This window comes from Scardinius erythrophthalmus (assembly GCF_964197995.2).
Source record: "Scardinius erythrophthalmus genome assembly, chromosome: 16".
Taxonomy (NCBI): Eukaryota; Metazoa; Chordata; class Actinopteri; order Cypriniformes; family Leuciscidae; genus Scardinius; species Scardinius erythrophthalmus.
The window spans coordinates 7,107,188-7,325,027 of record NC_138236.1 but is presented as its reverse complement, the minus strand read 5'-3'; the positions used below and the strand labels follow the sequence as shown (position 1 = coordinate 7,325,027).

Below are 217,840 nucleotides of genomic sequence, written 5' to 3'. Positions count from 1 at the left end.
ATATATATATATATATATATGTGTGTGTGTGTCCTACATTTTTTTGGTCCCCATCATACTACATGTGTGAGGTTTAGGGGAAAATCATTCTGTTTATGGAATGTCCCCATAAAACATGAAAACCCAACAGTCTGTCTGTGCGTGTGTGTGTGTGTGTGTGTGTGTGTGTGTGTGTAAAGTACATTGAAATGTTCTTGAAAACCCCTTGATTCCTTGCAGTGGTCCACTCACTGGCTCTATAACACAGTTATCTATTTTGTACACTGAAAACTGCAGCTTTCAAGTAGATGAATGGAGCTACTTATCAACAGGATTAGTTTCAAGGGTTTTCACCTTTTCCTGACATGAATATGACTGTTAGACGCGTTATATACGTGTTTTAATGGAGTATCTGTTCTGGCCTTGTTTGATCCACTCGCTGTTCAGATCTGGAATTGAAGATTAAACCACGTTAAATTGATAAGTGTCTAAAATTTAATTTAATCTTAAGATTATCTTTTAATTTTAATTATTTTTTAAGGTCAAAATTGGTTGCATTCATATGTTGGTTCTGAGAGAAGTTTCATAAATGAATGAGTGTTTACATGCTGAGACATTTAAGTTTTTAAATAAAAATAAAGTAACAGATAATTGTTTTTTTAATTTAAGCAAAATCAAATACTAGTTTAATTGCTGTAATTAAACACAAATCATGAGCCTGATATCATTTGATATCAACTGCAATATGAGATTAAATTAAAGTTTGCTCTTCTCATTTTTAAAGGGATACTCCAATTTTTTTGAAAATAGGCTCTTTTTACAACTCCCCCAGAGTTAAACAGCTGAGTTTTACCGTTTTCGAATCCATTCAGCCGATCTCCGGGATTGGCGGTACCACTTTTAGCATAGCTTAGCATAGATTATTGAATCGGACAAGACCATTAGCAACTCTCTCAAAAAAAATGACCAAAGAGTTTCGATATTTTTCCTATTTAAAACTTGACTCTTCTGTAGTTACATCGTGCACTAAGACCGACGGAAAATGTAAAGTTGCGATTTTCTAGGCTGATATGGCTAGGAACTATACTCTCATTCCTGCGTAATAATCAAGAAACTTTGCTGCCGTACCATGAGTGCAGCAGGCATAATGATATGACGCAGCACCTGAAAATAGGTCTAATAGGTTAGACAAACTTAGTCCCGTTCACGTTTGAAGTTACCAAGCTGAGGACTATTATCAGGCGCTGCGTCATATCATTACGCCTATCATTTCGCCATGGTATGGCAGCAAAGTTTCCTGATTATTACGCAGGAATGAGAGTATAGTTCCTAGTCAGCCTAGAAAATCGCAACTTTACATTTTCCGTCGGTCTTAGTACACGATGTAACTACAGAAGAGTCAAGTTTTAAATAGGAAAAATATCGAAACTCTTTGGTCATTTTTTTTGAGAGAGTTGCTAATGGTCTTGTCCGATTCGATGATCTATGCTAAGCTATGCTAAAAGTGGTACCGCCAGACGATTCAAAAACGGTAAAACTCAACTGTTTAACTCTGGGGAGTTGTAAAAAGAGCCTATTTCCAAAAAAAGTGGAGTATCCCTTTAAATGTCTACCATTCTCTTTTGTCATCAGCTGTTGAAGTCAAAGACCGGGTTTTCCCAGCAGAAATAAGACTTGTTACTGATTGATGGCACGGTCCCGCCACAAGAGGTGGAAATCGATGGGCGCTGCGTGGATAGCAAGAGAGCTGTGACGGATTGATGCCTCTGATGCCTTCCCATGAACACCCTGGTGGGCTCTCATAAATAAGTCAAAGAGTCAGTGGGTAGCAAGAGAGAGAGATTTGAACTGGCAATGAATTTGTGTTAGCGTCCTCCACACACACTCTATACATGGGAAGATATTTGCTTTTGTATAATTCTTTTTCCATCATCCAGGTGGATGCTGCACATTGGTTGAGGAGATTACCCCTTCTATGTAAAGCGCTTTGAGTGCAGAGAAAAGCGTTATATAAATGTAATGAATTATTATTATTATTATGTTACGCGCTTCATAGAACATTTTATAGAACGTAAGTCTGTCTGTGAAGTTTCAGCTCAAAATACTCCACAGATCATTTATTATAGCTTGTCAAATTTGCCCCTATTTGGGTGTGAGCAAAAACACGTCGTTTTTGTGTGTCTCCCTTTAAATGCAAATGAGCTGCTCTTTCCAGAAGAGGGAGGAGCCTTTACAGCTTGTGCTTTGGATACTACGGCAACAACAAAACTGGAGAATGTCAAGCAGCCAAAATGTCAGAAACAGTTAGTAGTGGTGTTCAGCCTTACATGTTAGAACCGGAGTCGGACAATAATGGAGCGACTCAGGAAGAAGTTACAACTTTTAACTTCCCACTCTGCTGAGAGCGGTGTTTAAATGAATATGTTAATATGTACTGCGAGCTTTCCTCTCAATAACAAAATAAACACACACAAAAAATTGAGAAAACAGCAAGCATTTTTTAAATAAAGCATAAGAAAAGCATCTGATCAAAGCAACGTGGATATGTTTGCTCGAGCTCTGCAATTCGGCACTCTAGTAAGTCACGTTTATTTTATAGCATTTTTTTTTTTTTTTTAATAGGTTGATAAAAATCAAGCAGCTTTGCCATATTAAACATGAAAAACAGTGTCAGTGTCTCATTTCATCAGAACTACAACTTCATTTTCTACTATAAAGCCACTTTTCAGTGTGTACATGTTTTTACTCACGGACATTTGACTTCGACGGACTCATGAGGAGAAATGAACTGGAAAAGATTTCAGCGTGAAAGAAGGCAGAGCCTCAGCGCACACCTATTGTACCTTGTGGCGAGCAGGACGAGGCCGAGGGCCGTGAGAGGGCGGCACGAGGCCGGTGGCGTGATTGCTGATGAGCGACACCTGCGCGACGCACCGGTCTCGAATCTCTCACGGAGGAGCGGAAGCATAAAGGAGGAGCGACGACAGTGAAGAGAGAGAGAGGACAGGCCTGATTTTTATTTGGATGTGTTGTTTCTGTTTTGTGTGTTGCCAGCAGTCGTCCGTGAGGGGCTGCTGGCTTTTACTTTCATTTTTGTATTTGTTTATTTGGTTATTAAAATGTTTAAGTGTTCGCCGGTTCCCGCCTCCTTCTTCCCACAACATCATACCTCGTTACACTGGTGCCGAAACCCGGGAAGAAGGAGGAACGCGCTGTCAAAGAGCCCTCGCCGCTGTGGAATCCGCGGTGCCATCGAGCAGGGCGGGCAGTTTTCGTCGCCATGGACGCTCGAGGCGGGGCGCTGGAGTGAGTTGCCGGGGGGATGGACGAGCTCGCTGCCGGCCGCCTGGGTGCTGGAGGGGCGGCTGCCGTCCGTGAGGGAGCGGAGGAGTCGCCGCCGTTCGCCGTGAGCCGGAGCCTGCTGTCGTCCGCCATGATGGGGAGGAGCAGGGAACGGGGGACTCCTGCCGTTTGCCCGTGTCCGGAGGAGCCGTCGCCATCCACCAGGCGGCGGAGGAGTCTCGTGCCGTCCACCGAGGGCTATCCAGCGCCACCGCCAGGCACCGCGGAGAAGATCGCCCAGTTGGAGCAGGGCCAGATGGCAGCGCGTTGTGGGAACCGGACCAAGAATTTTTTTTTTTTTTATTATTATTTTTCTCTTCTCTCCCCTCTCTCGTCTCTGTCGCTCCTCATGCTTCCGTCTCCTTTCTCTCGCCTCGTCTGTCCATACCCCCAGGTACCGCAGCCGCCGGGTCCGGTCTCCCCGGAGGAGGGGGAGGGGGGGAGTAGAGCGCAGTCTCGTGGGTACCCCCCGGCCTGCGAGGGGCGATGGGGGTATGTGGCGAGCAGGACGAGGCCGAGGGCCGTGAGAGGGCGGCACGAGGCCGGTGGCGTGATTGCTGATGAGCGACACCTGCGCGACGCACCGGTCTCGAATCTCTCACGGAGGAGCGGAAGCATAAAGGAGGAGCGACGACAGTGAAGAGAGAGAGAGGACAGGCCTGATTTTTATTTGGATGTGTTGTTTCTGTTTTGTGTGTTGCCAGCAGTCGTCCGTGAGGGGCTGCTGGCTTTTACTTTCATTTTTGTATTTGTTTATTTGGTTATTAAAATGTTTAAGTGTTCGCCGGTTCCCGCCTCCTTCTTCCCACAACATCATACCTCGTTACATACCTATTACTATTTAACCATGAATACGAGAGCATTAACAGTCAAGAGCGCACATACAGTCTTAGAAATAAAGGTTCCAAAAGAGGGTTTTCACAGCGATGCCATAGAAGAACCATTTTGGCTTGCAGTTCTTTCCCACTACTTTCCATGGATGTTAAAGGTTCTTCCTGGAATCATATGTTTTGTAATTAAGCTCTACAGTCCGTGTCCCCTTTTATCTGTACATGCACTGTTACCCGCGAGGTCATCATTATCTGTATGAAAAGACTGACAGCAGAACAGCAGGGTTGAGAAGGCAGCCACAGGAACCGATGACCTTCAGCAACCATCTTAGATGCTAGTGCCCCTTTTCACATGTCTGTCAGATACTGAGACAGTCACATGATCCTCATATCCACATATTAGGGAGGAAAGCAAGAAAAAGCGCTATTTGCATGAGAAAGGGCAACATATTCACAAATGTCAGGATTCTCATGAATGGCTTGCTAAGAGAGAATTCATAGTCCTTGCTTATAGTCATGAAGCTTTTTCCCTCCATTTTTCACATTGCTGACTTTGTTTTCTGAAGCAGATACAACACTTTAGTCCCTGAGGTGAATTTTGATAAGCTATTCTCACCTATAGATACATGTTACATCTATTATCATAATGAGTCTAGGAAGCTAAAGGTTTGTTTAGATGTGAATTTTGAAGCTATAATTCAGATCATGGGCTTACCTTTTACATGACAAGGCGGAGTCTTTGAGAGTGATTATTAAAAATGTCTAAGATGTCAGCAGTATAGTCCAGAGAATCCACCCATTCCCTTCAAAAGACAGCATTTTTAAAGCTACACTGTGTAATTTTTTAAGTTGATTCTTAGCAAAAAACACTTTGCTCTTTCAAAATCATATGTGCTCATTAATGTATAATTACTTCTACCAACTAAACAAATATTCTAGTAAGCGTATCTGCCATTTATAATACATATACGAGCGAGTCGCTCGAATGGCGGCAGCCATGTTGTGCCTCCATCTTGAAAATACATTAGCCAAAGAGGGACATACCTGGAAGCTTCGCCTTTCACGTTTGGTTTTTACACTCAGTCGCACCGTGACGAATGCGAGGGGGAGATTACTCGCGACTGCCTGCAGATTTGAATTAATATGGCCACCGTAGGACGCCCTCGGAATGGTAGGGGCTAGAAAGTAATATTCAGTTGGTAGTCATATAGAATTTCACCGCTAGATGGGAGTAAATCCTACACAGTGTAGCTTTAATTTAAACAATCAGGAATATGAGGACGCCGGACATGTAAATGAGGGGGCCTAGCCCTCACATTCTCATACCTTTCAGAAAGGGTCCAAATGATGTCACTTCCTGTCCTGAGTGTCACAATTTTAGGTAGGCTAATAGTAATTCTGGAAAAATCATGCAAATAGAGGACTGCATTCAAAACAAACTGTTTTTAGCAATTAAAATGTATGAATAATTAAAAAAAAATCATACTGCAAATAAATCAAATATAAATGTTCACACTATTCTGAAGATCTGAGGTGTAAAATCCCCATTTTAAGGGGGCATACAGACCCCCTTATATATTTATTATAGATATTTTTTTGTTAACAACCTTATATATACTGTATACACACAAAAAAAAAAAACTAAATGTTTTTGAAAGACTCTATGATACCAGTATGAATGAATCCTAATTCTTCTTCTTTTTTTTGTGAACAGATCAACCTGGAAAACATCACTTAACAATAACTCTTGCATGAATAAATGAATAAATTCTTATTCCGCATTTGTGAAATTCAAGCAGTGAACGATTCAAATCACATCTGATAAACGATTTTAAAGAGAAATGATGGAGGGCTTTGAAGTTTTTCATTACATTTGAAGAGAATATTTGAGACGGCGGAGTCTGTATTGAGCTGAAAAGCCCCCGAGCCGTTGGATGGACATGTTGAGGGCAAAATGAATATTGGCAGGAAATCAGGTGGAGGAGATACGAGCACCAGCCGTTTGCTTCGAGGCCAACGATGCCCATCAGAGATACGACTCCCTCACCGCAGATATTTTCCTGTGAACCCAGCATATCTGATCAACAGATACCACAAATGGGAAATGGGTTTTCATGAACGCTTTTGTTATCTCAATTACAGCTACATCTCACATGGCTGCTGGAAAACGTGTGCTGAAATTCAGTTCTGGCTTCAGATTAGGCTGTTACTGAGAATAAATCTATCTCTTTTGCATGTCTTTCTTCAGGCCTAGAAATGAATAGGGGACATTTGCAGGATATATATGCAGTGTTGGATTGTGCAAAGTTTAAGAATAAGAATGTTTTGAGGAAAATGGAGTTAAGAGATGTGGAAAAATAAGGCCATGCTTGTCTGAATATGAAATTATTCTATGCTACATCATTTTGCATATGAGTTTGTTGAGAGCAGTACACAGTATAGCTCAAAATCTATTCATCACAGCAGAGCTTCGTGCTGGGAGAAACAGTGTGTCTCTGGGAAAAGAAGGGAAGAAACATCACAGAAAAATGGCTGATGATGGCTGAAGACAGTGGAAATGTCAAGAAAGATGTCTTTCAAGTTTTACAGAGGAGCTCTTCTATTTTGCTGTCAGAAGGTCTGCATGAATGAAACAAGCATCTGCATAGAAAATGATTTGTGGATATCTACTTTAAGAATAAGTACCACATACTGTACACTTTTGGAATAATTCATGTTTTTAAAATATTTCCGAGAAGTTTTTATGCTCACCAAGGCTACATTTAGTTAATCAAAAACAGTAAAAACAGATAAATATTTTTTACAATTTAAAATAACTTTATTGTATTAAAATGTTTAAATGGAATTTATTCCTGCAATGGAAAAGCTGAATTCTCAGCATCATTACTCCAGTCGTCATGATCCTTCAGAAATCATTCTAATGTTACAAAGATTTTTATTTCAAAATTCTATTCTTTTGAACTTTCTATTCACTAATGATTCCTGAAAAAAAAGTATCATGTTTTCCACAAAAATATTAAGCCAACAACATTTCAACATTGATAATAATAAGAGTCATTGTTGCATTAGCACCAATAATAATTGATCAAATTAAGCACCGAAGCATATTAGAATGATTTCTGAAGGATGACACTGAAGAGTAATGATGCTGAAAATTCAGCATTTAAAATAAAATAAAAAACGATTTATTTTCAGTTTATATTTTGTTCATATCAGTTTATATTTTTCAATGTTTTTTTATTTTTATACTGTATTTATGATTAAATAAATGCAGCCTTGGTGACTTCTTTCAAAAACATAAAAAATCGTAATTATTACAGACTTTTGACTGGCAGTGTACAAGGTGCATAAATGTGTTTATTTTTAGCAACCACGAGAAATGATAAAGAGTATCAATATGAGGCTTCTTGTTTTAACAAGCTCATTTATTTCTTAAACAAAAATAATGTAAAGAATAACCGCATTCTAAAATGAAAAAACAATAACAAAGTTACCTCCATCCCAGCCAACAGGAAACATTCTCAGAACTTTGGCTTACATTCTGGCAAGGTTGTCCTAAAGTTATGAAAAAAACGTTCCTACAAGTAACATTTATGGAATGTTTGATCAAAGTAATCTGCTCTTAAATAATGTTCTCAAAACGTTAGCTCAAAAACATTATTTATACAATCTTCATGAAACGTCTTAGTTAAATGGCGGTCTAATGTTTTTAAATGTTTCAGAAAATAACAGTCAAAAGTAATGTTCCCATAATGTTTGCAAAATGATAAAATGGAATGTTCCCTCAGTTATTCACACAAATATATTTTCAAATATTAAAAAAAAAAAACTGGATGTTTTGAACTTTCAGAGAACATTCATGCTAGCTGGCAGTAAAGTCTCAACATTTGGTGTAATGCTAGCTACACATAACCAGACAGTAAGGTGAAAAGGTTATGTGTTATTACACCATATCTCTATTTATTCAATAGGAAAAAGCAATCACATTTATTGAATGCTGTATCTGAAGCCAGGGATCAGTCCTGCTTGCTGCTGAAAGCATAGGATTTGGCACTCCGACTTATTTTTCAGAGTCTGATCCACAATCTGTAGTGTGGCAATTTTTTTGATCCCCACTCGGGCAATCCAACAACAAATGACTAACTTGGACACCAGCAGCCAAGGACATCCAAGAGAGTCTCAATGTGCAATTGGCATTATAGGGAGCCCTTTTGTACCTTTATATGGACTATCAGTTCAGAAATGAATACACAAATCTGAATATATTTCAAAAATGTGTTTTCCTCTATCAGAGCAGTGTTTATCTGGCACAAAGACAATGAAGATCTTGATAACATTATACTTTAATATAGCCTTCAATAGTAAATACACCTAATAAAACTAATAACAATATAATTTATATAACTGGAGATGAAAACAGCGATGAACAGATATTTCAAAATACCTCAAAAGAAAAAAGCCTTGCTTTTTGAACAGTCTGAAGGAACCAATTCCCTGAAATGAATTATTTCACTCAGGTGAATCGCTTTTTGAACAGTCTGAAGGAACCGATTCCCTGAAACGAACCACACTTCCCTCCATAGACAGTACATAAAGCTTCCCTCAGGTGAATCGCTTTTTGAACAGGCTGAAGGAACAAATTCACTAAAATGAATCACACTTCACTAAGGTGAATCACTTTTTGAACAGTCTGAAGGAACAGATTCCTTTAAATGATTCACACTTCCTTCGCGTGAGTTGTTTTTTTGAACAGTCTGAAGGAACAGATTCCTTTAAATGAATCACACTCCGCACAGGTAAATCGCTTTTTGATCAGCCTGAAGGAACAGATAGATTATTGTGGGTATGAAGAAATCAGTGATTCTGTTTGGATTGTAAAAAAAGAGAGAAAAAAGTATGATATTTACTTTGCAAGCTCATGCTAATGCAAATTCAACTAAGCATAAGTCAAGACCTATAGATAGGCCTACTCTAAAATATCTTATATTTGAGTATTGCAAATATGTAGGCTATTTAAATATTCCAGCTGTATCAGTATGCAGACTGACTCTTCCCACATGGTGTGTGTCTAGTCTGCCAGAGTTTATGCCTTTTAAATGGTTCATTAAAAATGCATCATGCTTCCTCAGAGAGCCAGTTAGATTTCTGTAGTAGACAGTTGTTGGCTTTAGGATGATTGACAGGTCACCTGACTCCTGCTTCTCTCTGTTTTATGTTGAGTCATACTAATGTTTGTGAACTCTTTGAGGTGAGGAGAAATGTATATCCAGCACAATTTTTGCTAATATCTTAAGGTTAAATCTAGAAAACAATATCTAATAGTTCACTCAAAGATGACTGCACAAATTTATGACTTCAGAAGACTGAATGGCAAAACTGAAATATTTGTGGTAAGTATTCCTTTAAGGTTTATTGCAAGCCTCCTACGTGTTCCTATTTTCTTGGCTAATTATTTCAAATCAATGATGATTACTCACTGAAACTGCTCATAAACAGCCTTTTCCTTAATTGCAGACAGACATGATGTGATTGCAATCGATTTACTGCTTCTGGAATTAACGTATTAACATATCTCAGGTGTTAACAAACCTATAAAAAATGTATATGTGAAAACCATTCCAGAAAAAGAAATAGAAAATGCGAATTAGGAATTTAGTGATTCGGAAACATACTCATACATGGGTAATGCACAGGACAAATAGGATATAAATAAAGTATAATTTAGTGAAAAATAAAAAGCCTACATTATATAGGCTACATTATTCCATTAACATTCAGATTTTATGCTGGTAAAATCATGATTATGTATATACATATATATCTGTCTGTGCCGACAACATGGCAAATGCTGATTACGTTATTTAGAGTTCTGCACAATTCTCTATACTTCCACAATACAAACAATAACATTTTCCAGCTGATTACATAATGGCTTTAGCCTCTGGATATTAATTGTCAGATTCTGTTCTGTCTTCTGTACGGTTTGAATTTAATGAGATCAGTCGTCCCGAAGTTTAATTAGGCCAGACAGAAACAGCTGAAGGAGGCTGAACTCACGACAGCCTCTGGAAACGCAGGCCTCAACGCCGCTGTTCAAAAATATCTGGCACCCACGCTACCTGACAGTCCCTTCAATAACTGCCATTTATCATCCATATCTGCCTGCTTTCATTTCATTACCGCAATGAATCTAATGCAGGGCTGCAGACACGGACCTCCTTCATCCATTTACTCTGAGTTTCTCCATAGCTTTGGTTAGTGTTTAAAGGAACACGCCGACTTTTTGGGACTTTAGCTTATTCACCGGATCCCCCAGAGATAGATAAGTCCATACATACACTTTTCATCTCCGTGTCAGACAGTGCGTAACTCTGTCTGACGCACCCACCGCTAGCCTAGCTTAGCACAAAGACTGGAGGTAAACGGCTCCAGCTAGCATACTGCTCCCAATAAGTGACAAAATAACGGCAACATTATCCTATTTACATGTTGTGATTTGTATAGTCACAGCGTGTTCAAATAACAAGGTCACATGAGACACAGCCATCGTCTAACCGTATACATACTCGGAACTATATTCTCAGAAGGCGAAGCACTGCTACCTGCGGAGTGATTCACTCCAACTCTGAGCGAATTCTGATCCTCACCACGGGGCTTCTCATGTGCTGCAAGCAAATCACTCTGCAGAAGTAGCAGTGCTATAATGCCAAGGTCAAGGTCAAGGTCAAAAGTATCTGCCAAATCCATACATGTAAACGTTAATCTGGATAAACATATCTCTTAATCTAATATGATCATGGTTCACATGACACATATCTGCTGTCATAAAAATGGCTTCTGCATTGTTAAATATTTTTTTTTCTTTTAATTTTTGTCATTTAAATATACAAAAAATCATCAATATAACTTTACAAATTGTACGTAAAAAGGCAATAAAATGTAAAATAAGTTGTTGTTGTAAAATAAGTAATTGAAATTATTATACAAAAGCAGCCTTGGAGGTAATTTTAATTTTCCTTTGAGGTCTGTCTGTAAGTTAGAATTTTGTGGTACATTTTTTTAGCATCGTTTTTTTAATAACCATGCAACTCAATTTAAAACATGATATTATACAATGATATTATAATGCCTTCATCTTTTATATATGCTACTTTTCACCTTTTGTGCGTAGATTTATTTTGTTTTGTGGTTCATATTTTTAGTGTATCATTTCCAATCAAGCTGCAATTTCATCAAAATTATGGAAAATGTGTGAAATATTATGTAGCAGTCCTGGTAAATATTATGTCTGTGTTTTCCCAATGTGCCTCAAACTCAAAATTTGAAATTCTACTATTTACCTTTGTAAATGAATGTCACTTTACTCTAGTACATGCACTTACGTGTACTTACATAAGAAAGATCTGGTTAATATAAGGTAACTACATGGGTTAAGGTTAGGTTTAGGGGTGGTCCAGGGGTCGACCCTATAACCCAGTTATTGCAATTACTATAATAAGTACATAGTATGGGGGAACAGGACTGTAAATAAAGTGCGGTTACACCTTATTTTAAGTTGTCATTGTTACAGTGTAATTATACATTTAAGTACTGACTCTGAGTAATATTAATCAACTACATGTACTTACTATAGGGTTAGGTAGGATTAGGATTTGGTTGAGAGTTAGTTGCATGTAATTATGCATAATTTACTGTTACTATGGTAAGTAAATGTAACATATGTAACAAGGACACTGTAAAATAAAGTGTTACCTAAAGTGCTACCGAAAACATGAACATCAGTTTGCTTGAAATTCCCTTTATGCCAAATAATTCATTATCATGTCATCTGATGATAATGAATTATTTGCCATAGATTAGTTTTGTTCATAATTTAAGGGTTAGTTCACCCAAAAATGTAAGTTCTGTCATCATTTACTCACCTTCATGTCGTTCCAAATCCGTAAGACTTTCATTCATCTTTGAAACACAAATGAAGATATTTGAATCAAATCTGGGAGAGCTTTCTGTCCCTTCATTGACAACTACGCAACTGACACTTTGATGCTTCAAAAAGTACATAAAGAGATCGTAAAACTAATCCAAATGAATTGAGCGGTTTAGTCCAAATTTTCTGAAGAGACACGATCGTTTATGATGAACAGATTGAATTTAGACTTTTTTTTCCGCATATAAACATTCATCAACTCACTCATCAGTTGTGGTGCTTGACAATGGAGAACCAATGAGGTTCATTCTCGTGTTACGCAGCTCGTTTGAGCCTCCTCAAGAACCAATGAGGTTTGTTCTTACACATTTAGCAGTTTCAGTTGAGCTTCTGTTTATGTTCGCTGATCAATGTTTGTAAGTTATGGGATAATTCTTTTTTTAAATTTTGATTTACTATATATTGTTTACTTGCAAGTGGGAACATAAGAGATCTTCACATGTAAATGACTTGTGTGTCATGGTAACAATGTGTCCGGTCAACTATGTTACTTGGGTCAACAGAATGCTACTCTCATGGTCAACTAGTTTGACTAGTTGAGGGGTTTTTTTACATTTTAAATATCTAGAATGATTCTTTTAGGGTAAAGTTTACATCCACATGGACTAGAGTTTTGCATAACATCTCGTAAAACTATCAAAATAATCTTTAAAGTAGATTTCTGATAAAAAATAAAACAAAACATTCTTGTCCTCAGTGACCTTGCTGAGAATTGTACAAATACTGTATTTGCAAAAAAAAAAAAAAAAATTCTCAGAAGACATGACAGACATTGAATATTTGAGTCAATATTTGTGTAACCCATAACATAGTTGACAAACTCACTAGGGAAACATCTTTTTATCTGTAATAAAAGTGTTGAATGATTAAGCTTTGCAAATAGCAGATTAGTCACACTGATAAAATAAACTGAAACCAGTAATTGTTTTTTTCAGAAAGCATATTGTTTTTACATTTTGCTGTTGTGAAATGTACCCTAAATTATAGAATGACTTGCATACATTTATTGCCTTTAAAATCACGTGCTGATTGAACGGGCATGATACTTCTGCATGACTGTCGATTTGAGACATGTTTGAACAGATCGTGATGATTGACGCTCCTTCTGCTGTGTTTGGGATCGTTCAGAGATTGCTGTGAATGACAGTCAGAGAGCCACGTCTGCGATCACATGACAGTACACCTGCTGTCTGAGGCACAGCGTGAAGTCTTACATTTCCTGGCACTTGATGTCGTTGTTGTTTTATTTTCCTTTGAGTCCCTGCAGAGAAGAGCCTTGAACATCTACAATTGTTCAGTTTAGCATGGCCTCATCTAAGGAAACAAACTGACACAAACTGAGGTTGCTCACAGGCTTCAGAGTCTGTTCAATATGGATGCTGGACTCTGGCATAAACCTGCAGTGAGAGCATGCATAAAATCATCATTTACATACAGTACATCTGCGACAGAAGCATTGCCCTTAGAATGACTACCAGCACTGTATACATAATTAAACTCTGAACCTATACAGGGCCTGAAAAGGGTCAGTATCCTGTGGCGGATGTTAAATGCACTCACACTCATGTTGCAGTGCTGGAACTGACCTTTATAATGACCTTTATTTCTGCTGCCACATTAAATATTCTCTTATAGTGCAGCTCTGCCACAACTGATCTTGTGTGTCCTTCTAGTGTGACATAAAATGTGGTTTAAGATGGTTATTGTGTAAATGAATCAACTGACAGTCAGATAATGTCACACAGCACCTCTTACAGGACAGATGTTTCATTGCAAGACTTTTAGTATTAAAGGAACACTCCACCGTTTTTTCATATTAAACTATGTTATTCCCTTAACTAAGATGAGTTGATACATATCTCTCTCGTCTCAGTGCGTGCACTCAATCGCTCTGGCGCGCGGCGACACTTTGATAGCACTTAGCTTAGCCCAGTTCATTCATTAGGGTCCACTCCAAACAGAGATGAAGTTAGAAGCGACCAAACACCTCCAGGTTTTCCCTATTTAAATACAGTTGCACGAGTAGTTACACGACCAAGTATGGTGACACAAAATAAAACGTGGCGCTTTTCTAAGCGGGTAAAAAGGATAACTATAATGTATGGCGGAATAGCACTTGGGGACTCGGGAGCACTTCGACTCGGCGCAGTAAAAAGTCACGTTGGTTCAAATGACAGAAGTGAGAGGGAGGGGGGAGAGGATTTTTCAGGCGTGACTTTTTACTGCGCCGAGTCGAAGTGCTCCCGAGTCCCAAGTGCTATTCCGCCATACATTATAGTTATCCGTTTTACCCGCTTAGAAAAGTGCCACGTTTTATTTTGTGTCACCATGTAACTACTAGTGTAACTGTATTTAAATAGGGAAAACGTGGAGGTGTTTGGTCGCTTCTAACTTCATCTCTGTTTGGACCCTAATGAATGAACTGGGCTAAGCTAAGTGCTATCAAAGTGTCGCCGCGCGCCAGAGCGATTGAGTGCACGCACTGAGACGAGAGAGATATGTATCAACTCGTCTTAGTTAAGGGAATAACATAGTTCAATATGATAAAACGGTGGAGTGTTCCTTTAAAGTGGTGCATCCCAGAACCTTTGGATTCATCTCAGCCTTAAAGGGGTCCTATTATGCTTTTTCACTTTTTCAACTTTAGTTAGTCTGTAATGTTGCTGTTTGAGCATCAGAAAGATCTGCAAGGTTACAAAGCTAGAAGTCCACTCCAAAGGGAGATATTTTATTTCACAGAATTCACTTCTCAAGAACTATTCAACGAACGGCTCGTTTGGACAACAACACTCTTTTTCCGGATCTTATGAAGTCATAATGTTCCTCATTTAAATAATCCCTGCCCACGGAATAAGCCAAAAAAGTTGGTGAGGCCTGGTTGAGCTGCACTAGAGAAGATGAGGAGTGTTGATGCTGTTTCCACCCCGGACAAAGTTTGTCCTAAGGCTGACGAACTTAGAGAGGATACAATTTATTTTTAACACTGTTCCATTAAAATCTTTACACAGAAAAGGTAAATGTGACACACACACACACACACACACACACACACACACACACACACACACACACACACACACACACACACATTTACCTTTTTTGTATATCACTTCTGCTCTAGCTTGTAGGCATTATGTAGCCAACTACAAACATTTTTTTTGTATGAATATTGTTATTGAATATTCAATCCATTTTAAATGATTGCTTTTGACGTTCCTCATTTGTGAATCGAGCGTGTTAAATTAATAAATGCAATTTTTTAAGTGTCTAATAATAACCAATAAGTGAAGCGATTTTTAATTGTTTTATTTCTACATTTTGATAAATTAATAACTTAATAATCAAAACGCTCAGTGAATAATATGTTATACACAAAACATACGGTATAAGCTTTAACGAAACGCATTTAGCTCCTCATGGGTCACCGTCGATGCGGAAGTGTCTTCCTGCTGTATTTGACGCTCATTCATACAAATATAATATCATCTGCTATCTTTCATATGAGTGAAAAACTATCAGAATATGTTGCGCAGAAAGACAAACGGACGAGAAGATGAGGACAGGGTCAAACCTGATAGAAAGAAGGTGATGGATCCCCATGAACAGGGTGCCATAGTAACGGCATGTGTCTGTACTTTGGTATTAACGTTACCATGTTGTATTATTTTGAAGTACACTGTGAATACTACCGCTGTGTTGCAACTAAAAAAATAATGGTATTGTATTTGATACCATCTTATTGTACCATTTGTTTCGGAAATACGCTGCTCTGTATGATTTTTCAGTGTACTGGTTGCAGCATAAAACACATTTGGGATTAAAAAAAGTTGTTTTAGAGGGAGTAACTCTGTCCCTGGACAATGTCACCACTTCATGTCATGTGAACTGCCCACCCACAGACATCAGAGGACTCCGGTGTTCCAGATGTGACTGTCTCTCAGAGGAGCTGCTGGGCTGTTGTGTCCTTCTGGACGAAGCTTCTGCTCTTCATCATCTTCACTCCAGCTTTCCTGAACTACGCCTCACTGCAGAGAGAGGGGCAGGCGCTGTCACCCACAGGTGAGACCTCCTCTTCTCTTCAGGAAGACTTTAGGATCATGTGCAGTGTGGGAACATAAGTTTTCAGCTCATTGTTTTACTATTTCTTTATATTCGCAGGTGCCCAGCTGATTGATATCGGCCTCGGCCAAAAGATCCATCTGTTTTGCAAAGGGTATGGAAGACCAGTTGGTAGGTTATACAAATAGTTAATCTAAAAATGAAAGATCTGATCTTTATATTGTCAGTTGTGCACAGTGTAAGTGATGTTTCATTTGTGTTTCAGTTGTTCTTGATGCTCCAGCAGGAATGTCTTCAGATATTTGGTACCATGTGCAAGAGAGTCTTTCATTATCAACAAAGGTCAGTTTAAACTAACTGCCAACATGAATACTGGACATTTGAAAACTTAAAGGGATAGTTCACCCAAAAATGAAAATTCTGTCAGTTATTACTCACCCTCATGTTGTTCCAACCCCGTAAGACCTTCGTTCATCTTCGGAACACAAATTAAGATATTTTTTATTAAATCTGAGAGCTGATCACTCCTCCATAGGCTTCTAAGGGACTGAAACTTGCTGGCCCAGAAAAGTTATTAAAGAGATCGTTAATATAGTCCAAGTGACCACAGTGGCTTAATCTTAAGTTTATCAAGTGACAAGAATACTTTTTGCACGCTAAAAACCCCCAAAAATAACGACTTTATTCCACTATTCATTTCCTTCTCTCTGGGCCTCTAGTGAGTTAACGTAGTGTTTTTGCGCAGCGCGTCAGTGTTGCACGTCACCACGTAGGCTCACTATTGGCCGACGCTGGTCATGTGTGTGACGCGCTGCGCAAAAACACTACGTTAACTCACTCGAGGCCCAGAGAGAAGGAAATGAATAGTGGAACAGTTTGTAACAGTTGTAACAGTTGCAGCGCACTTTCAGAGACCTTCCCTCTTCCCCAGCCCCACCTGTATAGATCTGCTACGGGTATTTCATGTATGCTATATTGTACAGAAGCAGCATGTCTTATTTGCTCTCAGCAGCGTTTCGTGTATTGGCAATAGCAAGTCCCGTACTTGCTCTGCAGCAGCTGTAGCGTAGCAGATCTATTCCACCAAGACCAAACATATCAACATTGTCATATCCATTACCATGCCAAACACTCAGAGAGTTGTCATGACAGAGATATTGTCAAAATGATTTTCAGGTTGGTATACGTTAATCTCCACGATCGTCAGACAAGGATTTATCAGTAATATTTTACTGGGGCACAACAGTATTTCACTGGGGTTTGTGCCCCAGTAAAAAGGGTCTAGTGACGCCCCTGACTGGCTTACATATGCATATCTAGATTGTCATACAGAAAAACTCGCAGCTCAAGCTATAATGCAGCTTTTCTTACTCTTTCACTGTATATGATAACAGATATTTAAGAGTTTCGTTGTGTATAAAATTTAATCATAACACATTTATAAGGCCTCCCAGAGTATGGGATTTTTTGCGTACAGTTTTTGTGATTTCAGTTGTTTCTAAATTTTTTTATAAACTTTAGTATGAAAATTATTGGAGTATCATGATTTGTTTGTGAGAATGTTCATAGTTTTCAAATTCTTATGTGAATTAGACCCAAAGACTCTTGTGTATGATTTGCCAATTGATTTGACTGATTCAATAATTAAGAAATTCATATGCGAATTGAATGGATCGTTGTACTGTACAGTACTTTATGTTAGTTTTTTACACTTATACGGTGTATTCTGAATGATCTAATGCAATCTCTTTCATTAACAAGATGATAAGAGAAAGCCTTTCACTGCTCTCATGTACAACATTAAATAAACAAGGCAGCACCAGAGTTTTCATTGATTTGAGTCCAAAGAGGCCATAAAGACATTATTGATTTTTCTTCATCTCCCACAAAGTTAAATGATTTCAGCTTTCATTGCATGTGCTCCTGTATTACTCTAGTAAGGCAGTGAGGTGACGTGCTGTCATTTCTCATCACAAAACTACAGTTGTGGAGTGCTGGAGATTCCTGCTGATAGCCTGCTTTACAGTGACTGCATTACAAACATTTGCAATGCTTGATGATAAAGATGAACTGATGATTATGATGGCGAAATTGTGACTTTGTAAAATTTGCAGTGCTTTTAATGCACACTGTATTTGTAGATTAAGTTTCTTAAAGAATTTATAAATTAATGTTGAGTGACAGTTGAGGTTTCTCCTGCTCTCGTTTTTATGACACTTGATGATCTGTTGTTTCTCAGGTGTGCACCTATGACAGGGTCGGCCTAGGTTTTAGCCGGAGAACTCTGCAGAATGAAACTACAGGCACCGAGAAAGTGTGGGGAATATCAACCACTGGAAGGTATGAAAGTGTCTTAGTCTGAAGTTTTTCAACATTGTGGGTGTAACAGTACCATAAGATGTCCACTGTATTGTTTTCAAATAACTTCATTGGCATTGAAATTTAATAAGATGAATGATAGCTCATGGGAAACTATTTGTTCCTCCACCATGGTTCATAAAATGAAAGATGACCTCCTGACACAATTCAAGAAATTGACCACTATAAAATTTTTATTCTGTAACAGTGGTCAAATATTGACACTTGAGCCTAATATACTGTGTATATATATATATATATATATATATATATATATACATACACATACACACTACCGCTGATGTTTGCTAAATAGAAAGTCAAAAAGAACAGCATTTATTTGAAGTATAAATCTTTTGTAACATTATACATGTCTTTACTCTCACTTTTATTCAGCAATGATGCATTGAATAGATCAAAAGTATACATTTCTTTTAAAAAAGAATGGTAGTGTACTTATCCACAGTATAGAAATATTGTATGGTTATATTGTGCTGTAAATCTGAAAACAAAGAAACATCCCTGAAACACATGAACATTTTTAATCCACAAGTGGGTATCTGTGCGTCTCATGTCCTTGACAATGACCTGCTATACTATTCAATCAACGCTGTTGGAGAGAGATGTCTTTGTCCTTGTCCTCTGGCAACAAGACGTCCTGCCTTTAGGTTTTTTTTTTCATCTTACATCTGGGGCCTATACCATGAAGCCGGTTTAGGTGGCTAGCCAGGTATGTTTCAGTTTAGTTTACGCCAACCTTGGGTTTTAGGCACCATGAAAGTGGTTTGGCTTATAGCATTGTTCATCACCAAACCGAAATTTGACCAATCAGCTGTGAGTAAAGGATAAAGTCACTCCACCTGTTTCTACTCTATTTATTAATCGATCACACATATGATTTTAGTTTATCAATTATTTTTACGCACAGTTTGAAGGAATAAATGTATAAAGTTAATATAAATATGCTTTAGAATCAATATTAATATTAAGCTATAAAATGACTACATGTGAGCTTAAAAGTTCAATTCTCTCTATACCTTTATCAACTGTATAAATTAACTTCACAACTTTTACTTGCACTGATATAGCAAGACTTTTTCTTTTAGTTGTCCTCTTTCATGGACAGCTATTTTGTTCTTGCTGTCTAAATTTGTTTAAATTTCTAATATTTTTTTTAATCTCGTAATATTCTGCAGAAGAGAGAAGTGAACCGCGCTGCTTCTCTCGCGAGAAATGAATCGCAGTTTCACTCTTTCTCAGCATGTGATTGGCTGTTCGCTACTGATGTCACACCTAAACTCCTAAACTCAGGATCAAAGCCCGAGTTGATGGAGAAAGTTGATGATCAGCATCATGGTACCAACAAAGCCTGGTTGGATTGGTTTGGTTTTGTCAACTCAAATCAATCCTGTAATCCCTACAAATCAAGGCACAGGCCCCTGGAATCACTGCATTGAAGTAATGTGTAGAGAGAGGACAGGGGAGTTGGTTATAAGAGGTCTTTTTTCTCTTCTGTCTGGCCTCTAGAAGCAGGCGGACGGCAAGCTTCAAGGCAAGATATCAATTTGACTAAAGTTCAATAAGCTGGGAGCGAAAATGTTTTGATGGTCGTCCATTTTGTTCTTTATTGAAACTTTTTCCTTTGGAACCTGATTTGATTTGCTGTTGAAGGAAAGCCAATAGTAAATGCTAAGTTTCCTTTTTTGAGAAGGACATGAGTTTGTTCTTGGACTTATTGACCATGCATACTACCATACTTAACATTTTCATAATGAATAACACTTTTCAACTTAATTTGAACTTAACACCAAAAATGTGTACTTAATGATTAGATGTAGCCCAAAACAAACATGAAATAAATTTGTAATCATTTGATTGAAAAACAATCTTCTCATAAACAAAATTGCAAAAAACAACAGCAATAATACGGTAATAACTACTAATAAGTAATAATTGCTATTGTTATAATTGATATAATAATTATAATTGTTATAATAATAATAAAAACAAATACATACATAATAATTGTTGTTAGAGTTATAATTGCTATAATCAGAATAATTAATAATAATAATTATTACTATTATCATTATCCAAAAACAGAAATAAAACAAATATTAAATATTAGATCTGTATATTATTTATCAGACAATTAAACATAAAAGGAATCTGTACTGATAGCAATCTGAAAATGTCGGTCAGTCTCTAGTTTTTCTCGTCCAATTTCATACCAAAGACACACGGCAGTAAGTCATTCAGCGCAAAATGAATCTTCATGGCCTTTTAGTTAATGAGGATGTCAGAAATAAAACCCATTAGTGTCTCATGGTACACCGTGCTTATTAGTTTAGTGTGTCAGCCTATGGTTTGAGGTCAGGTTGTCCTTGACGTAACATCACTGACCGCTTTAAAATCTGTGCAGGAGTCTGGGACAGTGGGCGTCCCGTCTGGAGGTGAACGGACATGTGTGTCATAATGTGTCCTGGTGATTAATGAACTGTCAGATGAGTCATGTCTAGACTTCACTCACACAAACCTGCGCTCATTCCTGACCTGCATCTCTCCTTGTTTATCCCTCAGGATGGTGGATGACCTTCATCGATTGGTCAAGGCTGCAGATATAGCCACACCCTTCATTCTGATTGGCTCTGAGCTGGGCACACTCAATGGCAGGTTCTACAGCCACATCCATGACACGTAAGTCACATCATTCTGTTTGGAAACAATCAAGTCAGTTATATCTGAACATGTCAGGAAGTTTGTTACCACTACAGAATGCATGTTCAGTATGTAGAATACATTGGTTGTTTAGGGTTTTTCTTCCAGGCATGCGCGTAATTTGCACGGGGGTTACGGGGGTTATGACCCCCCCAAAAATCTGATCCAGCTAATATAACCCCCCCAATATCATCACATCATTCAGATTAAAATAAATATGAAATATTCCGAATGAATACTTTTGTTCGTTTTCTTAATTTCATTTGCCAGCAAGAAAGATAGTATCATATTTTAAATAATCTGTAATGTACCCCCCGCCCACCGCACCGCCGACCACTTGGTATTACCCAACCCGCTTTCTCGACCAAGTTTGTTTGTTCACTATTTTGCGCAGTCGCTGGGATGAATGGTTGGAGAAAGCTGACGGTGCATGCTAACGGATGGAAAGATGAAAAAGGACACTGAAAGGCAGCCAGATAACGATTTTTCATTGTTGGTCGACACCATTTTTTACAGTCTATGGTCGACACCAGCCAAAAAGAGGAAAAATCCTGACCAAACGGAGGTGCGTTTCTCAAAGTGTGAGGCGGGGGCGCGGGCGCGTGCGCAGCCCACTGCTGGGGGGGAATAGAGACATGACAAATGGGGCGCGACAAACAGGTTTTGTGCCCATCTTTTTAATTCCTTTATTTATTGACCATACACTCAAAACAAAACAAAGACACATTTAAATGTAAGCCTTGCTTAACCTTTTTACACGTAAGTTTAAAAGTTTTTCAAGGCGACCGTTATTGATCGTAGTAGCTAGGCTATCACTTTATGGTTCCCATGGAGACGCGTCATTCATTGCTTGTCACACCGCAGCCACAATAGCGCTGAATGAATGACTGATGATCTGCTTTTATTTCTTTTTATTCAAAATTTCACAAATTAGTTAGTTAGTTGATGTTAAGTTTTTAAAATGTGATGTTAATAAAATACATTTTAACAGATAAACTTAAAGATTTTGTTAGTGGATGGTGAGTTTTGGTGATGCCCACCAATATGTGAAATCTGTTCAGAATAAAGGTGCAAGCTGCACTCCAGTGTGCCACCCTATATTGTAATATTGAGAGTTGAATTGTGCATAATACATTTGCTGCATGTAGGTGCCAATACAGTGATGCAATTGATTAATCTTTAAGTTCTTTTTTTTTTTTTTTTTATAAGATATTGAACACACAAAAAATCAATTAAGTGGAAGCTGCCACTGCTGGCTAGTGCTTAAACACTTAATTTAACTACTGTGTCATTATGGCATAAATAGTCAAGTGAACAGCTGCATTTACGTTAAGTAGCCTAAATCAGTAAAAGTATCACAATGTATTTCTAAAACAGGAACGGCAAATGACCTTTTACACAAGAAAATTATTCAATAAATAAATTAAATATGCCGCGAGTTTAACCCCCCCAATGGTAGACCCAAAGTTACGCCCTTGCTTCCAGGCATTTAAACCTACCATGACCAAAAGGTCCATGAGGGCAGAATGGGGCCGACCTTTCGGCACACACTCACCCGACCCTCCACCCTCCATCTGACAGATTTAACGTTTCATCTGCTCTGATGTGCAGCTTTACAACCCATAGATTCAGCTGTGTCAGCCCTGTAGCGCCCAAGTGTCCCTGCTGCGGCTCTGAGCCCATCCATCTCAATCGATAGACACTGTTCATTTCTCCTCACGGTGTGTGTGAGGTCTCATCTGTGCTCATGAAACATCTTCTGTGTGGTCTTTTTGCTCTCTCCCTGTCTCTTCAGGCAAGTGTCTGACCTGGTGCTGATCGATCCGATCCCAGAGGATGTCTTTGAAGAAGAGAAGTGGAAGCAGTTCTGGTGAGTCATCAGCCGAGAGAGAGTGAGTGTGTGTGTGAGGCACATATACCAGCTCCATCCTAATGATGAGAGCCAGAGGCAGATATAAATGTGAATTGTGTTTTTTTTTTGGATGTTAAAATACTTTCTCTTACTTTAAGCGATTCAGAGGTTGATTTTCCTGAAAAGCGTACAGACTGTAGACTGTAGCATGTATTAACACATGATGACTCTGTTCGTTTTATCATCCCGATAAGCAATACACAATGAAAACAATCATTATTTTAGCAATTAAGTTTGGTTATGCTAGTGGCACATAAATTAAACACTTCACCATTGATTTGATTTTTACGGGACAGTAATGAATGGATCAAGTCATACCTGTATACTAAATTTGTATTCATTATACACAAATAATATCTGATTTGATAGTCTAAAATTATATTATCAGACTGTTTATTTGATATTTATATAATATTAATATTTCATAAAATACTATTAAATCCAGAAGAAAATATATGAAAATATAATATTTCTAAATTTCATTGTATTTCAGTATATGTATGAATTATGCATATTATGTAAACACATTTGCATTCCAATAAAATATACATTCTTAGTTATTAATATATTTATATTTTAACATTAATTTATCAACTCATATTTTTCTCATATGATTTTTTTCAATATATATGGGAAATACTAATATTCCAGAATTAATAATATTAATAATTCAGAATTTCTTAGCATTTAGTCATAAACTGACATAAACTCCAGTTTGTGCAAAACCTGAAAATTCATGTTATTGCTGCATAATTGGAATATTTTTTCTTTTCTCTTTTCAAAATACATTTTTCTGTTTACATTCTAAATTGTACATCTGAATTTTAACCTAAAACCCATTTTATATTTGTGCAGCTATTTTAGTGTATTAGTCTAATTTTTTTGAAAATACTAAATTCTCCCAGTTATATTGAACCAAATGGGACCACATTTATGATTTTCTTTAGTAAAGATTTCAATTGAATCATTGTAAGAGCAAATATTTGCTCCCGTACTGTTTACATTTACTGTGTCTTTTGTCAGAGCTGAAAAGAGCAAGTCTTGACTACACTTTCTCTGTTTAGTCCTGAAAAATCTTAGCTGCCCATAATATACAGCCCACATAAGCACTCATTAAATATTTACACAACCACGTACAGCTCCAATTGCATGGGTATTTAAGCTAGTTGCAGTTTATGTCCGTAGTTAAGCTTGCTGAAGCTATTGAATTTCAGTGTAAGTAAGAAATAGTCACATTTTCTGGCCTTGTTCTACTTGCTATTGGAGTCATTTAGCAAGGACATGATCGCAGTTCCTCAGAGATCCCTTCTGCACGGCTCTCCTTCCTTCTCAGAATATCCCGTTTCATAAACTCCTACCTCTATTATTTATCGCCATTATGCGACTCGAATGAGTTCAGCTAGATAAGAAATGAATATGTCCGGATTGACTCATTTGTACATGACTGGACGTGAAGCAGCGCCATTTATCTGGGAAATGTGCACAATTACGCTTTGATTAATAGATGCTCAACCTATTGAGTGCAAGACGGTGTACATGCAATCCAATTACTTAGGACACAGTGAATTAAATGTTGTGGATATTAAGTCAGGGCTTAAGTTAATATCCGTATCACACAAGTTTTATTACTGATCTTAAATCATAAGTGCTGCTGGTTTAAATTAAAGATGCTGAAGATGTATTAAACACTTCTGCTTAAGATTATGTGATATCTGTGCAATACAAATCCTGCATACTTTTTTTTTTTTTTTTACAGCTTTGCAGGCTGGAATAATCTGTGGAATTTTCTACAATATACTTTTATTATCTGCAGTTACTGGCTTAAAAGTATGTGTATAAAATAAAATTCCTATTGGAACTTATATTGTAATTTGGAACTGATCATAATAATGGGAATTTTATTATGTTGTTCCATCAGAACACAAGAAAGCTAGATATTTTATGACAAGTACACTACTGTTCAAAAGTTAAGGGTGAGGAGTTAAAAGAAATTAATACTTTTATTCAGCAAGGACACATTAAATAGATCACAAGTGACAGTAAAGACTTTTACATTGTTACAAAATATTTTTATTTCAATGCTGTTCTACAAATCCTGAAAAAATGTATCACGTTTTCCACAAATATAAAGCAGCACAAACTGTTTTCAGCATTGAATAATAATAATAAGTGTTTTTTGTGCTGCAAATCAACATATTAGAATGATTTCTGAAGGATCATGTGACTCTGAAGACGGAAATATTTCTGCTGAAAATTTTGCTTTGCTATCAAAGGAATAAATTACATTAAAAAAAAATATTCTAATAGAAAAGTGCTATTTTAATTTGTAATAATATTTCACAATATTACTATTTTTTTCTTCTTCTTTTTTTATCAAATAAATGCAACCTTGCTGAGCATTAGAGACATTTAATAACCTTACCAACCCCAAACTTTTGAACAATAATGTTGCTCCCAATAGGAAAATTAGTTTCCCAATACGATAAACTGCCCATTCCTGGCCATATCTCAAGTTTTTAAAACTCGTATAGCTCCACTAACTGTCCTAAATCAAGCCTAGTAGATTAAAGATATTATACAGTTAAATGTTTGTCTCTAGTTTTAAGAGGCACATAATGTTCATATCAAGTATCTTTGAAAAACAAGAATTGTTGCTGCTTCCATTGCTAAATGCTATACATTCTGTAGTTGCCTTGACAAGATTTAAGTTCAAAACACTACCTGTTAACACAAGTTTTTAAGTTGACTAACTGGAATGAATTAGTTGAGTTAACTTAAAAAGTTGAGCGTGACAGGTTACCTTATTTTTTCAAGTTGGCTCAACTTGTTTTTTTTGGTTGCCCTTGACAAGACATTTTAACTTCAAAAGACTACCTGTTACTCATTAGATGAACAAAAGTATTTAAGTTGACTTTAAAGGAGAACTCCGGTCAATTTTAACATTGAGCTCATTTTTGCTGTCAATACAGAGAACAATGACAAAAATCGGTGTTGCCTACACCATGTTATCCTCTTTTTTTAAATTTGCACCCTGTTGACTTCAATGGGGCAAGTTTTAAACCAGCTTTTAGCCTCTTAACATCCTTGATGTGTCATTACAAGTGCACAGCTAATGTGAGTGATTCCTTCAGAGTGATCACGGGTGAATCTGACTGCAGTAGATGTGAAAGATATTAATAAAAATGATGTTATTTCAGCCAGCGCACATACCTGTATTTTCTTCCTGTTTTCGGTCGAAGTCCATAGTAATCGATTGTCGAGTTCACACGCATAGGTTTAGTTACCTATGATCACGTGCGTGAACTCGACAATCGATTACTATGGACTTCGACCGAAAACAGGACACTATCTGGACACTTGCCAAAACTCATTGTCAATGACGCTGTTATGCTGCACCACAAAGCTCTTACTGTACTTACCTCATGTTTGCATTGGTGAAATCATTAGTGAGAGTACAGAAACTGCGTTGCAATGATAAGATCTTCATTCACGTGATCAACAGGCTGTCATCTGCTCAATGCTCATCACTGCAACCTTTTATGTGATGGGAATAGATCTAAATACTCACGATTCGTTAATCTCGATAGCGGTAATAGTAAAAACGTATAATAGCTGTAATAGTAAAAGTATTCGAGAGAGTTCCACATGTAATGCTAGCTATTTCATATGCAAGCATGTCAGCCAATCACAGCAGTGGGCGTTTACACTGAAGTCTCATAGCAGACACGCCCCTTCAAACAGAGTGTTCAAATCAGAGACTAAAATCAGGCTAGGAAAAATGCCTTTTATTTCTAAATTATTACAATTTTTGATTTTAAAAACATACTAACATTATAAGGGCACCCCAGGAAACATTATAAAATAATAAAATAATCCATGTCATGGGACCTTAACTTAAAAAATAAGGCAACCTATCACATTTAACAGTTAACATTTTACGTTAACTAAACTTTTTTTTACAGTGGAGATATATAGATACTATATGTGCGTTTTTTTATTTACTATTATTTTATTGAATTCTTTGAGGATTATAATTTGCTTCCAGTTGGAAAGCAAATAATATTATTGGTTGCATATTATGATTCAAATTCTGTACATTTTCCTATAGGACTTTTTGACAAGCATTAATTTCTAGCTCCATTTCCTGCTTACAGATTCGTTTTATGTTACTAAGTGTCTCCAGGGTGTGTCAAATCAGCCATTAATTCTTTGAGCGATGAGAGGCCATTACATGAGGCGTAAACTCCAACTAAAAAGACTCTTTGTTTTGCTGACTGGAGTGGCTCCGTATTCTTTTGAATATTTTTAATTGGGTCACAAGTCTGCGTAATTGCCGTCTTCGTCCTTTCAAGAAGCCTCGTGTGGCGACTAAGAGATAAACTGCCGGTGTCCAATAGGGAGAGCTGCTGCACCTGAGGATGACAGCGGAGACGGTATCAGCGTCTTCCCCGTGCCAACAGGATTTCCACATCAAAAGGGCGTCTCATTAACACTGCCTCACTCTGAAATGAGTTCTGTTATATCTGAAAAAAATAGTTTTGTCACTCCCCATCGCTGGAGAACAAGAGTGTCCCCGCTCTCATCGGGTCTGAACTCAGATGTGTGGTCAGGGACTTGTGTAAATGCTCAGAAATTGTCAGATCATGAAAATCATCAGAGGTGGCACATCAGAGGTGACACAAGTTGAATCTAGCCATACTGGAATATCCAGCTAAAATCAGTTTGAAATGAATTTGGCAACAGTTTAGGTGGTCAACTAACTGGGCTACCAGCTAGTAGACCATCTTGAACCAGCAACAAACTAGCTACCACTGCAAAACACTGCTTTTAGCTGGGTTTGCTAGTCATATCAGAATATGTTTGATTGGGAACAGATGGTCTTTTTCTTTAGATTTTTTTTCTTTTTTGCTGTCGTGACAAAAAGCAGCTGAATTAAGTTCCTGTGAGGTTTATACAGTACAGACTGTGTTTTTTCTTTTGAAGGAACAGAAGCAGCTGTCAGAAAACCCCACGCTGGCATTTACACGTAAACATGTCAGAATTGTCAACTTTTAAAGTCTCTCTCTCTAGAGAGAGGGATTTCCCCCAAGATAAAGTCTTCTCTTTTTGTGCATCCCATCTATCAAACTGCAAAATAAAGCTCATCAAAATTTCTGTGGCTGATGCTCCAGTAGAACAATCTAGAAAATGTAAATTTTTCTACACCCACACACACATTGGGTCTCCATGTTTTATGGGGACTTATAGACATAATGATTTTTATTCTGTACAAACTGTATTCTATCCCCTAACCCTGACCCAGAAAACATTGTGCATTTTTACTTTTTCCAAAAAACACAAGGTTCTGGTAATATATATATATTTTTTCACTTATGACCGTAGCATCACAAGCATGACACTAGACACTGAATTAAATTACTTTGAATAGTAGAATATGTTCTTATAAGACTAGTAAACAAGACTGGCTGATCAATGGCACCATTTCATTGGAAAAGGTGTATCTGTGGATGTTTCAATATTCAAAGCTCTTGTTTATTGGCTGTACTGGGAGCTTCCTGTCAGGAAAAACAGCTCTTATTGTGTTTAATCACCTTAAAACAGTGGACTGAGTGAATCAAGGGGCGTTCACTCATTTGCAGAGACAAAGTGACTGGAAAACATTCACAGATACTAATGGAAATGAAGACTGTGGATCTCATGTTATTCATCTCCTGGTTGTGTTGGACAGTGTAATCTAGTGGGAATGCTTACTTGCAACCACCAGCACAACAGCTTGCCATCATCCAGTGATTAAACCATTGTTGGTGTGAACGCACTTTCAGAAGGGCAGCGGTACGAGACCCTGCAAAGCTGAGCAGGCCGTGACAGGTCTGAGGTGCAAGATGATTGATGAAGACTTCACAGTCAGACGCCTTCCTCACAGACACCTCTAAAAGACAAAAGTCAATGGAAAAATTAAAGGCAGTCGAGTCAATCAAGTCGTCTTATGTGTATAAAAGTCATATTGGGAAAATTGCTGGCCTTGTCTGTAACATGCCCTTCTGTAGTAGGAGAGAGATCCTCTGGAATTTCATGGGTCTGGCTCCAAAAATGACAATTAACAGTAATTAGAGTTTCTTGTGCTGGAGCAAATGCTGTCAGTCATCAGTAATGAAGTAAGGACACATTATAGTGCTGTGTTTACAGCTGTTCTCGTTCACTCAGTCTATCACAGTGAGACACGACTGCCCCCTACTGACCGCACTCAGAATGACCTCACCACTATATATGGCTTAATACACCTCGTTAGCTGGCATTAAGGCTCAACTGTAGTTGTTATCCAGATGTTTTGTGTATTTTATCTGAAACAGCTTAATATATATATATATATATATATATTTATTTTAGAGGAAACATTATTTCAACCAAACAGCTATAATGTTATCAAGGAGATTCAAAATATTTCATGCAGGAATTAAAAGTAAAATTCTAGTTAAAATCAGTACATGTTTTTAGGACAAATATTTTAATAAATAAAATATTTTTTTATTGATGATGATAACAATAGAGTATTAAACAGCAATAATTACCACCACTTGTTTTTGACTAACTATTTAATACAAGAAAAAGGCCTCATGCGAGCATTTTTGAGTGATGAAGCCAACAGCCTAATTGAATTGAGTGGTGAGTTGATTTATTGAAATGGAAAGTTTGAACTGACAAACTTTTCGACTCTAACCTCATTTCTTCCTCTGAAGTTTACATTAAAGATGCTATTAGAGCATCTGTCGCACCATTCTGATACTTGTCAAATAAGTTGCTCACTGACAGTGTAGTCAGGGTCTTTAAATTCACGAGGCCTGGGACAACGTTTTTGTGTTTTCTCCATCTTCTCTTTCTATACTGACACTAGATACTTCGAACACAATACAATAATAAGAAAATCACTGAAAGAATCAGCTGAAAAAATGAAACCAGCCCAAGTTTATTTCTGATCTTTAAGCTAGTTTAATGTGGTCTCTGAAACTGGCCAATGGTCTTCAGCTGGTTTCCAAGCCACAGACCAGCAAATGAGATTCGCCTGGTTTAAGATGCTTTTATTTTTCAGCAAAGGAATGCACCCCAAACCTAGTTTAAAGAAAATGCTAATTGTATTTTCATTTTTCATAATCCTTTAAACACATAAACTTTCATGGATGGTGTGTTTATTTTTTTATTTTGTTTTTTCCAAATCCATTTGTTCAGGATTGTCTATGCAAATTTATTTGGTGATGGTAGTGATTCAGAATAACACATTTTTAGATAGATATGATATGATAGGTTGTTAAATTTAACTGCTTTTGCAATGTAAAAATGTCTATTTCAGACAAATCAAACTGTGAAATTCAATATATGAACAGAAGGAAATATTTTGTATTAGGCCGGCAGTCCATCCTGTCATATCGGTTTGAATCAAGCAAAGGTAAATAATCAGATGAAATTTATTTGTCACAACCTTCTCCCCTTGGTGTTGAGCCGTCCATCTGGGCAGCTCAAGTGGTCGTACAGGACATAATTTGCCATGCAAATTCAGATGGCTCTTATCAAGACCAGTGTGTGTGTGTGTGTGTGTGTGTGTGTGTGTGTGTGTGTGTGTGTGTGTGTGTGTGTGTGTGTGTGTGTGTCAAAGAGAGAGAAACATTCATACAGACTCATGTGTTGGTTCTTACAAAAGAAACAGACTCCATTCAGCCTGCACTAATCCAGATGGGAAGTCAAAGAGCAGAAAGTCCACGGCACCAAAGTCATTTCATCACTTTTTTATTCATTTAGATAGTTTTCTGTCATGCTTAAGGAGGGGGGGAAGAAGAGAGAGAGAGAAAATGACCAACATTGGTGAGGCGTTTTGCTTGACACGACTTCCTCACTCCGTCTGCCTGCCGTTATCTGTTTAATTCATCCTCCTATCTGGCTGTCTTTACCCTCGCAAAATTTCCCTTTGACACGCATGCCTTCCTGCGCATAATCCAGACCTACCGGGCAGAATTAGCACCGGAGGAATTGATAGAATGACGAAATGGAGAGAATAGGACAGGTGAAAATAAAATGTCAGAGCGAACGGACTGATTTGACTCCGAATCAAATTGTCAGGCTCGATACGGGCCGTGTCGGGGGAAATGCTGACAGATGAAAAGTGTCAGGGAAGAACGGTTTGAAGAAAAAGGGGTAAAATGACATGGGAAAGAATATTTAAAACTCTCAGTCTTTAACTTTCGATGCTAAACTTTTGATGGAAGGTCGAGCGGTTGGATGTGTATTTTTATTTTTTTCTGGATAATTTCAGTGTGACTTGTCTGAACTCATCATTATTAGCCTACTATTTGAACAAACCCCTAACGCTAAGTATTAAACTGAGGTGCATTATCATACTGCAGTGTTTCCTAAAGAATCGTTTAGGGGCCAAATGACTTTTGGTTGTTTAACATGCACAAACAGTCTGGAAAAAATAACTGTACAATTTAGACACAACCAAATGGTTCAGTCTGGGAGTCAGTTGTGAACTCAGTATCAGTTCTGAATGATTCAATGACTTTACTGCTAACTCAGGAGCGAGTAGGTTGAATTTTTGTGTAATAATATTTTGATTATAGGTAGCCTAAGTTTTATCTACACAAATGCCTTTTTGCTCCCACGTTTTGTGGCATTTAAAAATTATTTGAAAATTGTATTTCAATCCTTAAAGCAATGACTTAAGCTACAGTATGTATATTGATTAAGTTTAATTTAATTTGTTAGAATTTGCTTTTATATATTGTTTTTTAATTTGTTTAACGACGACAATGCCTGTTATTTGAAGAAGTTTAATAAGGGTGTCATGAGATACAAAAAACTCATGAGCGATTTTGAGGCTGTTTTGTGAATCATTTGGTTTGTGAATCATTTGTGACTCGTTGAAAATAAATGATTCATGAAAGTCAGTTTTTGTGAATTGGAAGGACCACTTGTACTTTGTTCCTTGCTAGTTGTTTAAATGAGATGATATCTGATAAAAACGCATATGGACACGCACAAAACTTTAGTAAATTTTACATTTTATTTTATATATTATAATTTTACACTAATGATTTTTACTAAACGACCAAAACTACGAAAAGTCCCATACACTTCCATTGAGGCGGCCAAAATAATAACTCTAATAGAGTGTTTTTTAGCTTCATCAACTACGTACAGAATCTATCACTAACAAAGGCTACAGCAAATAGCTAGTCATGCTAGAAACATGCTAATTCATCTAGCAACGTGCTAATTTATGCTAGCAACATGCTAATCATGCCAACAATGTGCTAAACAGGCTACAATTGGAAGCTCTGCTTGCACTGTTCCTTGCTCATTTTTTCAACTGAGAAGATATCCGATGAAACAGCATATGGACACGCGCAAAACTTTCCCTGAAACTTTAGTAAATTTTAGATTTTATTTTTGTTGAATTTTGTTATTTTTTAGTCACAGTCTTGCTCTTGAACATGAATGATACCAATCATGTGGGTCTTCTTGAGGAAAAGCGTTCTATTATTTTTCTAAGCAATCAGACTAGCTAGATTTACTCCTGGCGGCGGGCGACAAAACATACAAAAGTATTTCATAGACATATTAGAGGAACCTGAGCCATGTCAAGAGACCAGAACAGAGACTCATTTGGACTTGGCCGGGTCAGCAACCACCCAGAATACTATAGCAGCTCCCTAGCAAACCATCCAGCAACTTCCAGAGCATCAACAGAAGTGTTCTGTCATGTGTCTAAGTATTCTTCACGAGAGTGTTGCTCAGTGTTTCTGTGTCATTGATTCATTCTTCATAAATGAGCTGTCATTGTGAAGCATTCGACTGCACAGCGAGGAGTCATTTAGTTCTTCATGCGCTGGTAATGACCGCTCAATTAATGCAGTTCATTTATTGAACGCCACTGCTGCGGCTCGGGGTCTAATGTTCTGCGCTTTATCATCCTCACTGTGACCCAGAAGTAAACAAACTATTTCTGTTGCTATATTTCAATATTTGGTCTTTTTAGGATGGGTCAAAGCTCTGAAGGTCACAGTAAGTGAATTGTAATCAGATCAGATCTTATGTTTGTGTATGTTGACAGGTACTCTCACCTGGTCCCATCCCTGCAGATGATGCAGTTCTCCGCAGCCGCAGGTTTGAGTCGTCTGCTCATAATTCTGGGCATGTTGAAGCCGCTCATTCAGGGAGAAGGTGTCTCAGAGGAAATCCTTCAGCTACAGGTCAGTCCACAGAGTCCGTCTGAGCCTGGATCATTCAGTTTGATGGCTAATCGTGTCTCTTAAGCAGACCAGTGAGTAAACAAACAACTAAAGGTTATGATGCCACTGCCACTGATTCCCAACCAAATAACTTAAAGGGCATTTGAACAAGCTCCAAAGAGTACTATAATAGTTAAACCTATTAAAATAAATTAACTAACCTATAAGCTGTCAGTAGATTAACTGACTTTTTTGCATTTACTTGTTACACATATAAAGCGAAATTACAACTTAAAAAATACACGGTTTACACTTTCTTTGAAGGTGTCATTGTTACAATGTAATTATACATTTAAGTACTGAGTAATATTAATTAACAACATGTACTTACTATAGGGTTGGGTAGGATTAGGATTTGGTTGAGGGTTAGTTGCAAGTAATTACGCATAATTTAATGTTATTATTATGGTAAGTACATATGTAACAAGTACATTGTAAAATAAAGTGTTACCAAATACATAATAGCTGCCAATAGATTCAAATAATTGATTAATTTCATGATTTTGTTTTCAAAGTTCTGAAATAACTACTTTCTGTTTAATTGTTAACCTATAAAAAGAAATTTCAACTTAAAATAAAAATACTAATAACAATAATAAACTATATTTTATAAAGCGCCTTTAAAAGCAGATTCTCAAAGCGATGTACCCGGTTCCACGGAGGGCCTAGTGTATGCAGGTTTTCTCTTTTACCTTGAACCAAACTGATTGAGTAGGTCACTAATTGGTTAAGATCTCCCCTCACCTGGTAGACTAGGTCTTAATTGGGCACTAATTGAAGGGAAAGACCAAAAACCTGCATACACTAGGCCCTCCGTGGAACCGGTTTGAGAACTCTGAAATAAACAATACATACATAAAACAATACATGAATAAAAACCCAAGTAATAAATGAATAAAAAGCTAAAGTCAACAAGCAAATTTCTGGATTTCCTCCCCCCAAAAGTTCTGAAATAACTACTTTTGGTTTTACTTGTTAAACCTATAAAAATATAATATAAAAAATACGTATTAGTTGTCAAAATATGAACATAATTGATTGAATTCATGGTTTTCGAATTCTTGTTTTAACTTGTTGAAACTATAAAAAGAAATTACAACATTTTTCAACAAACTCTGATAATGAATGTAGTTGATTCTTACTGACGAGGCTGCGAGACAAAAACCATCATTCTTACAACATGGCCACTTGGTGGTGCTGTTGCTTAAATTACAGTCGTATCAATGAGCTAGTTGACACACAGGGCAGGATTTCTGGAGAACAAGAGAAGCGGTTTAATGATCAGTTGTCTAAGATGAACAACTTTCCCGGACTGACAGTGTGAATGTGAGAGTCTGCAGACAGAGACTGACGCGGATTCTTTGTGAAGCGCCTTCAGACAGGGTTTCTCAGGTCACGAGGCAAAACAGCCGCGTGCAGTCAAGGTACGACGCCGCTTTCTTCGCTCCAGTTCCACCCAATTTCATGCACGTTAACATGCGGACACGAATATGCAAAACATTTATTAGAATTTTGAATGGCCCCTCTTCCCCTCAAAAAGCTACAGATTCCCATTTACGACATGAATCGAAGGTTGACCTGAGGAACGGAAGAGGTGATTTAGAGGAATGTTTTGCCTTTATAAGGAGGTTGAAATAATTAATGCACAACAGGACGGTGGTGAGGACTAGGTACATTTCCCCCCCTTTATTTCATACATGCCCATCCTTCCTCTCTATCTGCATAAAAACAGACACAGTGTTTTTAAGACCTCTGTCTCATTTGTCCGGGAAAGATTAGAAGCATAAAACGAAAGCAATATGTTTCTTTGTAATGGTAGATTTCAACAAAACAAAATAAGCAAGCTTTAAATATCTGCATGTTTGCTTGAGACAACTTTGCTTATGTTGTTGGCATAAATGCAGTTGGTTGGTTGAAGCATAATGGTTCAACCTCACGTTTTTTTTTACGTTAGTGGGCTATAAATGAAAGTGTACGTCAAGTCAGATGCATGTTAAAGGGTTAGTTCAACCAAAAATTAAAATTCTGTCAGTAATTACTCACCCTCATGTTGTTCCAACCCCGTAAAACTTGTGTTCATCTTCGGAACACAAAGTAAGATATTTTTTATTAAATCTGAAAGCTGTAGGCTCACTATTGGCCAGTATCACACACATGACCAGCGTCGTCCAATAGTGAGCCTACGTTCTGACGTACAACCTATAAGCGCTGCGCTGTTACACTACGAGTCCCACACAGAAGAAAATGAATAGTTGAATAAAGTCATTATTTTTGTGTTTTTTGCGCACAAAAAGTATTCTCGTCGCTTGATAAACTTATGGTTGAGCCACTGTAGTCACTTGGACTATTTTAAACACTGGCTTTACTAACTTTCTGGGCCGGCAAGTTTCAATTACATAGCAGCCTATGGAGGAGTGAGCCAGCTCTCAGATTTAATCAAAAATATCTTAATTTGTGTTCCGAAGATGAACGAAAGTCTTACGGGGTTGGAACGACATGAGGGTGAGTAATTACTGACAGAATTTTAATTTTTGGGTGAACTAACCCTTTAATTACGTATTTGCTACATTCGCCAACTTCAGAAACGTCAACAGCTGCTGTTTTGGAGACCCATTTGCATGGAAGTCAGTGGAGAATTTGCCTCAGTCAGTTCACTGAATAAAGTGCTTTTGTGTCGTAAAAGTTCATGACATAATAAATTGAATTCACATTTGCCATGACATTCATTTTTTACAACTTGTTTGTTACGAAAACCTGCTGTTTTATACGAGAGGTCACAGGAATTGTGTGCGAGTTAGGATTTATTTCACAGCACATGCCACTATTTCTATATTAGTTTTCAACAGTTTCTGACTGTCGTAAATTTCTGAAAGCTCAAAAATAACCAGACTGCGCTTTATTTATTTAATATCTTTATAATAATCTTATTAATACATGTTTAAGTCATGGTTTGTATTTATTGAAAGAAATGTATATATGCATGAGTCCAGCCATAAATTATACTCTACTGTTCAACAGTTGGGAAGAAGTCTCGTATGCTCAGAAACACTAATATTGTGAAATATTTTTAAAACTGTTTTCTTATTTTTTTTTCTTATTTAAAATAAAAATAAAAATCTAAAATCCTGTGATCTATTCCTGTGATTATGTCAGTCACTAGTTTAACATGATCCTTCAGGAATCATTTTGATTTGCTGCTCAAGAAACTTTTCGATGATTCTTTCATGAATAGAATGTTTAAAAGAACAGCATTTATTTGAAATTGAAATCTTTTGCAAAATTATTAATGTCTTTACTAACACTGGTCAATTTAATATGTCCTTGCTGATTTTTTTTTTTTTTTTTCATTTTCTTTCAAAAACTTTCCTCCCCATTTTGTTTTAAATCTCTTTTAAACACCTCTTTTCTCTTTTACTATATCAATTTAAATGATGCTACGGAGTGACAAATTCTCTTAACTAATAAAATTGCATGCATAATAATAATAAAAAAAGGCCAAATGCAGTATAATATGTCACACCGCAGGTAATGTCAACTTTAGGTCCAAATATTTCATGTCAGGCCAATATCAAGTCTTGTTGTTGCCCATAGTGACTCGTCAACGGATGTGACAACTGCAAATCACTTTATTTAGAGAAATAAAGGAAAAGGTTTTGTCAGTGCTTGCACTGTATTCACATAAGACTTCTTTAAACAAGAACACAGACAATCAAATATCAATTAGTAGTTACATTGTGCTTTCATGTTTAACGTAGAAGAATTGTGGCCCTTGAAATGCTTGTCGACATTTAATTTGACTGCTCTGCCTCTCAGAATGGAGGATTGTTCTTCATGAGAGGGTCTGCTCCCCTCGTGCTATTGGCTCAAGTGTTGACTTGACGCTTTCAAGTGCGTCTGTCCGAGGTCACCAAGAGAGTTTTACATCTGCGTGCCTATTATAATGATCAAAGAGTAACAATATAATATTTGAACAACTCAAACCATCTCAAACATTCCTGGCATAATATGTGTCTACGTAAATGCATTTGTCTTAGCTATTAAGTGAGATTTGAATGTTTATTTTGGCTGACTTGTGTGTTTTGCATAGAGAATGTTTGAAAAAAACGTTTTATTTTTCTCCTGTCAGAAATATCTCCTGTGTAACCCTGCCCACCAGAGCGCTGCAGTAGATGAGCATTTCTTTCTCAATGAGAGCGCATCTCAAGTCCGGTAAGACTTTAAAGGGGACCTATTATGCCCCTTTTTACAAGATGTAGTGATGGGGACTAGACCGCCTATGCTGAATCCGAGTCAAGACCGAGTCTTTGAGGGGTCGAGTCCGAGTCGAGACCGAGTCCGTTGGTTTTCAAATTCAGTCAAGTCCGAGTCAAGACCGAGTCTTTGAAGAAGCAAGTCCGAGTCGAGACCGAGTCTTTAGGAGTCGAGACCAAGACCATAAAAACATGTCAGTTTTCATATTCATGATTTAATATCACCCCAGTTAATAATCAACAGTTAGGCCTACAGACTAAGCTAGATTGGGAATTGTTTAGAGGAGCAGTCTTAACATCTTAATATGGACTATGCTTTTACTATCATTAAAAAAATCCCTACCATATGCATCATCTTCTGCCTATTTTTCTAAACTGCTTCAACAGTGCTGCTCTGTCATCAACATGTTAAGCCCACCCTGACTTTTTTAATCATACTTAGGACATGCAGAGCAAATAAAAAATTTCTAGTGGTATGTATTCTAGTGTACTAGTGATGGAGACGAGACCGCCTATGCCGAGTCCGAGTCAAGACCGAGTCTTTGAAGGGTCGAATCCGAGTCAAGACCGAGTCTTTGAAGGAACAAGTCCGAGTCGAGTCCGAGAAAGCAGAAGATCACTAACACATCACTAACAAGATGTAATACAAGTCTTGGCTCTCCCCACAATGTGTCTGAGAAGTTTCACCTCACAGATCATTTATTATAGCATGCCAAAATATGCTATAATTTTTGTGTCGAAGCAAACACGTTTTCTCGCGTAATGCAAATGCAAATGAGCTGCTGCTTCCAGCCCCCCTTTCCAGAAGAGGGCTGTGCCTTTACAGCTCGTGCCTCGGATACTCAGACAACAACAAAACAGGAAAAGCAGTAGGGGGCCATTTCCACAGAATGCGTTTTTGCATTCCACCGTGCTGCTTTTCCATTATTTTCTATGTACACGCTCTAGGGTCCCCCCCCCATCCGTGGCCATCCAAGACAACACGTCTAAAAACGTGAGACACGGGCAGTGGAAAATGTAGTACGTCAAGACACGATTTTAAAGGTTAAACTTCTTTTAACTTGAGGCTGTGTTTATAGAACACTGTTCCCTGACCGAGAAACTGTAAAAGATGCGAGACATGTGCATAATGGTCAAACACGTCTGTCTAACCTGTAGAAAAGCAATGGAAAAGTAGCACTATGAAATGGAAAAACGCATTTTGTGTTTATAGATACAGCCAACAACAGAACATTTACATTGTCTAATACGTAGCTGAGACATTCTTGTGTTTTCACCAGCTGCTCTGGCTAGGAGATAAACATGACGGACTGTGTACAGCTCACTCAGGGGAGGAGCTAAGCTAATAGGACAGATTCTGGGACCAGTTGTGGGAGGGGACTGTTACATTGTGTCACAATAGAAAATGCTGTATAGAAAATGCGAATTGATCACTATGATTTAAGGGGTATATGAAACAAAGAGTGGGTGAATTTTTACCATTTTATCATTGTTCGTTATGAATTATTATAAACAAGATCAACAATAAATTCATAATGTGCATTGTTATTATTAACAATAACTTAAGTTAAATGTAAACATTCAGCATAGATATAATGGGAAAAAAGAACCATCTTAAAAGTGATTTCTAGTGTAGGCGTGCAGTGGCATAATTTACACTGTGTTTGCATGTCCTTGACTTTTTAGGGAGATCTCCAGATATAAGCCTCTCTCCAGCAAGACATCTGTGCATGTGATCACTGGGGAATCGTTTGATGATCAGCTTCCTTCAGATCTCAACCAAGTGAGTGTCAGTCCCACTTTCTACCTTCACTTCTGAACTTTAGTTAGTTTTAATCAGAGGCAAATCCTTTGCTGAACATCTCATTAACTGTCATCTCTCCACGTCAGGTGGTTGCTGAACTTCAGAGCAAGTTTTTGGAGCGCTCTTATCCCAGTGCCAATCACATTCAAATTCGTGGGGCGGATCGTCATATGATCTACAAAAATCCATCCTCGGTTATCAAACATTTGCATAAGCTTGTGTCACAAAGACAGTCCAACCAACAGAGGCAGTGAGATGCTTCAGAAAATGCCGCCTCTCTAATAACAACAGTTCAATAACTAACAGTTACATCCCTGCAGCTGTGCACTCTCTTCTATGATGCAAGAAGCCAAATAACAGCATCATATTTCTGCTTACAAAGGAAACCGAAAACTGTGTAGTTTGTTTGCTGAGGGATTGTCCTTTTTTTTTTTTTTTACTGCTGAAGACAAACTGCCTATGTACTTTTTTGTTGTTGTCAAAATACCTTTTTATTAGGAATGCAGTTGAATTAAAGTTGAATTTAACGAAACCTGTAGAGAATGTCATATTTCACATTAAAAGATATGGGAAATTCAATTTGGCTTAAACCTAAGGATTGTTTTAAGCAAGTCTTACCCCAGATTCTCATTATTGTAGTTTCATTTTTTAAAAATTAATTTATGAGAATCACCATGGTGAAGTCACACGATCCCCCCGTTTCTGTTAGACATCCTGAAAGAAGACAATAAAATGGTGTGTTTATCCTGAGGATTGAAGTTTAATTGACACCACATCAAAATAAAAATTTCCAACAGATCTGGAATTTTATTCCATCCATATACATGCATAGCAACAACATTTTTAAGAAATATTTTTCTTACATAAGGACATTGGAATGATCATTTTTACAGTATTCCCTTGTCTCGTCCCACCCATCAATAATCACCATTGATAAACCTGATTTTTGTACAATTTCATTTTTTTTCCAGGAGTAAGGAATAGCTGCTTTTCTCCCTTTATAATACTGCTTTCTGTAATGTTCCCGCCCTCCTTTTTTTCTTGTTTTTTTTTTACAAAGTATTGCGCCGATAGCACATTTTTAAAAAGGGAGAACAAGGTGTTTCAGCAAACAGAAATACAAGTACTATACAAGAATGCTGCCCTCCTCATTTAAACATCCACTTCTGAGTCGAAGAAAAGACACAGACAAACAGCAACATGTATATGCAAAGCCATGTGTACAGTATATGCCAAAACATGAGCTGCAGCGTTTTGCCTGGTTAACCCTCCAAACAGTTTTAAGGCTGTAGTCAAGAGAATCATACTGCAAGTGACATTTTGACATATACAAAAGACTGTACCAGCAAATAAGAATACACAAGTGCTCCAGTAGCTATTGTTGGGTCTAAAACGCATTTCAGTTTTGTATCCCGTGCCTATTGTCTCCTTGAACCTAACATACATTGTAAACAATATGTCTGCTACACAAGAATGACTATACATTAACATTACAAACAACTCTGATATAAACTTTCTTTGAATTTAAATTAAGAGCACTACTCCTATTAATACTGATTGTAAAATAAATAAAATGTGAAAGTGGCACCAATATTACACTTGGATTTTTTTTCATCATTTTGCATTAAGTCTTCAAATAACGAAAAAAGAAGCTTCTCTTGATTGTCCACAAGCAGTATATAAAACTGCATGATGCACTAATTCAGACACGACCGTGTACCCAAAATAAGAGGGGAGAACAAGGGAAGAAGAGCATAATTTCATTTCACATGCTCAGCGGCATGTGACGAGCAGTAAAACTTCTTGTGAGTGATAAAGTTTGACAAGTTATTGAACTGGATGTCGCAGAGGCGGCAGTACTTCCCACTGCCTGCTGGCGGCGCTGAACCATTTATGCCTTTTCCGGCAGGTGCGGATTCTTCCATGGGGGATTTAGAAGTGGGTGATACATTCTCGTTTGGGTCGGGAGGGTTCTCGGCTCCCCACGTGGGAGATGTTTGTTCCTCTGGTGATGAGGCGTTGTGAGGCTGATTCTCTTGCTGGGGAGTTGCTGGTGTCTGGCGATCCTCTTTATGACCACCATTGACAATCACCATGCCCCTGTTTTTGGGCAGCAGGGGCAGTGGCTCCTTGCTGGGATGGGCACAGCCATTGGCCGCAGGTGGTTCTGTGCCCGTCTCTCCTGCGCCATTGCTGCTTTGCTCCTGTTCGGGTGCCTCACCCTGCATTGCGAGACTCCCTGCCATGTAGTCGCCGCTCTTTATCCCGAAATATGGCGAAATTTGCTCTGTACCTTTCACCTTCTTTATTGCTCCAGGATAGAGACAGTGAGGCAAAAACATGTTCTTGTTCTCATCTTTCGAGGCCATGAGCTGTGCATCACCGAAAGCTTTCAGGTCCGGTGCCGGCCCGAGGTGTGGTTGGAACATGCCTCCGTTTTGCACCATTAACTTGTTGCCACCGTTTTTCTCGCATTTCACAGAACTCTTGTCATAGATGTCATCTGAGTTATTGCCTTCGCTCTTAATGCCCTGGAACATCGCCTGCTCCAGATTGCAGATCTCACCATGCTGAGCAGCTGTGACAGGGCAAAAGTTCTGTTTATGTGCTAGGTAATTCTCCACTTTGTTAAAACTTATCTTGCAGACGGTACATTCGTGATAGTCCAGCAGTCTTTTAGGGGAGTTACACGACTTGTCAGGAAGAGGTGAGCACTTTTTGCTGAGATCTATTGGAGCATCTAGTTCCTGTGGGTCTGCAATAGTGTTACCTTTGGGGGCAAGGATGGGCTTGGAGACAGTTAGAGAAGCATCTAAGTGTTTCGGGACAAGGCCTGGAAAAATGTCACACCGTGGATGGAAGCGGTCGGCCAGACTTTCTACCGTCTCTTGGGATGTACAGGGATTTCCTAGATTAGGCAAACCCATGAATCCCGGCTGCCCCATGGGCTGCCGTTGCTCTTGGTCAGGTAAACACATCTCATACATCTTCCTCCGCTTGCGCGTTCTCATGGTCCGCTGCATGGCAGGCACCTTCGCGGACATGCGTTTCATGGGTGGGTCGTGGCGAGTGGCGCAATAGTACTGCTTGTGAACCATGAATGTTTCATGCCGGCTGAAGGTGATGTTGCATGCTTCACAGGTGGTCTTGTTTGGGTCATTGTCACTTTCCACCAAAGATGTGCTGGGACTCTTCACCTCAGGCTGTTTTCCACCAAGCCTTTCCTCAACTCCTGTTGGTGTAGTAACCTTCTTTACTTGCCCAGTGAGGTCTTTTTCAGGCACTTTCCCACTAGCGTTCATAATATCCAAAACAGACGAATTCAAGCAAGCTGTTGTCACGAGATGACTGTCGGTCTCTGATGGAAGGCATCCGGGGAGCATACCGACTGAAGTGTGGCCACTGTTTGGACTTATGGCATCGGAAACCTTGTCCGGAACACTAGAGAAATCTGGGGACTTTGCCATGTGCTGCCAGCGACTGTTGCAGTAGTGCTTCTTATGAACTAAGTAATTATCTAGATTATTGAAGGTGATGTTGCATTCAAAGCAGGTCGCTCCTTTGGGCATCAGAGGACTGTAGATGACAGGAGGGTAGCTGTTCCCTCCATGGCGTAGCCTGCGATGCACAAGCTCTGACATTTTTGCTAGAATCTCAGATGCTTGTGGTACCACAGAAATGTCCTGGGAGAATGCAAACTGCGACAAAAACGGACCCATGGGGAAGGTTGGGCCCATGTTGTGCTGGACAGGAGAGGAGGCTAGCCGTGGACTTGAGGGTTCCGATTTGATTCTGGTGTAAGAGAAACTAGCCTTGCTGCCTGGGTGACTTTCCCCCTTCTGCAATCCGAGGGTAGGTTTTTTCTCAGGCCTTTCAAGTTCTCCATCAGGACTGTTGGCCTTGTTGGGTGTGCTTTTGGGACTTTGCATGACTACATCCTTCCTGCCTGACACTTCTGCTCTTGCCGCCTGCAGACTTTCCTCTCCTCCTCGTGGGGAGTTTTCGCTGTCACTCTCCCTGTGAATCTTCCCAGAGTGTCCATGTAAGTCTTGATGTTGCAGCAGTTCCCTATGGTTCTGGAAGCTGATGTGGCAGTGATTGCATCTGAAGGCTGCCTGTGACAGGTGTGAAAGAATGTGGTGCTGGAATGTAAGGAGTGAATCTGCTGTGAAGTTGCAGATTGTGCATTTCAAGCTGGTGCCAGGGGGAAGAGACTCCTCCATTTTGACACCTATGAGAAAGAAAAAAGACAGTTGTTTTTTTGTCAGTCTAGCATTTCCACTAATTTTACATTGTGTATGCAATAGATCTGTTTGTGTATATTTACTAAACATGCCGTGAAACTAATAGTATAATATTAATATAATATGAAATTGTTTACATAATTAATCATCATTTAATTAATCATTTGTCATTAATGTTCAGGTTGGCTGGGTTCGGCTGCTGATTTACTATTTTTGTGACTGCTAAATGAGTACAAAATATGGGTGATGAGCAAGTTAAATTAACAATTAAAAAGTTACCTATGCAATTTTTATGTTCATTGATTGTGAGAAAAAAAAATGTAACAGTCAAAATGTACTGTAATTATGATAACAGAATACCCTGTACTCACTATGTGAGCTCAAGTGCATCTCCAGAGCACGTGGGTTGCTGAAGCTCTTGTTGCATTGTGGGAAAGGGCAGATACTGGGAGTTTGGTGGGAATTGGCTTCAGTCTCTTCTGGGACATTATCTGGTTCCCTCTGCCGCCCGCTGCAGTAATACATCAGGTGGGCCTGAAGGTTCCTCTCACTCCTGTACCATATCCCACATGCTTTACAGGGGAAGATGTCCTCTGAAACACAGTTGCAAGCATGTAAACTATATTAATTTTTTTATTTTTATTTGTTTAATGTCATTCATTATATAGTTATTGCCAAATGTATTTATTAATGAAATTCTGGCTATGGCTTCCATTTGGCTATGGAATTGTATTTCTTTTTCCTTTTCATTTGTTCTTCAGAAGTGGAACTGGAATGGAGGAATTGTGCAGTTCCTTAATCCCATCCCTATAGGGGATATATCAGAAGGGGCATTAGGAGTGTTTGGGACGGCTGTATGTCAGTTCATATTTACGGCTGATGGAAGAAGATGAAGTTACTCAAATAGTCTAATAAAATGGTTTTAAATAACAATTCTGCTGTGATGTTGCATGGCAACAGAGATGATTCCAGTAGGCTTGTGCCCTTTCCTCAAGGGCAAATGAAAACACTGCACCATCTGCTAGCAGCATCTTCTGTGTCAAGCTGAACTCCAGACCTCACTGATAAAGTCAACAAACAAAGTATTTGCAAATGGCTTGAATTTTGCAATTACAAGGTTGGTCAGAGTCCAGACATGTTTACTGTACCCCTAAACGGAAGGGCAGAACATCTTGTTCCTCCAGTAGAGGTTAATCTCTGAATAACTACCGCATACTCTGTTTTCAGTGTAGTTTGTTCTGAACTGGCTCAAATGATTGGTTGGAGTGCTTAACGGTGCAGCGCCGGAACAGGTGAAACCCCATATGCAGCAATATCGGGGCCAAGTTTTACGGCAAGACCAAACCCTACAGCTTTATAGTACAAGTACATTGACAGTTATTAGTCTTGATTCGACACATACATGTTTATGATGCCAGTGGACATTTATTGAGTTTGCGTGTAAACAGAAAGAGTTGACTAAACTTACTGTTGACTATAGCTGTAGGTAATATGGAGGCCATGGCAGCTTGCTGGGGCAGGAGCTGGATGGTGTCCAGGAGGCGTGCTGGGTACATGCCCTCACCGAGAGACATGTGATTGACCGCCTGCAATCGAGAGTCAAAGTCCACTGCAAATGCCACCAGCTCCTCGCCTTCCATCATGTTCTTGGTAGTGGTGCACCACAACTGACCACCTGTGTGACAGAGAATAATAGACACATCATTACTGCTGCATTTAGCCACTTCAGTTTAAAATGTATGCAAACGTTTTTCTTGTAAAAGTAGTTTGATCATTGTTATGATGCAGTTATATTAATATTATATTATATTATATATTGCTGCTTGTTCAAATTTGTAACACAGTTCTTAAACATTTTGTCACAAAATTCATTGTTAAATCCACTTAAACTTGTAAAATGGAAGATAACTTAATCATTTTGTGTTGGGGCTACATTAATCATTTTTGTTGATATAACTACCTGGGCAGTGGATCTGTAGTTCCCAGCATGCTTTGCATGGGACTGAATTAGGAGAGTAAATTTTGAAATTAAGTGTTATTTTTCAGTAAAGAGTTCAGTTATGTTTTTGAGTATTGAGGTTACCATTGTGCAGAAGAGTGGTGGTGTGCTTATGCTGTGGGTGGTTACATGAGGACCATGATTTGTGTTGTTTCACTCAATAAGCAATAACTGTGCAAATGCTAGTTTTGAGATCAGCCTCTTCTTACTTACTCGTACTTTATGTTTTATATAATTATAAACAAAATTGTCTATAGCATATTAACATACTAGTTTCCTATGTCATAACTTTTGCAAGTTAGTATGGCATAGGAACTTAAATTTAACAAAATAAACGCTATTCTTTTGAACTTTCTATTTATCACATAATCTTTGAAAAAAAAAATGTATCACGGTTTCCAGGTTTTAACAATGATAATAATAAGAAATGTTTCTTGAGCAGCATAATCAGCATCTGGAAGATCACGTGACACTGCTGAAAATTCAGCTTTGCATTCACAGAAATAAATAGCATTTTAAAATAGAAAAATGTATATAAAACTGAAAACTGAAAATTGTGATTTTTTATTTTACATTTTCACACTTATGAATTGTATTTTTTCCCCCATCAAATGCTAATTTTACTTTATCTGGAAATTATACCGGAAACTCCAAGACAGCCATAAATTCATAAACACTTTTGCAGAAAAACATTACTGACAGACAGACACAGCAACATTGGGTAAAAATAGTGAGAGTTTGGGGAGGTACAATCTGTCCAATTAATAGAAGATAATGGAATTAAAAATCACTCTTTTTGGGTGGTGATGTTACACACTTTAGCTTTAATTAATCATGTTGCTTTAAAGGCATGGTATATCTTTAAGGTCTACTGCACATCTAACATTTGGAGTTCAGATCAAACATTCTGCTTGATCATTTTAAATATACTCAGAGTAGACAGGAAAAGAAAAGCAGGGAGGGATAGATGGAAGTCAGTGGAAGGGGTTTAAGCTCGATAGCATTTATCTTCACACACGGAAGGATTTCAGCCACACTTCATTTGCCATTCAAGAGATTAAAGTTTTAAAAATGACTATTTACAAAAAATCTGGCTTCCGAGATAACAACAAACCATGATACGCAGATGCTAAATGGCAGAATTAGGACATTGTTTCAGTAGGGAAGCTGGACAATTAATTAAAGCTCTCTGTTAGCTCTCAAACACACTGACTGAGCTTCAGAGGGGAAGATGAGCTGTGCTTTCAGACCAGCTGTTGGGAGGAAAGGTAATGAGAGAAAAACAGGAAGGGAATGTAATTCCTGAATTTAGGAAAATTTACAAAAGGCAAACATAAACACTGACCCACTGACTAACTACTTTGCTGGTCAGGTTGACTAATAAAAACAAGTAGTCGTGCAAAAGCTAATCAGCAGTGTTGGGTATAACGCATTACAAGTAACGGATTCGTTTTCAAATATGCAACGCAAGTTACCTTGTTTTCCTATTTATTGACTGACAGCACTCCTGTCCTCATGTTGAGAGAAGTGCAGAGGCGTTGTGTGCGCTGTGCAAACATGGTTATTGTAGTTCTACACTAAATTTGATCAGGCACATCTCACCAGCACAAAAACAGATTTAGTATTCCTCAAAATGAATGAATGCAAACTCATAATATAATGCAAACCTGCACTAATTAAACGTTAAATTACTCAAATATACTTTATTAAGCAATGTCTTTGCTGCTGACCTTCGATGATCCAATTCAACCATACTAATAAGCAAAAATGACCACGTTTGCCTTTATTTTTATGTATTGCTGAAGTAAGAATGTTGCACTTTATGAATGTTGGACTCCTGTGTGCTATTCTTCTGTAATCCAGAATGTTTCTGGAGGTTTATTTGAGCTGCGCCCTCTACTGTACAGGCGTGAATTTGCATTTCCTTTAGCCTGAAGCTTAATCATTTCACTTTTGGTGAGAAAGGGCTTATTCATTTAGCCAAAAATAGATTTGTTATTAAAAAAAAACAAGAAAGCCCAGCCTATAGGTGAGAAAAATTAATGTAAAGGCAACGCAACACATTTTCATAAAAAGTAACTAAAGCAGTTAGTTACTTTTTTAGTTACTTTTTTTATTGTAATGCATTACTTTTAAAAGTAACTTTCCCCAACACTGCTAATCAGTAAAAATTTTCACAAGTTGGAATCTTGGGTCAGACTGTTGACAGTCAAATCATTGAATAATCACTGTAATGTTCTATTTTTCAGGGGTGCTAAAAAATGAAAGATATCATACAATCAAATCAGATATATAAAAAGAAATAAAGTTAGTGACTGAAATGGCTTTCTAACACAGGCACTGACTGCGAAAGCTTCAGTGTGTTAAAAAAATGCGCGACTGCTGCCAGAAAGAGCAGCTTATCAACGTGTGGATCTGCAGCGGGGAGACACGCTCTTCAGACGGGTCCTCTTCATCAGCGGGATCCTGTCACACACCACACACTGCCTGGAGAGGCTCTCTCGTTCCTTATCTCCTAATTAAAATAACAAAAACTACCGTCGCCATCAGCGCAGATCAAAACTGTCACCTGCAACAGCAGGAGGGCGCAGGTCACCTCTGCCTGCTCAATACTGCTGGAAGTTGCATGAAGAACTCATTACTTGCAATAGAAAAGAAGCCAGAATGTGATGTATGCAGGGTGCCACAACCGCTGCGGCATTGTGGGATGGCCAGTTTCAACATCTCAAAGCGAATCACTGACAAACTTTGACTGCCCAGAAATAAGGTGTAATAAGAATCAGAAAGATATTAGTGTTACAGTCATGTCCTTCTCCGATGAAGATGTTTTTGAGGCTGCAAGTTTATGATTTACAGCGGAGGTTTTCAACTGATTTTGCTTCAGGTTCTAGAACAACTCCAAGCACCAAAAACCGTATCATAAAGGTTTTATTTTAGTATTATTTAAACAAAATTATAGTATTTATTAATATTTTGAATGAGCTTCTATTTTTAGTTTTTTTTTCAGTTTTAATGAAAACGATTTAAAATGTTTATTTTTATATCAGTTTTCTTTTTAATTTAAGTAATTTTAAGTTTATTTATTTTAGTTTATGTATTTTTCAGTTTTAGTAATTTAGTGCTTTTGTAATTTTTTGTTTTGAAAAAATATATATTTTGAATTAAGCTTTATTTTATTTTGTTATTCAACTGAAAATTTGATTTCAGTTAGTTGCCAACATTTCAAATTTTTGCTAAAGTTTTTCCATATATAAATACATATATAATTTAACGAGTTTTAATCATTTCTAGTTTTAGTTAATAAAAATACTGTATCATACAAAACAATGAATATACTTCAATACCATTAATATTGATAATTAATAATAGTATACCATGCATTGCATAGACACAACAAATGCTAAATTATCATAACGGCATTTAAAAAAATAAATAAATCAAAACCTAGTTCCTAAGTATCTCTAAATTCTGAAGTTGACTTTGATTCAAAACACTTTACACTGGATGGAAGACCTTTGACTTTAACAAAAGATATGGGGAAATGTTTTCTCCTCCCTATTAAAAGCTATTATGCCTATTTATTCTGCTCTTAATACATGATTATACATTCAATTATTAGCATTTAGAATTTTTTCCCCCAACTGTGACCCTACCAGAAGAATATACCTGCAACACACTCCTGCCCGTTATCCTCTTAGAAATAAAAGCTTTGCATTTTTAATCCAATTTTGTGAAAAATGTTATGGCAACACACGCACACACGCATGCACAAAGTGACTTTGTTGTACTTCATATTTTTGGCAAATGCAGTAGAAAATTTGCTTTCTGCACAATGTCTACTTAATAAGCAGCAACAGTAAGAGTAGTATTCTAGTGTTCCATGTCAGAAAAAACCTAACTTCACCATGCAGTGTGCTCGAACCCTTCGCAGGTACAGTACAGCATGGGAGATCAGGCCAGCGTTTCCAACTCAAGGTGCTCGCAGGGTCAAAAAGTCAAACTTAAAGAACAACCACAGTTCAGATGGAGACTTCCTGTCTGTGCCATTGTAAGTTCACACACTGAAATGCACAGGTCGATGGGCAGCCCTAAAGTGAGAGACGCGGGACCCTCAGTGAAAAGCGTAGCCAGCGCGGTGCTGCTTTCGCCTGTGAGCTGTCTGAAGGCAGCAGAAGGCCTTTGTGCCGCGGCCAACGCAGTCGCAATGAAGCCTATTGTCTCCATCCTCCTGCAGCGCACCTGATAAAAGAATAAAGAACTATGACATATTCCAAAAACAATGGAGGAATTAAGGACACACAATACGCCAGCTGCTTCATTAAAACAATCAAAACCCGGTATCCTGTACATAGTCCAGATAACTTAAAAAAAAAGCTGCTTTTCATACAATCTCGCGGTATAGAATCCTCTAGCGCAGGCTCGTCCTCGCGGCCCAAACTCCCCCCTCGTTCGCACTAATGATGCTTTTAAACACTTACTTAAAGATGTTCACATAAAGGAATTACAGGGGGGTTCAGAATTATGCAATTACATGTGTAAGTCCATGCCGCTCTAATCAAACACACCAGGATGAGCCGTCGTCTGAAAGCCTCAAAAGGCACCTAACGCAGGGCACGAGCACTTTGAATGATCACTTTAAAAGATCGACCGTGTTGTAAAAGCACAAAACAAGCCTTTCTAGCGCTCGTTTGCTGTCTCTTTCCGTCTTTTTGAGGCAAAAGCCGGCAGAAGGGTTTGCTAATGAACTGGCCGGAGGACAGCTACTCAAATGTTTGCATGTGTAAACAGTAGAAGACTTTAATAGTTTGCTGTAAAATGCATAGTTAAACATATCTGTGTTTGTTTCTCCCATCTGTCCAGACAAAAGGCTGCATCGGAGGCCGTGACGGAAGCGCGGAGCGCAAACCTCGACGCTACGCCAAAAATGACACTGCCAAAAAACAAATCTGGGGCAAAGGAAGGCAAATGCATCCTTTATATTTTGTGTTAATAATGGTGTATTTGATGTGTAAATTGGGTCTTCGTTCCAGAAAGATCAGGCGGCTTTTACCTTCAGTGTTTAATAATTCATTCACTACATGCAAAGCCAGAGCAAATAACAAAATATTCCACTAGCTCCTTTCTGTTAATATCTTCTGCATAAGGAACAACATGTAATTATGACTTTCTGTTCCTCTGCTTCTTTCCGTAAGAACGGCAGGCTAATAAAAAACAAGTAAGAGAGCAGTTCTTAAATGGAGGGTGGCAACCTGATTAGAGAAAAAACCGAAACAATGTTAAATGCCAAAAAGTAATTGTGCGTAGGCTTATCAGCTATCAAAAGGAGATGAAATGCTTCTCACAACGCTATACTAGCAGGCAGAATGCACTAAGTTGCTAATAGTAAAGTGTGAAGTAAAAAACAACCAGCAAATAGTTTCTCATTTTGCCTCAGAAATAGATGTGGTAAATTAAAATCAAAAAATGAAAAAGAAACAATAATAGAGATGCTAAAGTGACCCACAACATTTTCTTGGTCTTAATGTCAGCGATTTACCAGTTATTTTACAATCCAATACATTCCCAAATGGAAAAGATAAACCTTTCTGGTTGTGTTTCATTTGGAAATACATCAGATAATGGAAGTAAAATGGGTTGCATGTTATGCTGACTTGGGTTCAGACTGAACTAAGTAGAGAGATGATCATATAGGCAGCGTTTGCTTTGAACTACACATGAATGCACACTTACAGTTTCAACCTCAGTAATTATAAGACCAAAAACACAACAAGCCAATACAGCAAGTCCATCAGTGATAAGCCATCACACTGATATGATTCTGTCTCAATGTCAACAATCACTGTGTATGGCCATAAGGGGGCACTGTTCACATACTGTAATACAGATCTGACCTACAGTATCAGAATTCTCTCTGCTCATCCCAAAACCACACGAGACCAAACACAGACACACAGCTACTCGTCCCTTCCTTGTTCCTCTTAAAAGTGAGTTCACTCCTTTGTAAGCATTTCAACTATTTCATTGTCTTACAGTATTTTCGGAAGCATAAATTGCTTGCATCAGGAGAATTACTCAACACATGCTCACATTCTTTGCGCATGATACATTTGTGGAAGAGTTCAAGAAAATACAATGACAGTTGCCATCATATAAAATGATAAAACATGTTATTAGTATTAGTAGTGTCACATAGTAGACTGTATGGCACAGTATAGTAATTCCTCAGTATCAGTCAGAAAAGTTCTCAATATTACATTTGCACAAAATTCCTGCTCAAATCCGTTCAGGTTTCCGATTATGAAATGCGTGTTCATAATACTGAATGATTTATAAGTCAAAATTTGATGTTTATTTAATGATTAAAAGCTGATTTTGACAAATCCCTTTAGAAGTACTTTTCATTTGCAGATTCGAGAATCACACTGACAAAAGCTTTAATTTAGTGTTTAGAGCAACAGCTGTGATGTGAATTAGCATTATAAAAACACATCCGTTCATCAGTTTAACGCCAAACCCAAACTCTGTTTGCACATCACATGAATGTTAAAAAAGCATTTATGGATGAAAAGCAAGCATCCCGCAGTGTACAATGAATATATATTTGGCTTGAAATGACACATTTGTTTTGTACGTGCTTTTAATTATGAAAAATAAAAATAGAATTTGATCATCAGCTCACTCGACGTGAAATACTCAAGGGTAAATAAGAGTGTTGAGCAAACATTCTCACCGAGATCAGCGCTCACTTCGTCAGGTTACCGCGTAATGGTTGCGGCTAGTCGACATGTGTTTACTGCGGCCCCCGCTGGGAGGGACACACACACGCCACCCGTCTTGACCATCAGCGTTAATGGGACGTCGCGGCTTCGTGGCAGCGGGGAGCGGTAGTGTTGAGTTGAGCGGCAGACCCCCAGCTGTGGTCGGTGGCCCGCTTCCCCTTCCCAGCATGCTCCACGCCGGGGAGCAGGTGAACGGCCGGGATCCAGCGGGACCGTTCTCTTCCAACATGGCTCCGTCCCCGTGCCACATGGGCCCGTGGACGCTTGCCCTCATGCAAATGCACGGCCTGCAAAAAATGGCTCCTTCTCCTCTTTGGAAACATCGACTGGCAATGACGTTTTTTCGTGGGAGACTGAGCCAGATTGATGCACCTGTCAACCATTTTGGAAGATGAAGGATCGCTGTGACATGGACAGATCGCAGGAAGAGAGCCTGACAAAGATGTCTCACAGTGATAATGCATTTTGGGACAAAGGGGCGTTTAAGGATAAGGCGTGTCATTTTTTATGATATTAATACAGTAAACAATTGAGACAGTGTTTGTCTGAACAATGGTGGACGAGAGTGGGGTTTGGGAACCTGTTTGAAGGCGAATTATTTTTGCAACTGTTTTGTTTTCTAAATGTGCAGAAAGACATCATCTACAATCTTACGGCATAAAAAAAATATGTTTCAAAGTTGTAAACAGAATATCACACCGCCCTGAATCATATTTGCTGAATGTAATCCAGTACTTGTTGCTTACTAATTTTGGAGTGCTGATTCCAAAAATAGTGCCTGTTTTGCTCTAGCACGTCACACTTTCTCTCAAAATATTATGTGGCTTTTGTAGCATTTTTGGTTTCGACGACCATCTGTGAGGTTTAAGAAGTCTTGTATTATCCCTTAATCACCAGAAAAACTGCCTTCCTCTGAGCCAATTCACAACTATTTGTTCAATTCTCAGACAATTTTCACATGCATGACATTATTTTATGCCTAATCCTAATTGCAAGGTAAGAATTATGGCCAGTGACAGAAGAAAATGCAAATATGACTACATATTGTTTTACAATTGAATACAAATACATCCAAACAGCGACAGAAAATGACAGATTTTGTGCGAAAACGGTTATTTATAAACTTGCGTTCACGGACATTAAATGGATTTCACTCCTTTGCAGATTGTAATTTAAAAGACATATTTTGAAAACTGAAAACTAAAACTTTTGACATTTGACTGCTTTTGTTATTTTGTGCAATACATACATTTTTATTTTGTGCTTTTGTTATTTTGTGCAATACATACATTTGACCTGCCAGTCAAAAGTCTTAGATCGGTAAGATTTTTAATGTTTTTAAAAGAAGTCTCTTCTGCTCACCAAGGCTGTATGATTTTTTGTATTTTTATTAAAATAAATGGAGCCTTGGTTAGCAGAAGAGACTTTTAAACATTAAGAGAAAAAACATTAAGAATCTTACTGATCCAAAACCGTTGACTGGTAGTGTACATATAATTTGAAAAACAAATAGACAGTTTTGGACAGTTTTTTTTTTTTTTTTTTTTTTTAAACTCAACATCATCAAATTAGATAACATTAGACCTTTTTTGCAAATAATTTTTTTTTTCAAGATGCAGGGCTGTGTTATTGAAGCACCTTTTACAAGAAAACACCATTTCATTCTTTTTTACTTTTCAGTGTTACTTGCTGTTTCTTTGTAAATGTTTGTAAAATAATTTTCTGACAGAAAATTGCTTGTACACCAATTTTTTTTCAGTGTACCTGAGAAACCCGAACTGCTTGCACCGTAGCCCTTCTGTAATTCCACATATTGTGCAAAGTGCAAGCTAATTACGTCCTCCGTCGCTTCGAGCATCTGAAATAAACATTCAGCGGCTAAAGGATCTAATTGCGTTTGTCGGCTGGTGCGGAGGGAGGACACTGCTGCCCTTGCACAGTGCCATGCTGTCGTCCTGGCACGGCCTGTCCACTGCCCCAGGTACTGCCATACGGCCATCTGGAGCTGACATCTGTCTCTCTATTGATCATAAGGGTTTAGCACTTGATCAAACAGACTGCGACAGGAAATTGCTCTTTTCCCCACAGTAAAGGTGGGCGGCAGGCACGAGGGTAATAGAGTGGAACAGATTCGCTGGGTCTCACCGCAGCACACACCAGCCCTGGCATCCACAGCAAACGTGGAACGGGCGCTGGTGGGAACGCTGTGCCAGGACGTGCCCACTTCAGCTGGTGTGCGTGTGTTTGCGGCAAGACGGTGATCCCAGGAGAATCAATAAAGCGTTAAAGGGACTGTTTTAAAATGAAAATCCTAGGGCATCATTAAAACTTCTCGATTTGCGTTGAAAGGCTTCACTTCGCAGCACACTTTTGGAAAATGACACAAAAATGGCAAAAGAGGTTGGAAAGGTGTCAAAAACAAACCCAAATATATCTCAAAAATATTTACAGGGATAAATGTGCCAGATGGGGACCGCTCTTCTTTTTTTCAGAAGCAAACATACTCTGTGATTCAGGATATGCTGAATACAGGAACATTTTAATGAGCGCGAAACATCTGCTAAACTCCTCGTGCTAGTCCAGTGAACCACTTCTGCACAAGACTCAACATTTCATTATATTTATACAGATTTCATCTTTTTAGCAGCACAAAACACAACGATTAAATGTTATTAGAAAAGAAATTCATTTCTTATGAATTGTCATTATTTGCTTTATATACAGTGGCTCCAAAAGTATGTGAACATGCTTAAAAACAGCTGAATCATTGCATTATATAATGAAATATCAAACCAAACATTATTGGTTACACTTTATTTTACAGTAGTGTACTTACAGTGTAGTTACCTAAGAAAGTACTGGTAATATAAGGTAACTACATGGGTAAAGGTTAGGTTTAGGGATAGGTTCAGGGTTAGTAGTTATTACGTTATTGCAATTAGATATGTACATGCAGAACAGGACTGTAAAATAAAATGCAACTACATTATTTATTATAGAGGAAGAAGCAAAAATTTAGTCAGGCTTTAAATGATTGACTATTGTAGATCAAAATAAAAACAAAGCTTTTAAATTTTACAGGGACTGTAAATGTAAAAACATGAGCGATGAATTCATGCCAAAGTGACAAAAATATGTTAGGTCCAAAAATGTATAGCAGTGCTTCAGTGTAAATCATATAATATTTCATATATAGTTATAAAACACACTTTACACATGTGCTGAGGTCGCATTTCCCCCAGCCAATCGCAGTCGTGTCACTATGACATTTTGTTTGTGCATGTAATTCGGTTCATGTTAAGTTAGTGATTCACCCCTCCTCTTCCTGCCCCTCATTTCTCCTTCCCGCCGCTGATTAAACCTGCGACCGTCCCCCGTCTCGCATTTCCATTCAATCTCAGGGCACCGAAAGCCAGATGCACAAGGTGCTTCACTTTTGCAGTTTCGCAGAGAGAGAGAGAGAGAGAGAGAGAGAGAGAGAGAGAGAGAGAGAGAGAGAGAGAGAGAGAGAGAGAGAGAGAGAGAGAGAGAGAGAGAGAGAGAGAGAGTCCTGTAGCCCAAGGAAGAACAAGTTGAAAGTGCGAAGGAGGAGAAAAAAAATATGACCAGGGGATGTGATAAAAAATTATCAGCGAGTGTGTTTTCCTGTTTGGTTTTAATCTACATTTAATTAAATTCTTATCTGCTGTGTGCTTATGGCTGCATTTGAATGGCACGACTGCATTCATTATGAATGGTAAAATTGAACTTGGCGCATTGTGTGTGGCCTAATAAAGCAACAAGGCTCACTGCGGTGCATGCAGGAGAAATCAAGTCAATTAAGACGCTCTTTAAATTACCACTGTATCAAAACAAGGAGCGCCACATGCTCCATAATAGAATCCTGACAGGCAGAATGCAAACAGTTACTGAGTTTAATATACAGGTACATCAGCCCGTCGCATGAGCCCGTCCCGCCCTGAGGGCCCAGATTTACTGGCCCAAGAGGGACCGAAATAGGGCCATTACATAGAGAGGTCAAATGAAATATATTTGTATACAATCCCAGACTAACAAGATGTTAAAATTCTTCTCCTGTGCCAGCTTAATAACTATAAGTAGGCAATTTGTAGACTGATTCCCTGAGAAAAGTGTGAACACTGTGACACTATCAAAACATTGCTGTGTTTATTTGAGTTGATCCTGACTAGCAACACTGGCTCAACCAATAGGGTGACTATGAGTTTGTTGTTCTTTTGACCTCTATATATTTATCAAAGAATCCTGAAAAAAAAGTCATGATTTCATCAAAAAACATTAAGCAGTACAACTGTTTTCAACATTGATAATAACGAAGAAATGTTTCTTGAGCAGCAAATCGGCATATTAGAATGATTTCTGAAGGATCATGTGACACTGAAGACTGGAGTAATGAACAGCTTTGAAAATTCAGCTTTGCATCTAATATTTGCATATTCAAATAGAAAACAGCTCTTTTAAATTGTAATAATATTTAACAATGTTTATGTTTTTACTGTATTTTCTGATCACATAAATACTTGGTGAGCATAAGGGACTTTCAAAAACATAAAAAAATCCTCAAAGGCAGTGTATATGTATTATGTAAGGCTCAAATAGGAAAGAAAAACTTCTGACGTCTTGTTTCTAACATTTGTATCCTGAGATAAAAGGCCAAATGTCCCAAATTGAGCTCAGTTTTGCCAAGACACTAACGTCTGCAATCAAAAGTCATATCCCAATGTAAACTCTTAAATGTGACCCTGGATCACAAAACCAGTCACAAGTCGCACAGGTATATTTATGCAACAATACATTGTATGGGTCAAAATTATCGATTTTTCTTTTATGCCAAAAATCAGCGTTCCATGAAGGTATTTAGTAAATTTCCTACCGTAAATATATAAAACATTTATTTTTAAGAGTGAATGCAGCACAATCGCGAACATAAATGAACAACTTTAAAGGCGATTTTCTCAATGTTTCGATTTACTTGCACCTTCAGATTCCAGATTTTCAAATAGTTGCATCTCGGCCAAATATTGTCCTAACAAACCGTACACCAATGGAAAGCTTATTTATTCAGCTTCCAGATTATGTATAAATCTCAATTTCAGAAAATTGACCCATGTGACTATTTTGTGGTCCAGGGTCACAAATATCAACAATTATTTCATTAGTGTTTATTTATGTTTCTCTGAAGGAATTTTAGGAGAAAACTGAGATCTCAATTATGTCCCCTGAGTTATGAAAGTGCTGAGGAAAATAAGAAAAATAAAATATCGGTGATGAGACAATAATCACAGACCCTAAGTATGTTCACAGACCTCGTTATTAAGAAAGCAGACATGCATGTGCTGCATTGAAAAGGTTGCAGTGATATACACTAATGCCTTTGACGAAGAGCAGGATTTGCAGGATTCCATACGGCAGAGAGCAATTCATCAGAGGAAGGACAGAATGAGAGTGTCACAACGCAGACGCTACAGTCATACCTGCCAAAATCCTTAAATTCAGATCAGGCCTTTGCATGTGTGTGTGTGTGTGTGAGAGAGAGATGAATGGCCGTGGTGCGTTGCAGAGGGATCGCGACAGATAATCGCGTCTCTCTCGAGCGGCGGAGAGCTCAGATCTGCTCTTTTAAAATAATGTCGAGGGAGTAAAGTGTCTCCAAAAGCCCCTGCGTGCAGGTTATCTTGGGCATTCTGTGTTTGCCGTTTAAATCTTAACGGGACACGAGCAGGTGCGGAGAGCAAATACATCTGGAGTGGATAGGAACTGGAGTGGAAATGTTGTTGCAGAGGAGGGAAAGATTAGCTGTCGCATTGGGCCTACGGAGATGAAAGTCTCTTCCCATGGCTTTTATTCCCTCCACATAAAGGAGGAGAGAAAACTGGGGTGGAAAGAAAAAAAAAACTATGAAATGTGCAGCACACCTTGTACAACTCAATTTTATGATGTCCATTACCTCACTTCCACCATCACGCTGTCTGCACAAACGTCACTGATCATGAGCTGGATTTTCTATCAGTGTTGGGGAGTTAAGGCCCGTTCACACTAAGGATAATAACTATAAAGGTTAATATATAGTTCTAAAGATCGTTGTAAATATAAAAGAATAGCAGAGTAATAGTAGTAATAGTAAACGATAATAGCACAGAGAAACAATATTTTTGGAAACGATAAGCGGATGAGCGATAAAAACACTGACAGTCAATCAGAATCCTGCTTTAAAGAGCTTGAGCATTTGAGCTTGAGGGGATAAGTACATTCACTGTATTTTCATGCAACAGTAGCTTCAACATTGTTAGCTTTTTGTTAGCAGCTTGTATAGTTACATACTTAAAATCATGAGTAGCTTATACCTTGGCAAGCAGTGGTAAAGTAGCTTCCGCAACACCAGCATGAAGTGAAGTCTTGCAGATACACTGCCTTCATCCAAGCACAATTCAAAAGAACTTTATTTATGCTGCCATTTAAATATGACTAGGGTCAAATACATAAATCTCCCAGGCTCTTTAATGACAGTGGATTGTAGATTGCTCTTTTGTTTATCTTTTAAACGAACACACACACACACACACGTGCAACATGCCAGTCTGTGGCGGTTGCGTTTGATATGCTGTCTGAATGATTCATTTAGCTCACGGTTTCAATTGTCTCTGTAATTGACCGCCGGCACTGGCACGTGACATCATCACCCGTACGTTATCTGCGCGGTGGCCCCGTTCGGGCGGCGTTGAACAGCGGGTCTGTGAACTTCTCACGCTTGATGGCGGAGACTGAAAATTAACCCAACTTCTCATTATCATCATAAAGCATTTCTTCAGTGACAGCATGACACCTGCAACCTTCATTTGCACATGCTAAAACAATGCAAAATGGCCAGTGCTTTTATTTTTGCAGCTGATGTATGCATTTCATACAGAATATTCATTTTTGAGCATCAAACCCATGTCTGGGATTATGACTGCTAAACTTATGGGTAGTAGTCATATTATACTGTACTCTTAAAAGCTGACATGTCCTGCAACGTGTCATGCCAACTAAAACCAACAGCATTTTGCCATTTTTTTCTGCTGTGGTTTTTGCGGACAATTTTTTTAAAGGTTTTTTCTTTATACAAAGTTTTCATAAACATATTATTTATTAATATACAATAGGGTTGTAACGGTATACCGGTTTATCATGGTATGAACATGTACGATTATCATATTGTGCACATTTGCTTATCTACGGTATAAATATATATCAGATGGAGAATCTCACCTGCGCATAAGCAACTTCTTTCCACTTGACTGCTTAGACTCTCAACTTGCTTCAAAAAGCTTCAAATCACACAGAATAGTCACCGATGCTACAATAAATTTCAGACTTGTACAAAATCTAGTTGACCAGTCAAGGTGTTCGCAGAATGATCCAGTCTGGAATTACTTGGGTACAGTGTATAAAACAAAAAAAACCCCGTCAAATTTGAAGTCTCGAAATATGCAAATGGTGGCCTGCTTTTGTCTTGTAGAGTTCGCTTGGCCTTATAAGACGCCCCAACTCCTGCCAAATCCGGCGCTCGGAATACATTTAGTTCTTCTAATTTTAATTTAAATATGGATATTTGTGGACAGCCACTGGTGCGGGTAACACACTGCCGTTATTCGCAGACTCTTTCTCTGGCTGGCTGAGCTAAGCAGGTTTAGAAGGACACTCTCCAATGAGACGAGCCGGAGACTTTGGCAGGAGCGTCACAGCAGTCCAGTTATCCTCCGAGAAACTCTCCGGGCCCGCTTTATCGATCGGTTCCACCGACTACAGAGCATCAGTGCGTCAACCCCGAATCCGGGACCATGGTTTGAGTCCGGACGCCCCCCACACTTCATTAACGGCCCTTTGACAGGCCACGGCACTAATGCGGCCTTAATCTGCTCCAAATCACTCTAAATGTCAAGCTTGGGCAGGGGACTTCTGGCTGAATGCACCAAGCGCTTAGCGGACGACACGCTCGCCCCGAAGCCTTGCCGCCGCCACCACCACCACTGAAAAAAACCCTCCGAGCCCCTGATCTGAAGTCATTTCTGCTTTCAACTTTTTGTTTCAGTGCAGCATTAACAAGCACTTTTAAACAACATCTCTAGCTGAAGGAGAGAAAGGGAGAGAGAGAGACTAGGGCTGTTTATTAATAATCGAGTTGTGGAATGTTATCAGCCCGCACACAATCCGACCAATAGTTTGCCCTGATGGTAGCTGGGTTCCTCATTAGCTGAACATATTTAATCCAGAAGTTTCTTATCAAATGTCACACCTGCATCTCCAAATGGCATTTCCACATTCAGTGGCATGTATTTGGGAGATGACGCTCCAAGGTGCTTTACGGAGATTAAGCGGCAGAGAGAGTGAGAGCTTATTTTATCATTTAGCGGGTCTGGAATGAATCCAAGGAGTTTTTGTCTTGTTGTTGTAATTAGAAAGCCTTTTAAGTGATAACGGCTGCATAGGAATATGAATATGGAGCGATCGGGCCTGTTCTTTTCTCTTTTTCCACCCTCCCCCATCGTATTTTCTTTTTTTCCCCCTCCTTTTCAATTGTTGAATGCAGTTTTTGTTGTATGCTGTAGCAAGGATTAACTCTGGCTTCTGAAGTTTAATGAAAGACTTGAAAGTAGGCAAACGCCCCATTGGGGAACTCACTCACTTTTGCCTCTTTTCCACTCCTGACAACACTTTTCTCCACATAAAAAAAATCAAAGGACAACCGTGACCGGAACGCTCTCTCTGTGGCCTCATGCTAATACAATAAATCACTCTCTCCTGTGCTGATGAACCAGGACACAGGAGGACATTTGGTTTACCTATAAGATGCCATTGCTAATGTCACACACCATAACCACAGATGAGGGTAATATGTTACATAATCAGATAACTTTTTTGGAAGTATTGCATAACTTCCAATTTACACCATAGCTGAAATGATATAAATATTTAGTATTTTACAGGGCTTAGTGGTTAGTGGCTTTCCAAAGTTACAAGCCACTCAGCATTTTCACTGGACACAATTTTGAGATCGATACCATGGGGGAAAACTGCCATATAGATATTTTTAGCAGGTATATTAGGCTGCTGTCACTAAAAGACCTGACACTCAAATCCATTATTCTGTTACACTGCTTTTTCTTTCTCAACTGTTTACGTTCATTTAAAACACAACGGACTGTGTTTATGTGAATACTTGCCTAGACTGGCATTTTGACAAGATTTTGTGTGTATCTGACTGTATAAGCAGCGAAAAAGAATCAGTTTAATACTGAAATGCGGCTTTCTGTGCGCGCACTTTGAGTGTATTTTTGAGTGAATCTGCAGGAATTAATAAAATTATACGCAATACGTGCAATCCCACACCGAAATTCAAGCCCTGTAACACCAACAATATTCATACAGAGCAAACGAAACGAGTGAGTGAGTGGAGGCGGGTTTGTGTGTCAACTCGCTGTCGGAGAGATGAGAGAATTAGAAAGTGCAGCTGGTATCATGAATCTTTTCTGTGGAAAATGATTACTGGAAGCGTTTCAGATATTTCAGTATCGATATGTGTCGAAAAATCGACATTTTTGACAACAATACATTGCAATTAGTTTATTGTTTCAGATGCCTTTTTAAAAAACTACAATTGAAAAATATATATATTATATATAAAATTCAACACACCAAAGTGGCTAGTAGGAGTGACTGAGTTACACACCACAGTATATATATTTATATATTTAACCATATTTAACATAGATATTATAGAGATTAGAATTAATTATTATTTTGAACATTTTATTTCGGGTTAAATTTGACCTAAAGGATCATTGGAGGGGAAGTTTGGGAAAGATATGTGAAATATATAATAATATTCTATTATAAATAGCAATTCTCAAAATTGCGACTGTAGGAATGAAAGTTAAAAGTTAAAAGAGCCAATCGCCCCTTTGCACTAGTATTTTAATTTAAGAAAATGCAAATCTAAGTATTTTGTTTTATTTGGACAATAATGTCATTTCACTACTCTCCTAGCACGAAAGCAGAAGTCTGAAAAAACGAAAAAAACGACGACTGCACTTAAAGTGCTCACAGAGCCAAGAAATGCTTCACTCTGAACTCTACACTGATACTAATTTCTCAAGGTCTCACCGGCATTATCTAACGAGAAAGAGAGAGAGAGAGAGAGATACAGAAGGGAAGTCGGCGCTCAGTCCCTGGTGTGCATCCAGTAAAGCTGCTCACCATCAGCCCAGAGATAAGTGCAAAACTGAGAGGTATTGATCCAGTAATAGCAGCTGATGCTTTGACGCCCGACACCTTAACCCCGCAGACATAATGTCACAGCCTCTTATCCCAGCCTCTTAACACCACCAGCCTATCTCCCCTCGCCTGTCAGACCCCCGTAATACGCTTCTCAAAGCTCGCCCTAAATCACCCAAATCATCGCACCTTCACACATTATTTATTTTCCATCTATAACGGAGTGCGAGAGGGAGGGTGGAGAGAGAGCGAGCAGCACAAAGTGATTTACAGTTCAAGTAAAAAAAGGTTACGCCTGTTTTTTCTTTATTTATCCCCAAAGACCTACAACATCTGTCAAGGCGACTGTATTCTCTCAGCTCCTATCATTGTGTGGAGCTCCATGCCGCAATTATAGAGGAACCGAAGGCTGATTGTGTGAGACTACGCCGCATGACAAATACAGCGGCGAGGGTGGGGGGACGGCGGAGCGTCCTCGATGGCGCAGCGGCTTAGACGCTCTCATTAACGCAGAGCTCGACGCTCTAATACAGTTGGATAGGTGTGAATAATACCTAATGCCACCTAATTACTCCAGCGCTAATATGCGGTGCGCTCCGCAACAGTGACGCCTCTAAAGCAAAGGCAGTATCTGGAGAGAAATCGTGCGCCTTTGAGTCACCCAAGGGTGAGCATGATAATTAACTGAGTAAAGAGATTTTTTCTTTCATTTTTATGAGGGAGAAAGAGAAACAATTGCTGAAGATAAACAAACCGAATACCTTGGCATTGTTGCAAAGTATTGAAAGCGGAATTCAAATATGGGGAGTCAAAACGAGTTGCACCAAGGTTTGAGTCTTGGGGGCAGATTTGTGCCAGCGCAAAACCCTCTTTTGGCTTTTAAAAGGATTTTAAAAAGGTCAGGATTTACTAAAGACACACAGTGAAAAATTTTAAAGGCGTGGACAGGGTTATTTTTGCGGCTGACCTTATCGCATATGCATTTGTACGAGTTTCCGTTTCAGACGCAAACTTTATGGGAGGAAAGTATTTAAATTAGTCATGCAAGGTAATTTACTAAGGTTTGCGCTCATCAATATAAAGGGTTAGTTCACCCAAAAATATTACTGTCAAAAATAATAACTCACCCTCATGTTCCAACCCCGGAAGACTTTCCTTCATCTTCGGAACACAAATTAAGATATTTTTGATGAAATGCTGGGTAATTGCATGTGCAGGCCCAGAAAAGTTAGTAAAGACATCGTTAAAATAGTCCAAGTGACTACAGTGGCTCAACCTTAAGTTTATGAAGCAATGAGAATACTTTTTGTGCGCAAACCCCCCCCCCAAAATAACTACTTTATTCAACTGTTAATTTTCTTCCGTGTGGGCATCTGACGTGAGTTCACGAGAGCGCCCACGACGCATGCACGAGAACTGAGAAGATGACGCAGATGGGTCTCGATGTAGTGTTTAAAATGGTTTTAAAGTGTGCACTTCCTGGATGTCCAAATTGTGAGAAACCAACGATAAAAATCCCTTACCAATGCCGCAAAATGAATAGCTTACCTTTCACACTTTCCCATCAAATGATCGTGAGCGTCATCTTTTCAGTTCTCGCGCATGTGTCGTGTTGCTCTTGTGAACTCAGAAGAAAATGAATAGTTGAATAAAGTCGTTATTTTTGGGGGGTTTTGCGCACAAAAAGTATTCTCATTGCTTGATAAACTTAAGGTTGATGCAATTACCTAGCAGCCTATGAAGGAGTGAGCCAGCTCTAGATTTAATAAAAAATATCTTAATTTGTGTTCTCATTTTTGGGTTAACAGTATTTAACGCCCCAAAAAGCATGTGCCTTTCAACACTCACAACCAGGTGAGATGTTGCAGCAAACACAAAGGGACGTAAAACCAGGGTTTAACCAGATGCTAATTTGCACTGCTTTTGGTAGATTGCGATTGCTTTTATTGTACGCTTCTTCAGTAGATCCACTCCCATCTGTGCTTTTTTTTGGAATTGCGCTCTCACGCTAAATTGCCCCGTTTACAGTGGCGGATTTAGCAAATCGGGGGCCCAAGGCGAAGGTAGGCTATGGGCCCCTACCCATCCAATCTTTAAAAGAGAACGAGAAAAAATATGTACCGACTGAATGGTGGATAGGCAGGTAAAGCTAATCTACGGGGAAGTAAAGGTTAGAGAGGAGAAAAAAACGTCCCCTTTAAACCCTGCATAGGCTACACTTCTTTACTCCTAAACAGAAACATGTTACAATGTTTACATGGTACAATTTCTGGTAAGCTATGTTTTTTTTGCTTGGCAAATTTCACCATTTCGATTAAATTCTTGTGATTTGATTCAATATTGACTCATTTGGATAAATATTAGGCTAGGTAACGTTTCACAAGACAGGTGTTACTTTTTCTCAAAAAAAAAAAAAGCCCTCTCAGCTGGTATAATTTAAGGTTAAAATAAGTAATATAGTACACATATTTAGCCAAATACTCTCTATAGCTCTTTTTTTCTAGCCAATTAAATGGATTTCCTGAGGTAAATGTTATGTGACGATTGTTCTCCAGCTGTTTTACCTCTTTCCGCGGTTGAAAAACACTTATTGATCGATATTATGAATGAGGAATATACATCTCGGTAAGTTATACCTATATCTTTCAACATTGTTAATTTGTGTTTATTTACTATTAGATAGAGATGATCAGTTCACGTGCCGTTATAGGAATCTGTCATGTCACATTACAGTAAAACGGCAAAACGGTATTGTTTGAATTTCGTAATAGAATTGACAGAATCTGAGAGCTGAGATTTTTTTAAATATCATGATTCATAAACTGCTCTGTTTTTTCTGTCGATCTCCGTGTCCTCTTTGCTTCACGATTTTTCTGTACATTGGACGTTGTTGTTCCTGATCTGTATCCCCAACAGTAGCCATAAAAAGTTTGTCATCTTTGGCACCGTTCCCAAATACTTATCAGCGTCTTTTCACTTTTTTTCTTTTATTTGAGCCGCTTGGGTAACTTCGAAACTTTAAATTTTCGCGTTTAGACTCGTCTTGCTCAGGGCATCAATTGCTCTATTTTGTTACTGCGTGTTGTTTATCTTTTGCGCAGCCTTGTCACTTTCGCAGATGTGCAGTAAAAAAAAGTGAGATAATGGAATAGTCCAATGTAGTGAGGCGGGGGGGGGGGGGCCTCCTGTCTGCGACACTAATGATTGATGCCATTTTTCTCAAATTGAGTTTTAGAAATATATAAAAAATAAATAAATAAAAAACTTAAGCATAATAGGGCATTTTGGGGGCCCCTAGGTAGCTCGGGGCCCAAGGCAATTGCCGACCTTTGCCTAATGGTAAAGTCCGCCCCTGCCCGTTTAGTAAATCTGGCCCTTAATATTCTCACTGCACCATATTTGAACTGAATGAGACTGGAGCAGAAGGGAAGATTTTCAGCAAATAAAGATTTTCCTCACACAAAGCTATCATATTGCATCAAAAGACTACAGAAATTATTTTTTTCTTTCTCTATAACAAGAAAAAAAAAAACAGAAGATGAACATTCCAAATATATTTGTACTGTTGCTGACGTTCACCTGAATACTAAACACTATCGTTTACCTTTCAGCTTTATGTTGTTGTTGTTGTTGTTGTTGAGGAACTGTCAAAGGGTAGATAGTGCCTTTGCTAAAGGATATTGCCAAACGCTGACATTATATGCAAATGTTGTTTATGATCTGGCAGGCGGTACAGATCCTGTCTTGGTCGAGACTGTGCAGCCCACGGCAACTTCCCAAAGCCACGCCGCTGAATCAGGCCTCTAATGAGATCTCAAGGGCTGCAGTTAGAGCGCCACTTTGTACCGCAGCAGTTGAGACGTACAGCAACAACTCCGAGGCCTCCATATGTTGCCCAGGAGGCTGAGAAACTAACCCAGTGTTGCAGACAGTACAACTGAACCCACTCTCTGAGCTCAGACACACAGTGAAGAAAGTGATGGAACATCAAGAGTCGAGTGCAACTTTATTTACGTCCCTTTGGGTGTTTGCTGCAACATCTCATCTGGTTGTGAGTGTTGAAAGGCCAATGCTAACTCACTGTACTGTACAATCCATTTGGAGTTATCAAGAGTGCTGGTAGTCCAGGAAGCCCAGAAAAATGTAAGAATACACCCACATGCAAACACATTTTTTAACACATTAATGACCTCAAAATCATAACATATAAAAACAGATTTGGAGCAACAAAGATCATGTGATGTAGAATAAAGAACACTACGGACAAATACTATACTTCGGTCACAGAAGCAGAACAATGTTTCTGAGGTTCTGATCTGCAAATATCTCCTTTAAATGAGCCATGTCCTCTGTCCCTTTAATAAAAACTGTTACGCACCCTCACGCAAAGCTGCCATCTCTTCTGCTTCCTCGACTCAATCTCGAGCTCCGTCTGCCTTTGACTCTCAAAAGCACAGAAGAAGAAGTCGGCACGGCTCATTAACGAAACCCTTTTTTCAACGTATTGTCTTATCCTGCCAATGAAGATCTCCATCTCACAGTGGAGGAATGAATGGGAGAGATTAGGATCAGGCATATGCCATTAGCCTCAAATGAAGTGCTTCACGCTGAGGAGATAAGAGGCAGATGTGGTGAGATAGCGCGGCAGAGTAGGGAAATGGCAAAGAAAGTGTGCAAATTGGGCTTACACATCATGAAACACTATTATTACTAAATTAGCCGCAGGTTTTCCCACCCATCGTGACAAAAAGGAAAGAAAAAAACAAAGCGTAACAGTGCAAGGACAGTTTTTTGGAGCAATCGAACACAGACCTATGAGACGTTTGAGCTCAGTTTTGTTAAAGGGATAGTTCACATAATGAAAATTCTGTCATCGTTTACTCACCCTCATGTCGTTCCAAACCCATATGACTTTCTTGCTTCTGTGAAACACAAAATGTGAAGTTTTAAGAATATTTTTAAGAACATATCAATTCTTTTTAATATAGAGAGAGTGAGTGAGGACTTTAGAGGCAAATTTTCAAAATGACAAAAAGAAGCATTATACAACTAGTCCAAACAATTTGTGTACTATATTACGGGTTGTTCATTAAAACTCATGTCTTCCATCCTAGCAAATTTATTGGAGAGTTAGAAATGTCTGATTTGTGAATGAATCATTCAGAATGAGTTGGACCCTTTCAATAAATTATATGAGTTATATATATATATATATAGATATATCTGGAGTTTAACTCACTGACTCAGTGATCCGGTCACAATGGTTAACAGCTCACTGATTATTAGTGAAGAATAATGACTTTATTACACACAAAGCTTTTATGTGACTTATGAAGACTATAATATAGCGCACAAGTCATAAGGTCCGTTTAATGATGCTTCTGGTGCAGTTGAATCCTTTTTAAAGCCTGAAAGCTTCCGTCTCCATTTATTGCAACTGCATGGAAAAAACAACTAATACATTATTTAAAATTTCTCATTGCATGTTCCACAGAAGAAAGAAGGTCATTAGATTTTTTTTAGTGAACTATTCCTTTAAAACTTTTAATTGTACACTAAATAATGACAGGATGCCGCTCTAGAATAAGAGAGAATACACTAAAAATGAAAAATAAAAAGATACTTCAGACACCATTTGAGGTTTCTCAGAGTGCCACACCGTCTGAACTCTCAGGAGAATCTCTAGTCCGGCCATCACGATTCATGAACGACAGCCTTCTGCATTGAATGTGAGAGGTCTGGTTTGGCTTCAAGCAGATGAATTGAATGTAACGCTACTAGAATTCTTTTGTGTCCATCAGAAAAATGAGTGTATGGGCCATTCATATGTATATTGAACTATTCGTCCTGTGATTGCACTAGTTTAGCTCTTGTAAAAAGGGGTGCAGAATGTGTAAGGAACAGCCATGAGGGAATAAGTTTGGCATGGAGAGAGAGAAAGCTGGCAGGCAGGTTGAGGCCACGCCAGTGCCACTTGCGCCATGCGGTGAGGCTGAGATGGTGAGTGCCAGCAAACGTGGCGTGAAGAGGAAAGATCAAACAACACGGCTTGCAGATCTCCACCAATCTGCTCCATATTATTCCATCAGCCAAAGAGCATCCGAACACGCAGCCAGCGGCCACACGGAGGAACCAGACGTCGCCACAACCATCTAAATAACTTGGCATAGAAATGAGTTAATCAATCAATACCTTGGATTTTCCCTGTGATCCCATCACTTTTAAAGAGTTGGAACTCCCTAAAATTGAATTAATATTAAAGTCTAAATGCAAACATGACACATTTGCACATTTTATTTGAAATGACATGCACCAATGCACAATAAGACCAATAATATAAAAAAAAATCCATGGCACTATCGCCTGTGAAGACATTTATTCCACCAGTGCTGATATTCGTGCTCTGCGGCGACCCCTGTTTCCACCACGATCCAATCCACACTGATCCGGTCCAGAAAGAACACTCCAGATCTGCGTGCGCTGAAAGCAGCAGACGGTAAACAAGCTCGGCCATCTCCTCCACCAGGACAGATGGTGAAATGATACAATATGCTTTCCAAGAAACCACAGCGCATTCTGAGCGCGGCAGTGATGGTGCTGATGGTACTGAGTGGTTTGGTGTGTCGGTGGCTGATGAGCAAGATCAGAGCCAAACCCCATTGCTGGTGATTGATTTCAGAGCTCTGTGCGTGTGTATGTGTGTGTGTGTGATATTTTGGCTCAGCACCTCAAACTACTGCTGATCTAGGAACTGACTACATCAGTGAACAAAGGAGAGAAAAGGACAAAGAGAAACACTTAAATGAAACATAACTGAGATCTCCATATTTGTTTTGTCTAGATGTAATGTCATTGGAAAGAAAAATCTCAAAATAAACAATTGTTTCCCCTATACAGCAGTCTGATGATGTATTAACTGAGACTTGAAGTATCCTGCTTCTTAGATGTTTCTCTTAAAAAAGATTCATATCACTTCTCTGGAGTTTTAGAAGAGATCTTAATGTCTCACACTTTGCTCAGATTTGCCAAGATGCCAAAGTCTGCAATCAAAAGTCAGAGACCTCAAAGTGATTATCATCAAATTCATCCGATTCTTACTGTACTGTACGCCAACAAATGTATCATTTGTGTTTATTTTATTCCTCCTAAGGAACAGTAGAGAAAAAAATAATCTGAGACCAAGTTGATACTTAAACATGAAATGACTGAGAACTCAAGAAAACTGAGCTATGAAACAAAATATTCTTAACAATAGTCTTTTCCACAATGTAATTCCTTAGGAAAGAAAAATCAAAAGAGAAATCTCTTTAGTATCTCAATAATTTCTCCTAAACAGCAATTGATCTCAATCAAATTGAGAATTTTGAGTTCAAAAGATACTTTAAAAAAATATATATATTTCTTCTATGGAATTTTATGAGAAACAACTAAGACAAAGTTGATACTTAAACGAGATTGTTCATCTTTCATGATGTAATTTTTATGTCCAAGACACAAAACATGCATTAATATTAGAAAATCATGAAATACAAAAAACCGCTGGGTCAGAAAACCATGAATTCATGTGGAAAAAAATAAAGATGTAGCCAAAGAGAATGTGAGGCATTTTGAAAGGGTTAATGGGATGGTCACATGCTGTAAAATAATATCTCACTAGAACGCCCAGGACCAATGAGGAGCCGGGCAGCGGCCCCCAGGTCCCCCGGCGAGGGGCTCCGTCTCCATCTTTTGTGGCCCTGTTCAAGCAATTAAGCCCGGCTCGGTGTTTTCTAAGGGGGATGTCAAGTGAGAAAAGTCATTTTGTGGCACTGCACTCCTCAGTTACGGTCATGCTCAGTACCAGTGCAAATTAAAACTCTCCCGCCAGCGCTATGTAAATACGGCCGTGGACCGCGCTGCGCTTTAATGAGCCATAATATGAAAGAGCAGTATAAAACCGACAGAAAATAACCGGACGCTTGACAGGTGACAGGTGCTACAAACTTTTTCAAGGCGGAGGGGGAGGGAGAGAGCTGGGAAGAATGTGATATTCAGGAATATTCTAGCAAAGTTCAGGTCCTCTGGGATCGAGATGGAGACTGCTGGAGGCGCTTCTGAAGGCGGAAAGAGAAGGTGGAGGAAAGAATAAGATGGCTTTTCCTCCCATTTGAAACATTTTTGAGGCACTATAGTCGCCATGTTAAAGAGATAGTTCATCTCAAAATGAAATGCTGTCGTTATTTACTCACTCTCATGTTGTTCGAAACCGCTTACACACAAAATCCTTACTTGTCACACAATTTCTGAAACCTGACACTCAAACACCAGAACCACACACCAAATCTGCAAAACCATCCATTAATTCTCGGCATTCGACTCAGTTTTAAATTTCATAAAACACTTTTTGCAAACTACAACACACAATTCTCTATCTAACACAAAAAAATCGAACAGGAAGTATATTTTTTTAAACATAACCTATCAAAATGCCACACTAATTCATCAGTGCCTCACGCTAACTCCTGACGTGTGCAAACACTTATTGCTTTACTTAACACCAACCAATCATGGCTTTAGAATAGGCCTATAAATAGGCCATTTTTTGTGCTTAACGGTAAAACAGCACCATAAAAGAACTATAAAAGTAGTCCATATAACCTATTTGCTATATTCGATTTCTAAAGCCATTCGATCAGTTTATCTGATAAACAGACCTAAATGTAGGTTAATTCCCCCAGCTGAAGCTCTTAAATGCTATTTACATTCACCTTTGTTCAAATTCACAAATGACATATTGATGCATCTCAAGATTCATAGCATTGAACACACACACAAAAAAAAACATTGATAGGCTTGGTCTCGCAACCCCACCAATTCAAATATGTCAAATGGACAATAAGATTTAAGATGTGATAGTTTTACAGTCAATAACATCCAATTTCCTTGTGCAAAGCCATGGTATGACATACAAAAGACTCTTAATGCAGCACATAAGTACTTTATACTTTAGAGGATTTTTTTGGGGTCATGTCTGGAGCCTGTGATGGTCACTGGGAACTGTTATTCATAGTTATTTTCTTTTATGTTGTTCCAAGCCTGTTATTTGAAGTTATTTTGTCAGTGGAACACATCAAGAGAAAACTTTAAGCATCTTTTTTTTTCACACTTAATGACAATAAGCACCATGAAAGTAGTCTGTTCTGTATAACCCATATAACTGTCTATATAATGCTGTTCAAAGTGCTATTCTAAAAAAAATCTCCTTTTTTGTGATCCACCTTTAAAAATACCAGCATATGGGATCAACACGAGCAAATAATGACAGAATGTTGATTGTTGAGTGAACTCTTCCTTTAAAACATGTACATAATTTTTCTCCAATCCTCTGAAAAGCTGTGCTAAAAACCTTACATGGATTACCTATCACTAAATCTGCTTTGCATGCACAACGGGGGCGGCCGAGTGGAAATGAAGCCTCTCTGCTCGAGATGGAGTCTACCGACAGAATCTGCATCCGTGCCCGCCGATTAATCCGAGACATCCCACCCGATCCACCCGTCATTTACAATGTCACAGAATCCATAATCAAGATTTAACAGGAGTCAGCGCTCGGATCAGCGGGCAGAGAGTAAGTGAGAGAGAGAGAGAGAGAGAGAGAGAGAGAGAGAGAGATGGAGATATTCACAGCAGACAGCAGGTCAGTGTGATATTCACGGACAGAGAATGGCATAATTTCAGCCCAGTTACTGCAGAAAGAGGAAGCTCTACAGGTGGCCTTCAAAAGGACTATAGAAAATTAGTGCTGAACTTCACTATAGAGGGAAACACTTGAGTTCCGGAAGTAAAAACTCCATTCATTTTCTTCATAGAGAAATTGACTTTGAACAATAACTTACAAGCTTTTAAAGACAGCCTTACTGTGAGCTACAAGGTTGTTAAAGCTACAATATGTAATTTTTTTCGCCACTAGGGGTCGCTAACCTCTTACAATAACAAAGGCGTAGGTTGATGACGCTAAGTGGAATTATGGAACTTGACGACACGCCGATAGATCTAATAATGTTTATGGATGAGTGAATACATTGATGTTTTTTAACATGACTGTGGTATGAAGCAAGGTGTGAATGCTAATGAGAGACCGATATCAGCGCCACACGCGAGTCTTGCGTATTATAAAGGAATAAGGACATTTCATTCTACCGAACTACACGCAAGTGCTGAATTACTACACACAGGTCAGTTTATTAGACGAATGAAACGTGTGAGGTAACGCAGCGCTGTTTCACTTGGTCTAACATTACACTATCATGTAAGTTATAATGTTATTCTGTGTTAGTTTGTTGTTAGTTAGCTGCTATATGAAACAAGCAGTAAGCTAGATCAACATTAGAATAACATACTGATCATATTCTAACATTTCGTCATGCTGAGCTTTATAACATTGATTCTTTTTATGTAAATTTGCTCACCTGTCTAATAAAGTACATGCAAGAGCGGCATATCTGTCAAGTATTGAAACTCAGTGTCAAGTCAAAGTTAGTCGCGGACGTGGTGCTCTCGGCATCTCGAAAACGCCATGCCGATATTGATCCTTGTTTTAGTTCTCCTTTTGTCCCAAAGTTTGCTTGCCATGATCCATAAAGTTTGAACGAAAAAACAACAGCATGAGCGTCCGACTAGACGTAACGCAGTTGTCCACGTCTGTCGCCATGGTTACTATGGCAGTACGAGCGGAAACCAGGGATAACGCGGATATTACGTAATTGGCAGGCGACAATGACCAGGGACGAGCCATTATTTAAAATTGGAATTTCTCTGAAATTAAAAATCTTTGGGAACTTTTGGGATATTGTAAGTACACAACTGCAGGAAATATATCATACTGTGCAAGTGATTTTTGGATATTTTATTACAAAAAATCTTACATATTGTACCTTTACTCTGTGGTATTTGCTTCTGTTGAAGCCCTTAACCCGCATTATTTCAGCCTATTTTGAAAATAATCGTGTTTAACAGCTGAATTCCTGATGAAAAACTACATTAAGTGCCAATTTAGCTCCGCCCACTCCCAAGAAGTACTGCAGATGACATGATCGAGTCGATCTCCCTATTCTCGAAATACTTACATATTTGTATATCTATGCATATTTTGCAATAAATGTTTTATATAATCAACATTTGTAAATGAGTAGGTTTACATTTCTCTATTGTTTTTTATTTGATTATGCTTTTCACAAAGCTTGTAGTTAAAAGTCTTTTTTTAGTCATTAAGTGTACCTTTGTCTTTTTGTCCCATTTTCAAAACCTTTTTTGCTTCAAATCAAAGTTTGTAGTGTGGTGATTCACCTCGTAGCTCATTGGCTTGGTTCATTTATAACTCTACAAAGACTTAAAAAAAAAAAAAAAAAAAATGAATGGAAAAAATTTACCTCTGGAACCAGTGCCTCTGAAAAAGAGGCCAGGCACTATTGCACTATTTTATCCAAACAGACTGAAATGTACTGGTTCTCCTCGAGCTATGAACACTGTTTATTAATGAGATTATAAAGTCATTTGTCAAAACTAAATAGGCATTTGAGTTCTTTTAGTCATTTCTGAAACAAACTGACATAATGTAGACCAGAGATTTGCAGAGACACACTGTAAAGTTATGTAAATGCTAACTGCACTGAAACACTGGAGTGAATCCCCTAAAGCAGTGGTTCTCATTCACTGATCTGATCAATAATGAATTCCCCAAAAGAAAAAAAGGATTTTGGAATTTGTCATCTGAACCACTCAAAACCATGTTAAACCTGTTCCCAGAAGTAACTGGGGAGTTATGAAGGTATTCCATAGTGCTTTTGTCATCTAATCTGATGACTTTACTGGAGAGAGAGAGCGAACAGTGTGAGCAGTGGTTGAGCATGTTAAATCCAGCTTAAATTAAGATTCAGCACATCGGTTTGCTCTCTAAACCTCTGGCCTATTGCTAAAAAGACTATAAGAAGATGAAGAAGTATAGTGTCAATTATTAGGCACAAGGAAGCATAAAATATTACATTATTTTTTCATAATATTTATGTTAGGTTACTGTAATATAATATTTTAAATACAAATATAATTATGATAAATATGACTGCCATTAAAAACTGGGGGTTAATTTTTTTTTATGTTTCTGAAATAAGCATCTTTTTTTATGCTCACTAAATTGCGGTAAAAAAGTTATACTGTAAAATATTATTATAAAGAGTTTTTTTTTATTCCTTTGATGACGAAGCTAAAGTTCCCTTTCAAGGGAACTCGCGTTGCGTCGAGAATGACGCTATGGGGAACTCTTTGCGTGATGACGTCTTGAAGCACATGTAAAATCAGTCCAATGGTGTGGCGGAACGTCAGAGGCGGGTGACGTCACATACCAGGAAACTATAAAAGCCGGCCCGAAACAGAAAACGAAAGCTTTCTGAGTCTTCAGTTGCGCTCTGTGTTGAAATCTGTCCTTGTTATTTGGTGTTGTCTGTCTATATATATATATATTCAGTTATGGCGAGCAAGCAGCAGTATCGAGTGTGTGTCCATCCCTGCCCGCGTTATTTAACAGGAGGTGACACACACACTCTTTGTGTTGTTTGTTTGGGAGAGGAGCATGCCCAGTCAGCACTCGAGGGTGGTGACTGTGTGCATTGCTGTGCGCTTCCATTGCGTACGCTCCGATCCCGTTTGGCTCGGTTCAATCCCGACCACGTTCCCCAGGGCTCTGGTCCCGCTGTTGCCGAGGCACAGCGGCGATCTCAGACCTGGGATTCGCAAATGGATCTATCAGTGGATGTTGAGACGGGCTCTGCCTTATCTCAGCAACCGTCTGATAGATCCAGTGCCTCTCATCAGGGTGTGGAAGCACGCGTTGCGGTTTCTTCCCCCCCGATGGAGGCACCAATGCTGCAATTGTCCAGCTCTGAGGAGGTGGACGTTGTTAGTGTTGACGCTGGGTCTGAGGATTCGCCACCTCAGTCTCATGCATTTGAGGAACTGCTCGAAGTAGTTACAAGAGCGGTCGACAGATTATGTATTGAGTGGCCAGAAGATAGGCAGGACGTTCGCTCGAAAAGTAAGCTCGACGAACGCTTCCTGCCATCTCGTGCACAGCCTCAGCGCAGAAGCCTTCCGTTTTTCCCCGATCTCCACACCGAGGTGTCGAGATCGTGGGGGAAACCCATGTCATCCAGAGTTTATAGTGCACAAACATCACACTATTCATCCATCTCAAACTATAAGCAGCATGGTTACGGGGAGATGCCGAAGGTGGAAGAGACGCTCGCGAGCTATCTCTCTCCAGCAACGGCATCCTCCCTGAAGGCATCTGTATTACCCACCAAGCCAGTTAGAATGACTTCATCCCTGGTTAATAAAGCTTATTTCGCCGCTGGCCAAGCTGCAGCATGTTTACACACTATGTCCTTGATGCAAGCATACCAGGCAGAATTATTGGGTGATTTAGATGAGGGCGGGGGAATTGGTCCTGATACAGTCTCTGAACTGCGTAGAGCCACAGATTTGTCTCTCAGGGCCACCAAGGAGACGGCTAAATCCATCGGCCGCTCTATGGCAGCCCTGGTGGCCACTGAGAGGCATCTGTGGCTCAATTTGAGTGAAATTAAGGACAAAGAAAAACATTTTCTTCTTGATGCTCCGGTTTCTACATCAGGTCTATTTGGTGATGCTGTAAATAGTGCTGTTATTAAGTCACAAGAAGCTTCTAAGCAGGCAGCCACACTTCAAAAGCTTCTCCCCCGCCGTTCTTTCTATGAGGCTGCTGAGCGGGAGCAGCCTCACTCATCTAAAAAGAGTGCTGAACACCGTGCCACTCAAAAACAGAGTGTGTCCTCCCGTGCTCCCCCACAAAAATCACGGGGACACGGAGGGCGCGCTCAAACCCAGCAGTCTTCAAGGGGTAAGACGGATCTGCGGACCGTCATTATCGCCAAGAAGGCTGCTGGGAAAAAGTCCTGACGTCCGAGGGCTCAGGACAAATGAGGGTAGTCCCCCCCGAAGCAGAGCGGTTAACACCTCTTTCTACGGTGCCCGTCTCTCTTCGGTACCCTCAGGGGACCGTTCTGCCAACCCTGCCACCTCCGGTGTTACAGGGCGCAGCGGTCTCCGGCGAGCACATATCTCAAGGACCACCCGGAAACGTAGTGGCCTCGGGATGCCCGCCCCCTCTGAGGAGGGTGTTAGAGCAGTCTGTTCGGTCGTTCCCTGCCGGTGCGCCGTTACAGGGCGACGAATTGACTACTCAACAACAACAAAATCCAGAAACCAGTCTCGAGAGGCTGGTACCTCTAGTAGAATCTTTGACAGCGTGGAAGCTACTGTCAAATGTTTCTCGTTGGGTCCTGCAGACCGTAGAAAAAGGGTATCAGATTCAATTCAAAAGACGCCCACCTCGGTTTATGGGGGTCCTGCCCACAGTGGTGGGCCCCGAGCAGGTTCTGGTTATGGAACAGGAAGTGAACACTCTGTTAGAGAAAGGGGCCATAGAATATGTACCTCCCTCCAACAGGGAAACCGGGTTTTACAGCCGGTATTTCATAGTTCCGAAAAAGGATGGGGGATTGCGTCCCATTTTAGATCTTCGAGTTCTGAACGAATCAGTCATGCAGCTCAAGTTCAAAATGTTAACATTGAGACAGTTCGTGCCACAGATCAGGTCCGAGGACTGGTTTGTCACGATAGACCTCAAGGACGCGTATTTCCATATTTCCATCCGTCCGTGTCATTGGAAGTTCCTGAGGTTTGCTTTCGGGGGCAAAGCATACCAATATCGTGTTCTTCCATTCGGCCTAGCTTTATCACCCCGCACTTTCACCAAATGCATGGATGCAGCTCTGGCGCCACTGCGCCTCCAGGGCATTCGCATTATGAACTACATCGACGATTGGTTGATTTTAGCTCAGTCGCAGCAGATGGCGGTTCAACATCGAGATGTTGTTCTCGCCCATATGAAAGAGCTGGGGTTACGGCTGAACGCCAAGAAGAGTGTGCTTTCTCCACTACAGAGGACCACTTTTTTAGGCGTGGTGTGGGATTCAGTGTCGATGCAGGCGCGCCTGTCACCGCCACGTATAGAGTCAATTCTTGCAGCTGTGAAAAGTGTAAAGCTAGGCCAGCTACTCACTGTCAAACAGTTCCAGAGACTGTTGGGTCTCATGGCAGCAGCTTCCAACGTGATACCTTTTGGACTGCTGCACATGAGGCCCCTGCAGTGGTGGCTCAGGACCAGGGGGTTTTCCCCGAGGGGCAACCCATTTCGCACAATCAGGGTCACGCGGCGATGCTTACGTGCCCTGGTTATGTGGAAGAAACCTTGGTTCCTGTCCCAGGGCCCAGTGTTGGGAGCTCCTTGTCGTCGCAAACTGCTAACGACGGATGCTTCCCTCACGGGTTGGGGAGCGATCCTGGAGGGTCGCTCAGCTCAAGGTCTGTGGGAAGACCATCATCGTTCCTGGCATATCAATCGCCTAGAGATGTTAGCTGTCTTCCGGGCTCTGAGGAGCTTTATCTCAGATCTCAGGGGACACCATGTGTTAGTACATACGGACAACACGTCGGTAGTCGCCTATATCAACCACCAAGGGGGTTTGCGCTCGCGCCCGTTATCCAACTTGGCACGCCATATCCTCTTGTGGTCCCAGGGGAAATTGCTGTCACTCAGGGCAACTTACATCCCCGGGGTCCAGTATATAGGAGCAGACACTCTGTCGAGGCAGGGGCCGAGGCCCGGGGAATGGAGGCTCCACCCCGAGGTGGTGGAACTGATATGGAGGGAGTTCGGCCAAGCACAAGTGGATCTGTTTGCGTCTCGAGAGACTTCTCACTGTCCACTTTGGTTCTCCCTCACGCATCCAGCTCCTCTGGGACTGGATGCTATGGTTCAGACGTGGCCGAGGCTACGTCTGTGCGCCTTTCCCCCAGTTGCTCTGCTCCCGGGAGTTCTGGAGAGAGTTCGCAGGGACCGGGTTTGCCTGCTTCTTATAGCCCCGCGTTGGCCGGGCAGAGTATGGTTTCCCGATCTGGTCTCCCTCCTCGATGGGCATCCTCTGGAGTTACCCGTCAGGAGAGACCTTCTGTCCCAGGCAGGGGGCTCAATATTTCACCCCCGCCCAGAACTGTGGAACCTGTGGGCTTGGCCTCTGAGGGAGCCCAGCTCATAGAGTCAGGTCTCTCAACTGAGGTTGTTGAGACCATTCTACAGTCCAGAGCTCCCTCCACGAGGAAACTTTATGCCCTGAAGTGGAGAGTCTTCACTTCTTGGTGTAGTGACCGTCGGTTGGACCCAGTTAACTGCCCAATTGGTACAGTGCTGGAGTTCCTGCAGGACCGGTTCACAGCAGGTCTAACCCCGTCCACTTTAAAGGTTTATGTGGCGGCCATTGGGGCTTACCACATTCCTTTGGGTGGAATGTCTGTGGGTAAAGACCCTTTAATATCCTGTTTCCTTCGTGGCACTTGGAGGCTGAGGCCTGCAGTTCGCTCTAGGGTTCCGCCATGGGACCTGTCCATTGCATTACAAGGCTTGTCCCTGGCCCCCTTTGAGCCCATTGAGGAGGTTCCTGAGAAGTTTTTAACGCTGAAAGCTCTTTTTCTTCTTGCTATTTCCTCTCTCAAGAGAATAGGGGATCTCCAAGCGTTGTCGGTGGCTCCGTCATGCTTGGAGTTTGCTCCGGGTATGGTTAAAGCGTTTCTTCATCCAAGACCGGGTTATATTCCCAAGGTCCCCACTAATGTGGCTAGACCTATTGTTCTGCAGGCCTTCTGTCCTCCTCCCTTTCAAAATGCTGACCAGGAGGCTAATAATTTGCTTTGCCCTGTGCGGGCGTTAGACGCGTATGTCCACAGAGCTGCCCTGTGGCGAAAAAGTGATCAATTGTTTGTGTGCTTTGGGTCCCCTAACAAGGGAGGTCCAGTGTCTAAGCAAAGGATGAGCAAGTGGGTGGTCGAGGCTATCTCACTTGCTTATGAGGCGGCCGGGCAGCCTTCTCCTTTGGCTGTCCGGTCACACTCTACTAGGAGTATGGCGGCCTCTAAGGCTCTTATATCAGGAGTGTCTTTACAGGACGTCTGTGATGCGGCAGGCTGGTCCTCACCGCACACTTTCGTCAGGTTTTACTCTCTGGATCTAGACTCTGCTCCAGGGTCTCATGTTTTGTCTTCCTAGTGCTGCTCTATAAGATTTCACACAGTACAGACATTTGTAGCTATGGAGGCGTTGGTATAGACGTTCCCCATAGCGTCATTCTCGACGCAACGCGAGTTCCCTTGAAAGGGAACGCCTCGGTTACGACTGTAACCTCGGTTCCCTGAAGAGGGAACGAGCGTTGCGTCGCCTTGCCATATCTCCTTCATGCCTGTCAGCTCGACTTCAGACTCTTACGAAGCTTTCGTTTTCTGTTTCGGGCCGGCTTTTATAGTTTCCTGGTATGTGACGTCACCCGCCTCTGACGTTCCGCCACACCATTGGACTGATTTTACATGTGCTTCAAGACGTCATCACGCAAAGCGTTCCCCATAGCGTCATTCTCGACGCAACGCTCGTTCCCTCTTCAGGGAACCGAGGTTACAGTCGTAACCGAGGCGTTTTTCAGCTTTGAATTTTTTCACCAATTATTCCAGTCTTCAGTGTTACATGATCCTTCAGAAATCATTCTAATTTGCTGATTCATGCTCAATAAGCATTTCTTATTATCACAGGTGAAAACAGTTGTGCTTTTTCATATAGAATTTCTATATAGAAAGTTGAAAAGAACAGCATATATCTGAAACAGAAATATTTTACAACATAAACATCTTTAGCCATTTTTGATCAATTTAATGTGTCCTTGCATGCATAAAAAATATTTTTCTTAAAAAAAAAAATACTGACCCCAAACTTTCAATATGCAGTGTACTTATTAATCTACCAATTCACAAAAATGCAAAAACTATGATTATCCATGTTAACATACATTTGTTTGTTTTTTATGATGAAAGTGATACCAGACAGTTTGAAATACCATAAAAACAATAGTTAAAAAATACTACACAGTCTGAACACACAAACTTTGACATCAACAACATTAACCTATTCATTCTGTCCTCCTAACTTGGATGATCCCATGGTTAGTTGCATTTTCTTACTTGCATTAGCAGTGTTTTTCCCTGCTGTCTGACCTGCGAGCCATTTTTCAGTCACTCATGTCCCACCAGATACACATAAACATGAAAGCATGCATGACACCAGTCAAGTATCAATGCAAAAGTATCGAGCGCATCATGAAGTGGTGGCGTTCAATCTCTGTATCTGTCCTCACTGCAGAGTGCAGGGGCTGATCAGAAAAACCCTGTTTTACAAGGGACACATCTTGTCGCAACAACTTTGCCTGACCTTGTGCGAGTCTGAATAACACTGTAAAATTGATTCAGCTCGCCGCAATAAAAGAGCCTTCGCATTATCTGCATTCTACCTCTAATTAATATAAGCAGTGGCGGGCAGGCCATTATTTACGACTGAGGCTGTATGGGGCGGCCAACGCAATAATAATCTGCTCTATATTTTTATTGATGTGTTGATGAATAGCTTTATTTCACACGAAACAGCCATGGAATGTCGAAGCATGCAGATCAAACAAGCGTTGATTACGGCCCCTGCCTTTCCTGAGCCCTCTATCTGTGTGTGTGTGTTTATATCACCGCTAGCTGGACGGTCTCTCATTACACAGCTATGGTCAGTAGAAGTACCCCGGTCACACATCCTCGCTCATTTACTTATTCTGCACACGCTCCAAATGTTTTAGAATTGCTTTTTAGATTCACATGTGTCATGTTATTAGCCACTGGAAAATGAAGTTGCTCAGAGCTTGCTCTTTCATAGAAGAGCGGACATGATGACCATCTCATTTATGCAATGTCACGGATGTTTCTCCTAAAATTTCTTACAAAGACATTAGTTGACATTCAGTAAGAGTACAGAGCAATATGATTCATGTGTATAACATGGCTTTTGAATCTGGTCTCCTGAGAATTTGATGAGAAATTATCGAGGTTTCTGACGTTTGACTGCAGATGTTAGTATCTTGGCAAATCAGTTTGAGACATTATTGAGATGCCTAAAGAGAAAAGTTTTTTCTTAAGCAGAAGTCTCCATGTAATCTCACTGCATTGTAGGAGCAACAACTGACTTATTAAAAAGATCTCATTTGGGATTTTTCTTTCCTACAATATACTCAAATGCCAATTTAACATTTAAATGATATAGTTGACCTATTTAGACACTTTAGATGAGACACTTGAGATTACCGAGGTCTTTTTTTCAGGAGAAACATCTGAACTTTGAAGAAGTCTCCATCTGCACTCCATTCAATTTTATCGCAGTCTAGCAAACTATTTAGATATTAAAAAGATATTAAGTGGTCTTTTTCTTCACAAGATAAACTCAAATGCCAAACTATCATTTTAATGACATTGTTGAGTCTTTTTCTCAGGGGAAACTTCTGGATTTTGAAGAAGTCTCCATCTGTTCTCCATTCAGTCTCATCACTGTCTCATTTAGGATAAGACAAGATCATTTATGCTAATTATTTACAGCAAGATGCAGAGAAAGACAGGCAAATGTTACATAACCAAATATCAATGTATCACTGTTTCACGAGTTCACACTTACATATAATCAGCTACAGTAAAGGTTACGCATATTTGGCGTGCTGTCCGAGGGGAGGGTGCCGAGCTCAGAATTTGGACCGAACCCAGAGGACTTGTGACGTTGCTGAAGTCTCCACTCGCCCTCCATTTAATCTCTTCGCTCTCTAGGAGAAACAATTGAGATATTAAAGAGATTTCCTTTGTGATTTTTCTGTCCTATGGGCACATTGAAGTCTTGGCAGCAAGTTTGAATCTCCAAGTGCTTTTATGAAACATCTGAAGCTCTAGATTTGAGCTATCTTTCATAATTAGGAGGGAGTGCAGCTAAAAGGCGTCCTGCGTCAGATAATTGTGGTCCATCCTTCCTAATTTTGCGAAAGCGGGAACCAAAAAAAAAATCAGTATTTGTCTGGTTATTATTCAGCTCACAAATCCTTGATTATTTTCCAATCCTTTCCTCTGATAGGAGCCATCTCTGTTTGCCTCTCTCTCCTCTTTCGACCAGCCGGCCTGCCTTCTCAATCGCCTGTTTTGTTTCCGCCTTTAATGAACAGTTGGATTCTTTTATTTCTCTACAAGTGCTGGATTTGTCTTATCAACCTCGTTCCCTTTGAGGGTTGCCAATTGGTTTTATCCACGGATGTATCATTTCCTAGGCTTCCTCTTTTTTCCCCGCACAAAGAGAAAGAACCACTTCGTCAACAACCCTCTACGGAGAGACAGATTAAGAACCTCAACATCACCTAGCTTCCAGCGCCGCTCCCAACTGGTTTGTGTAAAACTCAATTAAACTGGTCCCTGCTGAATTCCACATTACAGTACATTAAACAAAAATTCTTCAAGCGTGATGACAAAGCTGCGGTACAGGAGTGTTCCCTGCCTCCGTCTTCGGGGTTTTGGCCTCTCCTCTGCTGAGGAGGAGCTCAAAGACAAAGTAGGAAAACAAACTTTGTGCTTTATTTATCTGTGAAGTGGTAAAGGCAGCCAATGGCCTTGATTGCAGTGTGTAAACAGCTTTAAACGGCTAATGTTCACTAATAGGAATAGTGCGAGTCCTCTGACGATTGGAAGCAAATATTATCAAATGCTATGGCATGTGGGAAATGCTTGTTTTAGCTTTAATCTGGAGGGAGAGAACAATAATACCAGCCTATGAACTCCAGTTGAAACATCATCGAGCAAATGAACGGCTCAATAGCGGCTTTTTATATTGCTTTGAAATGAAGCTTCCGATGAATGAATGAATGAATGAAACCAATATATTATAGAAAATTTAGTTTTCAAACTGATGACAGAAATAAATTGAAATTGAACAGAAATGGATTAAAATGATTAATTGCTATTTGATTACATAACATCTGCCTCTCTAATATCCATCTGTCTTTGCATCTTGCCAAAAATAATTATCATAAAGTATATTTTGTGAAAGAAAAATCCCAAATGAGATCTGTCAATTGTTTTTCATAGACTTAATGTTTCCTCTAATGATCTCAACAGTTTCTCAAACTATGCTTGTATTGGCCATGATCCCCAAAAAATCCCAAATCTCATTATCTCAAATGTGTCTCCTGAGAAAACAGCAGTATTCTCACATGAGTGGCTTCTGGTGGTCTCAGAAATGTCTCAAAGTGTGTTCTGATTTGACAAGACACCAAAGTCAGAGAAAAATCGCATTCATACCTCTATGGAGGCAAGCAAAATGGAGATGTTTGCTTCTTCTGATTCTCAGACCCAGTGTCTGTTCCTAAGAAAATTCGTGAGAAACACCTGGACATGGAGATTAATGATATTTAACTGAAACATCTAAGTAATAAAACTTTTCTTAGGTATGTCATGTAAATAAGTGAGACACATTCCAGCCTTAGTTTGGACCTGTGCATCCCATTCTTATCAGTTTTTTGTGTGTGTGTGTGTGTGTGTGTGTGCGTGTCCTTTCCTCCTATTTGCCCTGGAATGCTGGAGATGCTCTGAACCCTCTGTATTGCACCAGTAGGCGTTTTATGACACTGTCCATAATATCTGAAACACACACACACACACACGTGCCCATGCTGTGAGCGGGTCGGGTGTTCACCCGCGGTTGGGCTCCAGCCAAACGCCACTCCTTCATGTCTGCTGTGTTTCCTCTCTAGTGCGGCCCAGTATGGGTCAGCGGTTTCAGATGTGCCCTCCCAAATAATGCCTTGGTGAAGGTCAGACTGCAGCCCACAACACACTACACACACACACACACACACACATGCATCAGCTGCACTGACTGAACCACAATGTCTCACAGCAGGTTTATGGTATACGTTATGTTTAAAGGTGCAATAAGTTGTTTTTAATTGTGCTAGCCGATATGGACGTCATCTTGGACTTTTTAACGACACCTATCAGTTGATGCATGTGAATGAAATGTGTCATATTTATTTTGCATCCCATAGTGTCCAATAATATAAATTAAATACATATTTACTTATCAAAATGTATTTAATTATTATAAATAAATAAATAAATAGGTGTAAATATGGATTTTATTTATATTTTGGAAATTTAAAAAAATATTTACTATAAATAAATCTTATTGTAGTAAATGTTTATCAAAATGCCATTTCCATTTCTATAAGGAATAAATAAATCTATTTAATAAATATTTATTATAAATTAATTGTAATTTATTTATTTTTAATACATAATTGTAATAAATATTGATATGTAAATATGTATTGAATATATTTTTAATTAATAAATAAATCAACAAATGTAATAAATATTTATTATAAATAAATAAATAAATGTAAATATGTATTTAATTTATTTTATTGGAAATCTGATAAATATTTACTATAAATAAATTGTATTGTAGTAAATATTTAGCAAAATGCCATTTCCAATTTTTAATTAATAAATCAATCAATCAATTTAATAACTATTTATTATTAATGAATTGCATTTAATTGTTTTTAATAAATAATTGCAATCAATCAATAAATATGTATGTGTAAATGTATATTTATTTGATTAATGACTAAATAATTGTAATAAATATTTAATAATCATTAATTGTAAGAAAGAAAGAAAGAAAGAAAGAAAGAAAGTATTCAGCTGGTCATATAAAGGGACTTTTTTCCCCTCACACTACTGATATGGCTGGAGACTAGATGTAAGTGGTAATACCATGACTCACACCCACTTACCAGTCTTTCAGCAAACTAGTTACTACTGACTACTGGCCTATTCAATATTCATCAGCCACGTTTATAAGGTTTATAATACGTCTCCCCCACTTTTCAGATCGCCCCTGCGCCCCTGACTGCTGATTCTGGATGCAGACGGAGTGGTGGAGCGGTTGCATTGGGTTCAGGGGAAAGTTTGAACGGGTCTGGAGAGGAAAAAGAGATGTGATGTAATTATCCGTCACTGGCACAGAGGCACAACTCAACTCAGAAGGGATTCGGAGCAGAAAATCGCTAAAATCTGTTTACCAGTGAGCAGAATTCACTTCCTTCACGAGCATTTTGTGAGGACTCTGCCTATCTGAATAATTCATGCAGAAGAGCCATCGGCGAACCGGAGACTTCACAGGTAGAGCAATTCACAGGATAATCTGAGAGACTTCAGCTCAGAACCAGTTCAGCAGTAAAGCACCCAGAGCGCAGACGTCAAACACTCAATTCAATTATTTCCTAGAAAACACTTATTCACAGAATGCATTTACAGGACCTGTGAAAGCTGTGGAAATCTCCTCTAGCTCACAGTTAAAGGTACATAATCATTTTTAGTGCTAATTCAAAAAGTTTTACACACAAAAAACAAGTAGTATTTTTGAAAAATAGTTTTTAAATGAAAAGTATCAGTCGTCTAGAAAAAGCGTCTACAGGACACAACGGGTCACTTCCTCATAAGCGTCACCATTGATATCACATGACCAGATGTATCTTGACCGCTTCACACAAACCCTACAGATAATACATAAATAAATCAGTTTGACAGAAAAAAAAAAAAAAAAAAAAAAAAAGGCACACTAAAGAAGGCACACGCCGAAACGCGTTTGTGCAACGAATAAAAAACGTTTATGCATAGTGCGGCCTCTGTCCTATTCTTATGTATTATATTTTTGGGCCAGCACTCTAAAAAGTGTATTATTAAAAATTGAGTGAAGCCTGCTCCTATCCTCATTAACCAGATGTATCTTGCCAATCCATTTACTAATGATAGCAATAGCTTTTAAATAATAAGTGCTCAAGGGGCTTTATAAAGCATAATTAAGTATTTTTTACACAACTTAAGCAAACCAAATAATGATGTTTGTTTTTACTTTACACGACAATTCAAAAGTTTGGGGTCAGTAAGATTTAAAATTAATACTTTAATTCAGTAAGGATGCATTACATTTATCAAAAGTGGGAGTAAAACATTTGCAATGTTACAAAAGATTTATTTTTCAAATAAATGCTTTATTTTGAAATTTCTATATATTGAAGAATCCTGAAAAAATGATCAAGGTTTCCACAAAAATATTAAGCAGCACAACTATTGTCAACATTGATGATAAGAAGAAAAGTTTCTGGAGTAGCAAATCAGTTTATTAGAATGATTTCTGAAGGATCATGTGAGCAATGATGCTGAAAATTCATTCCAGGAATAAATTGCACATAGAAAATATTTAAATAGAAAACCTGTAATAATTTTCACAGTATTACTATTTTTACTTAAAATTGGTATTTTTGGTATTGGTAATCAGCCAAAACATGAAAAGATTGATCAGCTTATCAGAATTACATTTTATTATCAGTGCATCATTAATGACACAACATCACAAAAGAGCCTGTTAATCACTTTATGAATCCATAAATAGGATTCAATATAAAGTCCAATTCCATTGGGCTAAAGACAACTGGTGTAACTTAAAAAGTGCCCACATATACATCATATCTGACTCATTCAGTTATGATTTTAATTGCATTATTTATTGTGATTTCTTGTGTGCAATCATTACAATTGTATTTGTGAGTCATTTTGTATTGACATGCCCAGAAAGCATGACACATTCTCAATACAAATCCTCAAATTGAAATACAGTTTTTCTAATCTGGTCCAGCAAGCATTGTTATTGTTTAGTTTTCTCTCCTGGTAACAACTGCAACCTCTTACACACTCAAGCTGTATGAAAGACACACACACACAACCGCAGCATTTAATTACCCTGCAATGAATGTACTAGCGGCACAGAACATCCTCTTGAAAAAGCCAACGCATCGGTGTTCGCTGCCGAGACGATGATCAATGTTTCTCTCCGCCACCCACTGAAAAAAACCACAGAGGTTCACTTGCCTAATTCTTGACATGAAATATTACCTGCACCACTCCAGAAAGCCTCGCCGTTTGGATGCTGGGACAGATAGCATCCATCCTTTCGCTATGAGAAACAAACAAACAAACAAAAAGCTCTTCGACCTTTCACCCAACACGGGACGTACAACTGATAAGTAAGCGCCAATTTCTTTTCTCTTCTGCACATTTTTTGTGCCTTTGGCCCAAGTTTCACCTTGCTGAGCCCATGCCCTTTATTTAAGGTAGTAATGGCTGCCGAGTCGCCTCCAGCTTTCTCAGATTTGTCAGTCATGAAAAGGGGAGGAAGGAAGATAAATCTTATTTCGCCAGCTAAGGGCGTCTATCTCCACGGCAGAATGAGAAGCCAGGCCGAAACACACTCGCCGTGTGCGTTAGGCGGCTCCGGCTTTAAGCCTTGTCCTCTCTGATCAAACCAGGATTTATGGAAGCATCATAACTTCCGACAACATCCAGGAGCTTATTAATTTTATATGTTTCTGTCCATTCCCTGATATTCCCAGCCTTGACAGTCACTCAAGATAAGCCAAAAGCTCCTGACAGGATAGAGTGTGTATATATTTTTCTCTTTTCTCCTCCTGAATAGGTTGCGGTTGAAACCTTGAGAGGCATCGGCGGGAGTTGATTTGTCGACCGTCTTTTTTTTGTCTTCTCCCTCTTGTTGCCATTCCTAACGGTCTTTAAATCAAGCCGAAGTGAAAAGCAGGCAACCTCGCAGCGACCGGAACCCAGAAATCACCCTCACTTGTAAGCACACACAGAGAGTGGATGAAAACCTGCGACTGATCGTCGATCCGAGTGTAGTGGCGCCGCAAACGGATGTAAAAGTGTGATTTGTGTCATTTCTGCACCACTAGTGGCACAAAACTGAATTGCAAAAATAATGATGTCAGCTAAATTCATGCGTACAGCTGTCAAGATTGCTGTGGAACATAAACCCACAAATATCTCCTATGTAGTATTCATTAAAAACAAACAAATACATATAAATACGGAACAATTTCCAGTTGAAATAGTCATTTAAAATTCCTCTATTATGCTACTTTAAAGATTCCTAATTTTGTTTTGGAGAACTCCTACAGTAGGTTTACAGGTCATAAAACAGTTTCATTTTTTTCATAATATAGATTGCACATCACCTCATTTCTCAAAGAGTCTGAAAACCTTGAGCCTACTCTAATCTAATTGGTCAGATGTCCCAGTCTGTTGTGATTGGTCTGCTCTGATTGGTCAGACGGTCCAGCCTGCTGTGATTGGTTTACTCTGCTCTGATTGGTCAGATGTCCTATTTTGTTGTGATTGGTTTACTCTGCTCTGATTGGTCAGATGGTCCAGTTTGTTGTGATTGGTTTACTCTGCTCTGATTGGTCAGATGTCCTATTTTGTTGTGATTGGTTTACCGCTTACAGCGCGTGTCAGAAACAAAACATCCATTACCATATCTGAATTTCAGAACCGGAGGCTTCCTCGGGGCTTGATACACAGTACTGAATTCCTACAAACAGTAACATAAGCATAGTTTTTTTTTTTTTTCAGAATCAATTCTAGCGCGAGTCCTCACACTTTTGAAGTGCATGCGAAGTGGAATCGCAGCGCTGAAAATAGCATCTTCTAAACATGTCAACAACACAAACCAAACTCTTCCAGGCCTCAGCTACAACTACAGAGTCAAAGTGCGGGTCAAAGTAGACGCTCTTCACAGGCAGACAATAAAAACAACAGGCTGGAATTATGCAAATGTGTTACAATATTACATAAGTTTGAAAGAGAAAGTGAGACTGGAATTGCTGACAACTAATTTCCGCAGTTCGGAATCAATTCTTCTTATAGGAGACAATAACTTTATTTGTCGTGCAGACCTTTTACATTCACAAACAGCTATATTACACATGGCATGAAAGGTAAAATTTGAAAAAGCATAATAGGGACACTTTAATAATTGTAATTGAGGGTTTTAAAATGAGTTATAACATGATTTGCAACCGTCATTTTTATTTGGAACAACACTTTTGAATAGCGCCCCCTTTCTGCAGTAGCCTTGAATTTTTGTACTTATGCATTTAAAAAATATATATTTTATTTATTTATTATTAATATACACAAATTCACCACTACATCTCAAAGAATACATTTTACTTACTTAATTTGCGTAGCAGGTCATGCAGGATCATTGTGCGGATTTTGTTCAGATCCCGTTTCATTGCTTTTCACATCATGGCAGCATAAGTTCATGTGCCATAAAGTTTCATGTGCCTCTATAAACGGTAATGACCTCTGCCATGTAAGGATGATGACAACATTAGGCTCTCTTTATGACAATACCCACAGAGACTGGACAGATGGCGCTACCATCACCTCGTCCCCAAACTCTCCCTCCCTCTGCAGTGCAGTGAACAGGAATGGAGCAGAAAGGAAAGGGTTGTTAACCAGAGCGTTAGTTATAGGGTGGTCAGGAGGCTTGTTTATGGTCTGAGGGATGAATGTGAGAAGGACAGGCAAGCTATACTGGCAAAACATACAGTATGTCACAATAATTATGACTATTATTCGGGTCGAGTGATTTATTGAAACAAAATGAGCAAAATAAAATGTCTGATTCAGATAATTATTGCTTTGAGTCAGCTCCTTTAAATAAATCAATGGATTGGGTTCACTAAACCAGTGTGAAAGATTTGTTCACAAACCACATGATTTGTTTTATGACATCTCAATAATTTGGTAACACTTTACAATAAGGTTCATTTGCTAACATTAGTTAATGTATTAACTAACATTAACTAACCATTAGCAATACATTTGTTGTATTTGTTCATCTTATGTAATGTTAGTTACTTAAAATACAGCTGTTCATAATTTGATCATGTTAGTTCACAGTGCATTAACTAATGTTAACAAATACAACCTTTGATTTTAATAATGTATTAATAAATGTTGAAATTAACATTAACAAAGATTAATAAATGCTGTAGAAGCAGAGTTCATTATTAATTCGTGTTAACTAGTGCGGTTAAATAATGTTAACTAATGAACCTTATTGTAAAGTGTTACCAATAATTTCTGTGAATCAGTTCAAACTGTCCTTTGTCAAAAACTCAAACATATTTTTTTGTGGACGTTTCTGAATAAATTGACCGTTGTCATTTCATTCATTTACAATACTAAATTGTTGCAGATTGATGAAGATTGCTGAATATAAACGAAAGATTGTTAATGCTTTTTAACTAGATTTTAACTGATTTATTTAGCAACATTGCCTTATTTTATTTGATAGTTTCTCTTATTGAAAACAAATCACCCCATTTAAGCAATTTTAGAGCAAATACATCAAAATTATACTTCACCAACAACTCAAAATCACTCATAAATCATAAAGCATTTTGCATATCTTTAAACACGTATGTGTGTAATGAAAAATCCAATGTAGAAAAGTCTTCTGAAATACATTCTCTACCTAAAAACCTCTTGAAGCCAGTCTCAGAAACTGATAGATTTCCTTGTCGAATCCCTTGAGTGATAAAAGCATGAGGATGGTTTAGATCTGAAGAAAGAGAGATTTGATTTGAGCGAAACACATCCTGGATAAAGTGATCTGGTGCTCAGGTTTGGGAGAAGAGAGAGAGGGAGAGAGTAAATGGATATAAAACCATCACGCGGGTCACCAGCCACCCACTGCGTGAGGATGGATGGCGGTCCAGGGATGTTGTCTCCTCGGCCGCAGGGCTGCACTCTTTATGCAGCAGAACATTACTGTCAGCCTCCATGTTACCTCCTCCGATAGGTCACTAATGCCACACGCACGTGACATTCACACATTTACTGTACATCACCGTTGGCTCTGACGGTAAAGGGAATGGAAATTCTGTTATCATTCACTAACCCCTCACGTCGTTCCAAAACCTTGCGAGTTTTTTCTTGCGTTGAACCCGAGAGTATACATTACCCTATATAATAAAACTGGGCGCTCAAATTTTTCTTTCTCCAAGAATAAAAGCATTTTTATGCCTGGTTTCTAAATGGTCAATTTGTTCTATTCGTTTCTAAGACTTCAGAGGGTTCAAGAGCTTGCAAGGCAAAAAGAATATAGGCTCTTTCAGGAGAGTAATTTTCCATTCAATTATTCTATAGTTATACACTCACAGATATGTCAACGACTCTTTTTCAAGGGCTCCTTGTTGATTATGCTGTAAGAACGTATGATGATATTCATAATCACATTAGCTTTCGCTTCTTAATCGTTTGGTGATAAGTGCTCTATTTTGCCCGTGTTTAAAGCGACTCGAGTCCAAACTTAAAATCAACACACAGGAAAGCTTCTAAATCCACTTATGCTGATGTCCAAAGGCGCAAGATAGATAATCACAATAATGTGCTTAAACATGGTGAAAAATGTCTGCAGATGGAAAAATAGCTACTGCGTGGGTGGATTTTACCGATTTAGAAACGGGAAATGAGCATCACGGTACATATAGATCGGGTGTGAAGAATCTCAGCACACAAAACAAGAATTGTCACCCCACTGTACACAAAGAAGAATATGAAAATATAGCTGCTCTTCCTACTGTAGACATTTATTTTACTGATCTCGCATGCATTGAATATCAAGGAAATATGTGTCCTGAAAAATCACACCCGTCTCTGTGACAGCCGCAGGCTCTGGAAACTGAAAACTCGACCTGTCAGTCATTCTGGAGGGAGGATGTGTGGTCCACGTCATATCCCACCCCAAATGTATATTATATTATATTATATTATTAGTGATTTTTATTATGCAACTTCTTAATGTTTATTACAGTGTGAAATTATATTTTAAGCAAGTTTTCCCACAAAATCTCATTACTGTAATGTATCTAGGTGTTTTTTTAAGAATTTTCTAACTCTTATAGTTCACATTTTATTTGCATTACTGTACTTTAGCAAAAAGTTATTGTAATATAAAGATTTTTAATTATTTTAAATAAATTACTTTTAAAAAAATTACAGTAATGAGAAGTTGAGGGAAATTGTGCTTAATTGTCATTAAAATAATGTCACAATTCATTAAAAAATAAAATAAAAACATAGCCCTGTTTAATTAATATTTAATTATATCATTATTAATCAAATTTTATTTTATTTTATATAAAATCTTAATTATTTGGGGTTTTTTTTTTACATTTATTTTCTTTATATGACCAGGACATGCTTAAAGCATGTTTATACACTATATTATTTATCCTCCATGAAGAGTAACAGATGCTGTGCACTAACCCACTGATGTATTGTGGGATGCAGGAAGTGTATTGTTTTCTGTCTCTTGAAGGCTCGGCTCCAGACAGTGTTAAAAAGCTCAGCTCTCACAGTGACACGGAGATCTGTCTGCCCTCTGGAAATCGATGCACGGGCATTTTTCAACATCGATTATACAATTATGCAGGTTAAATCATCAAGCCCACACACACTCTCACAAGACACACTCGCACTCTTGAAACACACATTCACTCACTCCAGGTGCAGGTACTTCATGAGCTGATTAGAAATGCCACGGGGGAGTTGAACATCACTCTTAGCAGCTCCAGAGCTACACAATTGAATCATAATTAATAGTAGCAGCAGGAGGTTGTGATCCACACACACACACACACACACACACACACACACACACACACACACACACACACACACACACACACACACACACACACAGAGCTACTAAAGCTGTACACACTGACAAAATATGCAGAGTGAAACAGCACTAAAAGTCTACTCCTTAAAGAACCAGTAATTCATATTTGAAACTACACCACGCTAGTACCATGTTTTTTTCATTTACCATAGTTTTACCATGTTTATGAATACGCACCATGGCAATATCACTTTGCCTGAACAGGCAGAATGGTAATCCTTTTCAGGAAAATTAAACACAGTATTATGTTTTTTTTATTATTTTTTATCATTGTACCATAATACCATGTTTTTCCAAATATGTACCATGGTAATATCATGCTTCTTTTGAATATGTACAATGGTAATACCATTATTTTTAATTACCATAGTATTATGTCTTGAATACCATGTGTTTTCAGAATGATAATACCATGTTTTTCTTTGAATATGCAACATGATAATACCATGTTTGTTTTTCAAAATGCACCATAGTATTACATAGTATTTTTTTTTTTTTTTTTTTTGTATGTGTTGTTTTGGTATATATGGTTAAATTCAAATGATGCATGAATATGGTAATTACAGTGGCATTTTATATATCAAAGCACCGTCATCATTGTGACAGTACTCACTCCCGCTTCCACAGGCTGAAAACAGCAGCTGCAATGACATTATTTTAACTTTCAATCCTCGTGTCATACTAACTATGACTAACTAGTCATAAAATGTTTAAGTTTGTCAAATATAATGTGTATATGTTCAACACAATTCCCTTCGTTAGTACACTTTATGTCCAATAAATGTGTATGTTTATGTGTATGTTTATGTGTGTGTGCTCAACTTAACATTATGCAACTCCCCCCCCCCTCCCCCACCTCTCTCTTTCTCTCACTCTCTCTCTCTCTGACCGTCTGTTCTTACAGCCTGTCTCACTGCAATCAATTATTGTTACGGAAGAATCATTAATAATTTCCTAATGAAAATGATTCTGTTGATCTCTGTTGTATTTTAATTAAACATAATTACGCTGGCGCTCAGAGCTGTGGTGGGGACCCCTTCAGGGTACAACCCAGTTTTAACACCCTGATAATGAAATTTTACATTGTGTGCAGTTGTTTGGTTATTATGCGTTGCAGTATTTTCCGCTGTTCAAAGATAAGAGATAATAACCCTGGCACCTCCGTGTGCTTTGCCTCCGTGCCTTTCAAAGAGGAAGATGAAATGAAAACAATTTAATGGCCTTAACAGTTTAAAACACGACAGCATTTGTCTTTTGTGTCGTTCCAAACTCAGCTGGCATGTGTCCGTCTTCTAGCGCTTTATTGCCAGCGTGAAACCCCTCACCCAGCACTGCGCTTGCACAAAGACATGCACGCAAATGGAGATAAATATATGTTTGAAGGTTTGGTTTGTACAGTGATGAAACGGCTCGCTGCCTATTAGGGTTGGGAATCGAGAATTGGTTCTTATTCAGAACCGGTTCCAAAAAAATATGGCAACCGAATCATTTGCATGACGTTCGGTTATGATAACGCTTCTGTTTTCTGCATTGATGCTGAATCTGCAGCACCACTGCAAAATAAATCATATTTAGTTGTAAGTTTGAACTGAATGTTATGAGGCAGAAATTGGTGCCAATAATTAATAAAAAGACATGTGATGTGACAGTATGTTAAATCAAAATACTCAAAATTTGTCCTCTGCATTTAACCCATCCAAGTTAGTGCACACACATTAGGAGCAGTGAGTAGTGAACACACACACACACACACACACACACACACACACACACACACACACACACACACACACACACACACACACACACACACACACACACACACACACACACACACACACACACACACACACACACACACACACACACACACACACACACACACACACTACAAATCATGGACACACACCCCTGAAGCACTGGGTAGCCTGGGGAGCGATTGGGGGTTCGATGCCTTGCTCAAGGGAACCTCAGGGTATTGAGGGTGGAAGAGAAAATCACTCCCCCATCTACATTTTCCTGCCGGTATTGAGAATCGAACCCGCAACCTTCATGTTACAAGTCTGACTCTCTAACCATTAGGCATCTCATTACATACAATGACAAACATACAATATGTCTGGTATAGTTTGATTCTTGAACAAATGACTCGGGCAGTTGTGGTCAATGGTTCCTTGAGCTAGGCACCTAAACCCCATTCGCTCCCCAGGCTGCCCACTGCACAGAGTGTGCGTGTCGTCAGTTTGTAGTGTGTGTGTGTGTGTGTGTGTGTGTGTGTGTGTGTGTTCACTACTCACTGCTCCAAATGTGTGACTAACTTGGACAGGTTAAACGCAGAGGACAAATTAACTTCATTCACTTCACTTCATTTTCAGAGCTGGACTTTTTTAACAAATCAGTCAAAAAGCCTAGTGGGATTCAAACCAGATTGACCAGTGCATGAAAAAACAATGGTTTCTCCTGTAGTGCCTTAGCCTTAATATATAATTAGGACTAATTATTTTGAGGGGTCCTTCTTCATTGAATCAGTATTAAAAGAATCATTGGAATTGTCCTATAATGGCCTTTTTACAAGTTATAAAATTCAAAATACCCCACAGATATTTTTTTTTGTAGCATGTTAAAATTGCCACTTTTTGAGGATGAGCAAAAACACGCAGTTTTTGTGTGCCTTTAAATGCAAATGAGCTGCTGCTCCCGGCACAGAGGGTGGAGCTTCAAGAGCTTGTGTGTGTTAGCAGCTCCGATTACCTCACACAGACACGCACTGAAAATTTCAAAAACTTTTAGCCTTTTATGTTCAAACCAGAGTCGCGGTCAAAGATGGTGAGACTCAAGAAGAAGTGACAACAAGTAGAATACAACAGGATGTTTCTGAATGGTTAGTTGATGAATTTATATGGAAGCTTGTTTCTTTTACCTCAGAATAGTTTATCTCACAATTCTGACTTTATAACACGCAATTGCGACGTTATATCACGCAATTCTGACTTTATATCTCCTAATTGCAAATTATAAAGTCAGATTTGCGTGATATAAAGTCGCAATTGCGAGAAAAAAAGTCAGAATTCTGACTTTATAAGACGCAATTGCGACTTTATTTCACGCAATTCTGACTTTATATTTTGCAATTCTGACTTTATAACACGTAATTGCAACTTTATTTCACGCAATTCTGACTTTATATCTCGCAATTCTGACTTTATAACACGCAATTGCGACTTTATTTCACGCAATTCTGACTTTATATCTCGAAATTCTGAGAAATAAAGTCAGAATTGCGAGATGTAAACTCGCAATTGTGAGATAAAAAGTCGCAATTATCTCTTAAAATGTTTTATTCTGTGGCGGAAACAAGCTTCCATAAATTTTTGTAGCTGATGTGGAGTTAACAATCTTCTAGTCATTGATTAGCATATTCTGTCATGATAATCTATAAACCGCATTCCCGGGGGAGGGGGTTTATGTCAATTTTAGGGTTAGTGATGTCACTAACCCATGAAGAAGCTCATTGTAGTCCCTACCAGCCGTTTGTTTTACAGCGTCCTTAAGAAGCGATTTCTGTAAAAGAAAATATCTGCCTTTGCTTTGAACTTTGAGTGTCGTAACTTTAAACAGCAACATTACACACTAACTGAAGTTTAAAAAGTGAAATCATAATCAATCACCCATTTAAAAAAATAAAAAATCAATGGAATCATTGCAGAACTTGAACTGAAACTGGAAGTGGAATCAGGATCTGACCCAGAATTTTTTATTTCTTTATAATTCCCATCCCTGTAAGTGCTTCCCATCACAGAGGGAATGTGAGAAACAGAAGATTATGAAAGAAAAGGCTGGAGGTCGAGGCAACGATGGAGGTCAAGGTAACATGTCTTTGCTCTGACTCTGTCACATCAAATGCACAATAGAGATGTGTTGGAGGAGAATCAGATGGAGAGGAATTACAGAATATGAGCCGCACAAAGACACAGTGAATTAGTCCAGTCCTGCGGTCTATGAGCTTATGTAAAACGCTCTCGTTACACTGGTCAATTTCCACACGCACAATGGCCAAATTTCCCCCTCGACTCCTCTGACACGCTCTATCTGACTGTTCCTGCTTCTAAGAGGCTTAGAGGAAAAATTTAGGTGACCTTTAAATAATCAGACACACTAGAGCAGAATATCTTTCGTCCAAACGCACAAGAGCTCAACTGTCTGGTGCCTAAATTTCAAATTCATTTCAGTGTCTGACAGGCACATTAACTTCTAAACAACACATTTAAGTTACGGAAATAATAACATTGGTTTAAAGGGAGGTTTATCTAAAATAGTTCATTCCTTAATACACAAGAGGACAAACTTTCAAATAATCACATCCGTACACACGTACACGTACGTACACACACACACACACACACACACACACACACACACACACACACACACACACACACACAAAAAGCAGAAATGTCTGTAGACTTTGTAATTGTTCAGTCAAAACTACTAAATAACCAAAAATTTCAATAAAAACATAAAAATTGTGAAATTCTTGAACAGGTCAATCCTGAAATCCTACTAGCATCTATATCATGACAATAAACATTTCATTTGACCTAAAACTGAGAAATATTGAGGAAAAAGATGGAGTTTAATAAGACAAGTGTTTGGTTTGTTGTCCAAAGTTTCCCTGATTATTCTCGAAGTGCTATTTTCAGTGAGAGTCCTCCATCGGTTGCTCGAAGCCGCCCGCAGGGAATCAAACAGGCCTAAATATATTGTGGGATGCATTTATTACTGGAGCAAACACACAATTACCGCCTTCACCATGTGTGCCTGTTCACAGAAAGTGTTTTAGCGCAGCGAGGGTGATGTACGTAGACTGGACTGTGAACATTCAAGGCCTTGAGAGAACGCTGATGCAACAATTCGCAATAAAATGTCAATAAATCTGTGCTGTATCCTAAACAAGGATGTCGGCCAATAGGGAAAGTGTGCATTATTTACCTCCTCATTATTTTCTTTAGTCGCATGGCGTCTTTTTTGTGTTTCTTTATGTACATATTTATTGATTTTACCTCAAATTATTTGGGCTAACACTTACAAAAAGTGCATGTCTCAAATAAATAAATAAATGTTTTCATGTTACGGCTGAATATGATAAATGATAAATGCTATTAAAATATATTGAAAATATACATTTTTGATTTTAAAATTGTATATTTATTAAATTTCTAAGTGAATTTAGGCACCATTACAAATGCACAATAGGAAAATTCACCATTCATTTCTGAGATTTGCTAAATATGACTAAATATTACACTTTAATAGTGTTATTACATTATTTGTTTTTAAATATCAACTTTAAATAAACATTAGATGACACCAAACATAAATAAAAAATAGGAGAAAATGAGCATGCATTTACGATTAAATAAACAATCAGACCAATCGACATCTAGAACCGTACATTTTTGCTCAAATACAGTCCAGAAAAGCTGAATCGGTGACCTCGCAGTTGAATCGTTCTCTCTCTTGCTAATAAATAGGAAGGCAGAGAAGAAATTAAAGAGACTTAACACAACACTCCAGAAATCCTGTTATTAGCCTTTTTGTTTGCCATATTCAGTCTCCTGGCAAAAAGATTAGACGATTTTTAAAAGAACTGCATAATCTTCTTTAACAGCTTATCAAAACTTTAATGATTTGCTGATAAAGCGCACAAATGAAGGCGCTGGTAAAGAGGATCAGCCCCCCAGTGCAGTGCAGTGATTAGAAGATGAGAGCTAAGAAAGGAAAAATCCCACGTCTGCCTCATGTTCACTTTGAGGGGGAAGAAACTCTGTTTCAGCGCAGAGTAGAGTCATAATCATCTGAAAAACATTCGGCTAAATGAGGGCTCTCACTCTGAAATCCTTGTACTTTGCGTATTTACTTATTTATACATGCATCTCAATGTAATATGCCCATAAAAACAAGTTAATAAGGAACAACACTTCAAATTGTCAGGTCAGCATGCTTCCCTAACACAAATGTATCACGAAAACCACAGTTTCTGCTAAAACAGAAAAGTGCCTACAGTTATTAGTGTCGCTTGTTAGCCTAATAACTCAAATTAGCCAAATTGCTAAATTAGCCAATACCTTGTTGAGAAGTGGTCTGCTATAAAGTTTCTAAGCAATTGGACAGGAGAAAGTCTGTTGGCTTATTGAAAGAGTCAAGTAATTTATAGAGACCACCCACAACACCCTAGCAACTACCCGGCAACACCCTGACAACCATCCAGAACACCCTAGCAATCATGCAGCAATGCTCTGTTAAAATCCCAAAACACAAACAGTGACATATTTTACTCTGAAAATCCAGTTGTGTTAACAGTAAAACTGTGCTAACTTGCTATTAGCCATACCACATCATAAAAAAAAAAAGAAATTATAATGACAGAAAGTCATTTGAATTTATCAACCCAGGCTCATACTGTACGTGCCTCTACCTACATTTTTCCAAAACTGCAAAAAACATGCCTATACGTAAACATATAATTCACTGCAGGTTCTAGCTGAAATGAACAACTTGTATTTCTGTTCAGGGCAAATTATAGATTTATAAAGGCTTATTTTCACAGTTCCTTGCACAACATGTATGTTATGACCTCACAACACTAGTAATACACATCACATTTCCAGCTATGTATGGCTTTTCTAGCATTGTAATCTTGCTCATAAGCTCACCTGATACTTGCGATGTGGAGCATCGGTTAAAAGAGCTCAAAGACTTGTAGAATCAAACTAAAATGGCATGGTTGCTTCAGCAATTTTAACTCTTTCCCTGCCATTTCCGTGTTCGCGGTTTTCAGTATTTTCACTGTTATAAGGTAGGGGGCACTATTACGCATCTCCAGAACGAGTACAGTATCCCCAGATCAAATCACAGGAAAAGAAGAAGCAGAAACGAGCGATCTCGTAAGCAGATGCATATGAAAAATAATGCAATCATCAAAAAATAAACAGCATATAAATCAAAATGGCCTAATGTTACCAAATGAAATGTCGACCCAGGGCAAGGTATAGGACTGTGCAAGCTTTGGGGGTGTTGATGGACTCCATCTAAGTTTTGATCATCGTTCTGAATCCCATCCAGATGTAGTCTTTGACAAAAACACAATTTTCTCAACTTTTTGCTCAAAATGTTGCTTTTTTATGAAACTAACCCAAATGCAAAGAGGGTCTGTTATTTCTTTTGATACATTGCTTGTTAAGATATTCATACAACAAAATATTATGGAGGCCATGAAATTTAGGCGCTGGGTGCAACTTTTATAATAAAAAAACAACGCTGGCAGGGAAAGAGTTAATCTCATGTTTGCTTTTGTTAACACTATTGATTAGGTTTTAGTGCAGGCACTACGCAATAGAGCATTAACCTTTTAGCGCCACTCCATTTTCATTTCCGAAATGCCACGATACATACATGAACCAACGTAATGAAAAACGTTGCCAGATTCATGTTCATCTGACGTGATTCGTCTGTAAAACTAAACATGCTCTTACTGAAAATTTGCTAAAAAGTGTTGTGAAACGTGCAAGAAGCAACGTAATATGATTTTGAAGAAATGTATCCACAGGCATTTCCAATGACCCTGGGTGGGAATTTATTAGAAATGATATAGAAATGATAGTGTTCTGGTGGAAACAACAGTAGGGTTAGCATTGTAAGAGTTATAACGCGTTGCTAGCTGTGTATTCACACTCATACTGTGTGAAGTTTAGACAGCATGGATGGGTTATTAAATCTTAATGTTGCGTTTGAAGCCCAGATGATTCTCTACACGTGCAGTTTGATGCATGAGGAAACGTGTGTATCCATCACGTCTGTCTTAGGGCCATCCGCTGTTGACAAGCATTTGCAAACACGGAAAATGATGTCATTAAAGCAAATGTCAGCGAATGACATTTGTCACAGCAAAATCACAATGACCTGTGACCCCACGACTTTACATTACAAATCGCATTGCTAATAGATGCAAGAGACACGGGAACCAAAGCCACACTAGACATCTTTGAGCATGAGCTGTACACAAACACAGGTCAAAAAGAAAGAAAGAAAGAAAGAAAAGATAGCAGAAGTGTGCGGTGCATGTGTGTTTGGTACGGGGCAGATAAAGCGTCCTCTTACCTTTGCTGTAAACCACACAGTTGTTCTTGTTGTCGTCTGTTCCCTGCCAAGTCACATCCAGCAGCCACCTGGGGCCTGCGTTCAACACTAGCGGGACGTGAGGCTTCGTCTTCTGCAGAGGTGGAGATAACACACACACATGCACACAACAATCATTTGTTTATTTGAGGGACAGTTTAGCAACAAGCTCATAATCAGAAGGAACTTTATGATATTCAACAGGGATCAACAATAAAGATCAGATTTTTTTTCGTTCACATTTTTACTTGCAGTGTGACAGTTTTGGGTCAGTTGATGGAACTGACACTTGCTTTTTTTTTGGTAACACTTTACAACAAGGCTTCATTTGTTAGCATTAGTCAATGTATTAACTAACATGAACTAACAATCAGCAATACATGTATTACTGTATGTATTAATCTTTGTTAATATTAGTCGTTCATCAAGTTAGTTCACAGTGCATTAACTAACGTTAACAAATACAACTTTTGATTTTAATAATGTATTAGTAAATGTTGAAATTAACATTAGTTTACAAGAATTAAAAATGAACAATACTTCTACAGCATTTATTAATCTTAGTAAAAGTAATTAACTAATGTTAATGAATGAAACCTTATGTTACGTTCTTTATGTTTTACAAACTTAAATGTTTGGTTTTCTGTGATGTATTCTACATAGTTGTTGCAAATTCTGCTGATCTGTCACAAAGATCATAATTGATTAAATATTATTTAGCTAACTAACATAGATGAGGTTTTGTTGAATTTACAAAAATGGCTGGAAGCATCATTGATTCTTGGAGATAGATTGCAGTTGTATCATTTCCAGCTTGTTGCATATTTTCCTTTTATAAAGAAAAAACATTTTAATGAACAAAACATTTTGTAAAATTTCTTTTAAAAATGTAAAAAAAAAAAAAAAAAAAAAAAAGCCAGCGAGATATCTTTATTTTGGTGACAAACACTGCCAAAAGTTTGGGGTCTGAAGAATTTGAAGAAATTAATACTTTTATTCAGCAAAGAATGATTTCTGAAGGATCATGTGACACAGAAGACTGGAGAAATTCAGTTTTGTCATCACAGGAATAAATCACATTCAAACAGCTTTTTCAAATTGTAATAATAATTCACAATATAACTGTTTTCACTGTATTTTTGATCAAATCAGTGCATCCTTGGTGAGCATAAGATACTTCTATCAAAACTGTAGACATTAATGTAAATCACCACGATTTGCAATAAAACATTTAAAACATCATAGAAATCCTAATGTTTTAAATGTCTGCGAAGTGTAAAAACAGCAAGTGTTGTAGTGACAACGTGGCTTATTAGACTTGCTTTAACATCCTTCAGTAAAAAATAAATGAATAAAACACAAAATTGAACCTTTTTAGGACAGGCAAAAGAATAATATGACCGGTCTCTCCTGTGGATGAGGAGAGGATGATTCTGTCATATATGTACACATGATGAGAACTGACACTGAAACAATTTCTAGAGTTTAATGGTGTTTTCAGAATCAATAACCTCTCCAGCGTCCTCGCATTTAACTCCAAAGAGTGTGGAATTATCAGCCTGAATTTTCCCCAGCGATCCAGTTTCTGATCTCTCCGATTACGCCCTGATTCTCAGGTGCCTGGGAATTGCAAAAAGAATGCGGGCAGCTTTCGGCGAGCGTTCAGAACTGAACTTTGGCCACATTGTGCCTCCCTATTGCCACCATCTCACTATTTCCTGCAACGGGCAGAGAAGAATTTAAAGAATCAGTATCCATTTCAAAGGCCGATTGAGGTTAAGTTTTATAATGCTCCGGCAAATTATTCCGAATGTGTAACGTCATTTTTCTTTTCTGGCCGGGGTCGAAGCGCACAGCTTCAAGTTCTATCTATAAGGTGAAAGCGGTAAGATAGAGAAAAGCTACTAAAATGAACTCGCACCCTTTTGTGGAGAAAGAGACACTGCTGGTGCCCGGCTGTTCTCTATGCAAGTTATTTCATTTTTCAAATGGCTTTTTTTAAAGGGCAATGAAAGCTCACTCCGAGGCAGGATTGGTAGAGATCTTGGACAGCTGTTACAGTAGCCCATTACTGGCAGGCAAAATGTCTGTCTTTCTGGGCCATTAGACGTGACGCCCCAGGCACACCTTCATTAGAGTGCAGCAGAAATAGTTTAGCTAAGTGAAAATGGGCTGGAGTCACTCTCTAGCAGCTCACGTGACATCATTTCCTTTCCCGAGTCTACATCCCCCGAGCTGTTGCAAGGTATGCATTCACAATCACAACATAGGATGTCAGAAACAAATGGGAAATGTTGTCAGTTTGGTCACTTTTCTCCTTAAATTCTTTAGTGGAAACAAAGAAACAGCATACATTGTACATATTTAAAAAATAATGTGGGTGGCGAATAAGATTATTTGGTCTTGAGAGAATTTATAGAGAAATATTTGAGATCTCTGAATTTTAATAGCAAACTTTGCTGTCTTGTGAACACAATCTGAGACAGAAATCTCTACACTGATTTCTCTCAGAACCTGCTAGTAAATTGTGAATTTTTAAAAGTGAATTATATGTGAACTTTTCAGGATAGACATCTTGAAAACATACTCCAATAATGTTTTATTTACAGCTTTGAATAACTTTTTACAGTGTAGAACAAAAGGGATACTTGTGAAATTACAAGGATCTTTTTGTCAAGAAATAAATTAAAAAGATCTCATTTGTGTTATTTATTATGCTTATCCATCTAATTTAGGTTGTACAATTGAGTTATAGATTTTTTTTAATATGATGTCTTCATTATTCTATCAAACTACAGGTGAAATCTTGTCTTAAAGGGTGTTTTGACTCTCACCTGGACGTCTACGTTGGCATATTTTCCCACACTGGCAGCGAGACAACCCTTGGTCATTTAACACAGATCCCGTTTCACATCTCAAATTAGCCATACAATAACATCTTATATCCAGGCTGACCTGAGAATTTTACAGGCCTGTCAAAGAGCACCACAGACAGTCTGATTGTTGCCACGACAACTATCTAAAATGAGAATCAGATTAACCCTTTCTCTGATCCCCACCGTCTGGAGTCATCTCTTATTCAGAAGTAAAGGTCCGCCCTGTCTGTCTCTCTCTCTTTCTCTCTCTCTCTCTCTCAAGGCCCAGAAGTTCCCCAGCTAAAGCAGCTAATGATGCAATTCATGGAAAAAATGGCCACACATGTAAATTTAAAAAATGTAGATGTGTATCATGAGACTCAAATTCCGCCATTTGTCAATATTTTTCAAAAACTATAGCTGCAGTACTGCATACTGTGCTTTCATAAAACAGTATGCATTACATAAGCAAATGTTTAAAACAGTAGTGTTTCAAAATACATGACCTGCATTAATTCAGTGTGGCTTGCCTATCATCTCTGATAAGCCATACAGAGGTATTCAGAGGAACGAAGTGTTGTTTCACTAGCTGTGCAGTGCAGTTTACAAAAATTACAATAACATTAAGGACACATCTGTAAACAATACACTTTATACTGGTTCCAAATGGTAATTTTAAACATATTTCTGTCATGACAATTCTCTAAGTGTTTGGTATGGTAATGGATATGACAATATGTTTAGTCTTGACGGAATAGATCTGCTATTGCTGCTGCTGCAGAGCAAGTACGGGACTTGCTATTGCCAACACAACACGCTGCTATGAACAAGACATGCTGCTGCTGTACAATATAGCATACATGAATTACCCGTAGCAGATCTATACAGGTGGAGCTGGGTAAGGTGGAGGGTTTCTGAAAGCCACTATTATAGAAAATGCTGACCAAGTATTTGAAGGTTGAGCAGCGTACTCATTAGATACTAAGAGAGACAGAGCGCAACGCGTCATAATCTGAAGACCACGCCCACCGGGGGGGGGGGGGGCAGTCCAACGGTCTCCATTGACTTTGCATTGCGAGAGGCTGCCTCCTTGTCATTTCTTGCTTCTAACAAAAGACAGAATAATGCCTAAAAGCTGCTGTGTTACAAGGTGTACAGCAAACAAGCTAAGAAACCCAGAAATAAGTTTTCATAAGCTGTCGACCCCAAAAAACGAGCGTTTGAGGACATAAAAGTGGATACAGGCTGGAACGAATGGGTAAATTGTGGGATCCTGACACTCAGAATGCACTAAAAATACACCACGTGTGTAGTAAGTTAAACATTTGGTCACTGGTGAGTCAAATATCCAAATGTCAGTTTTATATATTATATTCCTGTAAGATAAACTATCCTGTGTTGGCGATTTCTGTCTCCTCCAGCGGGCGTACGTTAGTTCTCAGAGTAATGAGACACGTGACGCTCTGTCTCAACTGCCTGTATCCACTTTTATGTCCTAAACACTTGTTTTTTGGGGTCGAGAGCTAATAAAAACGTATTCTGGGTTTTTTAGCTTGTTAGCTGTACACCTTGTCACACAGCAGCTTTTAGGCATTTTTCTGTCTTTTGTTAGAAGCAAGAAATGACAAGGAGGCAGCCTCTCGCAATGCAAAGTCAATGGAGACGTTTTGATTGTTTTCCCCCGGCTGTGGGCGTGGCCTAAATACGCTCTGTCTCTATACAGCAGTAACCAATCAGCTGTGCCCTGTAGATAATGATATGATTGCAAGCAGACTATCAGCCTGTGCCATCTAGAGTTTCATGACTGAACTTTGTTTTTATAAAAAAATGTATAGTTTGTATAAAAATATCTTCAAGAGTCAGAAAATTGTGATTAACATAATTCACGCTGGAAACAGAAGGTTTAGACTACTGCATTGTGGCAAACAGTGCTCGGGTTGTATACTGTACATTTATGCAAATATGGTTGTTCACTCATGCATAGTATTATAGAAATACACAATATTTGCAACATTTGCATACTGTGCACATTATGCATATCTGTACTGTGCTATTCTGAGTTGACCTTTCAGATGCATCTATGGAAACTGATCATTTGTTTAAAAATATACAGTGTAATCTGTGATTGTAGACATCTGAATATCAAAGAGAGACTAAATCTGATGCAATACGTTCAAACGAACAATGCAAGTTTAATATAATTAAGTCAAACACAAATGAACACACGCATACTGTAATAAAACAGTAGATAATGTACAAGTGCAGCGAAAGTGTCTCATTTGCAGACAGATGCTGAGGTGATGCTTGATTTAAGACCTTCACCGGAGGCGCTGTGTGTAAGTAACAGATCTCTAGTCTCACTCCACTGGTTTGCAATCTCTCTCTCTCCATGTGTAAGAGATACAGTGACCAAAACAGTGTAGTCAGCGAGCGAGTGATTACAAACTGATGCTCCAAATTCGCTATAAAATGAAAATCAATATTTCCACAAGTTGCTGCAACATAAAAGATAACCTTCATTGATTTTTCACGACTTAGGCCTGTGTGATAAAATCTAATATAAATTTTCAGCCGGTCGGATTTGGATCAGAGGAGGGAAGCAGGGGCTGCCGATAAGTTCCTCGCTAACATCCCTCAGAGTTGGCTTATTTTCCCCCTTCCTCTTCCTTCTCTTTCTCCCCTTTTTTCCCCTCTCCTCCACCTCTTTCCCAAGCCACGGCTGTACTATTTATAATTGGCCCGGTACGACGAAAGCTTCTATCGGGAATCAGCTCTAATTTTTATTACGGAGCGGCTAAAGCCTGTTCCAGATAATTTGGAAATTTCAGGGGGAATTGTGATGGAGCTGATGGCAGTGGCGCGGAGGCCCGCAGAAAAGAGCTAACCTGTAATAGCCTGTGTGGCGGCAGCTGATTAAATGTTGCCATAGATGAAAGACCCGCCATCGCCGCAATAAATTAACCAATCACACAAATCCCAAGTCGCCGCTAATCCGGCCTTGATACCCTGATCCTCTGATCAGCCGAAGGAGGTGAAGGGAAGAAAGTGGCTGGTGACACTGTGAGCCACCCTGACTCCAGGCCTGTGTGTAAACAACGGGCTAATGATATCGGTTCTGACCGCTGCCACGGTCCCTAGCGCGCTCCTGCCCGCCGGAAATCCCAGTGTCCACGCTACGCACTCTTCATTTCTGCTATCAAACCGCACAGGAAGAGATTAAAAGCATGTTATACCTTTTGATTTTAAGCCTTTAAATCGACCAAAATCATTTCATTCTTTTGGTAAGTGTGGGGGGGAAATAATCTAATTCAGCATGAGAATTATGGTTAGATATGGATTTGTCAGATTCACTTTCACTTCCACTTCCAGAAACACTCCACATCTGAAGTTCAGGATACCTCAAATATTAATGTAGATTATTATTATCATAAAACAAGACGGTATGCATTTATTAAATTCTATGTAATACATTATGAGCATTTGTATCAGAGCAACTTGAAATGCCTGGTTCTTAATGCAACCAATACATTCTAAAATATATAACAATGAAAATGCTGGAAAATGAAATGTATACTGGTCTTTAAAACAATTAAACAAATATACATTAGAGTTTAAATTGGAATTTTCAATTTGTTGTGATTTTGTTATGATTTAGACTATAATTAAGACTAATAGCAATGCTACAAAGATACAACAAAAGTATGTAAATACATAAATAAGGAAACCAAAAGTAAAGATAATTGGCAAGTAGAAAAACACAAAAAAATCAATGACACAAGGACAATGTTTAAAGAGTAAAATTTAGACAATTTTAATCCAAATAAATGGCTTTATTTGATAGATCAATGTCCTTGAATTTTTTTTTCATGTATTAAAAAGCAGAGATTCAAAGACATAAATGAATTAAAATTGATTAAATTCTGTTTTAGTTTGAAAGGAAATCCTGTAGCTCGAACAGTCGAACATGTCACTTGGCAACTCCAAGGTCACAGGTTATATTTCCAAAGAAAGCTTGAATTGTATGCCTTTAATGTAATGCAAGTCGCTTTGGATAAAAGTGTCTGGCAAACGCACAAGTGACAGATTTTCTTTTCAAACGACCCATTCAGAACCTTAATTTCTGCATGTATAACCTATAACACACACTGTGTTCACAGGACATTCTCACTAAGAGTAGATTCTAATACTCATATTCTCTACTACATCCCCCCCCCAAATGAATATATGAATGCCATATGTCAGACTGACATGTGCGAGGGTTCGAGGCAGAGGTGAAGGCTGAAGGTGAGGATAACAGGACCGGACCTGCTCTAAGACTCTGTTTACAACATAACGCACTCTCGATATGGCGACTTCAATTAGTTGTTCGCCATGATGAAACAAATTGCATGTGGTCAACTGGAAATTTCATTAAGACAGATTTTCCCGCAGCTCTCGTTATCTCCATGTATTAATATTTCCTCAGGCTTGCTGGACGGGTGAGTTGCGGGGGACATTTTTTTCCCCTTCCACGCAGCAAACGTCCAAATCCACATGAAATTATGGATTCTCTAAAAATAAACCCTGATGTTTCTCCTTTTCATGTGCTGTTTGATAAACTAAATAAAGCCCCCCCCCCCCATTTTTTCAAAATCACTATCTAGCCCAGAAAATATATTCCCATGTCTGTCATCCGTTCCAGCCTGCTCTTTTTAAATGGCAGTGGTTTCATTGCCTAAAATGAAAAGATACCTCCTCCTTGGTGCCGTCTTTGCTTCTTCTTCTTTTCTTTTTTTTTTTTTTTCAAGCGAGCATCTGCTATTGGGAGGCTAAATAACGGAAATATGCAAAAAGAGAAATTGCACGCTAATTCCCTTTGGAGATAGATCTTGGCGCCTGCCCTGTCATAAATCAGAGAATTTCGATATGAAATGAGGCAAGCTGCTCTAATCATTTCTGCATTTCAAATTGGATCACTGGCTCAATCGCTTGGCTTTTAAACTGCTTGCCTAAGAGCAAATGTGAGGTGGGAGATAATGGGGAAGAAATCTCAGCCCGCGTGCCGTAGTTAGTTTACTGCTTGAGTGCAAAAGAATGCTTTCAGCCCCCCTCCTCCTCCTCCCCTCTCTGCAGCTTTCTCTTTTCAACTTTGTTAAATTGACTTTTTCGTTTGAAATCGATTAAATTGAGAATCACTCCGGCTCTACCAATCTTTTAAGGAACACCCATTGAGGTTCGCTCGGGCCTATCGTTTTGCACTGTTCGTCGTTGCTATAGGAACCATGCATATTTATTCAAAATCACCTTGCTTTAAAAAATAGTTTGACTGTTCAGTGCTGATTTCATCTCAATCTTTTCTGAAGACAGAAATGTGTCCTGTTTACCTCCTAAACAACAGCTGACAGAGATTAAAATGGCTGAATGAAGCGAATGAACAGGACAGTGTGTTTTGTATAAATGCGCCGTTGTCATTTCTCGTTTTCTTTGACACGTTGCATTTTACTGCCATTAAACGTCCATTTCCTGATCTTGAGCATCTGATTGGTTATCTTACCAGCAACAACTGAGCTGATGAATTGAAAAATGAGGGGTAGATGCTAGCCAGTGTCTTGTATAAGCCTTGGACTGCATGTTTTGAAGGTTTCTGGTTTAATGAGCACTTAGCCTCCAGGACAGGAGCTGTTCCTGTCGCCGTGTCTCTCCTCCAGGGCTGAATGGTACAGTCGGAGGCTGCTGGGGACTTCATTAGCACATGCACCCGGCCATATACTGTGATGGGCCAGATTTATAATGGTACAATTTAAAAGAAATGCAGTTCACCCATAAACGAACGTGCTGTCACATCATGTACTCACCCTCATGTGGTTCTAAACCCGGCTGGTTTTTACGTGGAACCTAAAAGGAGAGCTTTTGAAGGACCTTTACGAAGAGCTATGAAATGAGTTCATTTTATTTATGCACTATTTTACAGTTCTACAAAGCCAAACATAGCTTTGCGTGAGGAAAACACTGAAAATCAATGAAGAATATAGTGTCAAGGCAGGTTTAAACATCATTGATGATTAATGTATAATGGGGAATGATATTTGAGAGCTGTGAAGAAGGGGAATATTTTAATATTTCAATTTTTAATGAAAAATTATTTTAGTTTGTTCATCACACAAAGCTTGTTCGTATAACTTCAGAAAAGTACAATAAGTTTTATGGACTAATTTGATGGTACTTTTATAGTGTGTTTTTGTCCCTTTTGAAGCTTGACAGTCATGATCACTATGAACTAGGGCTGACTTCTAATAGTCGAGGATTCGACGATTCGATTCGGAGAGGTCTGATTCGACTATGAACCTCATAGTCGAATACATGGGCGTCAGTTTGGTTTGAAATGTGCTGGGGACAGAGACGCATTCGCATTTTCAGAAGGGCTGGGTACCATTTTTATTTTATTTTTTCAGGTCATGTTTTGAAAGACGATGTCCTGTAGCTTACTAATGTAAATAGATAAAAATGTATTCAAAAATCTGCTTCACATTTTCAGCAGGGCTGCGGAGCGGCTGTGAGTTGACTCCACACGGTTCTCATGTGCGTTAAAAGCTTTACATGGTTTAATGTACCTAAACAATGATTACCAAATTCCCCTCTCATGTTGCTCCACATAACCACTTAAAATGATAAAAAAAATCGAACCCAGAGTCCAATTATTATGGACGTTATCTGATATTAAGCGTTTCGGCTTCACATTTTCAGCAGGGCTGCGGAGCGGCTGTGAGTTGACTCCACACGGTTCTCATGTGCGTTAAAAAGCTGACTCCACACGGTTCTCATGTGCGTTAAAAATCTTTACGTTGTTTAATGTACCTTAACAACGATTACCAAATTTCCCTCTCATATTGCTCCTCATAACCACTGAAAATGGTCAAAAAATCGGACCCAGAGTCCAGTTATTATGGACGTTATCTGATATTAAGCGTTTCTGCTTCACATTTTCAGCAGGGCAGCAGAGCGGCTGTGAGTTGACTCCACACGGTTCTCATGGGCGTGAAAAAGCTTTACGTGGTTTAATGTACCTAAACAACCATCACCAAATTTCTCTCTCATATTGCTCCTCATGTTTATGAAATGTTATGATATATGTGTGATATATGTGTTTTTTAGCTCTTTTGTTTGAAATGGAAAAAATCGAGCTGCTATCTAAAAAAAAAAAAGAAAAAAAAAAGGTTCGACTATCAGTCGACTACGGCAAAATCTAACGAATCAGATTCGACTATGAAAATCCTTAGTCGAAAACAGCCCTACTATGAACAGTGATGATATGGAAAAGAGCTCTATAAAAATCTTCAAAATTTCTCCTTTTGCTTCCCCAAAAATAATAAAATAAATAATAAAAATAATATATTAATAATAGTGCTGTCAAGTCGAATAATCGTGATTAATCGCATCTAACATAAAAGTTTTTGTTTCTACAGTATGTGCAAGTTTGTACAGTTTATGTATATACGTATACATATAATACATAAATGGGTGTGTGTACACACACATACAATATATATATATATATATATATATATATATAATATATATATATATATATAATATATATTAGATGCAATTAATAAACATTTGTTAGATATGATTAATCGATTTAACAGCACTAATAAATTATATAATATATATATATAAAAAAAAAAAAAAAATATATATATATATATATATATATATATATATATATATATATATATATATATATATATATATATATATATATATAAAAAATAAAAACCAGGTATGACACAACATGAGGTAAATAATGTAGTAAATAAAGGCAGAAACTTCATTTTTGCATCAGCTACTCCTTTAAAGTGTGCCAATATCTTAAGCAGGAAGCAATTACCATTGTGTAGATGCAACAATACTGGGCGTGCACAAATTAGAATAAAACTACAATAACTAAAATCATCCACACAACACAACCTGAACAAATTCAAGCATACTTGAAAGCAAACAAAGTAGAGTGTTTGACTGCCTGACTCGTGTGAAGTTAAATGCACTTTGTGCATAGCTCGCATGCACATTATTTGAAGAGGACATGGCGACGATGAATTCATAATGTTTGCTTTGCATTGTAATAATGTCTAGGAGGCAGAGGAACATGCCTTGCTCTTGTGCTCAAATTCGGCTCGTGAAATGGTGTGCCTTCCCCATAGATACCCCCTATTTCAATTTGAATTTCCACTTTGAATCCAATTGCTGGCTTCTTTGATCTTTGCATGCAACTTGCTTACGACTCCTACAGCAAAAGCTCGCTATTGGGCCAATAACAAGGGGTTCTCTGTACGTCCCGTACACCTGTACAGATATCTGCATGCCTGGAGGCCCGGGGAGGCAGGTGGCATCTGCCAGCCAACCAATCGCACGGAAACGTCACTGCATTGCCCAGATTCCTCTCATCGTTAGATGCATTCTGTGCAGAGAATGAAAGCCACCCGATCAGATGTGATACAACCTCTGAAAACTAGAAACAACCAGAGTGAATGTGGGTGAAGAAAATGCTCAGCATGAGGCAGCAACCATTTGCATAATCTTCCAGGGCAGCATTAAAGCGCTACATGATTGGAGATGGGGTCTTCGTAAAAACCTATTCTCGACATTGAGTCATAGGTAAATAAATAAGAGTGAACTCAACTCCTCCGAACGCATTAGGCGTGAACTCTCTTATCTCGGCTCGCCGACCGTTAAAGCGAGGGTTTTGCGGGGCTGCGTATGCTCTTTGTTACCCAATTAGTTTACTGACGACCCCCGTGGTCGAATTTTCCCGTTTTGACAGGCTCGTACACCCTCGCCTAATGTGCTAGACCACCGGGACAGACGGCCAGACGCTGTCCAGACTTCTGCAGCCTCTACCAAGCGTTTCTATCTCACAAAAGGCTTCTGTGATAGCGCACCAGATGACCGCTGCAAAAAATCTGCGATTTTCACACTGAATACTTTCATTTAGTGCTGCTCCTCCATCTGGACTGGTTTGATGAGCGTTTGTGTGACAAAAGACGAGAGGAGACGGGGAACTCGGCTGTGGCCTGTGAGGAAGTAAGAGGAAGTTAGGGCGAGAGAATCGAGCAGAACCGGGTATTAAGTTTAACGTATCAGAACTCAAAAACAGAAGCTGTACTGGTGAACTGCTGATATAACAACTCATTTGCTAAAAGAGAGCCTAATTTGGCTCAAAGCTCCTAACTAGACAATATATCACACGTTTATTCACTTGAAAGGCAATTTCAGAATCGATTGCCAAGACTGGCTTGTCGCGCACTTCAAAATATGTGCATGTATGAGAAAGGACGGCCAACATCTCCTGGATTTCGCCACCAATTAACCATCTCCGCTTCACACGGTGGAATGTTGAATTCCAACAGGGGATTCGAGATTGCAAGTGAAAACTATTGTGGATTATCTCGGCAACTTTTCAAGGAAGTTGTTTCAGTGTCCCACAAGTGGAGTCTTGACAGTGACAGATGGCAAAGCAGCTGGCATCGCTCAAACTCTTCTCCCTTGTGCTAGATTTTCCCCCTCAGTGTTCGCCGTGGATTCTGCCGTGGCGTATTCCAACACCTTTGGCAAGACGTGGCGCAAACCGAGGGAGACAACATTGTGGACAAACTTATGTTGTTTCTTGCTAATTCAGATTTGAATGAGGTTATGCAAAATATCAAACTTCAGGGAGCTTTAGGCGGGCGTTAGTTTTAACTTCTTTACAGACAAAAAAAACAAAACAAAAAAAACTTCCAAAAGCTAAACCACTGACGTCAATTCACATGTTAGCTCTAGAAATTGCATTTGAAACTATTAAAATCTTGGCTCGCTGTTAACGGGGGGGGGGGGGGGGGGGTCAAACCAGCAACTTTTGAGTCATAAGCCTTAACCACTACACCACAATCTATTTGAATGAAATGACTGTCATGGTGTCACCAACAGGATTCTTAAAGGGTTAGTTCACCCAAAAATGAAAATTCTGTCATTTATTACTCGCCTTCATGACGTTCCAAACGCCTAAGACTTTCGTTCATCTGCGTAACAGAAATTAAGAGCTTTTTGATGAAATCTGAGAGCTTTCTGTCCCTCCACTGACAACTACGCAACTACCAATTTGACCACTTTTTCTGAAGAGACACAATCACTTTATATGATGAACAGATTGAATTTAGGCTTATATAATGAATATAATTACAAATTAAAATAAATAAAATAACTGAATAAATATAAATCACAGATAAAAAATAAATGATAATTAATATTAGACTAATGCTAGACCATTTTTACAAGCATCGTGGTGTTGCTTCCTCCTGATAAAATCACAGAATTCACAGCCTCTTGTGGCTTATTTTTTTTATTTCAAATAATCTTCAAAAAGCAGCCCAAGGTGCTTACGCTCAAATAAAATAAGGTATCCAGTTTGTTGCACACCGACTGAAAGGAAAGAGCCCTTGTCAAATGACGTCTATGTGGATGTATCATTCACAAACTTGACACCATGAATTGTGACACGGCGTTTAACGGTGTCTTCGCCCTGATTGTGCTAAACTATGTAGCCATCACTTCAGTCACAAAGCGGTGGCCGCTTATCGCTTTCCCTCCATATCTGTTTGCCTGTTTGGGACATGCAGTGATGAAGAGGAGAAGGGGGAAATGTCAGGTTCACTTGTAGATCAAGTCGAGCATGTATTATCTCAGCTCTAGTCATCTGTGGCCCCGGCAGCCGCTGGCGCTGTGAGGAGAGAACACACACTCTCACACACACACACACCGTTTCCTGTCATAGAGCTGGAAACGGGCTGAGAGGATCCCTCAGAGAGAGAGAGGAAGAATAAATCCCAAACACTCCCCCACCAAGAGGTCGTGACCTCAGGTCCCCTGTATCCTTCAGGCAGCATCAGTGTATTACAATTGATTCATTAAAAGGGAGAGATCAGTCGTTCTAGTCGTTCAGTTTGAATTATATACAGAGACAGACAGACAGATAGATAGACACACACACACACACACACACACACACACACACACACACACACACACACACACACATACCTATACATATATATTATTATTTTTTTGTAATGAAATTTGTGGAATAATATGTAAAGAATTCAGTTATACACTGCAACATTTTTTCGTCAGGTATGCTAAAAATTTATATTTCATCTAAATCATATGGTTTTAGGCCAAAAATATTATGTAATACAGAAGTATTATCAATGCTGAAAGCATTATCAAATTAGCCAAAATATGTAATAAATGGTGAGGAATGTAGAACTTGTATGAATAGTATGAATGACTATCATTTGACTTCTGTGGAGCTTTTGCATAATTTTACAATTCAATATCATAATGACGATTGTCTGAATTCTCTCCAGATCTCCAGGACATTTCTTACATTGGATTAAACCAAGCATTATCAGATTAGTCAAAATATCTCATAAATGACCATTTAAGCAGTGAGGGATGTATAGACCTTTATGAATGACTATAATTTGAATTCTTTGAATTTTAAAATTCAATATTATGATGAGTGAATTATATCTTAGTTGCATTTTATCAATATTCTTCTACTAATAGATCATAAATAAAAGTAAAAACGTTCATATTATGCATAACACATTCAGATATTCACAACAAAAATATTTCATCTTGTGTTTGGTAAGAGTATATTTCATATTATAAAAGAATCAACCTGTCTACATTTAATTACACCATCATCAAAACTGAAAGCATTATAAAATTAGTCACAATATCTGATAAATTAATATTTAAGTGAGGAGAGATGTGTCAAACTTTATAAATGACAACTTGTGGAGCTTTCTGCAGTGTGATTAAGTGATTAAAGTGATTTATATCATAAAAAATCAGATGTGTATCCCGATTTTACAGCAAATAACGTAACTTCACCATCTAGCACAGGAGCTTCAGTCACATTTAGATGAAATACCTGGCGAACAATAATTAGTGAAGTAAATATTATTCAAAGAACCATCCTGATTGAATTTAATCCACGCTTTTTAGGTTATCATCACTGAAAAGTACAAAAGCAGAAGCTCAATGAAAGCCCCTGTGGCAGATTCATATCTAGTCAATTGCATTTAGGCATGCTTTCACACAAAAACAAATTATTCTTTATGCATTTCCTATTTCTTTTGCCCATGAAAAACACATGCACTGATCCATTAATTTATAGGGTTTTCAATTGGACCATCGGTCATTTAAAAATGCACAGAAGATGACACAGAGAGCGCATCACCTTGGACTGCAGCTTTTACTCATTTCATTCATGTGGCATTGTGAACACAGTGATTTGAATATGAGAATGTACTTGGATTCTAGTACCTTGAAACTCAGCAGCAGAGCACGTAATTGGTAAAGCTGCTGAATCAAAGACATGAATGCTGGACCTCCTGTGTCTTTACTCCAGGGTATAATAACCCCTGATGTTTAGTTAGGAAGATTTATATTCATTAACAGGATCCATTCAAATAATTATGACTGATTATGAACGACTCTATAAAAAGAGACAAAATTGGCCCTATGTACTTTCTTAATACACAAATCTGGTCTTACTGTACTTATTCCAAAGAGAACAAACTTTGTATTTGTAAACTTTTTTTAAATGTAATATTTCAACCCCTGTCATCTAACCATCTGTCATATAGAGACCAATTTTCACAATCCAATCAATTCCTGATGAATAAAATGCCCTGCACTATATTTGTCTCTAGTTTCAAACGTGTCAAATTACAGAAGCAAGATGGGTCGTATACACAGTTTTAAGTGTGCTGTTGGAATTTCTTACAGGGGTGGATCTAGAAAATAATTATTACTGACCCCAAACTTAATTCTTAAACAACAGTGTCTAGTTTGTCCTATTAATATATTTCTAAGCAATCTATATATATAGCAAACAGAGTTTCACAGAGACATGAGGCTCTTCATATAATGTAGTTGTGTGTTGATTTTACTTGCCCTGTCGCTTTTCCCCCTCAACCTCAGCCAGACGCTAAAAGCAGAGCCATTTTTGACTGGTTAAAGCCTAGCAAAGTAATTGATGCGTGCAATCACAAATTGGTTCCCCGCCTAAACTTTGGGCCTATTATTTCATTAGATAAAGCCACATTCGGCTTGCCAAAATCATTTTTGTGTCCAACAAGGAATTAAAATCCCGTTAACGCTCAGGAGCGGGCGACATTACAAACGGGGGAGATTTTCTCTCTGATAAATATAGCCTCAGATGTAAATAAGATCTATATGAACACGACGTGCCAAATATACACTTGCACGAGTTCTCTTGCTTATGAGCAAATAAACCCCACTTGCATATATAATTAAATGTAAGTGTAAATAATTGGTTATGCATGTGCCAACACGCGGATGATGTTTGTCTGTGTGCGTATGTGCGCGCTCCACTCTCAAGTCCCACTGATTCGTCTTTCCAGCCATGTTGAATCCTCTTTTCTTATCAGAGCAGTGCAGGCCTGCATCAGGCGCTCCTTGCTATGACAGAGGCTACAACAATAGGCATGCGATACTGCTGCTTAGCGCTGCGTTTCGGAGGGGAAACCTGCCACAGGCACAGATTAACAACACACACACACACACACACACACACACACACACACACACACACACACATTCGCTTTCTCTCCCTTTCAAACACACGCACCCACTCCCACAAAATAGATTGCAGCCACCAAAACAAAACATTTTTCCAAAGGCCCGGCTCTTGATTAATGAAGTAATGACAAGAAGAAAAATATAATTTCGGCATGAAAAAAATCCACTGCCACTTGTTCAAGTTTGGGATGAACAATAAACCTATAGGAGGAGGAAGAGGACAGCAAAGAGGAGGAGATAAAGCCGATTGATGGCTGGAATTATTCCTCCCGCTCATTCGATACACTGGTGCACGCTGAATTACAGCATAAAAACAATCCAGGAGCCCAACAGACACTGGTCACCCTCTGACGGCTGCAAATGAAGACAATAGCTTGACATTTCTGCAGCCGTGGACACTTGACCAATACAAACACAAGCTCAGAAGATGCTCTCTCATAGCTCAGAAGACTCCAGAGTTGTCTTAATTTCGGATGTTTCTGTTTGAGTAGTTGGTGAGAAATGAGATTGCAGAGACTGCAGATATCTTGGCGAATCTGAGCACAGTTTGAGAACTCTTCTGAAACCCTATGTAAGATCATGGAGTCTTTCTCAGGAGAAACATCTGAGGAGCAGGAGACTTAAGCAAAAGTCTCCATTTGCACTCCCTTGAGTCTCATTTCTGGAAGACAACTTCTTATTTGAGAGTATTCTTTCCTACCGCACATCCTGATTTTGCAGAGTTTGACGCGTTGACTTATAAGTTATCCCTAAAATCAGAGGGAAATGACAGGTGAATAACACTGATGTAGCACCTAACCCTGGTTGTAAGCCTAAACTTGACATAAACTGTAAACTCGTCCCTCAAATCTGATTGGTTGATTGGAATGTTACACTTGGTGAAATCAGGTTCTGCGTCCCTAAACATACAGTAAATGCTCGAGTGATGTAATACAATGATAAAATACAGTTTATGATGACAAATGCAATGCAAATCAAATGCACTTCATACAAAATTTACCAGGGTTACGCTAGAATCGGAATTTAATTGATAATGTCTTTCAAATTTCATTTAAATTGAGGTAATAAACAGAATACAGAACTGCAATTTGTAGAATAAAAATTAGCTGAAATTCAAATAATATATGTATAATATCTAATCAGATATCACATATACAAAGACTATATCTAATTAAAGCTGCAAGCAGCGATGTAAGGGCCCTCGCACCCGTGCCATCAACACTCGGTGGCTTTAGGAAGACAGAGCATGGTTGGGAAATGTACATTTAAGGAGGTATATATAGTAAGAGTATGTCAAAGTCAGTTACAAAATGTTTTGTATAATGGTGATAATAGCATGCTTCATGACTCAGCTAAGTGTTGCTAGCATGCTTAGTACACAATAATTATGTGGTTAGTACTGCATTACTGTGTTAACCATGTCAGTTTCTGTTGCCAGTAGGTGGCGTTATGACTATAACTGAATATGAGCTTGGATGTGTGTTCAGGACAGAACTCTTATCAAACGTGTGAAGTTTGGTGCAAATTGGACATTGCCTTCTTGAGTAACAACAAAGTCATGTTTCATTGAATTAGCATGCTTTAGCACTTAGCTAAGCATTGTTAGCATGTTTTAACATGTTTCTAGCATGTTTAGAACTCAATGGCATTTTTAACATGTTGCTAGAACGGCATCAACGTGTTAAACATGTCACTTCCTGTTGCCAGTTGGTGGCGCTATTACTATAATTGAACATTCTCATGTAGATGTGTTCAGGCCATGACTCTTATCAAAAGTGTGAAGTTTGGGGCAGATTGGACATTCCATGCCTGAGTTACAGCAAATTCCTATTTAATTGCAATAATAGCATGCTTTAGCACTTGGCTAAGAGTTTGCTAGCATGTTTTAGCATGTTTCTAGTATGTTGTTAGCATGTTTAACACTTGCTGGCACTTTTTTATATGTTATTAGGAGTCCATAACAGTGTTAAACATGTCACTTCCTGTTGCCAGCAGGTGGCGCTATGACTGTAACTGAATATAAGCATGGTCATGTGTTCAGGACAGAACGCTTATCAAAAGTGTGAAGTTTGGGGCAGATTGGACATTCCATGCCTGAGTTACAGCAAATTCATATTTAATTGCAGTAATATCATTCTTTAGCACTTAGCTAAGTGTTTGCTAGTATGTTTTAGCATGTCTATAGTATGTTGGTAGGATGTTTAGCACCTACTGGCATTTTTTTATATGTTATTAGGAGTCAAGAACAGTGTTAAACGTCACTTCCTGTTGCCAGCAGGTGGCGCTATGACTATAACTAAATATGAGCATGGACATGTGTTCAAGAGATAACTCTTATCAAACGTGTGACGTTTGGGGTAGATTGTACATTGCCTTCTTGAGTAACAACAAAGTCCTGTTTCATTGAATTAGCATGCTTTAGCACTTAGCTAAGTATTGCTAGTATGTTTTAACATGTTTCTAGCATGTTTAGAAGTCAATGGCATTTTTAACATGTTGCTAGAATGGCATCAACGTGTTAAACATGACACTTCCTGTTACCAGTAGGTGGCGCTATTACTATAACTGAATATTCTCATGTAGATATGTTCAGGACAGAACGCTTATCAAAAGTGTGAAGTTTGGGGCAGATTGGACATTCCATGCCTGAGTTACAGCAAATTCCTATTTAATTGCAATAATAGCATGCTTTAGCACTTAGCTAAGAGTTTGCTAGCATGTTTTAGCATGCTTCTAGTATGTTGTTAGCATGTTTAGCACTTGCTGGCACTTTTTTATATGTTATTAGGAGTCCATAACAGTGTTAAACATGTCACTTCCTGTTGCCAGCAGGTGGCGCTACGACTATAACTGAATATGAGCATGGTCATGTGTTCAGGACAGAACGTTTATTAAAAGTGTGAAGTTTGGCGCAGATTGGACATTGCCTTCTTGAGTAACAACAACATCCTGTTTCATTGAATTAGCATGCTTTAGCACTTAGCTAAGTATTGCTAGTATGTTTTAACATGTTTCTAGCATGTTTAGAAGTCAATGGCATTTTTAACATGTTGCTAGAATGGCATCAACGTGTTAAACATGACACTTCCTGTTACCAGTAGGTGGCGCTATTACTATAACTGAATATTCTCATGTAGATATGTTCAGGACAGAACGCTTATCAAAAGTGTGAAGTTTGGGGCAGATTGGACATTCCATGCCTGAGTTACAGCAAATTCCTATTTAATTGCAATAATAGCATGCTTTAGCACTTAGCTAAGAGTTTGCTAGCATGTTTTAGCATGCTTCTAGTATGTTGTTAGCATGTTTAGCACTTGCTGGCACTTTTTTATATGTTATTAGGAGTCCATAACAGTGTTAAACATGTCACTTCCTGTTGCCAGCAGGTGGCGCTATGACTATAACTGAATATGAGCATGGTCATGTGTTCAGGACAGAACTCTTATCAAACGTATGAAGTTTGGGGCAGATTGGACATTCCATGCCTGAGTTACAGCAACTTCCTGTTTCATGGCGAAACATCAAAATTTGTCAGGCCGCCGAGGACCCGCCCTTCGACGAAAACTCAAGATCTTCGCAATTTAACGTTGCAAAGGCCTTAAGATTACACTCACCAAATTTGAAGATGATCAGATTAAAACTGTAGGAGGAGTTCGTTAAAGTATGAGGCCTGAAAACGTCAAAAACTGCACAAAAATCTGGGAGGAAGTTCAAAATGGCTGACTTCCTGTTGGGTTTAGGGCTATGCTCCAAGAGACTTTTTTGTAGGTATTAGGTCATTACATGTATGTACCGAATTTCGTGCACGTACGTGGAACGTTGCGGGAGGCGCACTCCGTTTAACTTTTATAGGTGGCGCTATCGAGCCGTTTTGCCCCGTCCAATTCTGAAACCTATATCAGATGTAAATTTTCGCCAGTTCTGACGCGTGTGCAAAGTTTCGTGAGTTTTCGCGCATGTTTAGGCCCTCAAAAATGCAATTCAATGCGGAGAAGAATAATAATAATAATTAAAGCTGCAAGCAGCGATGAAAAGGGCCCTCGCACCCCTGCCACCGCCACCCGGCACCTTTAGGAAAGGCCTTAAGATTACACTCACCAAATTTGAAGAGGATCAGGTCAAAACTGTAGGAGGAGTTTGTTAAAGTACAACATCAGGAAATGGCAAAAACTGCCCAAAATCTGACAGGAAGTTCAAAATAACTGACTTCCTGTTGTGTTTAGGGCTATGCTCCAAGAGACTTTTTTGTAGGTATTGGGTCTTTACATGTGTGTACCAAATTTCATACCTGTACGTGAAACGTCGAGCCGGGGCAAAATGTAGGGGCAATAAGTAAGCCATTTTGCCCCACCCAATTTTTAAAACCACATCACACGTAAATTGTCACCACTTCTGAAGCGTGTGCAAAGTTTCATGATTTTTCGAGCACGTTTTGTATTTGCCACACTTCCTGCTACCAGCAGGTGGTGCTATTGCTATAATCATAATGAGCATTGGCATGTGTTCAGGACAGGAGTCTTATCAAACATGTGAAGTTTGTGGCAGATTGAAAATTGTATGCCTGAGTTACTGCAGGCTGTCTGTGGTTGCCTAGCAACATCAGAACTGCAAGCAACATTAATATTGAACTTATCTGATCATGCATATATCACCAAAAGGCCGAAATTGGGTGAACTAGTGCAAAAAATGCCCGTGCAAAATCAGTTTTTGTGTGTGTTTTTAGTAATTGTTGGTTTGGTGTGTGCTCATTGTTACAATTACACAGCAAAAGTTCAGTGACATTTTTATTTGTGCATGGTAAAAAGCACACAGTGAACTCCGAGAAAACGCTATGCTTGAGCAAACAGTTTGTGAATAGGCAACTACAAATGATGCCCGTGAAAGAGACTGTGAACGCATTGAATAGGATATGTTTAGTTGGTGAATAGCATAGGCTATTATTACACAGTAGCGACAACGTTAAGCGCACCAGAATGAAATATAATATTCAGAAGTAAACACTAACAGCATAGCTGACATACAGATTCAGTTTACATCCACAAATGAATAAGCACCTCGATTCAGGGAGCAGTGCAAAGTGCCCGTGCAAAATCAGTTTTTGTGAGCTGATCGCCGTCAAAAAAGTTCAGGAGATATTTCTTGCGATGGCAATATGATCAAAAATAACTTTATATTGATTCAATGGATTAATAGCATTTTGAAAAAAAAAAAAAAAGTCATGAATTTATTGCATTTTTGGGAAAAAATAATCCGTTTTTATAATAAATCTTAAAAAATTCAAATCCAGATTTTGATTTTCAATGTTGTTATAACCTAAAGATTCTATGTGAAAGTTTGAAACAGAAAATAGTGGTTTTCACACATTTAGTGGTTATCTCACATTCGAGAGATATGCGAATAACACACAGACAGACAGACGGACGTTTCTGTAATTTATAGATAGATGGATTTATCACGTTCGGGAACCAAACTATAATATTCAGAAGTAAACAGTGTAGCTGACTGAGTGTTTATGTCAGAATGTTTATTTTTAAACCACAGCCTTCTTGGGGCTTCTTTGACCGATACAACTCTCTAATGTCAGAATGTTTATTTTTAAACCACAACCTTCTAAAAATGATATATTTAACGATATCTTTTGCATTTCTCATCCAAACAATGTCAAACTTGGCACTGCACTTACTCGTGCCCGTGGCGAGACACCTGTCGAGTTTGAAATCAATCGGACTAACGGTTCGAGAGATATGCGAGGAACAGACACACACACACACAGACAGACAGACAGACAGACGTTCCTGTAATTTATAGATAGATGTTTGTCAGGCCGCCGAGGGCACACCCTTCGACGAAAACTCTAGATCTTCGCAATTTAACGTCACAAAGGCCTTAAGATTACACTCACCAAATTTGAAGAGTATCGGATCAAATCTGTAGGAGGAGTTCGTTAAAGTACAACATCAGGAAATTACGAAAAATGCCCAAAATCCAGGAGGAAGTTCAAAATAGCTCACTTCCTGTTGTGTTTAGGGCTATGCTCCAAGAGACTTTTCTTTAGGTATTGGGTCATTACATGTATGTACCAAATTTCATACCTGTACGTGAAACCAGGAGCCGGGGCAAAATGTGGGGGCAATAATTTACCGAATTTGCCCCCCCCAATTCTGAAAACCATATCACACGTAAATTTTCACCACTTCTGAAGCGTGTGCAAAGTTTCATGAGTTTTCGAGCATGTTTAGGCCCTCTAAAAAGCGATTCACTTTGGAGAAGAAGAATAATAATAAACGGAGCAAAAACAATAGGGTCCTCTCACCATCGGTGCTCGGGCCCTAATTAAAGCTGCAAGCAGCGATGAAAAGGGCCCTCGCACCCCTGCCACCGCCACCCGGCACCTTTAGGAAAGGCCTTAAGATTACACTCACCAAATTTGAAGAGGATCAGATCAAAACTGTAGGAGTTTGTTAAAGTACAACATCAGGAAATGGCAAAAACTGCCCAAAATCTGACAGGAAGTTCAAAATAACTGACTTCCTGTTGTGTTTAGGGCTATGCTCCAAGAGACTTTTTTGTAGGTATTGGGTCTTTACATGTGTGTACCAAATTTCATACCTGTACGTGAAACGTCGAGCCGGGGCAAAATGTAGGGGCAATAAGTAAGCCATTTTGCCCCACCCAATTTTTAAAACCACATCACACGTAAATTGTCACCACTTCTGAAGCGTGTGCAAAGTTTCATGATTTTTCGAGCACGTTTTGTATTTGCCACACTTCCTGCTACCAGCAGGTGGTGCTATTGCTATAATCATAATGAGCATTGGCATGTGTTCAGGACAGGACTCTTATCAAACATGTGAAGTTTGTGGCAGATTGAAAATTGTATGCCTGAGTTACTGCAGGCTGTCTGTGGTTGCCTAGCAACATCAGAACTGCAAGCAACATTAATATTGAACTTATCTGATCATGCATATATCACCAAAAGGCCGAAATTGGGTGAACTAGTGCAAAAAATGCCCGTGCAAAATCAGTTTTTGTGTGTGTTTTTAGTAATTGTTGGTTTGGTGTGTGCTCATTGTTACAATTACACAGCAAAAGTTCAGTGACATTTTTATTTGTGCATGGTAAAAAGCACACAGTGAACTCCGAGAAAACGCTATGCTTGAGCAAACAGTTTGTGAATAGGCAACTACAAATGATGCCCGTGAAAGAGACTGTGAACGCATTGAATAGGATATGTTTAGTTGGTGAATAGCATAGGCTACTATTACACAGTAGCGACAACGTTAAGCGCACCAGAATGAAATATAATATTCAGAAGTAAACACTAACAGCATAGCTGACTTACAGATTCAGTTTACATCCACAAATGAATAAGCACCTCGATTCAGGGAGCAGTGCAAAGTGCCCGTGCAAAATCAGTTTTTGTGAGCTGATCGCCGTCAAAAAAGTTCAGGAGATATTTCTTGCGATGGCAATATGATCAAAAATAACTTTATATTGATTCAATGGATTAATAGCATTTAAAAAAAAAAAAAGTCATGAATTTATTGCATTTTTGGGAAAAAATAATCCGTTTTTATAATAGATCTTAAAAAATTCAAATCCAGATTTTGATTTTCAATGTTGTTATAACCTAAAGATGCTATGTGAAAGTTTGAAACAGAAAATAGTGGTTTTCACACATTTAGTGGTTATCTCACATTCGAGAGATATGCGAATAACACACAGACAGACAGACGGACGTTTCTGTAATTTATAGATAGATGGATTTATCACGTTCGGGAACCAAACTATAATATTCAGAAGTAAACAGTGTAGCTGACTGAGTGTTTATGTCAGAATGTTTATTTTTAAACCACAGCCTTCTTGGGGCTTCTTTGACCGATACAACTCTCTAATGTCAGAATGTTTATTTTTAAACCACAACCTTCTAAAAATGATATATTTAACGATATCTTTTGCATTTCTCATCCAAACAATGTCAAACTTGGCACTGCACTTACTCGTGCCCGTGGCAAGACACCTGTCGAGTTTGAAATCAATCGGACTAACGGTTCGAGAGATATGCGAGGAACAGACACACACACACACAGACAGACAGACAGACAGACGTTCCTGTAATTTATAGATAGATGTTTGTCAGGCCGCCGAGGGCACACCCTTCGACGAAAACTCTAGATCTTCGCAATTTAACGTCACAAAGGCCTTAAGATTACACTCACCAAATTTGAAGAGTATCAGATCAAATCTGTAGGAGGAGTTCGTTAAAGTACAACATCAGGAAATTACGAAAAATGCCCAAAATCCAGGAGGAAGTTCAAAATAGCTCACTTCCTGTTGTGTTTAGGGCTATGCTCCAAGAGACTTTTCTGTAGGTATTGGGTCATTACATGTATGTACCAAATTTCATACCTGTACGTGAAACCAGGAGCCGGGGCAAAATGTGGGGGCAATAATTTACCGAATTTGCCCCCCACAATTCTGAAAACCATATCACACGTAAATTTTCACCACTTCTGAAGCGTGTGCAAAGTTTCATGAGTTTTCGAGCATGTTTAGGCCCTCTAAAAAGCGATTCACTTTGGAGAAGAAGAATAATAATAAACGGAGCAAAAACAATAGGGTCCTCTCACCATCGGTGCTCGGGCCCTAATAAACGGAGCAAAAACAATAGGGTCCTCTCACCATCGGTGCTCGGGCCCTAATAATAATAATAATAAACAGAGCAATTCCAAGAGGGTCCTCACACCATCGGTGCTCGGGCCCTAATAAATTATATCTATTGAAAGAACACATCATTTCCCATGTTGAATTTCTTTGAATTGCAATTTAGTAGATTCTACTTCCTGTCATTACAAAATCTAATTCGACTTCCTGTGGGGTGTGGCCAACTCAACTCATATTCATTCATTTAAAGGGAACAGTTTCTTCAAATGTAAATTATGCACAACCCACTCAAAACACACTCAAACATTAAAGCAGAAAATGTCATCCATTGACAAGACTGTCAGTTAATTAAAATTGACAGAAAAAAGTAGAGGATACGTATCCTGCCTGGTTATCACTGCTTCTTAACAAAGCTTTTTAATTAGCGAAAAGATCATTCATTAGATGGACACTGAACTAAAAGCCATACTTAACTAACAGCCATCTTGAAAAGGGGCCTGTAAATCTGTAGTTCATTATTAGGCTGTTTCCAAATCAATTATTAACACTTAAAATGGACACCGGGCAGCGAGAGGCACAGAGCTATAGGCCGCAGTACGGGTTGAGTCCAGGCCCGGTAATTACCGTGATGAAGACACCTGCTACTCAATAGCTTCGACCCAGACCGGCCGCCCGGCCCCCAGATGGCAGACATTTATGTCTGAGTGTCATTATTAATTTGTGTTAATTTGGTGGGGTGGACGGGCTCGTCGCTCACCTGCACAGGGGCTGCTGGGTAATTGAGCTCTAATGGCCTGATTGATCGGCAGGAGAGGAGAGAGCTCAGGCGACTATCACTCAGACGCAGAGAGAAAGCGCTCTGTAGACACAGCCGTTCAAACATCCATCGGACACTGACACCACAATATACCTTAAATCAATTTGCAAGTCATTTCGGTCACATTTCAACAACTCTGTTAAAGCAGCCTGTCTTGCAATTTTATTCACATCTTCAATCATTTCAATATTTTCTGACCTGGCGTAGGGAATAAGATATAAAAATAGTGTCCACTTCTACACTAGGTATGATTCACTGTTCAGATAGCTTTTGGAGATCCGCTCCAGAGTGTTAAATCAATAAATGCGATTATAGTGAGAGGCGACTCACTGAGTCGTGAATCATTTGAGTGAATCGTTTGAATGGAACGAAGATGGATGGCATCCAGACTGAGTTTGATGTGTAGAGACTGCAGAGCGTGGCATCGTAAACTCCCAAAAGCCCTCTGGTCTCCACTGACTTCTCTGTACATCAGATGTGCCCTTCGCACCGATAAGCCCTCATCATGTGACCCTATCTCTGCCCCACAGATGCCAAGATCTTCTGACTGCACTCACTTACCCGCTCACACCAGGAGGGCTACGTTATTCATTTCTAGATGCTGGACGCCCCCAAACTCATGTCCTACTTCACCATATACAAGGGCGGACACACAAGATTTGGTTTTCTATTCACTTTCATTCATACACATGTAAAACACTAAAGCTTTGGGGATTTTCTTCATGCTAATGAAAGTTAGATCTGAGAATTTGGGCAATATAACCAAAATCTTATTTCACGATAATATATACAGTCAAACCAAAAATGATTCAGACACCAGATTTAAATTTTGATCTTTTTTTCCAAGTGGGTGCAAGACAATGAAAGATTTAGCATAAGTTCTGCCAGGAAGACTCAATTACTATGTATGTCACTTATTACCTTCAAATCATGTCCTAATACTTGCTGTATAAAAGATCGGTACTTACGCATGTTTGAGTTCGCAGACGCTGACGCAAACAATTAGTATTTGCTTGCCAGGTCTTTCTTGTAGAACTATAGCTCATTTATCTAAGTAAAATAAAGTAAACTGTGACATATATACCCAAAAATTCTTCATACAGTGGACTACCAGTAAAATTGATACAAATTTGGGGCCAAAAAGTTTTCAGACACTTTCTTTAATTGCTAATGCACCATTTTTACACCACAGACTGAACAAAATTAAGCATTGCTTGGTAATAGGTTGACCTAAATTGTGTACTAACAGAAGGATTGCCAAAACCAGTGAAATATCAACTGATTTGATAACTCTGAGTTCTTGTCATATTTTATTACCATTTCTAAACTAAAGCGAATAAACTGTGATAATGTGGAAAATGTTGAAGGTGTCTGAAAATGTTTTAGTTTGTTTAGTTTAGTTTGACTGTATGTATGTATGTATGTTAGGTTGCTGTTACTTTAAAACCTAATGCACGGATCCAATATATTGATACACATCCAGTTATTAACCATTTATGTCCACTTAAAGGGCTAGTTCACACAAACATGAAAATTCTGCCATCATTTATTCACTCTTGTGTTGTCCCAAACCTGTATGACCTTCTTTCTTCTGAGAAACACAAAAGATATTCTGAAGAATGTTGGGAACTAAACAGTTTTGGTTCCAGTTGACTTCCATTGTCCTTTTAAGACATAACCGACTGTGTTTACATGAATACTCGTCCAGATGGGCATTTTGAGAGTTCAAGCGCAAAAACCAGCAAAAGAGAACTGAATTCTGGATTGAATGCTGTCTGAAAGAAGTGGTTTTCTTCACCGCATTGAGTTCTTTTTCTAAGCCTTTTGTGCCCGATTACTTTTTAGTTTCGCACTTTATTTTATCATTCATGTATGTTTCTTTATCGCTTTACCATGTAAATAACTTTAGAAGTCCTGTACTGCATGAAAATATTTACATACCACAATATACAGGTAGCAACATTTCTATCGATACAAACTTGATATCATCACCACGATATATACCAGCATACCACGCAGCCTTACTTTTGACCAACCGTCCTTAAAGGATTCAGAGTTTTTCTGAACATTCAATCATAGTAAATGACATGAGCGGCGCATTAAAAGCTGGTGTGACTGTCCCTTCAGATGATCTGAACCAATGTTGACCTGAGTGAATGCTGAATACATTCAGTATACTAACATTTGACATTTGAGACATCACTTTTCAATTTAGCCAGTTGCATGCAGGTCCATAAACCAGCAGGCAAAATGAAAGCACTTTGGGTTCAGTCCACATAATATATCATAAATCAGCAAGTTCTGTCTTTCCCAGATCAGGCACTGAAGAGGGTAACACAGGTGCTTATCACAGTGAATTGGAAATTCAACAGAGTGCACCTCTAAGGGTCAAAATCCATGAAGATGGAGCTTTCTTTCTAAAGACATCACACTTCATTTCAACTTCAAGAGTTTTCATGCTGTTCTCTGACATTACATGTTTTAACCCTGCAGAACGTCACACAATGTTTGGTTTCCTTTAATCACAGCTGAGCTGCCAATGTTTTTCTCAAAAATTTTAAAGGAATAATGCACACAAAATTAACACTTTTACAGTATTTACTTGTATTTTACAGAGAAACAGGAAAGAATAAATTTTGCAAACAGAATTTTCCTTTTTGTGTGAACTATTGCTTTAAATATATCAGACAACTGAATTTAAGCAAAAACATATTCCGATTTGTGTGCACTTTCTAGGGGTGGTACAACTCAAAAGCATGAAAAAAAAAAGATTTAATAAAGTTATGAGTTATGCGTTAGAGTAATCCCCTAGAATGGAGCCTCAAAGTCCGAACTCCTCACAGACTTTTCCTTACGTTTTAACAGGATAAATATTAGATTCGTTACAATTTTTAATAACTATTGCTTAATTAATCCACATTCAAAATGGAATGTTAAATCCTGAAGGATTCCTCTTTCCGCCTGTGTAGTTAGGTCAACACTTTCTTCTTTTCCGTTCTTTCTTTAACGGATGAAGAAACGTAGCAACAACTTGGGCCTAACTGGAAGAATCAGATCCAAACTGAGAACAACAAATCTAGAAGGTATTATATTAACCAGGAGTTTAGTAATAAAATAAACAGATTAAATGGTTAAAAGCACATAGGAGGTAATTCTGAGGTCAGTTTGATGCTAGAATGTTCAAGTAGCACTGGGTTATAATCTATATGCAACACAATTAACATCTGTTTATGTTCAGTAATCTTTCCCGTATGTCAATATGCAAATGATGGACTTCAGGGAAAATAAGCCTCACCCTTAATAACGAACAGCTTCATGGACTGATTTACAAATACTGAGACTCTGTTAAAGGTGAAGTGTGTGTTTTCTGTGCTAGCAGACAATTAATTTTTTAAAAACAGGAAACTTTCGCAAACCAATGTTGCTGGTTCAACCAATAAACAGATCTTTCTGTTTGAACAAACCATTTAATTTATTTTAATTTGGTGCATCCTTCACCTTTAACCCTCGTCAATGTTTAACTCGAGATAACGTACCTGAGCATCTGTGTTTAGGTCAATTTTGCCCTCGAAAGGCCCCCACGTGGTTCCTACAGGAAGCTGCTGTCGGCTGTGAATCCGACGTTCTCCGTCTTTGTTGAACAGGTCCAGTTCTCCTATGTGACAGAACAGGCCAGTCAATCAGTGTCACACAATAAATACTTCAAGGTGATCATAAATATATTTACTTTTTATGCCTTTATTATTTGCTATGAGACTAAGCAATAAGAAATGCATTAAAAAATAATTAAATTAGATTTCAGTGAGGGAACATGACAGAAATAGAAACCAAGTGACTGACAAAATGTCTTTAGTCGTTGCTGATTAGGACAAAAATTCTGACATACAATTTTTTTTTTGGATGGATGGATGGATAGATGGATAGCACTACTCACATTTTCTTCAATAAAATGTACAACAATCTAACTACATTTATTGTAATCACATTAACAATTCTTTTAAGTAGTGTAGCTCATAACCTCAAAAGTAATACGTGTTGATATTTAACCTGCTGTATTAATACATGATTGATTGCGTATGCGATCATATTTTCATTGCTAGAAGTTTCTGTTTTATAAAAAAACATTATCTGAGCATCATAGAGTGTTTTCCTGCCTCCTCCAGTGAGTGACTGTAGTATTTGATACAGACTCCAGCACCTGTTCTCAGAGCTGATGGCGATCAGATGGAGCGTATCAAACCGCTGGGACGCTAACTCCTCTTGAAAGAGCGTCTTTCGCTCTCTGATAAAACCTCGCTGAGATGTTACAGGCTTACAGACTGGCAGCGTGGGCTCTATTTCTGTTTTTCCAGGAAGGGGGCCGAGGCCTCTTGTTAGTGCCGCGCTGAGCTCGGAGTTAATTAACCGTGTCACGGGATAGCACAGCTAGCCCTGCGAGTTCCCCGAGCGCTGCTATCTAATCAGTTAGATTTTGTGTGCTTTTTTAGGACAGTGATTAATCAAACAGTTATTATAATAGACTGCCTGGTCATGACTCTCGTCTCTTGAGGGCTAGGGGGCTCTTGTCACAAGGATCTCAAGAGCAGACTTCCGGCTGGTTTTCATGGCGATGTTGAGAGCTTTTTGGGGTCAACCTGCGACGGAGGGAGATTTATCCCTCGGAGCTCGAGTGCTATCTGCTTTATCTTCCTGCGAGCTTCCTGCAAGCTGTGTTACAGCACTCATAGCAACAGCTCTTTACAGTGAGCCAGGGACTGAGAATCTGAACTGAAAATATTTGCAACGTTCTCATAAAATTCAAATAAAAATACACAAAAATAGCCCACATTCTTAAAAATATCTTTATCCTAATATCTTAATCTTTATTGGCATTGGTGGTTCCATGAATAATGTACAAAAGTGGGGAAAAAAAGCTTCTTTAGATTATTAAAATGTTCTTCACACTAATAAATAATGGATCTTTTAAAAACGGTTCAATGAAAGGTTCCCCCCTTTTGGAACCGATATTTTTAAGATTGTGCAGATTATTTGGTCTTGGGAAAATTTGATGAGAAATCATATTGAGATCTCTGACTTTTAGATTGCAGACTTTGGTTTCTTGAGAAATTGGGGTCTCACAGTTCGAGATGTTGCTGAGATAATATCTTCTGAAACATCTCAGAAGACATATCTAGGAACAGAGGCATCATTTGTGATTTTGACTGCAGACAGACAGTGTCTGCATCGCTCGCACACAACATAAAGGTGTTTCTGTAGTGTAGCATGTTTGGTGACCTGTGCTGAATAAAAGCCTGTTGGGTAGATGATCTTCAGCGTGTTCTTTGTTGGCTGAAGCGCTGATTGAACTTTAAAATGACCTATTCAGCTGTGTTTCTCACTGCAGATATGATCTGCGTATTTGTGACATACTAACACGCTAGTCTGCTTGTATGGAAATTCCCCTGCGACTGAATAAACATCACAGCACACAGATTCCCAGACGTTTAGTGCATTTTCCTCCAGCATATGCCTTAAATCATGTAACCATGTAGTAAATAGGATTTTTGGATAGCAAAGCCCTTTGTGAATGAATATGGCAATCATTCAGTACTATGGTCAATATCCAAATACCATGGAATTACTGGAGAACTGAAATAGTATGAAACACCAACCAACGCTATCTCACAACCAATTCGTACGAATTCGTAAAAGGTGGCTAATTCGTACGAATTCGTACGATCTGTCTAAACCCCAGTGGTGGGTAAGTTTAGGGGTGGGTCGTACGAATTCATACGAATTGGGCAACTCGTAAAATATGTACGATTCAGCAAAAATCGTACGAATTCGTACGAGTGAGGTCATATGAATTCGTACGAATTAGCCACCTCGTAAAATTTGAATACGAATTGCAATGAAATAGGGTTGGAAACACTGTTTGTGAAACCATACTTATATATGTTCAAAGAATTGCTTTTGTTATTTCCTGCAACCCCCGCTCCAGTGCTAATGCCTTTATTCCATGTTATGGAGCTCAGCAGAGATAGTGGGAGAATTTAGGAGGTGGGGGGTCTCTCTGAAGCCTGTTGTGTTCCTGCCAGCCTGTTGGAAGGTGGGGAACCTCATTAAAGGGAAATAATTAAGCGTTGGAGCGCAGCTGGTCCACATCACAGACAAGCTAAATCTATGCTAGCCCACCACCGCTTGATGTGCTCTGTTCCTACTCTGATAAGACCTTGTGGCCTTTCGCCATGATCGCACAAGTTTCTCTTTAGCCCGCATTGTCACTTTCACTGAAGTCTTCTGCGCATCCCATGCTGGGGTGAATGAGAAAGGCGTGCTGCACAAGGATATCTGAAGACCTAACTCTGGTAAGAACCAATGTGCCAGTCGTCCGCGGAACGTTCCAAGCCACGTCTCGAAACCTCACGTCCCAGCTGGCTCGTCCCAGCTGTTACTGATACGACACCAGCCCGAGAGGCAAGACGACGACATACGGCTCTGGGTGCGTAATGAGCCAGCCTGCCACCATCGCCATGTTTGCCACAAGCGTTTAGATGTTGACTCGCCATAGATTATGAGATCAAGATGTACAGTTGCAGATTATCCACTTGGATCTGGCACGAATGGCGATGAATGCTGGCTTTTCTGGACGATTACTGACATGCATGTACTTTTTATCTAGATTTTCCACGAGTCAAATATACAATGATAAACAATCAGTGTTTTATCAATAACAAATGTGTCTGAGATGTGTCACCAAATTTTGAGTTTAGAGCTTGACGTACACAATGAGGGACGGTGGCTCATTGTAAGGCTAATGAATTTTTTTATAAATCTGTTCATGGAATATAGTTTATATTTCATAAGTTGTCATATTTCATATTTTATTATTTTAGTTTTATTTTAGATAAAGAGCCAATGCAAAATACCAAAATTGTTACAAAATCAATACTAACTAATCATTTTTAATTTCAAGGGGAATATTTAGTGTTTTTTTATTGTTTACTTTGCTTTCTTAAAAGGATAGTTCACCTCAAAATGAAAATCATGTCATCATTTACTCACTCTCAAGCTGTACTGTATACATTTCTTTCTTCTACAGTTGACAATAGCCATTGACTGCCCTATTACTTTTTTAATAGTCAATGGCTACCGACAACTGGTTAACATACCAGCATTCTTCAAAATATATTTTTCTTCTGTTGAACACAAAAGAAGATATATCTTCTTTTGTGTTCAACAGAAGAAAACAGAATTTTAGTTTTTGGGTGAACTATACCTTTAACTATACCAGATTAGTGAGCGTGATATCACCAAGTAAATCATTTTCCTGGATCAACATTCTTGCAAAGGAACGATTCGAGCGCCGTCTTCTGTTCTTCTTTTAGATAAAAAGCCAAGTCTAACTCGTTCATTGTAGCGGCCAAAGCCGTTTCAAACAACTGGTGTTCATCTATAGCCATCTTGCAATGTTTACTAATGACTTTGACGTCACAGCGTTGTCATCATCTGTTTAGCTTGCCTCTGGCCCGCCTATATCATATAACCTGATGTGATTGGTGCAGCTCGGATACAAGGGTATATTTAACGAGCGTCATTACTCGACGCAAGAGTAACTCGCTGAGCAAATTCAATTAGTGCTCTTGCAAGAACTCTGGATTTCCAGGGTAGAACAGTCCAAAACAGTCCAATCAATAAATCAATCAAATACGAGGGATTAGATTACAGTTAATCTCCAGTTTAGGCTTAAAACAAGGGTTAGGGCCTCTACGCCATTCTTATTCACTTATCATTTCCCTCTGATTTTAGGGATAAGTTATTGGTTAGGATTAGGGGCAGAGAAAGAGAAGGGTTAGGACTATGTTTTTGGACAGGAATGCTGTTCAAGGATCAACAAAAGATGTTGATCCAGGAACATGTCATGCACAATCACAGTGACCATATTATTGAAAACAATGGCTGGTTTGCTGGTCTTACCTGTTGTCCCAGTTTAGCTAGGTTGTCTGTTGTTTGGTTTTAAGAACACTTGTCAGAAGTTCAGGATTGGATTCCAGGTGGTCAACCAACTACACCTGCTGAACATCAAGTTTAGCCAGGGTGAGAGACCAGCTAGACCTGTTTAAACCAGCTAAGACCATTAAACCAGCTGTTTTTGAGAAGGGTTTAGCATTGTTTTTCCCTGTTGACTGCGGTCATTATCAGAAAAAACTGTGGCTCGTTTTTGGGTCACAACCCATTAGGTGAGTATCCCTGAAACAGAAGTTGCAAGATCGGTTTAGTAGTGGTAATGAAGCGTCCTCAGGCAGAGCTCACAGGTCGTAACACCCAAAAGCTCTCTCATCAACCAGGCCTGAAATGCCACCATCTTGGCACGGAGGAGCTGTTGATATGAGTGAAGAGAACTCCATCCCCCTGTCCCTCCACTCCTCCCTAGATAAGATCATCTGTCGCTCTTCTCCGGGGTCCGCTCCCCCTCACCACAGATCCCTGGCAGAACCATGAATGTCCCTTTTGTGTGCACAGATCTTTCTCTGATAGCCCCAAAAAGATGCTGCACGCGGCAACTGTTTGTTTCCCCCTGTGACGGAGGGAAGATGGGGGATTGGGGTGGGGGAATCACGTCTCCCACCTTTAAAATACAGACAAAAACTAAACAAGAACATACGTTTTTTGGAACCTACTAAGACAAAGCTACAATGTCACAGCACAACAAAAGAACGAAACAACTTTTTGAGAGGAAAAAGTTACTTCTTCAACAAACACAGACCAACCAAACAAATACATTTGTGAGAAGATGCTTAAAAAAAGGTTTTTAATTTCTTTAATTTTGTGAGCATATTTGTCATGTTGCACAACCCAAGTCTTTTGTACCCTTACAGTCACTAGTCAACTGTAATTTTTTTTAAATGCTTGTAATATGTGATAAATTTGATAATATATTTACATATACATTATAAATATTTGATGTACTATTGGAATACCATAGTATTTATTTTTCCATACTATGGAAGTCAATGTGGCCCATCAACTGTTTGGTTACCCATATTCTTCAAAATATCTTCTTTTATGTTCAGCAGAAGAAAGAAACTCAACAACTTGAGGGTGAGTAAATGATGACACAATTTTCATTTTTGGGTGAACTATCCCTTTAAATAGGTGGGTTAGATCTTACTGAGAAAGTAATTTAACATCGAAAATGTTAAATTATCAAGCACCTCTCCTTTAAACAGAAATATTGTTGTCAGAGAAGTTAGCGCACATGCTATCTGACATATAGAGACTCATTTCATGTCCTCTAAATAATATCTGTATCAATCAAAAAGGCCAAATATGAGTGATATTTTTTAATAAAGAACAGAAAAAAAAAATTTGAATTAAAATTTCAATGAATCAAATTCAATTAAAGGTGAATTTCAAAAATAACTGAAAAATTCTTTACAAAAACACTTTGACCCTTAAATGCATGAATGTTTCGTCAATCATTATTACATTTTTGGGTCTTTATTGACCCAAATCTATATCTAACACAGATGGCTAACTGCTACAATAGCATCTCCTGATGTTTTAATAATAATTACAAAAGAATAAAAATAAAGCATATATCATTACCTTTTGGAATATGGAAGTGTTAAATTTAAGCAGATGCTTTTGATCATCAACACTGTCATCATCAGAGCTCATTTTCCCAGTACATTCAGTGTCTGGGAATTCATATTCACGTTCTCAAACATATTCTCAAAACTATTGTTTTCAGTGTCTTCAAAATCAATATTTTGATCGCTGACAGCTTCTTCACCAGATCCACAATCAAGTGACAGTGTCACTAATATTTGATTGCATTCAATACTTAATCAGCAATTAAACGCTGAGCCATTTCAAGTTTTGCTGATGATACTTGTGTATTCTTTTGTTTTATGCCTGACCAGTAATTATGAGTAAAACATCATGTCATCATTGTGTATCAGATATTGCCACCTTAAGGAATAAAGGTGAATTGCACTTATTGAGTCAGAGTTTCATTTATTGTTATACTTACACTCTTACATACCACGGGTCACTTGTGACCCTATACACTTTTTACAAGAAAAAGAAAACAGACTATTTAATTCCCCCCCATGTTATATGGTTTAGCATGAATAGATTGAGGAATACTAATAATATTGATGTCTAACTTAAAAAAAAAGAGAGTTAAGGGTTAAAAACGTATAATGCCACTAATGGTGCATAAATTACACAATTCACCTTTAAAAGTATTTTATCCGAAAACACACAATTCTTTTTTCAAAAGAAATGGTCTAGATTAGATCAAAATGGATGCTTTAAAAAAAAAGGTCACATGAATTTGTCATGTTGGAAGGTACAGATGCCCATCAGCCACGTGTGACAATACAGGAGTCACATATCAAGATCTACAGCAGCTTATGAACCAAATGAACATAAGGTGAGGGGCATGTGTAGAGAAATGGAGAGCTCAGTATCACTCCATAAAAGGTGCAGGAGCTCTGAAGGAGATATGTGATCTGAAATTTTACAGCTGAAGGAGAAATGTCAGAGCGCTTCGATAAGAGAGCGATGAACTTTCCTCCACCCCCCTCCAAACCCCCATTATCAGCTCGAAGAGAAGCAAATGCATCATTTTTATCCCACGGCTTTACCATTATCTCCTCGGGAGACACTTGTTTTAAAACACACGAGGACCTTTTTACCTTGCTTGCGCTCTCTCTCTCTCTCTCTCTCTCTCTCTCTCTCTCTCTCTCTCTCTCTCTCTCTCTCTCTCTCTCTCTCTCTCACACACACACACACACACACACTCTCTCTCTCTCTCTCTCTCTCTCTCTCTCTCTCTCTCTCTCTCTCTCTTAATAAACTAAGGCTGGAAGTTTGGAGTATTCTGAGAACATGCATTATTTTTGTCTTACACTTATTACACCTAGACTTACACTTACACTCATGAAAAAGTACTGAAATTACAAGCTAATCATTCCACTACCTGTCAAAAGTTTGGGGTCTGTAAGTTACAAAAAAAAAAAACTTACATTTAATTGAATAATACATTAAATTAATAAAAAGTGACAAAGTAATTCATAATGTTACAAAAGATTTCTATTGAAAATTGTTCTTTTAGACTTTTCATTGATAAAAGAATCCCAAAAAAAAAAAAATTAAGCAGCACGACTGTTTTCAACATTGATAATAATGAGAAATGTTTCTTGAGCAGCAAATCAGCATATTAGAATGATTTCTGAAGGATCATGTGACAAAATTCAGCTTTGCATTATTATTGCATTATGCATTATTATATTATATTATATTATATTATATTATATTATATTATATTATATTATATTATATTATATTATGGTACAAAAGTGCACTAGTAAAACATCTACTATAATTAAATATTTCAGATTGAAATGTTTTACGTATATATTTTTGGATTTTTATATTAAATATATATTTAAAAAATGTATTCACTTAGAATATATGGCTACAGATCGTCAATGTAGAAAGAATCATTTAGAGTCAAATGCTGTAGTTAAGATATCCAGCAGCAGGGGCTAACAGTTAAACCTTGATCGTTTCCTCCAGCTCATTTCGATCAAAACCTGAGCAAAGTCATTCCGACAACAATCTCCACAGCTTCTTTTCCTTCTGTCACTCTGAATGATAGGACACAAAAGATTAGACGTAAACTTGAGGAAGATGCCCTATCTGAATCTAGAGGAGACTTTTTCCTGCTAACAAATATGATAGTCAGAGAGGTGTACCAAATCTCAGTGCTCATGTGGGATATAATTCCTCTTTCTCCTGTCAGTACGGACTGACTAATGATGCCTGCATTCACTGGAAATGCTCACAAATACTTTGAATGAATGCTGCTTTCAGCCACTCTGAAAGAATCTCAAGGCGTTCCCGATGATCTGAAGGAGAGCGTTCGGATACATTGCGCTTCCACAAGACGCACACAAATAAACGCACACTTATCGGTGGGTGGGTTAATAACTACCAAGCTCCCGAGTCACACAATAGCTCAAGTATCTCCCGCACGTTTGTTTTCCCGCTGCATTTACAGGTGCTGTTTTTCTCCAGTGGCTCGAGCGGGTCATTAACTCGATCCTCCAGTCAATTACCACATTTCAAACTTTCCTCCAGCACAAATCCGGCCGCTCCTGCCTGCCTGACCCAGTTGTCTTTTGTGAGGAGGTCTTAGCTCCAGCAGTTTGACAGTCAACAGATAAGATGGATTAAGTTTTTTTTTCTCCCTCTCCCCTTCTCTCTCTCATCCGGTTTTGATATAAACGGCGTAAAAGCAGGTTAAATCAGTCACTTTCAGGAGGAGTTTTTAAATGGCTGGAGATAGAGGCTGATAAAAGGCCTAAACCTGACACCAGGGCGTAGAAGGTCACGGTCGCGCTGTTTAATAACTAACAAACTCCTGATGAGGGAAAAGCATCAGTCATGAGGAGAAACATCAGTCACGACACTGAAACCAAGAATGCGTGCATTTCTTAAAGAGAAATTTCAGACTGCAATCTACAAACTCTTAGATAATTAACGTTGGGCTCAAAACTTTTATGATGAGAATATAATATATGGAATACATGGAGCATTATAGATGTGGAGGGAAACTTACATCTGACAAATAACATGACTGAACTTTCATCAAGATTTTATGCTAGAATTTATAGGGGAGACTGGGGCAAGTTGTCACACTTTTTACTCTGGATAATATTTCTTATAGTATGTTTAATTTTGTATATACCTTCAAGTTTGGGTTGAAAAACAATCTGTTGAACATTGATTGGAAAAAAATATACAGTTCATCTTTTGTTCATCTTACACTATGTGGGGCAAGTTGTCACAATGGAAACGGTGTTAAACAGCAGCATATTATGACATATTATAAAATATCAAACTCTGACCTGACATTTATTTAAAAATTTAAAATGATAAAATAATGTATTATACAATTATACAAGATAAAAAAAAATAAATACTTAATAAACCCTATAGTTACTGATACTGTGACAACTAGCCCTGGTGTCCCCTATATGTATAGGAAATTATTTTACATTTTTTGCAGTCATGCGATGTAACAAATAAGTAGCCTATTCCATATTAAGTAATTCCAAATAAGTAGCTCTCAATTACTTTGAGGCAACAACTGCATGTACAGTATAATCATAAAACAATGACCAATATCCATTTTAAAATACTTTAAAGATAAAGTATAAAGTGCTATTTTGCAGAAATTTTGCAAAAACAGGCCATTTTGTTGCTTTCTATTGGTGAGTATGGTGAATTCATGTCAACTCAAAAAAAAATCTTGCAAATTAACTTTTTCGTCCTCGCACAAAACTCCCGATCACACAGATTCCTTTTGGAATTACTGAATTTTGCTCACAAAATTTCTCTGAGTACATGCAACCTTAACATGTCACAGCATTTGTCTAAAAAGTATTTCCCATCAACTACCCGTCATTTGTATTTAAGGCTTTCAAGGAATACTTTATCAGCATGCACATACCCTGCATGGGAATCGAACCCTGACCTTGTCTTTCACCGTGTTCTCCCGGCTGTGCAACAGGAACACGACTATACAGTAACTATAGGTTAAAGCATCACTTAGCACGTTTTCACTCCATTCTATGATCAACTAGCTGCTGTACATTTATAGATTACTTGTCAAAATGTGTAAAACAAGCTAGTGAGCCGACGCATTAAGGACATGTTCAGACTGAGTGTGAGTGTGAGTGTGTGTGTGTGTGTGTGTGTGTGTGTCGGTGACAGGGGAAAGTAATCCTATACACAGGCTGCTATTGTGAAATGAGAAGCTAGCCTCCTCGGCTGGCAGAGAGCAGATGCACCTCTCTTCCCCTATCCTAATCTGGAAAGGACTTAAAGGAGTCTTATCTCCGGGCTCTCCTGCTTCATTTCATGCTTGATTTACTTTAATTTGTCTGATAGGGCACGAGGATTTGGAAATGGCCCATCTTTCGCTGGAAAATGTTCTGATTTTTCTCCGGCATTGTTATGTGGCGGTTTTTGACTCTGGTTTCTCTCTCTCCATCTTTCTCTGCTTCTATTTCTCTCTTTTTTCTCCCTCTCTTTCCTTCTGTCTGTCTTCCTGGAGAACAGATCTCGCTCCTGTGCAACATTCTGTTTGAGTGCATTTAGATTCAAGCTAACACAGCAGAAACCAAGTGTGTGTTTGTGTGTGATTTCACCAGCTCCAGTGTAGGTCTGTTTGCCTTTCAGATTGGCAGAGAGCGACGCCGAAGGAAAGAGGAGCAGTCGAGTGCTTCAAACCACAGAGATCTTGTGTTTAAGGTATAGAGGGTGAGACTCGCCCTCGTCTCGCCCACAAGTGTGTGAGCTGATAAAGTCAGAGAGGAAGAGAGCTGCCGGCCCACACACACCTGAACCTTCGCAGCTGGAGTTGCAGTCCCAGTACAGCTCTGTCTGTCGGAACCAACGGGCTCTGTAGTAACTGAAGGAATCTATCAGTTGCCATTTCCATTCATCTCAATGGCAGCTGCACGGCTGGCACAGGAGCCCGCGGACATACACCATTAGAAATCTGCTATCTTTGCTCACGGGCGCTCACTTCTGCTGGTTGTTTTGAGCCAATCACCTGAGCCATGACAATTAAGTCATAACATGTCCATTTCAACTCCATTTCATGCAGTTTTTTTTGCTGTCAGATGTGCAGTTCTGCCATCTACCAGCAGGGGTTGGTATTTTTGACATAAAAAAAAAACCTAAAGCGTGACATCATGGCCTTTGGTAGACTGGGTAAACCCAGCCCGATCATTTTTCTATCCTGCTTACATTACAAATCTGTGGGGACCAATCACAAACTGGTTTATCCACCTGGCGCGCTATTGGTGGGTTTAACACAATGACGATAGAGAAGCAAAGTACGTCACCCGGATCGTTGGTCTGATTGGTTAAAGGACTATCCAATTGCGTACAGAGTCATTTGAACTATGCCCGTTGATCACGCCTCTTGTGCAGTAGAAAATACAGAGCAGACTCTCCAGACTAATGTACAGTCTTAAAAAACTGAGCTTGGTCTGGTGATAGCCAGACTAGGCCTCTGGAGTATGCATTGCAAGGTAGAAAAGCATCAAGGCACGTCTGAATTCAATGTTAGCTTCATTTACTATATCCTGAGAAACCTTCATCTGATAGATTTTTGAAGGTATATAGATGTATTCTTTGCTGTCTTTGATATCCCACAATCCTGTGCGCTCCATTCTGTGAGAGTTGAGCTAAAAAATAAAGATGACGTCTGAAAGTTGTGGTTGGTGGTCAGTTTGTGTGTAAATGTACATTTTTGACCAACATTTTCCACTTTCGATGTCATTTCTAGCGAGAAATTACTGTTGTAGTAATACATATTTGCTTAGTTATCACCAAAGCTCGCTCTATTATGCTGAAGATCATTAACCCGCTACACTGCCTCAGAAGTCTGTCTGAAATCAGTTTTGTGAGATACCTTAGTGTGCAAACGTTGCCTGCAAAATCATTGCCCGTTAGAGGCAACAAGTCAGCAGTTTTCTGACACAACCCATGTCCTGCTGCTGATCTCTGTTGTTCAACTTAGCAGTGATACGTCATGCAGCGACTACCAATGGAGAGAAATCTCTCAAAAGATTGATATGGCAGCTATAGGAATTAATGGCATTTTGGTAGAATGAAATGAATGAATGAAACATAACTAAGGACTCCTTTAAAAATCCCCTGAGCTCTTTTTTTCAGAATTTTACAAAAACCATTTCACAATCAGACGACTCTCTCAAACCACAAATCAATTAATCTCTCGTCAAGAACCTTTACAAAAGATGAGCTACTATGACAACACACTCGTTTCTCAACTTCTCATTCTCTCTCCCTCTCTCGTAACACACACACACACACACACACACACACACACACACACACACACACACACACACACACACACACACACACACACACACACACACACACACAAAGACAAAATGGAAAGGAGGAAAGACATTAAAATTTTTCACACAGGCTGAATTATTTGACTCTGGCTCTGTGATAAACAGAGTGATGATCCAGTCACACGTCTTTATCCGTGCTTTGCTTTAATTAACGCGGACCTGTTTGTTGAAAAGATGATTAATATGCCAATAAAAATTGCATAATTGAACACACACACACACACACACACACACACACACACACACACACACACACACACACACACACACACACACACACACACACAAACACACACACACAAACACACACAAACACACACAAACACACACACACACACACACACACACACACACACACACACACACACACACACACACACACACACACACACACACACACACACACACACACACACACACACACACACACACACACACACACACACACACACAAGGAAGTATGAGTTTCTAATACTAATACTACTAATACTACTAATACTATAGCAATAACAATCACAACAAAACAACAATAATAATGATAATAATTGTTGTTGTTGTTGTTTTGCTGAGATGATGTCATAAGGATTTTCATGACTGGCTCGACTGAACTGGTAGAACTGGAGTGTAGGTTAGGGGGTTTGTGGAAGAATAGTGTGTGTGTGTGTGTGTGTTTGGTTGTTCGGCTCCTCCCTCAAATAAAAGGGGCTTTGCTTTGATACAGATACCTCTCACAGCAGCACACCCTCTTTTTTGCCCTCTTTCTTTTTCTTTTATTCCACTCATATTCCTGTAGCTGTCATCAGGTCTGCCTAAGATTTGGATTGGAAAATTCTGACTGCATGTGAATCCAGAAGCTTTTATTATTATTATTATTATTAATATTATTCTTTTAGTATTAGTATTATTAGTATCATTTACGTCCACATGAATGGCCAGACCCATGCAGGGTTTCCCAGCAGAACATTTCCCAGAGCATCACACTCCCTCCACTGGCTTGTCGTCATCCCACAGTGCATCCTGGTGCCATCACTTGCCCAGGATCACGGCGCACACGTACAGGGCCGTCCACATGATGTAAAAGAAAACAGGACTCATCAGACCAGACAACCTTCTTTCACTGCTCCAAGGCCCAGTTCCGATGCTCGTGTGCCCACTGCAGGTGCTTTCGCCAGTGGCCATCATAGACACTTTAATTGGTCAGAAGCAGTGTGACACATTCCTCCCATTACCATCATTACAATTTTACGTGACCTGTGCCACAGTAGACCTTCTGTTGGCTCGGACCACAAGGGATATCCTTCGTTGCCCTTGTGCATCGATAGACCTGGTTTGTGGTTTGTCCCTCCTGTTGGTAAAATCTCACCATTGCTGACTGGGATCAACCCACAAGCCTTGCCATTTCAGAGATTCTCTGACCCAGTCGCTTAGCCATAACAGTTTGGCCTTTGTCAAAGTGACTTTGACAAAGGAGATCTTTATTCGTGCTCATTTCTCCTGCATCCAACACATTGATTATGAGAACTGATTGTGTGCTTACCATCTAATCTACCCAGACCTTAAAGGGATAGTTCACCCAAAAATGAAAATTCTGTCATCAATTAATCACCCTCATGTTGTTTCAAACCTGTATGAATTTTTCGTTCTTCTGCTTAACACAAAATAAGACATTTTAAAGAATGTTGGTAATGAAAGTTGCTGGTCCACATTGACTTTCGTAGTATTTTTTTCCAACTATGGATATCAATGGGGACCAGCAACTGTTTAATACACACACATAGAGACACACACACAATCCAGATGAAAGATTCACTGAAAACAAAACCAGACAACAGATTACTCCACTGCACACTACTGAGGTCTATATTTATATTTGAACAGTGAAATAGAAACATCTTAGCTTAATAATAAGAATGCAGCATTATTATAATGTGTTCATGGCCTTGAGACTCCATTTGTTCATTTTCAGATTGATTCCATTTGATAACAAGCATGAAGTCATTGGTCTTAAACCTCTTAACATCTCGGATCAGTGGAGAAATTTGCATCAGGACACTTTAAGACTACAAGCAGAGAGTTCGGACTAATCTGTGCTTATGTAGTTCATCAGCACAGTAAGTATATGTGGTACACATTAAGTGTGTGTGAAGTACCAAATGTTAGCCCCTCCTTCTCAAGGAAACACAAAATGGAGCCCAGCCCACAAACGGGTATTCAGGCATCGGGTACATCGCCAGAAATCGCACGCACCTTATTTATATCCAAACAGGTCCTTTTAAATACATCGATTCTTTGACCCACCTCGTCTACATAACCCCGGCTCATTCAGTACCAAATTCTACTGTACCGCATTGTCACAACAATCTGATTTTGCACAATACCACTTATCTGCGCGAGACTAGCAGAGAAAGCCTGCGGTAAGATGGCTGAGAGCAGCGAACAAGACACCCTCGCTCGGAAAATGAGCGGCAGCCAGGCATGTCAAAATTTCTTGATTACATGGGAAATAAACAACTCCGACTGAAAGCCTCCGCTCAAACTTGGTGCTTTGCATACATTAAATTCCGGTCTGTCTATAAGTCGTCTTAAAACGCTTAGGTATCAGCGCGAGCGCCTCTGACAGCGTTCCCTCACGAGTTCGGCTGCGCCGTTATCAGACCTCTCAAATGGATCTCCAGCTACAGTGACAAAAGCCAGACGGAGCTCTCCTAAAGGATACATCTTTTTATCCTTGCGCTTCCTCGCCAATCCACATGTGTAGCGCCGCTGCGGCCCGAGCAGGAGTTTACCAATCTTTGCTTTCCAAGACTCTCTCTTCCTCTCTCTCTTTCTCTCTCTTCTCTCTGTGTTAAAGGCTTGAGGGGTTCAATCAATGCTGCTTTGATCTCGGCTGGAACTATAATTATTTAACATTGTTACAAGGATTTCTCTAATCCATTCTACCATTAAATCCCTTTTAGACCCTCATCTTCAGGAGCCTAATCTGCATCTGGGCCCCCCCTCCCTCCCCTCGGACGGCACCGTGACTTAACAGACTTTGGCGAATAATTAGAGGAAAAGATACAAATGCTGAAGGAAGGAAGAGAAACTTTACTAGTCGCTGGACACGAGCAGGTGTCAGTCGCTGGACGTCGATGATTCATTTCTTTGTGGGTACAGTGGGATGTTTATCTGAAGGCCCAGCATTAAAGCATTAAATTCAAAAGCTGTCAACAAGCCTGACAATGGAGAGCCGGTTGCAGCTATTTGAATGTTTAATTCCTGGATTCTAGGTCATTGCTAAATATGTTGAGATGCACAGACATTCAGAGCGATTAGAATGGTCTATGTGTTGTTCCTGTAACATTTATGATTGTGTTTAATATTCCTACTTGATAATAAAAGCTAAAACTGTGGCATCATTAACCCTTAAATGAATGAACGTTTCACCAATCATTAATACATATTCCCAGATCAATATCTAACACGGGTGGATCTCTAATGGTTCTCGGATGGTTTTTGTATAAAACTCTCTTGATTTTTCAAATAACAATTACAAAATAATAAAACAAAGCATATTTTGTTGCCTTTTGGAATATGGAAGGGCTCAATTTGAGCAGATTCTTTTTATCCTCATCACTGTCCTCGTCAAAGCTTATTTACCAGAACATTCCGTGTCTGGCTCATATTCACAATCTCAAAACTATTGTGTTCAATTTTCGTTTTCAAACTATCGCTTCTGCACAATATCTAGTGACAGTGAAACTAATATTTGATCACGAACTGTACTTGTTCTGCAAAAAAGTCACGTAGCCATTTCAAGTTTTGCTAATTAAGCTAGTGTATTTTTTTTTGTTTTAATGCCTGTGGTAATTATGAGTGAAGCATCAAGTCATTATTGTGTATCAGATATCAGAGACATTAAGGAATAAAGGTGAACTGCACCTATTCATCAGAGTGAATCAGATATTCAAATATTGTTGCGCAGAAAAAATATATACTTACACTATTACATACCTTGGGTTACTAGTGACCCTATACACTTTCTACAAAAAATGTATTAGAAAAAAAAATTTATGAAGGGAATGACGTCCCAGATAAAGATCTGAGGTATGCGTTTAAGGATTCAATAATTAAAATTTTAATTATGGTACAGTATCATTTAACCACTCCAAACCTGTATGACTGTCTTTCTTCAAAACATTAATAATAAACACACATTCTCTAAAAAAAAAAAAAAACAAGTGAAAAGGGTGCTTTCTTGGCATTTTTGAAGCCTCATTTGCTTTCATTAGATTGAAAAGTAGCATAAACATCTCCTTTTGTGTTCCACAGAACAAGAAAAAAAGTCACCCTGGCTTGGAACGACATGAGTAAAATGATGACAGAATATTTATTTTTGGGTGAACTATTCATTTAAGACCTTCATCCATCTTTTCGCTGTGTATTTTCAGATCTGCGCAGAAATCTAAGGTCAGCAGTGAACCCATAACTGCCATCTGTTTGTTTTGGGCTAGGAAGAACAAAAAAGACACGTTGATAATTGTGACGCATGTTGAAAAAACACCCAATGGCCTTTTCAAATATTTGTGCCGCTGTGTTTTGCGCCGATATAAATAGCAGCACAGCAAACGCAAACATTTGCCGAGGCACCTGCCATGCTATCCTGACCATCTGCTCCACAAATTCACTTAGCATGACATATGTGCATTAAAGCTGAAGCGGCTATTGTTTGGTGCGGGTGAGGGGGTCCGGTCAAGGGCGGACAGTGTCAGCTCCACGTACAGGTGGGCTGAGCGGAGAACAGGCAATCTATATGTGCTTTCTGCCTGTCTGTGTGCTATACCTGCTCCTTTCTTACTTCAGGGCTTCTTCAGCAGAACCTGCCAGTGTTCTGATCGTGGCCCGGGTCCAGTTGGCTCACAGAGACCACAGAGAACCAACTGTGTCCGACAGGCACTGCTGAGCTTAGGAGGAGGTGTGTCAGTCCTCAAGGTGACTGGATCTAGCTGAGGGTTACTCAATGCTTATTGGATGATCAAGATTCTCCATTCATCATCATTTCCTGATTCATTCTCAGAATATATATAATATTTTATATGCAGATAGTCAACATTTGAAGTGGATCAAAAAAGTGAATCAAAGTTGTCCTAAGACAAGAACGGATATTGTTCAAATTTCATGTAGACCTTTGATGAAAGGTTTTGATCCACTTCAAATGTTTACTACTGTATACAGTGTGTGCAGAATTATTAGGCACGTTGATTTTCTGATCATATTTTATTCCCAGGCACATTTTGCCAATTCCAAACCATATTAATCTTAATAACTACTATTAATTTTGTATTTAATCATTTATAAGTGATATATAATTGTTCATGAAGGCTAGAAATGAAAAATGCCTTACATTCAGGTGTGCAGAATTATTAGGCACGTTTTCTTTTACAGATAAAATAAGCCAAAAAAGAGATTTAACTAAGACTGAAAAGTCAAAAATTATTAAATGCCCTTGAGAAAGATGCAATACTAATGCAATACTAGAAATTGCAGTTAAGGCATGACCATTGAACAGTGAAATGCTCATTGGGTCAGCAGGGTCAGACAAACACAGGTGGAGAAGAAAAGACACATGTTAACTGCAAAAGAATTAATTAAGAATTAAGTGTGAAACCATCAGGAACCCTTTAGTTTCCAGCGCCACCATTTTCCAGAACTGCAACCTACCTGGAGTCTCCAGAAGTGCAAGGTGTCAGGAACTCAGAGACTTAGGTTAGGCAAAGAGTCCTAAAAATGTACCACCTCTTAATAAGAATCACAAGCTGAAGTGTAGTAAAATACATGAAGACTGATTTTTTATAAGCTTTATAGACAGACAGATTGAGAGTGACTCTTGAAGGACCAGCACCACATCCTCTTCTACCACTGTTTGGAGAATTCATCTTCCAGAATCTGACAGCAAGTTTTGGGAGTTCATTTTTAGTTCATTTTTAGTCCATCTCCTACCCTGAAGTCCGTTTTGCAGAGATGGACTTTTCTTCTCCACCTGTTTTTGTCTGACCCTGCTGACCCAATGAGCATTTCACTGTTCAATGGTCATGCCTTAACTGCAATTTCTAGTATTGCATTAGTATTGCATCTTTCTCATGGGCATTTAATAATTTTTGACTTTTCAGTCTTAGTTAAATCTCTTTTTTGGCTTATTTTATCTGTAAATGAAAACGTGCCTAATAATTCTGCACACCTGAATGTAAGGCATTTTTCATTTCTAGCCTTCATGAACAATTATATTGATGATAATATCGCTTATAAATGATTAAATACAAAATTAATAGTAATTATTAAGATTAATGTGGTTTGGAATTGGTAAAATGTGCCTGGAAAAAAAATAAGATCAGAAAATCAACGTGCCTATATATATATATATATATATATATATATATATATATATATATATATATATATATATATATATATATATATATATATATATATATATATGAAGAGTTCAGATGCAAAAGCCTCTAAGTGCCATCTGACATTTTCTTCTAGAATGATCATTTTTATCAAGCTCATATATTTAAGTTCAATAATTTCACTTAAATGGCAATGCATATTACCTATTAATTGTCATTTAAGTGAAATTACTTAACTTAAATATACAAGCTTTATAAAAATGATCATTCTAGAAGAAAATTTCAGATGGCAGTTAGAGGCTTTTGCATCTGAACTCTTCATATATATATATATATATATATATATATATATATATATATATATATATATATATATATATATATATATATATATAGTACAAAATGCTAATTTAAAGGGGCTATATGCTTTTTTCTGAAATTTAAACTCGCGACTGACACCTGTGGCCAAAAAATGGAACTGCTCTTCCTTTCTGCTCGCTCTCGTACGTGCACACTTCACAAGTCATCCGCTGCAAAGAAGTCAACATTATGTTTACAGAGGTAAGAACAGTCAAATACATATATTTTGTTTGAGAAACTAAGTTTGTTTGCTTACTAGCGGTGGTGGCAGAGTGATCTGAAACGTTTAACATGAACGCGCTTGACGTCACATCCGCAGACAGCGCGCGAAAAATCCGACCCGACAGAAAATAGGAAAAATAGGATACAGGCTTATAGGTGCACCCACTGTGAGCTGACAAGGTGTCAGTATGCTCATCAGGAGATATTTGAGTCTTACATGGTCAAATAAAAAGGCTATTGTTACGTTTATTTTGGGGAAACAGTTGCATATAGCCCCTTTAAAAGTAAATTACATCCTTTTGGTGCTTAACTAACATCATAAGTTGACTTCAGGAAAGAAAAAATATAAATATAAGAAAAAATAAATAAACACTGTTTTAAATGTATTATTATCTATCAATTTGAATTTATATATGAAACATATTTTTAAATAATAAAAAATTATATATAATAATACATTTTTAAATTATGTTTAGACATATTAAATAAAAATATATAAGAGACCTCGAAGCAAGAAAGACCAAAAGTCTGTTTTCCACAATATAACTCCTTTAAGTTCAAGTTAAAGGCTTCTCTTTGAGGGCAGACGTAGTGATAAGTACAAAAAAGAAGTTCATTAATGCATAAAAGCTTCCTTGCCTTTCTTTTCCTGCACATGCACTTTCTTTATGCCTTGAGGAGCGTGTCAAGATATGCATCAAAGACGTCCAAGATAATTAACAGAATAGCTGTACAGGCTATTACCACTAATATACAGAAGCCCATGACGAGCGAGAATGAAGAAGACGGAGGGGCAGATAACAGAACACTTCCTTTATGAGCTCAGAGTGAACGTTCTTTTCATCTCAGGGATGGTCTCCTGCCTTCACAGAACATGCTTATGGACTAGAAGGAAGCTGTAAGCGAACTTTTGTACGAGTGCTTATAGGGGTCAAATCATACTTTTTTTTGTGCCAAGATCTTTCATAATATAGATATGACTATTTTTCAGCCTCTCACTGACCATCTTGATTCATCTAAGTGTCTTGAATCTTTTGAATTTCTATGACAATTCTCGGAAGAGTTTAGCATGGTAGTGGATATGACAATGTTAATGTATTTATCTTGGTGGAATAATGCTGCCGCTGCTGTTATTGCTGCTGCAGAGCAAGCACGGGACTTGCTACGGTCAATATATACACGACACGCTGCTGTGAGCATGTAAGACGTACGCAAGCATATATGAAATTACCCATAACACATCTTTACAGGTGGAGCTGGGGAAGGTGGAGGGTTCGGATGAACTCTGAAAGCATGCTGCAAACTGATTAAAGTTGAGCAGCAAGCTCATTGGATGCAGATGCAATAGGAACCAGTCAGCTTGTGCCGCGTAGTCAATGATGCAATTGTCAGCAGGTTGTTAAGGACCCACCAGACAGCGCCATCTAGAGTTTCATGATAGAACTTGGGCTGTGCCTGAAATCGCCCCCTATACCCTTAAATAGGGCACTATTTGAGGGGACAGCCATTTGGCAAAATCAGCAACCCTTCCGGCGCACTCGAATTCACTCACTTGTATTCATTCACTCCTTCAAGAGGACTATATTAGTGGAGTAATGTAGGGAATAGTGAATGAGGGTATGGGGCGATTTCGAACACAGCATTGGCATTTGTTAACTGATTAGTTCAGTGAATCTTTCTGCTGATTGTATCATTACTCTAGTTAGTAGTAGGGATGCTCCGATACCAGTTTTTTCAGAACCGATCCGATCCGATACCAAAAATTCGGAGTATCGACCGATACCAATACCGATCCGATACCAGTGCAGTTTTTTTTTTTAAATCAAGTAGAATTTCTGTAACTCTGTGTGTTGAACTGATAATCACTATTTTGTGTTAAACACAATCTACTTAATACAGACTAGACAACTTAGTTATAAAGAAAAACAAATAAAAAATGTATGATCATAATCTATGACAAACATGCTATTATAAACTACTAGATTAGTGGATAATTCATCAGTAAAATTTATTCTAGAAAAATCACAAGTGTAGTAATAAATCTGGTAAAACTTTAGACATTGCAATTTGTATAGTTGTAAAATACATTCATGAAAAACAAGATCAAAAAGATTTTAAAAATGTAGGCTAGCCTACTATAAAATTAAGAATATTTTTTTTTGATAGCGCAGCTGAAGCAGCAACATATGAAAGACAGGGCAGAACAAGAAAGTCTATTAATAATCTTTCATTGCGCAAAAGTATTATAATACGAAAGGCTCCAATACAGTGCGGCACAAAGCGCTTATGCACAACCCGTGTGCAGAATGATGCGCTCGAAGCAACACGAGTCACAGCGCGCAGCGCGTCGAGTCCACATTAAACAGTTCAAAGCACTGAGGAAATACATATTGATGCGTAGTGTATTATACAGTATCTATCTTTGCAATAGTTTATTCAGCCTTTTCTTTTAACAGTTTTAAATTTCAGTTACTGTGCGCGTGAAGAACAGTCATAGTACTCCATTGAGATCCAACAGACACCCGGTAGAAAGTAACATGATTAAGGTACAGCAATACAGAACAGCAAGATAAAGTCATTTTATGCGAAACCATAGAACTTTATCTACAGATCAAGTACAATAATATTAACATTGAATCATCTTGTTGAGAGTTTCATTGCGTAGACTGACGTAACCGAACGCGCTGTTTGAATGCTGGAGAATGATTGACAGCTGCAGCGGAGGAAAGAGTTTACGTGAACTTGAATTTAACGACTTAAATATTAATTTCTACCTCATATTAGACTATTAAATGGCTTCTGAACACTTATAATATAGTTCACGAAAACTTTATAGTGCTTTATAATACATTTGTGCCTTTTGTGGAGCCTAACAATGACAGAATAGTAATACGCACAATATCGGATTTGGATTGGCTTCGTCTGATCGATACCCGATCCGGCCAAAATGGCAGTATCGGAGCCGATACCGATACTGAATATCGGATCGGCGCATCCCTAGTTAGTAGGTGGTGAAAAGGGTCTTTTTGTGTCTTCTGAATGAGTCCACAAATCACTCACTCAACTAAGTCATTAGTCAACCACACTCAGACTCAAAAAACTTGTTCAGTAGGTCCAAACAATGGAAAGTCACATGCTTTTAAAAGAAGAGATGAAAAATATCAGTCAGTGAGTAAGAATGATTTGCTCACATAAAAGATTCATTCAAAAACAAAAGATTGCTGCAAAGTCTGCACTCCAAACAGGGTTATTATTAACTAAAACAAACATTTCTGTTCATTGGAAATAATACTTAAAAATGTGTTATTACTTAGCTTTATTTTCATTAGTAATCACTTATGCAACACAAAATTACAGCAACAGCTTCATTCAGAGATGCAGCATGTTTCATGTTTCACATCGCCTCTAAAGTGTAAGGAAAATGACATGCAAAGTTTGGCCAATCAGATACAGGTACCATGTAAAAGGCCTATGATTTGACATGACATGACCTCTTTAACATTGAAGCATGTGAACATTTTACACCTAAAGCAAATCCTGAAATTGGTTTTAAGAGATTCTTAAAGCAGGAGGAACCTGTTTGAGCCTCTTCATTAAGATACTGTCCTTCTTTTGATGTACTCTTAAATATCCCATTCGCACTGAACAATTAAAGAATTATCCGTTGCTGATCGCAATCAGGCATTTTAACTTAAGCCGGGCAATAACAAAGAGTCCAGATTAGGAAGAGTAAAAAATCAAATAAATAGGGCGATGACAAGGTGGTCTCTTAAACTAAATAAATTTGCTTTTAATCGCTGCGAACAGGGCGTCATGTCATTTGAGATGTTCATATTTGATGGTGTGATCCCATCTTTATTTAAAATTATAACATGCCCATCTGACTTTTCCAACACAATGGGAGGAATGAAAGGGGGGAAATGGCCTTTCAGAAGAAGACATGACGTGAAAGTGAATGCGGTTTTTACGTGCAGAGATTAATGTCCACTGTACTGCTCCCCGAGAGACAGCGATGTGGCTGTGTGAGCGATGTCATATCCTGTATTCAGAGAGGGTTGTTTCCTGTTGGGCGATTTTCTCATTTACATTCTATTTTCCCAGAAATCCACATTCCTGCCGGAGTTTGACAGTAATGTCTCTGTGAGGAGCGAATGGGCCATGTAGAATAGATCTTATCTGAGTAATGTAACAAGATTATCAGCAGCATTAGCAAGCGTCAGCGCTATCAGAGAGATCGTGGTGGGAGGTAAATATGGAAAACACCATTGAGATTAATCTGACAAACTAGATTAAAAGGGATAGTTCAGGCAAAAATGAAAATTCTGTCATTATCTTCTCAACCTCATGTGGCTTGAATGAGGTTTGAGAGCTAGAGGCAAGATTTTCAGTGAATAACGTCTTAAATGTCTGTCTGATCCTCGCACAAAGATATCAAATGACTTCAGCATACTTGGAATATAGCACAAAATTCATATGGACTACTTTCATGGTTCTTTTATACTGATCAAGGTTTCTTATAGGATTCTACTTGTGTAACCTGGATATTCGGCAAAGCAGGGTTATTAGTTAACTAAAACTAAAACCAACAGCATAAAAAAACATTTTTGTTACTTGAAATACAATTAGCGTTAACCGAAATTAAAAAATATACAAAAACGTATTTTATGTCACGTTATTGCCAAGGCTAAATGTCGTATTTTCATTTAGTTTAAAACTTGATGTACTAAAATAACTAAAACTAAAAGTGAAATAAAAATTAAAATAAACATAAAAAGTCACTTTTACATCAACTACTGTAGTACAATCTACTAAAACTAATTAAATTAAAATAGGAAAATCTAAAAATAAATACATGTAAAATAAATACATCAAAATACATGGATATATATTAAAACATTAAATCATTTGTTTTAAATGATATCACAATATTATAACTCAGTATGAAAATAGATTTATTGTTTATATGATTGTATTATATTTAGGTGTGTCAGTGTTTTAAAAATGAAATTTAAGTAAGAGTTAGATGATGACAAAAGTAATCTAAATGTAAAAATAGAGAACAAAATGAGCATGCACTATAAATAATAATAATAATAATAATAATTAAATCAATGTGAAATCAAATGACTTGAAAATATCACACCAACTTCTCAAATGATTTCAGACTAGTTAGCAGTGTTTGCTAAGGCAACATTTTTGAACAAGCCTCTAACCTTTTACTACAAACATGAAAGACACCAGAAATCATGCAGCTTTTTGTGTGTTTTCACATATCAGAAAAAAAATTTGATAATCACAAACTTACACTTAAGGAGGGACCCGATATCTGGAGACCTCAAGCAACACTCGCATTTCAATCAGAAAATGTAAAAATCTAGTGTTGTTATGGAACATGCTTCTTTGTGTTACACTTTCACAGATGAGCGACACAACCAACTAAAATCATTCATTCAAAACAAATTGGGAGGGAATTGTCTCTCTCTCTCTCTTTCTCTCAGCATCACAGGATGGATGATCAGGCTGCTCAGGCTCCCACCACACTGCCAGAGTTTAAAGCTCAGCATTTTCTTCCGGAAAGCCCTAACTGGTCTATGATGCCTCTTTTTGTATGCGCTTGCCCTCATCGTTGTGTGACTGACCCCCTCAGCCCTGCTGGCTGCCTGATCACAGGGACCGTTTATTACCGTCGTCCCTACCGCTCTTATCTTACGCCGCCAATGCTCATTTCCTTTCCAGATTGAAATGCAAATGTGAAATTTAATGATAAATGCATTATCTGATAGGTGCTGATAACTCTGATTCGCTGTCAGTATAAAATACACACCCCAGGGGGCTCACCGGTGCCAACTTGCCAAAATCCACTTTCTTATAAATGTACGTACCTGCAATAAATTCTGGAGGTCATATGCATTAAAAGGGGAATCATATTTTGTGTATTCTGCGATGTGATGCCACGGCTGAACAGTAATTGCTGCCGTTGCTATCTTGTTGGATGTATTATCCATCACTTTGATGAAGTGACTTTTAAGAAGTGCAAAAAAGACAGATAAAAACGATTTTTTTTTCTACTGAGAGACGGCGAGGGAAAATCTGCATGGTAAGGCGAGATTCTTGGGAAAGAAAAGATATCTGTTTTTACGTCTGTTGTGCGCTTTCTATTGAAGCTTAAAGGGATAGTTTATCCAAAAATGAAAATTCTATCATCATAGAATTCATCATCATATCATGTCGTTCCAAACCCGTTTGACTTTCTTTCGTCTGCGGAACATAAAAGGAGAACATTTGCAGAATACTCATGCAGCTTTTTCCATATATTGAAGGCATATATTGCATAGTGCATACAGTACGACTCAAGTTCTTGATCAAAAATTGATGCAGCTCATGATGGAAATAACATCACAACATTTATTTTCATCAAGATTGGAAAATAGCACATACTTTTACAGTGTTTTATGGTGTTTTTACATGTCCTTTTTGGAGCTTGGTCACTGCAATTCAACTTTCATTGTATGGAAAAATATCAAGACATTCAGTATAACATCTCCTTCTGTGAAAGAAACACATTCAAATGGGTTTGGAGCAACAAGAGAGTGAATAAATGACAAATTCTATCACATATAGGAATGGTACATGTCGCATGGGAAGAACAAAGCACAATCAATGCACAAAATAATAATAATAATAAAAAAACAATATATAATAATATAATTTCATAAAATATATTATCAGGTGCATTATAAACTTACTATCATGGTACACTGAGTTGGCAGCATGCTAAATTAACCTTGAGAAACAAAATACTACTGTGCTTCAGTTTGCCTTCTTTCTTTAGCAACACTGTCACTGAATCAGTGATCAAAAGCAGGACCACATCACAATTCAACATAAGTTAGAAAAAAAAAACACTCTTCGTAATTCAAGAGCTCATTAAGTCTTCAGAAACAGCTGAGACTTTTACCTCTGTCGGGTGGCCTTGTCAAGGATATCTTCAGATGTCCTGCTATTGAGCGTCTGAAATCCCCTGATCCCAGATGGATTCATTTAAAACGTGTCATAATGAGCTGCTTACAAGTGATTACTGGCCGCTAGCTAATGGGCTAAACGGTTATAGGAGGGCCAGGAATGATCGCGTGTTGGATTGGACCTTCAAGACTGAGTATCATATCAGAGGGCCACTGCGGACTTTTATTCCTTTCTGATATTGTTGTCTAGTTTCTGTTCTCCAGTATATAATATCCGAAAAGTTTTTGTCGTACAGTAAGGGCTCAGGAGATGATCACCAATCCACGATGGACCGTGGACCAATAGGCGCTCAAACCAAGACACCCATGGAGGCCCAAAACTCAAAAACAAGCTACATTCTTGGTTCATTTTGTCGTTATATATATCTCATACATGTGACTTTATATCGCAAATTTACTTAAATGCCTAATGGAGAACTTATTTATTTATTTACAACCTATTTATGATGTAAAGTCTTCTGCACATTCCTTTTCACAGTTCCTTTCGCATGTCAATCAAAGTGTTTGTTCTTTATACATAATCAATAGACTTTATTTGACATCAGAGCCTGAATTCACTACTTACTAATGCTAAGCACATTGTATTGGGGGAGGAACATTCTCATTCTAGAGAGTCTTGATTTGACAAAAATTTCTTTAAAGTGTGTACACTGTAAAAATTAAATGATAAATAAGTTATAACAACATGTTTTACATTGCTTTAACTCATCAAAATAAGTTAAGCAATTTTCCACTTTTTTTAAGTTAGTTTAATGTAATTTAAGTTGAAAAGTTAATTGTACTTAAAAAATTTAAGGCAGCAACTTTTTTTTATAGTGTATCTGCTAAAAGTTAATTTTGGCCATATTTGAGAGTATACTAGCATATAGATGACCTCAAAGTCGACAAATTTGTAAAAAAAAAAAAAAAAAAGAGAGAGAGAAAAAAAAAAATTCTAATGCCATCACAATTTTTTATTTTTTTTTTTCAAATAATTTCAGATTTGAAAAAGGGCTTCCAAAAGGAAATAAGTCAGACCGCATATTGTCTGTACAGATAATGAATAAGTCAGACCGCATATTGTCTGTACAGATAATGAATAAGTCAGACCGCATATTGTCTGTACAGATAATGAATGTTAAGTGAACATTTGAGATATAAAGTCACAATTACAAGACAAATCCAAAATGCATGGTCATATAACAAACAAATGCACACTGAGTCTGACACAATAAAATGATGCACTTACGTGGACCGTCCCATTCCTCCGGCTCCAGAGGGGGGTGTCTGCTCTTCTCACTTTCTGTTTCCATCTCAGTCTCTCCTATTTCTCTGTTGCCATTCTCCTCCCCTGAAAAATACAACAGATAAAGAAAATAGTTGTACATTTAGTAGAAGCATTAAACATATTTTAGTTTGTATTTTCAACACTTCACATTGACACTTCAAACTCTTTTGTGATAGATAGATAGATAGATAGATAGATAGATAGATAGATAGATAGATAGATAGATAGATAGATAGATAGATAGATAGATAGATAGATAGATAGATAGATAGATAGATAGATAGATAGATAGATAGATAGATAGATAGATAGATAGATAGATAGATAGATAGATAGATAGATAGATAGATAGATTTTTTCGCATTGGAGTCACACTCCACTCATGAAAGCGTCTCAGCGACTCTCTAACACAGCAGAACGGCCTTCACCATGGTCCTCAAACACACACTGGTCCATCCAGATGGGTTAATCTAAAGATCAAATTCTCTCGCCACGGTGTGTTTAAGCCAGTTAAGACGTGGTTCACTTCAAAGGCAGGCAGTAAACATGGCCAAAAGGATCGCAGCTTCTTGCTTGCTTCTGCACACCCGGGCGAAAGGAGAGGGCCGCGCTGCCCTACTTACTGCACATGAGGTCATTCTGACCTATTTTCCCGCATGCAAGTTCCTGCTAGGGCTCAGCTTTTTTTATTCATTCTGTCCTCCTCACTCTCCCACTCACTATTTGTATTGTCAGGCCTTGAGAAGCTCCTTAGCATACTCATTGAGCATTACCATAAGGATAACAAAAGGCAATATCAACAGTTCCTTTCCAGTGTAGTGAGTTTGGGAAGGCAGCGAGATAACATTAAAGGCTCTACCTTGATCTCCGGCGAACATGTTAAGCCCTGTAACGAAACGTCTTGGAACTGTTTAATTACCGCTCAGGAAATGAAGCTACAAGATGATTCGTTAATTAAGCAGTGATTAAGGATTTTCTGCCTTCTATCTAACACCGTTCGCAATGCATTTTAAACACAATCGCCAAGGCAACCTCGCAGGGAACAAGTGTCACGGCAGCTTGATGAAGTTTCTTTCAGGAACATGGAGGGAATCTGCAGGGAAAACATTGTGCCAAGCAGGTAAAGTGCGACAGAAATTACCTGCATAAAACAAAGAGGGCCGACATGCAGCAAAATATAGTTCTGAAGGTTTTTTTTTTTTTCGTCATGTGCACATGACAGTAGCAGCAAAGGTTTATTTCCTTGTCTGTAACTTTGCATTCCACCATGTTTCTTTGTCACGCTTGCATTCAATTTTTGTAAATATCCATCTTGCTTCTCAGAAAGCAGATAAATAACATGGTCAGACCCAGATATTTGCCTCCAACATTCCCATCTCAGAATTTATTAATTTAGAAGACTCTTTCATCCAAAGTGACTTACAAATGAGAACAATACATGCAGAGGCAATTAATCTGAAAGAAAAAAATCAATCAATTTTCAATTTAAAAGTTTGGGGACGGTAAGATGTTTTTGAAAGAAGTCACCAAGGCTGCATTTATTTGATCACAAAATACAATTCAAAATAACTGTTTTCTATTTTAATAATTTAAACATGTCATTTATTCCTGTGAAGCAAAGCTGAATTTTCAGCATCATTAGTCCAGTATTCAGTGTCACATGATCCTTCAGAAATCATTTCTAATATGCTGATTTGCTGCTCAAGAAACATTTCTTATTATTATCAATGTTGAAAATGTAAAATCTAATGTAACATTACACTTCTTTACTGTCACTTTTGAATATTTTAGTGTCCTTGCTGAATGAAAGCATTCATTTGTTTTGATTTCTTAAAAAACGCATTGTATTTGACATCATTTTATATTTATTTTAAAAAAATAGTTAAAAAAACAGGCTTTTTTTCAGAATTAGAAACAATTTCACTTAACTGATTCAACTAATGTACAGTATTTGACATAAATGAACATCACACTGTGGGTTTTTATATAGCTTGAAATACATGCCCTCATTAAGATAAATAAAAATCCCCAGAAGGTCACTTCCATACTTGACCGGTCACTCATACTGTATTTGCTCTCTTTTGGTGATGAAACACTCCAATTTTACCTTAAAATTCATTTATTTAGCAGATGCTTTTATCCAAAGCGATTTACAAAATATATCACAAATCATAAGATGAACTAAAATTCAATAGTCAAGACAATGCCGAGTTTAACGTATAAACTAGATTAGATTCCAAAATAGAGAGAACTCTTCAAAACACAACTGAACATATCTTTAGGGAGCACTTACAATATATCTGATTTAAATGCATCATATCTTCTATTATTCATGTGCAATGTGTTTTTTCGTTAATTATAACAGAGTCATTAGCTTAGCAACATGCTAATGCCTATAGGGAGGGGTGCTATTTGTGTGATGGGTGTGAATGACTTTTGAATGAATTGCTGCCTGTGAAAACCATTTCAAATCAGTCACTTGTGACAATTAGGATGATGCCTCGGAAGGTAGCTGTCTTTGCAGACAGTGGACAACTCACTGGGGTTTAGAACAGAGCTCAAAACTGTGTCAAAAGAGAAACGGACAGACATAAGGTTTACGGCCCTTTGCCTCACTGGTCTAAAAAAGAAAAAGAGAATGCTAAGAGACTGATCTGGGCGGCAAGATGTTGTTTGCATGTGTGCGTTCATCCATGAATGCATATGTCAGACATTAAGATAGAGTTAGTGAGAAATCTTCCAATCGGATCGCAGCTCCTCGGTTCTGTCTAATGGCACTGACATGCATGCGGGTCAATAAGCTTATAGGCGATTTACACAAACAGCTCCTGCAGCAAGGTAGACACAAAGTCATATTGGCTTTTTTCTTCCTCTCAGCATTGTTCTACCAAGGAAGCCCTTGAAAATGTCAATCTGGTGAGGGTGATTTTAAGGAGATCAGAGCTTTCTAATCCCAATAAACTGGAAGAGAGAGAGAGAGAGAGAGAGAGAGAGAGAGAGAGAGAGAGAGAGAGAGAGAGAGAGAGAGAGAGAGAGAGAGAGGAGAGAGAGAACAGACCAATATATTGTCTAGATTCTGAATGACCACACACAGAACTACACAGGATGATACACAGATTTTCACAATATCAGTGCAGAAAATGCAAACAGATTAAGTATTCTAATAGTAAACACTTGTACATCACTGTGGCTAAAATAATACACTAAATATAATAAATATAATAAATATTGCTTATCGCTCTCATTGAAAATAAACTTTTCACTGTTTATATTCCTTAATATATATATATATATATATATATATATATATATATATATATACATATATATATACATATACATATATATATACATATACATATACATATACATGAATGAATATCCTGTTTCATTCTGAGAAAACAACAGATTGTGAAGTAAAATTGGTTATGAATGGCATATCATGCTCACTTTGAGTAGCATAGTCCAACATATCTGATGCCATCACTGTACCACCACAGAACTTTTTGTAAGGGTTTTGGGTATCATTTATCAAGAGTAAAAAAACATTTTCCAAGAAATGTACAGTAGGAATGTCTGTTGTTAGTAATTTACACATTTTTGTACCCTCTGTGTGGATGTTTACGCATAAGAAAGATTTCATTTCTTGTGAGCAAAGAGAGAAAACCGGCTCCAGCTATTACATGTACAAAATTGCCTCGTTGAATTGTTTTCTAATAATGGGGACTTTTGAATTATGTATCCTGTGTAGTTTGAAGATAAAGTGCTAATTTTGTTATGCTTGGTGATGGGTGGCCACTTAGGAAGCCAATATTTCCCCTCCATTTAAAGCAGTGGTAATTGAGGACTTTATAAAGTGAACTGTTGTTAAATAAACAGATTTCCCTGTAAAACTAGAGACAGCTGTACGACAAAGTCCACAGTTTCGCTTTTCCGCACAATAATCTGCAGTGGCACGCAGCTTTCGGAAGCTGATTACAATAATAATAATAATAAAAAAAATATTCAAATGCCTCCAGTGCGGACAAGAAAAAAGGAAAATATCCCAGCAAAATCCCACCCAGCACCCTGGTGGAGTGTGTGATTAGTGGAAGGCCTCGGCACTATCTCTTTAAAGGCCCATAAATTCCCCATCATTACAGGAACTGGCTGTGCTCTCTTCTGGCTGCTGCTGGCCTGCGTTATCTCTCCGTGCGATGCCGTCTGGAGTATGTAGATCTGGCCTGGCTAGATTGTCATACTTAACAAACATTAATGAATGATTTCCTGCACAGAGTCAAACGGGGCTAAAGGGATGTGTCTTTCATCTTATCGCTGCGCAAATGAGCATTTTTCCATATTCTCCACGCTTTACCATCAGCGGCGGGAGAAATGTATTGAAAAGATCTTTCTGCTGCCGAAGATCCCGATTAGCGAGGAAACGGCACAAAGAAGAGCGTAATTAATTCTACTGCGCACTGTTTACTGGCTCGCGTCGCAAGTCCGCCCGGATTCAAAGGATTCGTTCATAAGTGGCACCTTGCTACGGGCTAAAATGACTCATAATTATTCAAGTCTTTCTCCGCTGTGATATGATCAGACCAGAATGGAATCTCAATGCTGTCATTTAGATCAATTAATTTATATTGAACATGTTTATGCTGTGGCTTTCCTGGGACGTATTGTCGTTAGCAAGGCCGCTGAGTAACACTCGCTATTGGTCTTCCGCAATTCAGGAAACATGCAACTGCAAAAAAATCAGACCACTCCGTGTAACTCCCAGAAGAAGCATTTACAAGAATGGAAAAACACTGAAGCAAGGTCAACTTTCACAATTTCTGTAAAACTGAGGGGAAAAAACCCCTGAAAATATAACACCAGTATTCTCACAATTATAGCAGCGAGTGTGACAGCGGCTTGTAAATTTCAGTTTGAAACTTGTTCACAAGCGCAGCGCCCATAAATGTGAAATTGACCGTGAAAAGGGAGTTGTTTGAGGGGGGGCGCTTCAATTGTCAAGGAGACAACAAGGTTGTCTCTCTGGACTATCAGGGGTGCCTTTTTTCTCTTTATTTCTATCCGTCTCCTCTTTCAAATAAGGAGGCCCATCTCTTTCAACAGGCCTCAGGTTTCATGTTTATTCACGTTTGTGCGCTAGACTCACCCTATTCATCGGCAGGGACTTCATTTCACAGTGCGCTCTGCTGTTTCGAAACCATTTCGTATGAAGCCATTGACGGAAGCGTCTCAATCATTTCATGGTACATGAGTGCGCGACGATGCGACTGAAGCAGAGACCCTCTCCAAACAGTTTAGGATCGCCGCAGAGAAGAACCCCTCTGCTGTTTCAGGGTATTTGGTTCCACAGAGGCTTCTGGGAATTGAAATGAGTGATGTGCAAAGAGTCAACGCTTCAAAAAGATTCGCTGATCACAATGCATGATGGTTCTTGTGAACTCTTACTGTTATAAACCACATAGATGTTTTTTTGATACTGTGATAGTCAATGGAGAGTATCAATATACAGACATCGATGTTGGACTTTGAACGTCCAAGCTACAGTCTTAAACGGTCAAAGACAAATGTTCATTTAACTATTCATCCATTTAATGTTTCAAAAGATTTATGGAAAACATGACCAACTGGAATAATTCTTAAAAATAGTAAGGCAAACAGAACATCACAGAAACATACAGTACAGCGCAACAAGTTTATTTTAGTTACTGAACAAATGATTCTTATGAGCAACTTCCTTATAGCGAATCAAATACTTTTCTGAAATTTTCAGGTTCAATTAAAAAAAATACAGAAAGTAATAGTGTTTGAATGTTCAATATGCTGCTAATGCAGAAGGAACACTGTAGAAACATACAGCTGGACAAGTTTAATTCAATTACTGAACAAATTATTCTTATGAGCCACTTCTTTTTAGTGAAACAAATACTAATAAATAAGAACTAGATCTTATGTGGTTCAATATAAAAAAATGAAATAATAATTTTTATGAGGTAACGGTTCTAAACTGTGCTACACATTGCTAATTTGGATGGAAGATTGTAGAAACATAACGTGCGAAAAGTGAATCGGATTTCTGATCAAATGACTCTTAAGACTCAATTCCCAAGCAAATGACTTTTATCATCTGGTTCATCAAGTGAATCAAATGCTTAAGCCAAGAGTATACTTTGTTTTTTACACGTATTCGAGGGTGCGCGTACAGTGTGCATGATGCAAATTTCTTCACCGTACGATTTTTGTACGCACAGGTAACACATGCGTTGAATTTGTTTTGCACTAATCAGTTGTTCCACAAGGTGGTAACACTGGCCCGGGCCGTTGTTTCACAGTTGAAAATGAAACTAAAGAGTTGGAACAACAACTACAACAAAAACCGGAGACTGCAACAACAACAGAAGCCTGCATAGACAAGCGCTTGTGTGAAGGGGTTATGAGATAGCCGCAACTTTAGTTTAAAACAATAAAAAGACATTTTTATCAATCATAACTTTGGAGAAATTTTAAATTTTCTAGAGCGCATGTGTAGACCACTTGCGTTCATGCAAGCTATCAAATGGAGTATAGGCTATGCTTTGAAAGGCTATGCATTCAAAGGCTTTATGAGTCAGTCGAATTGGCAATAGACTAGAGTTCAGTTTGAAAACTACTAATGGAAGGAATCTGAAACGTTAAGCATAACCATTAAATACATTATAATTCCCATCCCTAGTTGTATGGGCTGCTGATGTTTGGATCTTCAGCCTTAATGACTATAGGGATGGGAATCGTAAGGCATTTACAAATTCTGATTTCCTTTAACAATTGGTTTGTTCCATTTCAAACCATGAGCTGCAAGGTGCAACAGACTCAAGCAAATGGGTGATACTTTGCTGGCGTCCAACGGCCTGACCTTTGTAAATTTAAGCTGATTTGCTACTTCACCGTCGTCCGATCAAAGTTAATAAGGGCTTGGTGAGTTAATGAAGACGGGCGATTCCTCTTTTTGTTCAGACAGCTTTTTAATACCTATTATAGGATGAAACTTTTAATGGAGGTTTTAGGTTCTCCTGACAAGCTAGTTGTCAGCGAATGACGACAAAGATACACGACCACTGAACTACGAGCCAGTCGTGGAGCAACCGCCTGCCAGCGAGGAACTTCACACGGGAGACCTTATTCTCCAAAACAGATAAAGGAACAGGGATGAGTGACTGCTTTTTAAAGCTCTGGCGTTTGACTCCGCTTGGGCTAATTACAGCCCGCCATCTCATTCGAGAGGGTTTACTTAATCAAGAGAACCCTCTCTGCCATCCTATAGCCGAGGAATAACACACATAAACCGTTTAATGCCACCAGGATTGCGTTCGCCGTCAATTCATAGCACTTCTGCATAAGTGGAGTGAATTTAAGCCACTCAGACGCTGGGCTAAATGCGCTTTAAAGAGATCTAATTGAGCAGAGGATCAGGGAGAAATGAATACACCTGATGAGCTTGTACTATGCATTAACGGGAAGAGAATGGGAACTTGTCCGAAGAATTCGAGGACATGGAAGACTTAGAGCCAAATTGCAGCAGATAGGGAGCTTGAGAAATCTGACGCAAACCCCCTCGCGTATGACGAAGGGAAGATTACTAAAGCATCTCGGAAGTAAAAGAGTTGAAATCTTTTGACCACTGTTGGTTTTTGCAAAGCTTTCAAAAGTTTCAAAGTAATATTTGAGGAGATTTGCTAAAACTTGGTGGTACAAAAAAGGCCATCGAATGGCTTTGATACAAGTACACACAAAAACTGCCTTGGGAATGTGAGATCTTTGGTGCAAGCCTTACAAAATAGCGCTGTGACCGTGGTACTTTAATATTTACCATGGGACTGACTGATGCTATTTCCATAGTACTCTTAAAAGAACACATTTTTTTTTCCGCAATTCATTTGTAAATGGAAGGAACGACCTTAGGATCTTTTAAATAGTAATTGAATTGAGCATCCGAATTCTGTATTTCATCCCTTGGGGAATCTGAATAAAGCATAAATCTCCACAAACAAAATAAAGTAAAGCAGCATTCATCTGCAGGGCTCATTCAATGAAGCAGTGGGAAACAAAAGCACATATGAAGATTTTCATTCGTGCCCGAAAACAAAATATTGCCAAACTGCCATTAGTTCTGAGGTTCACACATGTCATGCCTGTTACACCTTTACAGGAAGAACAAAAGGAAAATCATTAAAACTGAGCCCACCTTGTGCAAGACATAAAAAGATTCTGCTCCTCCTTGTATGAAATCCCTCTGGGCACAGTGGGTTTTTAAACAAAACGTAATTTAAAAACATTTCTCTTTGAGGTGGAGGGACATTCAAAGCACAAACTCGGTGAGATTCCTCTCACTGAACAGTGAAGGAAGAGTATAGGGAATCCTGAGGAGGGTTTTTGAAGGGGTGGATGAGATTGCATATGTGCTTGGGGTCCAGACAGCTTCCTAACTTTGAACTAAACACACATTGCAAATAAGTCAGGTGTGGCCAATACATAAAAGGAATAGAAAGATCACTTAAAAAGGAGTTGGCACAAACTGAGTGAACTGGCACATGACAGACATCAGGCCAAAACCCAACACATTTCAAGTGTGTTGTCCTATACAGGCTCAACACTGCATAACTAAAAGTTATCCTAATCACCCTGCAAGATTCTCCTCAAAATATTCCTTCAGAATGACACTCCAGGCACTTTACACTACTGTTCAAAATTTGTATTTGAATGTTTCTAAAGTCTCTTATGCTCACCAAGGCTGCATTTATTTGATTAAAAACAACAACAGTAAAACAGCAACTTGTGAAATTGTATTAAAATTTTAAATAAGTAATTTCTATTTGAATGTATTTTAAAATGTAATTTATCGCCATGATGGCAAAGCTGAACTTTAGGGTCACATGATCCTTCAGAAATCATTCTAATATGCTGATTTGGTGCTCAATAAATATTTCTTTTTATTATCAATGTTAAAATATTTTTGCAATGTTGCTAGTTTTGTGGAAACCGTGATACATTTTTTTTATGGGATTCACTGATGAACAGAGAGTTCAAAAGAATAGCATTTCTTTGCTGAATAAAAGTATACATTTCTTAAAAACTGGTTCTTAAAGGGACAGTTCACCCCCCAAAAAAAACATAAAAAAATCTGTATACAGTCATCCAGGTTTGGAACAACATGAGGGTGGGTAAATGATGACAGAATGTTTATTTTGGGTGAACTAACCCTTTAAGTGATAAAAGCTCAAGTATGTTTCACTCCCCATGGTAAGTCCTGGCTGGAATATGACTAAGGATAAGCCAGCGCACTGGTTGCCATTTCCTAGATCAAACTCCTCTTTTACGGTACATAGTGGGAATTGGATATCAAAGGGAATCTATCTAAACCTGGACACTGAGGTTTCTGGAGATTTTCCCACACCTCTACAAGCAAAACGGTGTGTGTTCAAGCTTTGGTCTGAAACTGCCATCAAACCCAAAATCAGAGATGCTTCAGAGTCAAACTTCAGCTGGGAATCAATTAGCAAAACCAAATTTCATCAAATGTTACGCCACAATTCGTTTAACTAGGATATGCTCTGTGATGAATATCTAAATACTTGTTTAGTTTACAGACCTCCTACATGAAAGATAGCACTATACATGGAAGTAGAAGCGTCAGGAATGGCTGACCTTTGCCGCAGAAGTATTCCATGTCCTCACAGGTGAGGTTGTCTGGCTCAAAGTCAGCAGGAAAGTTTTCCTCCGCTGAAAACTCCTCTTTAGCAGTGAGTTCATTTGCGTCTGATATGCACTCCTCTTCTTCCTCTTCCAGACCTCCATCTAGTGGACCTACACACAGAACACAGCACAATCAATTTGTTTGTTGCAAGTGAGACACTGCACAAGCAGGAGCACTTATTAGAACGCCAAGTGTCAGAAACATGTACACGTGAAAGCCACTCAAAAAATCATGCCACCTTTTGGAGATGCCTTACTTTAGCCACACTCAGATATAGAATAGAATGCATCCTTTGTGAAGAAGGTAATCCTATAATGCACTGCAAAAAGCAAAGTCCCTTTCAAAGAATAAAGTCTGTTCACTTGGCAGCCATATTTGCAACGCCTCTGGGCAGCTACTTCTGGCATCCGAAAACAAAAGGTGTGGAATGTTGGACACTTTAAATTACGTAGCGGAGGGGGAGATGCTATCAGACTCTGATACTGAATAGCCTAATAATAATAACCTTGAAAAAATCATACACTACACGGTTGAGTACATTATGCATAAGTACAGTGTAGTATATGTATAGTATATGCATAAGTGCATAGTGTATAGTGCGTCATTTAGGACACAACTCAAGTCCTACATACTTGAATTAGGGAATCCTTAAATGTCAAGAACTGCCAGCGAACTCACATTTAAATAAAATTGTTCAAATCAGCAACAAAATCTGACATGAACTCCAGCCAAAGGGCATGTGCCGTCCAAAGCGCAGGTCTCAGAACACTGAGTGTTTATAGCAACCGGAGCTTTTAACGGCAGCTGACGCGATTACATTACCAATCGGCGGTTGGCTCTTTTATTTAAAAGATAGGACTTATTCTGACATATTCCGCGTTGCAGTTTCTCCCAAAGATGGACCATCTTTAAGAAATCTTTGGAAAAAGCCCATCCAAGATGGCGGTCAAAGCAAAATAATTGTCAATAAGATATTATTCATTTAGAACTTAATTGAATTAAATAAAAACACTATTCATCCCAATATTTGTGTGCCATGGACTTTTGAACTTATTACAGTATTGCATTGTTGCTTAGCAACACACTTCCATCAAACTATTTAAATCAATGAGTCAAGTCTTCTGTGCTTTTTTCCAAAGGAAGTGCTATTCTCTTGAGGTACATATTTTTTTAATTCCAAGTCACTTATGAGGTTCTATTTCAGTAAGATGCTTACTAGAAAGGCAGCTTACTTTAAAACGGAGACATTGAATGTCGCTATAATTTTTTTTTGCATTTGCACCATTTCTGCTCAAAATCAAATACTAATATACTATCATAAAAAAAGTTTTTCAGTATGTATGCACACTATATTTTCCGCATAAAATACCTTCAGTGCATAAGCCGAAAAGTTTACAGCATACAACCAGAAAATAGTGCATGGAATACTGTATCCCACAATGCAATGCACTCAAAGTGACCTGTTATTTCCAGAACAGAAAGTTGTATTGATTTTCATTGGACTCATTATTTGACTTTTGACACAAAACTAGAATATCATGAGAAAAAATAAAATAATTTTTTTTTCCAAATTGACAGTTGGTTGGCCACTGAATTGCACATGCTACAATGTAGCTGCATACTGAATACGGTTTTCTTTAATATTTTTTTGTGAAATAGTAGGCAGCATACAGTATCCGCTTCACACTAGTATTCACTTCACACTAGTATTCACAGCATAATCTCTCCTCAGGAAAGTGTTTCCTGTGGCCCACTTGACTGAGTATCCTCATGACCGCTGCTGCACGTGTGGAGCCACATCTCAGCCGATGTCAAACCTGTAAAGCCCACTTCATCTGCGAGAAAAGTTCCTCCCGCACGACCTACTGACTTTTAACACCGGCATCAGCAGGAGCGGAGGACAGAAAATGCCTTTATTAATTTGTCCGTCTTATCACAGGATACAATGTTGATTTTCCATTTACATTTCATGCCTCCAGGTAATATACCGGTGCAATCTTAAAGGAGACATTTTTTCGAATGATTAATTTTTTTCTCTGCTCTGTGCAATGTTATTTCTTTAAATCTAAATGATTTCTTGACTTTAGCTTGAAGCTGTACTTTTTTTTTTTTAGGGGTCCTATTTGCATATTACGGTTTTGCTGTAATCAAGGACCTAAAATGTACAGGGTAAAAAAGTTATATATAATATTTTTTCTGCATTTGCACCATAGAAATCTAAAAAATAAATATTTCTCTAATATACAGTACATGTTTTTTTTTTTTTTTTTAGCATTGATACGTTATAGAGTGGTGCAGGTATGGCAAAACGCGGAAGCGAGTTAGCATTTTAGCACTTCCGGTTCCATCGTCCCAAAGTCAATGTTTTTTTTTTTTAATGGGGTTTTAGTCAAATGGCTGAAATAAGATCTCAAGACACTTCAACCTTTTTTCCTACGATATAAAACGCATCAGTATTACCCCTATTTTTTAAAGCTGTTACGTGTCTTGAACAAGGCGGTTGCTAACTAAATGTGACTACAGTCGGGAAGGTTAAACATCATCTCGTCGAACAGGGAAACTCAGTCCGCTTTTACAGCATCGTTATCCTTATAATTGTGCTCTTATAAACTATTCTAACTCAACGTTCTGGGAAAATGTTTTAGATAAAAACTGAAAGAGTTGTCAGAAGTCTTAGTCTTAGAGTTGTCTTAGTGAATGGTAACGTTGAAATTAGTGAATGGTATCGTAGTGGGACCGTGGTGTAGTTTGTTTATAGCCTACCTTTAGCTTTTTTACTTCTGGCAACTGCATGTAGGTTTCCAAATTAATAAAAGTTGTGTTTATCTGTGATAATTATCTTGATGGACAAAATGTGTAAGTATAATAAACTTTTGTTGATCACAGAGCTTTATTTTTAGCGATAGTCCAAAAGCCTAAGGGAAATTCCTATTGGGTTTTTCTAGAGGGAACAAGTGTGATGCTAACTGCAAAGTGACTTCATTTCTCACCACTCTATTGTATACCTTTCAAAAGTTTGGGGTCAGTAAGTTCTTTCTTTTTCTTTTTTCTTTTGAAAGAAATAAAAAAAAGAATTCAGTATTAAAATCAAAAGTGTAAAAGATTTGTATTTCAAACAAATGCTTATTATGCTTACTAACGATCATACTAAATAGATATTTTTCAAAATAGATTATAATAATACCCAGAACAACATAGCAACTGCATTGCAACATGCTAACAATCCCTCAGAACACTTAAGCAATCACCTAAAACACCAGAAATTATTATTATTATTTTTATTTAGTTCATTGACCTTTGGTTTCTATATCAAAAACATCATTAAAAGCACAAATGACCATTTGCATGTCAAACCTCCCATATATTCTCATGTTAAGGAAGTTGACATCCTAAGTGCACCACTTAACATGTCATTTTGTTCGTTTGTAACACGGTCGAGGCGCTCACTTTAATAAAGCAATAAATTCAGTGAAGAGCCCTTTCTTCCTGCACAGAGAACCGTCGAGCAGCGCCTGATCTTCCCAAACGGCCGTCTCTGTTCATTAAGACTGTTAAATGACTCCTTTATAGTGTGCTACATCTGCAGGACTCATGCTACATGAAAAGAATTAGCGCACAGATCTCTAATAGACACGGTGTGAAGTGCTGGAGACCCGGCGCTTAAATTAGGCTACAGTTTTATGATCTAATCGCGTTCGGGCCTTTCACCGGCTCACGGAGGGAAACGGCGCCTCGCGTTCTCTCAATACATCTCAGTATGCTAAAAGCAGATGGGCAGAGAGATATCGGCCCCTAAGAACCACTGAGGCCTGACACATCTCTCTGAGAGGATGAGGGCTGACTGGGAGAAGTGTTTCTAAAGACACTGTTCAAACAAAAGATGAGGGGAAAATGTCCTGAAAAAACATCACCCACAGCGTTAATTAAATGTCTTTAAATGATTTTAGAAACACACACAAAATTATGGTACACTGTAAAAATGATAAAGTACTTGGGATGGATGATATGTCCAAAAATAATATCACGATAACATTACTGTCAAAATCAGTCAATATCGATAATTATCACGATAAAGTTTTTCAAGTTTATGCACACCAAGACTGCATTTAACTGATCAAATTACAGTGAAAGCAGAATATTATTATTTGGAGCATTATATTTGTTTTATATTTTGTAATGTATTCCTGTAATGCTGAATTTGCAGCAGTCATTACTTATCTGTCTTCAGTGTCACGTGATCCTTCAGAAATCATTCTAATATGTAGATTTGCTACTCAAGAAAGATGTATTATTATTATCAATGTTGAAAAAATGCAATAGAAATCTTTCATAATACTATACAAGTTTATACTGTCACTTTTGATCCTGGCTATACAATAATTTTTTTGTTTAGCCAAAGAATGTTGAAAAAATTAAATAGAAATCTTTCATACTATACAAGTCTATACTGTCACATTTGATCCTGGCTAAACACATTTTTATTTTTTTTTATCTTACTGACCCCAAACTTTTTAACAGCAGTCTACTATTATGTATAGGGTCGTGCTGTTTAACGGTCATAAAAAGTACAGTGGTGACAAAAATTTTCTAAAGTATAATCAATATTTAGCAAATTTCTATTTCTAACCCAGATAAGCAGACAATGTGCTGCTTTTCAAGAACTTGTCATTATAACTGTTATTAATCAATTTCAGATGGAATATTTAACAAAATTGATAGTGGCGTGATAGTGAAGTCATTAGCACTCCTCGTATTGGGCAGTTTGTTTGCCATCAGAGCTCAGCAAATATGAAATTCTCTATTTTTAAGCAGCTCTGCATATATTTTGCCTTGCCTAAGTTTCCTTAGTGGATTCATGAGAAAAAATTATGACTCATCAGTAATGAGTGACATTAAATACTAAGATATCAATTCAGTATTAATGCACGGGTACAAGAGACTGGAATTGTATCAAACCCAAAATGTTGGTATCAATCCAAACCTTAGAGGTAATATCTAAATGTCCTAGTTTCATCACACGAATAAAAAAATGTGATTACGTCAGAATCAACCTGATTACATTTGGTTACGGTAAGTGTCCGACCAATGAGAAATAGCTCCTAAAGCTCCTTTTTTAGTTAAATCAGAAAGATAATACCATGGTATTGAATGATTACCATACCCAAAACACATTTAACAGATTCATGAGATGAAATGCATCACAACAATCTGAACGTTCACTTCAAATCCAGTGGATCCTTGCATCAGTCATGTTTTTTAAAGGCTACTTCACCGACCTGCTCCGATTACCAAAGTTCAAGCCCTTTGCACATGTTTGGCTTATTATACTGCATTCATTGCATGAAGAGACCTGAAATAATTTCAGAGACAGCAAATGATAAGAATAATGACTTTCTAAACGACTAGGCCCGCACTCCTAGCTCATTTTCTGATAGTGCTGTAGCCCGCTATATTTAGTTGTGTACTGTTTAAAAGTCTGTCACAATCAATCTCCTGCCGGCTGAACGCTGGCTGCGGTTTGCAGACGCTCGCAGAGGCCAAATGTGCCGGACGCCACCCTCTGACACATTCACACAATCGCCTGAACCCGAGAGAGAAAATCAATGAGACGAGATGTATTTTACTAGATAGAGAGACTCTCGTTAGATGAAGAATCTGAGAAAATGAAAGTCACGTGAAAACCGCATGCTTTGTGATCCATTTTACACAAAACGCTTTTTGATGGTCTATTGACGAACTGCAGCTATTCAGCTAGAAGTGGAAAATTGATCTTGTTGTCAGTTATTAGTTGAAAGAAAAGTCGGATAGATGCATAACGTCACAAATACTACAAGTGAATTCAATTTACTGCAGACTGTTGACGATAGCCATTGACTTCCATAGTAGGAAAAAAAAGTCAGTGGCTACCGTCAACTGTCTAGTTACCAGCATTCTTCAAAATATCTTCTTTTGTGTTCAACAGAGGAAAGAACCTCAAACAGGTTTGGAACAACTTGAGGGTGAGTAAATGATGACACAATTTTCACTTTTGGGTGAACTATCCCTTTAACTGAGACACATGCTGGGAAAGTGGCCTAGGAAAGGACAGAATCAAAACGTCTTTGCCAAATTGATCATTCACAACGTGTCGCCGCACTTCAAATCTAAACTCTGGCTAACCCAGATGAACCTTAACAAAGTAAGAGGAGAAAAATTAAATTATTTTGAAATTGATTTCTAAACTTCAAAACAAACGGGTCGGTGTTGGGGACTGGCCGCCGGTGTAGCCGCATGCGCGCGTTTGGAGGCGGTCCGGGGCTCGTCTGGGGCCTCTGATGGTGATAGCACACTTTATCAGCGGGAGCCACAGTGTGGAGTCCCATCACAGTCTGGGACTTCTCTATGGCTCCTAATTAGGGTAGAGGTAATTGAATCGCATAGAACAAAGCAGCAGATCTCTACAAGCGTGGAAATCATTCTGCTTGCACCTATAGCAGCCGTTTTTTCATCTGGCTGTGCCATTGAAAACGGGACCGAGCTTGGCCCGAGGATAAAACACACAGCGAGCACCTGAGACCCAACACGAATACATAATGCTGCGTAAAGGCCTATAGGGACGTCCAGACCGGCCCAAACCCTGCCAGACTTGGACGGAAACCTGCCTTTTGTGGGCCAAAGACAGATTCTGTTATAGAGTTGGGACATTCTGTTTTGAAAGTACACACACGCACACACACAGCTCGACCCACAAGTGCAGAACAGCGCAACTATCCTAGAGCTGCTAAATCGTCCGGTTAACCTCCATTAGATTCACACATGCATTCAGGGGTTGCGTCATATTTTGGTCGAACTACTGAGAATCAGCTGGTAAAATATCTTTACCAAAATAGAGAGTGATCTAATATAAACAAAAATATGACTAAAGCCAAAAAAAGATGTGATCTCTTTAATTTGTCAAAATGTCTTTATCCTAGAAAGCAATGAAATTAAAGGAGAAAAATAAGATATACCAAATGGAGACTTTTGCTGATGTTTTTCCTGAGAAAGTGATCTGGCATGCGTTTCCTTTAGAGATTCAAAAGACATCGCAACAATGTCTCAAATTTATCTGTGCTCAGATTTATCAAGATACTGTAGGCTACCACAGTCAGATAAAAAAAACCCCATCAAATTCTTCCAAGACCAAATTAAGTGTATTGTGAGCTTTTGCTCTTTTGCATCTATTTGTATTTCACCTAAAAAATGTAGGGAGACACATCCAAGACAATGTTGATACTGGAATGAAACGTCATTAAAGAGCAACCTCTAAGCAGTAAAAATCATCTAAGTGTGTTTATATTACAAAATAAGTTACAGAATCAGGATTCACAAACCTTTAGACAAATTAATTTCTATTAATTTTAGAGTTGCTCGAAAGAAAGAGATTTTCTGAAAATAACTGCTGAGCATAATTGTTTGTTTTCATAATAGGCTATATAGAATATATAATATCCATATTTGAATAAATTTCAATGACTTTAATACATTTTAGGTTCCAGAATTTATATTAAAAAAACATTATGGAAATTAATAAAATTGTAAAAAACACAGGCCCGAAAAATCCCAAATTTAAAATCCAGGATTTACGTGCCTATGGGAACCCATTCATTAAGTATAAAATAGTTTTGAACATAAATTAATTTTATAGTGTTTTCAAACATAAACATCTGAAAGTATTGATCGTTAATGAGGGCAAAACATCTGGTTATATCTTAATTAGGTCATGCTTTCTGGGTTGCATGTTTAATGTGTTTAAAACCCATAGATCCATGATTAAAAGATTCAATTACCATAGCAGCTGAAGACCATGAAGATCAGATCGGAACAGAGCGTTTCATAATCACTGTGAAAAATCACACATGTACATGCTAACAAACAGCAAAGCAGCTCTGAGCTGTTGAGTTTGCAGTTCCTAGATTTTGTGCGTATGAAAGTGAGACACCCTGTGTTCAGCATCTAGTAGACTGGAATTGGAGTGGCATAAAAACAGGACTGGCATTTGACAAGGCCATTAAAATGCTGGAGGCGTTTCTGAGCAAGCTGATGGGCTTCAACAGATGCCAGAATCTCAGAGCCTCTACTTTTCTCTCCCTCTCTTTGCACCCAACTGGCAGTGCCACATGCCTATTAAAGGCTGCGGGTCGTCCTCCAAATGTTCAACACCAATCACAGAGACCCTGCTCTCTGAAGCTCAGGTGTGCGTTCTCATTAGCTCCTGTGCTCTGTCCCAATTTGGACTGGGCCGTCTTTCAGAAACACTCCCTCCGATTGCACCACATCAACTCCGCTGAGCTCCAGGGAGAGACATTTGCAAGTGAACTGCCTTCCGCACTGGATTTCTGAGCCTGAGGTGAGGTCGCACTACACTTCAAGCATGCAAAATCACTTCGGCCCCTGCAACCAATATGGCCGAACAGGATGTCACACTTTGGGGCTTTTGTTTTTAGGAAAAAACGAACAAATAATAGCAGATTTAAAAATTAAAATGAAATGAAAAACATTCCTGGTATTGCTGCAAACTATTTTTCGGTGCACATTATTCTAAGTAAAACAAATGTTTGTCTCCATATTCTTTAAGCAAAATGTAATAACATGTTTCACATTTAAAAACTATTTTCCTTATGAATTCCTCCTACTTTTCAACCCATATTATGTGACGCTCATTTTTCACAATCCAATCAATTTCCAATGTATAAAAACAAGTCCTCTAAAAATATTGTTATAGACCAATTAATGGATAAAATACACACAAAAAATGGGATGTAATTGGCATTAAATGTTGACTTTAAATACGGCATACTAAATAATTCAAACATCTATTCACTATATGAATCTGAAAACAGATTGTACAAATATGTCGGTCCAAAATCCTGCTCCATGTAACTGGAAATTAAACATCACAAGTGTTCTGACTGGCCGTCATGTACAGCATTTTCTTTTTCATTGTGGAAAGAGAAATTACTTCACATCCGGTTAGGGCATACTTTTTTTTGTCAGGGATAATGTTTAGGATATACTTTTTGCCATCCAGAAGTCAAGTTAAGTCAAGTCAAATGTATTTATATAGCTCTTTATACAATACAGATTGTTTCAAAGCAGCTTTACAGTGATAACACCAAAATGATTTCGGCTGAAAGATCATCAATTGTTAATTTAGTTCATTTTATCTATAAATATTCAACACTATTATTGATCTGACTTTACTAAGGTAATTGAGAATGAGCACTATAGAGCTCTCAGTGCTTTAGTTTTAAATCAAGACCATTTTATATCAAGGAAATAAATGAGGAGCTTTCAGAGGAAAGTGATTGGAGTCTTAAATACTTGCAGATAAAACAATGTTTCTCCATCAAGGAACAATTTCTGAAACGGATATACCCGCGATTCCAATTTCACTCCAGCAAGAAAGAGGGGACCGTTTTTTAAAGTAATAAATTCCTCATTAATTCAATTCTAATTTGCCTCTGGTTCCTATTTCTATTATTGATAGTTCCACTTCTTAATACCCCAGATAAAAATAATAATAAAAAAAAAAACGCTGCTCTAACTCTAAGGAGACAGAACCCACGATAAGATCTAAATATTACTCATGCCAAAGAGAAGTGTGAAGTCTGATGAACATTTCAAAAGAACAATTATTTATGGATCAGCTAAATCTTTTCCACTTTTTAATTAAAAGTAAAGAAAATAGAAGCTAATTATCCTGTAAAGATTAGCTGGTGGGCATCTTTCTGTAAATTAGTTCTAATTAAAAGGAAATTGTCAAATGACATTCAAAGTGCTGTCCTTTAAAACAGACAGAGGGCGGGGTTTTTTTCTTGCCGGCTCTTAAGTCTTGATGTGGCCGTGTGAAGCTTACGGAGAGAGATTAAAATTCCTTCAGAAGCCGATACGAAGGGCCCGTTTTCCCCCCTGAAGATGCTGGGGAACGTGGCCTCTATTGGGCGACTATATCTGTGGATTCCTCCTGGATCGTTATTTGATGGTCTAACTGTTTAACGCGTGGGTCAAGTGTGAAATACATTTTCTATTTCTATGATAACACACAAGAGGAACATCGCAGCGAATTCATCTGGGCTGCTCTGTTTCTAACCCAGAGAGAAATTATATTGCTCAGAGGTTGCACTTTCATTAAAGTATCAACTTTGACTGTTTCTCTTAAGGAGTTTATATTTCTCGTATGGATAGTTCACCCAAATATCAAAAAATCTGACATCGTCTATTCATTGTTTGGACCCTAACGTTCTTTAAAATATCTTCTTTTGTGTTCCACAGAAGTCATACATATAGATGGAGACAATAGTTTTATTTTTGAGAGATCTATCCCTTTAACGCTAAGTCTTGTATGAGCATCCCAAACAGCCCAATGGCATGGTTTTGGGGCGGGACAATCTTTTTTTCCAACTAGTGAAAGCTTTACCTGGAATTACACGCATTTCAGCTTTTTAAATCCCTGAGGAAAAATGAAAGTAGACATAAATGTTGACATACAGAAAGCATATGCGGTATAAACTGATTGCAGATGATATAGCTCAGATAATCTGAGAATTTGAGGAGAAATGTTTGAGGTACTTTAGAGAGCCCAGTTTGACACACTGTTGAGGTCAATTCTGAAACTCTAAAGAAGGTTTTTTAAGATTACTGGGGTCATTTTCTCTCAGGAGAAAAACCTGGGATGCAGGAGAGGTCTCCATTTAAACTCATTGCTGTATAGGAGAAAAAAAGTATGATATTAAAAACATTTCCTCTGTGATGTTTCTTTCCTATGGGTAGAAACTTATGTGGACTGTTCGCCAAAGATGAAGTCTCAGGTTTCGTGTTGATTTCATCATGTATCAGAGAACTTGGAGACGTTCCTGCAGTGTCACGGCATAATGTTTCTCAAACAGCAGAGCCAGGGGCCCTCGGAGGCCTCACCTACTGTCTCCACAGTGTCTCCAGAGGGTATTTACACTCGGCTTTTATAGAGCAGCACCAGTGTCACTTCTAATGATCCTGACGGTGAGACTCGCGGGGAGATGAGTCTTCCTGCATTACACTGTTATTCATTTAATGTCGTCAGAGAGTTAAAAGCACATGGCTTGATTTCAAAACCTCGTTCTAGAGCTTCCTGGCTGTCTACTGCCTTACATAGGGTGCTGGCTTCTAAGGCCTTCTTTCTATGGGTAGCAACTCAGCTATAAAGATAGAACTCTTCATTGTTTGCTTGTTGTTAAACCAACAACGCAATTCGCAATTACGTTCACAGATACAAATATACACAGATATTTTTCAGCACTGAACAAAAACATTCAAAAACATTTGAAGGAGTTTCCCTTTCAGGCGCAAAGTTTACAGTAGGAGAGTATTTAAATGAACCTTGTAAGGTGATTTACTAAGGTCTGCGCTAGTCAATTTACTGGTATTTGCGCCATTATTTAACGCCCCAAAAAAGCTTGTCTTAAATCTGACGCTAATTTGCGCTGCTCTTGGTAGATTGCGTTGTTCATTATGGAAATGATCGGTTTCTTTAATTTGCGCGCACGCAGAACTTTCCACTCACTTTTTTGGAGTTGCGTCCTTCCGCTAATTTGCCCTGTTTAGTAAACTGACCCTTAAAATCTTAAGTCACTTAAGTAAATTTTATATTTAACAATGTTGAGATATTTGTACTGGAAAACAAGACAAAAATACCTTTTTGAAGTGTATGATGCCTTAAAATGCAGTCTAAGTAGGTAGTACAATTAGAACAGTTTCATAATAGCTCAATAAAAAGGCCATGAAATACTGGCTACCCAACAAATCTGAAACACATGTGTGATGTCTAATAACCACAGACGATGGAGTCATCGTTTAACTATGAGTAATTAGATCACTCTTCTAAATGACTCCGCAGAAAACTATACTGATTACCTGTAGAAATATAATTGTAATATAATACAAAAAAAAAAAACATAATTCTGGGCTTCATGTCACACTACACACTCTATATATATGGCAATGTGCAATATTTTCAAGTGAAATGGAATCTTCAGTGAGCAATAATATAGGGCAAGACTTTTAGCAATAACGACTGGATTGGATTGTAATGGCCAGGCTACAGTATTATTGGCTAATAATATTTTGTGGAAATTAAATAGACTGTCAGATGAAACAGATCATTATATATGACTCCCAATATCCAGAATCCTACTTAGTAAAACCACAAACCCATGTGGAACACCATGCAGTCTCTGTATTATTCATTTTCTTACAGCTGGCAGAAGGAGCAAATGTTTCATATGTGTGTGGAGAGGGACGTCACCTCCAGAGGGAGAAAGAGACACTCCCACAGTAACACACTGAAGACAGCACATTGACCTTTAGCTAAAACTGGGGAGAGAGAGACCTCATGTCAAAAGACTTAATGAGAGACACCCCTCCTGACGGGGCACACACACACACACACACCCACACACACTAACAGAGGGTCTGTACTGCAGCCGACTCATAAGACAGCATAGGATGTGCTTTGTTTTTCTGCAATATATATTGCGATACGGAAACATTTTTCACCAGATGACTTTAATAGAAAAATGTGGAAAGAATTAATCATTCTAGAATGTTTGGGGTAATTTTGTAGGTGAGTAATTAATCTCAATAGAAAATAATAAACAAATTACAAGCATACATAAATACAATAGAACAAAGATTCAAATGAAATAAACAGTTCTTTATGTTTAAGTAATTGAAAAATCAGATGTAAAATACTGTATAGTCTTCACTTAAAACATTTAAAATTTAAAATAATTAATCATTGTACAGCTACAAAAGTGATTTTCTCTTAGTATTTTGTTTGATGACACAGACAGCAGCAGGAATATTAGGCTGCTGTCACTTTAAGACCGAACGCACGGATTCAATATAATGATACACATCGAGTCCATTCAAGCACAAACAAACACAAAAGAGAATGAAATTCTGTGTTCGTGTGCTGTCTGTGCACACAGTAAACAGCGTGTGAGTTCCAAATTGAGTTCTCTTTCGCGTCTTTTTGCACTCAAATGGTTTAAAATCACTTGAATGTTTAAACTGACAGGAATTAAAACGTGCAAATGTTAAACTTTCACTCTATGATGGTTAAACTGATGGTCGAACTGTGGTGCCTGATTCGTACAGATCAACTACGATCCCTATACTTGACATCACACATCCTGCGATGTGACTATCGTGGATGCATACATCGCAATATTGATGCTAAAACGATATATAGTACAGCACTAGTATGTTTGCAATTAAAGTCTTAGCATAACTATATAGCACTGTACACTATGGGCCCTATTTTAACGATCTAAGCGCATGGCCTAAAGCGCACGGCACAAGTTCACTTAAGGCATGTTCAAATCCACTTTTGTTAGTTTTAACGACGGGAGAAATGGTCGGCGCGCCAGGCGCATGGTCTAAAAGGTTTGCCCTATTCTCTTAATGAGTAATGGGTGTGTTTTGGGCTTTATGTGCAATAAACCAATCAGAGTCTCATCTCCCATTCCCTTTAAATGCCAGTTGCGCTCGCGCCATGTCGGATGTGGACCCGCCTATAGGCACACATTACTAACTTGCTCTTTAAATAACAAAAAATATTGCGCCATTGACTTTTGACGCAGTCTATTTCAGTTGCCTCAAAATAGCAATGCGCCATCAATGCGCCAGAACACACCTCGTTTTCAGACCAGCACGCCCATGGGCGCAAATGCATTTGCTATTTAAACAACTTAGCGCAGGACGTGAAAATGATAACTGCGTCAGGCTGAAACAAAAAACACTTGCGTCGTGTCTGGAGCTGCATTGCGCCGGGTGTATGATAGGGCCCTATGATCAGTGTTTGCATAAAAATATAATTGCGCACATTAGAAACAGAATAATTCTATTCTATCCTATTTATAATCTTTAATGACCATTTTAATAATAATAATAATAATTATTTCATTATTATTGAGAAATTATTGTATTATAAGCTTCTTCATAATTAATTTAATCATATAATAGAAAGTATATGCTTCTTCATAATTAATTTTTTCATATAATAGAAAAAAAGTATATTATACAATTAAATTTTATATATATATATATATATATATATATATATATATATATATATATACACACATAAAATAAAAAATAATATTACATACAATTATTATTATAAATATAATGATAATAATCAGCCATAAAAAATCATTCTTGTTTAAAATGATTATTGCTGTAACAGTGACAGAATGTACATTTGCATATAACTGTATTCTTATACAACAGCTTGGAGCTCTGCGACAAAGACCCATTCCATTATAATGCCGTCAATCTCTGGTATGCTGAGAATCCTCCAACCTAAATATCACAGCCTCCTTTTTTACTAAATGCTTCCATATTACAAGCAAATTACTAGTGCAGTGCGAAGACGCCAGCGAGGAACAAAGATGGGCAGCCATAATTATATCGCTGCGTGTGCCGCATGTCAATGGCCCGTCTTCCTTCCGGAGGGCGATCCCCTGGGCCCCCGGGCATCAACATGATGGCCAAATTATTTTGTGCTCCGTTGCATCGTGGCACAATTATCATATTTACTGCGGCCGAATTATGACAACAATGCTGTTTACACCTGTCTCCAAGAGAAAGGCAAGGTTTGCACTCTCTAATTTAGCAAATGTACAGTATGCATATGAGCTCGCTGGCAGAGAGTTAAATTAGGTCAGGACTGGAATACATCAATAGCAACCCATATGTGCAACATCTCCCCCTCGACTCTCTCTCTCTCGCTCTCTCCCTCTGTGTTCTGTCTTTGCTCAGAAGCCCGCTGATGTGGCAGCCTGACGACTGCAGAAGTGTGATATGTGCAAATCACATTTGCAGATGAGCTTGAAACTCTTTTAAATATTCAGATATCAGACATCCAAAGCAGCAAGCCGCTACTTAAGACTCCATCCCGGCAAGAGACCGGATCCCCTGCTCATTAACGGAACGCTCGCTTGGTTTACACTTGAAATATTTCACACGGAAATGTACAGCTGAGGAAAAACATCAGCCTTATCGCCGATAACAATGCAAATTGTCAAAAGCCTTCGGAAGATTTCAGCCCTGAAAATCCAAAGTCGTTTTTTTGTTTTTTTAACAGCTCTTTCTTGTTATTCTGTCTCTTTTTCATCTTGCATTTCTGCTACTTATTGGCGCATTGGATTTCTTTTCTTTTTTTCAGGCTTCCGAAAGAAGTCACATGGTGAAAGGTACGTCTGCCATGAGACACAGGGAGCACGTGAGTCTGTTTCCTGCCAATCGAGCATCAAATGTAGCACAGCAGGGGTCTCAGAGACATCCAAACAGGGCCACACGCGTCAACCGCCCAAGACCAGGCTTTTAGCTAGACTCCCAGTTAGGCGTAATCAAAAGTCTGTGACCTTATTTAATCGGTACTAAACTATTTAAACTAAGTGCTAAAGGACCGATCACATGTTGACATCGTAAAGAGCCAATAAGCCTGTCGGGTCCATGGTTCAACTGCACCCGCTCTTTCAAACCTGCTCTTTTTCCTAATTGGCTAACGGCATTTCTAAAAGCTTCCTCCTTCCTTCCTTCCTTCCACCCTCCTCTTCGTCACCCCTCCCCCTCGCCCTCCCCCCCGCTTGTTAGCCCCTACGTCAAATTTGTCTCCGTGCCATTTTAATTACAGCCCCAGCAATCTCTCCTGTGGCATTCTGGGAGAACACTGATCTGCAAAAAAGGTGATAAGTGAAGACGACACCCAGCTTTGGTATCAGCCATAAACAGACACTTAATTGAATCATTTGACCTGAGAGGCTGATCGGCCGCAATAGCATGTAGCAAAAAGGAAAAAACAGTTTTTGGATTTTAAAACAGTCGCATTTAGTGCACACAGTGCCAGCTTTGGCCGCCTGCCCGCTATGGGATTGAAAAGTGCTCCGTGCAACATGTCCGCAGACCCTCGTTTTCCTCGAAGAGACGACGGCACGCGGCTTTATTTGATTGCACGCGCACGCTCGCGGTTCAGAGCCGATCTGACTGCTCGTGCTCGGCGGAAAAGACTATTTGCAGACGTAGGAGTTATCAATCCGAGCAGACGCGCGATCCGAGTCCGGTGTCACTTCCCCTCATTATGTTAATGGTTAATGGATGCAAATGAAAACATTCCGGCAATTTGATTTCTTTGAAGATAGTTTCATATTGTCTTAGCCGTAATGACGGCACACTTTCCATCCGGCTTCGATTTATGCGAGGCTAGTTCATTTTTTTATCAGCACCGAGTTCATTTCTAGGGCTACTGGAATGTGTTTTCCACTCACTATTTAACTAATTAGGATTCAGGTAACATAAGCAGATTTTTCACGCTATTGGTGTTTTTCTTAATTAAGAAACAAATGAATTCTCCCCAGCAAAAGAGATGGAACACTGGGATACAGTGCCAGAGGCCAGATGCTGCTGCTCTTAATTAGAAGTCACTCTATTGTCTGAGCTTTTTTAATGAAGCTCCAATCTAAATGGATATCAAAAAAGACCGCTGGAGCAAAGGAGAGGAAAAAATCCGGCCATTTTAAATAATAAGAAAATAAAGATAATGGAAGACAAAAGATATGTCCTGGCAGCAGTCTTCCAGAGACAGTTGAGCAGAGAGAGCGTGCCCCTCACCTCCGCCCGGAGTTTCTTTTAAATCGAACGCGGGGCCGCGCTTTCACCCACCCACCGCCTGACGCTTTCATCGCCTCGCTCTCCATCCAGGTTTTTGTGCGGTTCAAAAAAAAACTCAGTTGGCTTCTCAGCAAAGGTTATGTATTTTCATTTAAAGTTAACATTCACGGTCGCTTCGAAGCGAATCCAATGCGAGGAAAGCGCGTAGCTAGCGTGACACATGACACGCTTAGTTTTGCATCTAAAGGCCGTTTGGACTGTTTTGCATTTCGTGTTTATTCATGCACCAAAAGGAAAAGTGTACTAAAATAAATGCATGCGAAAGCAAAGCTTGTTAGAGAAGTTCTGAGGAAGGCGTTTTGTGTGAGCCGCAGTCAGGGAGGTCAGCTGGGCTGGGCTCAGAGAGGTGGGCAGCGCGTTCGGTGGCTCAAGGCGATAACATCGGGTGCCCACGCAGGCAGGCGCCGCATGCCCACATGTGCTGCCAAGCCCATCGGTTCTCCTTCAGACAGCATGGCTTAGGAGGTCCCAGCGGATGGGCCAGTGCCCATTGATACATGCCCAGGACCGTCGCGTTTGGGCCAAGCATCCTCGCGCCCAGGGGCTGCGCCATCGATGCCCGCCGCGTTTGCCAGGCTGGATGCCACCCAGCAACACATTTCAAAAGGGCTTTTTTGGTGGATCAGGTATGCGGTGTGATTTCCTTTTCCCTTTGTAACGGACCCGGTTAAAGGCGAGCCAGCCTGACTTTTAAGTCGAACGGTGCCTTGCCTTTCATTTGAGCTGCGACTCGTAATTGATTTCCGACTTTCCAAATTTTGAATGCGTTTCTCTTTCCTTCGACTGGCCAACTGGCATCACGGAGGCCAAAGGATACTGAAAAGCATGTGACAATCTGCAAAAAGAGAATGATAAACATTTAGGTTTTAAAAATACCCCAATTCGCACCTACTAAAAGCAACTTCTCTATTAGAACAGCCATGTTTCAAATACTTCTACTTATCCCTTAAAAATTACCATAATCCTCCTGCGGTTCACCCATGCAAGGGTCCTCATTCACAGACCTGCTTGTTTATTTCTATCTGCCGGGGAGATTAGAGCAGCAGATTAGCTAGTGCCGAAACACGAGTCGCCATCAAAGACGACGAGGATAATGTCACTCTTTCACTCCATTCTATTCCCCTCTTCTGACGCTGTCGGAAGAGTATTAGAACAATGGGAATGCGAACGCTCTGTAGAGCATGACAACAATAGCAGCCGATCCTGAGGGACTCGGCGCATGTGAAAAAAAAAAAACTCTGAACGCAAAGCATATTAAGCCTGTACAGATCACATGTTAACAGTTAGATGTCTTTTGATCAAAATGATCTGATAAAACAATCTCATTTATCCTTTCTTGTGCATTTGTGAACACTGTTCAAGTGGTTGCAAGGGAGGACTGCATTGAAATCCTTTATTCTTTTTCTTTTCCACAATTTCTTCCCAGCTTGAACTGCTTCATGTACAGAGAGATCATTTCTTTCTGATGTATTATAAGGTATTCTTTTAAGATATTTCAGATATATTTTTCAGAATTATAAACACTTACCAAAACGAATGACGTCACTGTAATATTTACATGCTGAATTGTGATTGGTCGTTTCTTTCTAATTGAAATAAAGCATGAAACGCACCTTAAACTTTGCTGTAATCTTATCATTAGTGATCGACCAACCTTTTTTTTAATTGCACGTCTTACATATTCACTAATATAGTTTTTAAAACAGTCCATAAAACAGTGAACTCAAAACAAGGCATCAGGATTTGTCATTATTTGAAGACTTTCTGGAATAAAAAAAAAAAAACATTCCGACAGCATGTCTCTGATTTTCTTCAGATTACCTTACGAATATCAATAACTGCGCATCGCCATTTTCTGTTTTAAAAAGTAGTTATTTTAAATATCATGTTTCAAGAAATGTGTCTAAAAAAATCTGCAGCAAGGCACCACTAGAACTCTATCACAAAAATAAAAATTCCACTTTTTGAAACTTTGATTATAGTAATTAGTAAATTTTGAATTCAGTAAAAACGTGCATCATTGCTTTAATGATTGATCAATCATTCCTGACATTCCTGACACTTAATCCCTATTAATGACAAGAAATGCAATTAATAAAATAACAGCATTAAAAAAATGCATAAAAGCACAATATTAAATATTATTTATTTTTTTTAATACAAAAATGTGTATCATTTACAATGCTTTTGATATATTTTGGAACTTACATTAGGTGAAACAAACACTTCAATTGATCACCAATATAGGACACAGTTATCGGCCAAATAATGGCCAAATATCTGCTAATTAACCTGCCTGCTTGATATTTGTCTATCATAAGTTGTCATGACACTCAAAATAGCATGAAAAATCTGGCACACATCATGTCATGATGAAGCGGAACCAACTCAAAGCTTAAGAAACCTAAACTTCCCTAAAATTTTAGCATTAATCATGTACAGCCTTGCAAGCGCATATATTTCCTTCAGGACATGCAAATATACAGTAGCTTGAGAAATAAAGATATAATATTTATCATCTGAACAAAAACAATTGTAACAGAATATACAGACATGTTCCAAACATTTTAATCTAAATGTTTAATAACCATCTTTCTGAAGGATTAGCTCATAAGTGGCCTGTCAAAAGGCAAACATTTCCCTGCGTGATTATTCAGGGTTGTAGATATTCAGATTAAATGTGCTTTTGTTAGTGATACACATTCATTATTCAATGCAGTCAACCTTCACAGTCTTCAGACAAAAATACATAGAAGAAAATCCTCTACGGTGGCAACGAAAGAAGAAAAACACCTCAGAAATCACTGACACTGTTGACTTCAGAAGGAAAAGAAAGTTTATTTCCCCCTTTAAGGCAGGATTTTTGTGAAGCAGCCTAATTATTTATCCAGTAGGTGCTTTATGGCTCTCATTAGTTTTCACTCTCTTTCTACCGTACATTAAAAGGCTGAAGACAACGCTCATCTGGTGCCGATAACATGCCGGGTCTACAAGCCTCAGTCGTCTGAGGGTAGAGAATGGCAGCGCTCCCAAACACAGGATAACGGCATTAGAAGAAGCTCTCTGTGCCCAAAATCCGCAAGGATGCACTGCATAGAAGCCTATATTGGGAATTTCAGGTTCCAACGCCTTTATGCCAGACAGGTCTCACGGATCAAATAGTGGCATAAAAGAGGAAAACGGCGCAGGAGAGAAACAGTAAGAGGATATGAGCAGGTGTAAGCAGGGTTATACTAGAACTACAGAGACAGATTTTGATGTAAATTGGAGCAAAACACACATTCTGACCTCCTCCTGGGTGACGTTTTGGGGTGAGATGTCACCTCAGTGTGGGATCTCACAGGGACATCTGCCATGACGAATTTCACCAATCTGGATCAATCTCAAGCCAACCACAAGATCTGATCAACACAATCGGATTCTGACATACAGACCCCATTTGCTCTCCATTTCATCTCATTATTGTGCAGGAGAAACAATTGAGTTTTTTTTTTTCTATGAGTCAACATAAACAAAAGCACTGGACAATAAGACAAGCTCCTGTCCTGTGGTCACATTCAACAAGACCATGCTCAACTTCATGCAGTCACATTAACAGCAACAATTCAGACGTGTTCCCATCCCTCAGGGAAACAAACCTGATGATTTACACACAAACAGCAGTCGATCAAGCTTTCTGTCCTCCCTGTGCTAAAGAGAGCCCTGCCCTGCTCTTCTACATCTCCTACTCACTGCAATGAAAATAAAGGTTTAAAAAGAAACTAGACTAAACTTGAGTGCTGCCGACAATGAGAAATTAGCCTAATGTTTTCAGAATTAAGGTAACTCAAAAAGTCAAGCAACCATATTTTTACCAAACATATATATGTTTTACCATTTTTATTTTGAATTAATTGTTACAAAAATATGATTTATTGTGCATACAAAATGAATAATATAAATATTTTCTATAAATAAATTAGCAATTAATATGGTAAAATGAACCAGATAAATAGATAGACAGACAGACCAGATAAGACTAGATAAAATATTATTTATATTATTTATTTTTATACACAAATAATATAGTGCATTTTGTTTATACTATTTAATATTGGTTGACTTGTAAGAAATAGATTGAAATTTCAATTTGAGCTGCTAGTGGCACAGAAATGACACATTTTACACCTTTAAAAGCTTGTGTAATGTAAATAAAAAAAAAACACTGCCTGACACATGCTGTAAAACGAGATCTCACCTAGAGTAGTGCTATAAACACATACAGTTAGCACACCTTTCCTATTTAACCATTTAAACTTTCAGAAGATGTGACTAGGCCTAATATAAATCAAAATGATTGGTCAATTCTGGCATCTTGCAGTCAGATATTTTTGTATAGTGACTATTAACTGTATAATTGACTGTTGCCCCAGGCAACTGATTTCCTATACTACTATATCTTGTATTGATCTATGGTCTCTTTCTTTTCACATCATAATATTTGACTCATGTGGTAAAAAGCCAGTATAATGTAAAGTTATCAGGTCATTATCATCAAATAAACCCCTTCAGGGAAATACAAGACCCTCCTTACAAGATCATGTGGGTTTATTGCAATAGATCAGAAGTCAAGAGTATGAAATGACACAAGTACACACCGATACAAAATCACACTCCACTTTAAAGGTCTCTAGCCTTGTACACTATTATTGATAAAAAAAAATAAAAAAAAGCTGGTCAATATACATCATCTGGCTGAAAGGATTATATTCTTATCTAAAATGATATTCAATAAAGTATGACCACAGAAACATGACTGGAGTGCTTCCTGGTCTGGGAAAAAGGAAACGTTTTATTGGAATTAAGATCAGTGTCGAGATTAAGAGGAGAAACAGCAGTATGATTCCTTTTGGAGCCGATATTGCACTTTGTGTTATTATTTTTTTTCTCGTTTCTAACACGCGGAGCAACAGATTCACGGCTGCAGCTCAGATACAGCACCTGTGCTCCTGAAAGAACCCGCAAAAGCTTTTAGTAACAGACCCGAGATGAGCAGATCAGCGGCCTCAAAAAAGTATTTGGACACTTAAGCCACACTTTCAAATTTGTGAATGTCACTGGATTAGATAAAAAAAAAACATCAAACCAAGTGGCCTAAAACGAACTCTGAACTAACTTCAATTTTCTGAGCCATTTTTGCAATGACTTTTAACCAACTGGTGTCAAGCCCTACATCTGAATATGTGTGCCTACAACAAAGTATGCAAAACGCAATATGTCAAATGTCTAAAGATACTTAGTATTCATAATACAGTAGGTGAACACTACCTGGATGATCTACAACATCTGCTGAGATTCTGAATTGTGCTGCCACACTTTAATATCCCACAATGACAACCCAACATCCCAACGACCCACGATCCAAACAAAAAGTGTTCTGTCTGACAATCCACCAAAAGGAAGGTCAAACCAACAAAAAAAAGTCTAAAAAGATTTTGTGTTCACTTTGAATATCAGTTGAATCCCCTAGTTTGGAACCAACGCCTGGCCGTCGCCACACTTTTTCCGCAACAAGCTCCTGTTTGGTTAGGAAACCTTCTTCTACACCACCTAAGTGGTCCGTTTTCGCCAAGTACATACTTGAGAATAACATCCAGAGGGGGCGAACAGATCTGACTTTGACCGGGAATGAGCCACACTCCCTGGGATGGAGGGGGAGGTCGGACAGCATGGATGTTAGGCCAAGTTTGTCCATTTGGATTTTTTTTTAGGAGGATATTTCTCCAGGGGCGCCTGAGCTCGATTCGTGCCCGGGGACGGTGCATCTTGCCTGGGATGCAGTTTCTCTGACAGCAGAAATGATGCACCTCCTGCTGGGTAATGGTAACTCACTAATGGTTTTCCAACGCAGAACCTGATTTCACCAAGTGCAACATGTTCCTGGATCAACATATTTGTTGATCCTGGAACAACATTACAATCAATCAGATTTGAGGGACAAGTTTACAGTTTGTCAAGTTTAGGTTTACAACCGGGGTTAGGCGTTACAACATCGGCCGCAACAAATTTCGATACAACCAGGGTTAAAATCAGCTGCAGTACTTACATTGTGAACATCTTTTTAGAGTGTGGTCTTTCCACTAATTTCCACTTTGTTTGATATTTTGTTATCTAATGCAATGAAATGTACATTATATGACATTAATTTTGCTTTGTAAAATTTTTGAAAAAGAAAATATCACATTGACCTCTGTTTTACAGTAGCTTCAAAAGGTGATAATTCACTGCTGTTGTAGCATTCCTCATCTGTGAGTGGCTTTGAATAAGATAATCTGAATAAATGAAAACATGAATATAAAAGCAAATATAAATGCACAGATACTGATAAAGAGTGCTTTTTGCAGTGATATTATACGTGCGAACTAGAAAAAGTCCTGCTTAAGTATGTGACCTGTATCTTATGTGACGGGTTCTTCGCACGAGCGAGGCGTGACATGCTGTCTGTCTCCAGTAATTTTATTAAAGCAGGCTGGATAACACGCACTCATTTGTGCTGCCTAATTAAGAGACTCTCCTCCCCTTTGTTACGCCCACCAATTACAAAGAGCTCATTTGCATACCTGGGGGACATTAGTAGGAGGAAACTCGAATTAAGCTCTCGAACTCATTCAAAGCTCAATGTCCCGTTGGTCAATGCTTAAAATAAAACAGATGTTTGTTGTTAAGCCCTGTGGTATTAACCTAATTCTTCTCCTCTCCTAATTGAACTGTCTTAAAAATACCATCCGAATCGGACATGACACATGCTCTCAGCAGTAAGTGACAAACTTAGGCTTGTTCGGAATGAAAAACTAGTGTACTACCTGCTAAAAAAGCAAGAACAACAGTTTGCTTCAAAAAGTAGTATGCTACATTGTTTGTCACATGAACTCCTTGTGTTAAATACTTCTGGGGGTTTTTTACGCTGGAATGAAAGGTCATGTTAAGTGAAGTGCATTGCATTGTTGCATAGACTAATATCTCATAAAGTGCTCTGGTTGTAATAGATCTTTCACGTATTCCATGCACACAAGTAATCTGTATAGAGTGCACAATATGCTTAGTATTTAGTGTTTCACTATTTTTGCGTTTCTTTACATTGTTCTAAAGCTATCATGTCACTAGTAACCCATAACACTATAAATTTGTCAATGCAAATAATCAGATTTGCCAATCAAACATCCCTTTTGTCTTGAAATGTGTAAATGAAATGTAATAAAATACAATTTTTATAAATAAAACCATTTCATATGTGATATCAGACTATCAAAGCACCAAAAAAGTCAACATTTTCAGTGAAAGAGCACTAAGCATCACATAACTGGTTTCATATGTGTTTTGAAAAAGCTTTTCATAAACAGTTCTATGTTCCACTAAATTCAAAACAGATATTTTTCCTCAGATATGTGACAGATGATCAGATGACTGCTTCCACTTATAAGAAGGACAAATGTGGCATTAAAATTTCTTGCAATTTTCTGAAAATCTTAAATGAACACGGTAATATCAACCTCACAGCCTAAAACACACACTCACACTGTCAAAGCACTTGGAATCAAAGTCTTTAAGGAGAAAAAGGCGAAGTAACACACACACACACACACACACACACACACACACACCAAACTTTGGGTGTGTTCGATTTGGATGATGTATGCAAGACCGAGTCCATGCTGGAGGGGTGTCAGAAAGCAATCAACGTTCCATCTCTGATGAGTCCGGCGACAGCGTGATTCACATCGAGGATGGAAAGCTGATGTGCTGGCCGAGACGAAGGCCAATGTTCCCCCTCGACCACCCCCCCGCCCCCTCCTCCCCCTCCAAAATGCCACACAATCACCAGAGATTAGACATGCATCTCAACTCCAAAGCCACAGAAGGAGAAAAAAAAACAGAGGACATAATTTGTGTCCTGATTATGATAGACTCTTTTATTCCACTTCTCGACACAGCTGTGGAGAGAGCTGACGTTGAGGAGTGTTACCATTGACTTACAAATGTCAAAATATGGAAAAAATGCACCCAGCTTAACCACAGAAGAAGTCTGACTGCCAAAGCGACTTGAAATGGATGCGAGAGTCTGAAAAGACGGCACACTCGTTTTAGCTACTCGTTTCAAAGCACAGATCTAGATTTTGAGGCGATCATGAAATATAACACCATTACGAACAACATTATAAACAAATCAGCATGTGCGTAAGGAGAAATAAAATCTGTCATTCTGTAAACTGTACGACTACACAGCAAACACAATAAACCACTGCTTTCTGATTTTATATAACAAGTATTCTTAAATACATTTCGTAACTACATCACAAACATCACAAAAATTCACACAGTGGCAAAATATAATGGGGGTCACATTGACATTCAGATGACAAGTCCAGCAAATTCAAATAGCGAAAAGATATTTGACCAATAGATTGATGTTTTGGCTCAACACACACACACACACACACACACACACACACACACACACACACACACACACACACACACACACACACACACACACACACACACACACACACACACACACACGCACACACACGCACACACACAATGTGGTTTGCACTGTTGCTGTAAATTGGGGTAGCTTATATACAGTATTTTATTTGTTATTTATTATTACATTTATTTAAAATACAATTATTTATTCAAAAGAAGTCCTACAGACATCATATCCTGTTACCCAACTCATTTAGCATGCTTCAAGTAGTCTCTCTGTAATCAACAATGTCCTTTTTACCCCACAAAGTTTATTTGACAATTCTGTATTTCATTATTTATGCTCCATGGCTCTGTTTGGAATAGCATACTACATTCCTATACTATTTTTGCAGTATGCATTACTGTATTTTTTCTGTACGAAATAGTATACAAAAGTTGTACTAATTACTGTATCTAACAAAGTGTGAAGCTCAACAGAGAACAAAGATAGAAAGACTATTTCCCATGATGCAATGCATTCCAGTTGACCATATTCAGTGTGTCAAACATACTAGAAGTTACGTATATAAACTGTTAAAGCTAAATTTGTTCAGATTTCTAAAAGATAAGACATTTCAACACAAAACTTGATAACTTTTTGAGCACAAAAGTTAAATTCAATGAATGATTAATTAAATTAAGTGATTAATTGAATCACTGCATTAAAATTAAACATACTCCTGCCACATAACAAAAATGCAACATACTACTAATTGTGATACTGCATACTGTTGCACACATTTTTTTTTTTTTTTACAATTTCATGTCAACAGGGATGACATGAAATTTCTATACGTTATAGAACACACTCATTAACAAAGTTTAATGTAAATGTTTATGTAAATTAATACATACATATTCATATATATGTATATTAATTTAAATAGAAGTTAAATAAATATATATTAACAAATTAAATTAGCACATTGTCATGTAGCCTTTAAGTAATTCTCAATGAAGTAAACAGAGATAAAGTCCGCAATTTACTTTCTGATACCGAAGAAACAATGGTATCGTCACACTTGGTTGCAAATTACAGGTACTTCTGATATTCAAACTAGGTAGTTTACAGTATGTACTGTGTGTAGTAAGTGCTAGTATGTCATTCCAAACATAACCTCAACAACCACTCTTTCTTTTTCCTTTCTATCCTCTGTCACTATCTCTCTCTCTCTCTCTCTCTCTCTCTGGCTTTGGCAGTGGAGATTGGACTCTGAACTCAACTTAGACACAAAGTTGGAGGATTTTACAGATGGTCGGGAAGAGGCTTTAGCATTTGAGGAGAGCCCAATTTCACACCGGTGTGTGTGTGTGTGTGTGTGTGTGTGCGTGTGTGAAAGCAGGCCACCTCTAATCCACTGACTGCAGAGAAGGCCTGCAGCTATCCTGCTGCCCAGCACTGCCCACAATCCTGGCTGCTTCTACAAAGCCATACATGGTGCATTAGAGGCCCGGGCTGAAGGACTCTCTGCTGATATGCCGATAGGTGCTGAACAAAGAGTCCACAGGGAACCGAGTGGACCCACACACGCCTGAACACCAGAGACACATGCAGTCACACGCCACGGCCTATTCACTGGGACCACACGGCCGCTGACCCGTTCACACCTCAGATCCGGATCATGCTAAAGGCCTGGTCACACTACACACTACCATTCAAATGCAAAAGCCTATGGACTGGTTTTCACTGTCTGTTGCTTTTGGCGTCACACTTGAGGTGTGTAGTTCCCATATTAACCAAGTTTTAAAGTCTGTCATGACCTCAACTAGGATGTCTATGAAACACGGTGAAAGCTATCTGTCAACATTCCCATTCATGACAGTCACTTGGTCATTCCAGATTATTATATAATATTTTTAGGGAGGAATGACATATCAGTGGTCATAAGCCAATAAAGTAGCCAAATGCCCACAATATTTCTAGTTGGTCTACATATTAAAAACACAAATCAATCTCAGAGCCTATAAAACAATGCATTAAGAAAATTCTTTGTTATATTTGTGAAAGTTATATACAGTATATATTTTTTACATTCATAAAAGTAAGGATTTTGTTTTATTTTCTTAAAAATATATATATATATTTTTTTTAGATTAATCATGATTTCCAGCCAAATCTTGACCACATGGATTAGCTTAAATCAGATAATAATGCTGGTCATTTAACAGCCAGGTCATTTTATTACAGTTAACTGAAATATGAAAGGGTCTTTGAACCTCTGAAAAAATTGCCTGAAGTACAAAACTATGTTTCTATATTTCTATATCTTTTAAACTGCCATAAAGAACAAAGTCAGAGAGAGAGAGGAAGAAACAAAGAGAGGTATAGGATAATTTTTTTTTTTAACTCAGATAAACGTGTGCAATCTTCTAAGTGGAGCTTGCTATCTAATTGGAGATAATGTGACGAAAGTCATTTTACTACATTCATTAAAGTCCTTTCAAATGTACATTTCTGACCAACACAAGGAGCTAATCTTCAGGAAAAGCTTTAGAAATGAATGGACATGGGAGATCATTACGATTAATGCGTCTATGAGCCAGGCAGCACACGTCCTTCAAACAATCCATCATGCATTACATTCACACATTACTGCACTCACAAACCCTCCAGTATCACCAACACACCATGTTTCAATCGTTAAGTTTGAAGCTCAATGGATGTCGGTTATGATGCATTATATATAAATTCAGCTTGAGTTTCTCTTCATTGACATGTGGTATATTTTCCTTTTACTAAAGATTTCTGAGGAAAGAAACTTATGCAAGTTACCTGTAATGATTTTGGTTCAGATTCCCCAATTACGGTTCTGTTGCGTTCTCAATTAGACTAATAATCTAATGTTGAATAAATGTGTTCATTACATTAATAAGAGAATGAACGGCAAGGGCTTTAAACGGGGAGTGACATTGACGCTAGAATGTTTTTACACAGTTCAGTGATGTGAAAGAGGTCAAGTAGGTTGACAAGAAGAATAAAAAGGATACGTAATCTCAAGGATGAGTCGTCTTTACAGACATAACAGGTTCCTTTTATTTTTATGTTTGTGCTTAAACCATAAAGATGTTAAATCTAATCAGACATGAGACTGGTTGCCATTAAACTGCTTTTTCTTTCTTTGCTCCACGTACGTGTAGTTTTAGTTATGACGTGTGTCACACCTGATACACAACATTAGTCCTTTAGTACGAAAATCGCAGACAAGAAACCCTCTACAATTGCAAGAGTTTGTTTCAAAAATCTGACTAAGAAAGACAAAAATAATTTACGTTTTACACATTTAAAGTTATCAACTTTAAGGATTAAAAGAAGCAGAGCCTCAAAGCCAAAGATAAAACTCATTGTAAAATAAAATCTATAATAAAAATGTATGTTGAATGTAAATCACCTCACAGCAGACGCTGCCCCACTTGACCACTGTGCTATAACTAGTTTCACGAGACCAGTGGAAGATGAGAGAGAAGGAGACGAATATCTGTGACCTTTTTGTCCTTCACATTTGCCGAGCTTCAATCTGAAAGAGGGAATCAAACACACTGATCCGAAACTCGCTGTCAAACGCAGAGCCAGACATCAATCAATCAGCACTTTCATATATATATATATATTTTTTGGCCTCTCTTATCATTTGACCCATGTGTTATCCTGGCTTAAGAAAGTTGATGATGGTCAAATGTGTGCCTCTGCAAATCCCAAAAACACACACACCAACTCACATATACAGTATAGACCCCCCCCCCCCCCCCCCACCACCACCACCCCAGCCTGTTGTTTATATATTCTATATATCTTAAAATATTAGACACAAACAGAACGATAGCAGATTTGGTCTGCTTCTCTCATGTAAATTTATTACACATTTCTTATTTTTTGTTTTGAGTTTTACAGACTCTTTTCATCCACTTTCAAATATCATTTTGTTTCACAGAAGTAAGAAATTCATACATGTTTGGAGCGTGATGAACAGAACCGAATTTTCACATGAGTGTGAGTAAACAGAACATAATTTAAATTTTTGCATGAACCATACCATTAAAGCCTAATCCTGGTTCATGTTTTCTGTGTATACTGTATCATGTGAATGCAGAAGGGCAGATATGCCTGAATCAGAGGATAAAACAGGGTTTTACAGAAAGTCCATATCATGACAAACCTCAGACATGCGGTCCTGTCAAATCAATGCACAGCTTTGCCCTTAAAGCCTTAACATGTTCTGGAGGTTTACTTCTCATTTCTTACATATCTGACGTAAATTGTTGATCTGTTTATTTCCCGGAGCTTTGTCTCCAGTGATTTTCCAGCCAGTCGGAAACATGATGTCCGCTTTATATTACAGACTCGAGGAAATACTGATGTACAAATTGAAGTGAAAGGCCTGATGTTTAATCCTCCCCAGCACCTTTCCCTTAATAATGTTTCCCAAGAAATGCCAGAGAAATGCCCAAACCCTCCATCAGATACACACCAGCTCCACTAATTCCTGCCAGAAACTCACACTTCAATATGTCTGTCACCAGCTTAAGGTCAGTGTGTATGAGAAATATTCCCTGTAAATCTTAATATGAGTGAAAAATAAGTAGTATCATCATCATCATAAGCTCAAGAAGTGAATTTGTGTCCAATCAACATCTCCATTGCAAAGATAAAGAAAACAAAATCACAAAAATTAGATCTCTTTAAGATCTCTCAAAAGACAATGAGAACGACTGAATGAAAATCAAAGACATTTCTACTGAGAAATCACATGCGTCTCTTCTTCAGTTCAGATGAGATTTTCCAATCAAGGCAGAACTGGAAGATTGTAAAATGGAAAACCAAAGTTTAATTTGTCTTCAAAAGAGATCTAAACAACGTCTCAAACTGTGCTCAGATTTCCTCAATATGAATGCAAAAAATTCTCATAAAAATCCCCCCTAAAATGACCGGTGAACCGTCTGAGACAAGGTTGGAACTTCAATTAAACATTGAGAAGTGCATCAATGAGTTCATATTTAAATAAAACATAACTGTGTACTCTATGTCTCAGAAAGAAACACTCTTCCTCTTCCTCACTTCCTCTTCCCCCGCTCCTGAATCTATGTCTAATACTGATACTGGCTAAAGTCTCATTCATTCTGAGAAGCACTGGATTGTGTGTTTGTGTTCAACTCCATGCCTCACACACACATAAACAAGCTTAACACAAGTCAATATCCATATTCATTACATGCTAAGATTTCCGCTGATAAAATTTTGGCGGGCAGATTGGCGGTCTAACCCGTGAAACGCACTTAATTGAGCCGTATCCACGCCGGTGATGTTCGGAGCCAAGGTGACGGAGACGTGCGAGTGAAATGAGTGAATTCATGATGTTGCCCCTTCACTCTCTTTCTGGCTGTTTCCCCTTTTGGCAGGGGCCAAATAGAGAATCCCCAAGGGAGGAGTGTGTGGGGGGGTATACGAGCGTCTGTGTGTTGGGATCCCTGGGGGGCTATTCTGAGCCTGATGAGGTATATAACCAAGCTGGAACCAAATCGCAAACTGGGCCATAACTGGGACCTCTGGGAGAACAAGTGGGAAAGACAAGGAGAGAAGTTGTCGTATATCGCAGACTGGCTGCACTAATGTTGGGGAGTAACTAACTTAAAGTAGATTCCCTACTAACCTACATCTTTTATTAACATGACACCTTCATCATTATGCTTTCAATAAGTTAAGTTTTATTTTCAGTAAATTGAATTATTTAAATGTTTTTTGTGCCATTATGCCATATATATATGGCATATATATATATATATATATATATATATATAGTTACACCCTTAGAGGCTAGTTTTAAAGTAGCTTTCCCAACACTGGTCTATACACAGGTATGGTGTAGAGTGCCATGTTGAGAAAAAAAGGGAATATCTTTAAATATTTTGTTCTGATCAATATATTTGATGAGAGTCATTCATTTGTGCGAGTGTGTGTATGGTTGTGTGTATGTGTGTTAGTCTTCATTTGATGCCTGAACAATCGATGGGCACTTTCATAAAAATTAATAAATAAATAAGCTAACATAAAATGACATCAGGCTCACCTCTTACATGTCTGTGAGAGCCATATACCTCTGATTAATATGAAACAGTTTTTAATAGAGCCTTTGTGAAAACATTTACTGACAATACACAGACACAACAATTATGAATGAACTGCTGAAGGAAAGCAAACAACTTGAATATTATTTGTGTGTATATGTGTATAATATAGTATTTTATAGTATGAAAGTTTCTAATAAGGGTTTGGGTTTTACAGCGTTTCTCAAACTACACCATTAATTTATTCTTATTCACATTTGATTATTAATATACATGAATTTTGACTGACAGACACCTGCACACACATCAACACATCAACTGCACACTTGATCTGACAATCGCAGCTTAATTTTATTTATAAAAGTCCCCGCTTCAGACTAAACAGGTTCTAAAACCCTCCACCTAAAAGGACAATTGTATGGGTCAGAGGCTAAAAAAATACCTAAGAAACTCCTTAAAGTGCCCCTATTGTGCTATTTTAACGGTTCCAAATTTTGCTTTGGAGGTCTTCTAGAATAGGTTTACATACATCAAAGATAAAAAAAAAAAATGCTTTAATTTTCTCAAACTAATATTGCTGCATCACCTCTTTTCTCAAAGAGCCTGGAAATGGTTCATTCAAAAATTCTCTCTCTTTAAACACTGCCTTTCTGAGAGTATTCTATGCTCTGATTGGTCGGACAGCCCAGTCTATTGTGATTGGTCTCCTCTGCTTTGATTGGTCAGATGGCCCAGTCTATTGCGATTGGTCTCCTCTGCTCTAATTGGTCACGAATCACTAATGATATACGATATGAACAGTAACGGTGGCATAGTTTTGTTTCTGTATCAATTCCAGCGAATCCTCATCCTTTTGAAGTGAATGCGAAGTGGATTCGAAGCGCTGAAAACAGCATCTTCTCAACATGTCGACAACACAAACCAAACTCTTCCAGGCCTCAGCTACAAGTAGTGTTTGAGAGCGAGTAAAAATAAACATTGTTCGCGGGCAGCCAATGAAAACATTAGGCTGGCTTTATGCAAATTTGTTATATTGTTACGTTGCTAAAAGGAAGTGACTCTGAAATTACTAATAACTCGCTTTATTCAGAATCAATTCTTTCTTTTAGGAGAAGATATTTTCATTGATCTTTAAACCTTTTACAAACAGCTATATTACATTGCATGAAAGGAACAATAAAAAGAAACACATAATGGGGCACTTTAAATTAAAAATAAAATAGACTGAAATACAGGAAGAGGATAGAGCTAACATTGATAGCATATCGACGCAAAACTTGGTATCTTGATTGATCTGAAAACAGTTTGAGATCTCTTCTGAAACTCAGGAAGACAAAAGTCAGATTACTAGGGTCCTTTTCTCAGGAGAAAAAAAACTATTATTTAATCTCATTGGTGCCTTGAAGAAACAATTGAGATGTAAAAGAGATCTCATTTGTGATTTTTCCTTCCTCAGGGCATGCAGTATCAGACTTTAAATACTGATGTTCCAACCTTCCATTTCTGTTTTGATCAAAATGAGGCCAGAGAGAGATAGAGAGAGAGACAGAGAGAAAAACACAAAGGGCCCAATCGATGATCTGAGAGTCTAAACTAGATTTCTAAGCAGTTTGCCACTCTCAGCAGCAAGATAAGATAAACTTTCTTTGACCTGAGCGATGAAGTTGCCATGGCGATCAGGGAGTACACTTTCCCTATTGGTATTACGCTGATGTAACAACAAATAGAACTAGATCGCATGGCCGATAGCGCTGATTAATTAATACCAATATCGATCTGTACAAGCAAGACACAAGGCTATTAACTCTGAGGCTGAAAGTCAATTGTTACCTGGAGCTCAATAGACTGATCACTGATATCACAGCTAAATAAACTAAACAACAGAAGACACAGATTAGTCAAGTACGATTTCTGCGATTTGATCTTGTTAGGTCCTTCAAGACAGAGTGAAAGGAAAAAGTTGACTTAAAGGGACAGTTCAGCCAAACATCATTTACTCACCCTCATGCCAAGCAGAAAAGGAGAAACCAACCAATAAATACCATTGAAGTAGTTGAAATAGCTCAAACGAGTAATTCAGTACCTTTCAGAAAGTTTGGGGTCAGCAAGATTTTTAAATCTTTTTGAAGTTTCTTATGTTCACAAAGGCTGCATTTATTTGATGAAAATACAGTAAAATTAGCAAAATTGTGAAATATTATTACAATTTAAGGAACAGTTTTAATATATTTGAAAATGGAGGGGGGGGGGGTAAATAGAATTAAATGCATCCTTGCTGATTAAAAGTACAAGTTTCAAAAAATAAAATAAAAATGTAACCCAAACTTTTGAACATAGCGTGAATAAAATATTTATTTAGATTTATTTGCATAATATATTTATATAATTTGTATTCTTTTTTAGGTTTTGATTTGAACAACATAAGGGAGAGTCAAAATCTTCATTTTTGGGTGAACTATCGCGTTCATCAAGTTCATCAATTGTGAGGAAAAATAGCTGCATCATTACCAACTAACAGGTTTCTGAGAATTAATGATTCGGGATTAAAGCTAATGTGAATCTTAAGTGACAACCGTAAATTGATGAGTTGCTCTCTTAAGATGAAGATATTGTTTTAAGTGTTTTTTTCTGTACAAATATCACAGCCAAGGAAGGAAAATTGTCAGCTCTGGAATCATTCGTGAGGAATTCAGGAAAAAGGAAGATAAAGAGGAAACTTTGACAGGAAATGACCTCCACCTTTTGAAACCGCCAACCCTGATGCATCATAGACTGTTTTCCAACACAGACAGACAAACTGACAGCGAGAGAGAAAAGGAAAAGGGGACTGTTCAGAGAGTCAAAAATGACAGCATTCCTCCTCTCTATTGATGGATGTCCAAACTCTTTACACACATCTGTATTTTCCTCCCAGGAAACGCAGATGGTCACTCTACATACACACTTGCTCAATGGAACTCTCACAAATGAAACCAGTGACAATAACAAGACCTGAAGCATACTCTATGATGTATACTTTACATAAACGCAAAGCTATGAAAAGCTTCGCGATAACATGTATTGCTGCATTTGGAAATTATTCAGATCGTAATTCATTACGAAACCCATGTTGTGTTGCATTTTACAAAAGTTTTCTCTTTAAGGTAAACCATTTTTTTTTCTCCGATTGCTCTACGTTCAGAAATGCATCAGGCTTTTTGTCTGGTAATTTTGTCATTAAAACAGCTTCCCTAGTTTTTTATTATTATTATTATTTAATCCATGATTTTTATAAACAACATGATAAGCATTCCGTTGAGAACAAGAAAAAAGTCAACAAAACAAGACAAAAATACTAACAAAACAACGGTATTTCATCCATTCCACATGTACAAAATATCATAGTATATAATAATAAAAAAAGATATTCAAGGTTTTAACCAAAACAAACCCCACTCTTTTGCTTGATATTTGCTTGATATGATATTGACATTTGAACATAACTCGTCCGCTTAAAGGGATAGTTCTGTCATAAATTACTCGCCCTCATGTCGTTCCAAACCCGTAAGACTTTCGTTCATCTTCGGAACACAAATGAAGATATTTTTGATTAAATCTGAGAGCTTTCTGTCCCTCCATAGACAGCTACACAACTACAACTTTGAAGCTTAGCAAAAGTTCATAAAGAGATAAAACTAATCCATATGAATTGAGCGGTTAAGTCCAAATTTTCTAAAGAGACTGGATCGCGTTATATAATGAACTGATTGAATTTAGGCTTTAATTCACATATAAACATTCATCAGTTGAGGTAAACGGAAGCTCAAGCATGTTTGCTTGACGTGCAAGAACCAATGAGGTTCATTCTCGTGTTACGCATCACGTTTGAGCTTCTACAAGAACCAATGAGGTTCATTCTCGGGTTACGCATCACGTTTGAGCTTCTACATGAACCAATGAGGTTTTTTCTCGCGCGTCAAGAAGGTTCGGTTGAGCTTCTGTTTATATTCGCTGATCAATGTGAATAAAAGACTATATTAAATCGCTTCATCATATACAGCAATCAAGTCTCTTCAGAAAATTTGAAATAAACCGCTCAATTAATATTTTTACGATGAATTTTACGACTTTATGATCTCTTTATTAACTTTTTTGAAGCATCAAAGTGGTAGTTGTGTAATTGTCAATGGAAGAACAGAAAGCTCTCAGATTTCTACAAAAAGATCTTCACTTGTGTTCCGAAGAACATGAGGAATGACATGAGGGTGAGTAATTAATGGCAGAATTTTTATTTTTGGGTGAACTAATCCTACTGGGTGAACTAAATGACTGAGGCAGGAATGCATGCATTTTGAATGCAACCACGCGATTTCAATTCAGACCAAGCATTTGCATTTGAGTAATTGATAAAAGCAGAAGACTGAAAAATATTGTCAGTACATTGGAGCATTTGCTTTCTATAAGTTTGTGGATACAAATGGCTCCTTCAGCTTAGACAAGGCAAAACTACGCAAGCTGTTATTGGCAGCCAACAGATGTCGAAAAGGAAAGTTGGCATCCAGCAGCTATTCGTCATGAGACAAATCTATAAGGAAAACAAAAAACTGCACACTTTCATCAGTGGAATCTAACAAAAAAAAAAATTCTAAAATATGAGAAAGTCATCTCAGAGGAGTCTTATTATTACCACAATGACATTCTCCTCCAAAACCAATGAATGCTTGAGCTGGTTTGGACAACAGTTCAATAGAACACAATACACACACACACACACACACAGTCTTCACGCGTCAGAATTTCCCCGATGATGAAACACATCGACCAGACCGCAGACACAAAGATGTAAGGACCATATACATTCAATAATTTGATAAAACAAAAAGGCATAAAAATAGAACAAAATATACTAAACTGACTGACTGGTAAACCACAGAATTCAAACCACAGAGTTTCATCTCCAACATAAACATATCCATGCACACACACACACTGACATGTTGGCAGCCAAGTCAGCAAACACTCTCACTGCACCATTATAAGTTGAGTCTGTGATAAACCCCATCCAGAGATAGACGTGTCACCTGATAGGCCTGACGGAGCTCTCGTATGACATCATCATCTGCTGGGCGGAGCCGAGATGACAATCACGCACTCATTATGAAGTCATACTGACAGTCCATTACACACATACACTGACACATAGCAACAACAAACCTCCACCCGAGATCTCTGACTATTATTTTCCAACACAGAAAGCTGGCAAATCCTCCATATACTTCAGTTCGAGCGTAATAATCATTTGGATTGGCACTGGATCGTGAATACACTTTTAAAGTACTGTAGCTATTTCAGTCAGACGTTTCCTTTGTCAGCTGAAAACTGAGAAACAGTGCGAATTGGTTTGGAAGAGGCTCAAAAAGGTTTGAAACAGTCCGCTCCTGACCATGTTGTCGAATTGGTTAGAATTAGTTTTGCTCAAAAACCTAGTGAACATCCTACTTAGACAGCATTGTAAGGCATTGCTGCTCATTTGCATAAAGTCAAATCGCCAACAGTTGTTTGAAATTAATGACTTTAGGTTGCTACAAACTGCTGTCACTGTGATCGTCCCTTTGGATCTCTCATTAGGGAAAAGGCAATCCTAGAATGCACTGCGACAAGCTCAGTGAAAAATAATATGTTGATTATTAAATACCAAAAGTCTAATCTAATTAAATATGTACTAATGTATCCATGCTAATGCCAAACTCTACTGAAAGCAATTGTGAGAGATATTTGTGTAGCACTGCTAACATAAATTGAGACAAAATAACTTCCATTCAATTAATTTTTTTTTATGGGGGGGGTAAATACTGGGGAAAACAAAAAGGGAAAATGCTCCTTTTTGTTTAAAGGCATTAAATAATTATAGGATTTAAATGGAATAAAGAAAAAGAAAGAAGATAAAGAAACAAAAATGTATTGGATGATATTATGAACAATTCAATTTGAGCTCTTTGCAAATTAAATATGGGTTAGGGTATCGTTACCCTAACATTCCTGAAAACTGCTGTTAATGTTTCTTGTTGTTATGAATTACATAAAATCAAAATGGTAGCCTTTAATTCAAAACTGCAACAAAATTTGTTGAGTATAGTTCGCATCACTGGGTTTTACCTAGTCATCTAACATGTCTATCAAAAAAGAATGGTCAAAACCGTTAAAACTGAATTCATGTTCAGAGTCTGTGAGCAATAAAGCCCGCCCTCTTTGATTTGATTGGCCAAGTCCATCATCTTAACACTGACAATCGCTGTTAGACCACTGTGGCAAATCAGCCTAAAAATATCACTTTTAAAACTTTTAGCCACCCTTACAACAAACAGAGCGGTGTGTAATGAAGAGCATCATCAACAACATCAAATACTGGCTCTCAAAGTCTCTGGTGGTGACAGCCGTGACGCTAGCGTCGCCAAGGTCACGGGTTCAATTCTCAGGGAATGCATGAACTGATTAAAAGGACACCATAAATGCAATTCAAGTCGCTTTGGATAAAAGCATCTGCCAAATGCACAAATGTATTATGATACCCATGTAGGAAGTACACAACAATGCAGCTCGCTGGCTTTGGAAACAGAGCTGAAAGAGAAACCGTAGCATCTCACAAAGCAAAGTGATGCTGCAGAGAGCGTGAACAGATGGAGAGAGGCTATACCCATCACCCCTGCCTGCTCTCCAACCCCACATGTGCAACACGAATGGCTATTTTACAGACAAATTACACCACGGGGCATGCTTTCCATTCCCCAACCTGTGTATCAGCCCTGCCTATTACAGCGCCAACAGGCATTCCTCAACGCAGACTGAGACATCACACTCTCCTGCGAAGCTAATCGAGCTCCATCCAAACACATCAGCCATATTTTCATCTCTTCCTGTCATAAATTTTCTCTGGCCCCGGCTCGGCCCGGTTAACAATCGGCCCAATTTATTGGCATATTGGCATGAGGTGATAAGGGCTAAAAACAACAGCAGCAAGCAGCCGCTCGTGAAGATGAGCTGATAACGCAGATATGAGCTCCCATACAAAACATCTCACCCTCCATCACCTCTCTATCAAACTCTTATTACGACGAGAAGAACTGAAAGAGGAGAGGGCGAGAGGGGTCTTCGCTTCGCCGGTGGGGGCGGGGACCAAAACTAACGCAAAATAAATATTGATAAAAAATAAATAAAAAAAATGGAATCAGATGTAACGTTTCAGGGCCAAAAAAACAAGGAGGAGAAATACATAATTTATCACAGCATTATCGGGATATCCAGGCAGCCTAATCAAGGAGCGGTGGATGACTATTTTTTGCCTTATCATCCAAAGTGGTGGAAACGGAGAGGGAATTATCAGCCGGCTGCAGATTGCTGGGTTGGAATTTTAATGGTAATAATCGCGGCTCTGATGGTATATCTCCCCGCCTTATCTTTCCCATTATCTGGCCCTATCTCACAGGCATCGGTGCAAATTAATGGTGCTTTTTCAGCACGGCCTTTTTATCATTGCTCAGAGAGCACCCAAGGGGAGAGAATAAGCAAAATATTAAAATACTGCATAAATCACAATTTAAGATAACCGTCCAACGTATGGAGGGGGCGTACGGTGCCCAACAACCTTTTTGTCCTTTAGAATGACTCGGTCTCTCTGTTCACTGGATCTCTCTTCCTCTTCCTGAAGTGCCGGAGAGAGGAACTATGGGCTTCGCGTGACCTTTCGGAGCCAGAGACAATACCCTGATATTATGAATGCTCTAGTAACGGAGCTGTGAGAGCTGTTAGATAACTCAGACCTCAGTTTCCTGGACGTATCAAAAGGGGCTATCGTCGCAGATCGATTTGCATGCAAACGCCTCGGTCAACAGTTTAATGACTCTAGCTCATTTCTGGTATTCTAAAGCTGTCGTGCTCGTCGAATGACGACGGAAAGTACCACATCAAACAAAACACGACTGAAAGCCTTCAATCGTATTTGTGTTTACTGTACTGTACGCTGGTACAGTCAAACAATATTTGCTCTCGCACTCTCACTGCAATCCGTCTTAATGTTTCAGTGTCTGGATTATTGAAATGAGACATTCTCAAAGAAATATTTTTTTTTTTTGAAAAGTTACATTTAAGGCTCAAAATAGCACGCACCATCTCATGCGCGCACACACTCAAAGAGAAGCTTTTTCTTTCACTAGTACACACTCTGCATGACACACATACAAATATCGAGCAGCGACAAAAAAATGATATGGCTTTCAGAATTGTGCAACTAGTTTACCTCGCTTGTTCTCATCCCCTTGGCTCAGTTTAACCTGTTTCTAAAAAAACATTTCACAACAGAGAAAGAAGATCCTTCATCCTTCCTCCCTGCGGTCCACACACACACACACACACACACACACACACACACACACACACACAGGCTGCTAAGGGCCCAGACCAGCGATCGCACTTCGACTCCTTCATTCGCAAAAGATAAATGCCACAATAGCCAGCTCATTTAATTATTGTATAAAAGACAGAACTGCAATTTTATTGTCTGATCTTTTCACTTCCTGAAGTGCAAAAAATATTCAAGTACAATCATAACAGTGTCCAAAAATAGGCCTGAAAAATAGAAATGCTCAAGCTACTGATGGTGTATATTTTATGAAACACATTATTTATTTAACTCTGTAGAGCTCTGCAGATTATTCTAGGCTGAGATGTGTCATATTCATTAAATATGAAATTTATTTTAGACTACAGAAATACTTTTGGAAGGATGCATTCGAAGAATACAACTATTGAGTAAAAATACAATATTTCATTTTCTTACATTATAGAAAATATATTTCAGTCTGTATCAGTCTGTGTGAGGGATTTTGGGCAATTTTTATTTCATGATATCAATATCAGATTCTAAAAAGACCCTTTACAAGAAAAGCTGGAAATGTTTTAAAACTAAAAACTGAAGCACAACTCAACTATCAGCATTTATTATGCGTTCGAAGCCACCATAAAACTAGAACAATTGTAAAAATTAAACCTTGAAAAAATCATCGCCTAAAACATCTTCACATGCTCAAATACAAAAAGACTGAAAGATGAACTGACTCAAAACACATTGTCTCACCTTTTTAAAGAATCAGCTGAACATATAAAATAACATATACAAATCAGTGCAAGAGATTCTATGAAACTTTCAGCACTAAACAAACACATGCATTAGGCTACTATTATAAATGCACTTCTAACAAAAAAAACACAATTGCATTTAAAAACAGTTTTTTCTATTCTGCCTGAAAAGGTTCTAGAATATGCATTAAGAATAAATAAATGCAAAATAAAAACATAATAAGCAAGTCTTTAAATGTCACTAACTGCATCATTATGAAAAACATCTCCACATGCCTCAACAAATAAAATAAAAAAACACTGAAAGATAGACTGACTGTAAACAGACCCTCTGAAAGAATCATCTTCAAATCTAAAACAACTACTTTAGTCAGTTCCTGTGATTGTCATATGAAACTTTCAGCATGAAATAAGCACATTCTACATCTCAATAAGAATACAAGAATATTAACGAAGAATGTGCAAAACGAAAGCATAACAAACAAGACTTAAATATCTTACATCGATTGTATCACGCTCATTAAAGACAAAAACACCGAAACAACAAAGATAATTTAAAGAAGGACTAAAAGAAAGACATTTGACATACTATCAGTTGTGATACTAAACTGATCGATCTCTGTCTCCCTTTCATCCAACTTTACTCCGCCTGGCTTAGAAACAAATAACAGTAATAATCACAAACCGAGTAACTTACGTTTGATTTGCCGGGGGTTGCTCTGCTTTCTGCGGGACATGTTGATCCGGATGATTATTGATTATTAAATATTATTATAGGTTGTTATTAGAGGTTATTATGGATCATCCAAGAACCGAACGGGTCGCAGAAGGAATGAGGATTATTATTCACAGGCTCTTGCTCTCACACGCGCGTCCCCCTCGCTCAGTGCGTGCGTGTAGCCTATATGTGTGTGTGTGCGCGCGGAGCTGCGGTCCGCTCGGACTGACGGCAGAGGGGAAGGCGTTTCGCGCTTTTGTTTGAACATGAAGTTTGATCCACCGCGGGCGCCGTACACACACAATCTTTTACATGTATGGCTGTTAAACTTCAGTTCATACGGATTATTGTTCCAAAAAGCACTAAACTGACGCCAAACGTGTTCATTATTTTTTGAATTTTCAAAAAATTTATTTAAAAGGTTTGATAGACAGAAATGTCGAATAAAAGAAACTTAAGTAGCCTAGCCTATTGATGATTTGATCTATTTATCGAGTATAAAGTGTTCCTACTACCTAATAGATATGTGCATCTGAAATTACAATTGTCGTTGTGACAACCCTAGTGAGGAGTGCCTAGCGCGTTATTTATTTATTTATTTATTTTGACAATCAGAAACGTTCGTTAGCCTACCTGTCAATCATCCGTATCCGGCTATTTTTTACAGTCTATGGTATCCGGGTTTGCTCAAATCGGATTGGCTGCCATTATTTGGAGGGCGGGGTTTTGGAACAGGTGTGGTTGAAGTAAGAACCACACCTACCTAAAGTAAAATAGATTATCGCTTAGATCGCTTCTTGCTTTCTAAATTGCACCGAGCGTCCTTTGAAACGACCACGTTTTAGCATTACTTTAAACCAAACTAAGTAGCCTTCTTAAAGCAGCCTAAATAATAATTCATTTATATATGGGCTCGGCTGGGGGATGTTGGTCGTGTGTTGCGCTTTTGACTGTCTCGTGCTTTTCTGCGCGTTCACGTCGTCCTGACTTCTTATATTTACCTTCGACGGTTTTGACACACTTGACAGAATTTTTTCATAAACTTAAAAAAAAATTAGACTTGAAATTAGTTTTGTTGGCCAGTAGCCTATGAAGTGGCTTTTCTTTTTTATGAATGTCTTTACAAATGTTTCTCTCTCTCTCTCTCTCTCTAATTGGATGAGTTTGAATGGTTAGTGAAGTCAGCATTAAAGCATCCCAGGAAAGCATAGCCACTAACTTGACATTGTCTCAGATTCATATGCCGTTTCTGTGCATCATAAAATTCTGTCTGTGTGAAACTGTATGTGTGGGGAATCTTCTAAATTAATTTTGATGGCACATTTTTGTGTTTTAGAGGAATATTTTGTGAATTAATTTAAATTTTTTATTGATTCAATGCAAATCAGTTTAATTTTTAAATCACAATACAAATCACTCTACAGTATATACAAAGAAAGTTACAGAATGATTGTCCTATTCAAAAAGAGTGTCAGAACTCAAAATTCTAAGCAATACAAACGTATAAATGTTAAACAGGCCAAATGATTTTGACAGTCGTTTGTGATTACGGATAAGATTTTTTAGTAATAATTTAATATAAATTGCACTATATATATATATATATATATATATATATATATATATATATATATATATATATATATATATATATATATATATATATATATATATAATTAGGCTATATAGAAATTTCCATTAGTTTTCCAAGCCAAGAAATATATATTTTTTTAAATCAATGAGGCCAACCTGAAATTAAAACAAATGCTAAATTAGAAAAGTGCATTTTACCTCAATACTGATCTTCAACTAACTCAAGACTCAGTTTGCTACTTTCATCATGCATTTGGTCAAAAAAATACATTCATATTTATTCAAAAATCCTGCAATGTCCACGTCACAGAAAATCTCTTTACTCAAATTTAAAGTATCATTTCCTAAACAGTTTCAGGGCCCGGAAATCACCACCTTCAATTAGCCAGTTGAACTGCCAAGTAAGACAAGCAAGTCGCCTGTGAAATTATCTTGTAACCCAATTCCGGGACTTTGGAACGGAGTCTGAAACTACGGCATAATTTCAAGGGGTTAACTAGTCAACAGAGCTGCACCTTGAGGAAACCTTTATCTGCCTCTGTGCAGTTTGCTTCTGCTTTCACCAGCCATTACACTCTGGCAAGAACTGTGCTCTTCCCAGCATCCTCTGCTCCTGCGCTGGCGGGCCGTGAGCTTGAGCCATGAAGGAGAATAACGTTAGCTATTCAGAGCTGAGTTCTATAGTTCTAGTTCAGATCTAGATGTTAATAAAATTGTGGTGAAAAATGTATATCAAATTTTTAGCATTTCATCAATGAGCTCATGTTCATTAGTGTTTTCTACAGCTTGATTTCTGCTGTCTACTCTGCAAATTAAAAGCAGTCATTTTTGTGACGCATTCAAACATTGCTCTTTGGTTTGGTATGTCAACTCAACCAATGGGGTGAGACTAAACATTCGGCTGAACCAATGTCAGACAATCCTTATTTTTTGCAATTGCATGTGGTGCCATTAGTGACACACTGAGGCTCCTGCCAACAGTAAAACATGAAATTAAAGGTACATTGTTACTTTTGGCCGTCTTGCAGTTAAAAAAACTGCTTACATTTTGGAAGAACAATGTTTTGGTTGTGCTTCGGCTCTGCGTGACTGTCCGGATGAATTTGGTTATCCTACTGCTCATAAAACATTCACTATAGGCTTAATATAGGCCTATGTAACCAGTTTAGATGGAAAAATCTCAAACTGACCAGCTGAAGATGTTACTGCATAGCTTTAATATAGACACGGTACTTCCTTTAAAATAAATTCCCGCACAGCGCTACAATAACCATAATGAAATGACCCTTTACAATAGATAATGCTTTACAATCAACTCTGTTAGAGAGCTATGGCAAATAATTTGTTCAATAAAATACCATACTAACCTGTTGAATAATAAAAACGCCATCTCTGCATCACTTTTACAACATTTCAAATCCCTCAGTTCTCGCCATCTCTGAAATGAAACGAGAATGTTGATTCTTGTGAAAGTGATTATCTTCATTATTTGTTTTAATATTATTCATATTGTTCATAATATGAATCATATTTATATGTCACATGTGCATTTTATTCCAAATGGTTAATATTGTAATACCATGTAGCTTCCCACTGAATACAAATTCAAACACATAAAAAGTAGAAAAAAACGAGTCGCAAGTGCAGTTTCGTGTTTTGAAAATGAGTTTGTTTTTTTTTTTAGGTGAAGAGAATTTTAAGCTGGTTAAGCTGCAAATAACATTTCTGAATCTCGATCGATCGATATTCTCATCTCATCTTTTCTAAACTCATGGAATTCTAAATTACTAGACGACGGACAGTTTGTGCAAAGAGAAGGGAGGTTATACTTTATCAAACTTAAAGTTTACAGTCTGGATCTACAAAGTCATTCTGACATTTCTGTAAAAAGCTATTCATTTCCATGTTAAAAAACACATTATATTCTTAATTCATTCACTGTTCCCTTGAACTGTGCACCCCTGTAAAACAGAGTAATATGTTGCATATATGTTCATGTCTATTGTGTGTTTGTGTGGTGTTCATAACATTTAATTTGGAAGGCCACAGCTGTTCCAGTCTGTTGTTTGGTGTGTACCTCATGAATAAGGTTGACTCTGACTTCTCTGCCCCTCTTTGAGCTCCTGTGGCAGGTCAGGGGCAGCGCGTGTGCTTTGTATTAACCAGCACCTCCAAATTAATTAAGTGACCCTGGGCAAGTGCAGGGCCACCCAGTCCTTTCTGTCTTCTCATATCGTTCAAGGTTAGATTACGTCTGGAAACAGGTTTCATTTCTTCAAAAAGAAATGAACACGCATATGCAAAGAAGTAAAGGCCGTTTTCAACCAATCAATAATTAAATCAAAGTGTTTTGCTGTAGGAGACGCAGTGTAACTGCCACACTATATCAGTCAGCGTGATCAGAAAACACTGCTCTTTCTTAATTTAGCCTCGTATTTTGTTTCAGGGTAAGATTAAATGAATCCACACACACCAGGTCAGATAATAAATATGGCTGTAAAACACTGTATAATAGTATATTGTATAATAATGATTGCTGAGGTGTTGTGCATCCCAAATTCTAACACAAAGACACATCCAATGCTGCATAGTGCATACATGTAATGAAATATAGTTGGCAACACTGCATTACTCAAACCAATAAACCTTCCAGACTGTTTAATGAGATGATGTTTGGTTATTCTGAGATTATCATTCTACTCGATTGGCTGATTTACTAATGTCAGCTAATGTCAAAAAACCACTACAGGTGAAACTCGAAAAATTTGAATATCATGCAAAAGTTATAATTTTTAAAGATTATGGCTTACAGCTTATGAAAACCCCAAATTCAAAATCTAAGAAAATTTGAATTTTACATGAAATCAATAAAAAAAAAGGATTTTAAATACAGAAATGTCGGCTCTCTGAAAAGTAGAATCATGCATATGTATATAGTTATAAATACTAGTTTCACCATTTAATTTGAATAACTGAAATGCACAAACTTTTGCACGATATTCACATTTTTTGAGTTTCACCTGTAACCCTGTTGATGAGTCATTTTTCATTTTTAACAGAATTTTGAGAAAATATATGCTCATTTAAATGTAATGTTTCTTATTGTGTTGGGTAAAACCATTTAATTTCATGTAATCATATACAGTCTTTTATCGCAGTATCACAACGAAAAATGTGTCTACATGACGTCTACATCTAACATGGAAAAACAGATAAAAAAAATATATATATTCCAATTTTTTTATTTCTTTATTTACTTTATCTAATCAAAATATTTCAAAATATTTTTTTTCTTGTGAATATTGTTTGAATTGATAATCAATTTGTAGTTTTTTTCCTGTATCTTTTCCATCCTGAGTTTCTTTCAAAAAGAAAAAAGAAAAAGCAAGTTGCTTAATGACATCATTCTCCAGGAAGTGACATCATTTGTAGTGGGAGGGGGAGGGGGGCAACAGCATAAACATTGGTTAGTATTAACAATGAATTAAAAAAATTCTGTGATGTCAAGTACAAGGAATCCTCAGCATGGACCATTAAAAGCCAATATCTGTTGATCAGACTTCTCTTTTTTAATCAAAACGAGCAGCAGAAATCCCTAAAGTTCAGCATTCGACATTTCTCATGCCAAAACGCTCCAAAAATAGGCAGATGTTGGAGTGTAAATTCAGAGAGTCCAGCTAAAATTGTGAACTCCAGATTCATTTCACACCGCATCTCGATCCCTCGGGACCTTTGCATGCGTTGGATCTTATTCTCGCCGCCGCGGCGCCTTGTGTTGGTCGTGCAATTTGACTGACAGGTACAAATCTGTGTGAGGTGGAGGGCGCCTCCATCACGGGCTGCAGCAGATGGTTGAAATAATTAACATGATGCTGTTCTCATCGCAGGGGAAATCAGTGGCATGGAGATCATGCCGCTGCTACTTTAACACACATACAGTGAGGAGTTTAATGGTAACATTAAATGAAGGGATTTAGAAGGCATATGGGATTGTGCTGTGATGATAAGAAATGCACAGTCATTGACTTGCAGCAAAACATGTATTTCAGTGGTGAAGATCAAGCCAATATTTGTCCACTTAAAAAAAATATGCATTGCCTGGGAGCCTGCAATAAAAATCTGGTAACATCGAAATGAAGTCAAAAGTATTACTTTATCAATCTGACTACGTAGGTTACACTAATGAAATAATGGATCAGGGCAAATAGAAACAGCTCTTTAAAGGAAAAAACAGCACATTTTCACTTTTCACATTGCGAAATCACTGTAAACGAGGTGTGTGTGCACAGCTAAATATATCCGCGTCGGCCTCCAGCACATTTAAATATGATTTACTGCCGTCTGAACTTCAGCATCAGCATCGGCGGTGGCTCTTGAAGACGCAAGGCTGACTGTCTGCTCTATGATGCCACACCAACTGGCATTATGGGACTGGCTGCTATCCAGAGGAGGCGACGAGTGTGTGTGTGTGTGTGTGTGTGGGCGCTGTTAGACAGCTGGAGGAGTGGACGAGCATCAAGGCCATGCATTCATGTCCATCTGCTTGAAAAGAGATGGAAGGTCTAGTGTTGATAATGATAAAATTAATAAAGACCAGAAGATATAGAGAATAATATTGCTGAGAAATGACTCGCAGTGTAAAAAAAGCGTAGTCAGGTAACCTAAAAAAAAAAGGTGCTCTGTGTGGTAACATCGAAAATTGACTGGTTTTATTTATATTTACGTTTATGTATTTAGCAGATGCTTTTATCCAAAGCGATATCTATATATATACATAAATTATAATATTCATTATATAAAAAATATGAATATTATATATACACACTTAAAATGATATGCAATTAATCTATTTGAAGTCAAATATATTAATAATAATATTAATGTAACTAAATCGGCGACTATATTATTGCACCACTGAAAGTTGGTGATTACACTCTTATAAAAAGGTTCCACAAAGGGGGTTTTCGCAGTGTTGCCATAGAGGAATATTCAAATTTTCCAAAGAACCTTTTTTTCACTGTAACTTTTTTGCCATCTGTTGTTCAAGGGAAAACCTTCAACATTCATGGAACCTTTCCATTGCATAAAAGGTTCTTTATAGTGAGAAAAATGTCCTTAAAATATTCTTCACATTAAAATAAAAAAGGGTTCTTTTAACAACTGTTCATTCAAAGGTTCTTTTGAGAACCAAAAATGGTTCTTCTCAGGCATCGCTGTGAAAACCCCCTTTTGGAATCTTTATTTTTAGGAAAAGTAAAGAATAGCAAATAAAGAACCTTTCTTTTTAAGAGTGTATGTAAATTCACTTTTTATTGAGCAGGATCATTTCTCTTTGATTCTTATAAAAAGTATTTTGCCTAAACTAAAACCTGAAGCTGGCAATTCGAATATTTTGATCCTCAACATGTGTGTCCCGCGTCGCTCCTGTCGATAGTGTGAGATTATTTGATCATTAGTGCTTGTGTGTGTGGCGTTCTACAGAGATGCAGTGTGTATCTCAGTATAGCTACAGCATTATCAGTGTGCCATGTTCCCGCTGGTCATGGCACCGTGCCCCCCTCCAGCATCCGCAGCGTGCCAACAGATGTCTGCGAGCGTGCCCGCTTCTCCACCCCTCCTGCCAACCCTCTGCCCAGCAACACACTTACACACTTCTGCTGCTACACACCTTCTTCTCCCCGGCTTCTCTGTGTTGTTCCTCCGTCTCTTTGTTTTCTCTGCAGTCGTCCTTTCCTCTCTTTCACTGCTGATTTCCATCCCTCCATTTTGAAGCTCTTCTTCGGTTTGTGTGTTGGAGCTGAAAACAAGTAAAACACACAGAGATGGAAATGATTTGACATTCTGTGAAGAGGAAATTGTTGGAATAATTATAATAAATTAGTTTCAAAAATGTGCCTTTGTAAGGACATACTCATTCTGGGAGAAGGGATTTGTTTGTTTGTGTCAAATATGCAAATCAAAGATGTAAACAGTGTTCTAAAATGATTCTTTTTATTTTCCCTCTTTCCCCCCAAAATATAGGTATTATTTATATTATCAGTAGAAACACAGTTTATACCCCACTGTCAGAATTCCCCTGAAAAAAAAAAATGTATCATATCAGTCATATTTTTTCATATATATATATATATATATATATATATATATATTAGTCTTTTAATTAATTTCTGCATCTGTGAATATCTGTTGCATTTGCATTTAACAGATACATTGGGAGATTATCAAAGTTATTAAGATAATCTATTTATGGTTAATAAACATTTTAATAATAATAGTCATTATTATAAAAAAAGGTGTGAATTATACTTGAATCATAATGGAAACAATTCCACTTTAATTAGAATTTAATATTTACCCCCAATTTCAAGAACCACTAGAAATTCACATCAAACATATTCACATAGTTACTGTCATATCTGTAAAATAAATTATATTAAAATAAAAAAGAAAATAAGCAATTTTAACATTATTCCTTAAATATATACAGACAGACAATGCTGATCTGTAAACCATATTTCTTAATATTTATTTTCTTCTAAGCAGTAAAAATGAAAAACGGATTTGTTTCAATATGACAACCTCTTCTAACACAAGCATGCAC

General features: G+C 38.3%; 2 protein-coding genes across 5 annotated transcripts; one reads left to right on the top strand and one right to left on the bottom strand.

Moving 5' to 3' along the window:
* The first annotated feature begins 15,532 nt into the window (after nucleotides 1-15,532).
* LOC308704905 (uncharacterized protein) lies at nucleotides 15,533-41,108 on the top strand. 2 transcript variants are annotated; one of them, XM_081389584.1, is made up of 11 exons: nucleotides 15,533-15,723; nucleotides 16,038-16,197; nucleotides 16,297-16,368; nucleotides 16,463-16,539; nucleotides 18,437-18,537; nucleotides 21,136-21,252; nucleotides 23,069-23,143; nucleotides 33,288-33,426; nucleotides 37,592-37,674; nucleotides 39,402-39,498; nucleotides 39,606-41,108. In XM_081389584.1, exons 1-11 carry the CDS (start codon nucleotides 15,661-15,663, stop codon nucleotides 39,771-39,773), a joined length of 1,152 nt encoding a protein of 383 aa, XP_081245710.1. In that variant the 5' UTR covers nucleotides 15,533-15,660; the 3' UTR covers nucleotides 39,774-41,108. The 2 variants fall into 2 exon arrangements, with proteins under 2 accessions (XP_081245710.1, XP_081245709.1); XM_081389583.1 differs by having other exon boundaries at nucleotides 39,402-39,504; nucleotides 39,606-40,268.
* Nucleotides 40,263-209,876, bottom strand: zfpm2a (zinc finger protein, FOG family member 2a). Of its 3 annotated transcripts, none has more exons than XM_081389580.1 (8): nucleotides 209,626-209,876; nucleotides 168,470-168,628; nucleotides 158,756-158,857; nucleotides 131,118-131,236; nucleotides 101,599-101,710; nucleotides 45,232-45,438; nucleotides 44,135-44,356; nucleotides 40,263-43,750 (listed from the first exon to the last, which is right to left on the bottom strand). In XM_081389580.1, the coding sequence occupies exons 1-8, from the start codon at nucleotides 209,663-209,665 to the stop codon at nucleotides 41,280-41,282; spliced, it is 3,432 nt and encodes a 1,143-aa protein (XP_081245706.1). In that variant the 5' UTR covers nucleotides 209,666-209,876; the 3' UTR covers nucleotides 40,263-41,279. The 3 variants fall into 3 exon arrangements, with proteins under 3 accessions (XP_081245706.1, XP_081245708.1, XP_081245707.1); XM_081389582.1 differs by lacking the exon at nucleotides 209,626-209,876 and adding an exon at nucleotides 208,090-208,221; XM_081389581.1 differs by lacking the exon at nucleotides 168,470-168,628.
* Between the last annotated feature and the right edge of the window lie 7,964 nt (nucleotides 209,877-217,840).

What these genes read in the sequence shown, in the direction of transcription:
- LOC308704905 (XM_081389583.1), top strand. Translation starts at nt 15,661, where the DNA reads ATGTTGCGCAGAAAGACAAACGGACGAGAAGATGAGGACAGGGTCAAA. An exon ending in GAGAAGTGGAAGCAGTTCTG is followed by an intron (nt 23,144 to 33,287) that starts GTGAGTCATCAG and finishes GTATGTTGACAG; the next exon opens with GTACTCTCACCTGGTCCCAT. An exon ending in CAGATCTCAACCAAGTGAGT is followed by an intron (nt 39,505 to 39,605) that starts GTCAGTCCCACT and finishes TCTCCACGTCAG; the next exon opens with GTGGTTGCTGAACTTCAGAG.
- zfpm2a (XM_081389580.1), bottom strand. Translation starts at nt 209,665, where the DNA reads ATGTCCCGCAGAAAGCAGAGCAACCCCCGGCAAATCAAAC. An exon ending in ACCTAAACACAGATGCTCAG is followed by an intron (nt 101,711 to 131,117) that starts GTACGTTATCTC and finishes CCACCTCTGCAG; the next exon opens with AAGACGAAGCCTCACGTCCC. An exon ending in CTGTGTGGTTTACAGCAAAG is followed by an intron (nt 45,439 to 101,598) that starts GTAAGAGGACGC and finishes TCTGTCACACAG; the next exon opens with GTGGTCAGTTGTGGTGCACC.